This window comes from Canis lupus, chromosome 6 (genome assembly GCF_003254725.2).
Source record: "Canis lupus dingo isolate Sandy chromosome 6, ASM325472v2, whole genome shotgun sequence".
Taxonomy (NCBI): Eukaryota; Metazoa; Chordata; class Mammalia; order Carnivora; family Canidae; genus Canis; species Canis lupus.
In genome coordinates, this window is record NC_064248.1 from 15,518,571 (window position 1) to 15,762,363 (window position 243,793).

General features: G+C 49.9%; 7 protein-coding genes and 2 long non-coding RNA genes across 13 annotated transcripts; 4 read left to right on the forward strand and 5 right to left on the reverse strand.

The window, feature by feature from the left end:
* Nucleotides 1-56,430: 56,430 nt before the first annotated feature.
* LOC118355133 (uncharacterized) lies at nucleotides 56,431-57,902 on the reverse strand. The gene is made up of 2 exons (XR_004816977.2): nucleotides 57,719-57,902; nucleotides 56,431-57,287 (listed from the first exon to the last, which is right to left on the reverse strand). It is a non-coding gene; the product is annotated as an uncharacterized LOC118355133 (long non-coding RNA).
* Nucleotides 57,903-58,060: 158 nt separating this feature from the next.
* On the forward strand, nucleotides 58,061-68,214 carry ZFAND2A (zinc finger AN1-type containing 2A). 2 transcript variants are annotated; one of them, XM_025416030.2, is made up of 7 exons: nucleotides 58,061-58,317; nucleotides 59,318-59,417; nucleotides 60,068-60,162; nucleotides 61,806-61,934; nucleotides 65,237-65,388; nucleotides 66,240-66,323; nucleotides 66,884-68,214. In XM_025416030.2, the coding sequence occupies exons 2-7, from the start codon at nucleotides 59,363-59,365 to the stop codon at nucleotides 66,900-66,902; spliced, it is 534 nt and encodes a 177-aa protein (XP_025271815.1). In that variant the 5' UTR covers nucleotides 58,061-58,317; nucleotides 59,318-59,362; the 3' UTR covers nucleotides 66,903-68,214. The 2 variants fall into 2 exon arrangements, with proteins under 2 accessions (XP_025271815.1, XP_025271816.1); XM_025416031.2 differs by lacking the exons at nucleotides 66,240-66,323; nucleotides 66,884-68,214 and having other exon boundaries at nucleotides 58,062-58,317; nucleotides 65,237-65,572.
* An 11,753-nt stretch (nucleotides 68,215-79,967) lies between these two features.
* On the forward strand, nucleotides 79,968-228,221 carry C6H7orf50 (chromosome 6 C7orf50 homolog). The gene is made up of 8 exons (XM_049111225.1): nucleotides 79,968-80,123; nucleotides 90,303-90,432; nucleotides 184,482-184,538; nucleotides 197,275-197,474; nucleotides 203,912-203,993; nucleotides 207,879-208,040; nucleotides 213,256-214,538; nucleotides 227,685-228,221. Exons 2-7 carry the CDS (start codon nucleotides 90,304-90,306, stop codon nucleotides 213,298-213,300), a joined length of 675 nt encoding a protein of 224 aa, XP_048967182.1. The 5' UTR covers nucleotides 79,968-80,123; nucleotide 90,303; the 3' UTR covers nucleotides 213,301-214,538; nucleotides 227,685-228,221.
* GPER1 (G protein-coupled estrogen receptor 1) lies at nucleotides 123,550-131,274 on the reverse strand. Of its 3 annotated transcripts, none has more exons than XM_025416013.3 (2): nucleotides 127,928-131,274; nucleotides 123,550-125,792 (listed from the first exon to the last, which is right to left on the reverse strand). In XM_025416013.3, exon 2 carries the CDS (start codon nucleotides 125,527-125,529, stop codon nucleotides 124,375-124,377), a length of 1,155 nt encoding a protein of 384 aa, XP_025271798.1. In that variant the 5' UTR covers nucleotides 125,530-125,792; nucleotides 127,928-131,274; the 3' UTR covers nucleotides 123,550-124,374. The 3 variants fall into 3 exon arrangements, with proteins under 3 accessions (XP_025271798.1, XP_025271797.1, XP_025271799.1); XM_025416012.3 differs by having other exon boundaries at nucleotides 123,550-127,318; nucleotides 127,928-128,822; XM_025416014.3 differs by having other exon boundaries at nucleotides 123,550-126,063; nucleotides 127,928-128,820.
* LOC118355134 (uncharacterized) lies at nucleotides 131,493-147,438 on the forward strand. Its single transcript, XR_007411198.1, has 3 exons — nucleotides 131,493-131,507; nucleotides 144,133-144,242; nucleotides 147,038-147,438. It is a non-coding gene; the product is annotated as an uncharacterized LOC118355134 (long non-coding RNA).
* On the reverse strand, nucleotides 133,162-143,844 carry LOC112640173 (uncharacterized). The gene is made up of 3 exons (XM_049111223.1): nucleotides 143,826-143,844; nucleotides 143,624-143,718; nucleotides 133,162-135,708 (listed from the first exon to the last, which is right to left on the reverse strand). The coding sequence occupies exon 3, from the start codon at nucleotides 135,690-135,692 to the stop codon at nucleotides 134,703-134,705; it is 990 nt and encodes a 329-aa protein (XP_048967180.1). The 5' UTR covers nucleotides 135,693-135,708; nucleotides 143,624-143,718; nucleotides 143,826-143,844; the 3' UTR covers nucleotides 133,162-134,702.
* Nucleotides 150,764-169,510, reverse strand: GPR146 (G protein-coupled receptor 146). Of its 2 annotated transcripts, none has more exons than XM_025416016.3 (2): nucleotides 169,420-169,510; nucleotides 150,764-156,629 (listed from the first exon to the last, which is right to left on the reverse strand). In XM_025416016.3, exon 2 carries the CDS (start codon nucleotides 156,601-156,603, stop codon nucleotides 155,602-155,604), a length of 1,002 nt encoding a protein of 333 aa, XP_025271801.1. In that variant the 5' UTR covers nucleotides 156,604-156,629; nucleotides 169,420-169,510; the 3' UTR covers nucleotides 150,764-155,601. The 2 variants fall into 2 exon arrangements, with proteins under 2 accessions (XP_025271801.1, XP_025271800.1); XM_025416015.3 differs by lacking the exon at nucleotides 169,420-169,510 and adding an exon at nucleotides 159,430-160,166.
* Nucleotides 212,843-220,666, reverse strand: LOC112640170 (cytochrome P450 2W1). The gene is made up of 9 exons (XM_025416011.3): nucleotides 220,468-220,666; nucleotides 218,799-218,961; nucleotides 218,348-218,497; nucleotides 218,116-218,273; nucleotides 216,537-216,710; nucleotides 216,058-216,196; nucleotides 215,758-215,942; nucleotides 215,448-215,589; nucleotides 212,843-215,146 (listed from the first exon to the last, which is right to left on the reverse strand). Exons 1-9 carry the CDS (start codon nucleotides 220,639-220,641, stop codon nucleotides 214,926-214,928), a joined length of 1,506 nt encoding a protein of 501 aa, XP_025271796.3. The 5' UTR covers nucleotides 220,642-220,666; the 3' UTR covers nucleotides 212,843-214,925.
* A 934-nt stretch (nucleotides 228,222-229,155) lies between the features above and the next one.
* On the forward strand, nucleotides 229,156-239,488 carry LOC112640163 (cytochrome c oxidase assembly protein COX19). Its single transcript, XM_049111224.1, has 3 exons — nucleotides 229,156-229,312; nucleotides 229,785-229,900; nucleotides 236,390-239,488. Exons 1-3 carry the CDS (start codon nucleotides 229,231-229,233, stop codon nucleotides 236,468-236,470), a joined length of 279 nt encoding a protein of 92 aa, XP_048967181.1. The 5' UTR covers nucleotides 229,156-229,230; the 3' UTR covers nucleotides 236,471-239,488.
* Nucleotides 239,489-243,793: the final 4,305 nt, after the last annotated feature.

Consider the following 243,793-nt stretch of genomic DNA (forward strand, 5'->3'; position numbering starts at 1 on the left):
TCCGGAAAGAAGCCCCATGCCCATTAGCAGTCACTCCCCATCCTGGACCCCTCCCCCGCAGCCCCTGGCAACCACTAATCCACTTTCCGTCTCTATGGATTAGACAAGGATAATTTTGCAAAAAGAAATTCTACCAGTCTGGAAAGGCGTGTATAAATGAGGAATGCGGGAGTAAGGCCTGAACGCTCTCTCTACGAATCAACACGTTCCCTACAAGACACAAGGAGAAAATGTCACCAGAGGCCAGAAGTAGGGGATGAAAGCTCGATGGCCACTGGTCTTCAGTCCAGAGCAGATGTTTTAGAAATCAGTGCCCTTTTTCTTTTCAGAGTTTACAGATTTGCTTTTAAAATCGCCTTTGACCCCTCTATGGTGTGTCTGCATCTGTGGGTGGGAGGTGACCTCCAGGATGGCAGAGGCTGAGCTCATTAGATGCTAACATCTGGGTGGCTTGGCACCCAGAGTGGTCACTGGGGAGGCTCCACATGGCCATTCTCTTTGCTTTCTCCCCAGCCATGAGCACCCAATCAGAAATCTGATGGCCAGCTCTGGTCCTGGTGCTTTGCCAAGTATGATTTGGATTTTAATGCATTTAAGAGGTTCCTGAGGTCAGAAAATGCCATTTCGTTTTCTCTGAACAAAAAATACTTTTGAATTCAGCCAATTTTTAACATCAAATCTTGCCACTATTCCACTCTTTACAAGCCAAAACTCCTAGCAATCACAGCTTTGGGTTTCTAATGAGTGTTTTCTTGATTTACAGCAGAAATGAGCAGTTATCTGCTAATAACCCATGAGTCTGAAATTAAAAGGGATACAGAAAATAAACTAAATTGCAAAGATCAGCTCTTGTTAAATAAAGTCTTTGTGAAAAGACATATAACAACATTTTCATGCATCAGATCAACGACATGATAGGCTCATCATTTGAGGGCTATAATTATTTAATACCACTTAGCAGTTGCAGAGCGCTCACCCTGTGAACATTTAATGGACATTTGTTAATTAATTCTCAGCAGAGCCCATCCGGCTACTTTATACACAGAGAAACTGAGGCAAGGGGAGAGGCGGCAGGTCCTTGGGTACCCGTGGCTTCCTTCCTCTTGTTCCTCATGACGTAGGCCCACTAGGTGTCATCAGCTCATTCTTGCCTGGTGATTTATAGCTGCCGGGGTGGCAAGATTGCAGTGAAGAAATGCATAAACAAAGGCATTGTTAAAGGAATTATATATTCCTGCTGCCTGTGACTTTCCTACAGAGTCAGATGTCAGTGATATTCCATCCACCAGGAGAAAAAGAAGAATACTCAAGATAGTCTGAATTAACTCTAAGTTAATGAGTACAGTAATGATGAGTTCCAGAGTGGCAGCAGTAGAAATCTATGGAGAGAGGTGGCAGGTTTACAAGAAGAAATTACACACTGGTTAGAGTCATTAGCACAAGCTGGAGCCTACCAATATCACTGTGGATGATGGTGAGGATGGCAGAGGGGATGTTTATGTTCAGTATAAATCACAAGTTCCCTCACCTGCCTTCCCAGCCCAGCCACCGGGTGTCCCCAGGCCCCCCCAGAGCATGAGAGACTGCTCTTGGTGGCTTGCTGTTGTCCTCATTAGAAGAAAGAGCTTTCATTTCCAGAGACACAAACAGCAGTGGGAAAAAGACAGTGAACCTGGGAGACCCCAAGGGTAAGACTTCTGTCCCAGGAGCACAACTGCCCAGCCTATTGGGCTCACTTACCCTGATGGGGGTGGACTGGCCCCTGCAGAGCCCTTCCAGCCCCACTCCCTCCCCACCTTCAGACCCCTTAATTACCTTCTATGGCTCTGGAATGAGCCACACATCATTTAGAGTGTCATATGTACAGAACAGGTCATTCTAGTGACAACAGGAAGCAGGGCCTAGGCCCCTTCATCTTGATGAGGCTGTTTAGAGGTCGAATGTCCTATTTGATTCTTGGAACTAATAAGAAGTGGGCTGAGGAGGTGAGAACCAGTGTTCACTCCTTCTCTGGCTAAATGGGCCAGGGTGAGTTGTCAGAGAGGCTCATGGAACCCCAAGTGTCCTCAGGGAATCCTAGGGCCCAGTACATTCCAGAGCAGAGGCTCTGCTATGCCCTACTCACAGGCTACCTTCATATTGAAAAGCCCTCCTTTGCTTTCATCAATACAATTAAATAACAATGCATGGGAAAGGCACTGGGCACTGGGCTTGTTTACACTGAAGCGTGCGCTCCGGGCTGTGGGCGAAAGCTCCAGCCTAGAGGTGGCCAGCCTGCCCTGCACCATGAGGGTCTTCACCAACAGGGACCTATGGCTTTGCTTCCCCTCCAGCTTACTGAGAACAGCCTTCTAGTAGAGCAGAGTTCTGTATGATGGGAAAAACTACAGATTCCAAGTCAGAGAACACCACCTTGATCTGACTCCTTGGAACTCTGACCAGACACAGAGGAAAGAGACACCCATGCCTCTTGGATGGTGGAGCCTATGGCCCATATCTGAGAATACAGCATCACAGAAACATGAACGAGCAAGCAGGGAAGTAGTTAACACCAAGGAACCACCTAGGAAGGAAGCTCATGCTGTCACGCTTCAAGGATAGGTGCTACCAAACAGTGCAGGAGAAGTTCCTGCTTGCTTCCAAGCCTGGGGTCAGAGCCATGCAAGTGACCTCATTGCCCCCTGCCTGACCCATGAGAGGACCTCAGCTCCAGCCAGCACATTCTGCATCATAAATACCCCATACCTCCTCAATGCTCCATGGGCAAGCAGGACTCGGGGATCCAGGCTAGGTTAGGGCTTGTGGCTAGAGGGAGGTGGCACACCTGGGGCCCAGAGGCACCTCCATGGGATGGGGTAACAGGGGACTCATTGCGGGCTTCAGGTTCTGAGGAGGCAGGGGCTGGCGATGGCACTGGTGCTGTCAGCAAGCAGGAATCATTCCACACTGGGGAGCTTGGTAAATCTTATAAAAAAGGAAGACCAGGCCCAGCTGCCACCTGTAACTGGTTCTGTCCACCAGAAGAGGGTATATTTGGTCCTTCTGTGGTTTGCATAGTGACACTGTGTTTGTTTGTACTAAGACAAAATAAAGAGTTTCCATTCATTTCAGGCCAGAGTGTGACTGTGTCCGGTGTGATGTTCTGTGAAGCTGCTGCCATCCAACAGAGCAGCACCAAGGTTTCCAGTGGGGCCTGACCCTGGCTATTGTGGGCTGCTCGTCTTTCTTTCACCCCCCAGGCAAAAATGCACTTCTGGACTTAGTGCCTCCCAAATTTCAAATTTCAGTTACTTGAGCCGTGGGTTTCAGATCCACACACCACTGTTTACTTTATATTTCTCTCTAAATCTACTTGAAATAGAATCACTGTTTCAGTCAGTCTCACCGTAAGATCAAATCTATGAAATCACAATCTCGACGTGCCCATTGCTTTTTTGTGTACATACATTACAATAAACAGTTACTGAAGTAACAAATGCTAGTCCGTGTGACTCCCATAATTATCCCACATGCCACCGGAACATGCTGTCCTGTGCAGTGGAAAACCCTGCCCCAGAAGGCTTTATGATAGTTCTGCAGAAGTGAAACCATCTTTCTGTGAAGCAGCAACAGCCCCTGTGGTAGAGTAAGCATGCAAGTCCTCCTGTCCCCTCCACCGCTGAGTGATGCTGGAGCAGTCTCTCTGCCTCTCTGACCCACCTTTTCAACTCTTCTACAGGGTGAGCAGACTGCAGGGCCAAGTGAGTTCATACTGGTAGAGTAGGAAATATTAGTGGTTTTGTTCTAAAGAAAACCAGAGGCAGTTTCAACCTGAGCTAATTATTGGGCTTCTCTAGGGGTCCAAGACTTCTTGAGTCTGAAAACGGTGGACGGGTTGATGAACCTTGAGGACATTATGCTAAGTGAAATCATAAATTTTTAAAATTTGTCATCAAAGGACAAACACCACATGAATCCATTCACGTGAAGTTCTCTGATGAGTCAGACTCACAGACATGGAGAATAGACAGTGGGGTTGGGGCTCGGGGATTGGTAGGGGGCAGGGGGCCGTGTATAACAGGGACAGAGTCTCAGTGTGGGGGATGGAAAGTTTCGGAGACGGAGGTGGTGATGGTTGCACAACAGTGTGGATGTGCTTAATGCACCTGAATTGTATGTTTAAAATGGTTAAAATGGTAAATTTTATGCAATGCATGTTTTTCTTTTCTTTTCTTTTTTTAAAGATTATTTATTTATTCATGAGAGACACAGAGAGAGGCAGAGACATAGGCAGAGGGAGTAGCAGGTTCCATGCAGGGAGCCCGGTGTGGGACTCGATCCCAGGACCCCGGGATCACACCCTGAGCCAAAGGCAGACGCCCAACCACTGAGCCACCCAGGCATCCCATCAATGCATGTTTTTCTACAATAAAGAGAAAAATAGTAGTGGGGAGGGATGAAGAAACTGGTGATAGGTACATGGGGATTCATGCTAAAGCCTTTACTTTTGTTCATGGTTGAAATTTACCATAATAATCTTCCCCATAATATTTTTAAAGAGATTTCTCAAGGTTCCCCCAGGAGCAGCTGGCTGATGTCTCTCTCCACAGAAGGGGGCTCCTCGAGGACCAGGGGTTCTGAGGCCCCTTGAGCGAAGGCAGCTATGAGAGCCTGGTAGAGTCTGGGCAGAGAGTGGAACAGACTGAGGGAAGCCACACTGAGGCACTCTGACTCTTCCTTCCACCCCAAAGTGCTTCCTTCTAGATTAGTCCTCCTAATCTAGAACTTTCGTGCAGCCAATTCTTGCCCATCACTCAGGAGAGGCAGTAACGACAGTCCAGGAAGGGCTGGGGACTGCCCCCAGAAGCCGGTGCCCATGCCCAAGGAACATGGGGTCTAGGCCAGGGTTTGTCTCCACTACAGCTGCCCTTGCTCTGTGGCCCAGGGCAGAGGCGCCGGGTGGGGGGGGGGTATGGGGTTCGTAGTCCCTCGGGCCCTCTCTGGAAGCCTTGGTTCTATTGCTTTAGCCCCTTCATGGGTCTTGCAGGCACACCTGTCCCTCTACCTCCCTATTTTCAGCACAGCAGAACACTGATTTCTGGCAACATTTACATTCATTTAAGTTCTTGTTCTGGAGTTTAGCGAAGAAAGCTGACTAAATTAAAAGCAACTAAAAATGTTGTTCTCTTCCCCATTCTTTTATTTCCATATTTCCCTCCCCTTCTAACAACCTCTACCTGACCAAAAACATTCCCATTTGGTTTTCTGAGCAGTGGCAAGGCCAGCAGAGACTTTCTGACCAGAGCAGATCATCATCAGGGCCTCGGGCTTCGCAGCAGGTGCTCCTCCAACTAGCAATTGTGACTTCCGAAGAAGCTACCTGCCTCGGGGAAGCTGCTTCTCACCTGATCGTCCACCACTCCAGGATTTCTCTGCTCACCTTGAGGAACAGGCTGCCACAAACCCAAGGAAAGTCCTCCAGGAGAGACTTGGTGGGACCTCCCATCCCTGAAAGTGAGGCCTGCATTTGTTTTCTCCAGGAGCAGTGGTTTCCTGCATCCTCTGTTTCTGTCACAGTGTTGGAAAGAAGAACAGCAGACCACACGTAGCTTCCGGGAATGCCATCCAGAGACAAGGGCCTCACGAATGTGGAACGTCTGCTTTTCTCTGTGCCCAAAGCCAAGTGTGTCTTCTGGTTTTCTTTTTTTTTTTTCTTCTGGTTTTCTTAAAACCCTCTCCCCAGTTATTTTCTCTGTGAATGTGTCACTGTATTTCAATATTAGAGTTGTCCACAAGACCTTTTTATATTGGATAAAAATATCTGATTAAAAATAAGCCATCAAACAAGGAGAATTAGTTAAATATTCAAGAAAAATTCCAATGCACAGCATGAAGTGGGTGCTGCTGGTCGAGGGCATCGTCTCACCTCAGTGGCTGGAGAAGCGGGGCAGAGACTGTGTCCCTTTGTCTGAGCTTCCTGGTCCCTAGCCTCAGCTGTTTTATTAATTTTTTTTATCTACAGTTCTAAACTACTATTGCATTTATTAGAACAATAGGGAAGCTTATTGAGGTTGTATTTTTATTAAAATTTCTATTAACTTTTGCTATCAGTGCAGTGGTAGATTAATTAATTTTTACTACTTTTCTAAAGCAAAAAATATTAGAGCTGATCCCAAATTACTTCAAATGTGAAAGAAGCCAAATCAGAAAAAGAGCAGTTCCACAAGTGCGATCTCCAGAAGCACATATAGGTTAGGAAATGGTTTATCATGGGGGTAGCTAGCACAGTGGATCTTGCAGGAAACAGAGAAAACTTTCCTCTTTGTTCAGGAATGGTTTAGGGAAAGTTCTGCTTGAATTCTGTACTCTCTGGCTCTCACACAGAAACATACAGATTTATTCTTTTCCTTATGTTCTTTCAGAAAGGTGTATGGTTCTATGAGGTATGATTTTTTTTAGGTGAAACCATCTTAAAGTGAATATCATTTGTACATTCACAGTATCATGTAACTAACACTCTCTAAGAAGTTGTCCCCCATTTCCCGCTCTCCCGCCCCCAGCAACCACCCATCTGTTTGGTGTCTCTGCATATTTGTCTGTTTTGGGACATTTCAGATAAATGGAACCGTAAAAAATGTGGCCTTTTGTGTTTGGCTTCTTTCACCAAGCATCACATTTTTTAGATTTATCCCTGCTTTTGGATGTCAGCATTTCATCCCTTCTTACAGCTGAGTAATATTCCATGTGCCTACACACCGCATTCTGTTTCTCTACTCGGCCATCACGGACACTTCTTCCACCCGTGGCCTACCGTGGGTGGTGCTGCTGTGACCACTGAACACAAGTATCTATCTGGAGTGCTTGTTCTCTGTTCTTCCAGCTATCTACCCAGGGCTGGAGCTGCAGCGTCATGTTTAACTTCTGAGAAGCCACCAGCCATTTCTACTCATTCAGTCTTTGCTGGTCAATCTGCTCCCTGCTGTCCCAGTTAAGGACTGCAGATAGGAGGTGCAGAGTTGGTGACCGGGGACAGTAGTTGCTCGTCCTAGCAGGACCGTGGAACACAGACTGGAGAGTGCTTGGCAGTGATTGGTGTGGCTTGATATTTCCTGAGATGCCGCCATGTGGGTGCCAGAATGGGTGTCAGGTCACCCCAGGATGGTACTAGTATTGGCCACATCTACATTTTTATCCCCAAACTTGCTTCATTTTGAAATGAACTATGCTAAAATCTTCCAGCACTCCAGTTGAAAAGACCTAGCAATGCACAACCAAAGGTCAGATGAAGGGGGAGGAGCGCAGAGCACCAGCCAGTCCTGGGCCCCTTCACTCCTCTCGATGGCCTGGAAAGATGCTTCTTACCACCCCTCAGTTTCATACATCAAGAGGCTGGAGCAGAGATCAGGTAATGTGCCTAGAGCTAGCAACAGGCGGGAGAGTCAGATTCAAGCCAGGCCTGCCTTTCCTCCAAACCCCATTAACCTGAGACAGAGATAGTCAAGCTCAGACACCCAGGAGGAAAGAGGGAGGACCTTCTCAACAAGTGGTCCTACTTGAAAGGAGACAGGAGTTCAATAAATAATAAACAGATCTGAGGTGGCCTTCACATCCTGTGTCATCCGGCCAGGGGCAGTCTTCCCCACAAGGTACTGCCACAGCATTCCAGACTTTTCCTGAATATAGTTGTCAGTTTGGGACAGGGTGGCCAGCCTGCAGCTTCTTGCTTTATTTCCACCTGGCAATGGTGTGACAATCAGAGCATCATCTGAGTGCACCAACCACCACATCTCTTTTCAATGAACTTTAACAAAGAGACCAAATAAGTGCCAAGGTCTGGTGCTTGCGGTGCCAAACTGATGAGCTGACAGGAAGCCGCCAGGCAGGAAAGGGTGCAGCAGATCTAGGGGGCGGGGCGAGAAGCAAGCAAGCATCTGAAAGCAAATGGGACTAGGCCTGCCTGTCTTCAGGGCCGATGGCCTCACAACCCTCTCCCGGCCATGCTCAGCAGCTCCCACATGCAAAGTGCAGCCGCTGCATCAACAGTGGGCCTCACGCCCGAGGCACATCTGGCACCCAGGTGTTTGGACTTAGATCTGGCAGCGGGCCAGCAGGCAAAGATTCCCTCTCTCCCCTCTCTCTGACCTCCCCACCCTCAGTGTTATCCAAAGAACAATTTGGAGTCGTTGCCTAGTTAGATGAAGCCAAATGGCAAAGCAACTTCTGTCTGAAAACCTAGACTTGGTTTTCAGATCTCTACCCTCCCTCAACTTGGCCTTCTTCTGCTCATGCTGGGATTTTCAGGGGAAGGGGCTGGGAGGCTCTGAGCTGATGTTTCCAGCACTCTGAAAGCAAGTTTATTGCCTAATTAGAACGTCTGGAATGATAGGTGTCCAGATTCCACAGAAATCCTGAACCAACGGAAGGTGGAAGTTTTGTCAGGAATGTTTTGACAGGAAAGAAAGAGAGGCTTTCTTTCATCAATATCCCTGTGCTCCAGGGTGTGATCCTGGAGTCCCAGGATCAAGTCCCACATCAGGCTCCCTGCATGGAACCTGTTCCTCCTCTGCCTGTGTCTCTGTCTCTGTCTCTGTCTCTGTCTCTGTCTCTCTCTCTCTCTGTATGTCTCTCATAAATAAATAAAATCTTTTTAAAAAAAATATCCCTGTGCTCCAGAACAGAAACTTCCCTCTTGGAGCCTGTGGACCAGGACATGGTAGGAGGGGGCCAACTGGCTAGTAATGTGGCTGGAAACAAATACCGTCATCATTGTCGTAGCTGCTCATGCTTCTTTTCAAATGCTCACAGATAGTAAACACCACTCCTTACCACGTACATGGAATTTTAGACTTCAGAAAGCTTTCACATGCTGTATTTGTAGTTTATTTCTCTGAAAGACAATCATCCTGAGAAGTTCAGTTGCTTGATAGCTAATTGCAGAGAACAGACCAGAGCCTGCTGGAGGGTGAGTTACTCCTTCGGGCAGGAGGCGAGCTGAAGCTTGGAGCCACTAGGGAGCCCAGGGCAATGATTTGTCTGTCAAAGCTTGGAAGCATAAATGCAGTTATCAAAATAAGCACTGGCTCATATGCATGGGACCAAAAATAAATTAGGACAGGCCTAAAAGACATCAGGCTGGCTGCCAACCGAAAATACAGGAGGCCTAGAAGAGAAGTCTATAAATGTGATCCTGTTTGTTTTGTGAGGTTCTCAAGGGACACATTTCTTAGTGGAATTCTGGGTGTTTGTTCCTAATATTCTTAAAACTAAATCAGATCACCAATTGTTTATTGCATCTCCAGAATGAGTAAGGTATTGTTTGGGGTGCAGTAATTTGGGAGCAAAAAAAGGAATAAAGAGAACAAGGAAAAAAAAAAAAAAAAAAAAAGAGAACAAGGAAGAAGAAGAAGGTTCCAGTGATGACTGTGCATGGAAGCAAGGTGGGGACAAAGAGGTGACTGAAAGGAACGTGAACCAAGAGGCAGAGGACAGGGTGATGGAGGCGCAGGAGGTGGGAAAGATGCGGCTCATGGCACACATGTGTCCTCAGAGAATAGAGAAATACAGTAGAGGCAACACACAGAGATAATGCCTGAAAAGTTTACAGAATCAATTAAAATACACCTCCTTGGATTCATAAAACTTAAGTCCCAAACAGAATAAAAGAGATCCTTATCTAAACACGTTGTAGTGAGAACCGCAGGTTACCAAAGACAGAGAGATGATCTTGCAGGTCGTCAGTAAGGGACAAACAGCTATTGGCAGGGGAGGCCAGGACAGCAGACTTCTCAAGTGCAAAATAGAATCAAAGACGTGATGGAATGAGATCTTCCAAAGGCTGAGCGAGTGCGTTCCGGTGCAGAACCATCCACACCTCACTAAACCACCTCAAGGTGAAATGAAGACACACAGGTATGTTTTAACAGGAACATTTGCCACCAGCTGACCCTTGCTGAAAGAACTAAGGAGATGAGGAAATTTTGGAAGGAAAAAGTGACATGCAAGATGCATTAGTGAAATTTTTTTAGAAAGTAAATGTGACTAAGCCTCAAAAATGTATATGACTATACAACATATAGAAATACAAAGGGCTTGGGCAGCCCCGGTGGCTCGGTGGTTTAGCACCGCCTTCAGCCCAGGGCCTGATCCTGGAGACCTGGGATCGAGTCCCATTAGGCTCCCTGCATGGAGTCTGCTTCTCCCTCTTCCTCTCCCTCTGCCTATGTCTCTGCCTCTCTCTCTCTCTCTCTCTCACATGCATAAATAAAATCTTAAAAAAAAAAAGAAATACAAAGAGCTTATTGGGGATTTAGAAACAAGACAGAAACAAAATTCTGGGTGACAATAATGGTTTTAGGTACTTTTGCCACAACACTAGCTGGCCATGAGGCAATGCTGCCATAGAAGATGAATCACGAAAAATAAAAGGACACTCATTAAAAAGGACATAATGGAATATGAAAAATAAATAATACAATTCAATTCTTTATTTTTTTTAAAGATTTTATTTATTCATAGAGACAGAGAGAGAGGGGCAGAGACACAGGCAGAGGGAGAAGCAGGCTCCATGCAGAGAGCCCGACGTGGGACTCAATCCCAGGTCTCCAGGATCACACCCCAGGCTGCAGGCAGCACTAAACTGCTGCGCCACCGGGGCTGACCCAATTCAATTCTTTATTGCAAAATAGAAAATATTTGAACACATTCAAAACTTTAAGTGCAGATTCACATCATACTGCACAAATGACTGGTCCTATTTCATGGATTGTGACTGAGTACTTGTCTTCCAAGTCTTTTGTTTATAGTATTGTGCATTGTTTTGCTTGTCAATTGTCTGGCATCACACTTTTCCTATTTTCACTAAAGTTTCTTCCTTCATTAAGAGAGGCACCAATTTCCAGATACTAGGAAGCAAATTGCAACTGAGCTTTGTGCTATGCTGTGAAAGCTGTCCACACTGCTGTTTGTTCCTGGCAAATTGTTGCATGTTTACTGATGGACGTTCCAAAGTTCCATAGGAACGTGTGTTGAGATCCCTGTGTAGCTGTGTAGACCACCACAAGGGCTGAGATCTATATAATATAAAAGTGGGAGTCCTGCACCAGTAGAGACCAAACTGTCAACCAGTCTAGTGAACCAAAGTGAAAAAATCAAACTGTCAACAAGTATTTTTATCTTTTATGGCAAAATTGCCTTATGGCCAATTAGTTATGCAGTGAAAAGTTCTGTAGAAAAAGTGCTTGAGGCAAAGATGTCTATGGCAAAGACGCTGATTCCAAAAGTGCTACATGCAGACAGTAACATGAGGTGCAGGTGATGGTGGTTGCAGTGGAAGCAACCCAAGGTCCTTGTCTCCACCAGGAGGAGGGCGAAGATTCTGATTAATTTTAGATGATTAACTCAAGTATGTGTCTTAAAAGTCAAGGGTACTCCTAAAAGACTACAAGTATAATTTTATAGCACGATATAGTTTTGTCTTAAATTTACATAAGTTGGAAAGTACACTAACTTAGAAGAACACTAGTGAGTTTTAGTGGGTAGCAGTGTGGATGATCTGGGCACCCGGTAATGGTGGAAAGTGAACGAGATTTGGGAAGCATGGCTGCCAGGCATGCACAGCACCTTGATTTTATTTGGAAGAAGAAGTTGAAAATATCCTTGTTCAAGTGCTTAGTATTTTTTTAAAAGATTTTATTTATCTATTTATGAGAGACACACACAGAGAGAGGCAGAGACACAGGGAGAGGGAGAAGCAGGCTCCATGCAGGGAGACCAATGTGGGCTCGATCCCGGGACTCCAGGATCATGCCGTGACCCAAAGGCAGATGCTCAACCACTGAGCCAACCAGGCGTCCCATGCTTAGGATTTTTTTTCTGCACACTCCTTGAACTCTAGATCAACGAATACTGTAAACACCCATAATTTGCTTTCAAATATTCAAGTAAGACTGAAATCTGTGGACAGTATTTAAAATGAAGTTACTGTGTAGTGTCCTAGAGACCATCTTATTTTCTTAAACCAAAATACACAGATGAGTGCTTCTGCTTCTGTACTGTTCTCTTATTGATGCTGCAAATCATTTTTTTTAAATGAGCATAGGCCATGAGGGCCTGGAACCCAGGGGCTCCCACCCAGCCCAGCTGAGCCCAACAATACCCAGGAATTCATATTACTTTTTGAGCTTGCCAAAATAACTCCTGAGCTCGTCACACAGCCCAGAAAAAAAAAAAAATCCTGCTCCCTGACTACAAGCAGCTTACCTGTTTCTGTAGAATCAGAGTCACAGAGAACTGCATTGCTCTCTGACATGCTTAGTCAGGGGTGTGTGTGTGTGTAAGAGAGCAAGAGACAGACAGGAGTACACGCATGTGCAGACACACACGCATACACACACACATCTCCCTGGCAAAGCCCAGTGGCTGCCAGGCTGAGGTATAGAAACACACATCCCAGGGTCATCTGTCCAGCTACCCCAGCTGTGAATGCTGGGGATCTAAAGCAGAAAGAGAGCAGAGTCCCCATCCTGAGTTGGTGTGCCACTCTCCCTTACGGGCCTCTGGCCAGTGGGATGCCATTTACCTCACGTTTATATTTATTATTTTGGAGTTCAGAGCAAATTACTTGACTAAATCGAGTCTGTTAACATTCAGTCAGCCTAAATTGCTATCAAATTTTTATCCCCTGCTCTCTTCTCCCCATTATATGTTGTCAGAAAGTTTATGAGCATTGCTAAAATCTGAATGTGGCAGGTTTTCCCATATATCTGCTCTTCACAACTATAACTTACACACTCCCATTGCATGATCCTCTCCCCTCCCATGGGTCTAAAGAATATGCCTTCAAAACTTGGAGAGAATAATCTGTTGCCCCTTTAGGTTAAATACAACCTTCTTTCTATTGCATAACCCCTTCTACACAAATATGTCTTGGTTAAATTTTCATATATTAATTAACCACATTTAATGGCATATCAAGTCAACTTTCAGTACGTGAAGTCCACTTTACTTTGATAAGTGCACAGTGTAAATGTTTTTCCTATTGTTCCACATTAATGACGTTCCATGCTATTTTAGTTTTCTCATCAGGGCTAAGCATAAGAAAACTAGGAATCCCCTGTTTTCACTATATTCCACACAATCACTGTGGCAGTTTTGGGGGGAAGAGAGAGGAGGGGTGTGTTTTCTGGCTGCTAGCAGCCACAGCACACTTACAAGCCACTTGTGTACACACTACCATAAGGAGAAGGGTCATGGTTTGGTGGGGGCAATGGTGGCAAGTCATAGTCACTGAGAGAGCTTGTGTGGAATCCCCATGCCACGTTGTATGGCTACCTCCGGGTGGACCAAACTGCCAGTGACAAACAGGAACACAGAAGCCATTTGATCTCACGACTTTTGTTCCCCAAAGCCTCTGGTCTTTCACTTTTGCACTCATGGAGACACACCTGGACCAGGGGTTTATGATGGTTTCCAGACAAGAGACGGTGAATGTTGTCAACAGCCTGTGTGACTACAAGGCCACAGTGTTGATTTTCACCGGTAGCAGGTGTAAATCTTCTGCTTCATCTTTGAATGGAAGGGCTTCTGTTTTCTATCAACTGACATTAAAAACCAATCTTAAAAAGGAACAAAACAGGGACATCTGAGTGGCGCAGTCAGTTGGGCACCCGACTCTTGGTTTCAGTTCTAGTCATGATGTCGGGTAGTAGGATCGAGGTCCCCATCAGGCTCAGGCTCAGCACTGAGTCTGCTTGAGATTCTCTTCTCCCTCTACCCTTCCCTTCATCTCTCTATCTCTCTCAAATAAATAAATAAATAAAGCTTAAAAAAAGGGGGGGGGGCGCAAAACAGAACTACTCTTCAGAGTGTATCCTCCCTATGCTCGTTTGGTGTGCGCCTTGCCTCATAAGGCTCCTGTCTGAGTAGGGCCTCCCTGGGAGCAGGAGATTGGCAGATCGAGAGCCCTGTGGGAAAGGCCCACTTTGCATCTTTACCTTAATTGCTTCCAAGTGCCATATGTATCTGGAGCACTGTATAAACAACAACCCAAAACAACAGGAGGAAGACTACACTTCTTACAGGGAACTCTGCGGCAAATGGGAAAACTGCCAGCGAAACTCAAGAACTGAGCGCTTAGCCTCCTGGGGGCTCAAGGCCAAGTCAACACTGGGGGTCGAGCAGGCACGCGTCTCCTCTATGTACTGCACACCTCCCTGGAGCCGCACATTGGGGTGCCATACCAGGACTGGCAGGGGCTAGATATCAGAGTCCCCTCCTGGAGGCAGATAGCAAGGTATTAGAAATCAGTGAGGCAGGGGCTTCCTCAGATCTTTAAGGCAGACAGTTTGGGTAGGTGAGGAACTCACTTTAAGAATGCAACTTTTCTTTGTAAAAAAATGAACATGTTACTTGAGTCTGCGGATGGAAATACCCAGTCTGTATGTCAGATGGCAGATGTCCTGCGTATTCCGCTTAAGAAGCTGCTGCGGCTCCATAAATATTTATGGTAACTGTAATCCTCCCACATTACAAGGGTTTCTGTGTGCGTTTTACTAGCCTCGTTGGTGCTGGAGTGTGGGGTAGACATCATTTTACCAAAGTGCATTTCCAGTGCTCAGGAAAAACCTCTTCTTGCCCCTTCCACTCAATGAAGAACAAGCTACACCGGGTTTCGGTGGAAATGTTTAAGCCTCTGAAACACCGAGCGGTCGGGCCAGATGGCCGCCAGCACTGCTGCCTAATACGGCTGTGTTGGTCTGGTGCCCAATCCAAAGGTATCCGGTAGCCATTCTTTGTTGGTGAGATTTTTATTAAAAAGCTGAGGATTTCCAGCTTCATCCAAATAGGCTGCTGATCTAAGATGCAGGAAAAATCAAGCTGTTTATATAGTCTCACTATGTCTTGAAATGAATTTAAGTGTGTGCTTAAATTCTAGCCATTTCTTTAAAGTTGTTTTTTTTTTTTAAAGATTTTATTTATTTATTCATGAGAGACAGAGAGAGAGAGGCAGAGACACAGGCAGAGGGAGAAGCAGGCTCCACTCAGGGAGCCCGATGTGGGACTTGATCCTGGGGCTCCAGGATTGCGCTCTGGGCCGAAGGCAGGCGCCAAACCGCTGGGCCACTCAGGGATCCCCCCATTTCTTTAAAGTTTGACATCAGTGTTCATCCTTTTCTTTATGGTGTGAGGTCTGTCCCATACTTTTTGTTTGTTGCTTTGAGAATGGCTCCTTTAACAGTTAATTTAACAGCTTTCTTTTAAAGATTTTATTTATTTATTAATGAGAAACACAGATTGAGAGAGAGAGGCAGAGACACAGGCAGAGAGAGAAGCAGGTTCCTCACAGGGATCCCAGTGCAGGACTCGACTCCGGATCCCAGGATCATGACCTGAGCCAAAAGCAGGTGCCCACCCAGGCATCCCAATTTAACAGCAGGGCCAAGTGAGTTTAACATCTTTCCATTGGCTAGAGGACTAGATAAAGTTTCTGATCACATAGAACTTCAATTTTAGCCAGGAGGAGACATAGTAAAAACAGTCACTTCAATAGGACAATATCAAACACCACAAAGTATGAAGAAAATTAAAACAAGGTGTTTGAACTAGAAGGTGACAGGGTGGCCAGCAAAGCCTCACCAGGAAGTGTTTCAATCTGACACCAACATGAGGGAGGCGTCTGCTCAGTACACTACCCCTAGCCAAAGAATTAAGCCAGGCAGGCGAGAGGGATAGGCTCAGTGACCAAACTTAGTGATGTGGAAGCAGTCTGCACATAGTACTATGTTCTACAGTCCCCTTCTTTCACGCCGTAGCCCCGGAGAAGGTGGATCAGGAAATGTCAACCACCATCCAAATCTCCTTTGAGCACATGAAATATAGTAATGAGACCCGATGCTGAACCCCAGGTCCGGCTATAAAGTATAATGCAGCAAAAGTAGTTTCCTCCCACTGACATGACCTGAGCTGGGCCAGCACACACTGTCCAACGGCAGACTTTGGGGCCTGACACCCCGGAGTGGAATTCTGGCTCTGACTCTTCCTAGACTAGACACCTTGGCAGGTCAGTAAACCTCTTTCCAGCATGGACTTCCTTCACTGTCAAATTGAGTTGATTTGGTGGTCCTTGGGAGGCTGGACACAGGAAGGCACTTAGTGCAGGGAGTCAAGCAGTTATTCAATGTCTGATAAACGGTAGGAATTGCCATTATTAAATCTGCAATGGATATTTAAATAAATAATTCCTGGGCAGCCCGGGTGGCTCAGCGGTTTAGCGCCACCTTCGGCCCAGGGCATGATCCTGGAGACCGGGGATCAAGTCCCACATTGGGCTCCCTGCATGGAGCCTGCTTCTCCCTCTGCCTGTGTCTCTGCTTCTCTCTCTCTCTCTCTCTCTCTCTGTATCTCATGAATAAATAAATAAAATCTTTTAAAAATAAATAAATAAATAAATCCTCAATCAGGTAGATGTCTTCTGAAATTTTCATTTAATGTAAATACCACTTGTCTAGGCTGAATACTTCACTCCATATACTAGCAAACTTTGCAATCAGTAAGTCCTGATCCAGATCCACAGGGCTGATGCGAGGCCCATGAAGCCAGGGTGGTGTGGGTGGGTGAAGGAAGACAAGTGCCACCTCCCCCTTCATCCTTAGGACAGAGATGCAACTGTTTTTCTCCAGGAGATCTGATGCATTTGAGAACATGTTCCAGGGATTCCATCTGGTTTTACCACATTCTATGCATTTCCAAAACACAGATTAGTGAAACTGACTGGTTAGACAAAAGGTTTCAAAGTGATCTCTTCTACATCCAGTCCAGTTCCTGGAAGACCTTTCTAAATTATATGGTAAATCAAAAACAATGTGATTTTTAAATTAAAAAATCTGTGCTGACCAGCACAGAGCCACTAGAGCCTTGTCAGCACAGACTCACTTGGTGGAGGGCCTGTACCCAGGCAGAGTGCGCAGATGCTGAAGCCAACGGCTAGCAAACAGTGCCACCCCATGGCACCCAGCTCCAAAATACTTAGCATGTCAGCTCTACAAAGAATACTATGAATAGAATACTATGGCGCTTCTGTGATGCCCCCAAAATGTTGCCCAGACTATAGCAGTGCTTATCTGGGAGATAGCTGCTCACAAAGCACAGGCTGACTCTCTGTCCAGGTGACAGCTACCTTTGCCTACAGCGCTGTGCTGCACTGTGCTGAGATGGGATACCAGCGCCTTGGGGCTCACATCATCCCTGTAAGGCAGCCATCACTATTATGATCCCTCCTTTACTGATCAGGAAACAGAAGCATCTGAGTTTATACAACTGGGCAATGGCAGAGTCAGGATTCAAACCCAAGCATGTCTGACACCAGAGGCCACATAGTTCCTGGGCAGAGATCTCTGGGGAGTGCCACTGCCTAAGGAAAGCAAGATGCCACCATCACCCCTTCTAAATATATATATATATATATATATATATATATATATATATATATATATAAAACGTCTGAAAGGGAGATGCCAAGTAGGAAAGCCAGTACATCCATCCATCCATCCATCCATCCATCCATCCATCCAACCAACCAACTGAATGGCCAATATTTATTGAGTGCCTCTACACCGGACACTGCTCTAGGTACTGGGGCCGTGGTGGCCACAGGAAGGAGTCTGGATTATCCTTAGTGCCACCACAGCATCCTCTTTCTGTCCCTCTGGACTAGAGGTGGCAACGGACACCTGCCGTGTTATCTGGGCTGTCTTTGGATTGCCTCACCTCTGTGTGAACAACTCCCTACCTTAAATCCCTTGGTTATATTTACTTGAAGTTGGGCCTGTTTTCCTGGCTAGATGGTGACTGATATAATGACACTAAGATATTTTAAACAGGCTAGTGACATGATATTATTTCTTGTTTTGGTGGCTGCTATAATGGAAGATGGATTTTACCAGGTAAAAGTAGAAAGCAGAAAGTCCAGTGAGGAGGAAGCCTGCGGGAGAGGACGGTGGCCTGGAGCAGGGTGTCACAGTGATTGCAGAGATGGAGAGCAGCCCACAGATATGGGGTATTGTCAACAGGACATGTTGGTGGATGGCCCTGGAGGGTTAGCAAGAAAAAGGGAGGAATTGGTGCGTCTTGGGCATGGACTATGGCAACTCGACAAATGGAGCTGCCATTTACTGAGATGGATAAGAACAGGAAGGGGCAGCTTTCAGGAGGAAAATCAAGAATTCTCACTTGGACATACTTAGTCCAGGGCATCAAGGAAGCAGCTGAATTTTCAGAGCTACTGAGGGCCAAAGGGGAAGTAATGAAGGTCCCAGGAAGCAATCACCTCAACTTTGTCTGGGACCAATGAGGGCACCTCCTTGAAATATACTTCTGAATTTTATGGGAAAAATCAACCTTTTCAAAGGGCTCACTCCATAAATCATTGTGGGAAAGTTACAGAAGGTAGAATGTTCTGTATCTTCCAGTGAATACCAGCTTTGCTCAGATAGTACAGACTTTGGAGGGCATGATGATTCTGTTGAACACTTAGGACTATGAATATATTTTATTCCATCATAGGTACTTGGAACAATTCTACAGGTAGAAAAGACTTCTATATGATATGCATACAGTGCTCTATACTCAAAAATACATTATTTCAAGAAAGCACATTTTAGCCAGACAGAAATAAATTTCATAAGTTTATTTACTAAATTTACTGTTAAAGCTGAGATATGAAAGGAAGGTATGATGTGAAACATAGACAGACTGGCCCGGGGGAGCCGACATCTGAACATCTGTACCCTCACCAGTAGCCAGTGGTAGCAGCAGGCATCTGAGGCCCAGGAAACTGCTATGGGAAAAAACTTAAATTAGACACATTCACTTGTTAACGTAATTTCCTTTGAACGTGGGCAGCATTGTCTTCCCGTGATGTGGGAACACCATGATTGAACTCCCCTCATACCAGCATCTCCTCTGGGTCACAGACAACACTCCATCCAGTGGGTTCCTCCACGAACAAGCAAGGGAGGTTAGGCTGGGTGATGGCACAGCCTTGCTTTGGAATCACAGGCCAGCCTGGGTTGCTGAGCAGACCAGAAATACCTTCTTTCTCTGGCAAATACCCTATCTTACATCTTTCACACAGAAGAGAAAAAAACACGAACCTACTTACATTTCTGTAAATTAAGATTTATCCCCTGTGACTTTCGAGAATGAACTGAAGCCATCTTTCCTTGTGTGTTATATTCAAAGTAACATATTCACAAGGTGAAAACATGAAATGTCATTGAAGAGCTTATGTTGAGAAACAGCAGTCCTCTGGCCCTTCCCAGTCCCCTGACTTCCCACAGTCAATCACTTACATGCTTCTGTTTGCGTTCTTTGGGGCTCCTGGTCAAAGGGGTTTCACCACTGAACTGGTGTGACCCCAGTGAAAGGTCCAACGGCATCTCCTGACAGTTTTAAGAAGCTATAAAAATCTCAGCACACTAGAGTCATTAGTTAAGACAAATGCACCAAGATATAATTAAGAAACAACTTTTTTAACCAGACACAAACCATTCCTCTCCCTGCAACAGAGAAGTTTTGCACGAACACCCCCAATTTCATTGCAGAAAACTGATCCAAGCAGGAATACAATAGTAAAACTTTTACTACACTGACGAGTCTTATAATGTGCTTGGGAAGCAAATAAATTTCTCAATTTTTCTTCATAATGCTGTGCTTACTAGACAAAAAAGAAATCTCTGAGCAGGATTTATACCTGGATGGGGTCTCCGGAAGAACCTGATTCTGAAATAAATAGTCAAAAACCACTGAGCAAGCAACAGGTGGCTGGTTGGAGAGGATCTGGGATAACCAAGTTCAAGAATGTTAAGATGTTATAAATTATCTCTTTTCATTTGGTCATTAAGAAATGTTAAAAAAGGGATCCCTGGGTGGCGCAGCGGTTTGGCGCCTGCCTTTGGCCCAGGGCGTGATCCTGGAGACCCGGGATCGAATCCCACATCGGGCTCCCGGTGCATGGAGCCTGCCTCTCTCTCTCTCTCTCTCTGACTATCATAAATAAATAAAAATTAAAAAAAAAGATATGTTAAAAAAAAAGAAATGTTCATAATGCAACATTAAGTGAAAAATGTGGAATCAAAACAGAACATTGTACCCATTCACACACTATTTTTTCAAAGGCAAGGAAATGTTCTGACAGGTTAACCCTGGGTTTCTCTGGGCAGTGGGACTGTGAGTGCTTTCTATCCTCATTCTCTTCCTTACATGTCTCTGCATTTCCAAATTCCCTGCAGTACTGAGAATTTACTACATCTTCTGTGAGCGACCCTCCTGTACCTGGGTCCCGTGGGAGACACAGGACAAGCCCTCGAGCTCCAAGCTCTGTGGGGCACCACACTGCAAGCTGAGAGTTACACTGTGACCTGGCCTCATTCTAGAGCCTCTCCCTGGACAAGTGAGAAGAGAATTCTGACCCCTGACCTACACAACTTCCTCTTTCCTGCTCACATGTAAAACAAAGCAAGCAAACAAATGCAAGGGCACCAGCAAATTAATAGTAATGAAGCTGGAAATGTTGGCAAAAGTATTCCCCTAAGCAAGCCCTAAAAATATCTGAGACAGAAGGGTGGCAGCCTGGGCCAGCAGCAGAGTTGGACTGGCAGCTGGAAGGAGCTTCCCTGAGTCTGCCACCAGCCAAGCCAAGCACCCAGATTCTCACATGTATAGAGGCAAGACAGCTGTGCCACAGGAAGCTGACACCAGGCACGTACCCCAAGCAGAGCCTGAAGGATTCTGTCTCAGCTTCCCTTCCTACCTTACAATCCCTGTGGGTGCCCTGGAGGGCTGGACTCTACGGAGAGTTCCTTCCTGCTTATTTATGTATTTATTTATTTATCTGTTTATTTATTTTTTAAGTAGTCTCCATGCCCAATGTGGGGATTGAACATACAACCCTGATATCAAAAGTCACATGCTCTACCAACTGAGCCAGGCACACACCCCACTCCTATTGCTTTTTTATTTTATTTTATTTTAAAAATATTTTATTTTATTTTTAAATATTTTTTAGAGATTTTATCTATTTATTCATGAGAAACAGAGAGAGAGAGAGGCAGAGACACAGGCAGAGGAAGAAGCAGGCCCCAGGCAGGGAGCCTGACCCGGGACCTGATCCCAGGTCTCCAGGATCATGCCCTGGGCTGAAGGCAGCGCTAAACCGCCGAGCCACCCAGGCTGCCCTATTTATTTTATTTTAGAGAGAGAGAGCGCGAGTGCAAGAATGAGGTGAGGGGCAGACAGAGAGGGGGATAATCTCAAGCAGACCCCACACTGAGCGCAGAGCCCCATGCAGAGCTTGAACCTGCCACCCTGAGACCACCACTTAAGCCGAAACCAAGAGTTGAGCGTTCAACTGACTGAGGCCCAGGCGCCTCTCTTCTTGCTTTTTTAAAATTAAAGTCTTTACCGTGAGATCACTGCATTTATACATTCAATTCTAAGATGCCCTACAGAGAGATCCTGTCTACCATTTTCTGGTTTCCTTGCAAAACCATAGTGTATTATCACCGGGATCCTGATGTATCAACATTGATGCAATCCACCGCTCCTACTCAGGTTTACCCAAATTTACATCTGCTCACTTGCACACGAGTGTGCATTGGGATGCATGGGTTTTGTCACAAGCAGAGGTTCATGTGTCCACCACCAACAGTCAAGAGACAGAACACTCATTACCACCAAAAGCAGGGTCCCTGCTTTTATGACCACACCTCCCTCCCTCCAACCTTAACCCTGGCAACAGTTCGGCCATTCCTGTTCCGTAATCTTTCATTTCAAGAATGTTATATAAATGGAATCATATGGTGTGTGACCTTCTGGGGTGGGCTTTTCTCATGCACTATAATTCTCTGAAGGTGTGTCCAAGTTGTCATGCATATCAATAGTTCATTTTTTTTTATTGCTCAGCAGTATTTTATTTAATGAGATTTTATAGGAAGTTCTAAGTTTTAAAGACCACTTGTCACCTTTCACCTCCCTGTCGTGAAGGAGAACTGCCCTGCTGAAGTCTGTGGCAGTCAAACACAAAGAAATGTGGAAATGTTATATATGTACGAAATCTTAAAAATTCTATACAATGATACTTGCTTATTGTGCCTTTCTTAGGAAACTAACTTAATCCTGATTATGCAAAGCTTCAGCTAAACTTACCACCTCTTATTTTACCTCAATTAAATAATCTCTCCCCAAATATACTGAAAGTTACAAAAGTCATCTTTATTATTTCTCTTTAAAGTTATTTATACACAGAATATAACTCACATCTCATTTCTATTTCGCTTTTCCCCTTGGCGAAAATACTGTTCATTTGTCTCTTATAGTGGCTTGTTTTTTATTGTGCTACTGCTGTAATATATGATCTTTAGTTTATTAGTTTATGCCTTATATTAAATTATGTTCATATAAGATTTGCAAGAAAAATGGCTTTTCATTTTACTTGGGAACTTGGGTGGACTTAATTTTGGAAGGTTGATTTTCAAGAAGGAAATTAGTCTGAAATGTAAAGGGTCCAAGGAAAAAACAGAATGGCACGCAGGAGCATCTAGTCTTGCACCCGACCTCGACCTCGACCTCGACCTCGCCAAAAATCCAGGGTATGTGGAGACATTGTTTCCATCAAGGTACAGGGGCTTGGTCAGGCAAGCTCCAGAGAAGGTCTGTCAGTTGTAGGGAACCACTGGGGAGAATTGGGCATGGATCTAAGGCCCACAGGGACTCTCCAAGTCTCCCCTAGGACCTCAGACCCTCCCCCCCACCCCAGGCCCCTGACCCTCTCCTAGCATCTGTTTACTCCATGTCTTCTCCACAGTTACAGGTGAAGTTGGTCACTGCCATGCCTCTGCACTGGTGGCCTCTGTTCAGATTCTGGCTCAGCCCCACTCTGCACCCCAGGACTGAGAAACTAACTGCCTCTGTTCCCTGGGGTGGGGCCCCTAAGATCTTACCCAGCTTGTCGACTGGCTGCATGTGACTTAGGTGCCAACTTCTCAGCCAGTTTGCTCTTTTGGGGGCTGAGGGTTGGATGGGAGGAGTCAAGGCTCCTCCAAGCAACAAAGGCTCTGTTGACAGGACTGTAGACATCCAGGCCAGCAACACTGCCAATACATTGTCACCTTGGTGAGCATCACCACACTGACAGGTGTTCCCATCAGTATTGCATGGCAGGTAGGGAGACTGAGGCAGACAAGAGGTGCACGGTGAGGTGGTGGCCCCAGATGCCTACAATCCTTATCTACTATTTCAACCACAACTACTGATGAAGCTCGCGGGAACAGGGAATTTGTTCTTGCTCTGTGCCCTAAGGCTGGGCCTCATATGTAATACATGTTCAGTAAATATTGTTGAATGAGTGAACAAATGAACACTGGACTCCACCCATAGTTCCACTCTTGCATATAAACCCAACAGGAATGAGGGAATGTGACCCCAGCAGATAAGAATGGCCAGAGCATGGGACTCACAGCAGTCAAAATGGAAACAACCCAGATGTCCACTGGATATGGACATGCACTGGATATGGTAAGTGAACTGTGACATGTACACAGAGTGGAATACCACACAATAATTGGATAAGACAAACCATACTGTAGATGACCACACGGATGAATCTCAAAGACATAACTTAATCCTGACTCAAATTGTATATTTTTACAAGTCCATTTAGTGAAGTTCAGAACAAGCAGCACTACTGGATGGTGATGGAGGTCAGAACATGGTTTTCCTCTGGGAGTGGAATCCAGTGCACAGGCAACTGGAGGAGGCTTTCAGGGGCTGCAGATGATCAACACAATTACGGAGGGAGGATGCAGATGTATATATATATATATTATATATATATATATAATATATATATATATATACATATATTACAATTCACTAAGTTGTATGTTTAAGAGTTGTATACTTCACTGTAGGTAATTTATACCCAAATTTCAAGTAGTTGTGGGTTTCAGGGGCCTTACACTCACAGGAATCCTGAAGATAAGAGGAAATGTCAGTATCCTACAAAAGGGGTCTTGGGAAATATTTCTCAGGTTTTCTTGTGCTATTACTTAACAGGGTCTTAGGTTTGTGAGCCAAAAGCCTGTAAGCAGTAGCTTGCTGGGGTCCCCATCCTCACAGGCTGGAGGGCAGGTAATGAGTATGACTTGAGGGCCCTGTGAAGCCCCCCTGGAGACCTGGGACTGATGACCCCAAGGCCTGCCAGTGTGCAGCAGACTCAGCCAGAGAGGATCACTGGCAACATGTACCAGGATGAGTGGGTGCTTAGCCCTTTTGAGGAGGATCCTGGGCTAGAGTAGGGTGCTAGAGGCTAAAATCAAAGAAACCAGAAGAGCTTCAAACATATAGAGCTTTCTGAAGAAGATGTGAGACTTCCCTCAGAAGTTACATACTGAGGCTAACTTCTGTTTCTCCATAAATATCACATGTCAGTCATTCCCTTTCATGCCACAAAACAGCCATCTGTAGGCTAGACCACAGACCCCAGAGTGAGCAAGATAGGGGTTCATCAGATTCACATGCATCAAGCCAGAAAATGATCTTGTGGGGCAAATCCTTCACCAGCTAACTTTGCATGAAAACTGTTCCATGTGTCCATCAACAGCTAAATGACAAACATGCTCTCTACGTAGGGTGGAATATTATTCAGTCACAAAAAGGAGTGGAGTGCTGATCCATTCTACAATGCAGATGGACTTTGAAATCATTATGCTCAGTGAGAAAAATCAGATAAAAGTGAACACATCTTGTGTGATTCCATTTACTGAAATGTCCAGAACTGGCAAACGCATGGAGACAAAGTAGATTAGTGGCTGTCAGGGGCTCTGAGGAGCAGGAACGAGGAGTAACTGCTTAATGGGTATGGGGCCTCATTCTGGGATGATGGAAATATTTTGGAATGGTTGTACAATATTATGAATGTACTAAATGCCATTAAATTGTTCAGTTTAAAATGGCATATTTTGTTAATTTAACCTCAATGTAAAAAAGTCTGTTTTATAAAAGTCCTTACAATATTCAGCCATTTGTTCTTTCACTGAATCCATTCATTCATTCAGTCCGTGTACCTGTGTACTTTTGGTGTGCCAGCCATGTGCCAGGAGCAGGCATTAAGTGTTGAACTTATAATTCAGCACAGTGGTTCTCAACATATCGAGATTTTTAAAATACAGAGGTCTGGGTTGCAATCCTGGAAATTCTAATTCATTAGGCTGAGATGGGCTTTGGCATGTCTATGTTTTAAACGTCCACAGTAGTTCTGACAACCAGCTCAGTTTATAAGTGGTTGAGACAACCTTGAACCACAATCATAAAAAAGGCCGACCTGGATTTGGAAACATCTTCAGCCAAAGCAAGCATGCCCCACTCTGAAAATGAAGTTAAGTTTCTGTGCTTACCTCACAAGAGTATCAAGCCTGGCTCAGTTTCTTCATCACTCTGGGGTCTGGTCCATTCAGTCTGGATTGGTGTCATGCTTACCTCTAACCACTTGGTGGCAGGAGTAAAGTGGGTTTGACTTCCCAGTGCATTGGCTGGGAGGTTTAGATCTACTTTCCCAGTGTCTTCCAGCAGCATGTAAAATGGAAAATCAACCTTGGTAGAAGAAAATGAGGAATAGTCTTGAAGAAGTCTTGAAGAATAACTAGTTTAGTCTTGAAGATTAGCAGGCCAAATGTCCATTTCTGGAGTAGTGGTGTGGTCCTCCTGCATTGGGCATCCTGGATTGTGGTACTAAGTCTGGGCAGGTGAACCAAATGGACAGATGAGAAAAAAAAAGTGAGACAGAAATGAAGTACTGGTGTGTTTTACATGAGCAAACTTCGAAAGCATCATGCCTAGTGAAAGGAGCCAGCCACAAAAGAACACACACGGGATGAGTCCATTCCCATAGCCCCAGAGGCAGAAAGTGGATCAGTGGTTGCCAGGAATTGGGGGACATGGGGTTATGGAAGATGACCTCTTGTGGGCAGGGGGTTTCTGTCTGAGATCATGACAACATGCTGGAGTTAGACAGCAGTGAAGGTTGCACAGCCTCGTGAATATACAGAAATCCCTGAATTGCGCACTTTAAGTAAGCAGGTTGTATGGTTTGTGACTTATATCTCAATAAAGCTTTTATAAATGAATATTTATTGAGCATTTCTGTGTGCCAGAGTGAAAAACACATCCAGTGCATGAGATGAAGAAGTAAGGGAATGGTATGTTACATAGTAAGAAGTAGTAGAGGTAAAATAAGGGGACACAGGGAACACTTGCCAGGGCAGTGATCACGGTGAGGTTGATGAAGGTTGGCCTCACTGGAAAGACAGATTTTTAAATATTGTGGTGAAATACAGATGACAAAATTTACCATCTTAACTATTTTGAGGTGCAAAGTTCAGTAGCATCATACACATTCATAATGTTATACAACTACCACCACTATCCACCTCCAGAACTTTTTTTGTAAAGTAAAACTGAAACTATACCAATCAAAATATACCTTCCCTGCTTCTCCAAGTCCCTGGCAACCATTCTACTTTCTGTCTTTGATTTGACCACTCTGAGTACTTACAAGTAAGTGGAATCCAACAGTGTTTGTCTTTTTGTGACTGGCTTATGTCAGTGAGCAAAATGTCCTCAAGAGTCATCCATGTTGTAGCAGGTGTCAGAACTTCCTTCCTTTTAAAGCTGAGAGATATTTAATTGTATGGATGGACCACAGTTTACTTATCCACTCACCTTTTGATGGGCACTTGGGCTGCTTCCATCTCTTGGCTATCATGAATAATGCTGCTATGAATATGGTTGTGCAAATACCTCTTTGAGATGCTGCTTTTGGTTCTTTTGAGTATATAGCCAGAAGTGGAATTTCTGGGTCAGATGATAATTTTAATTTTCTGAGGAGCCACTATACAGTTTTCCACTGTGGTTGTACCATTTTACATTCACACCAACAGTGTACACATGTTCCAATTTCTCCACATACTCTCCAATGTGGTCTTTTTTAAAAATTTAAATTTTATTTTTTTAAAGGTTTATTTATTTAAGTAATCTCTATACCCAACATAGGGCTTGAACTCAGGACCCAGAGATCAAGAGACACGTGCTCCACCAACTGAGCCAACCAGGCACACTTCTCTCTTTTTTTAAATAGTAGTCATCCTTAACAGGTATAAGGTGGTCTCTCCTTGTGGTTTTGATCTGCATCTCCCTGATGATGAGTGATGCAGAGCATCTTTTCATGTGCTTATGGGCCATCTGTACATCTTCTTTGAAGAAATGTCTAAGTTCTTTGCCCATTTTAAAATCAGATTGTTTGGGGTTTTTGTTGCTAAGTTTTAGAAGTTCTATCTGTTCTGGATATTAATCCTTCGTTAGATATGTTTTCTGTGGGTTGCCTTTTTGCTCTATAATCTCTTTTGAAGCACAAAATTTTCAATTCCCATGAAGTCTTATTTCTCTATTTGTTTTCTTGTTGCCTGTGCTTTTGGCATTAGATCAAATAATTCATCACCATACCCAATGCTATGATCCCTTGATCCTAAGTTTTCTTCTAAGAGTTTCATAGTTTTAGGTCTTCCATCCCAATCTTTGAGCCATTCAAAGTCAGTGAATTTTCATATATGGTATTATATGAGAGTCCAACTTCATTCTTTTGAATGTGGATGTGCAGTGTTCCCACCACCATTTCTTGAAGAAAATGTCCTTTCCCCACTGAATGGTCTTAACATCCTTGTCAAACATCATTTGACCATATGTGGAAGACTATTTCTGGGCTCTTCTCCATTCTATCCGATTGCTCTGTATGTCTCTTTATGTCACTGCACACTATACTGATGACTGTAGCTTTGTAGTGAGTTTTGAAATCAGGAAGCATGAGTTTTCTGGGTTTGTTCTTTTGTCAAGATTGCTTTGGCTATTTGGGGTCCCTTGAGATTCCGTATGAATTTTAGGATTTTTTCATTTTTGCAGAAAATATCATCATAAAAAGGACTGTACTGAATCTTTAGATCACTTTAGATAGTACTGACAGCTTAACAATTTTAAGTCTTCCAACCTATGAACATAGGCTATACTTCTATTTCTTTATGTCTTCTTTCATTTCCTTCAACAATGTTTTATAGTTCTCATTGTACTTCTTTCATCCCTTTGATTAAATTAATTTCTAAATATTTTATTATTTTGATACTATTATAAGTGGAATTCTTTTTGTAATTTCCTTTTCAGATTATTCACGGTTAGCATATAGTAATGCAACTCATGGGATCCCTGGGTGGCTCAGCAGTTTAGCGCCTGCCTTCAGGCCAGGGCGTGATCCTGGAGTCCTGGGATCGAGTCCCATGGAAACTGCTTCTCCCTCTGCCTGTGTCTCTGCCCCCCTCTCTCTCTCTCTCTCTGTGTCTCTCATGAATAAATAAATAAAATCTTAAAAAAAAAAAAGAAATGCAACTCATTTTGTGTCCTGACTTTGCATCCTGCTATTTTGGTGATTTCATTTATTATAGCAGTTTTTTATGGGAATCTTTAGGATTTTCTATATATACAATCATATCATCTGCAAACAGACCATTTTACTTCTTTCTTTCCAGTTTGGATGCCTATTCATTTTTCTTGTCTAATTGCTATGACTAGAACTTCCAGTATATGTTGAAAAGAAGCAGCAAAAGTGTACATCCTTGCCTTGTTCCAGATCTTAAAGGAAAAGCTTTCAGTCTTTCAGTATCTAGTACAATGTTTGCTGTGGGTTTTTCACATATGACTTTTATTATATCATATTATGAGATAATCCTTCTATTCCTAGCTGGTAAAGTGTTTTTATCAGGAAAGACTATTGAGGTGTGTCAATTGCCTTTTTTGCATCAACTGAGATCATGTCTTTTTTTATTTCATTCTGTAAATGTGATGCATTATACTGATAATTTTTGTGTGTTGAACAATCCTTACATTGCAGGAATAAATATCTCTTGATCAAGGCATATAATCCTTTTAAGGCTTTGCTGATTTTGGCTTGCTAGTATTTCTTTTATTACCTAAATTCAATTAATTAACATATATCATATTATTCATTTCAGAGGTAGAGTTCAGTGATTCATCAGTCTCATATAACACCCAGTGCTCATTACATCACGTGCTCTCTTTAATGCCCATCACCCAATTACCCCATTCCCAATCTCCTCCCCTCCAGCATTCCTCAGTTTGTTCCTATGATTAAGAGTCTCTTATGGTTTGTCTCCCTCTCTGATTTCATCTTGTTTTATTTTTTCCCTATGTTCCTGTTTTGTTTCTTACATTCTACATGAGTGAAATCATATGATAATTTTCTTCCTCTGACTTATTTCACTTAACATAATGCCCTCTAGTTCAATCTACATCATTGCAAATGGCAAGATTTTTTTTTATTTTTTTGATGGTTGAGGAATATTCCATCGTACATATATGTCTCACATCTTCTTTATCCATTCGTCTGTTGATAGACATCTGGGATTTTTCCACAGTTTAGCTATTGTGGACATTGTTGCCATAAACATTGGGGTACAATGTTGGATCACTTTGGATCACTTTGGATCACTGCATTTGTATCTTTGGAGTAAATACCTAGTAGTGCATTTCCTGTGTTATACGGTAGCTCTCTTTTTAACTGTTTGAGGAACCTCCATACTGTTTTCCAGAGTGGCTATACCAGCTTGTATTCCCGCCAACAGTGTAAGAGGGTTCCCCTTTCTCTGCATCCTCACCCATCTGTCATTTCCTGACTTGTTAATTTTAGCCATTCTGACCAGTGTGAGGTGGTATCTTGTTGTGGTTTTGGTTTGTATATCCCTGATGCCGTGTGATGTCGAGCATTTTTTTTTCATGTGTCTGTCAGCTATTTGTATGTCTTCTTTGGAGAAATATCTGTTTGTATCTTCTGCCCATCACTTGATTGGATCATTTGTTCTTTGAGTGTTGAGTTTGATAAGTTCTTTATGGATTTTAGGTACTAGCCCTTTATCCAATAAGACATTTGCAAATATCTTCTCCCATTCTGTGGGTTGTCTTTTGGTTTTGTTGACTGTTTTCTTTGTTGTGCAATAGCTTTTTATCTTAATGAAGTCCCAATAGTTCATTTTTGTCTTTGTTTCCCTTGCCTTTGGAGAAATGCCTAGCAAGAGGTTCCTGTGGCTAAGGTCACAGAGGTTGCTGCCTGTGTTCTCCTCCTCTAGGATTTTGATGGATTCCTGTCTCACATTTAGTCTTTCATCCATTTTGAGTCTATTTTTGTGTATAGTATGAGGAAATGGTCCAGTTTCATTCTTTTGCATGTGACTGTCCAATTTTCCCAATACCCTTTGTTGAAGAGACCGTCTTTTTTTTCCATTGGATATTCTTTTCTGCTTTGTCAAAGATCAGTTGATCATAGAGTTGAGGGTCCATTTCTGGGTTTTCTTTATTCTGTTCCCTTGATCTATGGATCTGTTTTTGTGACAGTACCACATACTGTCTTGATGATTACAGCTTTGTAATATAGCTTGAAGTCCATAATTGTGATGCCACCAGCTTTGGTTTTCTTTTTCTACATTCCTTTGACTATTTGGGGTCTTTTCTGATTCCATACGAATTTTAGGATTATTTGTTCCAGCTCTGTGAAAAAAAAAGTTGATGGTATTTTGATAGTGATTGTATTGAATGTATATATTGCACTAGATAGTATAGACAATTTAACAATATTTGTTCTTCCAATCCATGAGCATGGAAGGTTTTTTCTCCATTTCTTTGTGTCTTCCTCAAATTCTTTCATGAGTGTTCTATAGTTTTCAGAGTACAAATCCTTTGTCTCTTGGTTAGGTTTATTCCTAGGTATCTTATGATTTTTGATGCAAATTTAAATGGGATCGACTCTTTGATTTCTTTCTTCTGTCTCGTCGTTTGTGTATAGAAATGCAGCTGATTTCTGTGCATTGATTTTATATCTTGCCACTTGGCTGAACTCGTGTATGAGTTGTAGCAATTTTGGGGTGGAGTCTTTTGGGTTTTCCACACAGAATATTATGTTATCTGCAAAGAGTGAGAGTTTGACTTTTTCTTTGCCTGTTCGGATGCCTTTTATTTATTTTTATTGTCTGATTGCTGAGACTAGGACTCCTAGTACTGTTTTGAACAGTGGTGAGAGTGGATATCCCTTAGTGTTCCTGATCTTAGGGGAAAAGCTCTCAGTTTTTCCCTATTGAGAATGATATTCACTGTGGGCTTTTCATATATGGCTTTTATGATATTAAAGTATGTTCCCCCAAAAAATAAAATAAAATAAAGTATGTTCCCTCTATCCCTACACTGTGAAGAGTTTTGATCAAGAAAGGATGCTGTACTTTGTCAAATGCTTTTTCTGCACCTATTGAGAAGATCATATGGTTCTTATCCTTTCTTTTATTAATGTAGTGTATCACATTGATTGATTTGCAGATGTTGAACCACCCTCGCAGCCCAGGAATAAATCTCATTTTGTCATGGTGAATAATCTCTTTAATGTACTGTTGGATCCTATTGGCTAGTATCTTGGTGAAAATTTTTGCATCCATGTTCATCAGGGATATTGGTCTGTAATTCTACTTTTTGATAGGGTCTTTGTCTGGTTTTGGGATCAAGCTAATGCAGGCCTCATAGAAAGTGTTTGGAAGTTTTTTTTCCATTTCTATTTTTTGAATTGGTTTAAATTCTTCTTTACTTTAAAAAATATTTATTTATTTATTTGGGCATTATATATATATATATCTTCAGTAAGCTCCATGCCCAGTGCAGAGCCAGATATGGGGCTCAATGTCACTGACCTGGGATCATAATTGGAGCTGAAATCAAGTCAGATACTTACCTGACTGAGCCACCCTGGCACCCCTGGCCTCCAAAATTTCTGATGGAATATATGCTTGTAATCTTATTGAAGATCCCTTATATATATGATGAGTTGCTTCTCTCTTGCTGTTTTAAGATTCTTTGCCTTCGGCTTTTTAAAGTTTGGTTGTGTCCCAGTGTGGGTCTCTTTCAGTTCATCTGACTTAGGGTTTATTGACCTTCTTTGATGTTTATATTCTTGTCTTTCATCACATTTGGGAAGTTTTCAGCCATTATTTCTTCAAATATTTTCCCTGCTCCTTTCTTTTTCTTCTGGGACTCCGTAATTCATATATTGGTTGTTTGTGTTGTCCCACAGGTCCCTTAGGCTCTGTTTGCTTTTCTTTAATCTTTTTACTTTCTATTCCTTAAATTGAATAATTTCCATCATCTTCTCTTTTGGTTTGCTGGTTCTTTCTTTTGGCTGCTTACATCTGCCTTTGAATCTCTGTGGAGAATTTTTCATTTCAGTTGTGTTTTCAGCTCCAGAATTTCTAGTTTCTTTTTAGGTTTTCTATTTCTTTATTGATATTTCCATTTTGGTTATACATCATTTTCATGATTTTTCTCAACGTCTTCCTTTACTTCTTTGAGCATCTTGAAGACAGTTGTTTTAGTCATTGTCTAGTAGATCTGCCACCAGGTCTTTTTCAGGAATACTTTCTATTAATTTTCTTTCCTTTTCCTTTGAATGGACCATACTTTTTTTTTTAAGGTTTTATTTATTTATTCATGAGAGACACAGAGAGAGAGAAAGAGGCAGAGACACAGGCAGAGGGAGAAGCAGCCTCCATGCAGGGAGCCCGATGTGGGACTCGATCCCAGGTCTCCAGGATCATGCTCTGGGCCAAAGGTAGCCCTAAACCACTGAGCCACCAGGGCTGCCCCATACTTTCTTATTTCTATGTATACTTTGTGATTTTTTTTTTGTTGTTGTTGAAAACTGGACATTTGAATCTAATAATGTGGTAACTCTTGAAACCAGAATCTTCCTCTTTCCCAGGGTTTGCTGCTTTGGGTTATTATGTGGGTTTGTTTGTTTGTTTTTTCTTTTTTTTTTTTTTTTTTTTTTGTTTTTTGTTTTTTCTATTATTGCAGCCTGTCTCTGCACCAAAGATCTGAGTTATAGACTTAAAGTCTTCTCAGGTCTTTTCTGAGCCTGTGTCTTCCCCTGGGCACGCACAGTCACTTTCTGATTTTCCTTTATACAAAAAATTGCTTTTGAACATCTTAGTCTTCAATGTCTGACTTCCAAAAGGGGAAAAAGAGAAAGAAATGAAGGAGGGGGGGAAGGGTGTGAGCCCTTTAAATCCTCTGGAAGTCATTTCAACTAGAAGGGGAAGGGCTTGCCACAATACAGGGGTGGAGTACAGCAACAATGGCCATTCTCATTTTGGTACCTCTGTGATCAAAAACAGCAATTAGCAATCAGAGGATAGATCCTTGATATTTGGTGGGTATTCACCCTAGCTCCCACAACCTGCATGACAGCTGCTCCAGAAATGCGTGGACAGGTGCCTGACACTGGTCTGGGGGTTGGGGAATGGGTAGCTACCACTGTACCAAGAGTCGAAATTGACCAAAATTAACTGCAATTTGCTATCTAAGGCTTCCCATGAAAGTTGCAAGCCTTCAGGAGTCTTCAGAATTCCAAAAGAGTTACATCAGACAGTGCCTGCCAGTTCAATTGTTGTCTAGGTGGGAAAACTGATTCTTGATGCTTCCTACTCTGCCATCTTCCCAGAATCCTCCAGAAAAATAACTTTTTGAGAGAAGATTTGAAGGATGTGAAGGACTTAGTCATATGGACACCTGGGAGAAAAACCTTCTAGGTAGAGGGAATAGCAAATGCAAAGGCTCAAGGTGAGAGTTGCAGGTTCACTTGCATTGTCCACTTTGTAAATGTCATTGCATTTTTAACTTGAAGTTCTAATTACTCATCAATGATATATAGGAAAACAATTAATTTGTGTATATTAACTCTGTATCCTGCAAGTTTGCTATAATTGCTGTTAGTTCCAGAATTTTTATTATTTATTTGGTTAGCTAGTCAATTCTTTGGGGTTTTTGACAATCATACCGTCTGCAAAGACAGTTTTATTTCTTCCTTCTCAACTGTATGCTTTATTTCTTTTTCCTGTCTTATTGCATTAGCTTGGACTTCCAGGATCATGTCAAATAGGAGGAATGAGGGGGGGACATTCTCATCTTGTTTCTGGTCATGGTTCATTTATTCATTTTTTTCCATGACTCTTCATTCCTGAGAGAGCTGGGCCACCTGACTATACTGACTTGGAGATCTGGATCTGTTCCTGGGCCCCCTATTTCCCTAACAGGAGCCACAGAGCACTGGATTTGATGGATTTGAAGGTCATACTGGCTCCCACCACACCTGTCTTCTTGGCAGCACTACCCTAATGTCCTGACTTAGGGACTCCCATCCACCTGCTGAGCATTGCTCTTCCTGAAAACCTAGATCCCTAGTGGCTGTCCCCTTTTGCCCATGGAACCACAGGCTTGCCTCTTTCTATCTCAGCCCTGCTTGCTGAGTCCTTCATATACTCCTGGATGAAGGTTTCCATTGCCCATCCGTGGTTTTGTTTGCCCAGAAGAAATTCACTAGTTGTCTCTCCAAAAGACCTCATCCTTGGACAAAGCTTCAACAAGGACCCTACAAAGCTGGTTATCCTTCATGGGAAGACGTCCTTGCTCTTTCCAATTTAAATAAATGGTAAGAAGAGTGATTTTAACATGTAGGAGTCATTCCTCACTGCTTAGATTTCCTGCTTAAATAGATACTGTGAAACAAGATTAATCCATCTGTTCATGCAGATAGTAATCAACAACCAAGCCTTCTCTCTGTGCTAGGCTCCATGCATGGCATGGGGGATAATTAACAAATCATTCTTTGCTACCAACATAGCTGGAATGAGCATCTGCATGAAGATGCAGTGCTTTGGAAATGCAGGATTTCCTTTTGCATCTTTTACCACTTCTTACCTTCAGAATAAATCTTTAAGTACAGCATTATCAAATTCTTCACAGATACAGGCTACACAAAGCATTCTCATTGTCTGTCATAAATATAATATCTTTTAAAATCTCCAACACAACTTATGGGCATGTTTCCTCTCATAAATCTAGGCTGCCTGTCTCAGATCACATTCTGCTTTTCAAGCAATTTTATAGCTAAATCCTCCCACATAATTTGTAATAGTTTCTTTACAAAGGACATGAAGCTAACTATGATCCTTTACTGACTTATGTAGCATTTACCACTTTCCTGTTTTTAGAATCCTTATCCCTTTCAAGTGGAATTCTAAAAATATCAGTTAAGCCACCAACTAATTTCTAATCCTTGCTTCTATTAATATTGGCAGAAGGGCAGTTCATCTCCTAGCCTTTGTCCTTGCTTGATTAAGCAATTCTAATCTTTTTACTGACAATTTGATTGGTGACAATATAACCAAGCCTGACTGGAACACCAAGCAAGCAGGTACCCCTGCCTATGGAGGTCCTGAGACCAGATTAGCTACAGGAAGCCGTTCAAATAATTCTTCTATATTTTTTTCCCTTCCTACCCATTCTTTCTTTGGGCAAGAAACCGCAATTCCTATCCTAAATGCTATGCTAATATTTTAAAATGTAGATTAATTTTAAATTCTCTACTACCAGCAACCTTCATGGTGCAGAGGTAGGCCTCCAGATTTTGTTAATAGCTTAAAAGATCTCCTAACAGTGCAGTAACCTAGGCAAATCATGTAACCTCAAGCTTTATCTATAAGTGGAGAATTTCTGCTGAGATCTAAAGGATTGTGTAGTAGACAGTGTGATGCACCATCCAGAGTGCATCAAGATCAAGGCTCATGCCTCCAAATGCATCTCTTTCCAAGGGAAATTCACTAAAGTGAGAGAACCTGCACTAAATAGCTCATTGATATAGGGCTACAATGGCCCAGCACCTTTGCCTCAACTTGGAACTACCAAGAAAGGGCATCCAGCCCCACACTCTTAGTGTATGGTCAGTCTGCTGCAGCTATATTGCACTTCAACCTCACCCTCTGCTCTACCCTACTGCCCTCATGTCCTTACAGGTGTTGTTCATGAAGGCACTGCTTAATAAGATCCTGCAGCAACTCTCCATCTTAAAGTCTGTTTTCATGGAGTGACAGTTGGTACCAAAAGTAGTCCCAAAAAGGAAAATCTAATATGGGACCTTTGAGCTGGATCATCTGCCTGCTGGCAATGAGGTTAGAGGTTGAGCTTTGATAATCCCTGGCATGCATAGTGAAACAATTGTTAAAGCTATTAATGCTGCCTGACTTCAAGACGTACTAAGAAGCTACAGTAATAACACCAGCATGGTATCAGCTAAAGAACAGACAAATAGATCAATGGGACAGAACAAAGAACCTGGGAACAGACCACACAAACAGTCAACTTATCTTTGACAAAGGAGCAAAGGAAATTTAATGGAGGAAGAATAGTTTTCTCAGCAAGTTGTGCAGGAACAATTGGACATCTACATGCAAAAGAATGAATCTAGACACAGACTTCACACCTTTCACAAAAATTTACACAAACTGGATCATAACTTAAAACCACCTAATCGTAGGGACGCCTGAGTGGCTCCCTCACCTGAGTGGTTGAGCATCTGCCTTCAGCTCATCCACACAAAAACCTGCATAGATGTCCTTCAATAGATGAACCAATGAACCATGGTCCATCCAGACAATGGAATATTATTCAGCAGTGAAAAGAAACGAGCTATCAGGACACTAGAAGATATGGAGGAACCTTAAATGCATATTATAAGTGGGAAGAAAAGCAATCTGAAAAGGCTACACCCAGTACGATTCCAACCATATGATGGTCTGGAAGAAGTGAAATTATGGAGATAGCAAAAAAATCAATGACTCCCAGGGTTTTCAAAGGGAAGAATGAATAGGTGAAGCACCAAAGTTTTTTGGGCAGAAACTATTCTTTTTTTTTTTTTTAAGATTTTATTTATTTATTCATGAGAGACATAGAAAGAGGCAGAGACATAGGCAGAGGGACCCCAGTGGGGAGCCCAATGCAGAATTGATCCCAGGACCGCAGAATCACACCCTGAGCCAAAGGCGTCTGCTCAACCGCTGAGCCTCCCAGGCATCCCAGGGCAGAAACTATTCTGAATGTTAATGTAATTGTGGATACATTTGTCAAATGACACACTTTTGTCAAAACCAATAGAACTGGAGAACACAAGGAGACAACTTTAACATAAACTATGGATTTTAGTTAGTAATAACGTATCAATATTGGTTCATTGATCATAACAAATGTACTTCACCAATGCAAGATGGTAGTAATACTGGAAATTGTGCAAGAAGAGAGGGAGTATATGGGAAATCTTTGTATTGTCTGCCCAAGTTTTCCTGTAAACCTAAAACTGTCTTCCAAAATGACACCTATGGGGACGCCTGGGTGTGGCTTAGTGGTTAAGTGTCTGCCTTCAGCTCAGGGTGTGATCCTGGAGTCCTGGGATCAAGTCCCACATCGGGCTCCCTGCATGGAGCCTGCTTCTTTATGCCTGTGTTTCTGCCCCCGCCCCCTCTGTCTCTCATGAATAAATAAATAATACCTTTAAAAAAATAAAATGACATCTATGAATTAAAAATAAAAACCTAACAGTGGTAAACTGGTATGGGCTATCAGTGGAAGGAATGACATTAGCTGATGCATTTGGGAGGTGTGGGGAAGTTGTGAGTATCAGGACACTGGGACAAGGTGGCTGTCGCTGGATGCAATCAATGCACTGGAAGAAGAAAAGGAAGGCTGAGGTTGATTAATCACCAACTCAAGGTGAAAGGTGCTCCTCCCCAGGTCTTCTCTAGTGGCACTCAGAGAGACCCCACGTCTTGCAGGAGGAACTGAGAGTCAAGTCCAAGACTTAATGATGTAGATAGTAGACCTCCAGAAAAGGTTGAATTCTCAATCCTAGCATATCTCCTATGCTAAGGTCAGGGCCCAACTAGAAGGAGAAGGACCCTGAAACCTGGGGTGGGAACAACTACGTTGGTACACTAAAAAATCTTTGAACCCTAGGTCCCTCTGAATGCTCTGGACTTGCAGTAGTAGTCTACTTCGTCCTATCAAAGGCTACAGTCCCCTTCTGGCTGTCAGGCTGATTTGAGGGTTCAAATCACAATATAACCCAGCCAAGGAAGAGCTGGGCCTGGCCAGAGAAGGAAGAGATTGTATCCTGAAGGCACTGCACGACCTAGCCAAGATGTGCCAACAGGATATGCTGCATCAAGGGGCAGAATATCAGATGGGTTAAAGGAGGGTTTATCAATACAGAAGCACTTTCCCAGGACATAGTATTTAACATGCTGGGAGGCAGTGCTAATTTGCATCTAGGAAGATTCTTGGAAGTTTGGAAAAAGTGGTGACCCACACTAATTGAAATATAAATGTCAGGAAGCCCAGCTGGCTCAGTGGTTTAGCGCCGCCTTCAGCCCAGGGCGTGATTCTGGAGTTCTGGGATTGAGCCCCATGTCAGGTTCCCTGCATGAAGCCTGCTTCTCCCTCTGCCTTTGTCTTTGCCTCTCTCTCTCTCTCTCTCTCTCTCTCTCTCTCTCTCTCTGTGTGTCTCTCATGAATAAATAAATAAAATCCTAAAAAAAAAAGAAATATAAATGTTCTATCTGGTGAGGTAAATGTTGGAAGAAGGAATCAAGTCTCAGAGAAGTGGGCATGCAAATGTGAATGTACCTCATAAGGCTGGAAACAACACACCAGTCAACCACATTTCACAGAAAGGTTTGAGGACACTCCATTCACCACATCAATGAGGACTGGGCTGGTGGGGGCACCAGAATCAATGAGGAACTCAGCAGTGTCTGTGCTCTGTAAGCCAGAGCAGGCAAAGGAGACACTATCATAGAATGGGCTCCATTACAGCAACAAGGATATCAGGATCTAAGAATCATAGGTGGCTGCACTTAATTATCAAAAGCAAGGTGGATGTAGTTCTTGTAAGAGCAGCAAGGTTGGAGTGTTGAGGGGGTGTAACCTGCACAATGCCATGAAGATGGTTAATAAAAATTTAAAAAGCAGGTATTCCTAAGGGACAAATAGGCAGCCAATAAGATATTACCTAATTATACAATCAAGAGAAGTCATTATTGAATGAGTAATAGGGGCTGAAGGAAGCCACCCCAACATGAAGTCACGGTCTTTTGCTCCATTTCTAGACCTGAGCTGGTCTTGGATCTGTGCCCCCCGACTGAAGGAGAAGCTAGGTACTTATGAGGAACAACTCCACAAACCACAGCAAATGCAAACTATCATAATGCCCCTGGGCCTTCCCCAAGAAGTCTATAGCCAGTACTCATCCTCAGGCCACTTTGCACTGAGGAAAGGGGGATTACCCAGTTATTTCTGGGATGCAGGACCCAGGGTCCAGGTTGAGCTGAGGACGGTGTGCCCCAGGCCTGCTTCAGCTGAGACCTCTAGCTCCCTTTCTGTCCTTCAGCGCCCTGAGGACTACTGCCTCAGGGATATAGAGCAGGACAACAGGCAATCCCTGCTTCTCCATTCATCAAATCACGTGCCTACAAGACCTATTTGCTACTCTATTCTGAAGAGCAAAACTTGTCTCCATTTTTATGGCCACTGAGAATTTAAAAGGTGATTTATTCTACTTGTGCTGAGCCTCACAGAGGACAGGTTAGAGCAAGGTTGTTGTTTTATCTACAACCATTAAAGCACTACCTCCACAGAGAAGTTAAAAATATTAGTGGTACAAATGCTGGGTATGCTCCTTTTACATGTTAGTAATAGAATATTAAAGTCAAGAAAGTTCTTATTCAGGAAATTGAAGTTTTTTCTTTTAAAAACAAGCAACTGTGACTTTTCGATTTTTTTTAAGTAAGCTCCATGAACATGGGGCTTGAACTCACAACCCTGAGATCAAGATCTGAGCTAAGATCAAGACTCAGAGGCTTAACTGACTGAGCCCTCCAGGTGCCCCATCAACTGGGATTCTCACGCTCAAGTTCATAGCAGCATGGTTCACAAAAGCCATCCCAAGTGTCCATCAGTGAGTAAGGGGATAAACATGATGTGGTCCATCTGCACAATGGTGTATTATTTATTCTTCAAAAGGAAGAAAACACTGACACCTGCTACATGGTGGATAAACTTTGAGGACATCATGCACATTGACATTGGCCAGACACAGAAGTTCAGATCCTGTATGATTCCACCACTCACATGAGGTCCCTGGAGTCACTAATTCATAGAGACAGAGTAGAAGGGTGGGTGCTAGGGGCTGGGAGAGGGGATGGGGAATGAATGTTTAATGGGGACAGAGCTTCAGTTTTGTAAGAAGGAAAAGTTCTAGAGATCTGTTGCACAACAATGTGCATATAGTTATACTACTATTTACTTAACAGTGGTTAAGATGGTACATTTTATGCCATGTGTCTTCTGCCAGAATAGAACAAAACCCAAGTAACCATGTGCTGTCGGTATAAATTCCATGTCTTATCAAGAGAGCAGTGAACAATCATGTATTGGTTTGCTTCCTGTACTTACCATGTAGGGTAGGAAGCAATACATCACAGTCTCTCTTGCCATTACTAATGATGCTCCAGAGTTCAGCGTAGCACCTACTTCAGGGTGCCCTGACGTAGACAACCTATCTTCTGACTCACTCCTTTGAATGCACACATCAATATACAAACTCCATTTGCTTAGTCAGGAGAAAGCCTGGCCTTTGTGACAAAAATTAGGGCATAAATTGGGGGCGATTTTACCATGGGCACACCATTACATTCTTCACACTGTCTACTGGTTGACACTAGTTCAATCCAGCTAAAGCCAGTGCGTTCTAATGGCAGCAACCTAGTCTCTTGGTGTGCTCCTTATTTATGATACCCACGGGGGTTGAGTAACTGCCAATTACTATTGCAGGGAAGGAGGTAAAGAACCTTAAATGTGTTTTATACCTTTACCCTGAAGGAGCATATCAGGCAAAATGGAAAGGAATGGGGTCCTGTGCGCATGACACTCAATTTCAATGCACTTGTATACACAGCACATAAAGGCCTACCTCCCTGCCTAATTCTTGCTCCTGGATTGGCAGGGTTAGGAAGACTTACAGCTGCTTATGGAAGTCTGTGCCTGAAGCTGACGGCCTAATTACTCATTTCCCTTGTGTGTACTGTTTTATAGAGCTTTTCTCTCTTCTTGCTGGATCTGTTTACATTTCGCAAAAGCACTGCTGCTTTGGGTCTCCATGTGCAAGCTCACTATCTTCAGTTCTCCTTCCTGCTTAGACTCAACAGAACTGGATTCAGTCACAAGAGTGTTTAAGGTGTGCTCCAAGGAAGCTTACAGGGAAGGCACTTGGACATGCTGAGGCAGTGACAACTGATGTGACGCATCAAAGGAAACGCGAAGCGTGTGTGACACTAACTGTTCTTAGAGGAAAGACAGTTAAGCTCCACACATGAGAGGTAAGGACAGGCAGGAGGTCTGGTGTTGCAGCTGGCTATACAGCTGACAGAAAAACCAGCCTGTCATGGCTGTGTGACCTAAATGACCTAATCTTCTTCTCCCAACTACCTGAATTCATGGTGAAGGCTGCAAGCACCATCCTAGGCCAGAAAGAATTTAGATGCTGGGAGACCCAATAGCCAGCCCAACTGTCTGTGGCTGATGGATATATGGTCATCAAGCACTTCCAACTGCCCCCTCACGTGGCCACATGCAGAGCAACAACAGCTCTGTCAAATTTCCTGTTTATGGCACTGTAACCTTGGAGCTCACCATGAACTGCTCAATGCTTTAGGCAAGGCCCTCTCTGCCCTGTCCAGAGTGGTAGGAAAGGCCTGAGGGAATCTGGAAAGACAAGGATCTTGGCCACATGGTGAACCCCAGCTGGGGCTAGGCTCAGACTCCGTGAAGTACTCCAGCTCCCTCGGCCCTCTTGCCCATCAAAAAGAAGAGCAGCCCAAAATGTGAGATTCTCCAACTTCAACCTCACTTAAACTGGAGTCAGTGTAGAACAAAACTCCAAATTCCTCATTAAATCTATTGGTTCTGGGGATCCCTGGGTGGCGCAGTGGTTTGGCGCCTGCCTTTGGCCCTGGGTGGCGCAGTGGTTTGGCGCCTGCCTTTGGCCCAGGGCGCGATCCTGGAGACCCAGGATCGAATCCCACGTCAGGCTCCCAGTGCATGGAGCCTGCTTCTCCCTCTGCCTATGTCTCTGCCTCTCTCTCTCTCTGTGACTATCATAAATAAATAATTTAAAAAAATTTTTTTTTAAAAATCTATTGGTTCTGTGCATGTGGTGGAGGCAGGGTGAAGCTCCTTCCCTGAACCACTGAACCACTGGTTCTGCTCTAAGTCTAAAGCAGCAGAGGCTGGGAAGCTCTTGGTGCCTCAGTAACTGCCTTCCTACGGACAGGCCCTGCTAGCTGCCCAGGAGGTTCCTAAAGTGCCTAGGACTCCCCCTGCCAAATGTGACTCACATCCAAACACGGACTCCAACAGCTAAGTGGAGTTCTTGCCAGGAGCTGCTCGCTGGAGGTTATCAGCGGAGGGAATGGGCCACCAGGCTGTCTTGCTGGGGAAGTCAGCACTTCTCTGCCTGGGACCCAAAAGCCTGTCAGGAAGAGTCTGGTAATTTATCACTACAATTAGTATCTGTTTTTATAGTTTTGGTTGCTGGCAGAGAAGGCCTCAGGAGCTCTTTCCAAAGAATACACCAGGGAGCTGCTGGTGCTGCCTGGGCCTTGAGGGCTGGCAAGGGCTGCTGCCCAGGAGGTCCACACCTGCCCCTTTCTGCTCTCCCTCTTTGAGGACACACTTTCCCCCCTCCTCTCATTTCTTCTTCCCCTTCAGGCACAACTCTCTAGATCTAATCACAGCGCTATTGGAATGGTCACACCAACCCAGCTCAGCCTGGTGTGGGGCTCTGCTGGCAGTAACACAAAGGACAATTCCTGGTCTCAAAAGAGCAAAGTCTGTTTGAACAACACTGAAAACAGACCTGAATCCCTCTGGGGAAAGTGTCCAGGATCATGGCCCTTCATTCAAATCTGACTCATGAAGGCTGTTTTCCTCAGAGACTCCAAGGCCCACAGTGGACTTACCCTGGCAGCTGGAACCTCATGGTGAGTGCTGCCTGCTAACATAGCTGGGGAGGAGTCTGCATCCTCTATGCCATGCCCACAGTGTGACACCCTTTCCCCTGCACATATGTTGAAGTCCTACATCTCTGTCAAAGGCCCACCTTGTCCATAGCACCAGAGAACCACTCCCTCTCCTGCAGACATCCACAGCATCTCTTGTATGCATGACTCATCCTCTTTGCACTGGGCACTGCTTTGGGTGGACTGTTATGGTTTTGTTTTTGTTTTGTTTTGTTTATATACATGTTTTCACTCTCCAAGCAGCTTACAAGTTCAAATCTTACGCTTCCCGCTCTCCTGACAGTACCCAGCAAAATACATTGTATAAAGCAGGTCTTCAACAGATCCCTGGTTGGGATGGCCTAAATGTCCCTACTGGCTGGAGGAAGGCACAGAGTGTTCTGAAGACCACCCTGTCAGTGCCCCACACTAGGTGTGGCAACTATAAAGAATCAGAGCCCTCGCCTTCCTCAGGGCTGGGCTGCCGGGATGTTGATTCCTCATTTCAAACTAGTATTTGTAGAAAAAAGAGACAGTGTTGTAGTCCTAGCCAATATGCATAGATTAAAATAATGAACAAATCTAGCAGCCAACCAGGAGGAGTTATTCCACAAAAACTCTGCCACTGTCTCCAGGATGGAGCTGCCAGGCACAGTGGCTTTAATATTTAATACAGCAATTTGAGGAGGTAGCAAAAGGGCCTGGCCAGGAATGGAACATCAAGTCACTGGGAAATCAGGATGATTATTACTTATTCAGAACCCACTCAGGAACCAACACGAAGTTGAAAACAAATTAGAGACTTTGCATTGCTGTTATTTCATTCTGGACTAATTCTTTTTCCTGAGTTCTCATGGTTCTAAGACTAGGAATCCTCAGCAGTGACCAGATCAGAGCTATATTTAAAAATAAAGAACAACAATGCTGAAGCATAAATGCTACAAGTGATGTAGAGAGAATATAATCATTGCTATGTGAAATAGGCAGATATCTTTCTAAGCCAAGCGAGTGTGATGGCCCGTACTGCATAGACATAGACAGTGGCCACAAACGTGCCACAGTCAGTCCAAACACTTTTCCTATTTCTCCCAGTTGGTACAGCATAAAGATTTAAATTCAAAACAAAGTACTGTTTCATACTTTATACTGCTATGTGCTCCTTTCCATTTCAGATAGCAATTTGACACCTCAATATGGGCAACCATTTCCTCTCATGGTGACACCTCTGTGAATCAAGATATTTCTACCGTAGTTACAGCAGTTGCCAGATTTTTCAATTTTGGGGTAATGTATACAATTCACAAGGCACTTTCATTCCTCCCTCAGTGGTTATGAGGGAAAAGGAAGTGCAGACTTGCTTCCTATTAAGTAATGAGGGCAACTGCCCTTGCTGCTCTGCTCCAACATACAGCAACTGGGTGCTCTCTCAACAGGCAAGCTTGCAAAAGAAATCAAAATCTTGTTATTGGGCAGACAAAGGCAGCTCCATCTGTAAGTTTTAAATTGAAATCATTTTAAGTTGAAAGAAGAGCTGTAAAGCCAGCTCAGAGGGGCCTGCATCCCTGGGCCAGCTCCCCCCAACATTAACACTTCTAAAGACCCAGAAGCAAGTGTTGGTAAGCACTGCTAACTGAGCTGCAGAGTTCACAGAGTTTGTATGGACTTCCCGGTTCCCCACTCACAGGCATTCACCCAAGGCTCCCCTGTGTGCCTGGCACCGCCCTTGCTTGTCTTCTCCTGTCACCCGCTCAAGGAGACTCATGATCAACAGTGTAGTCTGCCAGGGATACAATATCGTTTCTAGAGGCTTCCGACTCTGACCTACCCACTAGACCCAAAGATTCCTCATGGTGAGAAGAGGAGTGTTCGGATCCCTCTCTCAGCAACCACTGAGTGCCACATGCAAAGGGTGTGATCCTGGAGGTTAAAGGAAGTCAAGGAACAGCTTTGGTTGCATGGTACTGGAGGAATCATTCTGATAGATTTGAAAGGTCCTCACAAGGGTGAGCGTTTCTGCCACATTTTCAACGAAGGCTCCCTTTTCACTTTTCTAATTTTATATTTGCATTTCCAGTCATATACAACATTTTACATGGACAATTACCAACAAGCAATCACTCATTCCTCACTGTTGGGGGCTCAATAGGCACTAAACAAAGGGTTCTCCAAGGTCATTTCTAACAATATTTGGAAAGATATTGAAACAGATGCCCTTGCCCTGGTTTGTTATCAAAGGATGGAGTAAGAAAGAGTCATGTGACACAGATTCTATGATACAAGGGGTCCCATATGCTAGATAACATCACATCACAAAATTATGAGATGGAAAAAGAAAAGTTAGTTCATCTCTGCTCCATTCAGCTGCTTCCCATTCGCTGGGGAACCTGAACAAGTTTATTTTTATTCCATAGGGCTTTTGCTTACTTAAAAATGTGTCATGAGGCAAATCATAAGCCGCATCTCCTGTAGTTTACCTTATGATCACTTTCTGGAATTAAAATCTCTGTCTAGCTGACTTCGTGTCTATGAAATATTTATGTTCTGCTCACATGTCTGGGGGAATACAGTTTGATTTCTGTTGGCAATTTTGACTCAAAGTATCATGCCTCCCTCTGTGACTCTCAGATTCACAGAGCCGAAGCCTTTGCAGAGACCTAGAGACGATGTCAGTTAGAGGACAGAGTATTCTACTGGCTGCCTTCTGCAGCACTGGCAGGAGGGGTCAGCAATCCCACCCAGCAGGCCTTTGTTCCTAGTGCCCCTAGGACAGTTTCCAGTAGGAAAATTGGCTTAACTTGAGTTTACATCATTGGTGTATTTATTATGAGGCCACCACATGCAGTCTATGTGGCCACTCAGAATTTAAGGAGACATATTTCCTTCTTATAAGACTGCACTGAGACACTTCCTGTTCCTCCCTAAGAATCCTTATGGTGAAGCCCTGATGTCATCAGAGCATCTCTCTCCAGTTTTGTCACCTGAAGGAGCCTACCTAACATGATGAGGTGTATAAATACCATCTATAAAGGGTTAAAGGGCACAGTCCTTGTCCTCAGGGGCCTAAGGTCTAACACGAAGAATAAGATCCCTATAAGAACAGTTACATAGGGCAGCCCTGGTGGCGCAGCGGTTTGGCGCTGCCTGCAGCCTGGGGTATGATCCTGGAGACCTGGGATCGAGTCCCGTGTCGGGCTCCCTGCATGGAGCCTGCTTCTCCCTCTGCCTGTGTCTCTGCCTCTCTCTCTCTGTCTATGAATAAATAAATAAAATCTTAAAAAAAAAAAAAAGAACAGTTACATAACCGAGCATTAGAGAAGCAAATTCCACTGTGTCCCCCTCCTTCAGCCTTACATCCAACCTCTACCACCATATGATGTGCTAGTCATTGTTCCTCTTTGACAACTAACAACTATTTCAGTTCTCCCCTTCTGGGCACCTGCTGGGACTGTGCTTCCTGGATCCCCTGCTTAGGTGTGGGACTGGTTTCAACCAGTGAGCTCTGAAACTCCCAGGCAGGAGGATTTAAGGCCAGCGTGAAGCCCCTTTGGCCACCTTTTCCTTTCTGCCAAGGCAACTAGCAAGACTTCCAATACTTAACACTCTGTAGTTCCAGGCCTCAGAGGTAAGGACAATGTGGAGCAGAGCTTGTGTATATATCAGGGACAGGACACCTGAGCAGGAAATAAACTTTTGTTGTTTTCGACTCCATTGACTTTGGGATTGTCTGTTACATACCATAACCCCAGGTATCCTGAATGCTGGACCGTTATAAGGAAATGACTTTCCTAAAAGTCGTAAGTATCTGTCTAGGCAAACTTCTTGCAGGTTTCTGGTGCTCATGTGGAATTCAGCAAAGCACCTGGTGCTACTTGTCACCCATGGCCTCTCGTCCATGCCGCTTCAGCATTCTTTTTCAACACCGCTGTAGGCTCTTTTCTCCCATTACCTAGTGGCAGGCCCTCCTCAGGCCTGATTCCAGCCACTTCTAAATCTCTTTGGGGGGGGGGGGGTTATTCATTGTTTCTCTTCTTTTCCCTGAATTGCCAACTCATGATGAATAGTAGATACCATTGCTTTATATGATTCTGGCATTCTTGTCCCTCCTTCATCTGGTAATGGCACAATGTCCTTGGAGTACTGTCTCTCCCCCATTTCAAGTGATTCTGGCAGGGTCATCAGCCAGTGGCTAGAGTGGGCATTTGCTTATGATGATCTTGTGCCCCAGTTTTCCTAGCAGGGTCCCAGTTTGTGCCTATTGTCTCAACAAAACTATTAGCAGCACCCCATTTTCACCTTCAAAAGTATCTCAGTAGTCCAGGTTGCTGGCAGCTATGTTTCTGTCAAAGATGAGGTTGCTCTACAATAGAACAGAGAGGCCAGCATTCAGAGGAAAGGTGTGGAGTACCTTGTCTAAATTCTTGGATCCAGGCACAACTCAAGTCTAGGAGGCAAAAATTTCCCTTCTAGGAAAAATCTATTTTGAGGTGAGTTCTTGTTACCCGCAACCAAAAATCCTGGCAGACACATGGCTTGGCTTTAGCAGTCTACCTCCTGCCCCAGTCCATATCCCCTGTATTTAAGGGTCTGTTGGAGCACCCCCCACTGTGAAATTTTCCTAGATGCTCCAGCCCAAAATTTTCAGGCTTCTTCTGGGAAGTTTTTATTCTCTGAATTCCAATCATGATTACACCCTTTGCCCCGCAACCTCATAAATACAATGTTTACGCTTAATGTCCAGTTGTTTCAGGATGTGGGCCTTTTTTACCTCCAGGATCAAAACTATGAGCTCTTGGGAAAAGACAGAGACCCCATTTAATCTTTTCTTATATTTTCTTGAGGCCAAAAAGGGTGTTGTGTACATAGCAGGCACCCAATAAATATTTGTTGAGGATATGAGTTACAAATGTAAAGGTAATATTGACTATGTGTCTGAGCAGAAGAGAGTGTGTCTTGTGGGATGGGGGCAGTGGAACATCATCTGCTGAACCCAGACTAGGCCAGCAGCCTGGGACCAGGAGAGTATACTTCACTGTTTTCCTTTCTGTGAAAGAGCTTCTCTGCTTCTTTTGCCCAGACTCCATGCCTTCACCTTATCTTCTTCACCCACTTATCTGACTTCCTCCTCTCCTCTGGGACCATTCTAGGACAATGGTGACCTCTCCATCACTAACTCCAAAGGACACTTTCAGGTTTTGTTTTGTTCTCTCAGCAGCAGGAGCCAGTTAGCCAGTTTTCCCTCTTGAAATCTCCATCTTCCCTTGGCTTCAACAATGCCTCTCACTCCTTATTTTTCTCCTAAGTTCTCTGGTTGCTCATTCTCAGTCTGGTTTTCCAGCGCTGCCTTTCCTAAGGTGTAGGCCTGCATCCTCTTCTCCCCCACATCTTGTTTTTCCCTAGACAATCTCATCAACACACTGTGTGCTGATGACTCACAACTGTATTTCCCAGGCCAGACCTCTTCTCTGAGTTGCAGATGCATGTATCCAATCACTTATTCACCCACTTTTCTGTTTTATCTCATAACTGGTATGTCCTGAATTGAAATAACTTTTCTAATTATAAGTAACAGTATTTTTGGCTAGCAACAATAGGGAAAACAAAAAATGTCTTGAATAAGGATGTGTGTTATCTTATATTACAAGAAACCGAGAGGCAAGGAAGCTGTTGAGCAGCTCAACATCGCCATCACAACCTAGCTCCTTCCACCTTTCTGCTCTGTCAGCTCAGCATAAGGACATGGTCCCTAATGTTGGCCCTTTATGTTAATGAAAGGCTACTATTTCCAAGCATCCTAAAAATACCTTCCAGAAGAGGGCTTTGTCCTAATGAGTAGTAGTAGTAGTTGTTGTTGTTGTTTGTTTTTTGTTTTTGTTTTTTTTTAAAGGAAGGGAATCTTCCCAGAAGACTCTCTCCCTCTGAAAGACTTGGATCACATGTTCATGCCCTACCTACAAGGGAAGCTGTGAAAGTGAGTAAGGTTTCTGCTTTTCTGTGGTCATTGTCACCTCTTACCTAGACTGCAGTAACAGCTTATTTGCTCTCCCACTTCTGCTCCTGCCTCTCCTCAAGGTCTTACACATACTACAGCTGAACAAATGTTTTAAATTTCAATGTGTATGTGGGCATAATGTCAATGTATTTTCTTTTGTCTGTTATTGAAAAGTCTTCCACCATCATGACTAGGCCAGGAGGTGACACTCATAGCTGCAAAGAAAGGTCTGCCCAAGAAGTTATTGCTCAGTTTTGAGTTTTAAACCTAAACTTTTAAGAGCTCATAGCAAGCCACCATCTTAAAAACCAGGCTTTCAAGAGAGAGAAGAAAGGACCAGGAACCAAAGCTTTGGAGATTTACCCTAGAGCAAGAAAACCAAAGATATGATGTGAGAGAAATTTCCTGCAGCACAGAAAATTATTTCCAGGGATGGGGAGACGTTTGAAGATCTTTGAAAGAGAAGACATCTGTCTGGGTCCCTGAGAATGGACCGGATGTTCATTCTACAGTACTCAGTTGAGATGACAAACAATTCAGATGAGTAGAGGGATGATATGAAAGCAGAGGGGTCCATGCTTGGTTCCCCCTCTCTACTTCAAGAAAAGGCACTTCTCTGTGCCAATGCAGGGAAAGTGCAATAGTGGATACCCAGGATGTGGTCAGACAGGGAAAGGATCTGTGGTGGTTCCCCCGGAGCCACATTCTGCACATAAGCTATAGGAAACTCCCAAATCCCCATGTGCAGTAGCATGGAACCCTGAGAGGGTCACTGAAGCAGATGTAACCTAAAGTCTGAACAGGCTGACATTGCATGTAAGGAGCTATGATCAGAGGCCGGCAGCAGCAAATGTTAGCACATGAGCAGAGGTGGTGGGACAAGTCTTAACACCTGCAGAGGCCAGGGAGGAATTGGCTAGCATGTATGCCAGAGCCTCTGCTGCCATGAGGTTATCTATCCAGCTTCTCCAACCCCAGATGCCACTGAGGGAGAAAGGAAGTAGTTGGGAGGAAGAAGCCTTGGAATGATCAAGATTTGAGCCTGACCATGACTGAGGTTGAGCCTGTCCATGACTGGACCCAGATAGATGACAAAAACACTGCAGGCTAGGTTATGCTAATGGATGAGAACAGCTGCCTGTGGCAGTCTGGGGGCTTCAAAGGAAAGCAGAGTTCTATTTTGGAAAACAGAAAAACTTAAATTATTTTTTGTACAGCTGTGTGAATATATATTATATAAATTTTGTCTCCCAGTGTGGTACTGGCACAAAAGCAGACACATAGATCAGTGGAACAGAATAGAGAATCCAGAAGTGGACTCTCAACTTTATGGTCAACTAATATTTGATAAAGGAGGAAAGACTATCCACTGGAAGAAAGACAGTCTCTTCAATAAATGGTGCTGGGAAAATTGGACATCCACATGCAGAAGAATGAAACTAGACCACTCTCTTGCACCAGACACAAAGATAAACTCAAAATGGATGAAAGATCTAAATGTGAGACAAGATTCCATCAAAATCCTAGAGGAGAACACAGGCAACACCCTTTTTGAACTCGGCCACAGTAACTTCTTGCAAGATACATCCACGAAGGCAAAAGAAACAAAAGCAAAAATGAACTATTGGGACTTCATCAAGATAAGAAGCTTTTGCACAGCAAAGGATACAGTCAACAAAACTAAAAGACAACCTACAGAATGGGAGAAGATATTTGCAAATGACGTATCAGATAAAGGGCTAGTTTCTAAGATCTATAAAGAACTTACTAAACTCAACACCAAAGAAACAAACATTCCAATCATGAAATGGGCAAAAGACATGAACAGAAATCTCACAGAGGAAGACATAGACATGGCCAACACGCACATGAGAAAATGCTCTGCATCACTTGCCATCAGGGAAATACAAATCAAAACCACAATGAGATACCACCTCCCACCAGTGAGAATGGGGAAAATTAACAAGGCAGGAAACCACAAATGTTGGAGAGGATGTGGAGAAAGGGGAACCCTCTTACACTGTTGGTGGGAATGTGAAATGGTGCAGCCACTCTGGAAAACTGTGTGGAGGTTCCTCAAAGAGTTAAAAATAGACCTGCCCAATGACCCAGCAATTGCATTGCTGGGATTTACCCCAAAGATGCAGATGCAATGAAATGCTGGGACACCTGCACCCCGATGTTTATAACAGCAATGTCCACAATAGCCAAACTGTGGAAGGAGCCTCGGTGTCCATCGAAAGATGAATGGATAAAGAAGATGTGGTTTATGTATACAATGGAATATTCCTCAGCCATTAGAAATGACAAATATCCACCATTTGCTTCAACATGGATGGAACTGGAGGGTATTATGCTGAGTGAAATAAGTCAATCGGAGAAGGAAAAACATTATATGGTCTCATTCATTTGGGGAATATAAATAATAGTGAAAGGGAATAGAAGGGAAGGGAGAAGAAATGGGTAGGAAATATCAGAAAGGGAGACAGAACATAAAGACTCCTAACTCTGGGAAAGGAACTAGGGGTGGTGGAAGGGGAGGAGGGCGGGGGGTGGGGGTGAATGGGTGACGGGCACTGAGGGGGGCACTTGACGGGATGAGCACTGCGTGTTACTCTGTATGTTGGCAAATTGAACACCAATAAAAAATAAATTTATTGGAATCCCTGGGTGGCGCAGCGGTTTAGCGCCTGCCTTTGGCCCAGGGCGCGATCCTGGAGACCCGGGATCGAATCCCACGTCGGGCTCTCAGTGCATGGAGCCTGCTTCTCCCTCTGCCTATGTCTCTGCCTCTCTCTGTGTGTGTGTGACTATCATAAATAAATAAAAATTTTAAAAAATAAATTTATTATAAATAAATAAATAAATTTATTTATTTTGTCTCCACTCCTCAAGGTCAATCTTTTTTTTATTTTTTTAAATCTTATTTTTTAAAGATTTTTATTTTTAAGATTTTATTTATTTATTCATGAGAGACACAGAGAGAGGCAGAGACACAGGCAGAGGGAGAAGCAGGCTCCATGCAGGGAGCCTGATGTGGGATTTGATCCCGGGTCTCCAGGATCACACCCTGGACTGAAGGCGGCACTAAATCACCAGGCCACCGGGGCTGCCTGAGGTCAATCTTTAAGTTTTCAACATAAAAAAAAAAAAAAAAAACAAAACCGTCTGTGTGGTCTGGCCTCTGCCTTCCTTTCCATCCTCATCTCTAGCTAGTATAGGTGGCAGAGAAAGAATTGCAAATGTGGACTCAGGAGCCTGGGTTTCAAACACTTCTATACTTCCGCTTCCCCGTTTTTAAAATAGAGATCAGAACAGTGACCTGCTGGTGAAGAACACTGGGGGCCCTTGATAGAGGAATGTACTGGACATGCACTGTAGCCTCTTCTTTTGAAGCAGACTTCTTAAGGTTTGCTAACCAAGACTCCAAGGTCTGTCTCCACTTCTCCATGGAGCATCATGAGTATTACAAGATCCTTCCTTCCCTGCTGACCACAAAGCAGTTTTCAGAGGACATCTTAGGGAGCCCTTAATTTTGATGTGGTAAGCTTAGATGTACGGAGGTCACTTAATGAATGCAGACTTCAGTTAATAGCAAAAGCTGCATTTAAAAGATCGAATTTGATAATCTTTTGTTCCCACAATTTGGCGTGGTCTTAGCCAGATCAGGACCAAAAAGAACAGCAGAGGTAGACCAAGTACACTCCTGGTAAAGCCCCTGGGTGTCCAATTTCACATCTCCTGATAGTCCCCGTGTACCAGCTCATGCTGTGGCTAATTCTGGTTCTCAGAAGGCATGCAAATGCCCATCTATGTATGTGTGCTCACGTGATTGTGTGTGTCTGTGTCTGAGGAGGGGAGGTAGTGTCCAACCAACTACATTTCTTTTCTCTGGTTACAAACTCATGAGTCTGGTTGTTTTGAAAACATTTATCAAAATTTGGGTGTTTCTCATTAAAGTTTTACATTTTGAAAAGGAGATAAAAGTACACAAAAATTTTAAATTTTTACTTTCATTTTATTTATTTACTTACTTACTTATTTATTTATTTATTTATTTACTTTTATTTTAAAGAATAAAAGTCCTTGGGGGGACTGGGTGGCTCAGTCAGTTATGCGTCCCACTCTTGACTTCTGCTCAGGTCAGGATTTCAGGTTCATGAGATCAAGCCCCATATCAGGCTGATTCTCCCTCCCCCTCTGTTCTCTTTCTCAAAAAAATAATGTAATCTTGTTTTTTCCTATGGCAGTGGGGACACTACCCATGGTAAGCAGGATAACCCCTCTACCCATGTCCATGTCCCAATCCTGGAACCACGAATCTGTTACTTCACATGACAAAGGGGACTTTGTGGATGTGCTCATGCTAAGGATCCTGAGTGGGGATATGACCCTGGATTGCACAAGCAGGCCCAATGCAATCCTTTTACATGAAAGGGGGAGAATAAGAGTCAGACAAGATGTGGCAATGGAAGTAGTGGTCGAGGTGATGTGATTGGCCAAAGAACATGGGCAACCTTCAGAAGCTGGAAAATGCAAAAGTATGTATGTCCTATAGCCCTCAGAAGGAATGCTGCCCTGCACCTTGATTTTAGGCCTATGAGATACATTTTCTTTTTTTTTTTTTTTTTTTTTTTTTTTTTTTTTTAAATTTTTATTTATTTATGATAGTCACACAGAGAGAGAGAGAGAGAGAGGCAGAGACACAGGCAGTGGGAGAAGCAGGCTCCATGCACCGAGAGCCCGATGTGGGATTCGATCCCGGGTCTCCAGGATCGCGCCCTGGGCCAAAGGCAGGCGCCAAACCGCTGCGCCACCCAGGGATCCCGAGATACATTTTCAATTTCTGACTTCCAGAATGATAAGACAGTCTGTTTTAGGACACTTAACTTGCAGTAATTTGGTACAGCAGCAACAAGTAATACACTACCAAGTGCAAAATTTAGTCTGTAGCATGGCAAACCCGATACCATGCAAGAATCTGGATTTCTGCTCTAAAACTCACTAGTTAGTGTAAATATAAAACTTGACATTTTAGTGTTACAATTGATTCTAGCAAGACCCAGATAATCTGGGAATACATGGATTTAAAGATTTTTTAATCTCAATATTTTGGCATACAATTTATAAGAAAAACCACTTTCTTTTTAAAAAAGATTTTATTTATTTATTCACGAGAGACACACAGAGAGGCCGAGACACAGGCAGAGGGAGAAGCAGGCTCTCTGCAAGGAGCCCAATGCAGGACTCAATCCCGGAACTCTGGGGTCACTCCCTGAGCCAAAGGCAGATGCTCAACTGAGCCACCAAGAGGCACTTTCTTGATAGTAATTGATTCATTTAATTATAACTTATTTTTTAACACTCTGGTTACTTAATATTCTTGACTTTTGGAAATTTGAAGATCTATAGTATTGTAGTAATAGGTATTTGCATTTATCGAAAGACCTAAGAAATTAAGGTTCTGGGGGCACTAGGTGGGTCAGTGGTTGAGCGTCTGCCTTCAGCTCAGATCGTGATCCTAGGGACCCCACAGGTAGCCTGCTTCTCCCTCTGCCTATGTCTCTGCCTCCCTGTGTCTCTCATGAATAAATAAAATCTTTAAAAAAAAAGTTCTGTGCAAGAATTGTTAAAAATACGTGATTTTTAACTCACAAATGACAATGTTCTTAAAAGTATGTATTTGTACTTATGCTTCCTTAGTAAATTATCTTCTTTTAAAAAAATCTTTCTGGAAGAAAACTGAAGGCTTTGACTGGCACTGGATTTTAACCAACTGGAAAAAGGGAGAGAGAGGAGTTTGCAGAGGCAGTGCCTAGAATTGAACAAGGATATGGAGTGCTGAGGGCGTGAGCACAAAGCAGGTGGTTGTGATGGCCAGAGTAGTTTGTTACATTAAGCAAATACATACATAGACTGAAAAAGAAAAAAATAGAATAATGAAACCCAGGTTTTTATTGCTGAAGGAGTTATTTGTAAATACAAAAAAGATTTTATTTATTTTTTTTAAGTTTTTTTGTTTTTTACTTATTTATGATAGTCACACACAGAGAGAGAGAGAGAGAGAGAGAGGCAGAGACATAGGCAGAGGGAGAAGCAGGCTCCATGCACCGGGAGCCCGACGTGGGATTCGATCCCGGGTCTCCAGGATGGCGCCCCGGGCCAAAGGCAGGCGCTAAACCGCTGTGCCACCCAGGGATCCCACAAAAAAGATTTTAAAAATCCTGAGATGTTAGATTGAAATTGAAGGTAAGGATATGAATGTTTTCCTAAAAAATACATACACAAATAAAGACAATTATAGATGTGCATACTCACATGAATATACATACACTTCCTGACACATGTCCACAAGAAGGTCTAGAAGCAATGACACCCTACTAGCATTAAGTACACCACATACTCAAATCTTGATTTCTAAACACCATCCTCCATTAAAAAGAAACAATGCTCCCTGGAGAAATGGCTGATTCCAGGTCTGCAGCAGGAAGAGTACAAAATGAAGCTGGAGCACCTTGTGCTAAAAGGTGGGAAAGGGAACAAAGAATGACAGGATGACAGGGACATGTCAGAAGGACTCAAGAGCCAGCTAGACATGGCTCTCTGGCCTTCAAAATGAACAATGACAGGAACAGAATATGACCACCGAGTAAAAGAAATCCATGAGTCCATACTGAAATAAATAAATAAATAAATAAATAAATAAATAAATATCTCTCTCTTATAGAATACCAACTAATAAATGTGAAAGGAACAGTGGACATTTTAAGCAGCACTACCTAGGGAGCGTCTGGTCAGCTCAGTCAGTAGAGCAGGTGACTCCTGATCTCAGGGTTGTGAGTTCAAGCCCCACACTGGGTGTGGAGCTTACTCTAGCAAAAATAAAAAGCACTATTTGGCAATGAGCATAGTGATCTAGGCAGAAGTCACTGTTAAAGCTTAAAATCGTTAGACAAAGGTTGAAAAGGAATAAAATTACAGTTGAATTCTGGAATATCTCTCTACAAAATACTAATCAATTTACAAATGAAAAAAAAAAAGGAGAAACCTAGCAGACACCTATGTCACTAGGTAACCAAGATGAGTATCACCTGTGGTAGGATGGATTGCAGCAAATACCATTCCTGTAGTATTCCTACCAAGAAACATGACCTGCATCTGATCGTCAGAAAACATCCATGGATGCTGAGACATGTCATAGAAAAGTCTGTAATCTTTAATAAAAACCGTCAGGGAAAGAAAGGATGGAGGACCTATCCTAGCATGGAGGAGAATGCACATGTGATTTTGGATGGGACCCTGGAGCCGAAAGGAAAAAAAAAAAGACGTTGACATAGTTGGCAAAATGCAATGGAGTCTATGGACTGGACTTTAACATTGTTTTTTAAAATTTATTTATTTGTTATTTTTAAAGGTTTTATTTATTTATTCATGAGAGACAAACAGAGAAAGAGGCAGAGACACAGGCAGAGGAAGCAGCAGGCTCCAGGCAGGGAGCCCGACATGGGACTCGATCCCAGGTCTCCAGGATCACGTCCTGGGCTGAAGGTGGTGCTAAAACGCTGAGCCACCTGGGCTGCCCTAATATTGTTTTAATACCGATTCTCTCGTGTGGATGGTTACAGAATGGTTGTGTAAGAGTATCTGCTTTTAGGAAATGTACATGCAAGTATTTGGAGGTGATGGGTAACCGGGTCTATAGCATATTCTCAAATGGCTCAGAAAAAGACCAAGGAAAATGGGCATGTACACGTACAAATACACACACACACACACCTGATTCTTGTTATTTGTGGATTCCACGTTTGTGAACTTGCCTATCTGCCAAATTTACTTGTAACTCCAAAATCAGTATTTGCGGTACTTCAGCAGTTATTGGCCAACTTGTGCGGAGTGGCAAAAGACTTGAGTTGCCCGAGGAACATACGTCCAGCTGAGGTGGGACAAGGCGACGACACCTGCCTTCTTTCGTGTTTCAGTTCTGATGTGGTTAAGGAAGCTTCTGTTCCACAGCCTATTTAGTGTTACGACTCCGTATTTTTGTGTTTTGGTGGCGATCTTGTGGTTTCAAGTGGCCTTCAGGCCGGCGCTTAAGTGCTGTCCAGTTTCCTAAGTACCAGGAGGCTGCGATGCACCTCACGGAGAGCAGCGGCGGGCAGGCCGGGTTCAGCAAGACTTACCGCGGGCCATGAGTTTAATGAGAACAAAACCAACAACACATCAACACCAATTATCTTTAAACAGAAACGCATTTAAAACACGGTTAGGGGTTGATGGCTGGACGAGCCCAGAGGCTCTGGGGAAACTTAACCTGGCAAGACCCCCTGAGAGCACCTGCTCATTCAGTTTGCGGGGACCTCACAAAATCACACACTCCCGGGGGGGGGGGGGGGGATAAACTACCACACACACGTTTGTAGGGGGAGCAGAGGGGAGTGATGGAGCAGGTAAGGGGACATGGTGAGGGGAAGGGACACGAGAAGAGAACCCAGGGAGGGGATGCTGGGAGGGGACCCGGGGAGAGAAGATGGGGTGGGGGGGATGCGGTGGGAGGGGGCGGGAGCCCTCGACGTGGGGACAGGCCAACTCCCGTCGAGGCAGAGGGCGTCGTCTACCCAAGGCCAGGCCCCCCCTCCCATTCCGCCCGGCCGTGCCGGCTCCGTACCTCGCGGCGGCCCCTCTGCGACGCAGGCTCCGGCCCTCCCCGGGTGCGGCTTTCCGCGAGGCCGCCCCTGCACCCTGCCACGCGTGGAGCGGTGGCCTGGCCACCCTGACTCAGCTTGCCCGCGCCGCGCGGCCTACCGAGTGCGCCTGCGCAGAGCGACCTCACAGTGACTCAGCAGCTCCGAGAAGCCGCCGGACTGTTCGAGAAGGGAGGCGGGGGAGCGAGTGGGCGGGCCGACGGGGCTGCGGCGGGAGCGGATTGGCCGGCCCGGTGCTGACGTCTCGGGGGCGCGCCGGGAAAGCCGAGCCGCAGTGGGGCGAGATTGGCCGGCCGGGCGGTGACGTAATCAGGGCGCGCCGGGCACGTACTGGCCGCGGCGGCTCTCTGATCCCGAGGCAGCGAATAAATGGGGGTTTGGCTGTCCACAATGCTTCGCTCGTCGGCGGGCTTGGACGGCGCGGTGCTGTCCGTTGGATTCCGTTTTCGTCAGCCTTTTGGTCCCGTACCGTGCGGCTGACTGCTGGAAGGGACATCCGGCTTCCCGTCTCCGCCGCCTCCCGCTCGTCTCCGCGGCCGCCCGGGCCCCCGACGACAGCCAGGTCTGGGTCCGGGTCCGGGTCCGGGTCCGGGTCGGGGGGACGGGGACGGTGTCGGGGAAAGGCTTCAGGTGCTAGCCGAACGAGCCCATGTTCGGGGGCTCTCACCGCTGCTGTGTCAAGGCCCGGGGACCGCACGCAGACCCTGACTTCTGGGGACACTTTTTTTTTTTTAAGATTTTATTTATTTATTCATGAGAGATACAGAGAGGCAGAGACACAGGCAGAGGGAGAAGCGGGCTCCATGCAGGGAGCCCCATGTGGGACTCGATCCTGCGTCTGGATCACGCCCTGGGCCGAAGGCAGGCGCTAAACCGCTGAGCCACCTGGGGATCCCCCTGGGGGGACCTCTTGATAGGGTTGTAGGTGCTGAGGCTGGCAGGGCTCTCGTGAGGCGTGTCACGAGCTTCCCTCCTCGTCCTCCCAGTGTCCACCCTTCCACTCCCGAGTTGGTGGTGTCTCGGGAGTAGGTGGTGTCTCGGGAGTAAGTTCTTAAGTAAAGTTCAGGACAAGAGGGAGGAGGACCGCAGGGACGGAGTTGAAGCGCCTCGGGATAGTGCTGTCAACGTGATTTTAGCCCTTGGTGACGGCTTTGTGTATGTCAACAAGTAGACTCGGTCGATGGAATTGTGGCCCAGCTTCTTGTGGGAAGTTGCGTAAATTGAACATGGGAAAGCCCTGTCAACGTGAGTCAGAACGGTTTAAAGCAAGCCTGAATTCCGGGTGAGCTTTTTCAAGGGGAATTTAAAGGGCCAAGAAGAAATTGGTGTCCTAAGGGGGTAGGTTCAGAACGAGCTGGTACCTGTGCTGGAGCTGCTTTGCTTTTCTTTGTTGAAAGGCCTGGAGAATCCGATACTTTAGTGCCTCCCAGGGGCGCAGGATGACTTGGGCATCGGATTCTTCCCACAGAGCATCTTTGTAGACTTTCTTAGTCCGAAGTTAGGCACCCCAGGGACGGAAATTATGGCCATGGTTTCTTTCCTAACTACTTTAATTCTTGTAGGTGATCCATCCCTCTGCCGTCTGTGCTTTTGGACACGTTCTCATAATGGAGTTCCCTGATTTGGGGAAGCATTGTTCAGAAAAAACTTGTAAACAGCTAGGTAAGCACTTTTAAGAGATTGTTAATAGGAAATGTGTGTTACGTTCACTGTTTGGTTAGGGAGAACTGTCTATTTGATTAATTAGCTGTTTCCTGGGTTTTGGCCCTCGTGGCTTTTCAGTGTTGGGAGGCTGGCCTGAGGTGCAGGTTCTGTTCAGTATTATTATTCACTGTCTACCCAAGGCCAGGTACCAGGGCCAAAGCCAACTGGATAGAAGTGTGCTGCTTAAGTGTGATACTACATGGGATGGTCTCTTGAAAAGATAGTTTTATAGGGACGTCTGGGTGGTTCAGTCCATTAAGCATCTGACTCTTGGTTTTGGCTCAGGTCATGATCTCAGGGTTGTGAGATCCAGCCCCTCATGGGCTCCCAAGCTCAGCGGGGAGTCTGCTTGTTTCTCTCTGTGCCCTCCTGCCCTGGGCAGCCTCTCTCTTTCTAAAAGAAAGATATTTTTTTGTAAAAAAAAAAAAGATAGCTTTATAGATTCTTTGTTACTGTTGGCATCATGAAATTACATTTTTCTCACATGTGCCACCTCAAGGATATGTTTGATAGGCATAAAGAACTCACTGCAGGTAAATAAATGTTTAACATGATCTGTAATTCTTTTGTTCTAATCTTTAAAATGCTATTTTTTTTTTTTTTTTTAGATTTTCTTCCGTTTAAATGTGATGCATGTAAACAAGATTTCTGTAAAGATCATTTTACTTGTGCTGCACACAAATGTCCCTTTGCATTCAAGAAGGTAATTTATCGTACTTTATTCCAAAGAGTCTAATTTTCGCTGTCCAGGTAGTAAACATAAGACAAGATATAGCTGATATTTTCATTAAAATGAAATAAGACTTAAAATCCAGTTTCCCAGTCACACTAGTCACATTTCAGGTGTTTAGCAACCACATGTGGCCAGTAACTACTGTATTGGGCAGTGCAGATATGGCACATTTCCACCATCACAGGAAATTCTGGATGGCACAGCTCTAAGCAACAGATTGCATTTTTTAAGGGGATCTTGAAGTTAAATTGTTGTATCCAAACCTTCAAAGCTTACTTCGCATGTTAAAACATTCCTTTCACTGATTATGCTGAGGAAAAACCTAGCAGAGGCTTTATGAAGCACAGGAAACGGTTTAAGACTTGACAAAGTGTCTAATCTGGAAAGTATTAAAAATGCTTATCTGGGTAACTTTACAGCTTTGGGATCCTATTTAGTGGCAAATAGTACCTGGTAGAAACGGGAAGATGAGGAGGACTCTAAGAAAACGAACATGTATAAGTCCAACAAAAGTGTGCTATCTCTGTTACTGACTTTGTAGGTGGCCCCCAGCCTATATTCATTTTGTTTCTAGTGGTTTAGAGGTTATTTTATCTGTCCGGCTGTTTCCCTATAATGGCAGTTAGAAACATGAATGATTTAGCATTATTACATGCTTCCATTAGTGTTGGCCAGGGTCTGACCCTTCTAAGTCATCATAGGGGGCGGGGGAGGGTGAGTCATATTTACCCAGGCCATGATGACTAGGCCACACTACCTAGTTTATTGTTGGCTTGACCTTTCCGTCTTCCGTAGATAGGGAGAGTCTGGCTAGAGATTGTTAGTAAAGCTTTATTTCTTAGTGTGCAGACTTGTCAACTGAGGAAGTCCTGGGTGACCCTTGAGTTCAGCCCCTGCAGACAGTATAGGCCCCAGAATTCTGTGATTACCTGTTGGGATATCAGTTGTCACCTCTGTTTTCTTGCTGAGCCAGGTTTTCTTAGCTCCTGCCTTGGCTCTGAGGTTTTTTCACTGCTAGGCATGCAGCCACTGGGTGTTTTGTTCCTCCTCCAGAGCCCCCACAATCTTGGGCTGGGATGGTCATTATGTACCTGAGAGCTCAGCCTAGCTGTGTGCCTAGCTGTTAGCTCAGTGAGTCTCCCTGCATGTGAAAGCAACAAAAAGATTGGAGAGGCTGTTGACAGTTGTAGGGAGCTAGGGAGTCTTCGGGGCTAGTGTTTTCTTCTGTTATGTTTTCTCCATCTGGAGGTGTTTGGGCTCTGTCACTGCTCACTGAGGTCATGCAAGACAGACAGCCCTGGTGCTCTGAGACCAGATCAGTTTCACCAGCTTCTTGGCTGCCTTTTATTGATTATCTCATGGTCTTTTCCACAACTGGTTAATACTCTGTTATGATTAAATTCCACTGGATTCCACTTTGAGCAGCTCTATCCTGAATCTGTAGGGTTGGCTTTGCTGTTAATCCTTTATGTGAACAGTGTCCTCTTCTGATGAGCAGCGGAAAGATCAGTGTGTGTACTCTATGTGATTCTTGATGCACTATGATGCCATACCACTTTCTTTTGTGAGTTTTGATTGTCTGAATCTGGAATATCCTCTTTTGTCATTTTCAGGATGTTCAGGTCCCAGTATGCCCGCTTTGTAACAACCCAGTCCCAGTAAAAAAGGGAGAGATACCAGATGTGGTGGTTGGTGAGCACATTGATCGAGACTGTAACTACCTTCCTGGGAAGAAAGAGAAGGTAAGGACAGGTTATGATCACCCTGTGAATGCTATTTTTTCTGTAGAAGGTAAAAGGTCAATTATCTGACTATGATCTATAGTCCTAATTGCGTGCAAGATAAAACCTTTGTGATGTGTCTGTGTTTTCCCCATGTTGTGATGGCTTGGCTTTTTACAAATACTTTCAAGTACTCTGAATATTAGAGTCTACTTTGAGATCTGCTACCTTTAGGATTCTCACCTTTTTCTCCCAAGTTGGAGATCTAATGTGGTTTCTAGAACCATTCTGTTAATGTGTACTTTTCCTAAGCTCCTCTTAGGAAAATGAAAAAGGATACATAAAAGTTTGAACATTTAGCTTTCTTGCTTTTGTAGTGTCAGTGTCTTTGTGAGTCCTGCATTTATTCATTTGGAGTAAATTCTGTCAGGAAAAAACAGTAGGTCCCTATTCTACGTAGCAGGTGGTTTCAACTCTTATTTTTTTCTCCACGTGTTGTTGTATCTTGAGTTTGTCTTGTTGCCCTGTAGTTTGGGGCATTACCTGTTGACCACAGTGTGGGCTGAGCACGGAGTCCCCCTACCCCCATTCCTATGCTGCCACATCTTTTAACGCCACCTTCCCAGCAGACGTGGAGTGGGCTCCTAGGCTGATGTTCCAGGCCTCCGTCTCTGAGGACACAGCTGAGAGATTCCTTCTGCATTTATGCTAGGTCCTCGTTTCTGCGTCTGTCTCCCTAACTGTGGGTCCCAAGCCTCCTATGCCTTGTGTTTTCTTTTCTTTGTTTTTCCCTTATTTGGGGGGAGTCATAGGCCCCGCTTGCTCCTTGGGAAGGACCATGGAAGATAAATAGGAGATAGTATATTCTGCTGGGTCTTTTTTCTCCATTTCTCCTTGCTTAGCTGCCCAGGGATAACAGCCTGATTTGAAATCTTTGAATATTTGCAGGTGTTGGTTTGTTTTCTTGCTTCTGCTGTTGCTTTAGAGAATTCCCCTGCTGTTCTACATTGGTCCTTTGTGGGATGAGTTTCAGTCTGGCAGCTTGGAGGCTCTCTCCTGGCCCCACCCCTCTCCGCTCCATCCCAGAATTTAGAAGCTTCACATTGACTGTTGCTGGCGTAGATCTATCTTCATCTGTCCTGCTAGGCAGGCAGTGGATCCTCCCAAACTGGAAACTCCAGTGTTTCCATTTGGAATGCCGTCTTAGATTCTTGGATTTCCTCTAGACTCCTGTTCCTTGGGTGCTGAACCTCCTGGATGGGTCTCCTTTCTCCCAAGTTTTCTTTACCTGTGAATTCTCTGTCCAGGGTGTTTTATCTGCATCACAGTGAGTGTCCTTCTCATGTGCCAGCCTGCAGCTGACTGCTCACTTGCATGGTGGGAGCAGTGCGGACTCTCACGTTGGCTGCAGGTCATCTGCCCAGTCCACTTTTTATGCTTTGTGATTTCAGGTCTTTCTTTTGGGCTAATCAAATTCCCCAGAGAAGGTGTTCTGTTTCCTTCCTGGGGAGCATACTCTGACTTCCAGGATTATGGAGCCAGGTAGAAAGAACACTCACATCTCCTTTGCGGGGAGTGTGAAGTCCTTACTGGCTTCTGGGTGCCCCTCCCATGATTCTCATGGTCCTTCTGCCCATTGCTGCACTTCCAGGCCAGCAGCCTCTCTTGGATCCTCTGCTGAGTACACATCTGCTGGCATCAGGTGCAGGTCTGCTGCTTGGACTTGCAGCCATTTCTCCTGTTGTGTCCCAAGGCACCCTGAGCTTGCTGATTTCTGAGCCTTTCGGGGTTTTGTTTCATGAATTGGAGTGCTTCTTGACCTTCCCCATTAGTTTACAATTTGGCTTTCTCATATCTGCCAGGTTCATTGCTACTTGTTTGTGTGCTTTTTTTTCCTGAAATCTTGTAGCTGTTTTCTTATTCCCGGCCTTTGTGGGTATACCCCTTTTCAAAAAATCTTCTGTTGTTTTCATCGTATTTGGGGAGGAGTCAGCCAGTATGTGTATTCAGTTTCCCTTCCTTAACCAGAAGCCTAAGGAGACTCAAAGTGAATTTGCCTTCAATGATGGCACATAACTTGTGCCTTCTCCCCTTGGACTGCAGATTCTCACAGCCTCTCAGGCCTTCATGGGGTCTGGTCTTAGGCAGCTCTGCAGCTTGCCCTTCTCGAACACCTTACCAGGTTACTCAGGTGGTTTTTCTCAGATGCCCTGCTCCCGCTTTCCTCTCCTATTGCTCTCCAAAATAACCACATAGGCTTTGAAGGACCTTGTCTCCAGGAAATTGGCTTTCATCAGGCCTACGTCCCGGTTTCCAGTCATGGATCCTGGCTTATAGTTAGGAACTACCTTATCATGTTACATTAAATACACAATAATTGCAATATATAAGCATAAGGCTTATAAAGTCTTGCTGCTTTCAGCCTCCAACATGAGAGAATAAGCTCTGTGTGTCTTCGCCTAGCACCCAGAACCTTTTATTAACCAGCTGACCCCAGTCATCCTCCATAACCCCCTTCTCTTCATACTACTCCAGGCCCTCTGGAAGTTCTTTTAAAAATTCCCTGTCTCTACGTAAGGCCACAGCTCCACTTGGCATGCCTTCCTCCTCAGTTAACAAGGTCTTCCTCATTCTTGGCTCACTCTAGATTTGTGACCCAAGCCCATCCCCTGTCCCCACTCTCCTAGCCCCAGGTTGTGCATGCCTGCCTTTGCTCTCCTGGAGCAGGCACCCTATATCCTTGTGCTGTTTGTATATCATCAGGTCACTCCTGGCAGCCTGTGCCTGCCTGTCTTTGCTGGAGGGCTGCCTTAGGCTTCTATGTGGGTACCTTTTGGTCAACATCCTTACCTCACAGAGTCAGCAGTGCTTGAGAATTTGTATCACTCCCTTGTCCCACATCACCCCTGCAAAAAAACCACCCCAAAACTCTAATAATATAATGAGTATAGGGAATATAAATTTTTAGCTCCCTGGAATGCCCCTGGAACCAGTTGCCTTCTGTAGGACTGTGTATGATGCCACAGGCTTAGCCTCCTTCCCTCCATGTCCCTAGTCCCCACTCCCCTGGATTTTGTGGGGGTTTTTTTGGCTGAGAACACCTCTGATCATCTCTCATGAATACCCAACTTAATATGCTATTTTTGTGTTTGTTAAAACTCTCCCATTTCCTTAGTTAGTACTCACCTATTTACCTGGCAGATGTTTGAATGAAATTTTGATGTCTTCATTTCATGTAGCTAAAAACTGTTTCTAGTTTCAGTGTTGGTTGTTTTAAGGGCTTCTTAAATAATTACTTATTAAAGCAACTCTCGCCTTCTCAGATTTTTATGTACCGGTGCTCAAAAGAGGGGTGCAAGAAGAAAGAGATGCTGCAGGTGGCTTGTGACCAGTGTCGTGGCAGTTTCTGCATTCAGCATAGACACCCTCTGGATCACAGCTGCAAGCACGGGAGCCGCCCCATCAGCGTAGCCGGGTGAGAAGAGAGGCTGGCTCTGATGTGCTGGCTCACGTACAGTGACATCAATGGACCTGCCTGACCCCAGCAGTGGGGATAGGGCAACGTTGAGAATTGTACTGACCTAAGTTGTTGAGGTGAGGTGTTTGTTGTAGGAGTTTGGATGAATATAATCTAAATTAAAATTGGATTTTAAACTAAAGTTGGATTCTAGTTGTATTGTTTTCTATGGCTGCCAAAACAAAGTACCGCAGCTTGCGTGACTTCAACAGCAGAAGTTCATTTTCTCTGGCTCTGGAGACACAAGTACAGGTTGGAGGTATGGCGGGGTTGGCTTCTGAAGGCTGTGGGGAGAGCCCACTCCAGGCCATCCCCTCAAGCTGCGGGTGGTCTGCCAACAGTCCTCAGCCGTTCTTGGCTGTGGATGCCTCTCCCAACCTCTGTGTCCTCCATCACCTGCTTTTCTGTTGTGTGTCTGTGTCCAAATGTCCCCTTTTTATGAGGGGACAATCCTAGATTAGGGTCCCACACCTCTGCACTCTTAGCGCATCTCAGCTGAGTACATCTGTGACAGCCTTACTTCTAGATGTCACATTCTGAGGTCCTGAGTGTACGGGGCTTAGCCTATCTTTTGTGGGGACACAATCTATCCCATTTGGTAGTGGTATAAGCAAGAGTACCTTTCTCAAAGTGGAGATGTTTGCCTAAACCTGCTGTTGAATGAATATGGAAGCATGGGTTTACCTTGTAGTTAGCGGTGATTTCTCGTGTCATCTGTACCTGGACAGAGCATAGGGTTCACTGTGCACATAGGTCTCCAGGTAAGCTGACGGAGGGGTCGGTGACCGTTGGTCTGCCTTTCTGTGTAGGTATGCAGCTGCCAGAGCCTCTGAATCCGAGCCATCAGGAGCTTTACACAGGCTGTCTACCATTTGGCGGGCTCAGCGACTCAGGTATTGATGTAAACAGCGTGCACAAGTATGGTTGCTTTGTACCAGCAGGAACAGTTCTTGTCCGAGTGGCGAGCACTGAGGAGTCACTGCAGTGCATGCAGTTAATAACCAACTGATTAACTGCGTGCTCCATTGGCTTAGTCTTAAGGAGGGATAAGGGTCTGGTTGTGTGTGCTCTCAAACCCTGAATTACCAACACAGTTCATTCTAGCATGGAGCATAGTTAGCAGTAACATTTTATAGCTGGTTGCTAAAATACCTTATATGGCCTAGAGCTTTTATTTTTTATTTTATTTTGATTTATTTTTTTAAAGATTTTATTTATTCAGTCATGAGAGACACACAGAAAGGCACAGACACAGGCAGAGGGAGAAGCAGGCTCCACACAGGGAGCCTGATGGGCGACCCCATCCCGGTCCCCAGGATCACACCCTGGGCAGAAGGTGGCAATAAACCGCTGAGCCACCTGGGCTGCCCGGCCTAGAGCTTTTAGATGATCAGTTGCTCCTGGTTAATCAAGACAGACCTAAAAAATAAGCTGTTCTTTTGCTCTCTTTCAGGTGGAAAGTAAAGAGATGATGGGACTATCTGCACATACTGGCACATTCACTTGTTTTGTATATTTAGCTTTGTAGGCAAAGTTGTGCTCTAGTGCCTTTGTACTACTCATGACAAACGGTCGGGAATGTCATTAAAAGTTTTCCAGTAAAATGTACAAATTTTGGCAAAATAAATAGAAGGATATGGATATTCTAAGTTAGACTAAGCTGCTCCGTCAACCTCTGCTTCCTCCCTCCTGCCTCCCAAGTAAAGTGCCGTAAGGATTGAAGGGGTGTGACAGATAAGAGAGCGGCTCTGCCCTGGCCTGAGTCCCCAAAGAACCCAGTGTTCTGGAACCTTCTGTCACTTACACAGCTGATTGCACTCTGTCTTCATCTTGTGGCTTCCGTGGTGACAGCTACATGAGCCCAGGAAAGGGGGGAGGCCATGTACCTTGCTAAGGGCCTTGTTTAGATGTGGCCACTCTTCCACTGAGAACAGCCCTTTGGCCATATAGACACCAGTCATGGCCATGGTCCATGAGAGAGCCCCATATCCTTCAACCCGGGACTTTGGGAAACAGTGAAGCAAAATGTCATTTGAGTTGGGTCCTGATCTTAACCCACTGGTCATCTACCTATACATCCAGACCTCCTCTTGCTCCTAGATTAATAAAATACAGGCAATTACTCCTGGTTTCAGAGCCTCAAAGCATGATTTGGTGGGGGTGGGCTTTTTCCATTCCACAAGGAAGTGATGAAAACTATTTCTGCGGGCTGTCTTAGTTGGTGTGTGTTCTGAACTAGTGGTTCTCAGACTTCCGCATGTTCAGAATTGCCTAGAGGGCTTGTTTGAGGGGCACCCGACCCCACCCCCAGAGTTTCTGGTTCTGTGGGCCTGGGTGGGCCTTGAGAATTTCAGGAAGTTCCCAGCTGATGCTGATGCTGCCAGGCTGGGGACTCCACTTCGACAAATCACTTCTGTGCACCCCCACTGTCCAGTACATGGTCACTTGGCCACAGAGGTTTTGGAACATAGGAAATGCAGTCAGCCCAACTGTGGGATTGAATTTTTAGTTATATTTAACTTAAGGGCTATTAACTTGATTCACTTTTTAGAAAATTCTTCAGTATGTTAGGAACTTTGGTATATGAGTCTATTTTTTCAACTATAAATTTTAAATACAGGTCAGCCCTTTCTCATGGAAATTTAATACCTGTTTTGAGAATCTAAGACACTGAGCTTTGAAGATAATACCAGAATACTAAAGTATGTCATTGTTAAAATTATCCACATGTTGAAGTGATGTTTTGGATACAATTGATTAAATAAAGCAATAAAGTTGATCTTACCTGTTCTTGTTTTAACTGTAGCTACTAGAAACTTTGGAAACAGGTAGGTGGCCAGCATTATATTTCTGTTGGATGGTGGTGTTCTTGGTCATCCAAACTAAAGGGCAAAACCCCACATTTTATCAGGAAGAATGGTCAGCTTATGAGTGCTCGTGCTTCTGTCTTTGGATTTGATTTGAATGTTTGTTTTAAGACTTTACCTATTTGAGAGAGCAAGCAAGAGAGAATGTGAACTAGGGAAGACGCAGACTCCCCACTGAGCAGGGAGCCTGATATGGGGACTTGATCCCAGACCCCGGGGATCATGACCTGAACTGAAGGCGGACACTTCACCCACTGAACCACCCAAGTGCCCTTATTAGAGTGTTCAAGCACAGTGGAGTGGTCCCCCCTTGGCACAGGGGTACATTCTAAGACCCCTGTGGGTGTCTGAGGCCATGAATTACACTGGGCTATACATACGTATGTATGGTTTTTCCCTATACACACAGTTCTGTGGTAGAACTTAATTTTATGAATTAAGTGCAGTAAGATAAGCTACAGCTAGTAAAACAGAGCAAGTGCAGTTCTCCAGGCATACTGCATATTACTGCTCCTTGCTTAATTGTGCTTCACAGATTCTGCATTTTTTACCAATAGAAGGTTTGTGGCAAACCTGCATTGAGCATGTCTGTGGGTGCCAGTTTTCCCACAGCCTTTGTTCCCTTTACATTTCTGAGTCACATGTTGGTAATCTTGCAACATCTCAGATTTTCTGATTATTATATTTGTTGTGGTGGTCTGTGATTTCAGCTTGGGTGAAAGCATTTTTTATTGATGAAGTATTGATTTTTTTTGATTGATTGAGTTTTTTTAAAGATTTTATTTATTTATTCATGAGAGAGGCAGAGATGTAGGGCAGAGGGAGAAGCAGGCTCCCTGAGGGGAACCCGATGTGGGACTCTATCCCAGGACCCCGGGATCATGCCCTGAGCCAAAGGGAGACACTCAACCATTGAGCCACCCAGGTGCTACTTGGTAAAATTTTTTAATTAAAATCTGTGCGTTAAAAAAAAATAAAAAAATAAAAATCGGTGTGTTGACAATTTTTAGACCATGTTTTTGCACACTTTAATAGACTACAGGATAGCATAAATGGCTTTTATGTGCACCAGAAACCAAAAAGATCACTTGACTCCTTTTACAGAGATGTTTACCTTATTGTGGTGGTCTAGAACCAACCCTGTGGGATCTCCGAGGTATACCTGTGACAACGTATTGCAATAAATGTTATGTGAATGGGTGTCTCCCCCCTTGGAATTCCTTACTGTCCTGCATGCCCCCTTTTTTTGTGATGGTGTGATGATCAGATGCCTTCCTGGTGAGATGAAGGAGGGGAATGACGTAGGCCTATGATGAAGCCTCAGTCCACTGTTGACCTGGGGCTGCGATGTCAGGAGGGAAGGGTCATCAACTGCTGGATTGTGGGGCCCATGGGCGCTGAAACATAGACAAGGGGGGATGGTTATACTCAGAGCTCTCTGTGTTCTCTCTCCAGTGGTGTGTTAGCAGGAGTTCAGGTGGTCCCAAGGGATGCGAAAGGTTGGAAAGGTCCCACCACGTGGGGGAGCACCTCTTTACTCACATTACCTTCCTGCTCTTCCTGAGTTGGCCTTGGGCTGGCACCAACCAGCTGTTCCTGGGCAAGGCCCAGAGCCAGGCTGCCCATCGTTCCTGGTGTCCAGCGTCTTGTCTGCAGCTTGGAAACACCGGCCACTGCCTGCCCAGTGGTGTGTGGGCTGCAGCATCAGATGTTCACAAGGTGTCACCAGAGGCCTTTTACGGGCTGGTGATGAGGGCTGGTGGGAATGTTGATTGCTTTTGGGAAGTCAGGTGCGGCCTCACAGGGAGAGTGGACACAATAGCCGTCAGCTCCATGTCAGCATTTGTAGGTCATCGTGATAAGGATTAGGGATATTTTAAATGTATTTTTAATCAATTTTCCATGTTCATTCTTTTCAATTAAGCCTAAGATTAAACTCAAAAGATAGGCTCCAAATTAGGTTAGTAGCTGAAATGGCCTTGGTTCTCCAAGCTTCCTGCCTGACAGGGTTTCTGGCATTCATCCTGCACTGCAGATGTCTTGAGACAGTGATGGTATGTTTTGGGGAACATGCTGAGGGAACAGGTCTGACTTTTCTATTTGGTCTGCCAGGAGCTTTCCCCAGGTGGGTGTTGATTTGCCTTGTTGTATTTTCTTGAAATAAAGACTCGTGATCGCAGTAGAGAGTATAGAAAGTGCAGGAGGAGGAGAGTGTCCTGCTATGCTAGTAGTTAAACACCGTAACAAGAGCTCGTTTGCTGTTTGTTTCTAAATTTTTTGTCTGTGTCCTTTGCTCACTGCCTCTCATTAGGACGTTAGGGGGAGCTCTACCCAAACCCACATTTGTAGAGTTTATACACACCCTTGTTCTGGGTGATGAGATCTTAAAATGCATCACTAGCTAAGATTTTCTTGGAATAAATGCTACAAAAGCAATCTTTTAAAATGGTCTTTTAGTAAAAACAAAAACAAAAAATGCCAATAGACAGAGAAGTAGGTTAATTTTACATTCTGTAGATTATCATTCTGAAGTAAAGCTACTTATGTAGATAGCTTCTCTTTGGCTCAACTTTAAGAAGAAGGGATGTGCGTGAAGAGTACCCGTGTACCAGTGTCTCTCTTCCTGCTTTCATGTGAACGTTCCCTGGAGAATGAGAGCACTTAGAAGGGCCACTTTTTCCATAGCATGCAGGTAGGAAGCTTATAGGATGCAAGGGGAAAGGTCAGGTTCTGTGTATTGAGGAGCTGGGTGTTGGTGCATAGTGGTGCCCACACATGACCTCATGGCTGTGGCTTGGCCAAGGGTTGGTGTCATTGCCTTCCCACTGCAGGCGGATCCTCTGGTGCTGCCCTGCATTGCTAGCCACAGAGCACTGGTGGTGGGCTCTTTGGTGTGCTCAGGCCATATGCCCTCCCACCCATGTCCGCATTGTCACACACCCCTGTTTAAGGGAGGGTGGTGTGGTGTGCCTTGCATGGTTTGGCTATAGCAGTGGTTCTCAAGTTTGTTCGGAGCCTGGAACCCCTCTGCGGTGCTGTGTACATGCCAGGAGCCTGCTCAGCTGGAGGCTGCAATAACCATAGCATTTAGACAGGATCAGATACACCGTTTCCTAGAATCCATCTCGGCATCCAAGGGTAAGATGGAGTTTGTAGGAAGGAACAACAAGTGGAGAAAACCATATCACCATAATTTTTGCTAAATTAGGAAAATTATTATAAATTAGGAAACCAGTTTTACTGAACTGAGACCAGAGACATCTGGGGTGCCCAGGAGTATTTGGCAGGAGTTGGGCTTGATGTGCATGGTTCAAATTCCTGCTGCAACAGCTAGCGACAGGGAAGAATTGTTTCCTGATACTTACTTAAACTATAAGCCTAGAGCAGGATCATTTGTGATTTGACTTTTTTTTACTTGATAAACTGATTTTTTAGGGCAGATTCAGGTTCACAGCAAAATTGAGTAGAAAGCACATCCCATTATCTGTGCTGCCCCCCACAACTTCCCCCACTATCAACATCCCACACTGCTTTATTTGTTATGATTATCCATAGAGTAGTGAAATCTGTTTAAATACTTAGCGATTTTAAGTATTTAAAACACAGTATTAAATACAGTATTTAAAATATTATGTTTGCTTCTAAAAGCATGGTATTCATGGTAACGAATACCAAAGCCATTATGTATAAAACCACCTCTTACGTGGCCAAAAGGATGATTTTGCCGCAACAGAATTAAAACACACAAAAATTGCTGTGCACTCCTACTTTGAAATTGTCGTCTCTATAGCTGTGTTATTATATGGTTAGTTATGAGACCAGAATCATGCTCCTACCTGGCAAATGTGGAGACTGACTATGAGGCCCTAAGTTGATGAGGAATCCTTGAGGGAATTTTAAAATTACAAATATGGGAGGGTGCCTGGGTGGCTTGGTTAAGCACTGACTGATTTCACCTCAGGTCATGATCTTAGGGTCCTGAGGTCAAGCCCTGTGTTGTGCTCTGCACTCAGCAGAGTCCGCTTGAGATTCCCTCTTCCTCTGCCCCTACCCCTGCTTGCGTGTGTGCTCTTTCTAAAATAAATGAATCTTGGGGATCCCTGGATGGCTCAGTGGTTTAGCGCCTGCCTTTGATCCAGGGTGCCATTCTGGAGTCCCGGGATCAAGTCCCACGTCGGGCTCCCGGCATGGAGCCTGCTTCTCCCTCTGCCTGTGTCTCTACCTCTCTCTCTCTCTCTCTTTCTCTATGTCTATCATAAATAAATAAATCTTTTAAAAAATAAAAAAAATGAATATTTAAAAAATAAAAAATGAAGTAATAAAATCACAAACATTGGGGGCGCCCTGCGGGTTCTGTCAGTGGAGTATGTGACTCTTGATCTCAGGGTTGTGAGTTCAAGCCCCATGTTGGGCATAGAGAATACTTAAAAAATACAAACATGTTACCCTCAAAGTGAAAAATATGGTAATCTGATCCATGTTCTAAAGTGATATTTCTGGCCATTGGGAGGTAGAGGATGCATTAGGAGGACAGTGGGGGTGACCTGGGTGTGAGGTTGTGGAGTCCAGGAATAGATCGGGGTGGGAAACATGGAAAGCCTGTTGCTTTTAACAAGACGTATAGGGTGCCAGGCAGAGAGGAGTGGGGACAGTATCTTTTCCTGGTGGCACTGAGGATGAGAGGGGCACGGTGAGCAAGGGAAGAGGTTTGAAAAGAAGAATCCAGAGTGGAGCTGTGAGCGTGTCCTTTTTTTATTTTTTTAAAGATTTTATGTATTTATTCATGAGAGACAGAGAGAGAGAGGCAGAGACACAGGCAGAGGGAGACACAGGCTTCCCCCCAGGGAGCCCGATGTGGGACTCAATCCCGGGACGCCAGGATCACGACCTGAGCCGAAGGCAGACATTCAACCACTAAGCACCCCCAGGCATCCCTGTTTGAGATATTTACTGGGCTGCTGTGTAGAGAAGCCATGTAGGCAGGCAGGTAAGCAAGTCCAGGGTGCAAGGTTCAGACCAGAAACAGGATTTAGAATCATTGGCATGTGGTTGGATGGAAAGCTATGTTAACAGATGAAATCACAGAGTTGGAGAGAGGGAGAGGGAACAAGGACTAGGCCCAGACTGAGTTCTAAGGAATAGAAACATGGAGGAGAAGAGGTAAAACAAGTGTAGTATCTATCTAATCAGATATCTGTCATATAGTGCTCAGACAAGTAGGACGTGAGAGAAAATTTCCTTAGGATCATAAAATGTATGTACCTCCTCTGACAATGCAAGAATTTCAAGAAATAACAAGATCTAAGACTATCAATAGCCCTCATTGCCATAAATAACAATCTGAAGATACGACAGAAGAGAAAAATCCCATTTACAATGGCAATAAAGATAAAATACTTAGGAATAAACTCAACGAGATCTATGCAAGATCTAGATAAAACTTTAAACTTTAAAACATGAAAGACACAAAAGTATACACAACCAGCAAGACAGGCCTTACTCTTTAAGACAACATCATAAAGATCTCCATTTTGCCTCAATTTAACTTTTTTTATTTAAATTTTTTTAGATTTATCCACCAACTTATTACTTTAGTCTCTCTTATTTTTAATTCTTTATATATAAAAAGTAAAAATAGTAAAACAATACAACCCTGGATGACAATGAGTCCTGTAAAAAGACTTGGTACATAGCCACTTTAACATAAAGGCCAACTCAGCTCCAAAAAAACAAAGTTTTCCAATCCTTGGGACACCTGAGTGGCTCAGTGGTTGAGCATCTGCCTTTGGCCCAGGACGTGATCCCGGGGTCCTGGGATCAAGTCCCGCATTGGGCTCCCTGTAGGGATCCTGCTTCTCCCTCTGCCTATGTCTCTGTCTCTTTCTGTGTCTCTTGTGAATGAATAAATAAAATCTTTTTTAAAAAGTTTCCCACTCCTTAAAGAACATATCAGGTGCTGGGTGCCTGGGTGGCTCAGTCAGTGAAGCATCTGCCTTCATTGAAATGAAGGTCATGATTCCAGGGTCCTGGGATTGAGTTTTACATCAGGCTCCCTGCTCAGTGAAGAGTCTGCTTCTCCCCCTGTCTCTGCCACCTGCTTGTGCATATTCTCTTTCTCTCTCTCTCCCCCTCCCCCTCTCTGTCAAATAAATATGATCTTTAAAACAACAGAAAACTCCTATCAGTTGCTATTGTTATAAAGGTCAGAACCATTTCCAACTTCATAATGTCTCTCAATACTTTTTTGATAGTTTTGACGAGTGCCTTTTTTTGTTGTTGTTGTTTTGTTAATATTTTATTTATTTATTCATGAGAGACACAGAGAGAGAGAGAGGCAGAGGGAGAAGCAAGCTCCATGCAGGGAGCCCTACGTGGGACTTGATCCAGGGTATCCAGGAACAGGCCCTGGGCTGAAGGCAGCACTAAACCGCTGAGCCACCCGGGCTGCCCTGACGAGTGCCTTTGTAAGAGGAATTAATCCACTTGGAAACTTAGCAGTTTCCAAGTTTTCTATTTTCCTTCTAAGTGTTCTTGCCAAGTGTGTAACTGTAGAGCTCAGGGCTTAGAATAGTTGTGTCTTTTCTGATTTTTCTGTTGTCTGCCACTCATTTTGACTTGCCTGAATTTTAAATCTATGAGGATCCCAATAAAAATACCAACAAGCTGCTTTTTAAAAAATTTATTTATTCATGAGAGACAGGAAGAGACCTAGGCAGAGGGAGAAGCAGGCTCCTCACAGGGAACCTGATGCAGGACTCAATCCCAGAATCCCAGGATCATGCCCTGAGCCAGACACATGTTCAACTGCTGAGCCACCCAGGCTTTCCTAACAAGCTGCTTTTCTGGAGTTACACAAGTCAACACTCAAGTTCGTATGGAAAACTGCACATGGAGGAAGAGCAAAGGAGACCATGAAAGCCCTTCTCATGGTGCACTGTAAAGCCCCCATGTATAAAACAGTGCACTGCAGGCACAATAATAGATGGGCCAGTACCATGGAATAGGAAACCCTGAAACAAATCCAAGGTCTTGTGGAAACTTGTATGTGATAGAAGGTATATCTCAAGTCACTGGAGCCAAGATGGGTTTTTTGAACAGCAGTGTGGGTTCACCAGGTTGCCACTTAGAGGAAGGTAACGTTGGATCTATACCTTAGATCACACACACACAAGGATTCCCATCAGAAATGTGAATGTAAGAAATGAAACCAAACAGGTTATGGGAAGAAAACTTGGGTGAGTTTCTCCAAAACTGGGTGTAGGAAAGGCCTCCTCACAATGATGCAAAAGTTAGATGGATGAAGTAAAAGGTTCATAGTGGCAAAGCACAGTTACATGGTGGAGAACATCATATGTGAGACCAAAGGACAGGTGACAAACCAGGACAAGGTATTTGCAACATCCGTAATAGATAAAGGTTGATATATTTTTTTAAGATTTTATTTATTTATTCATGAGAGACACTGAGAGAGAGAGAGAGAAGCAGAGAGACACAGGCAGAGGGAGAAACAGGTTCCATGCAGGAAGCCTGGTGTGGGACTCAATCCCAGGTCTCCAGGATCACACCCTGGGCTGAAGGCGGCGCTAAACCACTCAGCCACCTGGGCTGCCCAAGGTTGATATTTCTAATACATAAAGAATGTGCACATCGAGGGGGAAAAAAGATCAGAAACTGGATAAGAAGATGGATGAAATGACACAAGAGTATATGATGACGACCCCGGGGCATAGACAGGGATGTTCCACTTTACTTGAGTTGGGAGAGACGCAAATCAAGACCACACTGAGGTCTAGCTCACATTAGATGAGCAGAAATCCAAACTTGAACAGCATGCTCTGTGGACAAGGCTATAGGCAAGCGATATGTCCACACGTTGCTGGAGAAGGTGCCAAATGTCAGCCATCATAGAGGAAAATCTGGCTATACCCAGCAAAACTATATTTGGTGATCCCACTCCCCTAGGAGTCTACCCTGAAGGTGTACCACCAACAATAGTAAAGTACATATGTGCATGACTATTCATTGAAGCACAGTTTAGAATTGCACAGCTGGAGACTGAACACTTGTGTATGGATACTGATTAATTGAGCCATGGTAAATTTACCCGTGGGTCCCCGTGAAGCTGTGGGAAAGGATAAGAGGATGCCTGTAAAGTGATGGATGATTTTCCAGGATGCATTGTTGGCTTGAAGGAGCATGGTGCCGAAGAATGTGTGCAGTGCTGCATTCTGTATAGGGAAGAGGGGAAAGAAGTAGCCACACATCTGCTTGTTCTTGCTAGAAGAAGCTCAGAGAGAATAAACCAGAAACTAATGAAGTTGGCTACCTACGTGAGGTTGGGTAGGTGGGAATGAGGTAGGAGTGTTGGGAGGAATAGAATACTTGCGCAGTCTTAACTTTCGGACTCCTGTTACTGTCTTACATCTTCAACAAAGTTCAGCCAAGATGCTGGGGACGAGAGTCCCTGCAACTTGAAGCTCATAGACACCAACAAACAGCCACATTTATGGAGGAACAAGAACACTTTTCTTCATGGTGATAAGAAACCCACAAAACTCACCATTTTAACCATCTTAAAGTGAATAATTCAGTGCCACTTAGTACATTTGCAATGTGCAATCCTCACCACCATCTAGTTCCAGAACATTCTCAGTGTCCCCAAAGGAAAACTCACACCCATTAAGCATTCCCCATTCTTTTCCAACAGTAGCCCTGGGCAACTACTAATCTACTTTCTGTCTCCGGATTTGCCTGTTCTGGACATTTCATGTAAATAGAATCATACAATATGTGGTTACAAAGAGCTTGTGACTTCTCTCTTGTGTGCCTTCTTGCTCACTCGCCCCAGGGAAGCCAGCTGCCATGTGAGCTGCCTGTGCAGGGGCCCCCATGACAAAGAACTCAGAGAGGCCTTTTTCTGATGGCCAGTGAGCACTGAGGCCCTCAGCCCAGTGGCCTTTGAGGAATGAGTCCTTCCAATAGCTGCTTGTAAGCTTGGAAATGGACTGTCCCCCAGATAAGCCTTCTGATGAAACCACAGCCCTGGCAGACACCTTGACTGTGGCTTAGTGAGGGACAGTGAGTCAGAGGCACAGGGCTATTCCTGAGAATACCGGAGACTGAGAATACCCCTCAGAGACTGTGACATGAAGCTGCTTAATTTATTGTTTTAAACTGCTAAATTTTGTGTTCATTTGTTATGCAGAAATAGAAAACAAATACAATTTTCTGCCTTTTAGATTTGGGAGGCAGCATGGATCATATTTAATACGACCACCATCCATTTATTGGAAGTCTGTTGGTTTTCAGTGAGGCCATAAGACAAAGAAAGGCTCTGTAGCAGATCAGTATGTGGCATAAGCTGTCCTGGATTTGGGGCATATAACTTGGAAGGTCTAACACAGCTAGAGAGGTACATCCATGGTAGATGAGACTGTGGTCCCTGGCACCATCCCCCAGAATTTGGTGCAAAGCCATGCCCTCTGCTGCAGAGAATTACATACCATGCTAAGAAGCTCCTGACGTGCTACCCGGCCTTAGAAATTGAACACATGGCCATGGATATTGTGCTAGCAGGTGACTGGAGCTGTTCATCAGAAACTAGACATTTTCAGATCCATGAGGTTACAACATTGGGTGAGTGTGCCAGCAATCCATTGTACAGTGAAAGTGCTGTCTTTTTCTTGGTTTTCTATCACGTTGTGTTGTCTCCTTGTGCACATAGCTGTTTCCTATTGAGTGCTGGACATAATATGTGAGCATTTATAGTTTGGCCCACAGGATATTATTCTTCTAGGAAGAGTTTACCCTTTTTGAGCAGGCTAGCAGCACCAACAATAAACCCTGAATCACTTGAATGCAGTTTCAGAAATTGAGATGAATTTAATACGGATTTTATGAAGTCCCTGCGAAGCCGATCTACTCTGGTTCATATTCACTCCGTGTAGCTGTTCAGGATCTCAGCTCAGAGATGGGACATTTTCTAAGAAGCCTCCCCCTTAGCAGCCCTAGCCCACCAAGCTGTCAATCTCTGTTCAGGTTCTTAGCCTTCCTGCTAAGCTGTCAATCTCTGTTCAGGTTCTTAGCCTTCCTGCTACCTCTTCCAGAACCGACTGACCCCGGAGTGGAAAATATTGCTAAATATCATGTGTACTACTCTGACTTTCCTTTTAACCTGTAAGAATATTTCACTGTAAAATTAGCACTCTGATGGCATTAAACAGAATTAGTATTAAAAGTTTTTATTTATTTTTAAGTAATCTCTACATCCAATGTGGGGCTCAAATTCATGACTCCGAGATCAAGAGTCACATGCTCCAGGGATCTCTGGGTGGTGCAGTGGTTTAGCGCCTGCCTTTGGCCCAGGGTGCGATCCTGGACACCCAGGATCGAGTCCCACGTCGGGCTCCTGGTGCATGGAGCCTGCTTGTGTGTGACTACCATAAATAAATAAAATAAAAGAAGGAGTCATATGCTCCACTTGACTGAGCCAACCAGGCACCCCTATAACAGAATTTTTAAAAAAAGATTGTATTTTAAAAAAGGATTTTATTTTTACTTGAGAGAGAGAGAGGGAGAGAGAGAGAGAGCACATGCTGGGAGGAGGGGCAGAGGGGGAGGGAGAAGCAGACTGCTGGCTGAGCAGGGAGTAGGACCTGGGGTTCAATCCTGGGACTTCCAGATCCCGACCTGAGCCATCCAGGCTCCCCATAACAGTTATTTTTAAACGATTATGTTTTGGCTAGCTTTTTTTTTTTTTTTTTTTTTTTTGCTATTCTTAATGGGAGGCTGACTTGAATGACCCATCCATCCCTCCGTTATCAGAGCCTTTTTTTTTTTTTTAAGATTTTACTTATTCATGACAGACACATACAGAGAGAGAGAGAGAGAGAGAGAGAGAGAGAGAGAGAGGCAGAGACACAGGCAGAGGGAGAAGCAGGCTCCATGCAGGGAGCCCGATGTGGGACTCGATCCCGGGTCTCCAGGATCACGCCCTGGGCTGAAGGCGGCGCCAAACCGCTGCGCCACCCGGGCTGCCAGAGCTCTTTTCTTAAAAGGCAAAACTGAACAATGTATTATACATTTATATATTTTTACATGGCATTATGTGCTATTTAAGCTTATAGGATGAAGTCTTCTCCGTGGGGCCACGAGGCCTCGGGGCAGTTTGAAAGCAGGACAGTTTCTCCCGAGGTCAGCAAGGCTGGACATGCTCAAACCAGTGCGCGCTGGGAGCGCGGGGAGTGACCGCAGCGGAGCCGCACCCGGGTGAGGACGGGAAGGGACCCGAGCGGCACCCGCATCTGCACCAACGGGAGCGCGGGGAGTGACCGGAGCTGCGCCTGCGTACGCGGGGGCTACCCTCGCACCTAGAAGCAGGGGGGGCGCTGCGGACCTGCACCTGCTCCCGGTGCGGCGCTCCGGTCGCCAGACCCCCAGTTGCTCCGAGGCAGCGACAGTCACCCCACTCGTGCACCTGCCAGCCACGTGGGGCCGCCCGGGCTACCCCTAGGCAGACGACCGCATTCCCGAGGCTCCGCCTGTGCGGCGTGCAAACACGGCGCACAGTCTTACAGTCCCGGCAGCTCGCGCGTGGGGGTTGCTAGGCAACCCGCGGCTCCCGGCAACCCGCGGCGCCCAGGGATGACGCTAGCAGTCCGCGTCGGTGCCCGGACCTGCCCCCTCGCGGCCGCCGCACGCCATTGGCCGGCAGGCAGACGGAGGTGGGCCTCGGCCGGGGAGGGGCGGGGCGACGCCGCTGGGGGGCGGGCCCGTGTCACCAGGGCGGGGCGCCTGCCGGAAGCCCGCGTTGGCGGCCGAGCGCAGGTAGGCGGAGGACCCGGGGGTCGGGGTCGGGTCGCGGTCGGGGTCGGGGGCGCGGGGCGGCTCCCACGTGGGTGAGGGAGCGGGACGGTCGAGGGCGGCCCCGCGGGGCCCGAGGCGCCCGCTGCCCCGGGCTGTTCCCGCCGAGCCCGGCATTCTCGTCACCACACTCCGTCGTTGACTCAGGCGTTCGGTGGGGTCCCGCGCGTCCGCCCGCCCCGGGCCCCGGGCCCCGGGCCCCGGGACCCGGAGAACGTCGGCGGCCCGGGCGCTCGCGTGCTGAAGGGGCGGCGGGCGCCTGCGGGACAGTGAGGGAGCAGGGCGCGGCGACGCGGGTGCAGCGACTCGGGCCGGCGGGGTGGGGGAGGGGAGGGGAGGGGAGGGGGAGCCACGTGCGCCCGCAGGCCTGCCTCAGGTCGCGGGCTTGTCCCCGAGCGAGCGAGCGAGCGAGCGAACCGGGAAGCCTGGGGAGGGCGTCCGGCACCGCCGAGCCCTGCAGCGTGGCCCGGGGGCTCCTGAGAGACGCGGAGGCGAGGGCCGCCGACGGGAGGACACGCGGCCCGAGGGTCCTGAGCAGGCCTTGTGCTGGGGGCGACGAGGCCGCGGACCAGCGCACCTCGGGGCCAGCGCCCAGAGCGGCCCTACACGCGGCCAGGTGGGCTCCCTTCGCCAAAGGACCAGGCGCGCACAGCGCACGGAGTGTCGGGAGGCCACCAGGGAGCACGGAAAGCCGTCTCTGGAGTCCGTCTCGGAGCCAAGATAAGAAATCGGGCGGAGAGAGAAGCCAGCGTGGGCCGGCAGGTGCTGCAGCTGCGGCAGGACGTGCCGCCCGGAGAACCTGCGGTGGGATTTCCTGTCTGCAGTGGCTGGTGACCAGTGATGACCCGCTGTAGGGATAAGAGGTGGGGGAGCTGAGCTCACCTTGGGCTTGTCCTCAGTGACTGAGGGAGTAGGGACGGGAAGGAGGGGTGACACCCGGTAGGCTCAGGACAACACGGGTTCAGGGGGTCAGTCCATGGACCCCATCTAGGTTTGCTGACCGGCTGTCGCCTTCCCCAGGGCTGCCTGCGTGGGCCCCAGCTTCTGGTGTTGGCTGGATTCTTTGGCAGCTTTGACTTCTTAGGCAGGCACTTTTTCAGGGGGCCGGGGTAATTGCAGGGATGGGGCCTTGAGGTGTTAGAAACTATACTGATGTTTTGTTCAGGTCTTGGTGGGTCCAGATTGAGGACCAGCAGAGACAGAAGAGCCTGGCTAGAGTGTGGTCAGGCGGAGCTGTTGTCCTTAGGGTGGCGCCCTTGGTGATCCTGACAACAGTTGTGCTGGAGCGGCAGAGGCAGGAGGGGACAGGAGGAAAGGGTTACAGCCAGTGCAGGGAGGTAGGTGAAGTCTGAGATCAAGAGAGCTTCTACAACGTGGGAAATTGTAGTTGATTGAGTAGGAGAGAGGCTGGAACTGTGTGCAAGGGGGGATTACTCAGTGCTGTCCCTGTGCAGGCAGGGTGTTCCCTGGGGAAGGGGACAGCACCCTAGAGGAGGGTTTGGCCTTGGTCGGAACGTGGCAGGAGAGAAGGGTAAGGGGTAGATGTGAGAGCTTGTGGAAATTCCTTGCGGTTGCTTTGATTTCCTTTAGGATCAGGAATTCAGGTCCTGTGAGACAAGGGGAAGACCTTGGAGGTTTGAGAGAGGAGAGGCTGGTCCAGGCGAGTGGCTGGGTGGGGAAATGTGGTGGGACTGCCAGTGAGGCTGAAGGATTATTGGACCCCAGGGTGCTGGGGGTTGGGGTGAGCTGGAAAGATGGGAGGTGGGTATGGTGAATGAGATTTTTGCAGCTTTTGCAGTAATAACCAGACTTCAAGTTTGGCCTTTGGAGGGAGGAGGAAAGGAGGGCAAGGTACCAAGAGAGCAAAACCTAGAGGCCATTTTTGAGTGGGCAAGTCAGAACACACACCAGTCTTGGATCAGAATGAACAGGAGCAAAGTCAGTCCCAGTTTTGATGCAGGAGCTGGGATTCGGCTCCTGACCTCTGTGCACTGATTTCCTCAAGGGTTGTGTATTGTGAGGGCGCATACTCTCCTCCAGGGGCTCTTGGCCCAATGAGTTGGGAGGTGCCCTTCTCTGCAGCCTGACAGGACACGTCAGAGGTATCATGCGCTGAGTGAGAGGGGGCATTGGGAGCTGGCTACAGGTAGGAAGTTCAGATTTAAGACTATTTTCTTTTAGGATGATTTATTTATTTATTTTTTTATGATCCTATGGGGTTTCTTTTCAGCCCTGGAGACCCGGCAGCCTCAGCCTCAGCCTCAGCCTGTTGGTGCTGACTCGTCCTGATCAGTGACCGTAGCCTCACCTATACAGTAGTTAGCTGGTCTCTGTGTCTGACGTGGGTCCTTGGCTTTCTGGTGGTGGAAGTGTTTGTTTGTTCCACTGAACACTTTTGAGCTGGTATCTTCAAGTGTTGTGTTTCTGCCTTTGTTGTAGAAATTACAGAAAAGTAGAAGGAGGGGGAACCATGCTTGTAATTCTAACTCCCTAAAATGTTAATATTGTAATGTATTTTCTTCTAGTTTTTTCTTTTTCTTTCTTTTTTTTTTTTTTCCGTATCATTATTTTTAATGTCCAATGTTTATAATATGAGAGCCAGGGCTTTCTCCTCAACTCAAGTTTATAAATTTTCAGTTGGCTTGTGAGGCCAATAGGGATACTTCTTCTTGTCTAATTTGGTTTCTGGGAAGACTTCATTCAGGTCCTCAATGGTCATCTGATCAAATGGAATTATGTTCTTCATCTTCTCCAGCTCTTTTTCATATTCTTCAATCCTGGCCTTTGAGAGGGACAAAAACTCAGCACAGCTTTTCACACCTTCTTTTTCTTTAGCATCCATCTGGACAATGTATTTATCCTCTGGCACAGGAACCTTCAGGGCATTAAACTTCTTCTCAAAGTCATCTACCAAGCCAGTCTTTGCCACATTGGCCTTGTAGTAAGCCCAGTCGATAGCAGGTGGTTTCTCAGGAAGAGTAGCCAACCTGGAGGTAAGCATCTCATTCCAGGATTTCAGGGAGTTGGCAATGGCCTTCTGGTTTCGGGGTATGATCTCCCCAAAAGCTACCCAGTCAATGGTTTTTAGAACAAGTTTTCATCCAGCCATCTTGAGATCCTTCACCGACCCCCGTGGCCCACAGTCCACAGCCTCTTCTAGTTTTTTCTTCGTGCATATTTGTATACATTTTTTCTTACAAATTGAGGATCATATTGCACATACCTAAGTTTACACCCCATCTTTTCCCTTTATATTGTACTCTGAGCTCTTACTCCTGACTGAACGTTTTGTGTGCTCTCAAGGCAGGCGTGCTCCTGTGCACCAGTGAGTCATTCATTTTCCCATTCAGCTACTGTTGGACAGTTACGGGGTTCAACTTTTTAATTGAAGAAGCATTGTCATCCATTGTACATTGTACATCCTTATATAATTCCACTTCCAGGAGCTTATCCTGTTGAAATAATCATGGACAGAGATTCATATGAATCTCAAGGCCAAAGCACTTGATAAGTGTTATAAAATTTCCTTTTAGAAAGATTGTGCCAATTTATTCTCCTGTCAGCAGGCATGATAATGGCCTTTTCATCATTCTCTGGCTAACCCTGAATAATAAAATTTTAAAAATCGTTTATGTAAAAAAAAATGGCATTTTTAACCTATCAAATTAGCTAAGTAATGTATGCATAGAGCTAAACCCCTCCAGCGGTAGCAAGAGACAAAAGAGAACAGCCAGTGGCCATCAGCTGCCCCTGGCCCACTCCTCAGAGGCAAGCATTGTCATTCTTCAGCTTTTCAGCTTTTCGAACTGGGATCACTTGGAGACTTCCAGAGCATAGTGTGTGACTCGGCTTTATCAGTTCTAGGCATCCCCTGTTAGTCGGCCCCGGTTTCCTCACCTGTGTGCCACCCTCACCGGCCACGGGAGGAACAGAGTTCACATGTATACAGCATCTAGAACAGGGCCTGGCACATTGTAAGCTCTGGGTAAGTCAATTTTCACTGTCACCGTTGTTCTGATTAGCTTTCCTAACACCCCAGCCCCCTCCCCATGACCTTCCTCCTGGCCACCAAATATGGGGAGAACATATGCTGGCATAGCTTTATGAGGGACTAGATATTTTACAGAAAGGCCAGGGAGGAAAAAAAAAAAACACAGAACGGAGGGGTCTTGTTCCTTCTGAGGTAATGGTGCCAGGCCCACTTAACTGCCCCTGGCCCGCAGGGGAAGGCCGAGAGGCTCCCCCAAGGCTGCTTTCTTCAGCACCCTCCTTAGCAGGTATATTCCTCCCTTTGTTTCCTTGGCATTCTTCTGAGGATACTGAGGAACATTTGTTGGCTCTGGGTGTGCCAGATGCATAGACATGCTCACACCACCCCATAGCTACTCTGAAATAGCGTCACCGCTAAGGGGAAAAAAAGAGAAAGAAGTAAAACCAATACAGGGGCATCATATTGTTAAATTTATAACAAAGAGTTTGAGAGAGATTAGAAGGCTTCTTTTTTCTTTCTCTGCATGTTTCAGTGTATTTACATAGTTATGTGAACATCACTACATCCTAATTTCAGAACATTTTCCCTCTCCCATAAGAAACCCTGTACCTATTCAGTCACTCTTGGCCCCTGCCCTCTGTGCCAGCCCTGAGCAAACACCAAGCTACGTTCCTTCTCTGTAATTACTCACTCTGGAAATTTCATACAAATGAAATTATACAATCTGTAGTATCCTGTGACTGACCTCTCTCACATACCAGAATGTTTTTAAGATTTATCCAGTCAGTGTTACACTCCTTTTTTTTTTTTTTTTTTTTGCCAAATGATGTTCATGGGCATACCGTACTTTGTGAAATGGTCATCAGTTGGTGGACATTTAGGTTGTTTTCACCTTTTGGATGTTATGACTTATGCTATGAACATTAGTGTTTGAACTTTTATGTGGATGTGTTCATTTTCTTGAGTGGAGTTGTTGGGTCATACGGCAACACGTTTAACTTTTTGAGGATCCACCAGGCTGTTGTACAAAGTGACTACACCATTTCATATCCCACCAGCAGTGAAGGATTCCAGGTTTTCCATATCATCAGTATTTATGATTATCTTTTGGATTATAGCCAACCTAGTGACTATGAAGTGGTGTGTCGTTCGATACACATTCCCTAATGATGAATGAGGTTGAACACCTTTTCATGCCCTTATTGGCCATTTGTGTGTCATCTTTGGGGTAATCTCTATTCAGATCTTTTTGTCCAGAGATTGTCTCTTTTGTTGAGTTGTAAGAACTCTTCATACATAGTGGACACTTTGCACCTTCTTGCTGGCATTATTTGCAGTGCAAAAATTTCTAATTTTGAGGAGTCTGCAATTTATCTTTTTTGTTGCATATGTTTTTAGTGTCATGTCTAAGAAACTCTTGCCTAATTGAGGGTCTTAAAGATTTACGTTTAAGTTTTTGATCCATTTTGAGTTAATTTTTGTGTTTGGTGTGAGGTAGGGCTCTCGGTTCATTCTTTTGCATGTGGAAGTCCAGGTGTAGTAGCACCTTTTGTTAAAAAGCTGTTCTTTCCCATTAAATTGTCTTGGCACCCTTTTTGAAAATCACTGGCCATAAATGTAAGGAAATGTCATTTTCTATCACAAACATTGATTGTCTCAAAGTCATGAGACACCATCTCTTAGAACTATTAAAAGAAACCTTTTCATAATATGGAAAAGTCTTTCTCCCTTTTTAGCAAATAGACTTAGTGATTAAACTTTTTAATGATAACTTACAGAATGAATAAAGATTTAACTTAACTTTTATGGTAACTGGTATGTAAATATTTGCTAAACTTTCCTTATTTCTCCAAGAAGGTAATTGGCTGATCGAGTCCTTTGTCTTTTCAAAGCCCCTGTGTCAACAGTCTCTTGTTCTTTGAAGATTTCTTATTATGTTGCTAATTGAAATTTGTAGCCTCTGGCTTTAAATGCTTTTTTTAAAATAAGGCTTAATTAAAGACTGTGGAACTTGCAATTTTTCTGATTCCACAACAGTAATACTATCTCAGTGTGCTGTAATACATTACAGCCCCAGATGGGGCAGAGAGAGTCCTCCATGCTGATGTTGGTCCTCTTGACATGGCCCTGTGATCATTTGACTTTTCCTGGATGTTCAGCACAGCTTAGGTTCACCTTACACTTCACTTGCTCCAGACTAGAGTCTTAATGAGCTCTGCACCATGCCCCTCCCACCTCCTTTTATTTTATAGAGATTGGCATTTAGAACCCAAATCTGGGCTCTCTATGTCTGCATTGCTTCTAGGCCCTTTACATTTATTGTTGCCCTTCCCATAATGCTTTCCCGCTTCTGCTTGGCTTTGGGTAGCACTTGCCATCTTCTGATGTATCCTGTATTTGTGTCCCCCCCACCCCCACCCCAAGCATGTCAGCTGTATGTGGATAGGTCTTTTGGAATGCCTGCTCCAGCCTAGCAATTCCTAGCACCTGCTTAGCATTCTGCAGGCAGTGACACAGTGACCAGCAAGTGATGACACAGGAGCAGAGTGAGCCTGTGGTGGGATTGCTGGGTGACCCTGTATGTGTACTTCATTCCACCAGCTGATACCTTGATGTCATTTTCCCCTTCTGTCCCTGTGGAAACAGTTTTGCTTTGGGGGAAATGTACATTTCAGTACATCTGTTCACAGTGACAGGACTTGCTCAGGACACACCCAACTTTTGCTTACCTTCAGCGGCCTTCTTCCTGCACCTGCCCACCCTGCCCCTCTTTGCGCCTGCTGTAACTGCTGCACTGCCTGCACTTCCCCTAGCTCTGCCTGTGCTGTCTGCTTGGTCCCCAGTGGCTTCACAGAGTCCTCCTGCCACTGTGCATGGCTCCCTGCCTGTCTGTCACCTGTGCTCACTTTCTTCCATTTATTTATTTATTTATTTATTTATTTATTTATTTATTTATTTATTTATTTATTTATTTATTTTTATTTTTATTTATTTATTTTATTTTATATTTTATTTTATTTATTTTATTTATTTTATTTTATTTTATTTTTTATTTATTCAGAGAGAGAGAGAGAGAGAGGCAGAGACACAGACAGAGGGAGAAGCAGGCTCCATGCAGGGAGCCCGATGTGGGACTCGATCCCGGGGCTCTAGGATCACACCCCAGGCTGCAGGCGGCGCTAAACCGCTGTGCCACCGGGGCTGCCCTGTTTTATTTTCTTGACCCCATTTATCCCCACGTGAAAGTGTTTTCTCGTTTACTTAAATAAATAGGAGTGTCTTTCCCACTAGAAGGGAAGCTTCATGAAATCAAGGCTCTTATTTGCTGTGCTGTTTGCTCTGTGTTCATAGGGTCTAGCATAATGCCTGGCACAGAACTGGGTCTTGAAAAATATTTGTTGAATGAGTGAGTTATATTTCTTGAACATCTGTTGATAGAATCCAAAATGAATTCTGGTGTCAAGAGAAAAAGACATTGGGTTTCTGTCCCTTTATCTATATATACAGCCTTGAACAGCATGTCTACTAAATATTAAATTAAAAAAAAAATGTGGTACCTGAGTGGCTCAGTGGTTGAGCCTTCCACTCAGGTCATGATCCCTGGATCCTATGGGGAGCCTGCTTTTCCCTCTGCCTATGTCTCTGCCTCTCTCTCTCTCTCTCTCTTTCATGATTATTTGTTTTTTTTTAAGATTTTATTTATTTATTTATTTATTTATTTATTTATTTATTTATTTATTTATTTATTTATAGAGACAGAGAGAGAGAGGCAGAGACACAGGCAGAAGGAGAAGCAGGCATCATACAGAGAGCCTGATGTGGGACTCGATCCAGGGTCTCCAGGATCATGCCCTGGGCTGCAGGCGGCGCTAAACCGCTGCGCCACAGGGGCTGCCCCTCTCTTTCATGATTAAATAAATAAATGAATAAATAAATAAATCTTTTAAGTTTAAAAAAATACGGACACAAGTATGCAATAGATAAATGTATAATTTACATATATATGTAAAATCTATAAAATCTAGAAAATGGAGGATGAAGCCACTGGGAGTGAATTTAGGATAAATAAAACAAAATACATTTTCATAATTTGTTAGAATAAAAGCTGTTATTAGTGGGCCTTGTAAAGGACTGGTGTTAAAAAATAATCTTCGTTTTTTTTTTTTTTCAAGTATAAAACCTTGAAAACAAATGAAACTGAGCTGTAAGTAAATAGAAAGTCCCTTGTAAAAATAAAATTAAAAAAAAAAGTCCCTTGTAACCCCACCCCTGGATATAAATAAAGGTAAAAGTTTTGTATATATCCTTCAGACGTTTTATATATGTGTGTACATAAGTCTGTGTATATATGTTTGTATATTTATCTTATATACTTTCTCTATTACTATTATTTTCAATATTCTTAAAAGTGAAATTGTGTAATACTACACATAGTATTCTATATTTTCCATTCTGTATCTGTAATATTATCTCATTTGAGTCAGTTTCCATTTTGTTGATTTATTCTGATTTATTTATTTAATCCTTTGTTGATGTGCGATTGGGTTGTTCCTACTAAAAACCACGTGTATAAAAAGCAGTATGTATATGTTTACAGGTGCTTGTTATTAAATTATTATCTCAGTTCCAAAAGCACCTTTTATACTCTGCATCGTGGTGCTCACATCATAGGTTGTGGGCCTTTGCAAAGTGCTTTTCTGTTTCCAGCTCCTTTTTGGCTCTACACAAAGAGGGCAGACAGAGGAGACTGGAGCAGGGGTGGGTGGAGGTGAGGTGGGATGGGGGAGTAGATGGTGGCACTTCTTGCTCCTGCTGCTGTTGTGGTCAGTGCCACCCAACAGTGGCCTTCACTGCAGCAGCAGGAGCTGGTTCAGTTCCCACGTCTCCCTCTAAGAATCAGCCTGGTTCCCCACTCGGAGGTCTCCCCTCAGATGTTCTTCTGCACATGTTCCCCCTTAGACGATCCCCCTTCAGACCTTCCTTCCTCTGATGTCCCCTCTACAGATGTCCCTCCCTCAGAATTCCTTTCTCAGATGCCCTCCCTCAGAGGTCCTTCCTCAGAGATCCCCTCTCAGACTACTTCCATCAGAAGTAGTATCTTTCCCACAGACATCCTCCCTCAGATGTCTTCCTCATTCTCTGATGTCCCTCCTTCAGATGTCCTCCCTCAGAATTCCTGCTTCGGATGCCTTCTCTTAGAGGTCCTTCCTTAGATGTTACTCCTTCAGATGTGTCCCCAGATGTCCCTCCTTTTAGATGTCCCCTCTCAGACATCCCCCCTTCAGATGTGTCCCCCCCTTCAAATGTCCCTCCTTCAGATGTTCCCCCTCAGATGTCTTCCCTCTGATGTCCTTTCTTCAGATTTGTTTGTGCCCCCCCCCCCCCCCCCAGGCCCCGGCAGACTTTCCTCCTTCAGATGTTGCCTCAGCTGCCCTCCCTCAGAGGTCTCTCAGACCTCTTTCAGATGTCTTTCCCACAGACATCTTGATGTCCTCCCTCAGAAGTCCTCCCTTAGATGTCTTCCTCAGATGTCCCCTTACTCTCAACATCCTCCCTTAGACTTTCTCCTTCAGAGGAATCCTCTCAGAGGTCCCAGCAGCAGCCAGTACCCCTCAGTGGAGGGCTCTCCACTATGACCTTTCTGACATGCTTCCAGGTTCTGATACTTCAGCCATTTCTTGGTTCTCCCATGGCACAATCCCACAAAGGAAATCAGTTTTAGAATTCACGTTTTTTTTTTTTTTAATCTTTTACATGGAGTTCTAGATGCTACTATGCTTGAGAAAGTATGTAACCAGACACTTCTCAGACTGTGTGTCATCCCATACCAAGCCCCAGTTGGTACTTCTTCTACAATCTGAGGAGGCCATTTCAGAAACATCGTGGTCCCCTCCACCCGTTGGTGACCGAATGCCCCAGCGACAGGGTGTGTGATGGTCACCTGTGGCCTGAGATGATGCAGCTTCCCCAGCTGGTGGGGAAGTATACCTGGGGGATTTGACTTTCTTTTAACTTGTATTATATTTTTGGAAGTACCTTTGTACTTGCTTTATAATGGAAGAGTGCTCATCCTCCTTTGTTTATAAAAAATGTTTTGTGGCCTGAGACCTTTTATTTCCCACGTATTGAGCAATTTACCTTCTCTGTTGCAGGATGGCAAAACAGAAGAGAAAAGTTACCGAAATGACAGAGAAAAAGAACAAAAAATTGAAGAAGGCATCAGCAAAAGAGATCCTGATGGTGCCTGAAGTCACACTGGGCACCAAAGAAGTGCACCCTGAGGTAGGTGCACATGGAGTCCCATGGTCTCCATTGTTTCCTAGCTAGGAGGGAGAGAGTTGGGCATTGTATTGCTGGTGTCTGTCTGGGAGCAGAGGATGGACCAAGTTACACGTGGACATACTCAGTGCCTTCTGGGAGCCGCCGTAAGACAATAAGAGAATCAGTAAATTTTAGGTTCAAACATCATGACCGCCTTTCTTCAGCCACCAGATCTCCAGACTGCTATTTGGGGTGCTGTGCTGCAAAGGGCATTTGAAGGACAAGCTGGACCCAGTGGCAGTGGCTGGGTGGTGCTGGCCGTTTGGTGCTCTGAGGGCTAAGCCAGCATGGTGCACAAGGAGAGGTGCCTCACCCTGGGTGATGTGCAGTGTGGCCTGAGAATCTGTATTTAAGAATTCAGATCTTAACATAAAAATGTTCATGTCTAGCTTGACGTAAGTCTGCCAGAAAAATATGTATATGCATTTAAAATTTGTTTTTTGTTACCACCATATTCTAAGTATTACCTTTTTTTTTTTATTGAGCTGTCTTTACAATTCCTAGCATGCAGTTGATCCAAGTGGTGTAAGATACTATGAATTCTGACAAATTATTGCGCATGAAGTAAAATTTGGTCAAGTGTACATCGTATAATGACATGGTGGGCTTTTCTTGCACACGCATCTGTGGGCAAGTGTCACTGTTGCTTGGATGGGACGAGGCCGAGTGTGGCTTTTCTTCCTGTTTCCCATGCCTGCCTATAAGCCCTGAACATAAGTGAATGAGGATGGAAGTTTGGTCATCGTGGCATTCTTAATTCCTCAAACTTGGAAACAGTGAATATGATTTGGGACACATTTTATCAAAATTTATTTTTAAAGGTCTGCCATTAGGTGACAACTAGTCCTTCAGTTCTTTTGAAGAAAGAATTAGAAACCACCTGACTGGGTCAAGGATGTATTGCTGGCTAGTTACTGAGGTTGACTTCTGCGACACCAGTATTTCAAGCTGTGTCTTTGTTTAGTGCTCCTGAGGCATTTATGCCCTTAGCAGTGTTCCCTAGTAAGATTCAGGATGACAGGTGGCTTTTTTTTTTAAGGTTTATTTTAGTTTATTTATTTTAGAGAGAAAGTGTGTGGTTGTGTGCATGAGCAGGTGATGGGCAGAGGGAGAGGGAAAGAGAAGCCAAGCAGACTCTGAGTGGAGTTCACGACCCTGCAGTCACCACCTGAGCCGAAATCGAGAGTCCGATGCTCAACCCAGGTGCCCTCACAGGTGGCTTTTTCCTGTCACAAAATGGGTAAAGGACTGTGCTGAAGTGGGAGGAAGCCAAAAGGGCCCACCTGACATCAGCCAACTCCCAGGCTGCAGGCCATTCTGACCTTTTCTCAGAGCAGTTTCAGGATGAGTGCACATGGCATTAGAGCCCCGGGAAAGCACTCCTGAGACCACCCATGTGCATGCCTGGGTGAGTCTCAGTGTCCTTCAGGGTATATGTGCCCTGTTTGATGACTTTTGGTCCAGATCACTTGAGGACTGCATCCACTTAGGCATTGCTGTGCTTTTGATAGGTGGTGTGAGCTGATTCATCTCCCAGTGGCCATAGCAGTCAAGAAGCCATGGGGTGGCACAGTGAGTGCAGGTGTGTGCAGAGAGAAGTTACTCAGCTGAGCCTGGGGGCCATCTCTCAGCTGCTGCCACAGATTGCAGGGGGTTTGGGGTGGGCAGGGAGTCTGGCTGGCTTTCAGGACCCCGACTGGTCCCAGCTACCACTTCCCTGTGTGCTCTTTGACAGAGAAGCCACCAGGTCTGGCGGCTCATTTGATCACAAGGCCACTCCACTCCTGTGTGTGGAAGTCTCGTGGTTTGCATGGCATCAGTATGAGGATGCCTGACTAGTTTCACTGGTGCCTACATCATGTCCTGAATGCAGGCTCTTGGCAGACCTGTGTCCCCTGGGCCAATTCTTGTTACTCTCTGCTCCACCACCTGAGCCCTGATTGTGTCTCTTCTTCCTGCTTTCACGATCGCATGTGCAAGCTGGCATTCAGAGCTCCTCAAGCTCCCATTTGGTGGTTCAGTCTGCCCCTGGTTCCTTCTTTGATTACACATGATTGTCTTGGGCTGTTTCTAGGATACTTGACTGCTGCTTTTATACTCCTCCAGTTTTTTTTAAATTTTTTTTATTTATGATAGTCAGAGAGAGAGAGAGGCAGAGACATAGGCAGAGGGAGAAGCAGGCTCCGTGCACCGGGAGCCCGACATGGGACTCGATCCCGGGTCTCCAGGATCACGCCCTGGGCCAAAGGCAGGCGCTAAACCGCTGTGCCACCCAGGGATCCCTACTCCTCCAGTTTTTTAAAAATAAACCCCTATTGGGCTCCTGGGTGGCTCAAGTAGTTGAGCATCTGATTCTTGGTTTTGGTTCAGGTCATGATCTCAGGGTGATAGGATCAACTCCCTGTCAGACTGCACAGAGTGCAGAGTCTACTTGAGATTCTCCCTCTCCCTCCCCTCTGCAATCCCTCCCCCCGCCTCCCCCCTCCTAGCACACACTTGCTCTCTCTCAAATAAGTGTTTAAAAATAAAATAAACTCCATACTATCACCTTGGTGATTTTAAGTTTTGTCATAAAACTTCCAGCTTTCCTTTCTTGATAGTATCTGGTTGCTAGCTGCTGGTCACGAGGCAGGACCCACAGAACAGTGTGGGTTTATAGTGGATGTCAGCACAAGTTAGAATTTAAGATCACAGCCGATACTCTTCCTAAGTTCAGGTTGTTTTTTAAAAGTATGAGACTGTTTTTTGTTATTAAAGTACATACTGATTGCAGTAAATTTGAAAAACAAAACAGGAGCTTCTGGTTTCTCTTTTAATGACTGGATTTTAGTTTGGTATGCAACATAATGGAGGAGTCTCCTGGTAGAAGCCTGTGCGCTTGGACTCAGTTTTCTGCTCCCCGGGGTGTGGAGGCTTGGGTGGCTGCTGGCAGCCGCTGCGGAGAGTCGGTGCGGTTCTGAGACTAGCCAGAAGGGGTCGCAACCTCTCTGCCTACAGGCAGCTGGTGCTTCTCCTTTGCCCCAAGGAGCTGAAGCCCAGCGTGTTTTCAGGCCCAGGGAGGACTTTCAGGTGGGTGTCTGAGTGAGGTGCTGTGCTTGTGGACGTGGGTCCTGACGACCCCTTCTTATATTGCTGGTGCCGGTCACCCAGAGAAGTGGAGACTCTTCGGGGAGGACGCACCTTCAGCTGTGCTAATAACAGTGTTTCTTCACTCTGGTTCTCGTGGGAAATTATGAAAAAGTGATGTCAGGCAGTTTTATTTTATTTTATTTTTTTAAAATATTTTATCTATTTATTCATGAGAGACAGAGAGAGAGAGAGAGAGAGAGAGAGGCAGAGACACAGGCAGAGGGAGAAGCAGGCTCCATGCAGGGAGCCCAATGTGGGACCTGATCCCGGGTCTCCAGGATCACGTCCTGGGCTGAAGGTAGACTCTTAACTGCTGAGCCACCCAGGGATCCCTGTCAGGCAGTTTTAAAAGGGAGAACATTAAAAAAATAAAAATAAAAAAAAATAAAAGGGAGAACATTAAACACTGCACCTAATTTAAAGGAAGACGAGTGGACCAGGCCTGGAGAGTACATCCTATTACCCTGGGAGCTCGTGGAAAAGTACTGTGTTGTCCCCGCACTGCCTTGGCTGCAGGATAAACCTCCGGAATCCACATGAAGCACAGAGAAGCCTCTGTCCCCACTTGGACCACTGTGTCATCCTCCCGGGACTGTCCGTCTGCATAGGCCTGTGGGACCCTGTGTGGCCACTTCCCACAGCACCAGTGCCCTGAGCCTATGCCAGGAGGGCTGAAACTTCTCCAGTGCTGGCCCTCTCTGGCCCCTGGGGCAGCCTCCTCAGAGCCAGACGTCCCACTGGGGGGGGATGGGGGTGGGGCCTCGGCACACCCAGCAGGCTCATCTCTGGCTTTCATGCACTCTGGAACTAGAAAGCCATTTATGTAGCCCTGGGCACTCTGAACCTCGTGTTCCTTCCTGTTCACTGCATTGTTTGCACGGCTCGCTAGCCCGTTAACCTGGCCAGGCTCTTATAGGTCTGGGTCTTGGAGACAGTGTTTGTGATGTTCCCAGGGTGGGCCAGAGCCCTCCTGATGCGTTCCTTGGTGCCTTGGTAACTGGTTCTTGCTGGATGGCCACGGGCCTTACTAAGGACGTACTGCCTGTGCCATACTTTCTCCCACTGCCATGCTGGACAGGGGACCCAGGAGGTAGGGATGGGGTCCACAGGCCTGTTCTCTTCCAAGGATGATGCCTTGGACCAAAGAGTCTCCACTCATCTCCTGGCATCTGGAAACCCTCCTGTGAGCCTGGGCTTAGGGGCCGGACAGTCATACCTGCAAGTTGCTGGACCCCTTTCAATGGGAGGGTTGCAAGGATTAAATCTTCAGGCAGCAGGTATGTATGTACAGAGAGGCTGCAACCCCATTATTAGTCGTCAAAGGAAAGGGCTGGAGATGTTGCTCGTACGGGTCACCCCCGCCCTGAGGATACTCCATGATTTGGTTTCTGTCCCAGGCACTGAGCCACACGACAGGGGGATGGCATCATGTGGCTGTCCCCTCAGGGCCAGTCAGCCACTGCATGCCTTGGCAAGCCTGTGGGAGGGAATATTGCCGGGACAAGCCTTGGCTGTCTGGAGATAGGAGGGGTGGCTGGCAGTGAGCAGGGGCCTCTTTTCTCCATCTCACAGGTGAGAACCCATGTTTGTAGAGTATCGTTCCATTCACTAAAGTTCTGATGGGACTCAGCAGCCCTGGGATGCCACGGGCCTGGGTGTGGCTGTTGTCCTGGCTTCACACGTGAGTCGACCAGAGAGGCTGATACTTGCTCAGTCACCCGGCCAGCTGGGGTAGAGAAAAGACTCACACCTGGGTTTCCTGCATCTGGTTACCTCTTGGAGCACACGAGGAAGATTGGGACCTGCAGTGTTGTCTGTTGCCTGGCCCAGCCCCTAGTGTAACTGGGCGGAGAGTTGCCCGTCAGTGGGGTGCTCCGCCATGTGCATTGGTAGCTATGCCCAGCACCATATAAGGGATATACCAGCTCCTTTTTGGCATCTGTTCTCACACTATAAATGTTGGTGATGTGCTTGGGAGAAAGACCTCGGATTTGTTGAGCAGACTGTCCCGTGTTGGGAATGACAGTACATTCTTGAAGTCTGCAGGGCATGTTGACAATAATAGCCACTGTCCTTTCAGAATGTGATGTGCTGTGCATAAGCTGGCTGACTCCCAATGCAGCCTCATGTGCCCCTTGCATTTTCATATAGGAGTGTGGCCAGTGACCTTGGGGATGGAGGTGGCTCAAACTCTGCACTGCCACACTCTGACCGGTCACAGTGTTGCTTCTCTCTGGAAGGAAGCACAGCTACTCCATATGGACCATCTTTTTTCCTTCTTTTGTAATCTTGAAAATGGGATAGGAATTACATGGGCATCAAGCCAATAAGCACTTTATAAAATTATCAAATGATGTTGTGAACTTTATGGCCTTGAAAATTTACTCAGAGCCAAAATACTTCATTCTAATGGTATTTTGCTTTAAGAAATATTACTGGTCTGGCAGTAGATTTTTTGTTGTTAAACTAGTAGGGATGAGAGGATGCTAATCTTTATAGGCAGGTCCCTGGGAGCCTGAGTTTTTTTTTTTTTTTTTTTTTTTTTTTTTTTTAGCAGAAATTCCCCTTCACTGTTGTTTTGTGTTCTACTTTGTGACTACTGAATGCTAAGTTGTCAACCAACTGGAATTACAAACCCACCGATTTCAGGGCTAAGGGGCTGAGAGAAAAGGGAGACCCAGAGAAGTTCTATGATTTCCCTGAGGCCCATGGCAAGTTGGAGGGATGCTAAGTTCCCCTTGTCCTGTCTCAGTAAGCTGGCTCTGCTGCATCCTGAGTTCTTTCCTTTTTGTGGCTGAGTGATACTCCACTGTTGTTTCTCCATTCGCCAGTTTGTGGACATTTGGGTTTCCAGTTGGGGGCTATAGTGAGCATGCTATGAATATTTGTGCGCAAAGCTTTCTGTTTTCATTTCTCAGGACTTGGATGGGCCATATGGTAAGTGTGTTTACTTTTTTAAGAAGCTGCTAAGCTATCTTGCTAAGTGGCTACACCACCATGTGTTCCCATCAGCAATGCATGAGGGTTCCAGGTGCTCCATGTATTGTCAACACTTGGTATTGCCAGTATTTTTAATTTTGGCTACTCTAGGGAATGTAGTTGTATCTTATTGTGTGTGTAGTATGTATGTATGTATTTATTTGATCTGTGTGCGTGATTGTATGTTTTTTTTTTTAACAATTTTTTTTTACTTATTTATTCATGAGAGACACACAGAGAGAGGCAGAAACACAGGCAGAGGGAGAAGCGGGCTCCATGCAGGGAGCCGGACATGGGACTCGATCCCGGGTCTCCAGGGTCACGCCCTGGGCTGAAGGTCGCGCTAAACCACTGAGCCACCCAGGCTGCCCATGTTGTGTGGTTTTTAGAAACAGCTTTATTGAGGTATAATTGACACGAAGTAAACTGTTTATATTTAAATCATAATTACTTGTGGTTTTCACTACCATTTCCCTGATCACTGGTGGTGTGAGCATCTTACATGCCTTCTGGCTACTGTGAGTTAATCTTTATGAAGTGTTTGCGTGGCTCCCTTCCCCATTTTCATTGGGTTATTTTCTGTAGTTGAGTTTTGAGAGTTGGTTATGTATTTTGGATACATGTCTTTTATCTGATTTCTGTTTTGCAAGCATGTTTCCCCCTAGTCTGTAGCTTTCCTTCTCATTGTGTCAACAGTGGCTTTTGAAGAGCAGAAATTATGGATTTTGATAAAATCTAATTTTATCAGATTTTCTTTTTGGTTTGCACTTCCTGTTAACATGTTCTTTGGCTCACTGTGTCCTGGAGGTACTTCCAAGTCTGCCTGTGGGTCTTCCTTGTCGGTTGTAACTCCTACTTAGCATTTCCTGGAAAGTGTGGCGTCCTCATGGCCTCCCTGGTAAGAATCATTTACCTTCTTTGTTTACTGGTGGAAATGCCTCCCAAGCACCAGCATGTCCATTGCGTTTGTGTGCGTGACTGCTTTTCTTGGGTTCAAGAAAGCAACCTGGAAACAGAGTGGCAGGTGGAAGGGTTGGTAGGTGAACACATGATGTGTGGTGTCCAGGGGCCCTGCTGCTTCTGTGTCTGGTGATTTGGTGGGTGCAGAGTTGGACTTGTTTGTTTGTTTGTTTGTTTAGAGGGGAGGCAGAGAGCAGCCCGGGTGGCTCAGCGGTTTGGCGCCGCCTTCAGCCCAGGGCCTGATCCTGGAGACCGTGGATCGAGTCCCACGTCGGGCTCCCTGCATGGAGCCTGCTTCTCCCTCTGCTTGTATCTCTGCTTCTCTGTGTGTATATCTCTCATGATTAAATAAATAAAATCTTTAAAAAAGGGGGGGGGGCAGAGGGGAGAGAGAGAGAGAGAATCCTCAAGCCGACTCTGTGCTGAGCACAAAGTCCAACACAGGGCTCCATTCCAGTAAGGCCTGTTTTAATTTGTATTTTCCTAATCACTAGAGAGACTGAGATGATTTCCAGTCATTCATTAAGGATTTGTCTTTCTCCATGAATTTCTTCATCACATCTTTTTTTTTTTTTTTTAGATTTTTATTTATTCAAGAAAGAGTGCAGGGGCAGAGAGGGGTGCAGAGGGAGAGGGAGAAGCAGACTCCCTGCTGAGCAAGGACCCACCCCCACCTTGTGGGCTTGATCCCAGGACCCTGGGATCATGAACTGAGCCAAAGGCAGAAACTTCACCAACTGAGCCACCTAGGTACCCCACCCCAAGAAATGTTTCTTTGTGTGTGTATTACATATATTTTCTCCCAATTTGACTTTAGTGATGCTCTCTGCGTGTGCTGGCAGATGTCAGATCTGTCTGGTATTATTTTTCCCCCTTAAGATTAAGGCCATCTTCTCTCTTCCACAATTATGAACATATTTTTCTCTAAATTTTGTTATATAATAGCTCATTAACTTGTCACATCGTTATATATTAACTTGCTTCTTGCCAGACTGTGTAATTCTTTAGTTTTTAAAAACATATTTTAATATTGAGTAGAGTAAGGACTTCCTTATTGTTTTGGGGACAGTGTTCTTTGCCTTTGTCTCATATCTTATTCGTGTGAGTTTTGGAATCAGCTTTCAGGTTTCATGAAAAGCCTTTTGTGGTTTATTGGGAATAGTTTTTATGTCCTTCATGTAAGTTTCATTCTTTTCTCTGAGGAGATCTTAGTGTCTGTCCAGGAGTGAGTGACCTGGATGGGGTTCCCATAATAACCATGGGGCAGACTCCATTGGTCTGTCTTCCATGTCACATGATGTCAAAATACAACTCGATGATGGAGGCTCATGCACGAGGATCTCTGGTCCTGTTGCTACCGCACTGGACACCCTGCAGGCCCGTCTGCTCACTCTGGTCTTCCCGCTATCTCTGCTTAGCCCTACAGTGTGCCCTTCTCCTCTCCTTCCAGGCGGATTCTTTCTGCTCCATGTTCCTTTTGGAAATTGAGCTTTCTGGCTTGACCAACCCTTTAATTTTTTTTTTTTTAATTTATTTATGATAGGCACACAGTGAGAGAGAGAGAGGCAGAGACACAGGCAGAGGGAGAAGCAGGCTCCATGCACCGGGAGCCCGACGTGGGATTCGATCCCGGGTCTCCAGGATCACGCCCTGGGCCAAAGGCAGGCGCCAAACCGCTGCGCCACCCAGGGATCCCCCAACCCTTTAATTTTCTTTCACTCCTTACTTTCTTACATTCTCCATGTTAACCCTTCACCTAACTTTTCTGTAATCAATCAAACCTAGTGGTAGCTCATTGGGATCAAGTTAGGACATTTAACTTGTCCAGCAAGCATATATTAAAAATTATTTTTCATGCTGCTACAGTTACAAGTTTCATTTTATGTTGAATTAACTTCTATGTTTTCATATATGAGAGATTATTGGACTGCTTACTATTGTATATATTTTTCAACCAATTCTAATAATCTGATAATCTGTTTTATAAAGGAAGGTGAATTAGGCAAGGTGATTTTTTTTTTTTTTTTTTTTTATGGGGGTTGGGGTAGAGTTTAGAGGGCTTTGGAACAGCCTCCTGTTTTTAGTAACCTGCACTGGCTTTTCTCACATACAACTTGTAGCAAAACACAGAAGGTATGTAAAATTGTACTTGTTTTAGACCGAGCCATGGTTAATTTACCATGTTGCTTAACCTCTGGGTTTACAGTCACATCAGTCACTGTTGAGGTGGAAAAATTGCACAAAAAGTGAGAAAACCTGATGAGAAGAGAAGCCGGATGCAGGCCGGACCTTAGGTTGGATATTTCCAGAAGGACGGAAAGGGCCTGTGTCTGCAGCCATTTTTCATCTCAATACATGCTTGCAAAAGCATTCAGTAAAATTTAACATCCATCCATGATTAAAGATAATCTCTCTATCCCCACCCTCGAAATGCCCTCTCCCCCTAAAAAACAGTAGAGATTTATTACAAAATCAGACATGTCTTTCTAAATCTAACTTCAGCAGAAAGGTGCTTACTGAATTGTCAAAAGGCTGAGGAGATTTGGGGTGGCGCTGCCGCTAGGCTCTCCACCTTGGGGGCCCTGGCCTTTGGGTGTATCCCCTCACCCTGAGAGGGCATCAGAGCCAAAGTTTGGACTTCTGGCACCTGCGCATTGACAGGATGGCCCCCATGTCTTGTGATGTCTCTGGATTCTAGCTTCTGGGTACCACCAGTTTGAGCCTGGAGATTGCCTACTCTTTTGTCAGTTCTGTGATACTTTAAGAAAATGGTTGGCTTTTGTACTCTGGCCAGTGTTTTTGGTCACACACACACACACACACACCCCACCACCACCACCCCCGCCGCAGTGCCTTGATCTCAATCAAAGCCATGGCAGATTTCTTCTGTCAGGGGCCAGCTAGGAGATGTCTCAGGCTCTGTGGGCCGTGTGGTCCCTGTCACTGCTCAGGCTGCACGTGTGGAGCAGAAGCAGGCACACACAGTATGTAAACAAACGACACAGCCACGTCCAAATAAAGTTTATTTACCAAAATAGGCGGGCACAGGGGCCTTGGCCCAGAGTTTGCATTCCCCTGGTCTGAACAGTGTAGCTGGCCCCTGCTGGCCTCTGCTGGCCCTTGGCCCACACAGCTTCTCCCAACCTGGATTTGTTCCCTGCTCTGAAGCAGGACTGCTTGACGGAGGTCTGGTGGCTCAGGCTGTATGTAGATCTTTCAGCCGAAAGTTCCTGGGCCCTGACAGTAGGAAAGGAAGCCCAGGGATTGCACTTTGGGCAAGAGATGGCCCTTATCTAGGTCCCTAGGAGGGTTGGCAGGCCTCTGGGTTTGAACTAGGGCTGATGAGGGCCCTGTGTCATTGCTGCAAGGAGAAAGGGTACCATGGGCACCTCCACACAGATGGCTAATTAGAAAAAGAGTACGACGCAGCAAGAGAACATTCGGTTTGAAATATAAAATTAGTATCTATACAGACAGGAAGTGGAACCACCAAGAGATCGATGCTAATGTGCCACTTATTCATGAGCTTGGACACCTGCATTCTCTTCCGGACACAGTCCCCGATGGTCCAGGGTGCAAGGGTGTGGCCCTCTAGCCTCCCGAGTCCCCTGGTCCCTGGCTCCTCTGTCCCACAGGGAGGCCACTGACTGAGTTCCTGGCTGCAGCTTGCCAGGAGAAGTGAATACAGATCCACAGATGAAGTCCCAGAGGGAACGTCATCTCAGGATTTTAAAGGCTTGGTGGTGCTGCTGTGCTAGGGGGCATCTGGGCTGTCTGCTGCTCAGCTGCCATGTGGGGGTGGTTGGGGGTCCTGGTTTCCTAAGGACTGTTTGAAGGAAGTGACCTTGGGGTGATGGAAGTAGTTGTGCAGTGAGTCCCCGAGGCTGCTTTTAAGTCATTGAGGAGCTTTCTAGTGACTTAGTGGGCTCTGCACCACTTGTGCAAGTGCTCTCTTGCTCTCGCTGTCAGACGCGGGTACATTTGAAAGTCAGAGCCATCAAATAAGAGGTAGCAAGTTCACCTGTCCCTAGGCATGCTCCTGCCAAGACAGGGTAGGGTGGGTTTGTAGGGGTCATGCTGGAAGGATTCCCGTGGGGAGGAGGATGGAAGCGGGTGACATGTAAGTCCCCCTCTAGTGCTCCAGCCCCTGTCCTACCCACTTTGTGTCCCCATGGAGTATAGTGATCTCTCAGCAACCTCTGATAATACCACGGGCTCTTCTTGGTGTGATAGAAACAGGCCTTTTCCCAGCCACTGCAGAGTATCTGTCTTCTGAACGGTGGGCTCAGGACTGGGCCTGCCTGAGGGAGCCATTGTTCCTGCTGGAGCTGTTGCTGCCAGGTGCCCAGAGTGAGCTCGTCTAGAGAGGCTGCTTAGAACTGTGTCTTTGGAGTGCTCACTTTGATGTTTTCTGAAAGAGAGTTTATTTTTTTATTTTTTATTTTTTCTAAGTAGACTCCACACTGGGCAGGGAACCCAGGAGAGTTTATTTTTGATATAATTATAGATACATAGTAAGTTACAAAAAAAAATTATAGGGAGGTCAATGTGCCCAGTTTCCCCCACTGATCACAAACCACAGTCTCAAAACCAGGAAATAGACATTGGTGCAACCCACAGAGCTCATTCCGATTTCACTAGTTTTGTGTGTGTTCATGCACTTATATATTTGTGTGTGTATTTGCATGTGTGTTCACATGTGTACACACTCATGTGTGGTGATGTCTGTGTCCATGTGTATACTTTTTTTTTTAAAGATAGATTTATTTATTTATTTATTTATTCATTCATTCATTCATTCATTCATTCATTCATTTATTTATTTATTTATTTATGATAGACCTAGAGAGAAAGGCAGAGACATAGGCAGAGGGAGAAGCAGGCTCCATGCCGGGAGCTTGACGTGGGATTCAATCCCGGGACTCCAGGATTACACCCTGGGCCAAAGGCAGGTGCCAAACTGCTGAGCCACCCAGGAAAACCCCTCCATGTGTATACTTATGCATATATTCACGTGTGCTCGCACTTATGCTGGCATGTGTGTGTGCTCGCATGTGTGCCCGTGTGTACAGTCCTACATGTATGGATATGTGTGTGCTTCTGGGTGTGCTTGCATGTGCAGCTCTATCACAGGTGTAGGTTGCTATGGCCACCACCCCAGTCAGGGGGCACAACTACTGTCACCACACAGCTGCCCTGCATCCTCCCTTTCTAACCATTCACTCCCTGAATGAAGGGCATTTGGGTTGTTTCCAGATTTTTGCTTTTACAAAATAAAACTTTTATGAACATCCATGAGCATAAGTTTTCATTTCTCTGGGGTAAACCCCCAGGAGGATAACTGCTGGGTTGTGTGCCACGTGCATGTTTAGTTTCTGAGGAACTGCTTTGCATCCAGGGCGAACGGCTGTTCAGTCTTATGTCTCCACCACCATCCTGTGCAAGATGAGCCCCTCTGTCTCCTCACCAGTGTCTGATGTTTCTCTGGCTTTTGTTTTAGTCATCCTGATGGCAGTGCTCATAAAAGTGTCCTAGGAACTAGGAGAGGTGAAAGTAAAACTTGCTTTTCCAGGGTTTGGCAATGTGTGCCCCTGGCTTGGTCAGTTCTGGAAACTGCCAGTGGGCTGGTATTGGGGCATGGTCCTAGCTTTGTGGCAGGGCCATCCAGCTGAGTTCGGCTTTGACATGGCTTCCTCTGCCCTGCCTATGTGTGACATCCTGTCTCTCTCTCCAGGAGTTTTCTGGGAGTGGTGGGCCTTACTGGGCATTATTCAGAGGTGGCTGGGGCCCATGAAGCTCATGGTCTGTTAGGCCTGCCACAAGTGTGTGCGGCCCCTCAGTCTCTACAATGGGTTTTCTACACTCATTTGTCAAATCTGGAGAATTGCAGAAAAGTTGGAAGCTGATCAGCTTTCCCTGTTGCCATGGAGACCGGCAGTCCTCATTCTGGGCCAAAGAAAACAGGATCCTCCCCTCACCCCAGTCCAGCTGTCGGCACATCCATTGCTAATGCTCTCACTGCTGCTGCGGCCAGCCAGCGAGATGTTTGTAGCTTTGCTTCCTTGTGGTCAGCAGAAAGTAACTCAGCAAAGTGGAATTTTAAAAAAGCAATGTTTGTTGTTTTTCCTGAGTTATACATGACCAATGTGAAAAAAAAAAAAAGAAAAAAAGAAAAACTACCGGAAACCACGAGGAAGAAATCAGAAAGACTAATTCTGCCATCCTGAGATTACCCTATGGTGAATATCTTGGAGTATGTCCTCAGTATTTTCACAATGGATATATTTTCTTTTCTGTGTAAGAGAGTTCCCACATCAGCCCTGGGCACCATAATCTGTTTTCATGTTTTCTAGTATAACAAGAGAAAAAGGTAGCTCACGATTGCTTTAATTACACTCTCTTTAATTACAATCGCAAATGGTCATTTTCCATGTACATATTGGTCATTTGGTTTGTGGATACCCATTGGTTTTTGTACCAGTTCTGTTGCAAAGCCTGTCTTCTCTGTATTGATCTGAAAACTTGCTCCTTTTTTTTTTTTTAATTTTTATTTATTTTATGATAGTCACAGAGAGAGAGAGAGAGAGAGAGAGAGAGGCAGAGACATAGGCAGAGGGAGAAGCAGGCTCCATGCACCGGGAGCCCGACGTGGGATTCGATCCCGGGTCTCCAGGATCGCGCCCTGGGCCAAAGGCAGGCGCTAAACCGCTGCGCCACCCAGGGATCCCTGAAAACTTGCTCCTTATGCAAGAGCTCTTTGCTCTTTGCTTCACATAGATTGCCAGTCGAGTTATTCTTGTTTATGGCTTCCATCCTGAGCAGACGGCCCCTCTGCCCCTCACAGTGCAGGGCTGTCCCACTGCCTCCAGGCTCCACACTGGCCTCCTGGGCCTCTGTGCCTGAACAACCTCCCCCAGGCTGAGGTCTTGACGGCTGCCACCGCCTCCCCAAACCCTGTCCTACCCTGTGCCCCCTTGGGGTTATGTTTCTCCAGCCATTACAGAAAAATAAGGGGCGTGCAGTGAGGTGTCCCCTGGCTGCCTCAGAAAGCCTGTGGCCTCCTGGTTGAGGACGAGGGGACTGTGAGACAGGCAGTGGAATTCCTGTGCCTGGGCTGCATTTGAGTGTGCAGGCCTGCTCCACCCCGTGGCTAGAGGAGACCCCAGATTTTGACAGCTGATTGGTTAGCTTTCAGTATGGGGAATGAAGGCAAAAGGAAATGTAGATAAAATTAAATTTCCTTATAACCTGCAGCCCTTTGACAAATAATTGAGACAGGCAGAGTAGAACATTCCTCCAGGAAGTTCCCCATCTTAATGGTGATGCCATGCTAGAGGGAAAAACCATTTTAGCTTGACACTGGCTAGGCCTCCAGTCCTTTAGAGAATGGAAATCCTTTCAGAAACTTCCCTGCCTTCCCCTCCCCCCAGCTCCATAGAATATAATCAGTTGCCCCTCATAATTCCTGGGGCAGCAGCAGCAGCAGCCCTTACTGCCCATGGATCCTGTCCCCATGCTTTAATAAAAACCACCTTTTTGCACCAAAGATGTCTCAAAAATTCTCTCTTGGCCATTGGCTCCAAACCCCAACATTTCCACATCAGTTTAAATTGCTGATGTGAGTTCTTTTATGTCTGGTGTCTCCAAAGCATTTCCAGGGGAAGTAAAGAGTGGCCACATGGGGATCATGAGCACATGCCATTTTGGGTGAAGTCCTCCCACAAACCAAGTACTTGGCCCACTGCTGGAGCCTCTTTCTCGTTATCTAGGAGTGCCTGGCAGCTAGCTCACCTCTGGTTGGTTGGTCATTTTGCTCAGCCTCCTGGCTGCACTATACTGTGTTGTTTGCCTGCCTACAGTCTCTTTGCTCCATGAGACGGGCTCTGGTGTAGCCCTCACACTGTGTGGTGCGAGGGCATGAGTCATTCTCAGTGGCATTTGGGGTGTGGGTGCATATTGTTCGGGTCCCCTCAGATGAAATGAGGAGAGAAGTACTTGCCTGGTAAGCAGAAAGACATCTTTGCTGGCATCTGCACCAGGTTACATGCGGGGCCCTGAGATGTCATTGCAAACAGAGCCTCAAAGCCGGTCCCAACTTAGGGCCTGGTGGTGGAGAATGGCTGTGATCCCTAGCCTCGGTCTAGGCTCTGACGCTTATCCCAAAACTGTGAGCATCACTTAACCATTCTCAGCTTTCATGCCTGGAAGCTACATGTACTGTACTCAAGAGAAGCTGTTGGCCTGCATGCTGGCTGGGAGTCAGGGGGAGAATGAACTGGGAGTTAGTAGCCATGTGAGTGTGACCAGAGAAGAGCTGTGTGCCACATGAGTAGGCTATGTTCCCAAGGTGATCCGTAGGCTCACGGTATTCAGGCTATGATGACATTTTAAGTAATACATGTATATAGACCTTCCATCAATCTGGTGTATTGGTTGACATGAGAAATACCCCCTTCTGCTTCCAACACATAAACAGGCTCGAAGAATTATGAGAACAGAATTATGTGATTAAAGAAAGCAGTGTGCAAGAAATGAAGAAACTCAAAGCCAGACTGGTAAGCAAAGCTGCTGGTGACCCCAAAGGCATCATAATTGGGCACCCACTGGGCTGCTCTTCTAACAACACGGCCCTGAGATGTGGACCCACACACTCATATGTGGAGTGGAACTGGGCTCCTATCCCAAAGCCAAGAGCCATGTGTCCTTCACACGTGAATTAGAAATTCATATCCATTGGGCAGACTTAGCAGGAAACCAGGGCAGGCAAAGAGTCTGTGACGGAGAATCAGAATCCCAAACCTATATTGTGTGTCAGAACCAGACCCAGGGATCCCTGGGTGGCGCAGCGGTTTGGCGCCTGCCTTTGGCCCAGGGCGCGATCCTGGAGACCCGGGATCGAATCCCACATCGGGCTCCCGGTGCATGGAGCCTGCTTCTCCCTCTGCCTGTGTCTCTGCCTCTCTCTCTCTCACTGTGTGCCTATCGTAAATAAAAAAAAAAAAAAAAAAAAAAAAGAACCAGACCCAAATTTGCACCAACCCACAACATGGGAGCCCCCAGTCAAGAAATTCAGAGGGAGATTAGTTGGATCAGTGGAATTCACGAACCCTCCAGCAGGGACAAATGCAAAACCACTGAATAGGGTCTCCCAATGAGGACAGCTCTCGTAGAAAAGCACAGTCCAAGGAAGGAGAGCCTCATCAAAGTCAGCAGGAAAGACAGGACAGAATTCACAAGAAGCACGAGGCAGAGGACCTGGAAGAGTTTATTTTTTTAAAGATTTTATTTATTTATTCATGAGAGACACAGAAAGAGAGGCAGAGACACAGGCAGAGGGAGAAGCAGGCTCCATGCAGGGAGCCCGACATGGGACTTGATCCTGGGTCTCCAGGATCACATCTTGCGCTGAAGGCAGGCTCTAAACTGCTGAGCCACCGGGACTGCCCTGACCTGGAAGAGTTTAAATGGATTTAAGGTGTTTGAGGGATAAAGGGAGAGTCAACATTCTATCCTTTTTCCCTCCAGCCTGAGAGCAAATGGGAAGAGTTGAAAGGAATCAAATTAAAATAGCAAAAGTAAAAATCTCATTGTGGATTTATGTGGTGGGCCAGACCTGACTTAGAGAGGTGAGCACGTGCCCCAGATGCACACAGTGATGTGTTGCCAGGGAAACCAGGAGGGGAAGTCAGAGGGAGAGGAGGGAAGCTGGAGGAAGGGCAGTATTTGAAGATAAAATAGCTGAGAAATTTGTGGCATTGACGACAGCGTGGATGTCGAAGGGGGCGCATCCAGTTCCAAACTCAGAGGCACTGCACTGAATAAAACAGGTGAGCTGCCACTTGGGACTGAGGTGGTTACCAGAGAGGAGGCTGGCTCCTGGGGCAGGGACAGGTTCGCTGTGCCCCACCTCTGTGGGGCCAGGGGCCAGGGTGTGGGGTCAGAGCCCAGGACCCAGCAGGTGGCTCCCCATGCTGCCGCCATGAGTCCCAGCAAATGGGAGGCATGATGTGGCTGCTTAGAGCTGAGGTGGGGGGTGTGTTTCATGGGGAGGACTGAACGGATGATGTGAATGGTCTCCAGTTTTCAGGTGTCTGTAAGTTGTGAACCAGCAGTGTTCTTTTAGTGGACAACTTAACTGAGGAAAAAGTGAAAAATAAGGAAAATCTTGGCATCTTCTCTCCATGAGACTTCGCAGCGCAGCCTAGGAATGAACTGGGGACGCGGCTGCCGATTGGCGGTGCATGGGGAGGGCCGGGTGCACACAGATGGCCACACATCTGTGTTCTCACGGCCAGTGCACATGCTACCTGCTTTCATCCTTGGGCACCTCGTCCTGCTGGCTATGGTGATGGGGAACAGCAGAGCATCCCTTCCCGGTGGAGGCTGGGTAGAGGCTGGTGGCAGCAAACCGCACCCCCCCAGCCCTTGCCCTTCATGGGTGGGGAGTTGGGAGTGCTCTAGTACATTTCCCTGCTGGCTGTGCACTGTGACTCGCTTCCTTTTCACTGTTCCTTCACTCAGTCCAGCTATCCCTGGACGCCACAGTGGCAGCATGAAGGAAGGGCACTTGTTTGGGAGGGAGGGGCTCCGTTGGGACCCCCTCTCCCCATGGAGGACTTTTCTGCTTCCTTCTTCACTCTTCTCCACTTGTCAGGCACATCCTGAATCTGACTTCATCCACCCACTCACCTTCACCCTATCCTTCCACTGCAGTCCCTGGAGCTCTCTCTCTAATGGGCACTGCTTGCATGCTGCCTGCGTGAGGAGTGGCTTCTTGCTGCAAGCAGCTCACAGCCAAAACCCTGCACTAGCCTCCAGCCCTCCAACTGCCTGTTTTCATACCTCCGGCCTCTCCTTCACCCTCTGGCCACGTGTCCTCAAGGACAGACAGCATCTCTGCTCACTCATCACCTTTGCACCCCCAGCACATACCTGGAACTCAGCAGGCACCCAAATGTTGCTTGACTGGCTCGTTTCTGGGACCTTTGTTCCCACTGTGATTTGGAGTGTTCACAATCCCCCCCCACACCTTGGAGGCCTGGGAACAACCCACTTCCTGTCTTTGCTGAGAGAGATTTCGGTGACATCTCCAGGGGGCTGGGGCACCTCCCTCAGCTGTGCTCTGCACCAGGCTCACGGGCCTCTGCGCTGCGGCTCAGGTGGCTATGATGACTAGCATCTCCAAATACTGATGAGAGAGGAGACTAGACCATTTGTTTCAAATAGGTGCGTGTGTACAGTGTACCCTGGAGATGCTTTACCTCTTTACTGGATAAATAGCATCAAAACAGTGCAGTCCTGGTGGCGCAGCAGTTTAGCGCCGCCTGCAGTGCAGGGTGTGATCCTGGAGACCCGGGATCGAGTCCCATGTCGGGCTCCCTGCATGGAGCTTGCTTCTCCCTCTGCCTGTGTCTCTGCCTCTCTCTCTCTGTGTGTCTCTATGAATAAATAAAATTTAAAAAAAATCTTTAAAAAAATAACATCAAAACAATGAAAAAGGAAAGTTGACAAAGACCCCCTATTCTACTCTTGTGATATCCAGCATGTTATTTTTTTGTTTTTTAATTTATTTATTTGAGAGAGAACGTGAAGGAGGGGGGCACGCAGAGGGAGAGGGAGAGAGAACCTCAGGCAGACTCCATGCTGAGTGCTCGATCCTACAATCCTGAGATCACGACCTGAGCTGAAACTAAGAGCCAGATGTTCCACTGACTGTGCCACCCTGGCACCCCTAGTGTGTTCCATTTTTAAGTGGCCCTTCCATTCCTAGGATACCAACCTGAGGATGTGTCTCTCCCACACTTGAGCTCTTCACACACACTCAGTTTATAAGATGGCCATTTTTCATATCATTCTTAATTTTTTAAAACAAAGCCCTCTACCCCACACTTTATAAAAATCAAACACACCCACGGTGAGAAATTCAGAAAACGTGGAGAAGTTGAGAGAGAAAGGTTTGGTACATTAGCATATTTGTATTTTGAAAGATGTGGTTGGCTTTCAGGTGGGTACACATTGCTTCATTCTGCAGAGTTAGTGAAGTGAGGGTCCCACTCTCACCCTCATGTGGTCCTTGTGCCATTTTGGAGACTGAACCATACTCTTTCCAGCCACTCAGGGTCAGACAGCTCCATTCTGCTTTCTTTGAGGCTCAGTATTGTTACTTTCTTGTCCCAGACAGCACTGGAGGTGAGGCTGGGATGTCACCTCCCTTGCTTAGGAAACCAGAGCTGGCTTGGAACCTGTCTCTTAAATGCATCTCTGCTTCAGTGGCTTGTATTTTTGTTTTTCGGGTTTTTTTTTTTTTTTTTTTTTTCTCTTGGCTTTAGAAGGGGGATGTCATATAGTCTGTGTCTTGAAACTATCTGTCCTGGCATGCACTGGACATGGCATGCACTTCCATAAAGCTTATGGAAGGTTCTGTTTCAGAGGTGCCAGGAACTCACTGGTAACATCTGCATGCTCCTTCCTGGATGATTTTGCCTTGGGCTGCCAGGCTGTCCCCTTTATCAGAACTGATTTTGTTCTGTTCAGTTTTTGTATTCACAAAACAACACACAGAAGTGGGGTGTTTCCTGCCTTGCCCCTTTTTCTGCTGGAATTATCTCCACTTCCTGGCTGTTTAAAGGGAACTACTAAATTTATTGTTTCCAGTTGAGTGGATACTGCATTTACTTAAGGAAGCTTATTTCGTTATAGCATTCACTAACGTTCATAAGGAATATCAGTCACTGGCTAATCAGACAGTGTCACTGCAAGACAGATCTCCAGTTTTGGGTCTAAAATACCAGAATGGGGAGATTAAGCTGAATATTTGTTCAATCTTTTCAAAATTATTTTTGTAATGGTATGAAAAGATTTCCCAGGATGGAGTATTCACAGCTGGGAAAACAGTTGTTGCTTTGAAGATGGTTTTCCCAGGCACAGAGCTCACGTCTCCTGCTGTTAGGAGCATAAACAGTGTCTAGTTTAAACTTGCCATTCTTTTGGTAAGTTTTACTGGCATAGGATGGCCTTTTTCCGGCTGAGCTGTATGGTCCGTTCTCAGGAATGTACTTGGACGAACCTGGAGGAAACCATGCTGCGGTTTGTCCAGATGCATAAGTGAATGCGGTTGTGAAGGTGTGGGTATCAGACTTCCTGGGTGTTAATTAGCTCTTACTTCATGCTGATAGGTAATATCTTTTAAGGTTGAGAATCACAGTAGAGGTTGAAGACCTGGCTCACATCGATCATCAGGTTGGTCTGGACGATGCCATCCTTTCGTCCTCAAAGCCTCTGCTGGCCCCAGGGCCCCATAAATTAGCCAAGACTTAAGCACAGCTGCACCTGAAGCCAGGCACGTTGCCCCACTGGGCCAGATCGTGGTTCTTGGCAGGATACAAGACCTGTATGACCTAGGACGAATGTCCAGGTGCTGCCATTGGGAATACTACAGATGGACCATGGGGCTCGGTGGCTGTTTTTTGTTTCTTCAAAAAGTAGAGTCTAAGCATGAGGTTTGTGCACATGTATCAGGTACAGGCCAATGCTTTCATGCAGAGACCCCAAGACTCAGTGCCTCAAACAGGCTATAGGTTTATTCCATAGCTCAAGGCATGAGTAGCCTAGGCTGGGGTTGTCCAGGGACCTGAGCCTTGTTCATCTTACAGCTCTGGTCCCCCCAGGGTGCTGTCCCTGCTGGTCCGTGGTGGCTCACTCCGTGCTAACGTTTCAGTTCCGGGGAAGGGGACAGATGGAGTGAGGGCTGGTGGCTTCATCTTTATGGAGATGACCAGGAATCTACTGGCATGCTCTCTGCTCACGCCCTGCTCATCCCACCTTAGTTATCTGCTCATATCTGGCTGCAAGTGAGGCATTGATTGTCCTCTTCAACTGGGCAGCAGGAGCCCGGTCAAAACTTGGGGGCTCTATTGCCAGAAGCAGGATGGGGAAAATGGGCACTGGGGGAATCTGTCATGAGCACAGTCACCTCAGTTTCCAGTTCAGAGAAGAGGGATGTAAGCAGCACTTAGTGTTTCGGACTTGCTGGGTAGACCTGGGTTTCAGCAGGGCAGTGGGATAGGGGGTGACCTGGGGCACCAGACTTCTCTCTGATGACTGGTATGGCACACAGGACGGCCACGAGGATGCCAAGAGGTGAAGGGTCAGTGATGTGCCTGCCACCAGTGAGTGCTTAAGAAGCAGTAGCTGCTCCTGTGATTGTCGGAACACATATGAGAACATATGTCCTTTGGGGAAGGTGGTATTAATGTTTGTGTAGGTGGCATAGGCATGATTTGAGTGCATGTCTGCATTAGCAGTTTTATGAATTAGTATTCTGTTTACATTATTACTATAAAAGCTGGTATATTCTTAGTAGAGTCTGGCTGTGGAATCAAACCCACAGAAGCCTCTGCTTCCCCTGTCCACTGACCTGAGGCAAGGTGACCCCTCTGTGCTCCAGCATCATGTCTGAGAAGTTGGGGTGACCACATACCAGGCTCAGGGGGACAGTAAGAGTAGCTGAGACCGCACTGGGCTGTGGTAAACACTCAGTGCCTATCACTGTGATATGTTCTTTTAATCTAGTAATACATGAAAATGGGGTCTGGAGTTGTTAGTCTTGGATTTCATACCAGGAGGTCAGGCTTTGTGAGTAGTTTCATCAGCAAATGTCTGATGGTATGGCTGCACTTAGGGCATTGAAACACAAAGGATGATTTTTGTGACCGTGTGATGACAGCCCTACCGTGCAATGGGTATTCCATTGTGACCATGTTTGTCTTTGTGCTAACATGTTGTCGTAATGAGCACTTATAGCACCTGATGGCTGGACTTCGGTCGTTGGATGTATTGGGAGCAGATCGTGGTGCCTCACAGAGTGGCTTCTGCTTTCATACTCCCGCTGGAGGGTGCTGCATCCGTGGCTCAGTGGGACATTGTCACTGCCCCAAATGACTGGGTGATGGTCCCTTGGGAATTATAAAGACTTGGTTGTGTGGCCCCTCCATGATGGTAAATTGTTTTGAAAGAGGTTAGGAGAACACCATTCCTGAGGACCAGAGATTGAGGTTTTAGGTGTTTTGTTGGCAGCCACTTGAGTGCCTCTCCCAGTGGCATGTGGTATCTGCCACCCTTTTCAGGATGGAGGGGTCTGTCTGCCTGGCCAAACTGAGGGGTCAGAGTTCTCCCAGAGGCCAGGCTTGGGGGACCCCAGGTCAGCAAGATGTGAGTGATGCACAGGGGAGTGTGGATGAGCATGTGAGTGAAAGTGTGTGTGTGAGGCTCCACAGTCACAGAGCTCCCTGGCACTGTGCTTGCCATATTCACGCAAGAGTTTGTCTTGCCCAGCTTCAGCTGAGCAGTGCTGCTAGCCTGAGAGCCTGGGGCTGCACCTGATGCTGTGCCCAGGCCTGACAGTGGCCAGTGTTCCCAGAGCTGCAGTTCACCCCGGACCAGGCAGCACTGAGCTTCTCGGCTGTCAGCTGGGCTTGGATGCTGATGCCAGACTCATGGGTCGCCTGGCACCCTCACCCTGGTGTCTCGGGTAGCACAGTTGCCACCAGCATGTCTGAAAAAGAATCATAAATTTGTAACTTAGGGTAGAGGGTAGAGATGCTCTTGTGCATGTAAACTGAGTTTCTGTGTAGCATGTATTTTGTAAGGAGGAGATTCAAACCTGTGGCATTTTCTGTCTTTCCTGCTGCCCCTGATCCTCTCAAACACCCTCACCTCCCACATCGCAGCTGGTGCAAGTATGGCATCTGAACGTTACATCTCTTGGGTTCACAGACCCTTCTGGAACTTTGGTTTTAAAAGGAAAGCAAAACTTTTTTCAAGCAAAACAAACAAGGAGGGATTGTATTTTCAGAACCCAGACCTGGAGTGTTCATATCCGAGCATGGTATTCGCCTAAGTAGTAAATGGCTTGTGGAACCAGAAACCCCGTAGCTCTGTAGTTTAGGGACAGAACGAGCTCAGGGTACCAGCCTCTGAGCCAGTCAGCTGGTAGCCAGCTAGGGAGTTTAGGCAGGTCTGTCCCTCAGGATGAATGACTTGTAGAAAATGCAGTCTGGGGGTGCCTGGGTGGTTCAGTGGCTTGAACATCTGACTCTTGATTTCCGCTCAGGTCATCACTTGACCTTCCACTCAGGATCGATCTCCCCATTGGGCTCCACACTGGGCATGGAGCCTGCTTGGGATTCTCTCTGTCCCCTGCCACCCCCCTCAAAAAATAAAATGAAAAATAAATAGAAAATGCAGTGTTAATTTTTTTCTCAGTTTTTGTATCCATTACTGGTGGACTAAACTGTATTTAAGAGTTTTTAAGGGACATCTGGGTGGCTCAGCAGTTTAGCGTCTGCCTTTGGCTCAGGGCGTGATCCCGGTCCCGGGATCGAGTCTTGCATTGGGCTCCCTGCAGGGAGCCTGCTTCTCCTTCTGCCTTTGTCTCTGCCTTTCTCTGTGTCTCCCATGAGTAAATAAAATCTTTAAAAAAAAAAAAAAAGAGTTTTTAGGGCAAAATTGTGGATCTCTGGAGCTTAAGGGAAGCAGGAAGCCAGAAGTGTTTCTGAGTGTTTGGGGGAATCAACCAGTGTCAGCTTGATGGTGTGGCTGGGTGTGGAGAGGCTCGACCCTTAAGCATCCTTGGGATTGCAGGGGCTCGACCCTTAGGCATCCTTGGGATTGCAGGGGCTCGGAGCAATGCCAGGTGACCCTGAGGAGGGAGCTGGAGACAGGGAAGCAGGAGCATCAGGGCGGGGAGGGAATTAGGTGGTGTACACAGGGCGATGTGTTTCTCTCTCTTTTCCTGGTTCCCCCTACCTGCAGTCCTGCCATGTCAGGGCCTGCATACCTTTGTTTTCTTTTCACGTTTGCCCTCTTAGGAGAGACTCCCTTTGTCTGCAGGAGCTGCTGCTCCTTATATTTACTGGAGTTTCTAGTTCTGTGTCTCATGTTATCAACGTCCTGAGTTTAGCCTTTACTGACGTAACCTTCAAGAATAGGAGCCCAGGGTGTGTGGTGGGGTTTGCGATGCTCCTTTGCTTTTACTGAAGAAGTAAGGCCATTTTAATCTGGGGCATGGTGGTGACTGTTGGAGTTAAATTCTCAATTGAGCTTCTGATTTTATACTGAGCCATTGCGGGTTTCATTCACGGCTACCGACAGCCAGACTCTGGTGGCCTCTCCCTTCCCTCTTTATTATTAAATATGCAGGTAACGGAAGTGCATACAGTGTAGAGGAAGCCACAGCTAGCAGAGGAGATAGAACTGCACTGGCTCTGAGCATTAGCACCTCTTTGTGTTTCTTAGGTGTGCACCCCACTGTGCGATTTGGCTGTGCTTGTGTTCAGACTTATGTGGATGCAGTTGTATTATGCATGTTTTGTTTTTGTATTTTACTTTTTCAGCTAAACTATTTGTGTGCATTACCGATATGGTAGCGTATAGCTCTGGAGTGTTCCTTTTTATCTGTGTGTGAATATACCATGGTTTACCCATTATTCTAGTGGTGCTCATTCGCCTTGTCTGCAGGCTTTGGCAATTATAAACAGTGCTATAATGAGTGCTTTCTTCTGTGTGTCCTGTTGTACATGCACACACGTCTCTCTGGGGCTGTGTACCTACTGTGTGAGCACAGGGTCTTGGGAATTCATCTTCATCTTTATCTCCACTACATAAACCCGCTACATTGTTGTTTATTGCTGTGTAACAAATTACTGACATATAGTGGTTTGGGGTTTGTGTGGGTCTGGGTCTGGGTGGGGCTCGGTCTCTCTTAGGCTGCCAGTAGGGTGTGGTGTGTCTGTGCTCTTGCCTAGTTCCTGATGGGGTGTTGGGGAGGGGGCAGGGATCTGCATCCAGGGAGCTCCCCAGCTCTTGGGAAGATTCGTCCTTGCCGGCTGTGACACCATGCGCCTTACTTCTTTGCCGGCTGTTGGCTGTGTGGGCTTTTTTATAGGGAGCACACACAGTGTGGCACCTGCTGTTAGAGTGAGAGGAAAGGAGAGAGCACGCAAAGGAACATCATGGTTTCTTCTAATAGCTCGTCTTGAAGGTGATTCCCCTTCCCTTTGCTGCAGTCTCTGGGTCAGAAGCGTGTCACAGTGTCCAGCCCCGACACAAGGGTGGGGCTGTCGGGAGGTGGGGACCTTGGGACCACTTTAGAAGCAGCCTGCCACACCCCCGGTGTCTTCTAAAAAGTACAGACCTGATGACCTTCCTGCAGCAGTGGAGAGTACATGACAGGTCTTTTCCACAGCACTAGTCTTAATCAGACTTCTGGTAACATTGTGAGTTTGAGTAGCATCTCATTGTGGGCTTTTAATAGTTGGATGGTTGTGTATTTAGAGGTAAAATGGACTCGCGATTAGAGACAAAGACCTTAGCTACCCAGATTGGAAGCATTTGGTCAGCGTAGGCACCTCTGTGCTGGAGGGCCTGGGGCCTGCTGCTGTCTGCTCGTCCTGCACTGGCCTCCAGAGTGACTTGGCTCTGGATGCAGGTGCCAGCACTCTGAGATGGCACTCCAGCACAGACCACACAGACCCCAAATCCCTTCACCCTCAGCACCCTGCCTGAACTCCAGTCCTCACTCCCCCAGAGCCGCTGGCTCAGCCTTCCCCTGGGGCCCTGTGACCACACTGCCGTTCCACGTGCCCAGGCAGAATGCTTGTATCTATTCTTTCTTACTGTGCTGAAGTACATATAACATGAAGTTGACCACTTGAGCCATTTCTGTGTCCAGTTGAGGGGCACCGAGCACATTCCGCTGCTGAGCTGCTATTCCCTCCCCACCCCAATCTCCGGAACATTCCATCCCCATTGCACAGTGACACCACCTGCTCCCCCAGCCCCGGCCCTGAGGTCTACTCTCTGACTGTGACCACCCCGGGACCTCATGAGCCTGGGGTTCCCACATGCATCCTTTGATCTTTGTGTTTGTCTCTTGATCCTGGCTGCCTCCCCCATCCCCATCCAGTTGTCACTGAGCGCCAGCAACTTTGGAATATACCAGAGCTGGCCACGTCCTGGCCCAGGGTCCTCATCCTCCCTGGTCTTCCTCACCGCCTCCATCAAGGCTGCTATGAGTGCTGCTGTGGGTCAGTAATTTCCCCTTGGAAGTCCCACTGGGGCTCAGACCTGGGGTCCCACTTCAGTCTCCTGTCTTCCAAACTGAGTAAATGTTCTTTGTCGAGTTGAGGAAACTCCTGTACTCCTGGTTTTCTCAGATTTTTACCATGAATGGATGTCGAATTTTGTCAAGTGCATTTTCTGTATCAGTTGTTCAGATGATGTGATTTTTTTTTCCCTGTTAGCCTATTTACTATGGCCTGTGACACTGAGTGATACTTGAACCTTGAACCAGCCTTTGTGTCCCTGGGATGAGCCCTATGTGGTCCCGGTAGATAGTGGCATTTAGATGCTGCTGAATTCCGTTGTCAGTATCTTAAGGACTTTTGCATCTAGATTCATGAACACTGATCTCTAGGTTTCTTTCTACTGTCTTTGTCTGGTTTTGAATCAGGGTATTTAGTGTCAGTCCTTGTAATGTTTGGTTAAAGTCAGCATTGAAACCCTCCTGGCCTAGAGATTTTTTTCTCAGGGGCTCTTATATTGTGGATTCAGCTTCCTTAGTAGTAGTAACAGTGCTACTGAAATAATCTATTTCATAGGACTTGTTGATGGTGGAAGTTCATGCTTTTGGAATATTTGCTCTACTTCCTGTTTCTTTTTATAGTTTTATATTCCCTGCAGATATTTTCAAGTTTGACATTTGTTTTTTTAAATGTGGTAAGCAGTTGTTTTAGGCATTGCACTTGGTATTCCAGCATGGAGCCCATCTGATCCTGTCTCTGCACCCATGTGTCTGCTGCTGTTCTCACTCTGTACCCGGCCGTCTTCTGCTACCTCCTGGTCACTGCTCTTCGGAAATCCTTCATGGGCATTTCTACTGCCTCCCAGAAGCCTGTTGGTTGCTGCAGCACACCACCTCAGTTCCCGCCCCAGGCTGGCTCCCTGGGCAAGTTTGCACTCATCAGCACCAAGAGTGTCTGTTCTCTAGCCTACCGTAAATACAGTGTGTGCACACATGCGTGTATGTGCGCGCATGTGCACTTGGAGGGGTGGGGTGAAGGTGATATGGGGACTCGGGGTGCTGGTGTGTCAAGTGGCAGTTCTAGCACAGTCCCTTGGGGCCTTAGCTCAGTGCAGGCCTTGTGGGGTGACGGGTGACCACAGGACATCGGTGGCTTTTTCATGCAACTTCCCTCCCCTATTTCTTGCTTTCTTACAGAAACTTATTTGGATGTCCCCCGTACCTTCAGATTTCCCTTGTTTTTAAGGTGTAAAACATGACTTGGGTCGCCTGATCTAGTTGTGTCCACTGTTGTTGGGGCAGGTTGATGAGGCTGCCTGATGGATTTGGGTGTTGCCCTGGGACTGGGTCTTCGAGTCCAGGGGACAGACTGCGGTCCCTCTGGGGCAGTTCTGTGTGGTAACTTGGAGGTCAAGAACCCTCTACCTTTTTGCACTCTTCAGAGAACTTGGGACTCTGCAATGGCTTACTCAGATTTTATTCATTTGGGGTGATTTCCTTGGATTTTCTTCGTTTGGGGTGATTACATTTTTGAGTCCATGAAGGAAAGGCTGTGTTGTTTGCTGAAGACAGAATGTCCTGGGCAAGTCTGTGCCTCCCACAGGTGATGTGTACCTCCTTTCCTGCTGGGCAGGAGTTTCTGTGACCTCCTGGGAGAGCCTGGTCTCTTGGGAGAGGGTGACTGGGAGAGGCATACCAAGGTGCTGAGAGCACCACCGGTCTTCTTTCCTCTGCATAGCCTGTGCTTCCTGCAGAGCCCTGTTTTTCGTGCTGTGGGGTCTCGTCCAGCCCCTTCCTTTTGGAGCTCAGGCTCCAGAGAAGTGGGGCCAGGGGCAGGAGGTTGGTGAGCATGTTAGGGGCTGTCCAGCCAGGGGCAGGAGGAGGGAAAAAGATGCAGGAACTTGTACGGGACCTCCTATCAGTTGATGTCTGCATTCAGCAGAACCAGCCCCCTGGGAGAGACTAGGGGATGTTGCTTTTTCTGATAACAACTGGCATCTTTCCATGACTCCCTACACTGATTTCTTCTGATAAGTTTTAGATTGATTCCACCCTGGGATAAAGGCCTAGAATTACAGTCAGGTTTGGTGCACTTTTGTTTTGTGTTCCTTTGGCTTTTAAAACCTTTGTTCCCAGACGAGAACCCCCGCCCACTGGACAATGGCAAAAATGAGATTAATTCACAGCTGCCAGCACTTTTCTGCCCAAAGAGAACTGGGTGTGGAGGTGAAGCTTGTGGCAGTGCATGTGCTCTCTGGCCCGCATGGTGAGCACGCAGGCTCAGGGACCGTCCATCCGGGAGGGCAGGAGCTTTGGACAGGGCTGTGCCACGCCTGCCTCGTGTTCCTGGAAGTAGGTACTGTGTCTGTCTCGCCTGGGTGGGTCCCTGTGCAGCTGTCCCACTGTCCTGGACAGGGCCACCCCACTTATCTGGGGTTCTTCTAGCTTTAGCAAGGGCTTGCTGACTGACGATGGCCACACTGCCCTGTAGGTTGTCCTGTGGGTGGATGGGGGTGTGAGAAGGGCACTCGGGAGAGGCTGGGACCTAGTGGGTTTTTGATCAATGACACTGCCTTCCTCCCTCCTCCCCTTCCAGTTTCTGGTGATTGCTGGGCTGGATGACTGCCGCCCCCCCATCTGGCAGAAGCTGGGAAGGCCAAGTGCTCACCTATTCACAGCCAGGCCTCGGCCTCAGTAATGGGCTCTGGCAAGGTGCTCTGCTGATGAGTCATGTGAAGAAGCTCAGGCTTCTCTTCCCTGACTCAGGCATTGAGCACCAGTGCAGATATGGAGCAGGGACCTCACCTGCCCTGAGAAGAGAGATGGGAATTCAACGGGTGTCATGCACCTTGAGGCTCCCAGTGCCCAGCAGGGGCTCTGTCCCAAACAGAAAATGTGCCTGGTGCAGACATGGATAAGAGGAGGTGCAGTAAGGAATGTCTCACTTCTTTCTTTGAGTCTCAGGCCTTAGCAGGTGTCCATGCTTCATCCCTCCTGTGTGGTGACGAAACCCCATCGGTCGATGATTAGACCATTGAGTTGTTTTTACCCATTGGCTAGTGTAGATGCTGCTGCTGTGAATATTGATGTACGAGTTTTTGTTTGAACACCTGTTTCAATCTGGGTTGACATTCAGGTAGGGGGATAGACATTCCACACATTTTGTCCTATTTGCTTTGACGTTTGTGTGCATGCTTGTCCCCAGGCTACACCTTTGGACGTCCCGCAGCCATAAATACTGAAATATGTGCTTCTTCAGAAGAAGAGCATTATCTCACGGACCATGGGGCAGTTCTCAGCAACAGGTGATATTCCTCCTGTCCCGGGGCCCATAAAAATACCCCTGCAGCATTTTCTTCTAGCAAAATGTTCTGCTGAGTGGCACATGCTGCATTTAGTTGCTTTATCGCTTGGCCCTCTGTTAATGTGGGACAGTCCCTCTGGTTTTCTTTGTCTCTGTGACATTACATTTTGGATCGTGACCCTGTCTCCATTTTGGATTTTCTAATACTTCTTTCTGACTGGGTTGAGGTCACTACTCTAGATGCGGACGTGGTGGGCTCTTCATTGGCACTCACTTTAGGGCTGTCCCATCTCTGTGATATGGTGCCTGTCTCTCTCACATGAAAGCAGGCCGAGTGTGGACACACGATGTCCTGCTCCTGCAGACATGCTGGGTTTAGCCAGGTTTCGCTGGCATCTCCACTGGTGGCTTCCACTCTCAGGTATGCAAAGCTCACTCAACCCTCTCTTGTGGGTGACTACACTGTGCTTGTTTATTGCACTGTTTGTTTTATCTCTGTTGTGTTTACTTGTCTGTATACCAGAATGGATGCATGGATTCTTACCTTTCAGCAGTCTGTTATTGTCTTGATGCTCAAAGAGCCCCAGATTTTGGGTAGGCTCCGCGTCCTTCTCATGTGACCCTGTCATTCTCTTGAAGTTCTTCTTCCTTCTGGTGGAACACCATGTGCCAGGGCTCACCTTGTACTCCTGGCCTACCTGCATTGGCTATTGCTCTGAGGAGCCTGCTTTGTTCTCAGGGGGTTGGTCTGGGCGCCAATGGGCCCACAACCACTCAGGCCCCTACTCAGATGGAGCCAGGGAACAAACGATCACATGTGTGCCCATGCACATACACGGCCCATGCGCTGTCCTGCATGTACTCTCAGTTTAGAGATCTCGGGATTCACTGGACACCCTCAATTCCATCAGCCCTGGGGCCTTCCCTGCTTGCCTCCTCCCTTTCTTATTGCATCTCCCACCATCCAGTTGAGTACAAGTCTGGGTTCATTGATAAATGCTGATTCAGAATGCATGTAAAAATTTCAGGACTGCTTCACTCATACCACCTGCAAAGACGAGGGGATGCATATCATTGAGGCTGTAATGACCTGAAGGCCTCCACCCCTCCAAGGAGGATGTGGGGTCTGGGAAGTGCCACCCTCATAATCAAGAGTTAATTATTAAGCACAAAGAAAATTATGAAGTCATATTCAGTGCTAGCACCAGTGGTTTCTGTGTGCTTACAGCTCTACTTTTGAGCTCTTGGTGGGGTTACAGAGCATCAGTGCCCAGGAGAGCCAGGTTACCAGGAAACAGCAAGGCAACCAAGTGCCTTGATTTTATCTTGTGGCTTTCCTGACAAAATAATTAAATCAGCCTCTGCTCGCAGGCAAATGCTGAGAAGGGTCTGCATTTGAATGGGCCGGGCAGCTTGTGCACACTGGCTCCATCCATCTCTCAGACATGGGCTCTGGGGTCTCAGGCTCAGTAAGAAATCCTTTTTGTCAAGTCAGGACCTCTACCTTGTACTTGCCCTTCTAGCAACCATCCAGTGGACCCTTGGAGCAGTTCTGCTGCCACTTTACACATCAGGAGATGGGATTTCAGAGGTTCAAGGTAATGAACTATGTCCAGTCTCATTGGACGGTGCCTCGGGCAAGCACCAGCTGTAAAAGGCCTGGTGGTAAGGCCATTCAGGAGCAGGAGATGGCTAATGAACACAGGGCTGACCTTTTCAAGCCCTCTTGGAGGGCTGCCTGTGGGTAGGAGGTCCAGGCCCTTGACCAGTGCTTTGGGGCTTTGGTTAGACACAGTTCCTGCCCGGACATCTTTGGAGGGGCTCTTCATTCCTCTCCTTCCTGCCCAGAACATCTTGTCTGGTGCACCTTTGGAAAGGGATCAAGCCTGTGACCCTGGTTGACCTCTTGATTCCTAAGTGCTGTAGAGGAAGGAATGTGGGCTTTGGAGACATGGGCTGTGGGTCAGTTCCTGCCTACATCACTAACCATTTAAGATTTCAAGTGGTTCAGGACTCTGAGTAACAGGACAGTGCGCATCTCATGGGTTTATTGGAAGGATCAGAGAGTAGGCCAGATTCCCTGATGGACTGTCTCCCCACTCTTCCTCAAGAGCTACAGCTGAACAGCCTGGATCTCCAGGCTCTGTGCAGCCTTCTCATGCTTCCCTGCTACTGCTTTTCACACTGGGAACGGTACACAAATTTGATGAACCCTTGCATATAGTCAGACACTTGAGGCTAGGGCGCCAATTGGTGCATCTGATCTGCAACTTGGCGTTGTCAGCACTGAGGTCAAAGGGGACTTGGTAAGGAGCAGGGTTTGCAGGCCAGGTACTTGGGTGTGGCATCTTTGACCGAGTCCTGGGCTGGGGCAGAGCCTGTCCTGAGAAGCTGTTTCAGGGAGGTGTGGGGGAGCTCGGAGCATGTGTGAGAGAAAGCATCTTATAACCTCTCTCAGCTTTTATAAGATGAGGTGCATCAGCACGGTGTCTGCACCCTTCATAGACTTGTGACTTTTGGAGGTTCTGGAGAGACAGAGGGTAGAGGGAGGACTCTTCCTTGGAAGTTGCTCTGGATCTAACCCACCCACTTTCCCTCACCTCAGCTGCAGGGTGGGTGTCCTATGACAGCACCGCGGGTGAGCTCATGGAACATCACATCACTACTCACCCTGTAGTGATGTTCCCACACAGCAGACCTGCTAGTGCATGGGAACCATCCTCAGTGGTCATTGGTTTTCCTGTCCTGCAGTTGGGATGTTTATTTAGAAAGTGAATCTGAAGTGGAACTTGCATGTTGGAGATGGCATTTCTGTAAGGTCACAGTGGGTTAGTGCCAATATTTACTTGTGACAGACCTCTTTCTTAGAGATTTGCACCTGAAAAACCATTGAAACTACAAATGCAGGACGCCTGCATGGCTCAGCAATTGAATAGTCTGCCTTTGACTCAGGGCGTGATCCCGGGGTCTGGGATCGAGTCCCACATCAGGCTCCTGTGGAGGGCCTACTTCTTCCTCTGCCTGTGTCTCTGCATGCCTCCCTGTCTCTCATGAATAAATAAAATCTTAAAAAAAAAAAAAAAAAACTACAAATGGCTCATTTCCCTATCACCTAAACATCATTTCGCTTCTCCCTTGGGAAGATCCTTGTGCCTGCCTGTGTGAAGATCCTTGAGGATCTTCTGGGGAGGTGGGCCCCTGAGTGGAGTATATGGGGCAGGGGGAATGGGGTTCACTTTGATCCCACCTCAGACCACATTGGAGGACAGGGACCACCTCTGCCCCCCAACTGCCTCATGAGCACTCTGCTTCTGCAGGCACTGTGCCTGATGCTGATAGTGCAGAGCCTTCTAGAAGAGCCAGAGCGTGTGGTGCACTTACGGTATTGCTTGTGTTGGCACCCAGAGCTTGTGCAGCAGAATGTCAGACATCTTGGAGATGCCAGGTGTATGTGGGTGACTGGATTTAGATATTGGCCCTGTGAGGGAGCTCTGGCTGGATGGTGAGCCTGGTGGTGCCAGGGGTGTGGGTTTTCCTTGTGAGGAAAGACCAGTTCTGCTGCTGAGGCTTGGAGACCCTTGCCCAGCTGCCCCACCACCCACAGCAGACAACTCAGAATTGAGAATCAGGATGTGACTATGCTTTATTAAGAAAGGCTGGACATTCCTAGCAATTGTTAGTTTTTCATTTATACATTTTAAGGAGAACTGTTTACATTGCCATCATCTTCATCCCCATTGTTATTCTCAGAGGCCAACTTTGTATCACACATGCTGGTTCCCCAGCCTATACTCCTGTGGTATCATTCCCTCATGGCATAGGTGCAGAGATGCATCTGGTGGGAGAAGAGCCTTCTGGCTAAAGCAGCCCAAGTGCTCAGGGTCACGCAGCCACGGAGGGCGAGGGGCCACTCTGAAGGGTGTGGGTGGGAGAAATGCTTTCCCTTTCCTAACTTGAGTGTACTTGTTAGTACGCACAGTAAACCATAACCCACAGATGTGGAGAATGGATCACAGTAACCAGGTCAGATCTGCTGAGTGTGTTGTCTCCAGACTTCATTTTTTCCAAGGTTGGCAGATTTATGGCAGATCGACCTTAAAACTAAGATCTTTCCTCCAAAATGTCCCCTTCATTTTGCTTTCATTGGCCAACATGAGAAATGTCCTTTGCTGTGGGATGGTGTGTGCAGAGTGGAGTGTAAGCTCACGCTGGTTCCCCCATGCCCCGCAGCCATGAGTGTGGGCGGGGAGCTCCAGGACTTTGCGCAAGGCCCAAAGTCAAGGTTGCTTGCAGCAAGGGCTCCTTAGATCCCAGGTGTGTCTGCAGCTGGGGCGTGGGCAGTCTGGCATGTTCTGACCAGGCTCAGAGCATAGTGTGGACCGGCCAGTCCTCCTGCCTTGCCTTGGGAGTGACACAGTGCTTGGTCTATGCCAGTACAGCTCAGCTGCCTCTACACTGCACTACTGAACCTCACATCTGACTGTTCAGTACTGTCTGGAATGACTGCCTTCAGGGCAGCATGACAAAAGCGGTTCAGAGCTGACATGTTGGTTTTCTGCTCAATGTACAGTCTCAGTTTGTCCCTAAAGGTCTCCCCCAGAAAGCTGTAGATGAGGGGGTTCAGGCAGCTGTTGGAGAAAGCCGCCAGGTTGACAATGTGGCCAGTGAGGGGGTAGGCATGGCGGAAAGACTGTTTGCAGGGAGCGTCTCCTGGCTGCGTGCGCTGCAGGAGGTGAACACTGATGAAGACATTCTCCGGCAACCAGCAGATGAAGAAGACAAGGACAACCGCAAAGATCATGCGGAGGGCTTTCTGCCTCCTGGGGCGCAAGCCTCGGTGCTTGTGAGCCTTGATGAGGACCCGGACGATAAGGGAGTAACACAGGCCAATGATGGCGAAGGGGATGATGAAACCCAGGGTAACCTCGAGCCACTGGATCTCCTTGACATCTGCAAAGCAGAAGCAGACGTCCTCCGTGTGCTGCAGGTGTACTGCAGTGAAGGGCACCAGTGTGGCAGAGACAGAAGCCATCCAGATGAGGCCACAGCTCAGCCTGGCATGGTGCTTGGTGCGGAACAGGCTGGAACGCATGGCCTTGGCCAGGGCGATGTAGCGATCAAAGCTCATCCATGTGAGGAAGAAAATGCTGCTGTACATGTTGATCTGCAGGAAGAGGGACATGAAGGTGCATAGCACGGTGATGTCGTAGTACTGCTCGTCCAAGTTAAACACCTCAATTAGGGAGTCGGCCACCAGGATGAGGTCAGCTGCCGCCAGGTTGATGAAGTACAGGTCTGGGATTGTCATCTTTTCCCGGAAGCTGATGTTCACCACCAGTATTAGGATGTTCCCCACGAAGCCAATGGGGAAGAGGAAGATGGTGTAGAGGCAGGAGAGGAAAAGCCCAATCACGTACTGCTGGTGCTCAGAGAGCTCGCCTGTCTGGTTTGCCAGGATGGCGCCAGTGAGTGTGTGGGACAAGTTGAGCTCTGGGGAGGTGCTGTTGGAGGCGCCTGGGCGCATCTCCATGCCAAAGACAGGCACTGGGGACGTCACATCCATAGCCCCAGGTGCACAGCTTTCAGGATTTGCCACACAGCTCATGGAAGTCTGACTTCCATACTAAAACCACTTCTAGAAAGTAAAACTATGCTCTTTGAAGTGAGCCAGACGTTAGTAAGATGGGAACTCATCACAAGCATCATTGGTAGCAGTGTGGGTTTGCTCTGCAGAAAGCTCAGCAGATGGGGAAGGTCATCCATGTCCGGGCTGCAGGTGGTACCTTGACTGGGCGTAGGGTGTGACATCCACCACAGTGTTGGCTGCAATGTCCAGTGCCCACTGGCTGGCCCTCACTATCTGCGCACCTGAGGGAAGCATACAGAAGATGAGTAAGTCTTTAAGGCCTTCTGATGAGGACAGTCGGTATGGCGGGTGGCCACAGGGTTACAGCAGGCTCGTGAATGCAAAGGACAGGTTGGGACTTGAAATCCTAGCATCATGAGGAGATAGTTGTCGCTGAACTGAGGGAAAAGAGTTCAGAGTAGAAAAATGCCCAGTTTTCTGTCTGCAGGGCTCCGGGGCTGCTTGGTCTGACTGGAGCCCGGACGGTGAGTCATCCTAATGCGTGGTGGACGCCTGTGTTTTAAAATAGTTGAATAGCATGCTTATGAAGTAACGTGGCTGTTGGGTATCTCAGGAAAAGTACTATTTGCCAGCAGAGGAAATAAAATTTATTTCAGCAGCTGTTGGAAAGAGAACTAAGATGAAGGGAAAAACCCAGCTTCTCTGAAGATCATGGGCCCAGAATGCTTTGTGGAAACTGGAGTAGAGTCTCTTACAATAAAATTGATAAAGGAAATCTAGGATTTTGTGTTTTTTTGTGTGTTTCTGTGTTTTTTTGTTTTTGTTTTTGTTTTGTTTTTGCTAACCTAAGCTTGGGTGCCCCAAATAAGACTTTTTTCATGATATGAAATGAAAGAAAAGGTGATAAAAACGGTACTTGCTTTAGGAAATAATATTTATCTGGTGTTTTCATAAATTGTTATAAAATTGAATATGTTTTTGTAATGTTGTTTGTAACCAAGAAGCTGGGTAAAACAAAAAAATAAAACCTAAGCAAAGTCCTTTAGACCTTTGCTGCTGACAGGTTTGCATACGGGGCCATCCATAACAACCTGGCTTGTCCGCAGTCTTCACACGCGGGCAGCAGCTGTGGTGTTTGGGCCATCACCACTGGGGAGGGGTGCTCTTGGCATCGATGGTGGGGGCCTGACACAGAGAATGAGAAACCCCAAGGAAGCTGAACTGGCACATTTAAATGGACTTGAATTGTTTTTCTTTTGAGAGCTCTTGTTTTACCCTGTGAGATCATTAGGAGTCATTTTTGAACTGTTGCCAAAGCAGACTAGACATTTATTGAACTACTGCTTAAAAAAAAAAACAAAAGAAAAGCAGAAAAACGGCCTTAAATTACAGCCTTGGGGTCAGTTATTACTTAAAAAGTATTCCGTAAGCTTTGCTTAGCTGAGGCTGATAAGTTTATTAGTTATTTTACATTTTTTTGTTCATCTTTAGTAGATTATACCAGTTTCAACCACATAAATGTCATTGTTCTCAGATACTATCTGAAATGCTTAAAGCCCCTCTGTTTTTAATTTCTTGTAAGAAGTGCTCCAAGTGCTTGTTTTGCTCTCTAAATGTGGAAATGCAGGGCCGTTTTCAACTGATTTCAGAGGAAGGTTTAAAGGTGAGGGAGCTGGCCGCACACACTTGTCCTCGTCCCGTGCTTGTCAAAATAGGCTGTGGGAAGAGTTTTGAAGCGAGTCCTCCCCTTCTTTCCCATGTATGTGAGTTTTTTGATCCTTGACAACACTGTTATTTTCATAGTGGCCTAGAACAGAGACAGGAACTAGTGTGGATTTACTGCTGCCACAGTACCCTTGTGAGAGTGGAGCATGAATATATAAAGATGAGCATTAAATAGTTTGGTATTGTTTGTTTCACATTTCCACTGCATGTCCAGTTCTAGAAAACTAAAACCACATTTTGTCAAATCTATTGGGTGTGTATCTTTGTGTAGGAAGACTAGTCCTCCCAGACATGTGGCTTTCGCGAGCGTTTTCATTGAGTGACTGAAGCATGGTACTATAGACAAGCCATCTCATTGTCCTAACGTGAGACAGCCCCTCGCTTGAAGGAAATACAATAGAATACAGGATGTTATTTTCGGCATGCATTTAGAAAGAACTTTTGTGCAAAGCCTCCCCTACTATAGTCCCACTGAGATTGTTAGAGCCAAGTCTGGGTTTTTATGTGGAGGAGAGGCTATGTAACTTCAGTGCCCCTGTCAGCAGAAGGTGGCCTGTGTATCCACACCTGCATCCAGCTGGAAGCATCATATGCTGCACCTTACGTGAGACCAGCTGGCCAGGTCTGCCCGGTGGTCTCCATGGTAACACTGACCCCAACATAGAACCAGGAACCCAGGACTGAGACTCACCTGCACCGCAGCCGGCCACCCCAGCTCGGGCCGATTCTGAGCAGACCCTTCTCTGGTCCTTTGGAGGGCTTGTCAGCCAGCCTCGGCAAAGATACTCATGGGAGGCTGCAGGCACGGCTGAAACTCTCTGGGTACTGGTGATTCTGGACTTGGTTCCACCCGTCGAAGAACGCTGGAGCGGTGGTCCTGGAAGGGGAGACTTGGTGCACGAGGCTGACCTGCCACGGTGCCTGTCATCGCTCCGTCATTGCTCGGGATACCAAGACACTGCAGGCTTTATAGGCTTCATAGGCTTCCCAGGGCCGCCCATTGTGCTCTGCACTGGACGGCCTCCTCAGAAGGCCAGCATTAACCATTTTTTTGCTGGCCTTTTTTCTCCCACACTGTGGCAGTGAGCTCAGTCCCACTACATATTTTTATGGAAGTTTCCAGATTTAATTGCTTTTCTTCACACACTGACACAATTTTTTTTTAAGTCTGAAAGCATTATAAGTAGGTCTTGTGTACCTTTCAGATGATGACCCATCGTTATTTGTTGGAACTGAAATAGTCTTGCTTGTTTTTAAAACTAAGCACTGGATTTCCTAAGTCTAGAGAATACTGTGCTAATTATACCTGGAGAATTTAACTTAGAAATTGTACAAAAGCACTACCAGAAAGAAATTTAAACACAAGAAATAGCAGGTATTTGGGGGCAAGTATGTTAGGAACAGAGTAGGGTAGCTGTGTCTCTAGCTCTCCCCTTCCCTGGAGTGTACCTGTCCCACAGGCGGCAGAAGGCGATGACGGACCTGAGAGGCCCCTCTCCCTGCCATGGCTGTGGCCCCGGTGCTGTGGGGTGAACTCAGTCCTGCGGGTAGTTGCTGTGTCCTGGTACCTCCCCCACCCCTCCCTTCACCCCAGTGATTGAGACTCCCCAGCGGCTCAGACAAAGGCTGGTAGAAGCCCCCCGGCCCAGGTGCCTGCCTTTCAGGTCTGTAAGGCCCTTCAGGACCTGTGCCCTGGCTGCTCACGCTGACTTATGGGATGTTTGTAGACGTCACATTTTAATTGATCTCATACTTTACTCTTGGTGACTCTTCACTTTTTAAATTTTTTGAAGCTGTGAGATTGAACTGAGCGTGGTCTTTTGTATTACTGAGTGTGAATAAAGCAAAGTGCCAGCCATGCCTACACCTTGCAGGTCAGCATGTGCTCCTCCTGGAGGAGAGAGGCTGGTTCCAGGCTTGAAGCGGGGCGTCTGGTCAGAGAAGGGCGAGTTGGGCATGGGGGCTCCTCTGGTCATGTGCACTGGGGGCAGCCAGTGTGGCTTCCCTGCAAGCTTTCTGTTCTGTAAGGAGCCTATTTCAAAGGAGCTTGAAGGTATTCTGAATGATGATAATCTAACATCTTTCAGATTCATGTTTTATACACGTATTTTTCAACAGACAATACTGTGTTAAATTTTATATAGAAAAATACATTTTTTTCCAGCTTTAGAATCCAGCCATAATTCTGATTTGTTGGCTTCTTAAAATTCTGAATGACATGGTAATGTGAACGAGACTAGTGTGATCTTAGGTCCACCGTGGCCAGCTGCAGATTCCCAACAATTCCAGCACTAATGATGCCCTAGGACACCATTTTGAAAGAAATGAGTCATGAGAAAGCACAACTTCCTCTTGTGTTAAAAAAATAAATAAAAATCCAAACCTTGAAATAGCTAAGACATGTCACGTAAAAATAGCCACTGCCTACTCGCCCCAGCCTGTGGCCTGCAGCCCCTCTCGTCCCAGTTGCCAAGGAGGAGCTTCCAGTGGCTCCAGATGCACCACTCTGCATCTCCCACTGAGTTTGCTGTGTAATGGATGGCCCTGTGACTGGCATGCTGATGTTATGTGGAAGGCTTGGAATCGGTGGGGGGCTGCCAAGGGTTGGGGCACTGGGTGGCTAGTAACCTGTCTGCCCTCATACGACTAGCTAGTAGGAGGCACAGGACCCTGCTTTTAGGGATTTCAATCCACTGAACTCAAGCATGGGTTGATGTTTGCATGGGTCTGGGAACATCTCGCAGATGTCTATGTAAAGCGTGAAGACTTGTAAATTTTAAAATCTACCCTTCAGGTCTGGTGCTGCCTGCATGTAGCTGTTGAACTTCCCTGTGTCCCCTCCTCTTCCCTGGCAAAGAATTATCCCCCGACCTGCAGAGGGACCCCTAAGTGAGACATAGTGCCTGGAGGGAGCAAGCCCAGTCTCTGAATTGCCAGGTTCCATTTTCTCCCTCTGCAGATAGCTGCCCCATGGCCCTGGGTCAGGCAAGGGTGAGTGGAGTTGTGGTGCTTGTGGAGCCACGTGATGCCTGTGGAGCACCTACAACACATGGATACCCCAAGTCTCTGCCATCCTCATCCTTGGGTGGGGCTGTCTTCCCACGGTGCCTCGCATCTCCCTTCACCAGGATGGCCCAGTTACAAGAGGTGATCAGAGTCCCAGGCTTCTCTAGGCTTATCAGCAGGATTCGACTCACAGTCCAGACCTCAGGCAATGTGGGTGCCAAGCTTTGGTGTCACTCCATGTTGGGAAACTCAGCCTGGCCTGTGTGGTGCTTATGGAAGGGGAAGCAAATGGGCTTCCCACACTTAAGAGGCGACACTGCATGCACAGCCTTTCCTGCATTTCCTATGATAATCTATCCCAAGCTCGGGGAAACAGAGCGCCCCTTCCCCTCAGCTGGTCAAGAGGTTTCTTTGGGACACATACAAAGCCCTTTATGGGCTTTGTCCTCGCTCCCACCCTGAACATCCAGGCAAGCACCACCTTCTATAAAGACATAGGCCAGGGCCCAGAGAAGGGAGGAGAACATACTTATGTTGGGGACGCATGTGTGCTGGGCATCCTGCACCCTTTTGGTCAGCTGCGGATTGGCCTAAGAAGGTTTATGCTATTAGGGAATCCTGTGGCCCCTGGTGAGCAAACAGGCCTCTCATTCTGGATGTGTGTGTGTGCTGCCCTGGAAGCTGGCCCGGGGAGTGGAGGGGCAGCCACCAGGCACTTCGTTCCACTTGAGCTCTGCTCTGCAGCCCCAGCCCATAGCCTGTGCTGGCAGAGTGGGCATAATCAGTGCTGTCATCCTATCCTCTGGGTGTACAGGTCAGTGAGACCCAAGCGGCAGTCGTGTGTGTGTGTGTGTGTGTGTGTGTGCGCGCGCGCACGCACAGAGGTGTGTGCACCCAGGCCGAAGTGTGCCAAATAGCGGCTGTCTGCACTGTTCCAGGCTATACTGTAGAGGAAAACGGATGGGCTTTCTGCAGACCCACTACCCAGCCTTTTCTGTTTCTGAAAGGGATGTTGAGTGTTTAGTTGCTCTCCAGCATCAGGTGCACCTTCAGACCCACCCACTCACTCTGGGGGTGTTTTATGACACCATAAAGGAGCAGTCCCTGTAGTTTCACTGATGTTGACTTTTTGGACAGCTGGGCTCCTCTTAGCTGTTGCCTGGAGCTTTCTGGATATTTCCTCTAAATCTCTCAGTGATGTGCCAGTGGCAACCAGAACATGGTGCACGTGGCTCGCGGAAGTGCAGCTGGATGGTGCTTACCAGGTTCTGCCTTGGGAGGGGTGTTTGTGGGTGGCATGTTCTAAAATGCCAGGCTGGAGGCTTGGGTCCTCAGGGAGAGGCTCAAATCCGCAGGAAGTGGCTTTTCCCTCACCCTGTGTCCCCTCTCTGCTCTGAGCCATCTTTTTCAAATTGAGGTTTTGTGGATGAAGCACCTCCCACTGCTGGAAAGCCATGATTCTACGTGTTTTCTGGTCTGTGGCTCTTGACTTTTCTCTCAATTTTGTCCTTGAAGAGCTCCTCTCCTAGGATGAGGCATGAGCAGACGAGACCCACATCTGGCAGCTCCTCCATCCCCAAAGGGCCCACGTGGAGCTGGTGGGTGGGGCCGGGGGCACCTGGCTGTTTTAGAGGTTGGGGTTCCCCACCTTCTCTTTGGTCACAGCGGTACTTTTTAGTGTCTTAGATCCTGGGCTTCCTCATAGGATTTGTTTAAAGAAGGGATCCTACTGCTTAATAAAAGAAGTTTGAGAACCAATGATTTATGTTCCTGTGGTTGGGTTCTAAAGCTATTCCTTCAGCAAAAATACTGAGAAGCTCAGTGGTACCAGATTCTCCAGGTTTTGCTTATGTGTTTGCGGTCTCAGCCCTGGTCAGCCATTTCTCCAAGGAGCCTTGAGCACATGTAAGCCTAACCCCTCCTTCTGTTCTAAAACTAACAGGGTGTTAGCATCCATTATTGTGTATTTATGCATTGATTTAGGTCCTTCCACTTCTGAACATGAATAACACAAGGGAACTTGCCATAAGCCATTAAAAGCTGGATAGAATACAGGACATCATGGTTTTCAGTCATTGGGACAGTGGATAGTACAAGATCTTGGTCTCTGAGAGAAGGAAGCAAAGTGTGGTGAGCCCTGTGCCTACCTGGGCTCCTGTCCTGAGGCAGGAGATGTGCCTATATGTGCCTAATGGGAATAGTCAGGGCAATGCTGAGAACAACTACAGGCCAGCTATATGCTGAACAACCGCCAGGGTTTACTTAGGCCTGGGCCATGTTATTGCATCCAGTCAGACTAGAGATGTGTCTGAGCCTCTGTGACAATGAGGAGAGACCCTAGAATGGGATGCCTACTTAGGCCACTCCTGACCCTGACTAACAAAGCTTAAACACAGCTGTCCCAAGAATCCGTCAGTTCTACAAGGAACACCACGCCTGCTGGAGTTAACTTCACTACTCTTTAAAGGAAGAGAGTAAGGGGCTCCTGGGGGACTCTGTCGGTGAAGCGTCTGCCTTCAGCTCAGGTCATGATCTTGGGGTCCTGGGATTGAGCTCCACATCGGGCTCCCTGCTCAGCAGGGAGTCTGTTTTTCCCTTTCCTCCCTGCTCCTGCTCTCTCTTGCTCACTCTCACTCGTTCTCTCTCAAATAAATAAATAAGATCTTTAAAAAAATAAGAGTAAAATTAAACACTCAACAAGGGAAATTCATGATGTCTAGCATCTAGTAAAAATTACTGTGTGTGAAGGAGCGGCTGTCACGTTTCAGTACTGCTGCTGGTTGTCCTACCTGACTGTCCTGATGGAAGGGAAAGCGTTCTTGGACACTCCTGGCTCTCATGTGTGGGCCTTGTACAGGAGTCCAGGGCAGAGGCTCTGTGAGTATGTGAGCACATGGACGAGCAGAAACAGAAGGGGAGTGGGATTTTTAAGCGTTTAGTATTTTAATGGTATATTATAGAATCTTCTTAACCATATAATCCAAATCCTTTTTCTTCCAAAGAAGTAATACAGATATATCAACATTGAAAAGACATACTTGCAAGAGGCAATTTTGTTCTGTAGTTTGCAGAGTAACACAAAATGTTCATTAAAATAGAAGACAATGGAGTATTATTCAGCACTGAAAAAGAAATAAGCTACCAAGCCATGGAATACATTGAGGAACCTGATACACAGTCTGTGCCAGCTCTGTTCTATGGGATTCCAGCCATAGAACGTTCTGGAAAAGACAGAACTGTGGAGATGGGGACAGATGAGTGGGTGCCAGGGGCTTGGGGCAGAGAGGGCAGGGCTGCAGAGGCTGAGCCCGGGGGTTCTTTGGACTCTGGGTACTCTGTGATGCCATAAGAAGGATACATGTCCGTATAAACATGTCTGAACCAGGGGATGTACACCACCAGGGATGAATCCAGATGTGAACTGTGGACTCTGGGTGACAGTGATGTGTCACTATAGGTCCATCAGTTGTAACAAATGCTCTATCTGGGGGGATATCAGTGTGGGGGCATGGCATGAGGAGTGATCTCTTAATTCCTTTTAATTTTATCATGAACCTAAAACTGCTCTGAACAGTAAAGTTTTCATAAACAACTGAAACCATCAAACATAGAGGTCCTTAAAATCAGAGACGCCTTTTCCTTGCACACCTTCCTTCTCTATTCAACCAGGAAAATCTTAATAAAAATCTAGCAAGAATGGTCAGTGTCAATTTTGGATGAAGATTAACTACTGAACCTTCTATTTTATGTTTCATATGTTACCAGCCTTTCTACATGTAATACCAAACAGAGCAGATAGGGCTTTGGACACAGAGCTTTTCACTGACCACCCAGAGCCCTGGCGATCTGCACCAGTCACCGGCCAGCAGGAAGTACAGTGTGACACTTCATCAGCGTGTGGGTGATATTCTCAGATGTCCAGTGATGGTGATAAATGTAAAAGATAAAACCAAACTTCTTTGTTATCAGCAATATTTATGTGGTCCAAAGTTTCCAGCAACATTAAAGGTTAACCAGTTAGTGACCCTTTACGGCCAGATTATAATATGGCCCTAAAGTTATTTGAATAATGTATTTATTGTCAAGATTTTGTCATTGTCCCGTCTAGGCAGGGGCAGAGAAGGATGCTGGATCGCAGATAGATTAATAGAACTGCTCACCAGCATTTAGGACACCTCCGCCCAGTCAGACCTGTGTCTGGGCAGCTTTTGCCCCCACATCTACTACGCTCTTGATTTGCAGGATTTCTTTTAGCTGCAGACATTTGGTTTAAGTCAGGAGTGTTTGTGGAAGTGGAGCCGAATGCCAGGCTGCTAGGGTACAGTGCCTTCCGGACTATCCTGTCGCCCCATTTGGTACTTACTGCACAGATTGGAGTTTCAGCAAATGGCTGTGTTTCCTGTCAGGGAGATTCTCTCACTTGGCTTGGCTCGCTCATCTGCTATAGGTGAGGCCCTGCCTTAACCCTCGATTCTCTTTAAGGAAAAGCTGTTGCTTGGCTCTTCCTTCCTGCACCGTTGGGTGAGCTGCTCTGGAACTTTCAGCAGTGCCAGCCTGCAAGGCCCATGGAGGAAGAGGATGGCCAGCGAATTCACACAGCTCTCCCCAAACAGGACCAGCTCTGCCAGGTTCATGAAGAGCTCATCCCTGGGCGAGCCAATGTCCCTCTGCAGCTTCAGCCGGGCCCGTCGCAGGAGTGCGATGCTGTAGAGGAGTCGGCAGGCAAACGTGGTCAGGGCCATGGCCAGAACTACTGAGGGAGCAGAGGCTGTATCTCTCTGGGGAGGGGCTGCCCGCCGGGCCAGCTGGACAACAAGCAGGATGAAGAATGCCAGCTTCAGGACAAGGGCCAGCCCAAAGCCTAGGCTGACCTTCACAATTTCATACTCCGGCCAGGCGGTCAGTGGGTCTACCTGGCACAGGGTGGTTTGGAACAGCTCCCCAGATGTGCCCAGCAGGGCCACCAGCACCAGGGAGCTGCAGAAGGCACAGCCCCCAATGGCAGCCAGACTCGCCACAGAGCTCTGGGCCCCATTGATGGCCATACGCAGGCAGGGCAAGGAGCCCTGCAGCAGGAACACAGAGAGCATGGCCAGCTGTGCGTATTGCACATTGAAGTAGCAGACGTTGGCCAGGAAGCAGAGGATGGCACAGCTCAGGTTGGTGGTGGCCATGTAGTCCGGCCGGCTGATGGCGGTGAGGGAGAGCAATGTCACCAGCATGTTGGTGACAGTGAGGTCTAAGAGGAATGCATCCAGGCTCCCCTGCCTTGCGCGGCCCTTTATGAAGGTGGTCAGGTTGAAGAGCCCAGCCACCAAGCTTATCGGGACACTCAGAGCCATATAGACATGCAGGCATCTAGAGATGATGCTCTGCGCGGCGATGACATCTTCCACTGCTGTGGAGACGCAGCTTGGGTACTGTACCCATGACATGTTGTGAGAGCTCATCCCGACTTCATCTGAGCTGCAACAGAAGCACACCAGGGCGTTACTAGGCTGTCACCACGGGGTCACACTGAGGGGAAAGGGGGCTGCCCTGGCGGGGAGGGAGCCTATGCCTGTAGAAGGGACTCCCATCCAAGTGGATGGGTCTAGGGATCAATGTGACAGCCAGCTTCCTTCTGGGGGCATTCTGGCCAGGGCCCACAAGAGCAGGGGGCCTGGTGCCCCTCTGCCTCTCCTCCCACAACAGAATGAAACATACTGCTCATAAGAGAAACACTGTTTTGAAGTGAGGTCACATCTGAGTCCCTCCCCTAAAGCATTGGGGATCAATGAAAGATTGCAGGGAGTGGAGTACCAGGACCCGGATTTGGAGCCCCTCCAGGGCATCATGCACATTTCACTCAGGACCTCTGCCTCATGGAGGGAGGAGCAGCCAGAGGCGCATTGTTCTGTGACACATTTGCATGTCGCCATCCAGCTTCTGGACCCAGAGGAATTCTGATGGACTCTGGCCTGTCTGAAGGGACTGCACTCGTAGTATTGACTCTAGAGACCGAAAGGTGGCGTGCCTCGGATGCTGGCCCCCTGAAGACTGCAGTGCCTCATGCTCTTCCAGCTGGGAACCGTTTGATTATAGCCGAGCTGTAAAGTCCTGACTTGGGGCTTTAAATTGCGGTGCTAACAAACTCATAACCTTTCCGGCCAGTCTTTTGTCACAGAAATAATTTCGTTTCTGTATAAATGTGTCTTCCCACTTAAATTTTAACCAAATAGCAGACAAGGCTGGGAGACAGCATCGGTGCTCACTCAGAAGAAGTTGAAGAAATTCAATTGAAAGGTTCATGTTCATGGAATGCTCACGGGTGGGCCTTGCCCCATGGCCAGCTTTTGTGTTGTCTGCAGGGATAGCTTGAGGCCCTGACTAGCAGAGTCACACAGTGTGGCCCACAGCACCAGCATGTATGTCAAAAGAAGAGAGCACACGTGAATGGCCTTTCTTCCTGACTTCACAGAACCAGAGCCATCTCAATAGCAGACAGCATGTAGAAGCATTTATTATACACACAGGTTGTCTGACATGTGGCATCTTTGCATACGTTGACATGTCACTGGCTTTTCTCACTCCTTCCCAGATGCCCGCAGTGGCCGGACAACTGATGCACTGTCCTTTGCTGCCCGATAGCTGTGGGTGCACCGTATGGAAGTGGGCTCAGGAGTCACTCTCCCCATGCACTGACCCTGCTCCCCTCCCCGCAGACCTGCAGGGGACAGGAACTTGCCTTTCTCCAGGTCCACGTCTGGCCTGCTTCATGAGGAACATGGTGAACTGTGCTGTTTTCCATCTGCTGCTGAAGGTGACGAATGATTGCCAGGACACTGAGTGACTTCAAAATTAAGAATAGTGACCTGAGAGGAAGTGATTTGGAATGCTAATCTGTAATTAAGGCAAATTGGAAAGAAGATCTTGTGAACATTGACCACGGATCAGGAAACAGCATTAGGCTGTGCTGGTGTCTCATCCCTGCAGCTGGCCCATGTTTCAGGCACTTCCTGTCTCTGCTGGGGGCTTCCCCAGGCATTGGTGGTCAGAGGCCACCTGGCTTGTGGCAGTTAACCCTGTTACTTGATTTAGCGGCCAGGCGCTGGGTCATCCAGCCAGGTGGACAGACGGTGTATGTCTCCAAATCTGGCCTTGAGAGCACATCCCAGTCCCAGACCCGTCAGCTTGTTGACATCTTCTTGTCTTGCTCTGTGCTTTTCTTCAGAGGCAAGGAGCCTGCCTTCGTGCCAGGGGAGGTGCAGCCTCATGATATCTTCTGGTTCGGTGTGTGAGATGTCTGGTAAGAGGCCTCTCGACTGGTGGGCCTGCAGCCAGGAGCAGGTGTGCTTCCATTGACACGTACTCACGTTGTGTGGTGACCTTGGCTCTTGTTCCCAACTTGCCCGTCTGCACGCTGAGCTCCAGGACAGCCCTTTGCCAGGCAGGGTATCATTCAAGGACAGGAAGTCCCTGGTGTGCTGCTGGCCCCCAGGTCCCTGCAGCACATAAAGTGGGATACTGCTCCCTGCCGCCTGTGCCGTGCTCTGTCTCCTGGATTTAGCTGAGGTTTGCGGGCTCTGATCCTTTTGCTACAGGCTGTGTGGGCAAAGGGTGGCCTGCTAGCATATTTTTATACATGCAGAAGTGGGCCCAGGGGTGAGATGTCCCAGGTGGGAGACCTGACATGCTTCCGAATCCCTGGTCTTGGTGAGGTCAGCCTGGGAAGGGTTGCCCCCTTCTGGGCCCAGGGAGCACAGAATCTTTTCCCAGTGTGCCTCACCCACCCCACCTACTGTGTCTCTAGGCTGGGCCTTCGTAGAGCCGAAGATGGCACCCAGTGGCTAGGCCATCCACCGTCCCTCCCCTTACCACCATGTTTGGGTTTTATTCGGAAAGAAAATAAAAGATGTAAGATATTTTCTCATGAAATTGCCCATGATTACTGCTCTTCTGCCAAACTCCCACCCACATCCCTGGCTGTCTCATATCTCTTACATCTTATAGCTTCTATTTGGCTTTGACGGCCCTCTCTCTCCTCAAGCCCCTCCGGCTCACCCCCAAAGGGCCAGGAGGGTGGCACAGCCAGAGAAGACCCTGAGACAGCTCTTGAGAGTCACGGCCTTCTCTGATAGATAGATACTACTTGCTGAGTGTTAGCACTTGCTACACTTTGTTGGAAGCACATTATATATAATAACTTCCTCAGACCTTGCAGTTTTCCTCAGGAGGTAGGACAGTTAAAATCCCACATCTTCATGGTGGAGGTGACTGCTCTCAGAGCAATGGAGTGGTTTGCTCACTTAGCCAGGTAGGTGATGATGGCATCAGGATCAGAACCTAGACAGTTTGACTCCAGAACCTGTACAGTTTAAAAATTTACATGCAATAAAAGTTATTTTTTGGTGTGTACTATGGATGCATCTGGTCATGTCAGCACCACGACACGCAGTATACAAATGGTCCCGTCACCCCCTAACTTCCCTTATGCCCATTTCTTGGTGCTCAAACTGTCCCTGCACTGAACCCCTGCAGGCAACCCCTGCGCTGCTGTCTTCCTCTCATCATGACTTCTTCCTCCTCATTCTGCCTCTGAGACTTCTCTGTGATGTGTGGGTCAGAGGTCATTCCTTCCTGTTGCTCAGTAGCATCCCAGCCGTGTGGATGAACCGGTTGTCTATGTGTTCGCCATTCCAGGGACATTTAGGTTATTTTCAGGTTTGGGCTCTTATAAATACAGCTGCTTCAAATACTCAAATGTAGGTTTTTATACATGAACATACAGTTTTATAGGTGAGCATAACACTTTTCTTTCCTTGGGTGAATACTTATGAGTGGGGTCTTGTTTTTTTAGTTTTAAAATTTTTACTTGGTAAATTTGACATTTTACATTTTCTAAATTTAAGGCATATAGCGTGACTTTGATACATTTATGTATAGTGATTCCAGCCATTGGGACGATGCTGACCCGCCTGGTGTAATCCTGTCTGTGCTCCTCAGCATTGCAGTGGGTCTCTGGCTTAGTCATTTCCTGCTTCGTGTCTGCACCCTTAGACACTGCCAGTTTGACTCCCACCCCCATCCCACCATCACCACCCTTTTCACTGGTTTGTTTTTTTTTTAAAGATTTATTTTTTTATTTTAGAGAGACATCATGCGCACACACAAACGGAGAGGCAGAGGAAGAGGGAGAGAATTTCCAGCAGGTTCCCTGATGAGTGAAGAGCCTGACTTGGGGCTCTAACTCACAACCCTGAGATCATGACCTGAGCTAAAACCAGGACTCAGACCTTCTGCCAGTGGAGCTACCCAGGCACCCTGCCTTGTTTTGTAAATAGGTTTAACTTCTTTGTATTCCTATAGGACTTCTCCTCCTCTGTCTCTGAGCATGTGTGCTGTGGGGCCATGCATGCTTCTGGGAAAGGCTGCGTGTTTGTGCTGCACCTTCTTGATCTGTACACCTGCCGATGAGCACTTGGGTTGCCTCTGTGCGTGTGTGTCTGACTTGATGTGAAGTTGCCGGTGTTTGCCCGAGAGGCTGTGATGTTTTGCAGTCCTGCGAGAACCTAAGCTTTTCAGCACAGGTCTTAGCTTAGGCTCTGAATTCCCCTGGAAAATAGGTTGACCCTCCAAGGCAGACCCCATGCCTTGTTCTGGTGCCAGTTTCAGGCCGAGAACCAGGGCTTCTGGGGCCCTTTTCTGAGCCACACAAAAGGGCTGCCAAGGTCCAGTTCTGGGGTCCCCTGGGAGCTCCCCGAAGCCAGAGCCTTGAGAATTTTGTGTTCTTTACAGCTGCTCCTGGCTGTAGCTCCTTAAATAGGCTTTCAGAATGGGAGGGGCTTGTGGGGCAGTTTCCTGTGGGTTTGTGTTCCTTCGGACTCCCCAGGGGCACTGGGCAGAGCAGTGGGGTCCTTTCCCAACAGGGGCTCCTCTTGGATACTTTGTACAGACCTGTCTTCCCTGGCCCTAGAGTGGGGAAGCGGCGGGGGCGGGGGGAGGGGGTGCTCTCCCAGCAGGGGCTTCTCTTGAATACACGGTTACAGACCAGCTTTTAGATCCTTGGGAGCTCTGCTCAATGCACTCAGCACTTAGGTTGTTCCACCCTTCTTGTCCTCTCTGTGGATGAGTAACGACTCCAGTTGCCGGGACCCCATTGTGGATGTTTACAGTGTCTGAATTTTTGCTGTCGTTTTTTTTCCTGGATCCTTTCCAGTCCTGTGCTCATTTCACATATGATCCCAAAGAGACTCACAAACTTTTTGTGTGTGGAAAGAGCCTAAGCTTTTGAGGTCAGGATTCTGCTGGGTAACTGTGCCATGTTCTTGGCCTGGCCAGCCAACACGATCTTCCACCCAAATCTCTGAGTACAGCCTGTCTCTGTGGCTCCATTAATCTCAGATGTGAGCCTCTGGGCACTCATCATTTGGCGACCCATCATTTGTAAGCTCTGGCTGTGGTTGTTTCTCCACCACCATCTCATAACATTGCAGATGTGTGACAATGTGGTGGCTGAGATACATGCTCCATGTTAATCTAGTGGTAGGAAAGTGGGCAGGCGTTGAGTTATAGGTCAGAGCACAGAGAAGGTAAACTGCCTTTTGTCCCGGCCCCTTGGGAGAATTCTAACCCCTCTGTCCCGAGGCACCAACCTCTTTCCCTCTTGGCCAGCTCCTCCCCCTTGCTCCCTCTGGCAGGACTTGGCTTTTTTAGCGCCTTCTGGTCTTGGCTGTGTAAATGTTTCCATTCCATTCCAGTCGTCCGTGCTCCTTGCAGATGAGGAGCCGCTGCGCCTGATGAGTCACTGTTCAGCCCATACATGGCCAGGCCCCATGCTGTCCAGCCCGGCCAGCTTCACGAAGGTGGTGCAGTGTGGAGGGCACAAGCTTTCATGGACACTGGGCATAAGGGCCACCTGGGACTCAGGCCCAGATGGTATGTGGGAGCTGGCCCCAGGGCCCCTGCCTCTGGCCCCCGCCACCTGCGGGCTGGGAAGGGACCATGACTGGCAGTGTGGCCCCTGCCAACCCTTACTGCTTCTCTGGGGACCTGCTGCTGGGCATTCTTTCCTCTCTGTCCTGGTGGTTCTAAAATACAAATTCCTGAACTATTCTGAACGTCTTCTATGAGTTTTGCAGAAAATAACCTCATTGAAATATAAAGATTAAAAGGTTTCCATTTTACTCCTTTTGAGTCTTCCAAGACCTCTGTCTCTCCTGGACTCACTTACATACACATACATGCCTCCAGGAAACACAGCTCATCCCTGTCTGTCCTGGCGCTGGAGCAGCCCTGTTCCTCACACAGTGGACGTCCCTGTCTAGACAGAGGAGCCTGCCTTGCTGCTGTCCCTGCAGCTTTTGTGAATACATCTAGCGTCCCTGCATAGGTCGGAGGGCAGGCCGAGGCCTGGGCCTCTGGGACCTACGAGCTCTTCCTCTGACACTGAGCACACTTCTGCTGTTGTTCCCTTGGCTTCTCAGCAGCCATTTAGAGGCACAGTGAGAGGAGAGCCCCTTATGTTATGAGAAGCTTACCACTGGTCCTGGTGGTTCTGAGGGCAGAGATGACAGGGTTCTCCTGGCCTAGGGGTGCCCACTTATGTCCATTGGTAGCCCTGTGGTCCTTGGGTGTTTACCAGCATCTCCCAGGGCACTGGGGCCAGCCTTTCCTTCCCAAAGCTGAGCCTGAGAGAACTGTACTTTGGTAAACCCGCCCCTGATTTAGAGATGCACCCTCCATCTCCATCCCCACCCCCACCCCCCACCCCCATCCCTACACACTTCCTGAGTACTTGTTAGGAGCCTGGCCCCGCCCCTGGCTGCTGGCCACCACTGTCCTATCCTTGTGGGCCATCAGTGCCTTAGCTCGAGGGCATCTGGACCTGGCACCCACATTGGACAGGCAAAGGCTGGCCGCGATGAGTGAGACCATGTGCCGCATAGAGCATCACAGCAGAGAGGCCTGCTGTAGGATTTGGGGTTATGTGGTTGATTTGGAGGAGGGTCTGAGGAAGTGGGCGCTGTCAGAAAGTGGGAGCTTCACCACAACCAGGGTCCTCTGTGATCTTGCCTGAGGGTGGTTGTGGCATCACTGGTAAAGGGGCAGAGTGCACATTTTGACTAGACAGGAATTTATTGATGTTGTGTGGCCTTCTGTTGTCTGCTTCCTGCTGTTTCCAGGACCTTATCTGATGCTGGTGTTCTGAGCGTACCATGTTGCACTGTAGGGCCAGGCTGGCTGCTGGACCCATGTTTCTGTCCTCCCCCACACTGGCCCCTGCAGTGATGCCACACCCTGTGCCCTGGACCACAACGTGGGAGCCTCTACAACTCCCACCTGTAGAGGGGGGTGCTGTGGCCCTACAGACCCCTCCCCTGGTAATCTACCCTGACTTTCCCTGGGCCCCCAACTGAACCCTGCTGGGAGCTGCCTACCCCAGCAAAGGCACTTGTAGGGCCCAGCCCTGTCCCCAGAGGTCCTGGAGGGCTCAGCTCCATGGGCTTCTGTCATTGTGCTATCCCAGCATCAGGTGAGCACCATCCCTCTGTGAGATGGGAAGCCCAGTGTTTCACTCTATTGGCCTGTGATATTGGATAAGTTAATCTAGTCCTGGGTGCACATCAGCAGTATATCACCACTGAGCATCTTTATGAAGATTTTGTCAGATAAGGTGGCATGTGGAGGCACTCAGGTGGTTCCTTCCCACTTACAGAGAGGAATCAGGTGGTCACAGAGACCCTTGCCTTCCACCCACAGAGTGTCACCTGAACACAAAGCCTGCCTTGTGCAGAAGGCTGGCTGCCCCTGCTTGCTTTGAAAACTGGAACCTTTCTTCCTAGGCTCCACCCTCTGGGCGGAAACACCGCCATGTCTGGGCTCCCAGCCCTGCCCAGCCACGGTTACGGAAAGAGACCCCTGTTCAGGCTTTACACCCCATGAAACCTATACGTTCCGGATTGCCTCCTGTAAAACATTCATTATATGCCGCCAGACCAGAGCCCCTCCATGTTTGTGCCCGAGGAGGGAGACCCAGCCAAGGAATGAATGCCTTTGGCAGCTTCGGTCAATACCCAGATGTGTGACAGTTGACAAGCGTTTCCTAGCTTCGTCTTCAGGACACAGAACTTGAGCCACATTGATCTTTTCTTAATGAGGAAGACCTGAGCAGTCTGCTCAGTTGCTTCCAGGTCAAAATGTTAGGAAAATAGGTCTCATTTTAGTTTTTACTGGAGCCCATCTATAGCATAAAGAAGCCTTAGTTTTCAGAGAGAAAAGGTGCTCGGCTGTGCAGTCGCCAATCTGCCAGCCAGCACTAAAGTACAGTGCAGGAGGTGGGGTGGGGGTTGAGGAAGCACTTGAGGCAGGGACAGGAAAGCCAAGAGGGCCCGCAGCTCACCTGTGCGAGGGCTCCACACACACTCTTCCTCTCCAACCCTGCCGTCTGCTGCTGCTCTGTGCTCACTGGAAACGGGCAGGCACAGACCGATGGTGCTGTAAGGAAGGCAGGAAATCGGTCTTCAGTCATTCAAACCACACACATTGCATTTTAAGCAGAATATGGTTTGGCCACGTGACCCGAAAAATTCAAATAAACCTACGTCAGGAGGTAGCTTAGTGTCACAGACAGAAAAAGTAGTGTGTTGCCTCTGTCTCCCAGTGTCTGTGGGCCTCAGCGGTTTCCTGCAGATCCCACACACTGGCTCGTTCACAAAACGGTCCCTCCCAGAAAGCAGGCAACGTCTACAACTTAAAATAGGACCTAAAACCCCACCCATAACATAGGGAAAAGTGCTCACAACCTGTATAGCCAAAGGAAAGTCCCTGAAGCCTTCCCCTTAAGGCACTCAGCTTCAGGGCCAGCACTGGTGCCACCCTAACTGGGGATTGCCCTCTGCCTCCTGACAGCAGTGTGGATGTCAGGAAGCTGGAATCCTGAACGCAGGGCACTGTTGCCTGAGAGGGTCATCCACATCTCGTCACCTACACCCTGGCAAGGAAGCTGGGCACCAGGACAGGTAAGAATTTCGGAGGGAGGATGAGGTCAACATGGTCCCAAGCCTTGGAGGAGTCAGAAAGTGGCCTGGGACCCCCAGATGCCTGAAGGAGAGGACCTGCCTAAAGGAAGAAAGAGCTCAGAAATGGATTCAGAGGCTTCCATGGCTAACCTCCCCACCCCAGCTATCTCCAAGCCAGCCTGGTTGGAGACATGACATACAGAGTCCACTTTACACATCTCTGTCTCTTATGCAGCTGGCCCTGCATGAGAGAGAAGAGCCCTTTGGGGGCTTTCTGTGCAGCACCCAGCCCATCAGGGTCACTGATGGCATCCATTGGCCATGTGAACTCCATGAAAACCCACAGAGGCTCCAGGGAGGCAAGCAATGTCCCCGGGGCTCCCTTGGTCATTGAGCCCAGGCTGGGGCCAGAGACTGCATTCGTTTGAGAGTCTCTTACAATTTGGACTCCCCACATGGGTCCTACACTGCTGTTGGTGATGAGTACCTGAGAGCAAAGCAGCCTAGGGCCTCTGTTCCCAGAGCCCTGGGTCCAAGGAACTTCCCTGGAGCTTCCTCAGGAGTGGGGCAGCCTCACAGAGGCTTGAAGACTGCTGATAGGGGCTAATGTCCCCTAGAGATGGGAGACCTGAGGCCTGGAGGGGCAGCTGGGCAGTGTGAGCATCACTGGGGCATTCACCGCTCAGATACCAGGGTGACCAGGCATTGCCGTTAGACACCCCCTCCCCCCCGCCCATGGCCATCAGCTCTGCCCATTAGTGCCCCTTGGGAAGGACCTAGCCTTGAGTCAGGCCAGTGGAGGAAGAAAGCCCTCCAGCCCCCAGCACACAAGCAGAGGTGCCCTGAGCTACTGCAGTGTCTGGCTTACTGATGTGGGTGCTCAGAGGTCCCAAGCCCCTTTGCACAACCCCGGGAAGCTTTCTGGGTTCTAATTCTGAATATGCAACTTTAGGCCTCACTGTGCCATTTGAGGCTGTTAATAAGCACAAGCCTTCCATCCTTCCTACTGTGAATGGGTTTACAGAGCTGTGCATGGTTGTTGAAAGGATGCCTTCAGATGATGATGCTCGTCGGTGGGCCTCTTTGGGCTTGTCAGAAACCTGTCGGGGTTATGTGGGGCCAGGGCACTGCCCCAGGGACAGGCCCCTTCTGGGGACAGGAGGTATAATGGATGTCCTGCCATCTGCTCTCATGTGGATAGTGCTCATGTGTGGGTTCTGCTGGTGTCATGGGATGTTGCTCCTGTAAGTGGAATTTGGGGTCCCCTTAGAGTGAATTCCCAGGGAGCAGTAACTACCTCTGTCTTATGTTTTGGGGCATCCTGCTTCCTGCTCCCATGACCTCGGGCCTTGGGGGTTTGGAGAGCCCCGATTTAGGGAAATAAGCCTTCCCTATGGGCTCTCCCAACCTTGTGGGGAAATTTCTAAGCTACTGGAAGAGCAACAGGCCTGGCTGGCCCAGCTGACATCTCTCCGCCCTGACCTCCTGGTCTTCTGTTAAGCTGAGAAAACCACACTGTCTTTCCCAGCTGCTCTACAGGGAGGCCTGGTGTATGGTTTGGCTCCTTTCTGCAATGTCCAGAAATGTGTTCCATCTGCACTGTAGCTGCTGCTGGCAGACAGGCAGTGTCAGCCTCCAGGCCATGAGCTTGCACCGCCAGCAGTCAGCCCCTAGCTGACGGGGCCCACAAGAACCACCACGACATAGGAGCGTCTTATGCCTCTGCCTCCTGTTCTCGTGCGCACCTTCCCCACTGGGCCCAGCCCTTCTTCACCTGCCAGTGTGTGTCAGGTGAAGGGCTTCCATCGAGTCATCCAAGGGCAGATGGATGAAACACAGGACAAGCATAGCTGCTAAGAGGACCACCAGTGCTCGTATCCTGAATTTCTGGTCCAGAAATTCTCTGAGGTGTTGAGATTGGGGGTGGGCAGGCTGGCTAGCCCCCAGGACTCCATTCCTTCCAGCAAGATGGCTGTAATTCTAGCAGTGCTCCATGTCGTTATTAGAGGGTTAGATGAGCTGGCACACCTAAATGTGTGAAGCCAGGGATGGTCAGTAAATGCAGGTTTCTGCCAGATGGTGTGGCCCTCACATGGGAAGGATCTCGCACGTGTCTGAGGTGGGTTGGCCTCTGCAGCGCAGCCGTGGGACCAGCCTGGCCTAGGTCCCTCTCCTGCCCACCATCTACCTACCATTGGGACACTTTGGTGCCTTCTTAGTGAGGTGGCTCAAGGACTCGTCCTGCTTTCTGTCACATCCTGTCTTTGTGTTTCCATGGATCTGATTTACTCCCTGCTGGATTGTCTGCGCCCCGAGGCTGTATGCTTTGAATCAGGGTTGGGGCGCAGGAGGACATGGCTTCCAGGACAGAGTGCTGTGCCACCTCACTCTTGGCCTCTCTCAGTGCTGAGTGCAGATGACAGTGAAGAGGTAGAAGTGTGTCAGAGCTCTGCACACATGAAGTACACACAGATACTGGACATGAATGAAAGAGGAGGTGCGCTTGACCCCTCACCCTGCCCTGCCTTCCTCTCCCAGAGCATGGGGCCTGCCTGTCAGCTGGGTGGGTTGTTCAACTCGAGTGGGAACTGGCAGTGGTCTCCCTGTCCCCACCACTCCTTCATATGTTTCTGGCCCCGTGTAGAGAGGTGATGGGCAGCCCGTTCAGGGAGCAGTGACTCCTACCCACCCTTGTCCCACAACACACTGTTGATCTTGTCCTTATGTGTGAGCACAGGACAGTCAGGTTTTCTGGTCTCTGAAGTAAGAACATCTGCCCTTGGCTTTTCCCACAGCCCAGCCCAGGTTGTGGACACGTGCTGTACTGTGGCCTCTCCAGACAGCCTTCTTGCACCGGGATCTGAACACACTCATGTTCACAGCAGCTCTTCTCACTGTGGCCGCAAGTGGAGAAGCCAGGTGTCCAGCAGTGGAGGAGTGGATAAGCAAAACATATACCCACACATGGAACATTACTCAGCTCTAGAGAGCAGTGGTATTGGCACATCTTCCACAAGCTGGATGGACCTTACAGGCTGCTCAGCAGGAGAAGCCTGCCACCGAGGACTACATGTTCTGTGACTCCACTAGAGGACATGTCTGGGAGGAGCCAATCCATATAGAAAGACAAGTGGCTGCTAGGCACTGGGGGGAGTCGCCTTTTATGTAATGTCCTAAAATACCAGGACTAATGACCCCTGCGTGTCTTGATTCCTCACTGAGACACCTTTACATGTTTAAAAATGGCTTTGAGATATAAACCATATAACTCTGCTGTTTGGAAAAGTATAGTTCACTGGTATTTAGTAGATGCCCAACATGTGCAGCCCTCATCACAGCCCACTTGAGGGACATCTCCGTCCCTCGGAGGGGTCCCACCTGCCCATCTACAGCCGGCCCTTGTTGCCTGGGCTTCTGCCTCTACTTGCAACCAAACTGCTTGTTTTGCTTTCCTTGTCCTGCTGTCATGCAGTCAGCAAGAGGAAGAAAGAGCAGGCTTAGTGTGGACTTAGTAATCTTGGTCTGGCTGTTTCTCTGAAGTTGTATGGGATTATGGGGGCCTCTGGTGGGCATGCCAAAATGGGGGCACCCCCACAGGTGCTGCCAGGACAGGGAGCTGAGCCAGTGCCCCGAGAGGCCATCCTACTGGCTCTTTCGTGATTTATCTCCATGCTCATCTGGCCTTGCTGGTCACCTGAGAATCTTGGAGTAGACCCATAGTGCCAAGTAATGGGGCCTTTCAGACACTGGGGGGGATTTGGGATGTTTGGACAAATGTTTTCCTGAAAAAAACCATGTTTGGGTTTTTTTTGGCTTCAACCTGACTTCCAACCCTGCAGCCTGCCAGCCTGTCTCAGTGCTGCCTGACAACCACATGGCGAGCATGGCCACGCCCTTCAGGCCCCAGTGTTTGGTCCACTCAGCCCTGTCTGGCTGGCTGTCTCCTTGCAAATGAGGCACCAGTGTGTAGAGGTGAAAAGTGTCCTCCAGAGACTGCGAGGAGTGTGGGCTCCTCCTCCTGAGAGGTGAGGGGTGGGCAAGCGGTGCAGGAGGGCTGCTGGCCCTGTGGGAACAGGCCCTTTTCCAGAGCATTGTTCATACCATGTGAAATCGTGAGTCCATTGCACAAGCATTTCCTTGATCTTGGAAATGCAGGAGCGTGAAGGGACTCACAGTGGCAGGCTCTCAGTCTGTGAGAGAAGTCATTTGGATGCTTCAGTCATGGAAGCTGCAGTACAAGGACACCTGTGGAAATAAGGGATTTGGAAGCACTTAACCTAGACTCTAGGGACAGAGGCACAGGGAACAGCGATGGAGGTCAGGATACAGTCCAGGAATTGGAAAGGAAAGCAGTGGGGTCCAAGCTTAGGGTGTCTGGTTGCACCAGGGATTCATGGGCTTCTTGTTTGGTGCTCTTCCTTGACTGGACCTGTTGCTGGGGCATTTCAGCCCAGCCGTGCAAGTCCCCTCCCTGACTCACTTCTGGACATCCCACACACACACCCCGTCCCACCTGTCCTTTGAGTTCTGCTTCTAGCTACTCACTTTTTTTTTTTTTTTTTTAAGATTTTATTTATCCATGGGAGACACAGAAGGAGAGGCAGAGACACAGGCAGAGGGAGAAGCAGGCTCCCTGCAGGGAGCCCGATGCGGGACTTGATCCCAGGACCCCGGGAGCACGACCTGAGCCAAAGGCAGACCCAACCACTGAGGCACCCAGGCATCCCTAGCTACTCATTCCTCTGTCTTGGGCTTGTGCCTCCCCACATGCAGCATCCTGGCCCCACCAAGGTACTGGCCGGCTTGTCCTTTGCCTGCCCACAGGCTAGGCCTTGCCTTTCAGGCATTAGCTGTGTACACACAGGCTGACATGGTAGCCCTTCTAAGGTGAGCCAAGGATACACCTGCATGGAATGGTGCCAAGCAGGGCACCAGATTAGAGCATCCTGGTCTTTATCTCACTGAGGAGTTGGCAGTGCTGCTTAGAGTACATGGACACTCCTGACCCCTTCTGCCCAAACCCCCCACTCCCTGCCTTATGCTAGTCCTTCTTAAGCCCATGATTGCCCTGAGCTTTTTGCTTTCTTTCTCCCTTCCTCCCTCCTTTTTGAGGCTCCCTGCCTTTTGAGTGTAACTTTGGACTTTTTTCCCCCTTCTATTTCTTCACTTTTTGTTTGCTCAAACTGTCCCAAATGTGGCCATGGGGAATGTCTACAAGCCAGGGCCTGTGTCCCATTGACACAGCCCCATTAGTCTTCTAGCTCATCCTTACTCCCTGGTGCAGGATGGCCCAGGCCCACCTCAGAGGAGTCCCCATGGAGCCCTATCCCTTCCTAGCAGCCCTCCTTGGGTCTTTGAAACAACCTGTGGATGCACGTGATGGGCAGCCCCCTTGGAGCAGAGGCTGGACCTGTGAGGCTTCCCAGCTGGTTCATGGGCTGGCCTACCGGCCACAGGCCAGAGTGCTTTCCCCTTCCACACTCCATCATTTACCAGTGCCCTTTTAGATAGCTTTTCCAACATTTTTTTTTTTTTAAAGCATGTACAATCTTTAAAACTATTTATTTACTTTCTAGCCATAGCACTTCTCCTGCTCCCTGGTATGTAGAACATTGCATTAAATGTTTGGCTTCACTTGGGAGATCAGAAAGTCCAGCATATAGTTGCCCTGTAAATAGTGTGCCAAGCCTTAACAACACAGAAATCCAGGCCCACACTTGGCTACTGTCCCTGTAGGTCAGCCAGGCTCTGCTGACTCCAGTGCTGCCACCTGGGACCGCATGGGCTTTGCATGACCAGTGTGTATGTGCATGTATATGTGTGTGTATATGCCCGCAGAGCAGCACCTGGTGGACTGAGCACCCTTCTCCACTGCTGCTGAGGGTATTTTTTTTGTAAAAGCACAATTTGTTGTGAATTCTGAGAGCCTCATGGATTCTGAGCCAGTATCTGCAGGGAATAGTTTCTGAAGGACATTCCTGTTCCTGCTCTGATTGTTGGGGAATGTGTGTCAGGGTGTCTGCTCTTCAGCAGCTGGTTGGGGAGTTAAAGCTACCATAGAAGATCACTGAGTTACATCACAGAATGTGACCCAGCCAACCCAAATCATGTCAGCTGTTAGACCTGTGAGAAGCACCCTCACGTGGCATGAACACAGTTCCCAGTGTCCCGGAGCTCTGTGGCCGATACTTGGCTGTCCTGCAGAGTGAAGGTCTGCCGATGGCCACTGGGTGGAGCTCCGCAAACACGCCTGCTCTAGAGGCTGGAAAGTATTTCTGAGTCATGTAGTGTCCTGCTAGGACTTCAAAAAGTACTGCACTCCAACTTCACAGCATATTGTACATTAGCATCTCACGTTACAGGTTCACATGACGTTAATGTTAATGGCAGATGGGCCAAAAGAACTTACGAAGTGGTTTTAAATATCAGGAGAAAGGTTGAGAACACAATAGGCACTCAACAAATGCTTTGTACTCAGAACTCCTGTCTCATACACACGCTCAACAGAACAAGACAAATCATAAAGTCTAAACTGCATATTCTTTATTAATATAAAATAGGTATGTTGTATGTTCAAATTCCTTCATTCGTAGAGGACTCATTCACTTCTCAAGTGTATCGAGCACTCACTGTGTACACAGCTCATTGACCTCTTACAGAGGGGTCGGGGGACAGCCCCTCCTATATGGAGCTTCTGGAGCCACCAGGACACTCAATTCTATACTCAGCCCTCAGGATGCAGTCAGCAATTTTTAAATTATTATTCTCAAGGAAGAATAACATTTGTAAGAGTTGTAAGGCTGTCTCTGCTAGCCTTCATGACTGACCTGTGCAGTGGCTTCTGAGTACGGCTCCTCTGCCACTTAGCAGCCAAAGCCTAGGGGCTTGTATGCAGCTGAATGACTACTGGTTGTATTAATGTAATTGTAACGTCAGGAAATAACCAGTTTTATGGTAAGTTCTGTGCCATTTTCTGATCTACATCATATACCCCTGGAAATACACATTTTAAGAATTCCAAAATTGAGTAAGATATATCAAATAATTTAAATTTTAAAATGTGTGGGTTTTTTCTTTAGCAGGTTTTTCTTCATCATTTACATAGAACTTTAGGCCAACGGGTGCAACCACTGGAGCAGATTTAACAGATGAGAAATGAAAAAGTCCCCAAATTTTCCAACTGATTTTAAATTCAAGAATTGGACTTATAATTTAGCTTCTTAATAAATTATTTCAGGCTTATCCTTTATCAAGTGCATTCCATAAAGGAATGTTTGACCTACTGACATCTCTGCCACACGTAACAGTATGTCTGGTTTCCTATGATAAATTTTCTAACCTTCATGAAGTAAACCTAAGGTTGAACTCGCTTTTTGTAATCTTAAGCATGGCAAGATAGATGAGTTTGTGGATTAATAAAAATGTGATCATCTAGAAGTTTTGATAACAGAATTACCTTGGAACGTAAACTTTCACTGGGAGAAATACAGATTGATCAGTTAAAGGGTGTGTGTGTGTGTGCACACACACACACGCACGCGCATATATATATATATGCGTGCATTTACAGTCTACTTTAGCTTTTTCCATTTTTCTCTCAGTTCAAAATTCTTTCAGTTTTTTGTTTTTGTTTTTGTTTGTTTTTTTGGCAACTTGGCAGAAGCACTGGAAGCACCCATACCTGGAAGAGAAATGTCGGGTCACACCAGATTCATCTGAGAATAATTTAGCACAAGAATGTGGATAAACAAACATCAAATGGGGAGTAGGCTCTGCAGCATGTGGGGTTGGTGGCAGAGGTGTCGCCAGCAGGGAGAAGAGTATGGAGGTAAAGACACATTTGTGAGAGTGGAGAGGGTCTCCATTAGAGGTTAAGGGTCTACACAGGAACCCCAGCCTGCCATGGGCCGGTGCTTCACCAGGAAGAGCTGCCAGGCTGCCACATGTCCTTGGGGGCCCTCTGTCACCAGCAACTGTGGGCATTGGGAATGGGGAGGGACCCCTGGCAGGACTCTCTCAGGTCCCCAGTAAGTTGTCAGAAAGAAGCCAGTTTGCAACCAAAGCCACTGAGAAATTACAAACAAATCCATGATTTTAGATCCCTCTCCTGTTTGGGGGACCCCAGCTGGGGTGAGGGACTCAAGGGCTGTGGCAGAGACCTGTGTGCCCCTCAGCTCTGTGCTCTTGGGATTTCCCTCTCTCCTAGGACCTCTTTCTCCTTAAGTAAAGAACAGAGGAGAGAAGCAAGGAAAAGGGACTTTTTATTTGAAGTATCACTGCCACTACAGACGAGCTCACAAGTTGGATCCCATTTCTGGTAATAACGGTGCTGGCTTCTTGACCCAAGAGCCTGGCTGTGCATACTGGACCTTGGCCTGACCCTGGCTCTGGAGCTGCCCACCCACCATGACAGAACTAGAAGCCAAGCAGGAACAGGCATGTTTGAGGTGAGAAGTTCTATGGCAGCAGTGCTAGGGGACTGTGCAGTTGCACTAGTCACTCAGCCAACACCAGGGTTTCCCAGGGGAGCCATGACCTCAGGACTACCCATTGTGCAGCCCACAACTTGAGGAGGGTGGGGGTGGCAGGAGTGGGGAGGGGTCAGGCCTGAGGCTTTCAGGATTTGAAAAGAAACCCCAGCCCATCAGAAGACCTGGAACAGCGGAGGGGACTGTGTCCTTCAGTAGAAATAGCACATTCCTGACAGAAGCAACGTGGAAACTTCTCTCATTCTGCCCTGGATCTACTGGCTAGGAAGTAGATGGGCCCCACAGAACCTGTCCAGAGTTTCACAGCTACCAGGCTCAAGTCACACCAGGGCTCTGGCATCCAGTGTACTTTCATGATTCTGCCCAGGCAGACTCTTAACTCACATCATCCTAAAGGGGATATATTCTGCAGATAAAAAAAACAATGGCAACTAAGTCATAGGCTGAATTTCCCAAGAGACCAGGACCAAATGGAGAGATTTCCCTGAACGGAACGTGGCAAAAAATAGAGCCACACTCTGTTATCCTTGGACCAGACAGGTCAGAACTGAGTTTTCAGGTTGTCACAGGTTAGTATGTTAATATCTCTGATAGGGACTAATATCCAAAATACATAAAGAAACTCAGTAGCAAAATAAAGTCTGATTGCAAAATGGGCACAGAGTCAGAATAGACATTTCTCCAAAGAACACATACAGATGGCCAACATGTACATGAAATGAATGCACTCTGCATCCCTCAGTAGGGAGATCCCCTCACATCTGTTAAGAAGGCCATCAACAAGAAGACAAGAGCTGGTGAGGACATGGAGAAGGGGGAACCTTCAGACGCCACTGGTGGGAATGCAAACTGGTGCAGCCACTCAAACAAGAAGGTTCCTCAGAAGTTAAAAAAAACCAGCTACCCTATGATCCAGTCATCACCCTTGTGAATATTTACTCAGAGGATCCCAAACCACTAACTGAAAAGATGTTTGCAACCTGTGTTCCTGGGGTATCATTCACCATGGCCAAGACACAGGAGCAGACACAGAAGAGGCAGGGGTTGTGTACACATACACATGACACACACCATGGAATATCAGCCACAAGAAGGAATGAAATCTGGCCATTTGCAACAACATGGATGGACTTGGAGGGCACTGGACTAAGTGGATTAAGTCAGAGAAAGACAAACACCTCATGATCTCACGTATAGGGGGGATCTTTCAAAAAACAACCAAAGTCATAGAATCAACAGATTGGTGGTTGTCAGGGGCAGGGGTGTGGCTGGTGGGGGAAATGGGTGAAGAGAGTCAAAAGGTTAAAATAAATAAATAAATACGGTGCATTACTGAGCAATGACCAAAGAAAAAATTTTTTCCTGGGTGCACAACCCTAAAAGCAGGAGGGAGTCACCAAATTACCAATTCCAGCCCAAGCTGTTCTCTGTAACCATCACACTGCAGGAAAACTTAGGTTGAAATATAAACCATATTTTAAGGAATGTGCCTGTTTATAGTTTTCCTTTTAGCAAACAACTTCTGTTGACCTGGATTCTGTATGTGCAGGTGCACACATGCACACACACACAGACAGTTAACAAGCAGCATGGACCGCATACTGTAGGACACTGGGACTGGGGCTGGGCCCCAGGATCACATTCATCTTTCCTCAGAAAAGTGCCCTCGTGCCACTTCAGGTTAGGGTCTGCTACAAATTAATTTGCTGCAGACTTGAGAAACAAATCTCCCTGTTTTTAGAGTTTTGTGGGTTTCAGAGTTGGGAGTTAGGGGCTGCAGGGGTAGGATGTATTGTGAAGCTGGGGTGCAGGTGAACAGATGGTGTGGGAGGCAGGGGGCTTCCGTTGCCACAGTCTTAAAGCACATGTGTACAGGCCACAGTGTGGAGGATCCAGGATTCTGGCTAAGCAGGCAGGTCTTGGGCTCTCCTCCAGTAGCAGCCATGGAGGATCAGACAGGTGTGAGGTGGCTAGGGTGGCCCTATTCTCCACCCTGGATGCCAGACAAGGCTCGGTCTTCCAGGCCTGTCTCCCCCCAGCAGCCCCTTTGAGGTTCTGTGGAAACCGCCCTTTCCTTTCTTCAGTTTACCTTTATTGTTCAGTTTGGTACCCATTTAGGGGGGAGTTGACCTACATGGAAAGAGGTCAGCTAATGTCACCCGTGAGGAGAGCAGGGGTACCAGGTGTGTTGGGCCGGCAAGATGAGAGCCCCGGGCTACTTTATTCTCGCTTAAGACCAGCCACGCTGCTGGCTTTTTCCTGCGGAAACACTTTCATGCCATCTCTGTGTGACACCATGCACCTCTCCTCTCACGCCTCCTCAGGGTGACCCTGCAGTCATGAAGCCCAACCCCATCTGTCCAACACAGGTGCTCTTCTGTGTTGTTTCCTTCATTTTCCATGCTGTTGTGACTTTTCTATCAAACCTCTCTTTTCACAAACAAAAATAAAGTAAGAGAGGAAATCAAGGATTTTAACAAGACCATGTAAATACTGGCTTTTGATTGTCATCACTTCATTCAGGGAACCCAGTGTGGAGGAGGCTGACAGTGTGGACCTAAAGGACCAGGCACACGCTGCCGGCAAAAGCAGGTGGGCCAACTCAGCCTTCTTCACCTAGGCCCCTGCTGCTCTGAACAATGTGGCCTTGGTGGAAGCATGGCCTGTCTGGAACGGCAGAAAACTTGGCGAGAACATGCCTTGTGCTGTCCTTTGTTCTTGCCTCAGTGACCTCCTGGGGAAGACAGTGAGAAAGTGCTGTGCCTCCAGGGCATGCACTGTTGGCCGTCTGTCAGGTGGCTCCGCAGTGGACGTTGACAGTGGCCCCAAGACCGGTGCTCAGAGTGGCCACAATCAGAGGAGTCGGCTCTCTATGCCATCACCTGCTGGACCCCCACTTGGTCTGGGGAGCAGCTCTGGTGCCCACAGTGCATTTTCTTTATCAGTCGCCGGAGTTTGCCGGGGAAGTTTCTGTTGATGTAGCGGTAAAGAAGCGGCATCACAGAGCTACTAGAGAATGCCAAGAATCTTGACACATCCTTAGCAAAGAGCAGAATCCCCAGGTAGCGCCCATCCATGGGCTTCCCCCGCAAGGCAAGCAATGTGTGCGCCAGGAGGGTCAGGTAGTGAGGCGTCCACAGCCCAAACTGTGTGCACACGGTGGCCACCAGAAGCCTGTGCACCGAGGGGTCCAGCCTCCCCGCATCCTGGTCAAGGGGTGTGTCTTCCTTCCGGATCCTCGAGATGAGTGCTAGTGCGTAGAGCACGGCCAGGGTGGGGACCAAGTACCCGATGAACACCATGATGGCATCAGCAGCCTCTGTGTCCTGCATTTTGGAACACTCAACAACCCTGGCCGCCACGTGGCTGCAGATGTAGAATAGCAGGGAAGAGAAGCTGGTGAGCAGGGCCCCACCCCAGACAAAGCCGCACACATGCCTGGTGTTGTAGACGCTGGACATGTAGGTGCGCGGCAGAGCGCGCTCGATGTAGTAGTCGAGGCTGAGCAGGGCTGTGGAGTACATGGTCACCAGGGAGGAGACGTTGAACAGCACCAGCAGTGTGATGTGTGCCTCACTGCTGAAGCCCCACAGGGCCCACCCAGAGGCAGTGGGGCCCAGCAGGTGCACGGGCGCCAGGGCGCTGAGCACCAGGCCCGCCACAGCCATGTTCACAAAGTAGACATCGGGCATGGTCATGCTGTTCTGGTCGTACAGGTTGACCAGGACAAGCAGGGCATTGTAGCCCAGGCCGATGGGGACGCCAATGACCAGGTAGAGCAGAGAGAAGACGGACAGGACCAAGTGGAAGTGCTGGCAGAGGAGCTGGTCCTCCAGGCTGCCTGTGCCATTGAGCGGGCCGCAGCTCCACATGGCGGCAGCGGCGGCAGCGGGCTGGGCTGTGTGGGAGAGAGCAGCAGAAAGTTAGGGGGTGTTCTTGAGCCAGAGCCCCGGGCTTGCAAACCCTCCGAAATGCAGAGGTGGTGCAGGAAGAAAGCCTTGCCCCTTGAACTCTCACAGGAACAGTCAGAGACTATGGGCCTTTTCAAAAATACTCTGTCCTGAGTGTTTTCTGTGAGTGCAAAGGTGCTGTCGTATGGCTGTCTTCAGTCCAACAAGGTCACGATGCTGCAGTCATCTTAACGGCCGTGGCAAGTCTCCCTAAGCCTGTTTCTGAGAGTCTGAACCATGGATGATTTTCCCAAGCTAGTACTGGGGGAGTTGTCCTGGCATGCTTCATGCCTCCTGCAGGGCCCCGGCTTCTCTCCACTGGGAAGGGACACTGCAGGACCTACCCCACTCCCATCATGTCCTTGGCCCTTGAGCCCCAGGGACATGAGGGCCCAGTCCTGACCCTTCCGCCTGGGCTGCGTGGCTTTGAGCAAGTCCTCGTAACTCCCTGCTATTATACCTCTTCCTGAAAGTGGGGTTAGAAAGACAGGTGCCCCTGGGGATGCTGGCAGGTCAGCCAGGGTGGCACCTGGACAGCACTAGGGGCTGGGATGTATACAGACATGGGCCTTCCTATGACAGGGTGACCCTCCATAGCCTCCTGGGTAAGAATAGCAGCCTCTGCCGAGCAGGCAGGCTGCAACCTGGCCCAGACACTTCTTAAAGTGCAAAGAAATTGCTTGCATGCCTTCCACACCTGTCTGTGATCTGGTGGTCAGCCCGCCCTGTCTCTCATGCCACCGAGGCTGCACCATTATGCTGCACCTCCAGCCCCATCAGCAGGCACGGGTACACACATGGGAGCAGATAGACAGGCAGCTAGACAAACTGGCATGTGTGACTGAGGTGTGCCCTGAACTGAGCTGAGAGAGCATAAGGTGCTAAGCTGACTGGTAGGAGGCTGGAAGTGGGGGTGGGTGCCACAGGCTGAGATACTCATACCTTTGTCTCCACAGGGCCATCACAGTCCCAGTGAGGGCACATCCGTGAGAACCCTCATGTAGCCTGGGGTTCCTCAGGGAGGAGGGCATGCTCCCATTGGGGAGCTCCACCCTGCCAAGGTGTCCAGGCCAAGAGAGACAGTCAGGGGTGGGCCACTGGCCCTAGTATCCCCACCCAGCCTGAGAGGCAGCGCCCAGGCGGAATGCAACCAAGTGGCCTGTGTCCTAGCGCATGGGAGGCCTGGGTACACAGCTGGCCATGAGAACCCATAATGTGAAGAAAAAACACCGTTCACAAATGTCAATTCTTTGGAGGAAAACCTTACATTCAGAACATAGTTTGGTCCAACCTGATCTTCCACTCTTACAATAAGAAATTCTCTTGGGCAAGCACACGCAAAGCAAACATTTGTTTCCCAGGCTTTGGACAGGGATCTGCCAGCCCTGCTGCCCATGACAGGGCTCGGAGGTCTGGCCCTGCTGCTGTGCTGGCCGGAGCCTGGCGTGGGAACAAGGGGGTGACATCGAGAAAGAGCAGTGTGACCCACTGGTCTGCCTTGCCCTGCCACACCTGGACCACAGGGGCTGCAGGACAGTTAGCACTGAACAAAATGAAGGGAGGTTGGGGCCCTCACAGCAGGACTGTATCTGCATTCAAGCCCAGCATCATCAGACTACCATGGGCAAGTGGGCCATGCAGACATCAGGGACATCGAGTCAGCAGGGATGTTCTGCAATCTTCATAAATGCCACCCAGCAGCCTGAGATGATGTATGTCATGTGTCAGACGGTAGCGATGTCCAGGGTCAGGCTCGGCGCAGGGCTGGCCGGGCTCTGCCCACACGTATTGGTTACATTACTTTTAGAAGTGTTTACTGTCATCCATAGCATGGGCTAAAATCTAGGTCCTAAAATCTAGACAGTGCTCCTCAGCCTCTAGCCCTGGTGGGTGCTCTGCACCCCAGTGGCTGGATTCTGGGGGGAAAGGTGGGAGCCCCAGGTGGATGGCATGCTCCTGGAACACCTGTGGGTCAACAGCCAAGGCACTGGTTCCTGCAGGAAGCTGGGGACGGGGTCCCTTTTATGTCCTCTTTTAGCTGATTACATGGCCAGTTTCTGCTCTCCTTCTTCCTGAATGCCTACAGAGCTGGCTGTGGATGTTTAAATGTGGCCTCCATGCTGAACTATGGCTCTGACAGTAACCTGGGGGCGGGGGTGCAGTGCGCAGGAGCCCATGGCTGCAGAGAGCTTGTCCGCCAAACTTCATGGGCCTCGGGCCTCAGGAAACTGTACATTCTTATGGCCACTGTGGACATCTTCCATCCCAGAGCATCTGTCTGTGCTGTGACCAGCCCACAGTCAGACCCTTCTGGTCAGGCCCTGCCAGGTTCACGTCCTGCACAAGTACCTGTAGGGTCAGCCTGAGATGTCCCACCTACTCTCACATCCAAGTCCCTTTCTTTCCTCATAAGAGGACAAAGACCTGTCCCAGAAAAGGGGAACTGCAGCCCCAGAAAAGGAAGGGCCCTCCACCATCATTAGGACAGGCGTTGGCTCAAGTGGGGTGCTGGCCAGCAAGAAAGGTTGGCACGCACTCTGTGCCCAGGCCAGGACCCCAGGATCACACTCCTCCTTAGGCCCTGTCACTACCCTCCTCTTTCCCTTGCCACTGTCTGCCGCATGTTCCCTCCGCTTTCCCTGGCCACAGCCTGCCGCATGTCCCCCGGGGCCCCATCCATGTCCCCTTACTGTCCCCTGGTATAGCCCTGGAGTGGCCTGCAGCAGTGCCGAGCCTCAGGCTGCTTACCTTTATCCCAAGCCCCACACTTCTCTGTGCCTGGACCGCAGACTCTGTCCGTAAGCAACACTGAAGCACAAACGCCAGAGAGGATCCTGTGTTTCTCTGCAAACCACCCCCACCCCCCACCTTGTGTGCTTATCAGCGGCAGCCGCACGGCGCTGGCTTCCTGCGCGGGTGCGTGTGTGCAGTTAGTGCCCGGTGTGGAAGCACACCACTTGTTTTCCTCCAGTAAATCGCTCAGTTTCTGCCTCCCTTGGCAGGCACCGTGGCCCCTCCCTCTCTCTGTTTACAGCCAGTTTCACAGAACCAGGCTTGTGCCTGGAAGGGCCAGCACCGTCGGATCAGGCTCCTGTCCTGTCGCTCTGGTTCCTTACTGTCTGCACCCCAGGCCTGCACCCAGTGACTGCCCAGGGTCCATGTGGCTGTTGCAAACACTCAGGGTGCAGAGCATGTGCACTTACGAGTTCCCCTTTTCCCTTGAGCAAGGAAACGGAGTGGCCACCGAGGACAGCACTATGGGCCTCGTGGAGTCTCCGTGGAGAGGAGCTGTGGCTGCTCACCCTGGAACCTGGGCAGTGAGGGCTGGGCATAGCCTCAGCGCCGGCAGGAAGGAAGGCGGGTATCTTCCTGGGGTCACTGGCCACGGTGGAGCTGCCGGCTTGTGTGCTGCTGGCTGTGTCCCCCCAGCCAAGGGCTCAGGAAGCCACTGCCCTGCTGCCCATGGCTGCCTCCTGGGGCCGCGGGAAGGACAGCTGGCAAGCGGCCGTGCTGGGCTAAGGGTGGCTCCATTCTTAGGAAATCATCACGTGGAGCACAGTCTGTTTAGAATTTCCTTCCTAGTTCTCGTGCTTGTGTGGCCCTGGCTCGCGCTTTGGAGAGGGGCTGTCCCTGTGTGCCTTAACTGGGCTGATCTGTGGAGAGCAGGAGGTGACCATCAGTGCTGGGTCTTTGACTGAAACAGGCATGAGTTTCTATTTGCTGACAGCTAGTAAATACAGAATTTATCAACTTTATGTCTTAAGCCAGAGTTCAATTCTGTGTGTAGTTCTGCGTCTCAAGTACCAGGATGATCATGATTCCAGACACAAACTGGTCACTTTGTCAGCCTGACGATGACAAGCTTTACACTTTTGTTCGAGCATTCTTCTGGGGAGGCCAGTGATTGGTGTGTGGTGTGAGCATTCATTTCTGTCTGCAGGAGGACAGGGCTGAGGGGCAGGGGGCCAGGCATAGGTCAGCCAAGTGCCTGCCCCAAGAAGAGCTCACCCACATCCTGTGCAAACAGAACACGAGTCCCTGTGAGCACCAGGGGTGGAGCTAGCCGAGCCCAGGGCTGTGGGCACATGGCACAGGTGGATGGGAAGTACTCAGGACAGCACCCCCAGAATTGCCATGTGTAAGCAGGTCTGGCATGAGTGCCAAGCGGTGGTCCTGTCTAAACCCGAGTCATAGGGCAGCTGTTAAAGCACAGCAGCTGGGTCCAGCAGCTGCTGACTCAGCACAGCTGAGGTGTTTCAGAGAACACGGGTGGGGCGGGGGCGCTGCTGGACACTCTGCACCTGGGAACCAGGCAGATGCCCCCGAACCCCCAAGCCTGCCCTCCTGGCCACAGAGGGCCTCTAGTGGGGGCTGGCCCAGGCCTGCCTTTCTCTGGTTCCCATTTCCTTGCGGTGACTCCACTTCCCTTTTGTGCACTCTGGTTCTGCAAGTCCAGGAACCTGGGAACAGAGACTTCCCCTCAGGCCATCTGGGGAGGAGGTGGACCTGGGAACAATGGTTTGGCTCCCTCTCTCCCCCGAGGCCTCAGACCACCTTTCCAACTCCTGAGAAAGAGGAACTTGGAGCACAGCCGGGGGAGGCGGGTGGTTCCAGGAAGGCTCTCTCTCCAGGGCCACGCTGGGCCAGCACTCAGCAGGGCCCGACTCCCTGCTCCACCCATTCTCAATTGGAAATCTGCCACATTCTTCCCAAAAGGCAGGATGGATAATTTAGCTTTCAGGGCCCTGTCACCTGCTGTGCCCCTTGACTGAAGGGGTCAGGGTCATTGAGGACCCCAGTGGGCTTCTTATCCAGGCTGGCCTTACAAGCAGGCTGGGCCTGTCTCCACACCTCCTCCCTAGGACCCCTAGGCCCCTCCTTGACAGAGTTCCCTGCTGCCTCCCTGGCTCCTAGGCCTGCCTCCTTTTCCATGCACCCTAGAGCCCTTTCTAAAAGGGTCTGTTGGCAGAGCTGCCTGGCCCGCCTGCCTTTCCTGCCCCACTTTCTCCCACCTGACCAGCTTGCTCGGTGCAGCTCCTCTGCCCTTCTCTACTGGGCCTGCCTCCAGCTTCTTGATGCCAGACTTACTACTGCCTTTCACACTTCCCAAAACCTCCCCCAAAATTCCTTTGGGACTGACTCCCCCATGACATCCACACAGGTCGCGTGTCAGCACCCACAGCAATGGCTGTGCTCACAGGCCTGCAGCAGACAGGACTGTACCTGGGGCCCCCATGGATTCCCACTCCTGCCAGCCCACTGTCTCACCTCAGCTGGGTGCTGATCTGTTCCTGAACCTCTCCCTTCCTGGTTGGGGTCCCAGCCTTTTCCCAGGGTAGCTGATCCAGACTGGAACTCCGTGGGGACCCAGGAACACACGAATAACTGAATGTCTTCCCAGAGCACTCTCCTCTCCACCCTAGATCTCCATGGGGAGAAGGAACCCACCCACCCTCGAGACCCTTGCCAAGATGGGTCTGTGGTTGCTTCTCCCGTGGAGTCTGTGTGCAGTGTGCTCTCTGGCAAGCCAGGACTGCCAGTCAGTCCAGGTCCACAGAGCAAAGACACCGCCAGCACACGTAGGTGCATCCACAAGAACAGCAGCAGTAGGAGCACGGGGCCCCATCCTCTGTGTGGCCGGACATGGGCCTGAAGCGGGATGTGGCCCCAGGCCTCCGTGGTGACAGAGTGGCAGCCCAGCCCCCGGCCGGGGGGAGAGGCTGCAGGAGTGCCATGCAAGGTCAGGTTGGCTTGCTCCTTACAGGCACTGGGCATCTTGACTGAGCAAGGACAGGGAGGAAGCTCTGCAGGCCAGGGACCCTGTACCTGCTTAGAGTTGTCCAAGACAGAGTCCCTTGTAACTTTCTTCTGGCTTTTTCCATAAAGGTGACTCACATACTCTACCTTTCTTAGGGCTTTTTGTGTGTTTGTTTTGTTTTCTAATTACACTCAAATAGAAGAAAGCCCCTATATCATGACAACAGGGCTGGCCTTTTAAGAGCCTGCTCCCTTTCCGGATCCTGTTCCCTTGAGATGGTGAGGCCATTACAGCTTCGGGGCAGCAGGGTTCCAGGCCTTTGGGCTGGCAGGTGCCCGAGGGAGGAAAGCATATGAGAGGCCAGCCTGGTGGAAGCAGGGAGTAGCTGCACCCTGGGCCAGGTCAGAGTGAACAGCAGCCCCAAGCCCCCTGCCCCAGGCGAGCCCTCAGCCAACTCAGATCATTACCATGTATGCTTCTGCAGCTGCACAGCACCCCTTTTTTCAAGCCTGGAAGCATGCACATCCCAGAGAAGGCAGCCTCCAGACAGTCCAGAGGTTCAAAATGACATTCTCTTCCAGAAAAGCCTGAGGGGACCTAAGAGCTGAGCTGATGTCCCATGCATGAGGCTGGCTGTGCGGTGGGAAGTCTTTAGAGGGAACAAAGTTGTGGTCATTTCTTCTCCAGTCTGGAGGGGTCACCTCTTGGGCCCCAGCAGCCCTACCCTTTAGAGGAGAGGAAGGCTGAGGTTCACAAGGACAGAGTCACATGGTCACAACAGGCATCCATTTGTGCACTTGGTGTCACAGCACTGCTATGCGGGCGTCTGCTGGCTCAAGGGGTGACCTGAGGCCACCCTGTCAGAAGGGCACAGTGCAATAGCTGCCTCCCACAGGTAGGGAAGACCCAGTTAGTGCTGGCCGAGGACGGAATGAGAGGCCAGTGGACATGCAGGTGGCTGTTTTGTCCAAGTGTCCACTAGGAGTCCCCCAGGGCATGGAGCCCTTGTGGGGTACTGTGCCCCATCTTGGTTTCTGGGGACTTCATGGTTTCCAGGCCCTCTTTCTCCCTACATCCCCAGCTAGGGCCTGTGTGTCCTCAGTTGGGCAACAGACATTCATTACAAATAATCTTACGTGTAAAAGAAAAGCCATTTTCTTGAAAGATCTCCTCTGCGCTTCAATAATTATATTTCAAGAAAATGCTTTCTTAGATCTGACAATTTCCAACTCTAGGAGCTTTCTCAGCCACCTCCTGGTCATGCCATGCTCCCCTTGCGTTGGGTCTGAAGGCTCTTTGGTGGGGTTATGGGCTCACCACCTGAGTGAGGACAGGCTGTGTGCCATAGGCTGGAGGTATAGAGCAGTTGGAGAAGGCTGACAGAAGGGAACCCCCAGGATGTCTGACTTGCTGACCTGTGGGTCCTGATGGAAGAGGGCCTCCGGTGGTGGCAGAGCAGGTCTGGCACTAGCCCGAGCACCCCTGTGGGCAGCTGCCCTTGCTGGCTTGGAACTCCGTGGATGCACCCTCAGCTCTGGGCCCTGAGCTAGTACTTTTGGGCTCTTGGGTTTCTTCCCTTTTGGTAACGGCAACCCCCTGAGCCTGCCACATCTGTAGGAGTCACTCAGATAGCCTTGAGACCCTGATACACGAGCAGCACAGGCCTGGGGAGACATGCCATAGCACTGGTGGCTGACTAGTGAATCAGCATACTAGACAGAAAGAGGCCTGCGGGCCACAGGTATACAGTGGAGACCTATTGGTGGGAGGCCAGGCCACAAGGAAGATGAGCAACATAGGCCATGCTGCTGCTCAGCAGCCTGACGAGCCCTGAAAAACCAGTAGGGGCCAAGCATCAGAAGCAGCAGGGTGGTGCCTGCAGTGGCAGAAGCCAGGTGCCGGGGATGGAGAGGGACAGGTGCATCCCAGGACCCTGGTGCAGCAAGCGTGCATGACACAGGATGGCACTCATCCTAAACAGCTCTGCTTTGGGGAAGCGGCTCTGATTTCAAGCACTGCCTTGAACCCTGGCCTACCTCAGTCTACCCTACATGGGAGAACTTTGAAATAGGGCCTCCACAGTGAAGGAGGCTGCTTATACGAAAACTTACGCCTCCTAGTGACCTGTGAACTGGCATAGCAGGCTGCCAGGACAGGCACACATGCCCAGACTTCTGTGGAATGTTCACCTAGTTGAAAATTCGGTCTCAGAGTCCCCTGCCCAGACTAATGCCCAGGCTCAATGCTTACCCGCTGGGTGGTGCTGTTTAGGCAGGTAAAATACTACCTCAGTTTCCCCAGCTTAGGAGACTTTCATGTGACTACTGGGGGGTTAGGTGGATCCAGCTCTGTAGAGCATGGCATGGTGGGCCTCAGCGAGTCCCTGGTGAGGGGACAAGGAAGGTGCAGTTCTGTCCCCTCCTTCCCACACACAGTGAATGCACAGAAAGCTGGTGTATGAACTCCTGCCCAGAATCTGTCACCTGACACATGGGAAGAGGACACAGGAAGGGAGGTATGAGGCCCTGAGCAATAGTCACAAGCCTAGTGCAGGCTGTTGGGGGAAGGGTGGAGCAGGCTCCAGACCCGCCATGCGCACAGACCATCCCATCACAGAGGCTTCATGGTCCAGGTTAGAGCTTTGTAACAGCACAGACCGTGCATTTCCTGGTGCTGCACTCATATGAAATCGGGGTGTGAATGTGTGCTTCCCTTGCTTGTGTTCACAGCACTCATGGGGGGTGGGGCAGCTCTGGTCCAGTTCGTTTCTGGTCTTAACTCAGGAGGATTCAGGGAGTGCTCTCCACAGTGACACTCCTCTTCTTGGCTGGGGCAAGGCCCATGCTCCAGTTAGGCTGCCTGTCAGAAGCATTTTGAGGCGGGACATTGGTGGCTTTCTTTCTGTGCCTTTTCAAAAAAGAGTCCAGAATGGTATAAACCAGCCCTTGATTCAAAGGGCATGTCTGTCAGCAATGAAAGTGAACTTTGCTAAACTCTAGGGCTAAGGTAAATAGTGATTTCTGTGGAGCAGGATGCCAGGAGTGGGTCAGAGCAGCAGCCTTGGGGGCGGTGATGGTGGACTGCAGGGACTCAGAAGCAGGCTGCTGCTGGGCTGGGTGGGGGTCATGCCTCCTGGGAGTCCTGCATGTGTGTATGCATTCGTGCGTGTGTGCATAGGCATGTACACGTGCAGAGCCTGCAGAGATGAAAAGCCAGCAAAGAGAAATCAGCCTGTTCCAAGACAGCTAAGCTGGTTTCACTAAAACCTTACCCTTATTTCCTTGCTCTGTTAATCAGGAAATCCTGTCCTCTGGTGTTGGGGGCCCACTGGTGCTGGGCCTCCTGCCCACACTGGGGCAGGGGTGGAGGGGTACACACACCAATCCCTTGCCTAGACTGCCTAGACTTCCTTGATTCCCCTGTTCACGTAACAGGTACTAACACCCCTGAAGTTTTCTTTTGACAGCAGCACCTTAGGGAGCCCTCCCTGACTGCTATCCCCACCCCACTCCCTCCAGCCAGTCCTGCTGCAGCTCTCTGTTTGACACCTGCTGAGAGCTTTCTGAATGGGGGGACGGTGCCTCTTGATTCCTGCCAGAAGCCTGGCTAGAGAGGAGGATTATTAGGTCCTCTCAGAGGCTGTTCCCCAAGGTGAGCAGTAGACCCTATGTAGTACAACGGGTAGCAGAGAGAGTGGGAGTGCCTCTTGTTGCTGGGAGGTCTGGGTGTGGGCACGGGGCTGTGAGGCCCAGGAAGTGTACCCTAAGTGGGCAGACACCTCAGCCTGGCTGACGGTCCCGTGGGTTGTTTCTGTTTGACGTAGACCCACTGTGCACCATGAGACTCAACTTCAGATGAATGTTCTAGAACAATCAAAATACTTTGAAAATGACTCCTGAATGTTTATTTCCTTTTGTAATAATGGGCAGAGACTTTAGCTACAATTAACATCCAGCTGGTAGGAGCCAGACACTCCGGAAAGGCTGGTGTTTTCATAGGTTTTTCAATGTAGAGAGCTTACGCATACTGATTCCTATCACAAACGCTGTGCCTTCCTGGGGTGTGATAAGAAACTGTTCGTTATACAGATGGGTTGTTTTGATTTTTATAGCTTTTTGCTTTTTACGGTTCTAAATTGCAGAGTAGTGAGTGAGCCAGGCAACCTGGCTCAGATGCATAAACAAAGAGCTGCCTCTCTTTCTCTGTAGAAGAGAACAGGCATGTTTGCTGGCTCAGGAAGGACTGTGGGGCCTGAGACCAAGCAGCCAGGTTTGGGCCAGCAGGGCGCCTGTGCCAGGCCACTGGCTTCCTTTCCCTGGAAGGAGATGGGACACACGTTCTTTTGTCAACGGAGCACTAGTTACTTGGGCTTTTTTGTTCCCTGACTAACTTGGTTTGAGGCTAATGCTCTCCTTCCAGGCACACAGGGCCAGGGGAAAACAGAAATGAAAAGAGACTCACTCGGAAATTCAAGGGGCTGAGGACAGATGAGGTCTCCATTTCAGACTGGGCAGGCCTGGCACACCAGCAGGGCTCCCTGATCTCTCCCACCCTTTAGCTAGGTGTGCTCTTGCCTGAGGGGTATGGGGCACTCAGGGCCGCTGATCTTATCAGCGCCTGAGGTCCTTTCCCAGAGAGGAACCACTGGTTATTTTTACTCGTCACAGTTGCCTCCTCCATTTGCTGGGTTCTAATTAAAAGTGGCAGCCCCTGGGCACACCCCACTGGCATGTATGGGTAGGAAAGGGACCCAGGGTGGGTCTGCTAGGGTAGGCATAGGACACCTAGCCCATCTCAAACTGTCCTGCAATGGGAGGGATGTTGTGTTTGCAAGTAGAGGCTCCCAGGGGACTGAACTCTAACCCTAGCACCATGACATTTTGGTATCTCAAATTCGAGAGAAGATCAACCTTTTTCTTACCTAGACTGAGTCCCCTGCCTGGGTGGTATTTTGCATCCTAGGCCTGTGAGACCCTTGTGGGCAGATGCTGCCAGGTTATACAAGTGGCTTTAGCCTTAGAGCCAGGAGCAAGCAAGGGGAGATAACAGGAAACACCATTTAAGGAAGAAGGGGCATGATTTGTCATGTGCCCTAATTAATGCAGAGGCCCCAATTCTCTGTACTCACCCCCACCTCCTGCCACCCCTAAGACACTAACTACCCTGGTATGTTGTTGGGTCACTGAAGGCCAAGTGGCAGTTATGTTTTCAGGATTCCAAATGACATCCGAGGGATGTGAGATATATGCAGCTGTCCCAGGAGTCCTCTCCCCACCCTACCTCATCCCAGGAGGCAGCAGGGCCCTCTTGCCATCAGTAAGTCACACAAGCATATTTCCCAGCAGTGATCTCTGCAAGTATGTCACTTTCTCATTATATAATAGGTATAATCAGTCTTTCCATCCCAACCTAAAAGTCTGTATGACCCACATTAGGTGGATATACCTTGCCTTTCATCAGCCTACCATGGGCTTTGAGTTACAGGGACACCAGTTCAGCGTTGACATTTGAGTTCTGCCCTAAAGCTGTGTTCTTCCATCCTCAGGGTATTTCCAAATTTACTAGAGAGGCAGGACACAACATGGTCAAAAAGCTGTGTGTGGCCCTGGGTGACAGGCTCACCGCCCCAGCTTCCTGTAAGTGAGGGGCCTGATAAACACTTATCTGGAGGCCTGCTTCATTCAGGACGATAGTAAAGGTTCTGGTTTGGAGAGCCAAGCCCTACAGCAGCTCCCTCAGGAGCTGTGCTGTGCATCCTGGAGAGTGGCTGTACACTAGATGTGATTGTCACTCAGCAGCACCCCCGCTAGACAGAGTCAGGACAATGGAGGATCTGGTCACCATTATGCATGAGCAGCCTAGAAACATGGTCAGAGCCATTCTCCTCACACTCTTGTATTTGTAGAGGTCCATGAAGCCAGCTTCTGGCCTTTTGCAATTGAATGCTAACCTCTGCTAGGAGGTTAGGAGCTGCTCAGCTGAAATATGGAGCTGGTTACTTAGAGCTGGAGGACACCTCCAGGAATGGGGGAGATCAGAGGGGTGAATGGTATTCTCCACATCAAATGGACGAGTGCCCTCAGGCTCTCCACCTCGGGACAGGGCAAAGACTAGTCAGGTGATGACAGCAGAGGAGTGCCTGGCTTAGAGAACAGAGGTAAGCTGTTTAGCTTGCTTGATTCCTGTTGTTAGCAGATGGGGTGTTCAAAGGCTGGGGTCCCTGCCTTCCTATGATGGAGCCTTTCCATGAACAGGGAATTTTACGTGTTATCAAGTATCTAAAACACTTAACAGACTTGCTGATTACATTTAGATGTAGTTCCAGAACTTAACTAAAAATTGTGTAATCATAAGGAGGAAAGCTATACGGGAGCTGACCCAGGAGAACTTGGTCAGCCTCCTTTCCCTCCACCACCCTCCCCCCTGCCCTGCCCCGCCTGCAGGACATGTGAGGAACCTTCAGTGGTGCTGAACCACATGCCCCTCCACAGGTTAATGACCGCAGGGCAGCGACGGCCCAGTCAGCGCACAGCGGCAGGTTGGCCCCAGACTCGGGACAGTGTCCCTGCCCCGCAAGGGGACAGCACCCCCAAGCTTTGGGGGACAACGCCCCTACCTCTAGGGGACAGTGCCCCCAAACCTCCAGGGGACAGTGCCCCTACTCCCCCAGAGGACAGCGCCCCTACCCCCCAGGGGATAGCACTCCCAAGCCTCCAGGGGACAGGACAGCGCCCCTACCCCCCCAGGGGACAGCACCCCAAACCTCCGGGGGACAGGACAGCACCCCCAAGCCAAGGGAGGGCAGGACAGCGCCCGCACCGCTCAAGAGGACAGCGCCAGGGCGGGGCCGAGGCACCCGAGAGTCGGTGCGCTCACCGGCCGTGCGTGGCCGTGGCCGCCGCAACCCGGGGCTCGCTCCCCGCGCGGGCCCAGACCCCGAGAGTGGCCGCCGACCCACCCCGCGTTCCGCGCCCACTCACCAGCTCGCTGGGCCGCGGGCCGCGCAGTCGCAGCGGGGCGGGCAGCTCAGGGCTCCGAGGAGGCGGCGGGGCTCACGGCGCGCACGCCGCGCGGGCCTGTGTACACACGTGACCGCCGCCGGCCCGCCCCCCGCCCGGGTCCGCCCCCGGACCGCACTCCACCGCTCGGGCGGGGCGGCGCGCGTTCCCTGACCCCAGGTCAGCCGCGTGCCGCGTGCCGGCTGCAGACCCCGGGCGCCCTCTCGGGCTCCCTGAAGCGCTGGTGCTGACTGCTGAGTCAGAAGGCTCCCTAATCTGCAGGGGACAGGCCTCCCCCCCGCCCCCAGGTTGTGATCTGGTCCTTTCGGTGCACCTGCTCCTCCTCCGGCGGGCGCTGCTCCGAATTCACCCGTTACTTCCCAGTTTTAGGAATGATTTTGTCCACGGAGCTGGCTGCAGGAAAACCACTGAAAGATAGTGCATTGTGCGCAGCCTCGTTAATTTGGTGGCTGTTGTTAGTCCAAAGAACAAGATGATTTACCCCGCTGTACTTCTTACGGCGTACTGATACACTCAGCGGCACATTCTGGCCCAGGGGCTGAGAACATTTCTTTCTGAATATCAAAGCATGCAGGTTGCAGAACTGAACAGAGATCTGCTGTGTGACAACACAGGAGGATAGCAACCAAGACGGGTGCTGAGCATCACAGTGCTGCTTGTTTGCTTAGGGCTCCGCCTTGGGCCCTCCCCCTTCACAGGATAGCTTCTTGACCCCTGGTGAGGGAGGGAAGTGGGGAATCAGCTGTGGGGCTTTAGACTCTGATGGGTAGAAGGGCTCAGCAGAACCCCATTCTCTGTCCAAGTCACTTATAGATACCTTGGGCCCCACCACCCGCTTGGCCCTGTTGTCATTTCTTCACCTTGCTTCTCAGCCCAGCACCAGAAGTGGGTTTATAGAAGTGGGTATCGAGCCACAGGCCACATGTGCCCTGAGGCCTGGACCAGGCACAGTCAGGCAGCACCTCTCAGCTAGGGGAGCCTTACTCTGCCAGCTTCTGTTTGAAGCACCCACAACAGTCTGTTGAGGTATTTACAGTCACATTTCATCACGTCTAAGACAACATTAATACTACATATGCCATTGCTTTGTGAACCCCTAGAAAGAAAACAATTTGCCAATTAAATTCTGACTCCATCAATTACAAGACTCATCCTGACTTTAGAGATGTTAGAATGGGAGAGAAAATGTGTCTTAGCAGTAATGAAATATAGTACTCTCATTTTAAGTTGCATCGAGGCTCAGAAAGCTTAAGCAACTTGCCCAAGGTCACACAGCAGATGGTGGGGTCAGGATTTGGACCCAGTCTGCCCAAGTAAAGTGTTCTGTCCAGTGTCTGGGTGGCCTTAACAGACAGAGTTTCTGCTCAGAGTCCCCGGAATGCCAGGTCTAATGAGATCTGTCCACAGGATGCTCAGTGGCCCAGAAGAACGGCTGCTTGTAACTGGGGTTAGCTGACATTCAGTTCCATCAAAGCCACTTGGCGCTCAGGTCACCTATATTGCCTTCTCTGCAAAGAAAGACTTCCCCAAGTGGGCAAACAGGGTCAGGAAGAATGGCAGAGTCTGTGTGATCTTCAAAGTAAGCCCACCCTTCAGCTGAGCCAAGATCAGCATTTTAGAGCTGGGGAACATAAATACGTTCCAGAACACTATAGCCTTGTAGCTTGCTGCTAGCTACTCCCCAACCGTTCAGGCCGATTTCCGTGGAAGAGCCAGATATCTGTGAGGACACAGCACCATCCTGGGCTGTGTGAGTTGGATCTGAATCCTGGGTTTCTGAACGCATCATGCTCAGATGTCACTTTGTGAAAACCACCTGGAGTTGCCCTGCCCTGGATTGCTAGTGAGGGTTCCTGAGGGCTAGGAGTTATGGGCCCCTGGGCCCCAGGGCTGTGCCTTTGTGGCTGCATTGGCTTCAGTCACAAGGCTGGTGCCCTAATTGTGCACCGCACTTTGCAGTGAAAAGGGAGACTCCGGCCCAGTTTTCTGCTGAGATCACGGAGATGCCTCTCCCTGGATTACAGAAACATCACAATGGCCCTTTGCTTCACACAGTCTGGAGACTTGGCAAGACTTCCTGGTCATTCTGGAGTGGCAGTCGATAAGAAAAGCTGCATTCCACACTGAGGGACTCTGGACTGCTGGTTGGGAACTCAAGAGTAGCCTGCTACCCAGAGTCTGTTTGCATGTGGTCATTCTCTTGTGGGCTAGGGACAATGATGTGAAGGATTTCCACTGCCCTAACCTCCCTGAACAGGCAGGGTCGTCTTCCTGTGGAAGGTTGTTATGTGCTGACACTACCTTTGATCCTGGGTGATGCGTTGATCAGGGACAAGGAATATTCCTGTGAGTCTGGTTTAGAGGAAGGTTTCATATCTTGACTTCTATGTGGTCCTATTGATGTAAGTTCATGTTTTTCAGGGCTCCAGTAGATTGTAGTAGATGTTGCTAAGGCACTGTGGAGGGCTTGGTAAGAGACCAAGTCCCACCTTAGAAAAGCCTGTAGGGTAGATGGGAAGCATGTGGCTGACGTCTGGCTGTTGGTTCAGGGCTGGGCCACTGGTTTCTGTGTTGTCATCACAGACGTACATGCCTACAAAGTCAGAGAACAGCTTGGCATCTCATCGGACTCATCCAATCAAACTTTTCTGCTCCAATTTTAGCTAGGAACTCACACAATTAACTGCTTCCACAGAACAGTTAATAAAAACACTCTGTTTCTTAGGAAAAGCTATTTATTCTTTGTAGTTACATATTTTTCATTTATATAATCTTATCTGTCTATATTTTGTACTATGCAAGTACACACAAATACATGTAATGTTAATCCTAAAAACAGAACAGCCAGTTACTTTACCAGAAAAGTAGTTCATTCTTTATTCCAGAATGGCAAAGCATTACAATTAGCATGGGCATACCAGGGTGACCCACAAGCTGGTCTTAAACTAGAGGAAAGGGGGAGTAGGGTGCTGCTTGGGACAGGAGCCCACTGGAGGGGGCCGGGGTAGGGGCTCCTCATTGCCTGGGCTATTGCTGTGCAAGGAGAAACCTTCCTTCATTGTACTCTGAGGGGTGGGACATGGGAGCACACGGGCCCCCGAGCGCATTAGAACTTAGAGCTTGGTGCTTAAGATAGATGTGGTGTCTGGGCTTTGCTTCAGAATCATCCGAGGCTAGGGCAGGAGTGGAGAGATGGGCCATACAGCTGAACACTCGAGGATTCAATATACTTTTGTGTATGTTTGCAAACTCCTGTAAAATTTCCAAAAGAGGGAGCCAAAGAAAGAGACTGCGCACTGCTGCTTGTGGTGTGGAGGGCAAGTCAGAGGCAGCCGGGGTGCAGCTCAGCAGCCTGATAGGTCCCCACTGGGCAAGGGCACACAGCTCAGCCTGGCCCCAGGTGGGGCTTCGTGGCCATGCAGACTGAGGGCTTTGAGCCCCCGTGGGAGTTAGCACCAAAAGCTGGAATCTTGGTGTTGGCAGTTTGCTTTTCCTCCTCCAAATCCTTTCATCGGCATTAAAAATAGAGTGCATGGAAGCATTTCCTGCACAGAGTGGGAGTGGGCGCACTGGTGGAACCGGTGCCCAAGTGGGCTTCCGACAGCCTGCTTCTCTGGGACTGTGGCCACCTGCCCATTGGGCTGCACCTGCTGTCTTTCCCCAAGAAGCTTGGGAGTGGTGAATCCAGAAGGAGTGCCTCCACAACCGCAAAAGACTGCAGCCCCCAGATCTGGCCAAGCGATGGGCCAGTACCCTACTGGGCACCACTTTTACTTGCTTTTCCCAGTGCAGCCTGTCCCAGTGAAAGCAGGAGGGGCCCAGGCTCTGCTGCCCTGAAAAGCGAGGGCTGGGCATTTTGTCAGGCCCAGAGCCAAGTGAGGGCTGAGTGAGGCAGGGTACCCCCAGTGGCCTTACTCCTTTTGGCTTGAGTGTGGGCCTGTCACCAACATGTGCAGCTCATGCAGGAACAGCTCGTCTGAGCCATGCCCAGCCCCCCAGACAGAGGGCACAGAAGTTGCTTTTTCGGTTCTGTTTCTGTTCTGGAGTGCTCTCTTTTTTTTAGCTTTTTATTTTTAAATAAGTATAGATTCTCAGGAAGTTGTAAAAATAGCAGAGAGCACTCCCTTGTACCTTTCCCCCCACTTTTCCCTGAGTTGCATTCTACATAATTCTAGAACAGTGTCAAAACCAGAAAACTGTTGTGGGCACCTTGTTACAGTACATGTGTGTGCTCCCATGACCACCAAAATCAAGACACAGGAAGGCTCATCTACACTTGTGCTGGATCTCACAGTCACACCATCCCATGCCCCTTCCTAGCAGCCACCCATCTGTGCTGTAATTATGTCCTTTTGAGGAAGTTATAAATGGAGCCATCCAGTATGTGTCCTTTGGGGATTGGCTTTTTCCACTCATCCTAACATCCTGAGAGATCCAAGTTGTTGTTGTGTGTCATTAAACCACTCCTTTTTATTTTTTATTTTTTTATTTTTATTTTTTACACCACTAAAACAGTAGCAGTAGTAGTATGGAGGGGTCAGTTTGTGTTCAGCCACTCACCGCTCGGAGGCCATTTTTGCTGTGTCCAGCTTGGAGCAATTACAGATAAAGCTGCTGCACAGTTGTGACTGGTTTTCATGTGGACATAAGCTTTCATTTCTCAATTGCTAGGTCACAGGGTATGTGCATGTTCAGTTTTTGAAGAGCCAACCAGTTTTCCAAGGAGGCTGAAGCATGTTTGCATTCCCAGCACCCGTGCTCTCTGTGGCCTTGCCAGCTCTGGGTGTGGTCCCCGCTGGTTTCAGCTGTCCTGACCGGTGTGTAGTGGGCCCTCCTCATGCTCTTCCATCTGCTCTACCCCGATGCGTACCATAGCCAGCACCTCTCTGTGTGCTTATTTGCCACCATATACCTTCTTTGGTAAAATGTCTGTCTCTGTCCCATTTTCTAACTTGGTTGTTTGTTTTCTCACTGTTGAGTTGCAAGAGTTCTCCGTGTGTTCTAGATATGAGACTTTGGTTACCTGTGGGTCTGTAAGTACTTTGTCCTGGCCTCTGGCTCAGCCTTGTGTCCTCTCAGCAAGGTCTTTCATAGAGCAGAGAAGTTTCTCACTTTTAGTGGAGTCAATTTAATGATTTTTTTTTTTTAATGGATCTGTGTTTGGTGTCATGTTTAAGAAATCCTGCACTAATTCCTATGTCTAAAAGACTTTGTCTTATGTTTTCCTCTAAAAGTTTCATATTTAATGGAAGTCTATGATCCATCTGAGTTAATTTTTATATATTAATATTTGTGAGGGTTAGATCAGGTTTTTAGTTTAGTTTTGTTTTTTAAAGTAATCTCTACACCCAATGTGGGGCTCAAACTCATAACTTGGAGATCGAGTCACATGCTCCTCTAAGTAAGCCAGCTAAGCACCCCTGTTTTTCTTTTTTGTTTTGTTTTGTTTTGTTTTGATAGACTATTAGAAGAACAGTTTTAGGTTCACAGCAAAGTTGTGCAAAAGGTAGAAAGATTTCCCATATTCCCCTGCCCCCACACACTCACAGCCTCCCCTCCTTATCTGTGTCACCCCACATGGTGCATGTGTCTCACAATCGATGAACCTGCACTGACTCGTCATCATCGCCCAGAATCCACAGTTCACCTTTAGGGTGCACTCTGTGTGGTTGTACATTCTGGGGGTTTAGACAAACGTGTGAGGACAGGTATCCACCATTATAGTATCATACAGAGTAGTTTCACTGCCAGCAAAAGCCTCTGTGGTCTCTCTATTCATTCAAAGTGGCTGTGCCATTGTACATGGCCACCAGCAACCTGCTACTTCACATCCTTGCCAGCATCTGGTGGTAACAGGGTTGTGGATTTTGACCGTTCTAACAAGTGTGTGTGAAACATGATGTTGAGAATTTTTCGTATGTTTATTTGCCATCTATATATCCTCTTTGGTTCAAGGTTCATTTTTTTTTTTTTTTTTTTTTTTTGTCTATGGACGTCCAATTGCTCTGGTACTATTTGTTGAAAAGACTCTTTTCTTCTAATGAATTACTTTGACACCTTTGTCAAAAATCAAAGTGCTAATGAGACAATTTTGCGGTTCTGTATTCCTTTTTGTTCCTAGGTGTGTGTCCCTCTATCAATACCACACTGTCTGAATTACCAAAGCTATACAGTAATTCTTAAAATCAAATCAAGTGATTCTTCCTACTTTATTTTCCTTTTTCAAAATTATTATAAAAGTCTTGCTCGGTTTTTGCATTAAAGCAGCCTCTCCTCCTGTGAAGAGCTGACTTGACCATGCTGCGTCCTTAGTCTGTGAACACAGAACATCTCCTGTTTACTTAGATCTTTGATTTCTTTCCTTTGATTTCGTTTTCAGTTTTCAGCAAACAGATCCTATACGTGTTTTATTGGATTTTACAACTAAGTGTTTTGAGGGGTTTTTTTGGAGCAATTTTAAGTGGTATTGTATCTTAAATTTAAGTTTCTGCACATTTATTGCTAATCATTAGAAATAAATTGACTTTTGCATGCTGATCTTGTGTCCTGCAATCTTGCGGAGTTCATGATTCTTGGAGTTATTTTGTAGTTTCCTTGGGATTTTATGTATCAACCACCACGCCATCTACAAATCCAGACTGCTGTAATTCATCTCTTCTAATCTGAATGCTTCTGATGTCCTGTTTCTGCCTCGTGCTGGCAAGAACTCCCAGCGTTAATGTGGACGAACGGTAGCCAGATGACATCCGTGCCTTGCTCCTGGTCTTACAAGGCAGGTGAGGGTGTGGATGTTACTAGTCAAGGTGAGGAAGCTTGAGCAGTTTTCTCAGGATGTATATCATGAATGGGATTTGAATTTCATCAAATGATTTTTCTGCCTCCATTGAAATGATGTGTGAAATTTCTTCTTTAGCCTCTTGAGAGGGTGGATTATAGAGATTGATTCTTGAATATTGAATTGGCATTGCATCCCTGGAATAAATTCCACTGAGTTGCAATCTATAATTCTTTTTATATATTGCTACTTAGGATCTTTGCCCTTATATTTTATGAGGGACTTTGGTCTGTAGTTTTCTGTTTTGTACTGTTGTCTGGATTTGGGGTCAGAGTAGTACTGGCTTGATGGATGCTCTGAGAAGTGATCCCTTCTTGCCTGTGGTTCTCCAAGAGAGTGCATGGAGCTGCTGTGCATTCTTCTTTCATCGGTGGATAGAATTCCAGTGAAACACCTCATGGGTCTGGGCACAGGCTCTGCAGCAAGAGACATCAGGGCCTCCACTTCCCGAGGCTGTAGTGACAGAAACCCTGTCCTGCCCTGCCAGGGAAGGGAGGGACCGGGCTGACCCAGAGACAGCTGGCCCAAGGACCTTGAACTGTACCTGGCTTCACTTCCTCTTACTTATAGCCAACAGCGGACCCTGCTCACCTGGAGCTTTACCCCTCTCTCCCTCTGCCACACAGTCTCTGTCCAAGAGGGGCCCATCCCTGGGTTTCGGTGGGAGGGAAGTGCTGTGTGCAGGAGCTCTGTAGGCTGTCTGTATCCAGGGAAGCAGGGGGTGGAGGGATTCCAAACCCTCTGCAGCATCTCCTGTGGATTTCAGTGATGATTAGTTCTCCGGGAAGCGGCATGCTGGTCCACCAAATGTTCTAGTTAGTAATGTCCATGTGAGACATACCATTCTCTCCTTAATGACTTGGAATGATCAACATAATCTTGGGGTGCCTGTCACCCTGGTTTTGTTTTGTTTTTAAGATTTTATGTATTTATTCATGAGAGATACATAGAGAGGGGGGCAGAGACACAGGCAGAGGGAGAAGCAAGCTCCATGCAGGGAGCCCGACGTGGGACTTGATCCGGGGACTCCAGGATTACGCCTTGGACCAAAGGCAGGCGCTAAACTGCTGAGCCACCCAGGGATCACCCTGATTTTGAAGGCTAATTTGTATTGCCTCTGGGGGGATGGTTTGTTGAGAATTTCATGCTTCTAGAACCCCAGCCACCCAGTTTCTCCTCTGCCTCATGGGGGTCTCCATGCCCCTCCCTAGGACTTGTGTGCCCACCATATCCCTTTTCTCTCACATATCCAAAGGCTCTGCACTCACCTTGGGTTTCAGGTGCTATCTTCCCAGCTCTGTTTCTCTTCACCTTTTCCCTTCCTCAAACATTTAAATCACAGAATGTAAAATCAGCTTGCTCTCCAATTATTCTTCGCCACACTATTACAGTCTTCTGTAATCTCGCTGTGGGCAGGTGTCTCAGTTCCCCTAGGCTGCAATAACAGAATCCCACAGCCTGCGTGGGATAAACACATTTACTTCCCACAGTTCTAGAGGCTGGACAGGTTGTGGCGAAGCCTCCTCCTGGTTCCTGGAGGGTCACCTTCTGGCTGTGTCCTCACATGGTGGAAGGGTCGAGGGAGCTCTCTGGGTCTCTGCCCTCACAACCCATGCATCTCCCCAAAGCCCCACCTCCATATACCATCATACTAGGAATTAAGTTCGAACATATGAACTTGGGGAAAACAAATATTCGGTCTGTGGCTGCAGGCATTTTTGTCTGTTTTATACCTCACAGTATCGTTAGTACTCAGAGAGGAGCATTTAGTGTGAAAACCTTGGTTAACAAATATTTGCGAAATAAGTACTGGTCCTTGTTGATACCCGCTCTTCCTAACCAGGAGCTGCTAAGTTGCCTGGAGGAGGTGGGGTTCTAGGGTCCCTTGGGGTGGACATAGCTACTGCTGCTAGGCTTACACAGCAGGAGGGCTCTTGGTCATTCTACTTGCTGAACCTTGTCCACAAAGGCTCTCAGGCTGTCCTCTGTACCACTTCTCTTGGGGCCCCCCACAGAACCCCACAGGTGCAGTGAGTGGCCGTATGTCCACTGTTCCCTGATGAGGCTCAGGGTCAGACAGCCCCCGTGGGAAGCATGGCCTGGCAGTGCCTGCTGTGGGATAGAGTTCCACCTGCCTCTGTGTGTGCCCTGGGGTGGCGGAGCACATCATGCAGGGCCTGGGAGGAGCACTAGATTGGGAGAAGGCAGCCCTGGCACATTTTACGCCCTCCCTGAGCCCTAGGCCCTTCACCTGTGAATTGTGGGTACAGGGTGGCTGAGAGCCGGAGATGGGTGGAGGGCGTGAAAGCGCACTCTGAGCCATGCATCCCATCCCCACATGTGGTATGCCCTGCCAGTACCTCCGTGTTGCCAGGCCCGCTCCCTCCCTTTCCCGCTTCTGTCTCCTGGGGCTGCTGCTGAGTCACCGGAACCAGAGGGTGGTGAGAAGAAAGCAATCAATCGGAGGGCTCTTAAGGCTGAGTAGTGATGCTGGAATGCACTAGAAAATCAGCACGGAGATCCTCTAGGACTCATTTCCTGGAATGGAGTCCTTTCCAGGAAACTGGCAATCTTGGAAACTTTAAAAAAAAATTTCCTAGTTTCAGTTTCCTTATCTGTAAAGTGGGGGTGCCAATGCCTGCCTCCCAGGGATTCAGCAAGACAGCACAGGTGAGAATACCAGGCTCAGAAGCCATGGGAGCGGGCAGGCAAGTCCCTATCCTGCCCTCTGCCTTCCTTCGGTCCATCCAGCTCTGCTACTGGCCTCTGCAGTCCCTGCGAGCCCGCCCCTGTTGTCCCTGTGCAGCCAGCCTCCATCCAGGTGGATCAGCTGGGTAGCAATGAAATCACCAAGAGGAAAAGCACAGAGTCTGTCTTTGCTCTGGGACCTTGGAGATGGTTATCAGGCTGGGAAGCTGGGACACCCACACCCAAAGCGGGAAACCCACACCCACCAGGCAGCACACAGTGGGCAAATGAAGAAATGGCTTCTAGAGTTGCCCCTAGAGTAGAGAGCATCTTAGGATGCCTGGCTCTGACCTTTGCCAGAGAAGTGGTTGAGACCCTGCTCTCCCGTACCCAAGCAGCCCTGCCACCGGAGCTTCCTACAGGGCCTTGGGGGAATTCAGAAGGCTCCTGGCTGCCTGTGTGTGATTTTTTCTTGTACCTTGAGATTCATCTGCAGTCTTAAAGGAGGGAAACATGCTCAAGAAGAGATTTAGAAAAAGAAAAAAAAAAAGAGATTTAGGTGTTCACCTGGAGAGAAAAAAGCTTTGGGATTCATTTATTCAGGGAGCTTTCGTTGACCGCTTGCGTTTTGCTGGCCTATGTGAGTACAGCGCGAGCAAACACAGTCCTACCGTTGCAGGCCTCACAGTTTGAAGGGACTAGTTGTTACTCGGAGGACTCCAGTGGGTTGCCCTGTCACCACTCTGAGAAGTGCTGCGGGGCCATGGTGTTGGCAGGGTGCTCAAGAGGTGAAGTAGAGGTTTCTCTGAAACTGAGGACTAGTCATGAGGCTCCAGGCAAAGGGAAGAGTCTGTGCAAAGGCCCTGGGGAGGAGACAGCTGGCCAGGTTCAAGGAACCCAAGGGTGCTGCAAGTGGTGGAAATGTGGGAATGGGGCCAGCAGGCGGGACCAGAGCTTGCCGGTGACACGTGGGTCCATGTTGCGGGCAGAAAATGGGAAGCAACTGGGGGCGCAGCAGCAGTGGGTTTTTTTTTTTTTCCCTGCCTCTTCTGTTGGGAGCAGCTCAGGAGCAGGGCCTGGAGCTAGGCAGACCTGTGAAAGTGAGCTCTGACGCACACAGACCTGCCCTGAGTCGCCGTTCCTCTTCTGAACAACCTCGTTGAATAAGGAACCTGGCGCGGGGGCTGCACCACTTCCCCTTTGCTGAGCAGAGCTGGCCTGGGGTCGCGGTCCGCGCGCACCGCCGGCAGCCCCGCCCACCGCTGGGCCACGCCCACACGCTGACGCCTCCCACGCCGAGCGCCCGCGCGCTGCGTCACCGCATGGCCGGCTGGATCCGGTTCTAGCCGAGCCGGGCCGGCCTGACATGCGCAGTGCGCGGGCGCTGCGGCCGGGCGGGCCCCGGGCACACTGATGGCCCGGGACGCGGAGGTCAGTTCGCGGAGCCCGGGAGAGGGGCCCAGTGGGTGTGGGGGGTCGGCCCCGCAGGAGCGCGCGGCGGGCGGGGCGTGTCCGGGGGGGGGCTCGCCGCGGGGGTCCGGCTGGGGGAGGCCCCAGGCTCCGGTAGGACGGCTTACCGTGAGGGCGGGATGCCCTTCCCCCATGGGGTCGGGCGCGGGTGGGCCCAGGCCGCTGCTGGGGCCACGTCGTCCTGGGAGCCCCGCCCAGCAACCCGGTCCACCTTACTTACCCTACTTCCCGGGTCCCGGTTTACAAAGGATGGGGGGCCCCGGAGCGCCCTGCTCCCCAGCCTCCGCGTCCTGCACGATGAAGATGGAGCTCCGAGCTGTCCTGCGCGGGGGGAGGCGGGAGGAGGGCTCTGAGCTGTGTCCTGCACGGGGGGCAGGCCGAGGGCGGCGGCGGGGGGGGGATTGTGTGACGCTCCGAGCTGTGTGCTACACGGGGGGAGGGGGGGGTGCACCGAGGTGGAGCGGGGTAGTCATAGGGGGCTCCGGGCTGTGTCCTACACCAGAGAGGAGGGGCACTCGAGCTGCGTTATGCACCAGAGGAGGGAGCTCCAAGCCGTGTCCTGCACCAGGGTGGAGGAGGGTAGTCGTGGGGGGCTCCTAGCTCTGCCCTGCACCAGGGGGGGCCTGCAGGCTGTGTCCTGCACCGGGGAGTGGACATGAAGGAGGCTCTGAGTTGTACCCCACCTGGGGAAGGCTTCTGGTGCCCACTGACCTCTGGTTGCTGGTTCAGAGACCTGGGTTCTAGTCTCAGCCCCAGGCCATGTGACCTGACAGGAGTCCCCTGGCTCTCCACCCTGTTTTCTCTGTAAAACTGGGGAGTGGTCTAAGCCCTGTCCTTGCTCTGCACCTGGGACTGACCTGTCCTTATCCTCTCCTTTCCTGGGATGGGTGTCATACTTTGGGACAGCTCTTCAAGGCTTTGTAGCCCAAGGTAGCTTAATCTTTGCAAGGCCCAGCCACACTTAGCACATCATGGTTTGAAGGAGGAAAACGTACAAGGGTGTTACTCTTTGCTTGTGAAATTATTTGGCCGTAGCTCCTTATCTGGGAATGATTTTTCACTGTACTTCAGGAATTCTTGCAAAGTGACAAAAACCTAACCCATGATTTCCAGATGTGATGAAATTAGCTTGAAAAATTATATTTAACAGCTGATGGGGTGGACTTAACAATGTACTGTAGACATTTAGTGAAGCACTTGTTTTAATTTTGCTGTTTCATCTTGGAGCCAGTAACCTGTTTTGGTTTTCTTCCCATAGCTCAGACCTTTTGTGGGTCCTGAACAACCCATAGGCCCCAAAAGGCAATGGGGCCCCTGAGATGAGGACGTACATCGAGTTGCCCTGTTCACTTTGTACCCAAAGGCTCGGCCATCTCCTCTTCCTCAGAGCACAACAGCTGCTGAGGAGGAATGCAGTCCAAGGACTGCTAGGCTGAAGCAGCCTGAAAACATTGGAAAGTCTAGTGCAGAACTGCAGGTTCTTGTCCTTGAGGGAAGCAGTGTCGGGGCCTCTTCCAGCAGTTGCCCTGGGAGAGCTTGTGCTCTGTGCCTGCTCCCAGATCCCTGGGCCCCCCTTCCACTAAGGTGGAAGGTGGGTGCTTTTGCATTTTTGTAGAATGCTTTCCAGAGTAGAAGCGAGTGTCAGTTCAGAAATTGTTGAGTTGTTTTTTGAGTATTAAATGTTATTTCTAGACTCATTTATAAGTTGTATACTTAACATTCTGCCTGGCTCTGCCCATTCTGGCCATCTGCCTGCCAGAATGGCATTTCCAGATTAAACACAAAGTGCAGCCTTCAATTCCTGGCCAGTCCCACGTTTCCGGAAATGAAATGAAAGCAGATTCAGAGTTTACTAGGAAGGAGATGGGCGTGGCCTTGGGGCCTGCTGTGAGCTCCCCTTGGGCCTGGGGCTGTGCATGTGACCTTTGCCTTCCAATCTAGCCCTAGCACCCAGAAGTCATAACTGACATTCCACATTAGGCTGTTGACCATGCAGAATGCAGCTGGGCTCCATGCCTGTGCTGGCCCGCTAGTAATGAGAGAAAGATGACTTGAGTCTAGATTATTCCCTAAAATCAAGTGAGGGTCCATTGAGCCTAGGACTACTCATGGATGTCAAAGCTCATACAGAGAGGAGTCAACCCAAGGCAGCAAAAGCTGGCAGGTGGGGTAGTAAGGGACAGGGTGGCCCTTGGGGCCTGGAGCTCCAGGAAGACCCAGCCTCAGCCAGGCAGTTAGCCTTTCTTCTAGGGGGGCAGGGTTTACACCTTCTCTGTGGCTGAGAAGTGCTGGGGGGTGGCCCCCCTGGCCCAGCTTCGGGTCCTATGCCTGCCTGGTGAGAGGCTTAGCAAGGAGGGGCCCTCACAACCTCCTTGAGACTCTGCTCTCAAGATCCTAAGACCATTGTGCTGGAGCAGGCCAACCCCCTCTGCCATAAACGCCCAGTAAGAAGAAACACCGACCCCTCAGCTGGTTAGAGAGGCAGAGGAGTCTCCAGAAATGGAGGGCCCGCTTAACAGATTGTTGTCTGTGGAATGGACGTTCTTCTGATGAAAAAGGCATCTTTCTTCCCTGTCCTCATGCTCTTCTTTGCCATGTGTTGTGTGGTCTTACTTAACCATCTCGGGGCCCTGAAGTCTGTTCCCCCAGCCTCTCTCAGCCTGTGAGTGTGCATCCTGTGAATTGTACCTCTTCTCCCCTGACCTCCCACCTCTGCTGCCAGGGTTGGCATTCTCCTGCTAACCATCAGCATTCCCTTCTCCCATAACCTGTATCAGCTCAGCCTGTTTGCATGTCGTCCCTCTGTGTCCACCTAGAGCTCCTGAGAACAGAGTTGCTCTTCGCTTATATCCCCTGAGGCTCCTGGCAGGTGCTTTGCCCTGGATGGCTGCCTCAGATGGTGCTCGGTAGAAGCAGTGCTGAGATGGCCCACATCCCACACTGAACTGAAACTGGTGGTGGGCCCTGCACTTTACAGAGGCAGGATCATCCCACTACACCTGCTGGGAGGTGGGCTTGTTGGAGTTTCTGCCAGTCAGGACTCCCTGCAGCAAAGAAGGGGTTGGCTGCTATTTGGTAAAAGAGGGAAGGTGTCACCGATATCTGTCAGGTGGCTCTCCATATCGATCATCAGGCCATTTGGGTACCACCTGCACACTTCCCTCCCTCTCATGGAGGGAGGAACATGGAGATTTGTCCACCTCCCCCAAAACCCTGGCCCCTGCTCCTCCTGTCCATCTGTGTGTCTGACATCACTAGAGAGTAGACCCTCCAAGGACAGGGCTGGACATGCTGACTTTGGATGGGTGGACAGACAGACCAGCTGTGAAATGGTAAATGTGACCTAAATAAAAGGAGTGACTTGCAGTATCAGAGAACTTTGTTTCCAGAAAGCTAACCTTTATAAAGGTCTCAGGGCTGGAGGTTCCCTCTGCAGGCAGGGGAGCAACTGAGACCATGGAGCCCTTTGTGCAGACACCTGTGGTACCAAACTGCAGGGCTGGGCAGGGGAGCTCACCTTGCTGGCTCAGGACCACCGTCTCCAAAGGAATCCATAAGCTGGCCCTAGCATAGCCTGGGAAAGGCTATAGCATTCTGACACCCATCTCAGGCTGAAGTTCTATGGGACCATAAAAAAGGTTTTGTGGGGCTGGTCCTCTCTCACCTCGTTCTCATACCCAGATGTGTACACCTGTATGTCTTTGGGCTTTTCAGTATGTACTGGTCTCTAACAAACTTCACCCTCACACCACAAATCCCATTTTTGTCCTGGGGTTAAAAGAAGCAGCAATAAAAGCCAAGCTGCCAACACTCATGACCCATGCTGACCTCCTAGCTCTGAGGTATGTGGTGCACATGGCCTACCCAGCACAAAGTGTGGCCCTGTCGCCTTCCCCTCAGAAGCTGAGCCTGGGAGGCAGGTCCCACTGACAGCCCAGGCCATGGGATTTGAAGAACGTTGGTGTGGGAGACCCTCCCCAGAGCATGGCCAGTCCTCTGAGGGCCACCATCCCTACCTGCTTCCTACTAGGACCGTCCAGGAACAAGACTTCACCCATCAAATTCCTCATCTCTGAAAACCGAGGAGGTGAGCTCAATTGGGATCCTGGAGTCTGTTCTTTGATGTGTGTGCCTGCGTGTGTGTCTGGGAAAAGATTCCAGCAGCTTCCATCCTATTCTCTGAGGCCAGGTGGATTTTGATCAGGAGAAGTGGGTGGGGAAGGAGCCTGGCTGTTCCAGTGCATGTGGTGACAGATGCAAAGCCTGTAAATCTTTGCAGGCTTGGGGTGATGGGTAGAGACCTCTCACCTGTGCTCTGCAGCACTGCACTATGACAGGGCTGTCAGGTCTGCCATGGGTGTTAGCAAAGTGCGGATGGTCTAGATTCTGGTCACAGTGTCTGTTTGCCCCCGTGTGTCCTGTGTTTGGTTTCTTGGATTTGAAAGCCTCCTCAGAGGGGTCCACAGGCTCTATTGCTTGCCTAGGCATCTGGATCCAGGAGCTGTGCTCTGCGAGGAGCCTCCGCCGGCCACAACAGCAGCTCTGGCAGCCGCCCTCCCTGTCCTCCAGGAGCTCACTTATATCTGGCCGTGAGCTCCTCGAGGCCAGAGCCCGCGTCTGCCTCCACTCAGCACCAATCCAAGATCCCCAGAGGCCGTGGCAACCCCACTACACACACAGGGCCACATGACTCCCATTTTTCATAGCAGCTTCTGTAGTGTACCAAAGCAGCAGCTTCCTAAATCATCAATGCACATTTTCTGAAGTTCCTGTTTTAATCCGGATACTAGGAACAGGGGCGCCTGGGTGGCTGTCAGTTAATCTGCCTTTAGCTCACAGGTCATGATCCTGGGGTCCTGGGATCGAGTCCAACATCAGGCTCCCTGCTCAGTGGAGAGCCTGCTTCTCCCTCTGCCTAACCCCCCCCCCCCCACTTGTGCACATGCTCGCTTTCTCTCTCTCTCAAGTGAGTAAAATTTAAAAGCAAGACACCATGTCGTATTTATGGTGTGACTTTGCTTTTATAAGAAAAATGCAGCTTTGGGGCACCTGAGTGGCTCCATCAGTTAAGTATCTGCCTTTGGCTCAGGACATGGTCCCAGGGTTCTGGGATCAAGCCCCACATTGGGCTCCCTACTCAGCAGAGACCCTGCTTCTGCTTCTCCCCCTGCCTCTATTGTTCCCCCTACCTGTGGTTTGTTCATGCACTAGCTCGCTCGCTTGCTCTCTCTCTCAAATAAAATCTTAAAAAAAAAAAAAAAAAAAGATCCTGCAAACAAAATGAAACCGGAAAATTGTCCCATTTGCACAGAAGCAAAGAAGTGACTATTCACATGTTAACTCAGGCAGGTGTCTTGGGGTGGTGAGAGGGAGTTTGGGGAGATCATCCTGAGAAGGAAGGGGCAGTGCACCCCTGCACATTTTACTGAACTGGAGTCTACTAGGTGTTGCTCTGGGTCTCTGGTCATGGCCTTGACGCCAGTTCTGTAGGCAGTGCCACCAAGGAACCCAGGTGGGGGGTAAGCAGGAGGTCTGTATTGCCTCTATCAGCTGCATGTGTGTCTACTTATTTCAAAATAAAACATTGCATTGAAAAATTCTAGGAAACACTCGTTTGTCCTTGTTTATAGAAAAGGAAACTAGTTTGTTACTATAGATGACCCTTCTAAACTTTTATAACTACAGTAATGAGTCTGATGGAGCCTTTGAACTGAGAACAGATTTCGATGGTGCCACAGACAGAGGCGTGGCCTTCCTGCCTGCCCTCTGGACTCCTGGGGTTCACAACCAGAAGGAAGAAGGGCTCCAAGGTGGGGAGGCCTGCGAGCTGGAGATCTCTAGAACCCCATCTCCTTAGTCCCTTCTGACCCCCGAACTTCGGTCTGGAACTGTTGGCTTCAGAGCACCAATATTCAGAAGGGTCAACAAACCGCACTGTGTCTCTGGAGGGCTTCTCATGCCAAAGGTGCTGCTTGGAGTATGTCCTGGGCAGTTTGTGGACAACTGTGGTTAAGGATCCTCTGCCCGGGGCCTATACAGATGGAGCTCGGGCAGGTTCTGTCCCCTTCTGTGAATAGGACACAGGAGAGAGGTTGTGCCTCCGTTGTGGCCCAGGCCTTTAGGAGCAGAGAAGGAAGGGGAGGAGGCTCCTCAGCAAGTACCCCCTCCACCACGGTCTGTCATTTTTCAGCCCAGATCCTACCCCCTGCCCTTGGGTGAGGGCATACCTAACAGCACACACCTGCCTCAGGCTTGCACTTGACTGACCATTCTGATTGCGTGATGTTCTCATGCACTGATTCTGTTGGGTTGTCAGTTGATGGGTTTTGTCAGGTGACAGGTGCATGAGGGCGCTGCTGTACCTGAGCTGGCGATGGTTCCCTCCCATCCAATGGCAGGAAGTGAATAACAGCCCTGTTTGATTGCCTGGGGGTACACTGATGAACACCCCAGCCCCAGGCCCTGTGGGAAAGCAGTGCCTCACAGCCACTTGATCGCACTTTCTATCTAGATGAAGAAAGGGATTACTGGACTCCAGACTGCCTTCTGATGCTTTTTTTTTTTTTCCTTCTGATGCTTCTTAAAACCACTCCCAGGAGTTGAGTTCTGCCACCAAATGAACAGATTTCTGGGGAGCGTAAAGGTCTGGTCCTGTGGGTGAAGGGGGCCCGACCCTGGTCCCCAGGCAAGCAGGGCCCATGGATGCCCCTCGATGTCCTTTCTTTTCAGAGGCAGCCAACAAGTCCATTGGGACCTGGGGTGAGCCTGGGAACCACTCTGGCTTTATGGCAATTCTGGCCTCTTTCCTAAGCCAACCCAGTGGCCGTATCTTCAGTTGGGGTCAGAAGGAGCAGACCCCAGGACAGCACCGGGCCTGCCCACTGGTCTCATCATGGCGTCACTTTTTTTAAGGTTGTTTGTTTTTCAGTAATCTCTATACCCAATGTGAGGGTTGAACTCAAGACTCTGAGATCAAGAGTCACACTCTTCCGACTGAGCCAGCCAGGCACCCTGTCACAGTGTCACTTGCCTGGAGGTTCAGTGAGGCAAATCTGACTAGTCAGGGGCTCCAGATGGCACAGCCGTCAACCAGAGCTGGTGTAGATGATGTGGGGTGGCCAGGCAGGAAGTTCCTACCCAGGGCTGCCCCTGCTTCCCTTCCATCTAGGGGCAGGGGCCTCACCAGGTGGCAGGATGCCCAGCTCCGTAGCTGACTCAGGACCACGATGGGAAGGGGATCTGCGCTCATTTCTGAAGGATCAGGATGTCTGTGAAGGCAGGACACTGCAGAGAATGATGTAGACATGATGGGGGCCAGTGACATCCCAGGGAAGAGGAGTGGCTGTGGGGTTGTGCTGTGGTCTGTCTCCACTTTCCCCGGCTGGCCCACCCCAGAGGTGGATGGAGCAGGAGACACAATCCCTGGGTCCAGGCAACTGATCTCTCCTCAGTGGGAAGAAACCAAGGCTGGGAGTGGACACTCAAACATCTGGAGGTGAGAACTGGCACACTGCAAGCTGCTCTGCAGGAGCCAGTAGGCACTCCTTCTCAGGAATGGTGGCTCTGTGGTGAGGAAGGAGAGCAGGCACTTCCTGCCCCCCCTCCCTGGGTCTTGCCTGCACACCCACCCTGGGGGCATGGGTCAGTGCCAGTCACAGACCCCATCTAGGTAACGCTGCTTACCCCCAGGGAGGCAGACCCTCTGGGTTCATGCAGAGTGCACCACGCTCCTTCCCCTGCCAAGTGCCAGTGTTGGCTCACGGTGTCCTGGGGGAGGACTTCCTCCCTCTTATCTCCAGCCAGGCTGAAGACCTCCTGGTGAGAGGGGGGCACCCCTCCTCCACAGGCACAGGGCACAGGTGCCGGCAGCCCCCTGCCTTCCTGACACCACACTGAGGGCCAGCTGGAGGGTTGCCTGCTTTCTGATCCTCGGAGCCTCAGACTCTTCTTCCCTGCCTGCTCCCTCCCCAGTACTTGGTAAGCACCCAGTCCTGGTACCAGTGCCCAGAGCTCGAAGTCATCTGGAGCTTGCAGAGGAAGCGTGTCCTGAGCTAGGACATGGCTCTGGGTTTACCTCCTGTGCTGGGGTGACAAGTGGAGATGGGACAGGTAGAAGCTTATAGGTCTGAAGGAGGCTAGTCCTATGGTTTTAGATGCCCTGTAGAAAGCCAACAGCTTGGAAATGTTGAACCTAAGAGGAGCTGGGGCAGAGTCTAAGTCTCTGGGAGGCCCAGCCCTTCTCAGTTCTTGCCTCCCTCTGAGAATGGTCCTGGTGGTTCAGGAGCCAGAACCCAGCCTGCTGGATAGGCATCTCTGCCTTCACGACTCTGCTTCAGTCCCAACACAGACTGGCCTCTGGGATGTGGGGGCTCCTGAGCTCCATGTGCTGCTCCCCATCTGTAAAGACCTGAGCTCTGTCAAACCCCACAGCTCTCTGCAAATGTCAGCTGTTAAAATTAGTGAGTGCTGTGGGAGGTGGCTGGGTATGTGCAGTGCCTGTGGAGAGGGAAGCTTGGTGCTGATTTGCAAATGTGGGCACTAGGCCTTGCAGGGTGAAAACTGCAGGCCTGGGGAAACCCATCCTTCTTTTGTCCTTGCCGGCTGCCCTGGGCCAGACTTGGTGGTGGCTGCGGTTGACAACCTGACCTGGCCATGTGGTGAGCCCTAGAAACATGGCCAGTCCAAACAGAGATGTGTTCTCTGTGTACAGGACTCAAGGATTGCAAAGACAGTGTAAAAGTAAGAACATAAAATTCCATTCCAGCTTTTATATTGCTTCTGCAGGGAGGTGACGACACCATTGTGGTGGGTCTGGGCTGCTTTCTGCCTTAGATGGCATCTGCCGAGGCCCAAGCCCCTGCCTGGTGGAGCTGTGGGGTGAGCAGAGAGAGGGGTGTGCACACACCTCAGTGTCTGGCCTGGGGGGCCATCGAGGACAGTGCACAGAGAGGAGTTGAGGGTCTTTATCTAAATTTGGCTACATTCTAGATCCACTTTCTCCTGCTGGACTTACTTTTCCTTTTGCCACGTTCTGAAAAATATATAGCCAGCAAATGTAAGGAGGCATTGCTCCACCACATAGACAGGCAGAGAGAAGGTTCCAGAGCCCAGGGAGAAGTCCTCATCCCATCCTCCAATGCTAATCGAATTTTGGGTTTCCACACACAATCTTGGGAAAGAAGAAAAGTTTCCTTTGCTTTACAAAACCTTGTAAGCGTTGAGTCTGGCATTTCCTGTTTTCCAAGTGGGAAAACCGGAGGATGGCTGGTGTGGCCGGCCCTCCTCTGCAGCTGGCGGCAGGACCAGCACTGACCAGGGGGTAGTGTTCTCCATCACCCTGTCTTTGCCACATCATCAGACTTCAGCAGCTCCTGGCCCATCCTGGGCTCTGGCCGCCGCTGTGCCCATGTGGAAGGGGCCTCCTTCCCCTCCCTGCTCTCTGTGTGAAGATGAACAATTGATCTCTGCTCCTGGATGCTCTGGGAAAGACGGGGCCCTTTCTCTGGGATACACAGAGCTGCTGTCGACCCTCATGGAGCCTGAGCCAGTCCAGAGGCTATGGCTGCACACTACGGCCCTGGGGGTCAGGGTGAGCTGTCACCCTTGGAGCCTCCCCTCAGGTCCCGAGGTTCAGAGCAATCCGCGTTTCAACCAAGGCAGCTGCCATGCTCAGGAGCAGGTGTAAACAATTGACAAGGCACACAATGGTGCGTGGACAGTGCCCACATCACAGCTCATGTCACCCTGGCAGGCACTGTGTGTCAAACCACAGTAGTGGGCAGGGCAAGATCCCTTCTCTGAGTAAACGGCTGTGATGTGTCTCATGTGACAGAAAGTCCAAACCGGACCGTCTGGCTCAAAAAGGGACACTGGTGCAAGGTCTGCAGGAGAGTCTAGGCAGCATTTTGTCTGGATAGAGCACATCAGCTGACCTCACAGACACTGCCTCTGGACAGCTTCAGTTTCCAGAGAAGCGGCAGTGCACAATGCCCAGGCAGGGGTGGGAGGTTGGCTCCTGCCCCCTGCGCTGGGGCACATGATGCCCGTCAGCATAATCCTCAGCTCTTGGGGTGGCCTCAAGCACGAGCCCTGGTCTGTGCAGCCTGGTTTCTCTGGTCAGTTTGGTCTGGAATCAGTAGTCTTTGTGAACACTGTGACAGCTGGTCCTCAGCTGTCCCCTATCCCCCCACGTCTCCAGCCCCTGCCATGCTGCCTAGGACATAGGGGTCTGCAGTGCTGTCCGCCCACAAGTCCACACTGAACCAGCAGAGAGCCTGACAGCACAGTCACAGTGCAGAGGGGCCCCAGGGAAGGAAGTCTGTGGGCTTTGGGCCTTGTAAACGTAAACTTTTCCTGCTGTGGTTTCACCAAAATGAATCGACACAAAGGTACAAAACTGATCTCCTACAAGCTTGGCATCCTGTGTGCTGAAAGCCCTTACCAAGAGCAGAGGACGGCCATCACCCGTGCCCACAGCAAGACCACCCACTCGTGGCTCTAGATGCCCCCAAACCCGTTCAAGGAGATACTGCACCTCCAGTGTTTCCAGATGGCCTCCAAGAACACATGAGTGAGACTCGGAAGCCAGGGGTCCGGACTTAGGTTGGGCCCCCACTGGAGATAGGGGTCTCGGCATCTGTCAGTGGAGCAGTAAGCGTGGCAGGGTGGCAGCCTCAGGTTTTAGGTCTTCAAGGACTTGTAGGGGTGGCTTTGTGGCTTGGCCCTAAGGAGCCTGACCATCTCCTCCAGGGAGACTGGCTTCCCTGTGGGAGCGCCCAGGCCACAGTGCTGCCCCCCTCTATAGGGGAAGCCACGGCCTTCTAGGACACCTTACTCAGGTAGATATACTCAGGGCTATCCCTGAGGGCCACAGCAGAGTCACAGCACCTCAGGGCACACATGGTGCTGTGGGCGGCCCTTGATCACATCCCTGCTTGGCTCGGAACCTGCCCCAGTTTGCCACGGGTAACGGTTTCAAACAATGGGCCAATATCACAGGTGTTCCTGAGCCAGTGTAGCCACAGGTTTGTGTATAGCCAGGCAGCCTGCTCTCCCAGCTCCTGGATCCTGGCCCCCTTCACCACCCCACACTCTGACTGTGGTTGCTGGCGGTGCAGGTGCTAACCTAGAGCACGCCCAGGTGTCCAACATCTCCTGCCTGGGGGGAGGGTGTCCTGGCAGACGGGATGGTCAAGGCCCCTGTCCCTCGAGTCTACATGGGGTCGTCCCTGCCTTCCCGAGTCTGCCTCCTTTCTTAGACAAAGGCTCTGCTACCTGAGCCTGGAAGGAAGGAAGGTCTGCAGGAAGAGAGGGCTGATCATGACCTGGAATCCCCCAGTGTGGGTGGGAACAGCAATCCCTAGCATCGGCCCGCTGCTGGCAAAGCCAGCCGTCGAGATGTGTGCAGAATGGCAGCCCTCTGTGTCTTTTGATGGCCCCAAACTCCTGGTCCTAGAACTGAGACTCTGGCATCCAGCCCTGAATCTTGGAGTTGAGCATGCCCCAGAGGTGGTGTCACCTTGCTGTCACACCTGCAGGGACCACCCACATGCTGAAGCTTCCGTGCCCACAGTGGCCCAATCTGCTCCTCTTCCAAGGCTTAGGGGGACCAGGGGAGCCTCAGAGGCCACTTCCCTGTCTGCTGTGAGACCAGGGCAGCCCTGGACAAGGACAAGGCCGTTTCTGAGGCTGGGGAGACATGGCAGCAAGACTGTCCTCTCAGAGCCTTTCTCGGTATCCCAAAGCTGCCCCCACCCAAAAGGCTGCCTGCTCCCCAGGCCCCGGGACCCCATAGCTGGGCTGCTGTACTGGGTGCAGGGAGTAGGGCTGGCCAGTTCTGAGGGGCAGGGGAAGGGGTGAGAGCCCTTCCCACTATAAGCCAAAGATGTGGGACAGAGACACAGGCTCATGCAGCACACTCTCTCTTCAGCCTTAGACTGGGTCCCCCCAGAAGCAGAGTGACCGACAGATGAGGCACAGGAACCTGATTTGGAGATGCAGCTGTGGGGGCAGGAGCGCCAGGAGCTGTGGGGTGAGCCTCAGCACACCCCTAACCCTCCCACCCAACAGGCCTGGCCCCAGTGCCTACCAGAAACAAGCTAAAAGTGTGGGGCCAGGTGTCCCTGTCCCCCAGTGGCCAGTGTTGGCCACAGCAGCCCCCCAGGGGTATGTGTTCATAGCTGCTGCTCCCCAAAGGAAAGACCAGGGTGAGGGGAGGCTGACCCAACCCAACAGTTCAAGTGTCCCTCCCTTTGTGAAGTCGGATATTTGAGAGGGAGAGAAAAGTCCCACTGGACATCTGCCCCATCCCCTGCCGCCACCTTGGCCTGCATCCCTCTGGTCTCTTTGCCAATGTCTTCTCATTGGGGAATGACAGTGGCTGTTGGCTTCTGTGGGTTCTTGAGTTTGGGCCTGGGGTGTTTGCAGGGGAGCCTGTGCTCTGTGACCAAGTCCAGTGCCTGGAGAGGCCCCTCTCCTGGATCCAAAAAATGCTGAGCCTGTTCTCCTACATCCTGTACTACATCCTGCACTACATCCTACCTATATCCTGCAGCTCTCGGTGGAAGGTTTTTCTGCTGGGTGGAGTCTGTGGTAACCTTTCCAAATCAAAGTCATATCATTTCTCCCCTGACTCGTGCCAGGAATTACCAAGGTGAAAGAAAATGGTGGCTTATGGGACACCTGGATGTCTCAGTGGTTGAGCATCTACCTTTGGCTCAGGTCATGATCCAGGGATCCTGGAATCGAGTCCTGCATTGGGTTCCCCACAGGGAGCCTGCTTCTCCCTCTGCCGATGTCTCTGCCTCTCTGTCTCTCATAAATAAATAAATAAAATCTTTTAAAAAATGATCATTTATAACGTACTCATCTTTCCTCAAACAGTGTCAACGTTTCTATCAGAGGTGCCCCCATATTTCTTTTACTTACCTAGTTTCACTCTTGAGTCTGGGACTTTTGGGTTTGTTTATTTCCAGTATGTTTAATACATGCAGCCAGTGTTTTCATTGCCCTAGAAGCCGGTAAGGATTTGATTTTTAGTGCATTTAATGACATGAACACTACGTTACTTACTATTGTACTTGAAAACATTTATGTTGAGATGACCTAGAAGAAATTCCAGGTCCCTCGGTCATACCACCCATCATCCTCCTTGGTGGCAGTGGCAGGTCCATTTGTCCTGCCTGAAGTTTTCCATGTGCATTGAGTTATTTTTGTGCCTTTTGAAACACAGTCCAGGAGACGTCTAACAGTAAGAGAATGTGTTGCTGAAAGTTTGACTTCCCGTAATAGGAGATTCTGTATGTGGTCCAACGTGGAATGCCAGAAACCATGGCAGCACTGCTGTGCGGTCATCCCATCTCTGTAGAAATGCGTGTTTGCATGGAGGCTGCACACTGTCAGTTCCACGTGTTTGTGACAAGCAAACAGGCAGCAGACCAGGGTGGTGGCAGATTCCCCCCATGTTGTCCAGTCTGTGTTTTGGAAAAGGGTCGTGTTCACAGCTGGTGATCTGCTGCCGCCCTAGACTTCCCCTGGAGAGTGGGCCAGGCCTGCAGGGGGCTGGGGGTGCTCCCCCTCTCACCCCATGACACTCCCAGAAGGGACCCCAATAGGCTTCGATGATCTGACTGCTGCATTCCTTTTAAGATTTTTCTCTGTTTACATGGGCTGTTCACAACCTTTAAACGAGGTAACTTTGAGGGGGTATGGGTGATGGTGGCAGGTGTGTCCCAACTGTTGTTTGCTAATTAAAACCGAGTTCTGTGGAGGGTTATCAGAGCAGTGGCCACTGGAAGAAGTTCATTCTCAGCTGGAAGGAAAGTTGTATTAATAAGCCTTGCCTCCAGAGATGGTGGTATCACTAAAAGCTCGCAGGCGGCCCCTGGCAGCTGCCGTGCTTGAGAACCCCCCTGCACAGGCGATGCTGCAGGATGAGGGAAGCAGGGGGGTCCCGGGTAGGTCCCCATGGCCCTCACCCTGACGTGCTGGGAGGTCCCTGGGTCCAGCCAGTGCCTGTCCTGCTGTCTCCCATCCCAGCCCCTACCCCCTGGTCCCATGCAGGCTCCACCATGGCTGACACAGCACTCTGGCCCTGCCAGCCTAATGTCCACACAGGGCACCACTCCAGAATAGCTGACGTCACTCGTGTGATGGTAGCAGCAATGGGGGTGTCACCTGGTCCAGGCCAGAAAGGTCAGGGCACCCAGAGCAAGGAGACCAGGTGAGGTCCACGCAGCAGTGGGCACCATGGCCAGCCCAGTTACCCTGCAGCCCTCACTTGGCCTGTCCCTGCTGTGTGGGCCAGGTCACAGCCCTGCATACCTGCACCCACCTCTTTATCTTCAAGCAATGCCAAGGACCTTTGTGTTTTTCACAAATCATTGCTTGGATTCATGTGCTCACCTCCCGGTGAAGGACCACAGCTGGAGGAGAGGCAATGGTCTGTCACCCTGTCCCCCTCCTTGGCAGTATTGGTGGGAGAGTGGCTCTGGTTACTTTCCTTGGTGGCCCCTACCCTCTGAAGAGAATCAGAAAGGGCCAGTGTTTAGGGAAAGGAAGGCTGGTCCAGGTGGAGAGTCTGTCTTGGTGTTAGGGGTCAGAGGGCTTGGGTCAGAGGTGCTGGCTTCCTCGTCTGCTTCACACAGTATGGTTTGTTTTGCTGTCATACTGTGCATTGTTTAAGCTGCCAGCCCTTAAAATTCAGGAGGCTTCACCCTGTGTGATTCTGTTTCCAGCTTCTCTGGAGAGGCCTCTCAGCCTGGGCTGTGGCCAGGGTGTGGGCATCCAGCTGGACCCCCTCAGCGTCCCTGGCTGACCCCTGGCACAGTCAAGGGTGGGCATCACGGCCCTCTGAACAACTCTGGAGGCACATTTAGCTCCTGAGGACGCAGAGCATGGGCTCCAACTACCACCACGCCAGGGTGACCGTTAGCCAGAGAGAGAAAGAAGCTATCTGTGTCCTTTCCAAGTTCACATGTCCTTAATGCTGGGTGTTGTAGAAGAAGAAGCCAGACCTCACAGGCCACACCGCATTCAAGTCCTGGCCACCAGCCTGGTGGCCCCTCTGTGGGGACTGCACACACTCCGCAGGCCACCCCTGGGCCCTCAGGAAGCAGACAGGGCTCCATCTCCTGTGGGGTAGGCCCCTCCAACCTCGGTGGGAGCATCCTTACCCCACTGGGTCAGAGCAGGAGGCAGAGGCCAGGCCCTGGTGACAGCCAGCACCATGACAGATGCAGGGTTTGTACTCAGCACTCTGGGCAAGGGGGCAGCTGCTTCCTACCCTCCCTGCCCCTGCCCAGGCCCTCAGGGTCAGTGTTGATGTGCCCTCGGCCCCCGCTGCTACAGCCCTGACCTTTCACTGAGACTTTGGCCCTGAAAGGCTGCTGCCCTATTGCCTGCCTGGCTTCAGGGAGGCAGAGGCTGGCCTGCGGCTGTTTGCTGTTCTCGGTGCCAGACTGGCTGTGCTGCCTGCCCAGTCGGCCACCGTGGCCCAGGGCGGTCTGAGCAGGCAGCTGGGGCAGGGGAACTCCCTGCAGACGTCATGCTCATCAGACAGCTGCCCCCTAGACTTCAGGAAACACCTAAAAACCAAAGCCCCTCAGGCAGCTGGGGCGCTGGGCTCCTGGGGCTGTATCTGCGGAGATGCCACTCCTCCCCAAGAAGGGGGTTGTCCAGAGACTCTCCTCTGAAAGCACCTCCCGTCCTGGCGGCCTGAGAGCCCTGCGCTGGCACACGTGTGTGTGTGTGTGTGTGTGTGTGTGTGTGTGCGCGCGTCCATGCTTGCGTGTGGCACTGCTGGAGACTCCCTAGTGTAACCCTGAAACCCCACTGCTGGTAAATTCAGCTGGTTTTAAAGGGAAGCAGAGGAGGAGCTGACGAAAGCTGCTCTTTTGTTTTAGAAGATTCCGGAAGGATTCAGTGTTTAGTGGGAACACAAAGGTTGTCAGGACGCTGCCATTTTATGAAGGGACTTGCCTGGCCTGGGGGGTGGGGGAGCAGCCGGAGGGAGGGGCGTGGCTCTGCAAAAGCTGGATGCCCCTGGGGCAGCTGGCTAGGCCTCTGGAGGCCTGGGGAGCAGTAGCCAGGTCCCTGGCTGGAATCACAGTGACACTGGCACTGGTGTTGTAGGTTTTCCAGGAAGGGGGAAGGGTGTGCAGCTGCTGGAGTCACACACCACCACCCCCCACCTGGTTTTGAGTCTCATTTGGTTTGATAGTCAGGACTATACCTGGCTGGTGTCTGGGAAAATGGTGTCCAGAAGCCACAGCCAGCCAGATCGGGAGGGCAAGAGGCCACTAGTGCCGCGTCTGCCAGCTGCACAGCTTCCTGCTCTCCTTGGGAGAGGTTTGCTGGAGCAGAAGGGCCTCAGCGGATCCTTGTGGCGGGAAGACTGCCCGTCCCCATCCCCCGGGAGCAGTGTGCCTTTGATTGCGCCTGTACCTCATGTCCTGCTGGGCGGTGGCCTGGGGGTGGCCTGGGGCAGACAGCAGTGGGAATGGGCTGGGGACAGGCGAAGGGCAGTGTCCTGCAGAGCCTCATGGGATGGAGCCCTCCAGGTGGCCCAGAAATCCTTGTCCCCAGCACTGAGCACACAGGGTCTGGAAATGCAGCTGAGGTCACTCAACTTTGACCCGTCCTGGGGTGAGGGTCACCTGAGTCCCCAGGAGGGCAAGACTCTGAGCAGCTGTGTCTCCATTTGCCAGGGGAGCCCAGCACGGGGTGTGGGACAGCCCACCCACCTGGTAGGGGTCAGCTCCTCAGAGCGGGGCTCCAGGATGCTGCGAGACATCCTTGCAGGCTGGTTCTCCCTTGACTTTTAGGGAGGAGCAGTATTGGGGGCTGGGCAGGAGACGGCCCCCCAGCTGCCAGTGCTAACCCCGGAGGAGAAGAGGGTCCTGGAGAGGAAGCAGAAGAAGGAGCGGAGAAAAGAGGAGAAGAAGCGACTGCGAGAGTCAGGAGCAGCCCAGAGCCCACCAGCCAAGCGTTCCGGGGCCCAGCTGGCCCTGGACTACCTCCGTGGGTAAGACGCCCCCCTCGCGTGGGGCCTGGCCAGTGTCCAGGGACTCTGTGGTGTCCTGGGAGGGAATTTGGGCTGTGGACTCAGGTGACCTGGGTCACATCTGGCTCCAGAACCACTAGGACCCTGGGGGCAGTAGGGCCACCACCAGTGGTGCTCCTGTGGTCTGAGGCCTGTCCTGGCAGGTGTCACCACAGAATCATCACCTCCAGTGGGGCTGTCAGAGGAAAGGGAGCAGGGCACAGTCACTGCAGCCATGACTGGAGCCCTTGGGGTGCCCAGCAGACCCTGCTTTACCCTGTCACCACAACCAGGTAGAGGCTGGCAGTTACACTGCTAATAGCTTTGTAGGAAACTTTCTAGAAGCTCCAAGAAAAGTGAGGCCACTGTAACACCACTGGCTTCTCTTTGCAAAGAAACTTATAGGTAAGTAGAGGCAGGTGTTCCAGCAGGGCCCCCCCTCCTGGTTTTCCTCCCCAGAGAGTGAGTTCGTACTTTCTCCGATCTGTACTCACTCTTTAGGCCATGAGCCTCAGCAATCGAGACCAGGTCAGCCTGAGAATGCCTGCCATGGACACATGCTTTCTCTTTTTCCTCATTGTTTTTGGGGAACAGTTTACATGCAGCCACTGCCACAGCCAGGTTAGAACACCTTTGTTACTGCAGAAAGCAGCCTTCTGCTCTCATGCAGCTCCCTACCCCAGCTCCAAGCGAGCCCTCCTCAAACTTGTATCACTGTGTTAGCCCTTGTATCACTGTGGATGTGCCAGTTTGGGACTTGTTCACCACATGGCCTCTTGTGGCCTGCTGCTTCCACCTGGTGTAGTGTTTTGAGGTTCATCCACATGACAGCACATGCCAGCATTTCCTCTCTCCTTATAGCCAAATATGCATCGTGGCTATTGTGGCTGTTGCTGTGGTGCATGCCCATGTGCAGGATTCTGCGTGGAAGTGTTTTCCTTTGTCTTGGGCATAGCCTTGGGGCAGGGTTTGCTGGTGACTGGTGTAGGAGAGCTGCAGACACAACAGTTGCAGCATTTCAGCCCCACAGCAAGGGGAGGTGCTCTGATGATGGCCATCCTAATGAGGGTGGGGTGGCATCTCATAGTCCCCTTCACTGGCATCCTGTACCATGTTGAACCAAAAATCCAGGTAACTCCGTGGGCTGCTGGGCTACCGCCTCTTGGCTCCTCCCTGGAGGGTCACTGGATGGACTCAGTGAGGAAGATGGACTCCTCCCCAGGAGGACAGCTGCCCACTGGCTCTTGAACCTCCACCTGCTGGCCTGCAGAACGCTAGAAGGCCCTGACCTGGCTGCACTGGGGGCAGGAATTCCTCTCTGGAAGCCCGCCTGCCTGCTGAGAAGAGGGCTGCAGATAGGCTCTTGGACTTCTCTCTGCTGCACACACACCCCCACCCCCCACCCCCGGAGCAGCCGGCCAGAGAGCTGAGGGAGCTGTGGCCTGGACTGTGGTCGGAGTTCCCATCCCCTGGCCCATTATTAGCTGTAATGATGTGTAATTCTGTGCGGTGTGGGACCTTCAGTCTCCCTGCAGCCTTGGCTCCTGGGCACAGTGGGTCTGTGCTGGAACCATTGCCCCTTTGGGTGTCTAGTTCTCCAGTGTTGGTATCACCTGGGCACACTCCTCCCACAGTTCCCAGAAGAAGTGGGGAAGGGAGCTGGGGAATCTGTGTCTGCTGGGACCACATGCTGGCACAGCCCTCCTGGCCTCCCTAAACTCAGCAGGGGTGCCAGGGGAAGTCCTAGGCCCAGATGTCCATGGGGGAGGCTGGGGTGACCCGACTGTGTGTCATGTGTGGGGTGTGCCCCACAGGGAAGTGCAGAGACCACACCAGCAGCTTAAGGACACCCAGCCCATTGTCACCCTCTGGGGATCCTCTTCAGGTCTAAGCACTTCTCTCCATACTGGTCTGTCCAGTCTCTGAGGCCTGCCTGGTGCAGGGGCTCAGCACTGTGGGTGCCACCAGCGTCCTCTGAGATCAGAGCAGATGCAACATCCGTGCCTCTCTGAGAGCCAGTCTGCATTTCTGTGAGCCTGCACGCCTGGGCAAATTGCTTTCTGCCAAGGTTAGAGCTGTCCTCCCAGCTAGGTTGGTGCTGGAGACAGAGAAGGCCATTGGGCCCAGGATGGACAGAGGAGCAGGTGGACAGGCCAGGGAGATGCCAGCTACAGAGTGGACCCCAGGCTGTACAGCAGGACACAGAGCCTGACTAGGGCAGCTGGCAGTAAGGACGGGCCAGGAGGCTTGCGGTGCCTATGGCCACTCTCTGTGTAGACCCCTTATGGAAGGCAAAGGGAGGGCTTCACTCTGGATTGCCCAACTCCCTGGTTTTCACCTCAGGGACTACTGCCCTGCCCAAACTGCCCCCACTACCTAGAGGCCAGCCCAGGGACCGTGTCCATCCTCTGGTTGGCAGCCTGTCCTCAGCAGTGTAGTCCTTGCTTCCGGCCTCACCTCCAGCCCCCATGGACTCTTGCAGCCCCCTAGTGCCTGCCAGGTGTTGGTGCTGTGCAGATGGAGCCATGCCGTGTTCCATGTGTCCTCGTGAAACAGCAGTGATGGCTTGTGCACCCTGTGGGAGCCTCAGGGGTAGTCCTGGGTACCTATGAGATGTCACAGCCTGGGACAGAGGCAGCTAGGGTGCAGGGTTCCCAGAGGAGAGGAACTCCTCTCCTCTGGGAACCCTGCACCAAGTGCCTGTGGCATGGGCTGAGGGCAGAGAGACATACTCTGGTAGTTTTCTTCCCTTCTCCCCGGGGGTCCCTCCTGTCTGCCCAAGCCAGCAGGACTGTCCTCCTGGCAGGAGGCCATGGGCCATCTGCAGCTATACCTGTTGCCACACAAAGTGACCTTGTGGGAATGAGGTTCCACCTCGAGTAGCTGGGGCCCCATTTCCCAACCACAGCCGGGCTGTGCTGCTGTGGCTGGCAGGGCATCAGAGAGCTCCTGAGAGCAGGGGTTTGCAGGAGGGCACCCGTCTCCTGGAGGGGCCCCACTGTCACTTAAACTGGAACAGGAAGGTATTACTGCCCCATGTTATAGACAGGACTCCAGGAGCTCAGAGCTGGAAAAGGAGGTACGGAGCTGAAATACAGGCCACACTCTGTGCCACGCTCCATGGCTACTGCTGCATGCAGCCAGTGGTATCTGTTGCAGTCCCCACACTGCATTTGTGGCTGGTGGCTGGTGTGCTGTGTGACAGATTCGGGTCTCAGTGCTACCAGGCTACTGGGTCAAGAGAAGTGAGGGGCCCTGAGCACATTTGTAGCGGGCCAGTGGGGTCATGGGCACGAGCAGCGCCCCCTCTCCCCTCACCGAGTGAAGCAGACATGCACACCTACGCCTCCTTCCTCCTTGACAGCGGTGTCCTGTCCCAGCCGCGGTGCGCTCAGTGCCACAGCCTCACCCCCAGTGCAGGCCGTAATGTGGATTGGGTGCCCAGGCAGGCTATAAGCAGAGCAGAGGCAGGGTGGAGGCTCCTGAGTGGGTGGCAGTGCCGTGGGGACTGGGGATCTGCAGGGTGTGGAGCTCCAGTGGCTCAGGGCTTCCCTGCAGGCATGAGGCTGCCACACCCCATCACAGCTGAGGACCCTAATTATACCTGGGTCCCAGTCCAGGCACTAGGATTGATCTTCCTGTCAGCTGAGATGAGATTTCTGCCACAGAGAGCTGGGATTGCCACAGGGGGCATGGCTGCTTCATGCTGGTACCGATGGGCTGGAACGTGGGAGTTGGCACATGTGCTACCTGTTGTCCGGAGAGCCGTGGTGTTGGGGAGGGGTTGGTGGAGGGAGGAGACACATTCACCGGCTCAGAGGCTCCAGAACCTATGTCTCTCATGAATAAATAAAAATTTTAAAAAAAGAAAGGAAAAAGAAATACAGAACCTGCCTGATGCTGTGGCCTAGGCAGGGCCTCGGCCCTGGGCTCACTGTGGGACTAGAGCCTCAGAGCTGCTGTCATACCTGCCACCCCTTATGCCACACCACATCTCTGGGTGGCCATGGGCTTGGGGCCTGGGCAGTGACTGTGCCTGCCTCTTGCTCGTCCTTCATCCATGACCTCATGGTGCCCAGAGTCGAGTTCTCTAGAAGCCACTAAGGACTCAGCACGCCCTCAAGAGGGTGGTGCTCAGTCCTGGCACCAGGGAACCTACTCTGGCCCTGGGTCCCTACTCCCTCGCTGCTCCCTAAAATACAGATTCTTTTCTCCTGGCAGGGCACTGCCTCTCAAGCAGGGGTCTCCAAGGGTGGAGCAGGAACCCCAATAGGCGGGCTGGTTCATCCGTGTCCACTGTCATGTCTTCCCTGTCATTGTCCTCATTGTCCTCATTGGCCTTCACTCTGCTTGTTATGGGCTTGCTTGGAGCCCCCAGCCTGTGTCCCTTGCTTCCTGCAGGCCCACATGACCTATCTGAAGCCATTCCAAGACTCCATGGGGGCTCAGATGACCAGAGCCCTGGTGTTCCAGCAAGGATGTTGCTTTGGGCACACAGCCCATCTGTGTTGTCGACGTGGCAATGATGGGAGCCAGGTCCACAGAGCCCCAGGTCCCAGGCAATGGAGCTCAGCACCACCACACCTCTGTCAGCCCAGGAGGAACCCCACAGGCCTTAGGGTGAGGTCATGTGCCATCCTCCACGACAGGAGGATGGGCCAGGGTACAGGCAGTCAATGGAGGCACAGGGAAAGTTTATTACAAGGAATGACTAAGCATAACAAGGGCTTGCTAGTGTGTCGAGGACTCGAGACCCAGGAGGAACAGATTCTAGGGCAGCCACTCCCCTAGAGCTGGGACGAGCCCGGGGCCTACACCTCTCAGGGGAGGCCCAGCCCTGGCTCACAGAATGGCAGGGAAGTCACAGGAGCCGAGCTCATGGGACTTGCCGGGAAGGCTGCTCAGGGGCGGTCTGGCTGGGACCACAGTGGACCATTGCTCCCCAGAACCAGGATAGAAGAGCTTTTCTCTGTTGTCTGGTTATGTCTCTCCAGCACCTTCTACTTCACATCAGACCATGTGGCAAAGGAAACATTTTTGAAGAGTCCGCCTGTTTCTACCAAGTGGGTGATGGAGGAAAATTTGAGGCAGAGCCAGTGACTTGATGATCAGTGTGGGGAGGGGCCAAAGGGCGGTGGTGGCTCTTTCTTTTCCATCACTTCCTCTAATGACCGCTGTTCTGATTTCTGCTTTCACGCTTCTGTGGGGGCACAAGCTGAGTGCCGCACCTGCTGGTTCTAGAGCCCCAGTATGTTGCCCTAAAGGCACGCTGCTTTGTAAGAGGACCAATCTGGCGGCCTCCAAGGCCTCACTGATAAATGATGGGAATCCAGACATTTCAATTCAAGATGGGAATCCAGGCATGAGCTGTGGTGTCTACTCCCTGAGGAGGACAGAAGCAGAGGTCCAGTTTGGCTCAGGTCCTGCTCTGTGGCTGCCCCACAGAGTGCCCCTGGTCCCTAGACAGGCGTGGGGCAGGGCTCCCGGGGCTCTGCTCTTACATGACTGTGTGTACAACAGCCCAGCAGCGAATCATGTGCTTCTGCCCTGGCCCCACAAGCTGTGAAGCCAGCAGGAGCTCTTGGACCCTCTCTGCAATTACCTGCCCCCTCCCCCCCACTTCCCAGTAGAGGCAGTGAGGCTGCAGCCCCATGGCCATCGGTGCCCAAAAGTCCCAGATATGCCAGCCTCTGGCCCTGTGTTCACCTCTCAGCTCCAAGAGCCTGGCTTTGCTGCCCACCCATCCTGACTTACTTCCTCCAACACCTGATGTTACCTGCTTCCTCTTCCTTGGCCCCTCCAGTGTGGGCTGCATGTGAGCAGGCTGGGTTTGTTGCCATGGTCTTGGCATGTGGGGGCCTGGCCCCTCGGAGGCCTTCAGGTTGCTGACATGCAGGTCAGGAGGCTCTAGCAGAGGCACAGAGCTGGCATGGCCGGTTTCTTTCCTTGTCCCTGATATCCGAGCAACCCAAACAGCATGGCCCTTAAGGCTGGGGGTTCTTGGCTCCTCTTAGCTTGCTGTCCCTCACCCTCCACGCACAGCTCTTGGCTTAAAGGCTTCCCCTACTCTGGTGGGCAGGCTCTGCCATAATACATGATAAAGGCTTTGCAAGAATGGCTGATACCACAGAATTCCGGATGTACAAGTTGGCATTGTAAAATTTTGGCATTGTAGGGCTGGAAGAAAGAGCCCTGTGCTGTTGTGTACAGATGTGGAGGCAGGCCTAGCTGGGGAGGGCCCTGAGGGCATGCAGAAGTGAAGTGTCCTCCCAGTGCCAAGTCCCTGAAGCCCTTCTGCTCCTGCTCCTTGGCTGCTACCCTCCAGCTGGCAGGTTTGGGCAGTACCTACACACACCCGGTGCACAGACCCATCCAGCTTCTCCTGCCAGCACCTGAAATGTTCTGTCCTTGCTTCCTAGCTGGGCCGAGAAGCATGATAACTGGAGATTTCAGAAGACGAGGCAGACCTGGCTGCTACTGCATATGTACGACAGCAACCAGGTGTGTGCGCACTGGGGGGAAGATACATGTACATGCTGGGGGGGTGGGGCAGGTGTGTGTGCACGTGTACAACAGTAACCAGGTGTGTGTACCTGGTGGGGAGGAGGAGAGATGTGTGCATTCCCAGGGACTTAGGGATCTCCCAGATGATAGTCTGTGCATACTTGGGGGTGGGGGTCAATGTCCCAGTGACCAGGATGGCAGGGCCTGCTTAGGCCACCGGAGCCTGAGGCTTCCCTTCCAGCAGGGGCTTGGGAAGGGCAGGCCCCCAGCAGCCAGGCCTGGCCAAGACTATGGTTAAGAAAGAGGCCCTAGCACTTGTGGTAGGAACCCCGCCAGGGGTCCCCAGTCCAACCCCTGATTTTACAAAGGAAAGGATTTGCTTGGGGCTGTAGAGGAAGAATCCCTGCTTGTCCAGGGCAAGACTTGGGCCAGGGGCTTGCAGGCTTGGGTCCTGGGCTGTCAGCCTGCCTGCTTCAAGCTGAACCTTCCCCAAGGAAGCTGCTGACCATAGGGGAATTGTCTTCCCAGGCGCTCTTGATCCAGGGGTGGGTGGTGTGGTGTGGTAGAGGAGATACTGTGTTACCCCAGAATGCTGTAGTATCCTCTTCCTGCGGATGAGCCAGGCCTCTCATGACCACCATGGGCTCTACTGGTTCTTACTGGCATCCATGGGCAAGGGTCCCATCTGCAGTCACATTTGCTTGTCAGTGCCTGTCATTTCCTTTAGCTTGGATCTTCCTTCACAACCTTGGTGTGCTTGGAGAGGCCAGTTATCACACCCAGGGGCGTGTATTTGTGTCCTCCTAGCACACCCAGGAGCAGGTACAGGATGGTTTGATCCTGATGTAAGTCAGGATTCAGGGGACACCTGCTGGGTTTGCTCCTGTGGTGATCTATGGAGCCATGTCTGTAGAGCTGCTTTGAGATTATGCAGACACCCTGTTTCTCATCCCACCTGTGTCCATTGGTCAAGCAGGAGCTCTTGTCTGGGTCAGTGGTCACTGTGCACACAGTGTGCATCCTCCTCTGCATTTGTCAGTCAGCATGCTGCTCTAGGGGAGGGCCTGGCTGCCTCCCCTGTGATGCTGCAGGGTCATCCCTATCAGTGTAGATTTTCTCACAGGTGGTCATCCCTTGCTGCCATCGTTTGTTTTGACAAGTATAGTTTTCATTACAACTGTGGTGGCTCTAGGATGGGGAGGTTGACGGTGCCTGTCTGCACATGATGGGGGGAGACCTCTGTGGAGAAAGCACCTAACAGCCACAGTCTGAAATGAGGCTATGGGTATGGCAGGGTGGGGAGGGCAGATGTCCACACAGATGCCAGGGTGTTGCAGGAGTCACAGGCTGGCAGTGTGACCTGTGGCAGAGCCTCACTTCGGAGCAATGACACCGCATGCTTTCCCTGTGACCCTACTGTCCTGCACAGCCCCATGGCAGCTCTCCACTCCCTGCAGCTTAGGGCACAGACTTCTGTCCCCAGAGCTCTTGGGAGCAGGTATCACACACAAGGAGCCAGCAGGAAGCTATGTGCAGAGACCTCTGTGCCCTGACCACCCGTCCCGGGTCTGTGTCCCCCCCTCTGCTCCCTGGGGCTGGAGCTGCTCCTGCACAGAGGTGCTGGGCAGTGACCACAGGCCAGGCCACTCCCAGCCTTTGTAGACACACTGCTTCCTGAGGGAGCCCCAGGGCACCTCCGGAACCACTGCTGCAGCCAGATGGCCCTTGCTTCCCGGTTATCCGCATCCCCCTGAGGCCACCTAGTCATCACAGCAGTGCGAAGTGTGCTGGGGAAAGGTCATAATTTTGATGAAGCCTGATTTTTCTATTTATTCTTTTGTTGTTTGTGTTTTTTGTGTCATAACTAAGGAATCATTGCCTATCCCAAGGTCAGGAAAACTCTCCTGTTTTCTTGTAAGGGTTTTTTAGTTTTGTTCTTGCAAATTTGGGCCTTTGACCTATTGGTGTTAACTTTGTTTTTTTGTTTTGTTTTGTTTTTGTTTTTGGTTTTTTTTTTTGTTTTTTTTTGGTGTTAACTTTGTATGTGGTGAGTTAGGTGTGAATACACACCATCCATTGAATAGACTGTCCTCCCCACAGTGGATGGACTTGGTAACAGAAAGGCGGCCCAATTTCAAAATGGACAGAGGGTCTATGTAGACGTTTCTCCAGATCAGATGATTCAGGTAGCCAGTGAACACCTGCAGAGGAGCCCAGCATCACTGGCATTGGAGGAAACACCCACCACACCAGGGTGACCTCTGTAAGCAAGGACGGCCAGTGACGCCTGTTGATGAAGACACAGCTTCCCTCTGAGATGTGCTGCTTATAGCATCTTATTCCCGTGTTATGAACAGATCATATCTCCTTATCTCTCTAAGGATGGTAACAATACAGTTGCGATATCTTCTCTCTGTATAACTTTTATTTTATCCAGGTTGCATGGTGTGTTTACGTGACCTGGCCTCTGACTTTGGAATCAGAGACTTTGCTCAGATGTGGTACCCTGTGGGTGTAGCCAGGGCTGCAAGCACCCTAGTGGCCTGTGTGCTTCCGTGCCAGTTGATAGGCTTGGCTCAGGATCTTGGATCTTCTCTCCTGTATTCTTAGATTTCAGAATAGAATCTTCTAGTCTTGCTGCAGGACACAGGCTTGGCTGTCAACACTATGGAAGCTGGTGAGGGGGTGGGCAGCCAGTCGGGGGGCAGCGCATGCAGGGAGGGGATGGGGACAGCATGGAGTAGAGGGCAGTGCAAGATGAAGGGAGGCAGCCTGTGGGAGAGCAGTTGGGAAGGCTCCCCCTCAGTAAGTGAACTCTCGTGCCCTCTCCCTGTGCCCAGCAGTGTGCCTAGCCCACCACACTGGAGTCCCTGCACTTCCTGTGTCAATGGCTGTAGGTGCTCTGGGTGATCCATCTAGGAAGCCGTTGCTGAATCCCAGGTCATGAAGATTTTCTGTGATGTTTTCTTTTAGAGTTTATTAACTCACACTTCTAGGTTTCTGACCCCTTCTGAGCTGAGGTCTGAGTACAGTGTGAGGTAGGCTCCAGCTTCCTGCTCTTGCACATGGACATCCAGGGGTCCCAGCCCCGTCTGTTGGAACCACAGCTCCTTCCCCCATCAAATGGTCCTTGTCAGAACCAGCTGACCGTGGGTGGAGGGTTACCACCTGGGCCTTAGCGCTGTCCCCTTGCTCTAGGCATCTGTCCTTGCCAGTGCCTCTACCTCCACTACTGTGGCTTCAGACTTGAGATGTGGGGGTCACTGGCAGTTCTTAAGTGGATCTGGCCATTCCTTTGCTCTCGCCTCTGGATGGGACCAGCTGAACCTAGAGTCAGGTGGGTGGGGGTGACAGCAGCAGAACTCGGTTTTATCAGCATGGGCTTCATCCCCCTCAGACCTCCATTCTTTGTCCTAGAAGTCTCTCTCCTCACTAATGTGTGTTTACTTTTGGCTTCGTGGCATTTTGGAAGGGGTAGGAACCCGTGGCTGCTGAGCCTGAAGCCAGTAGAGGGAACAGCCTAGGACTGGGAAAGGGTCACTGCAGGAGGCCCGCCCTTCCTCCTCGCCTCCCCAGTCCCATGGTCTTGCAGACCATGGACAGAACGGGAGCAGGTGTGTGGCACAGGCCCTCCCCCACCCCACCTGTGTAGTTGGCATACCAGGGGCTGATGGGGTGCTGCTACCTGGCCGCCGAGCTCTGCGGGCCTGGTGCAAGGGTGGGGGTTCCTCTTGCAGGCGCAGGGGTGCAGCTGCTGGGCCAGGAGTTCTGCCTGGAGCTTGGGGCCAGACTGTGAACACCTCGTTTCTCCACTACTCAGCATTCACGCTCCACACGCTACCCTGCCTGGTCCCTGACACCCTAATCCTCTTCCCATCCCAGGTTCCTGATGAGCTCTTCTCCACACTGCTGGCCTACCTGGAGGGACTCCAGGGCCGGGCCCGGGAGCTGACAGTGCAGAAGGCAGAAGCCCTGATGCAGAAGTTGGACGAGGCTGGCGGCATGGACCCCCTTCCTCAGGGGAAGACCCAGCGCATCCGGCAGGTGCTGCAGTTGCTCTCCTAGGGGGGTGGCCAGTGGGCCAGGGCCACTCTCAGGATGCAGCTGGCTGCTGCCTCCCGGAGGTGCGGCCCCAACGAGGGACAGGCAGGCTTACCAGCAGATCAGTGACCAATGGGCCTAGGGACTCCCGGGTACTGAGTCCCCGTTCCTGCTGGCTCCTGACCCTTGGAAGGACTAACTCTGGCCAAACTGTTTATAGATGATGATGTGTTTTCGTCCCTTTACAGCAGAATGTGACCACTCCAACATAACCTAGAAGATGCCATCCTGGCTTCAGGCCCCCAGGGAAGTTGCTTATTGAGGGAAAGGTCTATTTTTCTACTGGAAATGTCTTAGAGACTGACCAGGGCCAGCCCTTCCCTCCAGCTGTAGTCTGTGCCTGGTGGGGGGTGAGAGTGCCTCTCTGCTGCCGGCCACCAGCATCCTGGTCACCTGCCTGCATTCCCCAGTGGGTCTGGGCCATGGCTCGCCCATCCCTCACCTCCCTCCTTGAGTCTGCTGGGGCCTCACTGACCAGTCCCAAGGAAAACCTGGCTGTGTTTTCAATAAAACCGGCCGTGTCTGTTGGCTATGGCTCTTATTCTGTGCATCTTATTCTCATTTGCCTGTCCCAACTGTGAAGAGCTTTTCCTGAGCGTGCATCAGGCTGTGGCTGTGGCTGAGGCCCCCCAGGACGGCATCCCGGCAAGCTCCCCATGTGGCACAACTGTCTCTTGGCACTGAGCACTTGCTCTATAGGCCTCTGTTTGCAGATACTGGCAGTGACCATATTGGCTGCCCTCCCACAGCCACCCCAGCAAGGAAACAGGCCTGCTGTCTGCACAAACACGGGACATGCTTGCCCCATTCCCAGAAAACCACATGTGCTGAACTCTCTCAAAAGTCACTTAGGGCACGGAGGCCCACACCTCCTCTGCTTGGGCCACGTGCACACAGCAGGCCTGCCCTTCCCAGGACCTGTGGAGAATCTCATAGGGTGGCAGACAAGTGTGGTGGTCTTAAAACCTGTCCACCAAGGCTTTTGATGCTCTGCCCCTGGAACATAGCTCAACTTCCAGCATGGGAAGAAGCAGAAGTGACGCTGTGTGATCCTGGAGCAAGGGCAGGAGGAGGAGGCAACTGGTGCTCTCCCAACGTTTGCCCTTGAGACTTGGCCCACTGACATGGGATGCCCCAGTCATGTGAGGAGGCCACATGGGGGGTGCTCAGGTGCTGATGAGTCTGCAGATGGCTGCTTCCCCAGGTGACATGGGCTGTAGCAGAGATGAGCTGTCCCCACCACGTCCTGCTCATGTCACAGGTTTATAAACTGTATTCCAGGGGCGTGTGCAGTAGGTAACCAGGACACCATGAAGCTTGTCAGGTGACCTGCTTACGTTGTACATCACAGTGCTAATAGAGTCAAAAGGCTGCAGGCCTGTGTGTAAACTCCTTATTCTAGGAGAAGGCCTGGGGCCAGCCAAGCCCCCCAGCACCATCCTCCCGAGGGCTGTCTGGATGCCAGTCCAGTGGCCCTGACAAGGCGCCAGGGGCAGTGACGTGAGCAGGCCTGAGCCCTGGGGCCAAGCCACAGCGAGGGGTGCCTAAGGGCTGTCTGTGAGCCCCTCACTCACCAAGGCTGCATGGGGCCACTGGGCCAGGAAATGTCTTGACAGTGGCTGGTGATTTCCCTCCCAGCTGTCCCCCAGCAGTGCCCCCTAACAGTGTCGCACCCCCCACAGTGCCAACACCCCCAGCAGTGTCCCCCACAGCGCTGTCCCTTTCCAGCTGTTCCCCCTGCCAGCATCCCCTCCCAGCGATGTTCCCCCCCCCCAGCAGTGCCCCCTCAACACCATCCCCTCCCAGCGCTGTCCGCCCCCCCAGGCCATCCTTCCCCCAGCAGTGCCCCCCACCCCCAGCACCATCCCCAGCCTCAGGTTCTACTGTGACTTCAGCTTCAGTCATCATGAAGCACCTGTGCTGAGGGACACTTCTGAATGATGAGGTTAGGGCCTCAGGTGCATGGGCCCAGGAGCACCCCACTACTTCAGAGGGGCCTGGGCTGGTCCTTGGGCCTACCCTCGTCTCACCTGTAACCCAGACCCCTGGGTTCTCAGGGTCATGCTGCCCCACCTCCCACCCAGCCCTCACACCTCAGCGGCACCCCTGTGGTAGGGGTGATGCTCCACTACTTCCTGGCCCCCATCCACTGGTGCAGCTGGAATCCCTGTCACACACATAAGCACGTGTCCAGTTCTGGGTGGGAGCAACTGGTCCAACCCCTTCTTTGTCCCAGGTGGCTTCTGGAGACAGATGACAAGTCCTGACTCCCTAGTACCTGTCAGGTGAGTACTTGAGCAGAGAAGCCCTCTGGCACCATGAGTCGGTGCAGGTCTGTGAGAGCATTATGGCACCACAGACAATCTGAGTGCCAGCCTGGCTGTGTCCCAGCTTTGAGGCACCCTGAAAACTGTTCTGAGAACTAGACATAGAAAGGAAGACCCATAAGATACAAGGAAAGGGCAGATTTTTTTTTAAGGAATCAGCTGATTGATCAAGAACCATAGCTCTGGGTTTCTTGGCAGCCCCATTGGAAAGGGAAATGTGATGGGTCCCAAGTCCTCATTTTCTGTTGCTAGAATTGGTGGGGATAGCAGGATGCTCCCCAATACCAGACGCGGGGGCTCTTTCCTCCCTATGAGCTCCTGTTGGAGCATGAAGTGCTGTGCTCTCGGGAAGGTACAGAGGGAGGTGACACATGTCACCTGGACAAAGCTGTCGACAGGCATAGGTGTGGGTGTGGGCCCAGCCTCAGTTGCTAGGGATGCCAGTCCAGTGGCCCTGACAAGGCGCCAGGGGCAGTGACGTGAGCAGGCCTGAGCCCTGGGGCCAAGCCACAGCGAGGGGTGCCTAGGGGCTGTCTGTGAGCCCCTCACACACCAAGGCTGCATGGGGCCACTGGGCCAGGAAATGTCTTGACAGTGGCTAGTGATTTCCCGCCAACACCCCCAACACTGGAAATAACTCAGATGTCTATTGGCAGCTGAACAGGAAACTGAAGTGCACGGTGCTCACCAGTAAAAGGGAAGAAGCGTGAATACGGGCCACTGCGGGGCACTGGGTGGGGGAAGACAGGCCACTAGGGCACGCTGTTGACACCACTCAAATGAAATCCTGGAGACGGTGGCCCAGCTCATCTGCGGTGACAAAACACGAGGCAGGGGCTGGGTGGATGCTCGGGCACCAATGTAGCCTATGGCTACCCGGGGTATGCAGGTGTGACACACACTCAACCTCCTTATTCATGACACCCCAGGGGGAACAGAGACAGGGTCTCTCTGCAGAGTTCGAGGCAAAGCACTGGGCTCTGGAAAGAAAACGGTAAAACAGGCTTGTTGTCACCTTAACATCTGTTCTCACCGAAGCTCTATGCCTCCATCACATAGACGGTCTCAAGCACCACTAGGATTCAGAATAGGCGATGGCGGGGATGGGACTTCAGGCGGGGGTGTGGGTGTCAGACTCAGCAGGCCCGTCAGCACCACCAACAGTGGCCTGCAGCCCCTACCCCCACCCTCCGGCGTAGCAGCCTTCCTCGGGCTTCCCTTACGTCTGGGGAAACATGACTTCCTATGGTAAGAAGTGGGGACCAGCTACCAAGTTGCCGCTCACAATGCTTTTCCTCCCCAGGTCCCAGAAGAACTGTCTGTTTTTAAATAAATCAGTCTTTATCCAGTGGGAATGTCTCTGACAGATACTGCCCTGCCCAGTGGCAGGCAGGAAGCTTAGGGCTAGAGGGGCCTCAGGACCAGGACTCTCAGCCCCCCGTGTGTCTGTCCCTACAGCGTGGTGGGCCCCCTTCTTTGCAGGGGGAAGGCAGCCCCAGGCCAGGGTCTCCATGTGATCGCTAAGCCAGGCCTGCTGGGTGGGGTCCAGGGCGGCCATGGAGATGCGTGTGTCGTTAATGTGCTGGTGACCTCGTAGGTCAGACATCAGACTTGGCACATTGTTCTCCTTTAGTGTATAAAATGCTTATTTTGTGTCAATTCCATAAAGTAGGGTGAAAAGGGATGGATATTCCCCAGGTTTTCCCCAGTCGGCAGCCTTGGCTCTCCTTGGTCCCAGCCAGCTGGCCCAGCCGCAGCCCTCACTTCACAGCACCTGGTGAGTTCATGGCAGGGGTTAAGGGAACCTGAGAATGGGGGACTCAGGGATCCCCTGCAGAGGCTGCTTGCCTCCCAAGCATTGACCAGGCTGGGTGAGGGTCCCGCGTGCACCAGCCCTGTGCCCAGCCCACCTCAGATCTGCATCCATGCCAAGCTGTGAGTACCTGGTGTGGGGACCCCAGGAAGCTCAGGCTCACATCGTGGACCAGCAGGGCATTAAGATCACTGTGGGGATCTCATGCCAGAGCTGCCATGTACCCTCCACCAGAGCCCCCCACCCTGTCCCACCTGGAGGACCCACCCTGGGGGAAGGGACCCAGAGCAGCACATTTGTGGAGGGCTTTCCACTAGGATCTACACCTTCCCACTTGGCAGAAAGGCTTCTCAAATTTGTTCTTGGCCAATTAAAACATCAACTAGTCCTACTGGCTTCTTTGGAGAAAACATAAGTCACTAGGGAGAGTGGTTCATTTTGACACCTGTTCTTAGAAGTTAGGAAACACGTGGCTCAGGTTCTGCATCCTGCCCCTGCCTGAAGCCCACCAACGCGGGAGGTGCAGCAGACCCCACTCCTATGCGAGGAGTGGCTTCTGGAACCAAGGTCCAGGCAACACGGTGTTTGCCATAAAGATAGGAGACTTTCGTAACAGCAGCTTTTCGCTTGGAATGCTCACATTTCCCCTGTTCTGGCTTTCCATGTTCTCCCATCAACCCCGTCCCCAGCAGCCAAGTCTCTTCAACCCACAGCTTCTTGAAAGGGTTTCCACAGCCATTCTGGAATATTCTGCGTCCTCTGAAGAATGCTGTCGATTTGTTCACTGAGATGAACTTAGGTCAGATCCGTGGTCCTTGCACCATGCAACTGCAGAGTAAAGTGGCCCGGCCCTCAGGGCAGGCTCCCGGACTCTCTGTGGGTGTCAGGTATTTCAGACAGAAGGAATAGAAGGACAGAGTGCATACTCCTAATCTGCCACCAGCTTTTCCTAGAAACAAACCCATACTGGCACAGTCCATCACCCCTCCCCCAGAACACCCCTTCTCTTCCTCCACAGGGGTCCTGCACAGACACGGCACATCTGGAAGCATCCGTGGTTTGAGGTTTATATGTTGATCGCAACAGTCCTGGGCGGCTTCATTTTCACCCCTGGACATGGCTCCCAGGTAGGGTCATGCCCTGATCCCGTCGTTTCTCCCCTAGGGGGCACCCTCTGTGTACACTGGGACTGTGGGCCTCAGGGACCCCTTTCTGCAGCTGCACCGGGACTTGTCCCGATGCCTGGTTTATACTCCGTGGGAGCCTCCCCACAATGTTGCCAACACTTCACGTGACTGAAGAGCCCAGTGTTCACTGTGACGTGTCCACCCGCCCCCAGGGAGGCCCTCTGACCCCATCTGCACGCCCCCTGTCCTGTCCTCCCTGGGAGGGGTTACGCCCAGTGCATTCCCCAGAGAAGGTGGTGCTGTCAGGCTAGCTACTCAGGCAGAATGGACCAGCATAGCTAACTCCCTGTCCCATCCTCAACCCACCCCTCCACCCCTCTGCCAGCTTGCCCTCCTGTATGCTCTGCCTCTGACGCAGATAAGGTTTTGAATTTAAAAAGCAAAGGCTTCTGTCATGGGAAAAAAAAAGAGGATCGGAAGGGACCAGAGAAAAGGCTCTGGAGTATGGCAGCTGGTCAAGAGGCTGCCTCACATTTCCTGCCAGCCCCCTGCACCCCCCACCCAGAGCCTGGGACAGGGAAGGGTGGCCAGGGTGGCCTAGAGCCACCATAGTGCCCACTCCACCCTGCCAGGCTCCCAGGCCACCAAAGTACAAGACTAGATAGCTTTGAATTTCAGATAAACAGGAAGTGGGTCGGTGTGGGGGTGTCCCATGGAGGTCCATAGAGAGCCCTTGCTGTGCACCCCTGACCTGGCATCTCTGGGCCCTGTCAGCCACAGCGCCTTGCCCAAGAACATCTCCTAGGGGCCTTGGTACATTTTGAGTGTAGAGAATGGAAGCTGGGCTTTGGGGTCTGTGCACCCATTTGCGACAGGGTCAATTGTGAGGGGGCTTCCGGCATCATCCCTGCAAACTCCTGCTCATCCTTCCTGCTCAAGTTCTGCTGTTACCCCTTCAGGGTCCCCGATCCTCTGGGTGGCAGCTGTCCCTCAACTGGCCCATGTCCAGGGCTCAGGGTCCTGGTTTCACGGGCCCCGAGGAGTCCCAAGAACAGGATGGAATCTGCAGGAGCCCCAGCCATCCAGGGCCTGGCACAGCACAGACTGAACCTGCTGGGAACGCAGGTCTCAGGCTGGACTCTGAGTGGATGTCACCTTGCACCCCCAACTGCAGGTAGACATCTGTGCCTGGGGGGCACCTGTTCCCCACTGGCCCTGTGGGGAACTGTGAGGGTAGCATGGAGGGGGAGTGGGGAGAAGAGGCAGCAGGGAGCCCAGGAAGGCATGCATGGGGGTGGGTTGGGAGGGGGTGCTTCACTGCTGGAGTGTGAGGGGCACCTAAGGTACGGGTGGGGGGTCTGAGGGCAGAGGGCAGGGAGGGAGCTCAGCTGCCCTGGGGAGACCGGAGGAGGAGTATAGACGACTCCAGGTATGGGGAACTGAAAGGAGACTGAGCCCCTAAAGAACAGGATCAGGCCAAGGAAGGGCTTTGGGGGCCCCATGAGGGGCTGTCTGTCTGTCCATCCACAGAGCACCTCAAGCCGGGATCTGGGGGAGTGACTCAGACCCTCCCCCAGTCTCCTTGGTCATAGCCCCCAGGCCTGGGCACCGCACAGAGGGCCTGGGCTGGAGGTCGCATGGTGAAAGCCGGGGCGGGTGTGGTGTCCAGGGCATCGGGGCTGAGGCCCGGTGGGGGCAGCAGGCGATACCTGTGGAGGAGACCAGCAAAGAGCAGGAACAGCTCTGACCTGGCCAGGCTCTCCCCTACACAGACGCGGCGGCCTGCAAAGGAAACCAAGGCACAGGCTGGGGTCTCCAGGTCTGCTCTTTGCAGGCTGTGCCAGGGAGCTGGCCAGTTTCCTAGAGTAGAGGGAGAGGGGAGTCTCTGGGGGGATGAGAGAGGGCTCAGAGTGGGGGCTATCTGAGAGCAAGGTCTGCAATAACCGGGATGCAGGCCAGCTCTGAGGCTACGGACAGTGGGAGGCCCAGCAGGCTTGAGCCTGAGCTTCCGAGGTCTCTGGTGACCAGGCTATGTGGGGGTGAGGGGCCCCATGCTGCCCCCACCTGTGAGGGCAGTGGATACCTGCAGAGAAAGGCAGGAAGGCTGCCCGCTTCACAAAGCGCCCCTCAGCATCCAGGAAGTGGCCGGGATTGAACTGGCGGGGGGTCTCCCACTGTGTCTTGTCCAGGAGCACAGAGCTCAGCAGGGGGATCACAGGCGTGCCCTGTGGGCAGTGCAGCAGGTGGGCCTGGCACCCCCTCCCCTGGGGGTGTGCACGGAGAGAGAGGGTCCCCCCAGGGGACTCCCAGCGGGGCCCACCCTGGCCCAGAGCAGAGGGAAGGAGGGATGGAGGGCCCTGCCCCCTGTCAGGGTCCAGGAGGGGGGTGCCCACCTTGGGGAGCAGGTAGCCGCCCAACTGAGTGTCAGCCGCCATACACCGAGGCACGTGGGGCAGGAGGGTAATGAACCTCTGGACCTCATGCAGCACAGCATTGGTGTAGGGCAGTGACCGCTGGTCCTCCAGCTGGGGGGCCCGCCCGGGCCCCAGCACACGGTCCAGCTCCTCCTGCACCCGGCCTGCAAGTGAGAGGGTAGGCGCCAGTGTCTCTGGGAGCCTTGAGCCTCTAGGCCCTGCCAGACCCCCACCCACCAAGCAGGTGGCTGTGCGCTGGGAAGGGAGGCTGGAGCTCACATTGCACACTTGGGTGTTTGCCCATCAGGAGGGCAGCCCACTGCAGTGTAGCCGATGTGGTTTCTGTGCCAGCCATGACCATGTCCAGGGTGCAGGCCACCATGTTGGCCTCGGCAAACAGGCCTTGGGGGTCTTTCCCCTGCAGAGGTGAGTTTGATGGGACTTAGCTAGAGGTTAGGCCCCATGGAGCCCCCTATCCAGCTCTGAGCTCAAAGAAAGGATGGAAAACAGACTTGCTGGGAAGGCACAGCCAAGTCCACTGAGCACCTACTATGTTCTGGGCTCACCACATCCTTGCAGCCACCTGTTGAGGCAGGCACTGCAAATGCCCATTTCACAGATGGGGAGACTGAGGCTCAGAGGGACCCCCCAGCTGGGAGGTGGAGGGGTTGGAGTAGGACCAGCATGAACCCCACCCCAACTCTAGGCCCCCAGATGCCCCCAGGCCTCTTAGGTGGTAGGGTGGATCTTGCCCATACCTGGCCCTGCTGAATCAAGGCATCCATGTAGCTCTGCACGGGGCCTCCCCCGGGCATGGAGGGCCGCCGCGCCTTTAGGAGGGTCCTCAGGATGGCTCGAACCTCCTCTATCTTCCGCAAGACTGGCCGGTGCAGCTGGAAGAGGGCCCCGAGCCAGGGGTAGATGTTGAACAGCTGAAGACAGAGGGCGAGACAGAAGCTGGGGTTAGGGTGGAGGCCCCAACCACACCCACACCCCACCCCACCCCCACCCCCGCAGGCACGTTCACCTGTCCAGGTCCCCTCCCCAGACGCAGCCCCAGACTCCAGGCAGGCAGCCTGGGTGGGTCCTGCCCGTGGCCACAAGAGGGCGCCCAGCTTCGTGTGCGGGGCCCCTGACCCTTCTGGTGGGAACAGCAGCGGGCGGGGTGAGGGTTGGGGGGGTGGACTCCAGAGGGGACTCCCACAAAACCCTCTGTCCCAGGTCAGGAAGGGGGGCACCGCTGGACAGGCCACACACCTTGATGGGGTGATATCACTCCTGCAGACGGCTGTGGTCATGCCCGCCCTCCATCCACCAGAGCCAGTAGGATGGAGAGGGGGAGAGGGTTGCCTGTGTGGGAATAACTGAACCCTACTACCAATTGTTAAAAATGACTTTGCAAACCTCAGAGCCTCGGCTGACCCTGCTGTGAAAGGGGGGTCATGGCAGCGTTTGACCAGGTGGTCTGAGGGGTCAGCACGTGCCCATCATGTAGATATCTGCGGCTCTCGGGGGTGTGCCCCAGCGCAAATGCGCTCCCTGGATCGGATGACACAGAACGCCTCTGTGGTGAGGAGCTGGCACAGGGACAGAGGCTTGGGAACTTCTACTCCGACCTCTCTAACCTCCAGCCTCCTGGGGCTGCCTGCTTCGGCCAGGAGGCCAAATCCTCCCGTCCAGAGGACGTCAGAGGCTCCTAGGACCGAAGCATGAGGGCCAGAGACTCTGTGGTCAGCCCTGGCCTCCTGCCCATGACCACGGGTCCATGAGAGGCCGGGAGCTATGACATCACCGTAAATGCACACACCACAAGCAGATGGATGCGCTTAGCGAGTTATCACACAAATGGTCATGACAGCAAATACCTCACATTTTGGGAAAGAGTGAAATGCATGTGCCCCTGGGAATTCTGAATGTCAGCAGGCCCAGTTCATGTCATTTCTGTGAAGAACTCGTTTTGGGTGGATGGTCCCTGGGTTTAAGGTCTGGGAGGACAGGACACATCGAGGGAAGACATGCTCAGTCCCCATCCCCACCTCTGAGCAGGTACGTCTGCTACTGATGGGCAGGTGTGGGAGGGGGCAGATGGGGACCCCTGTCCTATACCCCCCTCATGCCCAGAGGGCACAGGGGACTGGCCTGGGGTCACATGGCCAACTGCTGTCAGAAATAGGACAGGCCTTGGGCCTCCTGGCTCTTAGTCTGGTGCTGCTTTTGCAAGGTAGCAGCTCACCTATCTATGGCAGGGGCAGTGTTGAGACCACCCCCCACCCCAGTCTCAAGCCTGTGTTCAGCTCCCTGACCTCCACCCCAAGGCTGGGAGCAGCCACCTCTCACCTGCAGGCTGGGGGTCCCCAAGAGGACCATGACCTCATCGATCAGGCTCAGCAGGGACACAAACACAGGATCCTGGTAGTCGAACCGCCGGCCAAAGAGCAGTGTGAACGTGATGTTGGAGGGTGCCCAGCCGAGCAGGGCCAGGGGGAAGGGCTGACCTGGAGGAGTCGGGAGACAAGCCTTAGGGGGTGAGGGTCACCCTCCCCCCAGGAGTCTCCCTACCCCTACTCACCTCTGTAGCAGTCCAGCTGCCCCATAAGGCACCTCAGCTCCTGCAGGACGTTGTCAGCCATGGGCCCCCTGCCCACACCCAGGCCATGGAGGGTGCGTATGGTGAACTGGCGAGCGGCCCTCCAGCGTGCCCCTGACGAGAAGAAGATGCCTGCAGGCCAGAGGAGTTGCCCGTGAGCAGCCCGGGGTGATGCAGGCAGGGGGCAAGTTAGGGGCCTGGCCTGGGCCTCACCCTAGTGCTGAGCCTATTCTCCCAGGAGCTGACCTTGTCAAGCCGTGTCCATCTTGTTGTGTCTTGGTCCCCTGCCATGTGGACACTGTGTCCCTCCCCAAGGACCCACACTGGGCACACTCTCCTGCTGCTCAGAGAGGCAGACCTCCCTCTCCCAGGGTCCAGGAACTCCCTTGCTCAGCTAGCCTCTGCCCCCTCCCACCCCGCGCCGCACACCTACCCCCACCTCCCTGGATGAGCTGGAAGATGGCGATGGGGGGCCGGTCAGCCAGCTCTGGCCCCGTGCCCACCAGGGCCTCCCTCACAGCCTCGTAGCCAGCCAGCACCACCGTCTTCTGGCGCCCCAAGTGGACAGTGAACACCGGCCCATACTGTTCTGAGAGCTGGTGGGGACAGGAAGGAATCAGCCAGAGGCCCCACCCCCAAGCTCCCTGTGGCCCCCCCCAGGTGCAGCCCGAGCAGGGTAGGCCCTGGGGAGACTCAGAGTTAGGGATGGCCCAGGCAGGGTCTGTAGAAACCGACCAGCAGTGAGCATGTGAGCAAAGGTGCAGGAGGTGTGTTTGGCTGGGGCCAGGTCCAGGGGGCAGTGTCCTGTTTGTTCCCGCTGAGCCCCCTCCCCCTCCATTCCAGGGGTAGGGGTGGGGGCTGCCAGTGGTGCTGGAAGTACGGTCATGGCTTTCTTTTCAGGGGAAACAGCAGAGAGGGCTCCTTGGGACCCCAAGACGAGGCAGGCAGTAGAAGGGGCTGTCTGCAGGGTGGCTTGCAGTAGAAGCCCGGGGTCAGCACAGGGAGCAGAGGCCCTGTCCCCGCTCAGTCCCCCTTCAGCATTGAAGCCCAGACAGACAGGAGCAGGGAGTGCCCAGGCCTCGACTGGCCAGCTTGTCCCACACGAACCCCCCTGCCCAGCCTGGAGGCGCAGAACCAGACTGCACGGCAAGGGCTGGCCTCTGGGGCCCCTGTGTGTGCCTGTTCCCCTTCTGTGCCTTCACACATGGGGAAACAGACCTGGAGGCAAGATGTGAGTTGCTGTCCATCACGTACACTGAGGGGTGGAGCCAGACCTGCCCTTCCCATCCACACCCACTCTAGTCCCCGAATGCGGGACAGTGCCCCTGGGCATGACACCAGGCCCAGCCTGAGAACGCTGGCACCCAGGGTGCTTCCTGCAGCAGCTCTCCTAAGAGGCCAAGGCTGCAGCCCCTTCCTCTCTACCCACATGCAGCGCCTGGGGGCCACCAGGCAGCCTCGAGGAGGGTTTTGGAAGCAGCAGCACTTCTGGTGAAGGAGGGTGGAGTGGTCGTGGGAGGCGTGCCTGGTTGGGGCACGGTTGGCTGGGCTGTACTTGTGGGGGCCAGGCCTGCACCTCCTTTACCCGTGGGCCTGCCATCTCCTGGCTGCAGGGCAGGGCGGCCTGCTTTCAGCATGTGGCCAGGACCGGCCAGCCGGAAGCCCAGGCTGCAAGCAGCCACATCCAGCAGGTGCCCCCTACCCTGTAAGCACAGTTGTGTGCCAGTCTAGCTTCCTTCCCTCGCTGGACCTCTGCTGCATGGTACTACTCCTGGGAGCACCTGCCTCTTCCCCTCCATTGCCACCAGTCCTGGCTCTCCTGTAAGCGTTCATCAAATGCTGTCCCCTCCAGGAGGCCCTCCTGGCCTGACACTCCTGGCCCTCTGTTCCTTAAATAGCCTATCTGCTTCCCTGTAGGACGGGATGTCTTTCTCTTCCCCAAGGCAGGATGGGCACGTAGGCCTGCTGTGTCCCCTACCAGGCCAGCGCCAGGCTGGGACACAAAATTCCTAACCCATAGGGATCCTGGAAAACAGGCTCAGCTTCCCCTGAGATGGGTCTGGGGTGTCCAGGTGGCAGGAGCCCAACCTGCCCTGACCTACCTCCATCAGTGACTGGTCCTGCTGTGACACACGCAGTAAGTGCAGGTTTCCTATGAGCGGCAGTGGGCGGGGCCCAGGGGGCCAGCGAGAGGCTGAGGAGGGGGTGCGGGTGCAGGTTTGGAGCAGCCCCCAGAGCCCCAGGAGCAGCAGGATCCCCAGGAGCAGCAGGGCCATGAGGACGGCAGGCGGCGAGGCCCCAGCTCCCCACCCTGTGCCTTATAGGCCGCTGGGAGGGCGTGCCAGTGCCTCACCCCCCCAACCCGAGAATGTGGACCGAGCAGTTTGCAGGGGACAGCCAGGCAGCTTAAAGTGACAGGCGTGTGTGGAATGTGGGGTCGCGTCTGTGGCACGGAGCCAGGGGGCCAGGGGCCGTCCAGGGGGCTGGCATCTAGGCCTCACGCTTGGGGCATTTTCATCCCTTGCCTGCCAGAGAGAGCACACCGTGGTGGCCAGTCCTCCCCTCCTGGCAGGGCTCTGCCTTCTGCCTCCGTCTCCCCATCAGAACTGGGGCTCGTGGGGCTTTGAGACACTCTAGCTCTGAGGGGAGCCCCGAGTCTCCCTCAGCAGGGCCCATGGAGTAAGATGTCCATGGAGACGCTGGTGATGGATGGTCCGTGAGGGTCCGCAGAGCAAATGCCCCAAATCCCAGGGCCTTCAAAGGCTGCCAGAGTGTCCTCTGTAGAGTCTCTGAGTGACAACCTGCTCCCTGGTGGCTTTGAGGGCACTGTCACCTGGAGCGGGAGGCACTGGCCTGGGCTGGGTGGGGCCAGGGGCTGGCTGGGTTTATGAGCCCCCCACCCCTTGTCTATCTGTACTGAACTCTGGTCCTCTCAACCCCGGTGCCCCGGCTGGGAGGGGAGGAGGCGCCACTGTGGAAAGGAGCCGTGAGCAGCGGGAGGGCTGCTGGCATCAGAAGTGGCTGGGCCTGCTCTGCGCCACCTGCACTGACATGAGGCAGCTGGAACCCTGTCCCCGCACTGGGCCCCTCGCGGTGGGGCCGTCCCCTGGGGATGCCGTCCATGCCCCTGCACGAACCCCAGCACCGAAGCAGCACCCCTTCCAGCCTCCATTTGCACACCTCCTGTATCGGGGTGCTTACTGTCTGTGGGCAGACTGTCCCGTTGCACAGCCACAGGCTGCGGTGAAGAAGGACAGCTCTCTCACAGCTGTGTCCCGATCATTTGGACTGAGTGCCAGGTCCAAGGCCGCTACTAGGTGCATAGGCTGCAGGTCCTGGATGCCTAGGACAGTCCACGTAATTGACCCAGCAAGCATTTATTGAGCACCTGTGTGTGCTAGGCTCCACCAGTAGCTAGGGCCACAGAAATTGGTGGTCAGGAATCCAGAAAGGGCCCCCCAGCAGAGACCCCCTCTGCAGCAGAGACCCACGTGGCAGTGGCTTTGCCACTGGAACACCTCGGGCATTGCAGCTGAGCATGTGAGTCACCAGGGGGAAGGGTATTCCAGGTCCTGGAAGCAGGAGCAAGCAAGGCGCTGGGTGGAGAGCTGTGGGAGGGGGTGAAGGCAAGAAGTCAGGGTCGGAGGTGGGGGCCTGTCCTCCATGGCCTCCTCCTTTGGGTGGGTGAGGCCTGGGCACCTATGAGCCACACTGGGTGTGAAGCCCACACTTCTTGGCAGCCACCTAGGAGCAGGCACTGTCCCCTGCAGGGTGTGGCTGTGTAGGCTGCGGGGGAGGGGGGAACGGAGGGGGGACTTTACCAAACCACCCGGCTTAGCCAGTTCTTGGCATTTTACCTGCAAGACCCTTTAGCGCCTGCTGACAGCCTAGCGGGGTCACCCCTATTTCTCAGAAGAGGAAGGGGGCCAGGTTTGAGGCGCTCGCAGCGCCCCCCCCACCTCTGGGTGTGCTGGGGGTGAGGGGCATCAGGGCAGGGCCCCCATAGCACCCACCACGGTGCTTTGCCGGTATCCCACCCAGCGGGGCAGGGGTGTGGTGGTGAGGGGTGCAGACTTGGGAACCAGACACATCGAGTCAGACTCCCAACCCTGTCCCATAGGCCCCCTGACCCTACTGGTGTTTCCTAGGATCTAGCATGGACAGAGCCAGCAGTGTGTGACTGGGGGACGCAGCACAGGCCCCTGTGCACGGGGTGAGCCCGCCCCGTGGGCCAGGCTCAGGTGAGGCCAGCCAGGTACTGGGAGCTTCTTAGAGCCCGGCCAGCAGGGTTGGAGTCAAATCTGGGCCCTGAGGGTAGAAGTAGGGGCTTGGCTGTGAATCTTTCTGGCAACCGTGAGTGTGAGCGTCAATTCTTTCACATCCAGGCCTCAGAAAGACGCAGCTGGGAGGGGACCCAGCAGAGTGCCCCTGCCACTGTCTGGGGACAGGCCTCTGGCTGGAGCCTCAGGAAGCCTACCTGGCAGGAGTCCTTTCCTATAAATGGAGGTAGAATTTATGCCCAGTGAAGTCCAGCCTTTTCAGGGTACGGTTCTATAAGTTTTTACTAACTCCTATGGTCATGTGGCCACCCCCATGATCAAGATGTGGGGCAGTCCCATCCATCCCCCCAGATTCCCGTACCCCCCACGCTGATCCCTGCCCTGGTCCCCGCACCCCTGCACCTGTGTTCTGTTTCTACTGTTCCGCCTGAACCACATGTCATATCCATAGCAGCATGGGCAGTAGGGCTACAGGGTTCTCAGTATAGGATTCACATGGTAGCACGGGCCACGGGGCGATGGGGGTCATGGTGCAGGACTCCCAGGGTGGCACAGGCCAGGGCCCAGGAACCAGGGAAGGTTGGCAGAGTAATGAGTGCGAGAACGTCCATATCCTCATCCCTGGAACGTGTGAAAACACCAGGTTCCACACAAAGGGCATTAAGGTAGAAGGTGAACCGAATTTGCTGTCAGCTTATCCTAAGATAGGGAGACTGTCCTAGGTTGTCTGTGGGGCCCGGGAGGGTAGGAAGCGGTGGAGGTGAGCCAGAGCTGGGGCCCTGTGGGGACTTCTAGGGGCTGGCTGGGCTGCTCCAGGGTTGTGGGGAGAGCCGTGTCAGACTCTGACCTCAGGCATGATGTTGATGAACTTGTGTTTTCAAGTTTTGTGAATGAGGGCTCGAGAGTCAGAGGCCACAACTTGTGACCTGGCTTTGGAGTTGCACAGCTTTGTCACCTTGGGGTGGGGGGGTCCCGAGGCTGCCCCAGGTCCAAGGGGAAGGGCAAGGTTGTAGAAGGGTCTGTGGAGGACAGAGGTGGGGAGCAACTGTCCCATCTTCCCTCAGAGTCATCCCGCGTTCCCTGAGGGCTCAGGGTCCCTCTTCCCCGAGAGTGTGACCACTTCTGCTGTGTCCCCAAGGTCATGGGACTCAGATGCCCAAATGCCATGGACCCGCTGCTGGCCAGGCCTTGGGAAACCCTTCCCCACGACCTCCCAGGCCACCTGTCCTCCAGCTGCTCATCCGAGGCCCATCCTCAGCAACTTCTAGGGAGTGCCCACCAACACTGGGGACACATCCTGCTGAGGGCCCCAGTGGCCCCATAGCTCACACCTGTGTGACCCCTGGGGCTGCAGTGAAACCAAGAACCACAGCTGGGCATTTAGAACTCCCAGTAATACAGTCTGGCAGTTGGGACCAGAAGTCTGCACGGGGGCTCATGGGCCAGTTGGCTGCTTGAGGGCTCTCTGGAAGGACCTGGCCTGCCTCTCCCACCTGGCCCGCCATAGCCCATGGTGATTTCACCCCGGGATCCTCACCGCTCGCACAGAGATCGCTGGGCATGTCTTCTGCAGGGGCAACCAGTCAACCCACCACAGTCCAATAGGCTGTATCTCATGTGGAGGTGTTCCTGTGGATATTTATCCATTAAGCAGATGATGGACACACATCAGCGGGGGGTCCGTAGCCCACCAGCGACCTCCAGTGAAGTGAGCCTTCTCCTCGCCATGCCGCTCACTCATACGTCCTTCGACAGATACGCTGGCACCTGTGCTGCACCTGGTGCTGTGTGTGCCTGTTTGTGCTGGTTCTAATTTTATTCATGTGCAGCAAACAGCTCGTGTTCAAGCGAGTTTATATGTGCATGCAGCCATGAAACCTTCGCCAAGTTTGAGGGAGTGAACACCCCTGTCCACCCCGGAGTCTCCTCCCGCCCTTGTCTCCTTCCCTCTGTTCACTTGCTTTTTATTTTTGCGGTGACAGCGTGGCCGCATCAGACACCATACGGCTTCCTTGTCTCCTCTGCATTGTTCTGTCTCGTGGCCAAAAACATCCTGCTCAAAATACCTGTGTGCACATGTTGCAAAGGGTGCTGTCAAATCAGTTCCTAGAAAAAAAAAATCAGTTCCTAGAACCAGAATCCCCAAGCCAGGGGGCTGCTCCGCATTAGACTCAGCTGATTTTCGCCCCACGCCGGCAGGGCGTTGTGCCCACTGACCCCCGCGTGGCCTGGCTCTCCCCATGACTGCCCCTGTGGAGGCTGCTGGGAGGGGCCCTCGCTCACCGGCCCCTCTACAGCTGCTCCGGGTACTGCCCCCATCTGGTGCCAGTGCTGGGTGGGGGGCTGCTGGGATGTGTCCACGCCTCCAGCCCAGGCCAGCTTGCCAATTTTCTCAGCATAAAGAACAACTTTCAAGCTCAGCACTTCTGAGCTTCAGGGCTCTGCACATACCTCCTGGCTCCGCCACCTATGGGAACCTTCCTCCAAGGTTCATGGCGTCTGCCATGATTCTGTGCAGCGGGGACTCTTTGTAGGGGGAAAAAACCCAATCTGGCTGGAGTGGTGTACTGGGTGGAATGGCCTCCTGCCACAATCCATGTCTCCCTAGAACATCAGAATGGGCTCTTGTTTGGAAAGAGAATCTTTGTAGACATAACCAAGCTTAGATGAGGTCATCCCGGACTAGAGTGGCCCTAACTCCAATGTTGGGTGTCCTTAGCAGAGACAGAAGAGTAGAGGACATAGACACAGACAGAAGCCAGGTGACCCCGGAGGCCGAGATGTAGGCTGTGGCCATAAGCAGGGGATGCGGGGCAAGCAGGAGCTGCAAGAGGCGGGAAGGACCCTCCCCGAGAGCTGTGCAGGGAGCACAGCCCTGCCCACCTCAAGTTCAGCCTTCTGGCGTCCAGAGCCGGGGAGAATAAGTTGCTGGTGGTTTGCCCCCTCCTCCGCCCCCCGTGTGTGGTGTTTGCAGCCCCAGGCTCAAATAAGCAGTGTTCAGGGTAACTCCCCAATACGCAGAAATAAGGCAAATGGGTGACACTGTGTCCCTTCATCGTACCCCTGAAGTCCTGGTCCAGCCAGCCTGACTGAGCACCATCCGACCCTCCCAGGCAGGGCCGTGTATGTGACTTACATTCACTATTGACCAGGCCCAGGTGCCCTCAAGCCAGACGTTCATTTGTAGGAAACTAAAAAGCTGCAAGTGATTGTTTTTCCTGTAAAAATGCAAATCACTTCTGTCTGGCAGAAAAGATAATCCCAAAGATTATGGTTTATTGCCCTGTAAGACATTAACCTGTTCCAGGTTCAGCTGAGCAATCTGATTCTGGCATCCTCTCTTTTCCTCTGACCAGATGTGGATATATCAGGGTTGGGGCGCCCTTCCTAGAACCAGCCTTGCCATCTGGCCAAATTCCTTCATCCATGTGTTAAATGAAACTGACATATGCACAGTTTATATTGTTCTGAGAACTATGTTTTCATCCTTTTGAAAAGTATACTTTTGCAGCAGAATTTATTAAAGTGAAAAGACCTATGACATCTAGTTTCAGGCAAAGTTGGATCCAGGAGCTATTCTCATGCTGTGATTTTGCCCTCCTCTCCATTGAGAGCAGGCTCCCGGCCCTTGCCTCTGGCTGGGGGCTCATGACCATGGTGGAGGTGGCCTCAGGCTGAGACCCACCGAGGTCGAGTGACCCCAGCTGATGTCAGGCAGGTCATTTCCACCAAGGCCAGCCCACACTGCAAATTCTTGAGCAAAGCCAACAATGGATGTTTTACACCAGTGAGTTGGGAACGTTTGTTACACGGTGCTAGATAGCTCACAAGCTGGCTGCATAACCTGGGGCAAGAAAGTCCTTTCCGTGTGAGATGAAGGTAAGAACACCTCCTGAACCAGGTTCATCCTTCAATACAACTAACAACGTCCTCTGTGTACCAGGCACTGTTCCAGGGGCCCCGTGCCAAACAGCCTCGCATGGAGCGGGGTTCCAGAAACATCAGTTACTCCCCCACTTTTTGTATCCATGTGCTGCAGATAAAAATCCAAACATCTCATACAAAGCAATAATCATTTGCCAGGTATAGACATGTCAATTAAAAGCTGGCTGTCACCTCTAGGTCGCTGGGCCTCCAGTGCTTCATTGGTCCCTCTAGGCTGTTGGAGGGAGAGGCCCAGGCCACCGGGGGGGCAGGGCTGTCCTTTTTACTGCTAACTGGCGTGATCTAGTCAAGTGGAAAAGTGCTATTTGCTGGGTAATAAAAGCGTCTTTTGTTCACTGCCCTGGAAACATATTAACGAATAACCCAGTGAGTGGCCCCTAGTTCTAGCGCTTGCAATAGTCGTTTATGTGACCACATCAAGCTGCAGTTTTCCTTTTGTAGTTTCTAGCGGGCCCAGAACACTGGGCTGATTCTGATCAAGGCCTCAACAATTGGAGTGGGCTTTCCCTGTGGACCCCCAACGGACCCCACTGGCATTCAGCGCCAGCACGGAGCTGAATGCAGCCGAATGCAACCTCAGGCACAGACATCCAGTGGTGCCTACTGAGGAGGTGCAGGCGTGCTGGGGACCTGGCAAGGGGGCATCCAAGTTAGGCCTTGAGTAGGGGGCGCCCTGAGGTGGGGGCTGCGAGGACTCGTTGGCCTGGTACTTCTCTGCAAGGCCTTCAGGTGCTGGAACGGGCTCATTGGATCACATCAGGGTCTGGGGGAGGGGGAAGCGGGTGAGCTCTGTGGCTGAGGACCCAATCCGCTTAGGGCCTGGGACATGGTGGGCACACGCATGGGATGGAGGCATGGGTGCAGGCCGGAACTCTGGCAGAATCACAGAACACAGGTGCACACTTCCTCCCTCCACATGAAATCCAGAGGCCGGGTTTGGAGAAGAGGAGTAGTTGCCCAGGGTGCAGGGCTGTGGGCAGCTGTTCTTGGGAGAACTGGGGTCTCCACTTAGCCCTTTCACTGTTGTTGTGGTAGTAATCATAAGTGATTGCTGGAGCTGGAACCATTGTTGATGCACTTTCATTTCATCCTAGGCTGAGCTGCGTCCCCTGCCCCAAGTGAATTCAGATGTTGGCGACCTAACCCTCGATACCTAGGAGGTGACTTTGTTTGGAAATAAGGCTATGGCAGGGACACCTGGGTAGCCTAGTGGTTGAAAGTCTGCCTTCGGCTCAGGGCGTGATTCCAGGGTCCTCCGATGGAGTCCCGCATTGGGGTGCCTGCATGGAGCCTGCTTCTCCCTCTGCCTGTGTCTCTGCCTCTCTCTCTGTGTGTCTCTCATGAATAAATAAGTTAAATATTTAAAAAATAAAATAAATTTTGTTTATTTACTCATGAGACACACACACACACACACACACACAGAGGCAGAGACACAGGCAGAGGGAAGCAGGCTCCATGCAGGGAGCCCAACGTGGAACTCGATCCTGGGTCTCCAGGATCATGCCCTGGGCTGCAGGTGGCGCTAAACTGCTGAGCCACCTGGGCTGCCCCAATAAATAAATTTAAAAAAAAAAAAAAAAGGAAATAAGGCCATTGCAGATGTAATTAGGATGAAGTCCTTATAGTGGCCCCGCCCATCTGGCTGGTGTCCTTGTGAGGGGACATCTAGACACAGACACACAGGGGAGACCCCACAGGAGGGTGACAGCAGAGGCAGGGTGCATGCACCCACCCAGGAGCCCCAGGACTGCCGGTGACCATCCATAGTTTGGGCACAGACTGTGACAGGGTCTCCCCAGAACCTTGGGGGGAGCCAGACCCGCCACCCCTCTGTCTCAGACCTTGGACTGAGAGCTGATGGCAAGGACGCTTCTGCTGCTGGAGCCACTCAGTGTGTGGCCCTCACTCCCTCCTTATCAGGTAAGTCTCCCAGGTGCCTGGGGATGTGAGTGCACTTGCTCTTGGGCTTCTTGTGGACCGAAGCTGTGCGTCTGCTGGGCCTCTCTAGACTTGTTTCCGTATTATAAGGAAAGAACAACGGGTCTCTGCCACTGGGCTATTGTGAGGGTCAAATTGGAGAACAGCGGACAGCCCAGGGCATGATCCTGGAGACCCAGGATTGAGTCCCACATCAGGCTCCCTGCATAGAGCCTGCTTCTCCCTCTGTGTCTCTGCCTCTCTGTCTCTCTCTGTCTCTCACGAATAAATAAACAAAATCTTAAAAAAAAAATATTGGGGAAGCCTGGGTGGCTCAGCGGTTGAGCACTTGCCTTTGGTCCAGGGTGTGATCCTGGAGTCCCAGGATCAAGTCCCACGTCGGCTCCTTGCATGGATCCTGCTTCTCCCTCTGCCTGTGTCTGTGCCGTGCTCTCTCTGTCTCTGTTTCTCATAAATAAGTAAAAATATTTTTAAGATATAAATAAATTTTTAAAAAATTGGAGAACAGCCCGGATGGGAGCCTTTCACAGCCCGGCGGGGGCGGGGCCTGCGGCGGGGGCGGGGCCTGCGGCGGGGGCGGGGCCTGTCGCCCGGGGCCGCTAGCCGCTCGACGTGCTCGGCGCTCTCGCGGCTCCCGCTCGGCGCTCGGCCCGCCGCCCTTCGCACGCCGCGCTCCGCACCCCGGGGGGGCGTGCCAACATGTCGACGGCTATGAACTTTGGGTCCAAGACTTTCCAGCCCCGGCCCCCGGACAAGGGCAGCTTCCCGCTGGATCACTTCGGTGAGCGGCGGGCGGGCTCCCGCGCGGGGCCTCGGGTGCTGCGTGTCCTGGGGCGCCGTGCGGCCGGGTGGACCGTGGCGTCCGCCGGCGGTGCAGGGGGGAAACTGAGGCCCGGCGCGGCGGGCGGACGCGGACGTCACCCCGCGCGGGCGGGAGCGGGACCGGGCCCTGCAGACCGGTAGCGGGGGCGGGTCTGGGGGGAGCCGGTGGAAGCCGAGACCCCGGGAGCGGACTGACGGGCCGCGCGCGTTGTCTTGACGCACGTTTTCCTACGAAACGTCCCCAGCCCGCTGTGGCGGGTGCTGGCCCGACCTGCACGCGGTGGGCGCGGCTTTCCCCCGCCTGCTGCCCGGCGAGCTGGGGCGGGGGCGGGGGGCCGAGAGCTGACCGGGGCGGCCATCCCAACCCTCCCCGCCCCACCCCCGCCCGGTGTCCGCGCCAGGAGAAAACGCTGTCTCCATTCTCCTTCTAGGTGAATGCAAAAGCTTCAAGGAGAAGTTTATGAAGTGTCTCCGTGACAGCAAATTTGAAAATGCTTTGTGCAGAAAGGAATCAAAGGCCTATTTAGAATGCAGGATGGAGAGGCAAGTGCATGCTGACACATGTGACTTCTGGAACCTTCCGTGCCCCCGCTCCCAGGGGTCGTTGCAGCCTGGCTCGTTGAGTCCTGTGTCTTTCACAACTGCAGTGGAGGCCTGCCAGGTTTAGTGTACCAGAAGTTGTGTGGCAATCGGGGGAGTGGAGGGGGGCCCTCCCTCAGCGACTGCATTCCTCGGGGTATTTACTTTCCAAATTGGGGAGCTGCTGACCTGTCATTAAGGTTTCAGGATCGTACATCATGAAAATGCTGACTGAGCCAAAAGATTGAAGGTTGTGGGTACATGGTTTCTCTCTTTGACGTTCTCAGACCATAAACATGTTTTGTTCCCGGTGGGGTAGGTTCGGCCGCGCTTGAAATGTGACAGGGGAGACAATAGGCCATTTCAGAAATGATGAAAGACGAAGGATTTGTTCTGTCTTGAATGGAATTTACCAGAACTCACTTTTAAATAAAACAAATGTTTGCAACTTAGGATTCGTTGAGACTTTACTAAAAAGCCATTCTAGTCTCTGATGGGAGAAGCAGGTCATGTGTTGTTATGTGGTGGGGGTAGAACCTGTATTTCTGCTGTTTGATCCTTTCATTAGCTTGGTAAGGAATCCAGGCTTCAGACGGCTTTGTCTGAGGATTTGGGTTGACATAAACCAGTCCTGTTGGAGCCCTGTGTCTACTTTCCCATGACAAACTCAGACATTTCCCTCCAGACACCATCTTCTGTGTTTCTCAGCCCTACAGGTGTATGGAGGGCTGTCTGCAGACTCAGGGGGCCCTAGGAATGGGCCCCTCACGAAGGCCCTCACTCTGTCTTCTGAGTTGTTCAGGCTCCTAGGGGCTTAGATTGGAAGCGGGCCACCCCAAGTCCAGCTCTCACTATTAAGTAGCACATTACTGGGGCCCATGTGTTTAAGTTAACACGTCTTTTAAACATGGGAACCAAGTGAATTTCTTTTCAGTGCTGCGCACATTGGAGACAGTTTGAAGTTGGTCTCTGTCAGTGTGTGACGGTGTGAGCAGGTCCCTCGCCCCTCTGCACCTCAGGTCAGTCATCCCCGTGCCAGCCATGGTACCCAGCACACCACAGGCCACTGCTCCTGCTGGGAGTTGCTCCGGAGTCGGGCTCTCTGAGTCCCCAGAGAGGCTCCTGGCTTGCCTGGTGGAGGACCAGCAGAAGGGCCCTGTCTTTTCTCCCCATTTGACCCTGGGAGTGAGCTGCCTGCTGTCTGTGTGGCCTTGCCCTGCTGAGCACAGCTTCTGGAGGCCAGCCTCTCCTGAGGCCTGCTGAGGTTGGGGGTAGACAGAGGGGATGCAACTGACCACTCTGTGGGCTCTGTTATTTCAAGTGGCTTCACTGGCTGGTCAGGTGGCATTAAGATAAATAGGGGGTATGTGTGTGTTTCTGACTTGGTCAGTGATTTTGGCTGTAGACTTTTTTTTTGTTGTTTTTTTGTTTTGTTTTGTTTTGTTTTTAAGATTTTATTTATTTATTCATGGGAGACCCAGAGAGAGAGAGAGAGGCAGAGGCAGAGGGAGAAGCATTCTCCATGCAGGGAGCCTAATGCAGGACTCAATCCCAGAACTCTGGGATCATGCCCTGAGCCAAAGGCAGATGCTTAACCACTGAGCCATCCAGGTGTCCCTTTTTGGATGATTTTTTTTTATTTTTTATTTTTTTTTAATTTTTATTTATTTATGATAGTCACAGAGAGAGAAAGAGAGGCAGAGACACAGGCAGAGAGAAGCAGGCTCCATACACCGGGAGCCCGACGTGGGAATCGATCCTGGGTCTCCAGGATCGTGCCCTAGGCCAAAGGCAGGCGCCAAACCGCTGCGCCACCCAGGGATCCCGGATGATTTTTTTTTTAAGATTTTATTTTATTTATCCATGAGCGACACAGAGAGAGAGACAGAGGCAGAGGGAGAAGCGGGCTCCACGCAGGGAACCCGATGTGGGACTCAATCCCGGGTCTCTAGGATCACACCCTGGGCTGCAGGCAGCACTAAACTGCACCACTGGGGCTGCCCTTGGATGGTTTTATTTTTTATTTATTTTTATTTTTATTTATTTTTAAAGATTTTACTTATTTATTCATGAAAGACACAGAGAGAGAGAAGCAGAGACACAGGCAGAGGGAGAAGCAGGCTCCCCATGCCGGGAGCCCGACGCGGGACTGGATCCCGGGTCTTCAGGATCAGGCCCTGAGCAGAAGGCCGCACTAAACTGCTGAGCCACCTGGGCTGCCCACCTTGGATGTTTTTAAATGAAAATCTGCAACCACCTGGATTCAATATCAGGATTTTGCACATTTGCTTCTCCTGCTTCTTACAGATTTCTTTTCTCTTTTGTGCTGAAATCATATATATGACTTACCAGTTCATGCTTCTGTATGCATCTTGTAAAAAACTGGACCATGCAAGCTTTGTTTTTTGAGATTTTATTTTTTAGAGAGAGCGCATGTGAGAGAGCGCACCAGCAGCGGGGGCAGAGGGGTAGGGAGAAGCAGATTCCTCGCTGAGCAGGGACCCCATTGTGGGGCTCCATCCCAGGACTGCAGGATCATGATCCGATCCAAAGGTAGATGCTTAATGGATTGAGCCACTCAGGCACCCCTGGACCACAGCAGGTTTTTAAAATTGCCTCAGGGCCTCTGGCCATTGTAGCCCAACATGGAAGTATGTGTGCTGTAGTAGCTGTGAACCACATTTTCTCACAGGAAGAGCTGTTAAATTTGGGATTATCTTGTTAATAGCAAATACAGGCACGATCTGTATTCTCAAGCCTCTAATCATCTCACTTTGATTCCCATGAGGTAGGGTGGGCAGTGGGGATGGTGCAGCCACATTCCAGAGTGCAGGTTCCTGTGAAGGATGGGCCTCCCGGCTGGGCTATAGAAAAACACAACAGATGGTTCTTGGCAAGTCTTGGGTTCAGGGGGAGACCAGCAGGTGCCGGTCATTATTGTTCTCATACCCTTGAAGAACACACTGTTGAAAAATTCTATTGCCCTAAGTCATGCACTTAATGCCTCTAAAAGGACGACACTGTAGGGGCACCTGGGAGGCTCACTGGTTGATTGTCTACCTTTGGCTCAGGTTGTGAACCTGGGGTCCTGGGATTGAGTCCTGCCCATAGGGAGCCTGCTTCTCCAAGTTTCTGCCTCTTTCTCTGTGTCTCTTGTGAATAAGTAAATAAAATCTTTAAAAATAAATAAATAAGTAAAAGAATGGCACTGTAGGGAACAGTTGAGAGTGATTTTGCTTTCCGTGAAGATTCCAGTGATCTCAGTGTCTCAGTCCCTAAAAAATTGGACTGGAAATGGGATGTTTTCTTTGGTCTCTTTCCTTATGCTAATGGGAGGCATTGAAATCATCCCTTTGGCTTTAGAACTTGCTAAATGTTGTATTTGTTGTTTTTTATGACTTTGCCAAGGAGCTGGATTTTATGAAGATTTACAGATTTGTAGAAAGGATATCTTGAATTATGTGTTATTTGGCTTCTAGCTTTTTCTTCCTCATTCCTCATTTGTTCCACTAATCATGAAGGTCCTTCCTTTCGGGCCAGTGTGTTTGGAGGAGCACGCCAGCCCACGTCACGGTCTGTAGTGGGAAGTCTGACATGGCTCCCATGGGGCTGCATTCGGGGCATGGACAGGCTCCATTCCTTATGGAGGCTCCAGGGCAGAATTACTTCCTGCCGTTTCCAGCTTCTAGAGGTGTCCATGCTCCTGGACTCATGCCCCCCACCTTCTCTAAGCCGGCGATGGTGTATTTATTTGAACCTTCCTTTCTTCCCATCTGTCCCTGATTTTAAGGATTCCTGTGATGATGTTGTGTCCTGGTAATGTCACTCTCAGAATTGGCCAGTTTGCAGCTGTAGTTCCAGCTCTAACCCGATTTCCCCTCTACTGTGGAGGGTGACAGTCCCAGGCTCCAGCAATGAGGGTGTCGTCTGCAGACCACAGTGAGGTCTGAGAGAGGTCAGTTCTAAGAACTGTTGGCCAGATGTCTTCTTTTGCCAAGATGTGTGAAAAAGTATCATTGTTTCCTCACTTGGTTTAAGGAGTAGCACTTGTATCCCATTGCTATAGAATTTAATCTGCTTCTAGATTAAATTGTACTGACAAGGTTTGCAGTTCTAGGTTTGGTGACCTCCACCAGCTCTCTGGGTATGGCTATGCTGGGTCAGGGGGGTGGGGCAGGGGCAGCACAGCTTGGTGGCGGTGGGGTGGCGAATGGGCCTGCACCCCACGTGAGCTGGCATGGAGCCTTCTTTACCAGGACACGTGCCCAGGCATATGGGACTTCCTGCTGCTCTTCCACTGGTGCCCCAGCCGCAGGCATTCACTGGTGCCCACAGAGTAAACCCAGCATCTTGTGGCCTTGGCTCTCCACTTCCCGGCTCCATGTCCCTTTCCCCTGGAACTTCCTGGTTCTCTAGATGGGAGAGGGAGCTCAGGTGACTGTGGGTGTCTGTCAGGTCTTAGCGTTTGCTGGCCTCGGTCCTGCTGTATTGTGTGGAGTAGCTGTTGGAGGGCAGCACGCCTGCTTCAGCTCTGTACCCTGCTGCTTTGGACACAGTGCATGCAGGAAGTGCCTGGCGCTTGTGGAGATGCCTGAGCCTTCTGCTCCAAACCCCATTCCTACGATGCAGAGAGAAAGGCCCACGGGGCCACTTAGCTCACCTGGGATGCTAGGCGGGTATTGCAGGGGTCACAGCGCCCAGACAGCAGCGAGGCCCCTCCTCAGGGCTTGTCTAGCTTGTCCACCTCTTCTAGGGACACAGTCAGATAACGCAGTCAGCCTGGCCTACACGTGGACTTTTTAAGTGGATTCTAGCTTTTCGTGATGGAAATTGCCAAGCACCCACGCAGGTAAAGGGACAGAGTCCCCCAGTGCAGGCAACTTCCCCACTCCCGCCTCCACTGCTGGAGCCATTGAGGGCACATCCCCTCGCTCCCATTGTCTAAACAGTCATATTTTGTTCTTTTAACGGGGACGGCCTAGGGAGCCCTTATGAAGTTCAGATTGAGATCATCTCCCTGGGGATCCCTGGGTGGCTCAGTGGTTTAACACCTGCCTTCAGCCCACGGCGTGATTCTGGGGTCCCAGGATCGAGGCCCACATCGGGCTCCTTGCATGGAGCCTGCTTCTCCCTCTGCCTGTGTCTCTGCCTCTCTCTCTGGGTCTCTCATGAATAAATAAATAAGATCTTAAAAAAAAAAAAAAAAAAAAAGATCATCTCCCTGCAAGGTTTCGTCTTTCTGCCGAAGTGTGGCCCACTTGCACTAGGCCCCCCAGAACCTGCAGAAAGTGGCTTGTCTGACCAGGTGACTTGCGATGTCCCACGGTTCCCAGCATGCTGGCTGAACTTGGCTGCCTGTGCTGGGCAGCGGGGCTGGCCAGGGAAAGGTATGGAGGCTCAGTGGTGGGAGCCTGGACACTGTGTGTTAAGTGATGATGGCCAGTGTCATGGGTGACCCATGTGCCAGCTGAGCCTGGTGGTTCCTGTGGGGATGCTGTGCTCCCACCGGCAAGGAGGACAGACAGATGACCTCTGAGAGTTAGGATCAACCCACCCCTGCCCCAAAACAAAACAGAATGAAACTCCACCCTCTCTTTCCCCAGAATTGTAGGCAGTGGGAAGCCAGATAGGGGAGACTTTGGAGCTCAGCAGGCGCTCTGTGTGGGGCATCCCCATCTTTGTGGGCCTGTGCAGGGCCTGGGGCAAGAGTGAGATGACATGGGGCCCACACACCAAGTGTCCCAAGTGTTTCTGAGTTGCAAGTAAAGCTAAGGAATGCAGTGACCCTTGAACAGCATGCATGTGAACTGCACGGGCGTACTTACATGCAGACTTTTTTCGTAAATGCAGTACATACAGTATCATAAATATGTTTCTTCCTTGTGATTTTCTTTATAACATTTTGTTTCTCTGGCTTACCTTTTATTAGGGTTCACTTATGTCATAGCTAAGGCTTCTGGTCAGTGGTATGCTATTGGTCTTTATGCTTTTGTGGGGCCAGGAGTTAAGGGGTTCAGCTGCATGGGTGGTCAGTGCCCCTAACTCTTGCATTGTTCAGGGTCATTTGTACCAGATACGGTCTGTCCTTTGTGCACTTGTCTTCTTGAGTCTTCACTGGGACCTAGAAGCCATGTGGGGTTGGAGCCCTTGCACGCCTCACACGTCTGCTCCATACTGGCACCTTGGGGAGCATCTCTGTGGTCTGCCTTCTCCCTTCAGAGCTGCACCCTGCAGCTGGGGGGCTTTGTGCACCGTCCACCAGTGGTTATCCCTCGTGGGTCCAGAGGTGCAGGTGTCAGAGGAAAAGGGCGCAAGGAGCCCCTCAGGGGCCTTGGGGCCAGGTCCGGCAGTGTCCTGGCTCTGGGCAGCCCCCAGACCTGTGGTTGGACGGGATGGGAGTGAACGCACAGGCGTTGTGCAGACCGTGCTCTTCGTTTTCTTCACTTCTTATAGGCAGCTGATGGCCCAAGAACCACTGGAAAAACTGGGATTTGGAGATTTGACCGATGGAAAACCAAAGGCAGAAACCAACTCTTGATGGAGAGAAGACCTCCTGCTGCCAGGTGGTCCAGAATGGAGCATGTCAACAGTTTACAGTTAGGTGCTGTGACGGAGAGGATTCCAGAACGCCCTCCTTGACAGACACATCTTGACTTTTTTTTTTTTTTTTTTAATGTGACACATCTTGACTTGATGTTTCCCAGGTTATTTTGAAAACTGACTGGCTTTTAGATCTCATTTCCCCCCAGTAGCGTTAGGTTTTATCTTTACATGGTGTGTGGCAGAGTTCCTGAGGAGACCATGGTGGGCAGGAGGTGGGAGTGCAGAGTCGCGGCTGCTTGGTGTAGGGACACGCGGTGTACATGACACGTGTGGTACTGTGTGTAGCTTCTCAGTGCTGGCGTGCTGTGTGCTGTCAGCTCCGGCCTCTGCCACAGACGCAGACATTGCCAGAAATCAAGCCTTTCCCTGGCAAACTGGTTTCCTTTTTGTGCTCTTGTGTGCTGGTTCATTTCCAATTTTTGAACAAAATACAGAATATGAACTTGGAAAGGAGAGATCATCTGCCTTTTGACGTATTTGACTTGGTAACGTTTTTCTGGTAATGCCCGAACACGAGGTACCTTTTAACCACAGGTCATTTTCTGACCTGTGTGGACTGAATTTATAAAACTAGTTTAATCACAATGACCAGACTAATGTAACTGAGGAACAGGTGTCAGGACACATGTAGTTTGCCTTACATACGTGATCTCCTGTGTCTCCCTTTGGAAGAACACCCATGCTAACGTATCATCTGGCAGAGGCTTCTAGGGCCTCTGAGCATGTTTCAGAGCGACAGACCTGGTGCCACAGCCCACAGCGCTGATGTTTGGGCAGCCGCCACAATTGCCTGAGGTTGTTTGAACCTCACAGGTATCCAAACCTCCAGCCAGGATTTCTGGGTAGTTTGATAGTGGCCAAGGTTCAGATCCACGAACAGAGTGCCACACGTGTGTGTGTGTGGGGGGGGGGTCGGGGCCCAGCACTGCCTTCCCTGGCTCTCGGACAATGACCCTAGTGGGGACAGCCAGCCACGACTCAGGCCTGGGCTCCCAAAAGTCACCACTGCCCCCTCCTTGGCTGTGGTGGTAGAGGCGTGTCCGTGTCCACTCTCTGCCTTTAGATCCCTGTGTGTGCAGTCCTTCCATGGTGGATGCCTCTTGGCTTCGACCCTCCCTGAAGGAAACCACTCCACAGCTTTTCCATTTCCATAGTGTTCACTCTGCACCGTTCACCCGTGAGTAGTAGCAGTGCCTACTCCCCTCTGCGGTGTGTCACTGTTGGGACATAGTCTCTGTCTTTCACTGGAATTGTGCTACAGATCTTTTTCATGTTACTGCCCAGCTTATGAAAGGGCTTGGCTTTTATCACCAAACCAAGATGAGCCATGAAACTAGTTTGTGTTTGCTAACCATACAGAATTACATGTGCACCAGGTTATTGATATGGCATCATTTATCATTGCAAAACACTAGAGTGACCCAAATCCCCATGCGTACGAGTCTTGGCAGACTGTGGCTCATCCATATCGTGGGGTTCAGTGGGGTTGAGGGGTGGGTTCTGAAGTGACATAGCTGACCTCACACTATAGGCGGCATGTACACGAGAGAGAGGGGCAGACTCTAGAAGCATCTGTTGTAACGTTAGTAAGGAAGACGGGAAACTATTAAGTATCTGTGTGTTTGTGCAGACATGAAATTGAGGAAGGACATGCCAGCCGCTAAAGAGAATGGTCTCCTGCATGCAGTGTAGCTCTGACTGTAAGCTGCATCCTGTTCCATGTGCTCAGAAATAATGCAGCTATGGGGGACCCCACATGCAGCTGCAGTGGCAGCCCAGCCAGACATACATGTGGTTCCTGCCGTGGTAGGGGTGGGACAGAATGTGCCCAGCAGCTGTGGAAAGCAGAAGTTCGACGAGCTGGGGATGAGAAGACAGGTTCTAATCTCTGGCCAGAAAGTTTGCTTTCATCGGCTCTGAAAGCGAGCATTCTAGGACTGGAGAACTGGGGAGTGTGGGGAAGAGCCGGGTCTTGGGAGTCCTGGTCATGTCACAGAGAAGGTGGCTGGACAGAGAGACGGATTTAGGTGTGTGAGTGTATCAGGGCGCGCGCACACATCGGGGGGGCCTCAGGCCATGACACCTGTAGCAGGTACACCCTTGAGCCATGTAGGGCTGGAGCACCGCTCCTGACAGCCGGAACCAGGCTCCAGAAGGGACGGGGAAATCCAACCTGAGCTTGGACCGTTTTGTGTCAGAAAATAAGGAATTTCTGGAAATAAAATGGGGGCTTGTTGAAAGAACACGGTCCCCACCAGGGAGCCACACCTGGGCCACTTTGAGCAACAGAGTGTTGTACTGGGCTCTAGTCTCCAGAATAAATGTTTTCAAGTCTGCACTGATGCGAGAGTAACTACAGGAATGCACTTGTCTGCGGGACAGAGACAGCTCCTGGCAGTGGCCAGCCCAGTGCAGAAGCGGCGGTGGAGACAGCAGTCACACTGCAGTGGCAAGGGGTGTGGATGAGAACCCATGGGGTCCTGGAGTCGGGGCCCAGTGTGTTTGCCTTGTCTGGGGGCCACCCCTAGGGCACTCAGGGATTCCCAAGGGAGCAGTAGAGACAACTGTGCTCACCACTTGGTGACCTGCCCAGTGTCCCCTCTCTGATGCCCTCCTGGAGTTTATCTCAGCCTAGTGAGCAGACCCCAGAATAAACAGACTTTCTGTGGAGTGAAGGCCAGTGCTCTTCACAAGTATCAGGGTCCTGAGACAAAAACTGTGTTGAGGAGGGGTCCAAGGAGACAGACTGGCTGCCACGAGGGCCCTGGGCCAGGAAGGACGGTGGCCAGCAGCTGATTACCAGGATCCTTGGTTCTTGTGCTGTGATTATGTAAAATGTTATTTGGGGAAGCTGGGCATATGAACTCTGTCTTATTTTTGCCAATTTTTGGAAGTCTAAAATTATTTCAAAATGAAAAAAGTATTTTGCATTAAACTGTGTGATTGAACTTTCCATGTGTGTGGTTGAGTAAATTCTCTTTCTGAAGTGCATCCAGTGGATTTTGAAGCAGGTGATGTGACAAGTAGTTTCAGCAAGTGGGGGAGGAAGCATGGGAGGAGAAGTAGCCCGGTGCCATCGTGCAGATGGCTGACCTCTTTACCACAGGGCGGCCACTTCCTGGTGCGGCCTTTGATTTTCCAGATCTGAGTTGCTAGCAGCCTGGAGTGTGGAGTACAGACACCCTGCCCATGCCAGAGCACCTGGTCCTCCCCCTTGCTCCATCCAGTAAAGCACCCACACTTGTTGCAGAAAGCCAACAGTGGTATTCAGAGGTGCCCAAAGACAACTTCGAGAATGTTTTCCTGGTCGCCCAGGCACATAGCTGCCACCCCAAAGATGAGCCCCTGGGGTGGGGCATGCTGGTTGTACCACAGCCTCAGCCACACGAGTGCATCCAGGAGTGCTTGGGGTCTAGCACTGGGGTTCCCTCCGCCCAGCTGTCCCACCATCAAGAGCAAGACTCCCCTCTGTGAAATGTCCTGTGTTCCCTTAAGTCGCCCAGACCCAGGGGTGTAAACAATATGAATTTATGATGTTACGGTCTGTAGGTCAGAAGTGTAAAGGGGCCCACAGGGCTGTGTTTCTTCTGGAACTCTGGCCAGAGTCCGTTTCCTTGTCTTCCCAGCTTCTAGAGGCACTTGTGTTCCTTGGCTGTGGGCCCATCCTTCCAGGACAGCATCTTCTCTGTCCTGACTCTCCCTCCCATCTTCTCTGTGACTCTGACCCTCCTGATGATACTGCCCACATGGAAACTTTGGGCCTGGACAGGCCTTGGGTCCGAGCTGCTGGATGGTGAGTAGCTCACATGAGGTGCCCAGAAATGTGCTCTCAGGCGGCTGTGGGACTTTGCCTCATTATCTGCAGCAGCCTAGTCATGAACTGAATTTTCTCAGGGCTGAGTTTAAATCCCTTATTTTTCTGAAATCTTTGGTACTTGCTTTGCAGCTACTTCTTGCTGGCGGACAATAAAGAATGGGTATGAATGTGATGAACAGGATCAGGAGGTCAGAGCGAGCCATTGCACATGTGACATGACCCCATTCCTGTCAAGCATTTGTTTCTTTAGACATTTCCTGATTTAATATACACGGGAGAAATGTCTGGGATCCTATACAGTGCATATTCGTTCATGATAGTATCTGAGTGGTGGGATCATCTAGATGTATGTGGCTTGTCCTCCATGAATTTTTCTTTATGGATGTATTTTATATCAGGTGTATGTCATTTAAAAAATATTTTATGTATTTATTTGAAAAAAAGTATGAGCAGGGAGAGGGGCAGAGGGAGAAACAGACTCCCTGCTGAGCAGGGATGTGGGGTTCATGTGGGGCTCAGTGCCGCCCCTGAGATATGACCTGAGCCGAAGGCCGACACTTCATCAACTGAGCTCCCTAGGCACCCCGCATGTATCATTTTTATAGAAACAGATCATTAGTAGTTTGAAAAAAGCTTATTGTGTTTGGTTGTGATTTTATATCACCTATAAATTACATGTCTGTGGTTGTAATTTTATATTGTCTATAAACACAGCCCAGTTTATTTTTCCTGGTAAAACCGCTTTGGTTTGTATTGGGTGCAGTTCTGCAGAGCAAGGAGGGCAGGCCGGATGCCAGAGCTGGGGGGTTATGGGCCCTGGCGGGGTGGGTGTGGCCGTCTGCTCTGGCCTCCCTGCCTGCAGAACTGAGGTTGCAGAGCCAGCCCTCGGGCCTCCCCAGATGGGGGATGCCTTCTGTCTGCACCGCCTGCTCCATGCCGGTCTTTGCTGGGAAAGAACGAGCTCTGCCGTCATTCCACCCCCCTGGCATTTGGATTGTCTTTCAATGAGATTATTTATGGGTGAGAAAGCAGAGATTTTATTATGGCAAGAACTTTCTCTCAAGCCACGGGAGTGACTTAGTCGCTGCAACAGTCTTCTGGAGGAATGAATTCACATTCACAGCTGGCTGTGCACAGAGCTTTGTAGAGGGATGGGGCACCTCCTGGGACAAAGTGAAGAGGGTGCTGACTGATGACGGGGGCCAGCCTCCTGCTGAAGGCCTAGAAGGACGTCATCCACCAGCCTGCTTTCATTAGGAAGCCTGACCAGTGTCATGGGCACTCAGGAAGGCGGGTGCCTGGGGAGCCTCTGCCCTCGTGTTGTGGTGCTGCTTTAAATACTGCTCTGCTGGCTTGTGTGGTGAGTGGGTCTGGGGGTGCTCAAGAGCAGGGCAGGCCCTTCTTGGTGCTGGCCCCACCAGACCCAGAGCTGTGGAGGCAGATAGGCTGGTGGGTCTAGTTTGTGTCTGCGCATCCTGAAAACTGAGCGACGTAACCAGAGCAGCAGACAAGGACTCTCGTCCCCTTCCCCATTGAGGACTGTCCAGCATCTCCTCCAGGTTCCAGCTGGTTCTTTCTTCTTCCTGGAACAGGGCCGTTCTCCCTGGCCTGCCTGACGGCCTCATGCATGCCCTACGCTCAGGGCCCGCCTTCCTCTCCTTGCACCTTGTCCACCACATCCTCTGCTCTGTACAGAGGATGGGGCAGCTCTGCTTCTGTGCAGGGGGCTGATCTGCAGTCCCTAGGAACGTCGGGTGGTGGGTGGGGTGGTCTGCATCCTGAGGGGCGGGGCCATGTGCACTGGGTGGGCACATGGAGCTCAGAGGCTGAGCAAGTCCTGCCCGGTGCCTGGCCAGCTATTAGGCCTGGCACAGAACCCAGCAGCAGCTCCATCTGCAGAGCGGCTATCCTGACACAGATGTGTAGCTGAAGCCAGAGCAGGCTGCTTGCTCCTAGAGGGACTGGAGTGCATGTCTGTGCTGTGGTGTCTAGCCACACCAGCCCCCCCTCCAGTCTCTTGGCTGTGACCAATGGTCACCAAGAGCTTCCAGTCCCCCGGGCAATCTGGGGGCCAGGAGGCTGCGCCCTGGCAGAGGGAGCATGCCCAGCCACTTCTCAGGAGCCCTGCCATTGTGGTTCAGCCCCTTTTACACTTACTTCATGTGGACCATTCCCTGGCCCTAAGAGTGTCCTGTTCCCTCCTGCCTGGGTGCCTTCTCTCCTCCTCCTGGCAGACACCCTGATTCCTCCAGGCCAGGCTGGTGTCCTTGTAGGGCTGCTGGCTAGGGAGGGGTGGGAGGTGCCCAGCGATGTCAGAGCACTTGGATTTGTGGATGTATTCCAGGGATGCTCAAGGAGCAGAGCTGAGTGTGCATGCAGCAGGCCAGGAGAACAAGATATGTCTGAAATGAGTCCTTTTGTCTGCTTCGTTTCTTTTTTAAATTTTGTATTGGAATATAATCCACATACCATAAATTCACTTTCGAATGAGTATAGTTCAGAGTTGTGCATACATCTCTCATTGGATTTTTTTTTTTTTTTTTAAGTAAGCTCCATGTCCCACATGGGACTTGAACTCACAATCCTGAGATCAAGAGTCTGAGCCAGCCAAATGCCTCATTGCCTGCTTGGTTTCTTAACATTCGCCCTTTTTCTCCACGAACTTAGAAGGTAGCAAACAAGCTCTAGGAACCTCTAGGGCCTGGCGGAGGGGATGTAACAGGAATTTACTGCCCAGGGGGATCTCTGGGTGGCTTAGCCGTTTGGCGCCTGCCTTTGGCCCAGGGCGCGATCCTGGAGTCATGGGATAGAGTCTGACATCGGGCTCCTGGCATGGAGCCTGCTTCTCCCTCCTCCTGTGCCTCTGCCCCCCCCCCCCCGTCTCTCTCTCTTAAATAAATAAATAATTTTTAAAAAAGGAATTTACTGCCTAGCCCACTGTCCGATTCTGGGCTGTCTCGGGGTTTGGACCAGCCTCTTGCCCTCAGTCCAGTGAAACCCCAGAGCATGTGGCCATTTCAATACCTGTGTACAATACCTGTGTACTTCTGCACCCTCTTCGCCTCGGGGGTGGAGTGGGCCTCTGTCCCCTCCCCTGAATCTGGAGGTAGAGCCCAGGTGGAGAGGTCAGGAGGCAGGAATAGGGACACATGCTTGTGGCCCTGTTACTGTCACTGCACCTAATTTCCTGGTCCCGCAGAGCCTGGGCATGTTATCTTGGCTGCAGCGTGTGCTGGACAGTGAGGCAGAGCAGGCCAGGGTCATTTGAGGAGGGGAAGGAGGTAGGAGAGGAAGTACTTAGGTACACAAGGAGCATATGGCAGGGGACCTGCTTGCAAGGTTGATCTCAGCACCCTAACAGCTATGGTCCAGCAGGGTGGGCTGCCCTGGCTGTGACATGGGGGGCTTGTGGAGCAAGAGCTTCCAGTCCAGAACTCTGCT

Coding starts and splice junctions, on each gene's coding strand:
- LOC112640173 (XM_049111223.1), bottom strand. CDS start 135,692: ATGAGCTCTCACAACATGTCATGGGTACAGTACCCAAGCTGCGTCTCC.
- GPR146 (XM_025416016.3), bottom strand. CDS start 156,603: ATGTGGAGCTGCGGCCCGCTCAATGGCACAGGCAGCCTGGAGGACCAG.
- ZFAND2A (XM_025416030.2), top strand. CDS start 59,363: ATGGAGTTCCCTGATTTGGGGAAGCATTGTTCAGAAAAAACTTGTAAA. Junction 61,935..65,236: donor TTCCTGGGAAGAAAGAGAAG/GTAAGGACAGGT, acceptor TCGCCTTCTCAG/ATTTTTATGTACCGGTGCTC. Junction 65,389..66,239: donor CGCCCCATCAGCGTAGCCGG/GTGAGAAGAGAG, acceptor CTTTCTGTGTAG/GTATGCAGCTGCCAGAGCCT.
- LOC112640163 (XM_049111224.1), top strand. CDS start 229,231: ATGTCGACGGCTATGAACTTTGGGTCCAAGACTTTCCAGCCCCGGCCC. Junction 229,313..229,784: donor CTTCCCGCTGGATCACTTCG/GTGAGCGGCGGG, acceptor TTCTCCTTCTAG/GTGAATGCAAAAGCTTCAAG. Junction 229,901..236,389: donor AATGCAGGATGGAGAGGCAA/GTGCATGCTGAC, acceptor TCTTATAGGCAG/CTGATGGCCCAAGAACCACT.
- LOC112640170 (XM_025416011.3), bottom strand. CDS start 220,641: ATGGCCCTGCTGCTCCTGGGGATCCTGCTGCTCCTGGGGCTCTGGGGG. Junction 215,943..216,057: donor CAAACACCCAAGTGTGCAAT/GTGAGCTCCAGC, acceptor TCTCACTTGCAG/GCCGGGTGCAGGAGGAGCTG. Junction 215,590..215,757: donor GCGGCTACCTGCTCCCCAAG/GTGGGCACCCCC, acceptor CACTGCCCACAG/GGCACGCCTGTGATCCCCCT.
- C6H7orf50 (XM_049111225.1), top strand. CDS start 90,304: ATGGCAAAACAGAAGAGAAAAGTTACCGAAATGACAGAGAAAAAGAAC. Junction 90,433..184,481: donor CCAAAGAAGTGCACCCTGAG/GTAGGTGCACAT, acceptor GCTTCCTACTAG/GACCGTCCAGGAACAAGACT. Junction 197,475..203,911: donor GCCCTGGACTACCTCCGTGG/GTAAGACGCCCC, acceptor CTTGCTTCCTAG/CTGGGCCGAGAAGCATGATA.
- GPER1 (XM_025416013.3), bottom strand. CDS start 125,529: ATGAGCTGTGTGGCAAATCCTGAAAGCTGTGCACCTGGGGCTATGGAT.